General features: G+C 41.8%; 37 protein-coding genes and 1 long non-coding RNA gene across 63 annotated transcripts; 20 read left to right on the top strand and 18 right to left on the bottom strand.

Annotated features, from left to right (window-relative positions):
- Nucleotides 1–18,933: 18,933 nt before the first annotated feature.
- Nucleotides 18,934–22,489, top strand: LOC108596176 (solute carrier organic anion transporter family member 74D). Of its 2 annotated transcripts, XM_017981684.2 has the most exons (7): nt 18,941–19,599; nt 19,650–19,879; nt 19,937–20,269; nt 20,548–21,410; nt 21,464–21,586; nt 21,641–21,960; nt 22,015–22,489. In XM_017981684.2, exons 1-7 carry the CDS (start codon nt 19,316–19,318, stop codon nt 22,187–22,189), a joined length of 2,328 nt encoding a protein of 775 aa, XP_017837173.1. In that variant the 5' UTR covers nt 18,941–19,315; the 3' UTR covers nt 22,190–22,489. The 2 variants fall into 2 exon arrangements, with proteins under 2 accessions (XP_033148929.1, XP_017837173.1); XM_033293038.1 differs by having other exon boundaries at nt 18,934–19,599; nt 21,464–21,960.
- On the top strand, nt 22,195–25,510 carry LOC108594757 (solute carrier organic anion transporter family member 74D). Its single transcript, XM_017979896.1, has 7 exons — nt 22,195–22,256; nt 22,572–22,697; nt 23,409–23,638; nt 23,689–23,991; nt 24,045–24,838; nt 24,890–25,215; nt 25,270–25,510. The coding sequence occupies exons 1-7, from the start codon at nt 22,195–22,197 to the stop codon at nt 25,424–25,426; spliced, it is 1,998 nt and encodes a 665-aa protein (XP_017835385.1). The 3' UTR covers nt 25,427–25,510.
- LOC108596181 (maker69) lies at nt 25,138–31,970 on the bottom strand. Of its 3 annotated transcripts, XM_017981691.1 has the most exons (5): nt 31,762–31,970; nt 31,452–31,705; nt 31,289–31,402; nt 30,634–31,238; nt 25,138–25,224 (listed from the first exon to the last, which is right to left on the bottom strand). In XM_017981691.1, exons 1-4 carry the CDS (start codon nt 31,919–31,921, stop codon nt 30,651–30,653), a joined length of 1,116 nt encoding a protein of 371 aa, XP_017837180.1. In that variant the 5' UTR covers nt 31,922–31,970; the 3' UTR covers nt 25,138–25,224; nt 30,634–30,650. The 3 variants fall into 3 exon arrangements, with proteins under 3 accessions (XP_017837180.1, XP_017837178.1, XP_017837181.1); XM_017981689.1 differs by lacking the exon at nt 25,138–25,224 and having other exon boundaries at nt 30,516–31,238; XM_017981692.1 differs by lacking the exons at nt 25,138–25,224; nt 31,289–31,402 and having other exon boundaries at nt 30,516–31,238.
- Nucleotides 25,604–27,883, top strand: LOC108596179 (solute carrier organic anion transporter family member 74D). Its single transcript, XM_017981687.1, has 5 exons — nt 25,604–25,752; nt 25,804–26,342; nt 26,393–27,213; nt 27,266–27,576; nt 27,635–27,883. Exons 1-5 carry the CDS (start codon nt 25,622–25,624, stop codon nt 27,804–27,806), a joined length of 1,974 nt encoding a protein of 657 aa, XP_017837176.1. The 5' UTR covers nt 25,604–25,621; the 3' UTR covers nt 27,807–27,883.
- LOC108596177 (solute carrier organic anion transporter family member 74D-like) lies at nt 27,997–30,370 on the top strand. Of its 2 annotated transcripts, none has more exons than XM_017981685.1 (5): nt 27,997–28,382; nt 28,436–28,756; nt 28,812–29,647; nt 29,706–30,016; nt 30,073–30,370. In XM_017981685.1, the coding sequence occupies exons 1-5, from the start codon at nt 28,004–28,006 to the stop codon at nt 30,263–30,265; spliced, it is 2,040 nt and encodes a 679-aa protein (XP_017837174.1). In that variant the 5' UTR covers nt 27,997–28,003; the 3' UTR covers nt 30,266–30,370. The 2 variants fall into 2 exon arrangements, with proteins under 2 accessions (XP_017837174.1, XP_017837175.1); XM_017981686.1 differs by having other exon boundaries at nt 29,709–30,016.
- A 146-nt stretch (nt 31,971–32,116) lies between the features above and the next one.
- On the top strand, nt 32,117–33,162 carry LOC108596182. Its single transcript, XM_017981693.1, has 2 exons — nt 32,117–32,703; nt 32,761–33,162. The coding sequence occupies exons 1-2, from the start codon at nt 32,227–32,229 to the stop codon at nt 33,124–33,126; spliced, it is 843 nt and encodes a 280-aa protein (XP_017837182.1). The 5' UTR covers nt 32,117–32,226; the 3' UTR covers nt 33,127–33,162.
- Nucleotides 33,163–33,202: 40 nt separating this feature from the next.
- Nucleotides 33,203–37,464, bottom strand: LOC108596180 (potential E3 ubiquitin-protein ligase ariadne-2). The gene is made up of 3 exons (XM_017981688.1): nt 36,760–37,464; nt 34,087–35,426; nt 33,203–34,027 (listed from the first exon to the last, which is right to left on the bottom strand). The coding sequence occupies exons 1-3, from the start codon at nt 36,836–36,838 to the stop codon at nt 33,875–33,877; spliced, it is 1,572 nt and encodes a 523-aa protein (XP_017837177.1). The 5' UTR covers nt 36,839–37,464; the 3' UTR covers nt 33,203–33,874.
- Nucleotides 37,465–37,668: 204 nt separating this feature from the next.
- Nucleotides 37,669–42,146, top strand: LOC108596175 (DNA repair protein RAD50). Its single transcript, XM_017981683.1, has 9 exons — nt 37,669–37,783; nt 37,849–38,422; nt 38,477–38,690; nt 38,744–39,922; nt 39,974–40,397; nt 40,461–40,630; nt 40,684–40,944; nt 40,996–41,098; nt 41,155–42,146. The coding sequence occupies exons 1-9, from the start codon at nt 37,715–37,717 to the stop codon at nt 42,097–42,099; spliced, it is 3,939 nt and encodes a 1,312-aa protein (XP_017837172.1). The 5' UTR covers nt 37,669–37,714; the 3' UTR covers nt 42,100–42,146.
- Nucleotides 42,147–45,306: 3,160 nt separating this feature from the next.
- On the top strand, nt 45,307–49,777 carry LOC108597702 (protein fem-1 homolog B). Of its 3 annotated transcripts, none has more exons than XR_001915085.1 (7): nt 45,307–45,685; nt 47,287–47,569; nt 47,632–48,374; nt 48,426–48,841; nt 48,897–49,123; nt 49,182–49,463; nt 49,547–49,777. XR_001915085.1 is itself a non-coding variant. In XM_017984388.1 (7 exons), the coding sequence occupies exons 1-7, from the start codon at nt 46,610–46,612 to the stop codon at nt 49,337–49,339; spliced, it is 1,947 nt and encodes a 648-aa protein (XP_017839877.1). In that variant the 5' UTR covers nt 46,595–46,609; the 3' UTR covers nt 49,340–49,777. The 3 variants fall into 3 exon arrangements, 2 of the variants coding, with proteins under 2 accessions (XP_017839876.1, XP_017839877.1); XM_017984388.1 differs by lacking the exon at nt 45,307–45,685 and adding exons at nt 46,595–46,629; nt 46,702–46,801 and having other exon boundaries at nt 49,182–49,777; XM_017984387.1 differs by having other exon boundaries at nt 49,182–49,777.
- Nucleotides 49,778–49,828: 51 nt separating this feature from the next.
- Nucleotides 49,829–50,823, bottom strand: LOC108595877. The gene is made up of 2 exons (XM_017981167.1): nt 50,038–50,823; nt 49,829–49,979 (listed from the first exon to the last, which is right to left on the bottom strand). The coding sequence occupies exons 1-2, from the start codon at nt 50,384–50,386 to the stop codon at nt 49,900–49,902; spliced, it is 429 nt and encodes a 142-aa protein (XP_017836656.1). The 5' UTR covers nt 50,387–50,823; the 3' UTR covers nt 49,829–49,899.
- A 512-nt stretch (nt 50,824–51,335) lies between these two features.
- On the bottom strand, nt 51,336–67,794 carry LOC108597104. The gene is made up of 6 exons (XM_017983476.1): nt 67,014–67,794; nt 53,900–54,290; nt 52,650–53,840; nt 52,445–52,591; nt 52,300–52,385; nt 51,336–52,242 (listed from the first exon to the last, which is right to left on the bottom strand). The coding sequence occupies exons 1-6, from the start codon at nt 67,028–67,030 to the stop codon at nt 51,666–51,668; spliced, it is 2,409 nt and encodes an 802-aa protein (XP_017838965.1). The 5' UTR covers nt 67,031–67,794; the 3' UTR covers nt 51,336–51,665.
- On the top strand, nt 55,165–56,132 carry LOC108597106 (lysozyme). The gene is made up of 4 exons (XM_017983478.1): nt 55,165–55,552; nt 55,611–55,699; nt 55,753–55,816; nt 55,872–56,132. Exons 1-4 carry the CDS (start codon nt 55,402–55,404, stop codon nt 56,003–56,005), a joined length of 438 nt encoding a protein of 145 aa, XP_017838967.1. The 5' UTR covers nt 55,165–55,401; the 3' UTR covers nt 56,006–56,132.
- On the top strand, nt 56,547–58,440 carry LOC108597105 (lysozyme). Its single transcript, XM_017983477.1, has 4 exons — nt 56,547–56,722; nt 57,714–57,882; nt 57,935–58,087; nt 58,143–58,440. Exons 2-4 carry the CDS (start codon nt 57,732–57,734, stop codon nt 58,319–58,321), a joined length of 483 nt encoding a protein of 160 aa, XP_017838966.1. The 5' UTR covers nt 56,547–56,722; nt 57,714–57,731; the 3' UTR covers nt 58,322–58,440.
- A 728-nt stretch (nt 67,795–68,522) lies between the features above and the next one.
- On the bottom strand, nt 68,523–70,271 carry LOC108595454 (DNA methyltransferase 1-associated protein 1). The gene is made up of 4 exons (XM_017980693.1): nt 70,113–70,271; nt 69,656–70,045; nt 69,010–69,599; nt 68,523–68,950 (listed from the first exon to the last, which is right to left on the bottom strand). The coding sequence occupies exons 1-4, from the start codon at nt 70,211–70,213 to the stop codon at nt 68,730–68,732; spliced, it is 1,302 nt and encodes a 433-aa protein (XP_017836182.1). The 5' UTR covers nt 70,214–70,271; the 3' UTR covers nt 68,523–68,729.
- A 161-nt stretch (nt 70,272–70,432) lies between these two features.
- On the top strand, nt 70,433–70,869 carry LOC108597761 (DNA-directed RNA polymerase III subunit RPC10). Its single transcript, XM_017984472.1, has 2 exons — nt 70,433–70,608; nt 70,663–70,869. The coding sequence occupies exons 1-2, from the start codon at nt 70,468–70,470 to the stop codon at nt 70,846–70,848; spliced, it is 327 nt and encodes a 108-aa protein (XP_017839961.1). The 5' UTR covers nt 70,433–70,467; the 3' UTR covers nt 70,849–70,869.
- A 12-nt stretch (nt 70,870–70,881) lies between these two features.
- On the top strand, nt 70,882–71,611 carry LOC108595019 (yrdC domain-containing protein, mitochondrial). The gene has a single exon (XM_017980153.1). It carries the CDS (start codon nt 70,901–70,903, stop codon nt 71,588–71,590), a length of 690 nt encoding a protein of 229 aa, XP_017835642.1. The 5' UTR covers nt 70,882–70,900; the 3' UTR covers nt 71,591–71,611.
- Nucleotides 71,593–72,445, bottom strand: LOC108595020 (mitochondrial inner membrane protease subunit 2). The gene is made up of 2 exons (XM_017980154.2): nt 72,237–72,445; nt 71,593–72,182 (listed from the first exon to the last, which is right to left on the bottom strand). Exons 1-2 carry the CDS (start codon nt 72,328–72,330, stop codon nt 71,764–71,766), a joined length of 513 nt encoding a protein of 170 aa, XP_017835643.1. The 5' UTR covers nt 72,331–72,445; the 3' UTR covers nt 71,593–71,763.
- Nucleotides 72,446–72,599: 154 nt separating this feature from the next.
- Nucleotides 72,600–73,232, bottom strand: LOC108595021 (transcription factor MafG). Its single transcript, XM_017980155.1, has 2 exons — nt 73,127–73,232; nt 72,600–73,050 (listed from the first exon to the last, which is right to left on the bottom strand). The coding sequence occupies exons 1-2, from the start codon at nt 73,157–73,159 to the stop codon at nt 72,685–72,687; spliced, it is 399 nt and encodes a 132-aa protein (XP_017835644.1). The 5' UTR covers nt 73,160–73,232; the 3' UTR covers nt 72,600–72,684.
- A 103-nt stretch (nt 73,233–73,335) lies between these two features.
- On the top strand, nt 73,336–79,863 carry LOC108597242 (protein rigor mortis). Its single transcript, XM_017983692.1, has 9 exons — nt 73,336–74,908; nt 74,964–75,276; nt 75,331–75,493; nt 75,553–75,706; nt 77,702–78,558; nt 78,614–78,779; nt 78,829–78,979; nt 79,039–79,296; nt 79,365–79,863. Exons 1-9 carry the CDS (start codon nt 73,435–73,437, stop codon nt 79,537–79,539), a joined length of 3,711 nt encoding a protein of 1,236 aa, XP_017839181.1. The 5' UTR covers nt 73,336–73,434; the 3' UTR covers nt 79,540–79,863.
- Nucleotides 75,627–77,615, bottom strand: LOC108597243 (cilia- and flagella-associated protein 206). 2 transcript variants are annotated; one of them, XM_017983693.1, is made up of 3 exons: nt 76,912–77,615; nt 76,515–76,864; nt 75,627–76,460 (listed from the first exon to the last, which is right to left on the bottom strand). In XM_017983693.1, exons 1-3 carry the CDS (start codon nt 77,552–77,554, stop codon nt 75,717–75,719), a joined length of 1,737 nt encoding a protein of 578 aa, XP_017839182.1. In that variant the 5' UTR covers nt 77,555–77,615; the 3' UTR covers nt 75,627–75,716. The 2 variants fall into 2 exon arrangements, with proteins under 2 accessions (XP_017839182.1, XP_017839183.1); XM_017983694.1 differs by having other exon boundaries at nt 76,922–76,997.
- A 495-nt stretch (nt 79,864–80,358) lies between the features above and the next one.
- Nucleotides 80,359–85,696, top strand: LOC108597117. Of its 2 annotated transcripts, none has more exons than XM_017983494.1 (5): nt 80,359–80,507; nt 81,145–81,200; nt 83,129–83,651; nt 84,054–84,293; nt 84,352–85,696. In XM_017983494.1, the coding sequence occupies exons 3-5, from the start codon at nt 83,442–83,444 to the stop codon at nt 85,429–85,431; spliced, it is 1,530 nt and encodes a 509-aa protein (XP_017838983.1). In that variant the 5' UTR covers nt 80,359–80,507; nt 81,145–81,200; nt 83,129–83,441; the 3' UTR covers nt 85,432–85,696. The 2 variants fall into 2 exon arrangements, with proteins under 2 accessions (XP_017838983.1, XP_017838984.1); XM_017983495.1 differs by having other exon boundaries at nt 83,457–83,651.
- Nucleotides 85,697–85,742: 46 nt separating this feature from the next.
- LOC108597116 (WASH complex subunit 2) lies at nt 85,743–90,049 on the bottom strand. The gene is made up of 4 exons (XM_017983493.1): nt 89,896–90,049; nt 89,635–89,829; nt 89,443–89,582; nt 85,743–89,388 (listed from the first exon to the last, which is right to left on the bottom strand). Exons 1-4 carry the CDS (start codon nt 89,995–89,997, stop codon nt 85,758–85,760), a joined length of 4,068 nt encoding a protein of 1,355 aa, XP_017838982.1. The 5' UTR covers nt 89,998–90,049; the 3' UTR covers nt 85,743–85,757.
- A 361-nt stretch (nt 90,050–90,410) lies between these two features.
- On the top strand, nt 90,411–92,297 carry LOC108597498 (PIN2/TERF1-interacting telomerase inhibitor 1). 2 transcript variants are annotated; one of them, XM_017984082.1, is made up of 3 exons: nt 90,411–90,519; nt 90,578–91,872; nt 92,015–92,121. In XM_017984082.1, exons 1-3 carry the CDS (start codon nt 90,447–90,449, stop codon nt 92,030–92,032), a joined length of 1,386 nt encoding a protein of 461 aa, XP_017839571.1. In that variant the 5' UTR covers nt 90,411–90,446; the 3' UTR covers nt 92,033–92,121. The 2 variants fall into 2 exon arrangements, with proteins under 2 accessions (XP_017839571.1, XP_017839570.1); XM_017984081.1 differs by having other exon boundaries at nt 90,578–92,297.
- A 341-nt stretch (nt 92,298–92,638) lies between these two features.
- Nucleotides 92,639–94,637, bottom strand: LOC108597499 (DDB1- and CUL4-associated factor 11). Its single transcript, XM_017984083.2, has 7 exons — nt 94,379–94,637; nt 94,059–94,326; nt 93,850–93,996; nt 93,256–93,795; nt 93,044–93,199; nt 92,886–92,992; nt 92,639–92,823 (listed from the first exon to the last, which is right to left on the bottom strand). Exons 1-7 carry the CDS (start codon nt 94,556–94,558, stop codon nt 92,656–92,658), a joined length of 1,566 nt encoding a protein of 521 aa, XP_017839572.1. The 5' UTR covers nt 94,559–94,637; the 3' UTR covers nt 92,639–92,655.
- Nucleotides 94,638–95,514: 877 nt separating this feature from the next.
- Nucleotides 95,515–108,557, top strand: LOC108596918 (hillarin). Its single transcript, XM_017983129.1, has 9 exons — nt 95,515–95,583; nt 100,481–100,933; nt 102,754–102,895; nt 102,961–103,154; nt 106,160–107,154; nt 107,210–107,696; nt 107,756–107,869; nt 107,924–108,087; nt 108,148–108,557. Exons 2-9 carry the CDS (start codon nt 100,745–100,747, stop codon nt 108,317–108,319), a joined length of 2,457 nt encoding a protein of 818 aa, XP_017838618.1. The 5' UTR covers nt 95,515–95,583; nt 100,481–100,744; the 3' UTR covers nt 108,320–108,557.
- A 6,258-nt stretch (nt 108,558–114,815) lies between these two features.
- Nucleotides 114,816–133,493, bottom strand: LOC108596721 (heterogeneous nuclear ribonucleoprotein K). Of its 3 annotated transcripts, none has more exons than XM_033293033.1 (8): nt 133,367–133,493; nt 122,760–122,865; nt 122,638–122,694; nt 121,037–121,080; nt 120,354–120,426; nt 120,198–120,293; nt 115,101–116,033; nt 114,816–115,039 (listed from the first exon to the last, which is right to left on the bottom strand). In XM_033293033.1, the coding sequence occupies exons 2-8, from the start codon at nt 122,856–122,858 to the stop codon at nt 114,848–114,850; spliced, it is 1,494 nt and encodes a 497-aa protein (XP_033148924.1). In that variant the 5' UTR covers nt 122,859–122,865; nt 133,367–133,493; the 3' UTR covers nt 114,816–114,847. The 3 variants fall into 3 exon arrangements, with proteins under 3 accessions (XP_033148924.1, XP_033148925.1, XP_033148926.1); XM_033293034.1 differs by lacking the exon at nt 133,367–133,493 and adding an exon at nt 132,251–132,259; XM_033293035.1 differs by lacking the exons at nt 121,037–121,080; nt 122,760–122,865; nt 133,367–133,493 and having other exon boundaries at nt 122,638–122,656.
- A 446-nt stretch (nt 133,494–133,939) lies between these two features.
- On the top strand, nt 133,940–136,918 carry LOC108597552 (autophagy-related protein 9A). Its single transcript, XM_017984160.1, has 2 exons — nt 133,940–135,696; nt 135,753–136,918. The coding sequence occupies exons 1-2, from the start codon at nt 134,049–134,051 to the stop codon at nt 136,655–136,657; spliced, it is 2,553 nt and encodes an 850-aa protein (XP_017839649.1). The 5' UTR covers nt 133,940–134,048; the 3' UTR covers nt 136,658–136,918.
- Nucleotides 136,919–150,037: 13,119 nt separating this feature from the next.
- Nucleotides 150,038–157,698, top strand: LOC108597054 (NADPH oxidase 5). 4 transcript variants are annotated; one of them, XM_017983373.1, is made up of 14 exons: nt 150,038–150,837; nt 152,142–152,236; nt 152,800–152,914; nt 152,974–153,071; nt 153,129–153,249; nt 153,303–153,664; nt 153,768–153,994; nt 154,056–155,313; nt 155,370–155,700; nt 155,796–155,981; nt 156,571–156,887; nt 156,940–157,036; nt 157,096–157,276; nt 157,581–157,698. In XM_017983373.1, exons 1-14 carry the CDS (start codon nt 150,268–150,270, stop codon nt 157,601–157,603), a joined length of 3,981 nt encoding a protein of 1,326 aa, XP_017838862.1. In that variant the 5' UTR covers nt 150,038–150,267; the 3' UTR covers nt 157,604–157,698. The 4 variants fall into 4 exon arrangements, with proteins under 4 accessions (XP_017838862.1, XP_017838864.1, XP_017838863.1 ...); XM_017983375.1 differs by lacking the exon at nt 155,796–155,981 and having other exon boundaries at nt 157,581–157,697; XM_017983374.1 differs by lacking the exon at nt 157,581–157,698 and having other exon boundaries at nt 157,096–157,524.
- Nucleotides 157,621–161,673, bottom strand: LOC108597056 (inhibitor of Bruton tyrosine kinase). The gene is made up of 7 exons (XM_017983377.1): nt 161,156–161,673; nt 160,524–161,097; nt 160,341–160,468; nt 160,142–160,285; nt 159,485–160,083; nt 158,618–159,423; nt 157,621–158,565 (listed from the first exon to the last, which is right to left on the bottom strand). The coding sequence occupies exons 1-7, from the start codon at nt 161,584–161,586 to the stop codon at nt 157,717–157,719; spliced, it is 3,531 nt and encodes a 1,176-aa protein (XP_017838866.1). The 5' UTR covers nt 161,587–161,673; the 3' UTR covers nt 157,621–157,716.
- A 472-nt stretch (nt 161,674–162,145) lies between these two features.
- LOC108596809 (sodium/potassium-transporting ATPase subunit beta-1-interacting protein) lies at nt 162,146–169,390 on the top strand. 4 transcript variants are annotated; one of them, XM_017982924.1, is made up of 8 exons: nt 162,146–162,200; nt 162,971–163,579; nt 163,711–163,848; nt 163,925–164,005; nt 164,063–164,254; nt 164,357–164,417; nt 165,030–165,084; nt 168,007–168,108. In XM_017982924.1, the coding sequence occupies exons 2-8, from the start codon at nt 163,520–163,522 to the stop codon at nt 168,017–168,019; spliced, it is 600 nt and encodes a 199-aa protein (XP_017838413.1). In that variant the 5' UTR covers nt 162,146–162,200; nt 162,971–163,519; the 3' UTR covers nt 168,020–168,108. The 4 variants fall into 4 exon arrangements, with proteins under 4 accessions (XP_017838413.1, XP_017838411.1, XP_017838410.1 ...); XM_017982922.1 differs by lacking the exon at nt 165,030–165,084 and having other exon boundaries at nt 168,007–169,390; XM_017982921.1 differs by lacking the exon at nt 168,007–168,108 and having other exon boundaries at nt 165,030–167,175.
- LOC108596810 (angiotensin-converting enzyme) lies at nt 169,387–171,662 on the bottom strand. The gene is made up of 7 exons (XM_017982925.1): nt 170,906–171,662; nt 170,726–170,850; nt 170,512–170,678; nt 169,896–170,462; nt 169,703–169,843; nt 169,477–169,649; nt 169,387–169,421 (listed from the first exon to the last, which is right to left on the bottom strand). Exons 1-7 carry the CDS (start codon nt 171,600–171,602, stop codon nt 169,405–169,407), a joined length of 1,887 nt encoding a protein of 628 aa, XP_017838414.1. The 5' UTR covers nt 171,603–171,662; the 3' UTR covers nt 169,387–169,404.
- Nucleotides 171,663–173,066: 1,404 nt separating this feature from the next.
- Nucleotides 173,067–204,009, top strand: LOC108596329 (sodium channel protein 60E). Of its 9 annotated transcripts, none has more exons than XM_017981959.1 (28): nt 173,067–173,098; nt 173,838–174,160; nt 176,890–177,554; nt 185,569–185,777; nt 189,069–189,277; nt 189,341–189,751; nt 189,811–190,165; nt 190,220–190,946; nt 191,005–191,219; nt 191,275–191,445; nt 191,502–191,695; nt 191,755–191,857; nt 191,914–192,042; nt 193,433–193,657; nt 193,714–195,884; nt 195,942–196,269; nt 196,328–196,428; nt 196,860–197,034; nt 197,134–197,430; nt 197,739–197,893; nt 198,819–198,952; nt 199,023–199,692; nt 199,775–200,134; nt 200,215–200,323; nt 200,387–200,568; nt 201,811–201,929; nt 202,379–202,597; nt 202,671–204,009. In XM_017981959.1, the coding sequence occupies exons 3-28, from the start codon at nt 177,518–177,520 to the stop codon at nt 203,204–203,206; spliced, it is 8,541 nt and encodes a 2,846-aa protein (XP_017837448.1). In that variant the 5' UTR covers nt 173,067–173,098; nt 173,838–174,160; nt 176,890–177,517; the 3' UTR covers nt 203,207–204,009. The 9 variants fall into 9 exon arrangements, with proteins under 9 accessions (XP_017837448.1, XP_017837445.1, XP_017837451.1 ...); XM_017981956.1 differs by having other exon boundaries at nt 173,071–173,581; XM_017981960.1 differs by having other exon boundaries at nt 173,073–173,091.
- On the top strand, nt 182,385–183,542 carry LOC117134704 (glycine-rich cell wall structural protein 1.8). The gene is made up of 2 exons (XM_033293212.1): nt 182,385–182,439; nt 182,502–183,542. The coding sequence occupies exons 1-2, from the start codon at nt 182,422–182,424 to the stop codon at nt 183,540–183,542; spliced, it is 1,059 nt and encodes a 352-aa protein (XP_033149103.1). The 5' UTR covers nt 182,385–182,421.
- Nucleotides 184,258–185,481, bottom strand: LOC108596330 (mitochondrial thiamine pyrophosphate carrier). The gene has a single exon (XM_017981965.2). The coding sequence runs from the start codon at nt 185,427–185,429 to the stop codon at nt 184,437–184,439; it is 993 nt and encodes a 330-aa protein (XP_017837454.1). The 5' UTR covers nt 185,430–185,481; the 3' UTR covers nt 184,258–184,436.
- On the bottom strand, nt 187,610–188,199 carry LOC108596331. Its single transcript, XR_001915042.1, has 3 exons — nt 188,091–188,199; nt 187,886–187,975; nt 187,610–187,790 (listed from the first exon to the last, which is right to left on the bottom strand). It is a non-coding gene; the product is annotated as an uncharacterized LOC108596331 (long non-coding RNA).
- A 2,998-nt stretch (nt 204,010–207,007) lies between the features above and the next one.
- Nucleotides 207,008–213,931, bottom strand: LOC108597613 (transient receptor potential cation channel protein painless). The gene is made up of 4 exons (XM_017984251.1): nt 213,841–213,931; nt 210,060–210,285; nt 208,019–210,004; nt 207,008–207,960 (listed from the first exon to the last, which is right to left on the bottom strand). Exons 2-4 carry the CDS (start codon nt 210,276–210,278, stop codon nt 207,412–207,414), a joined length of 2,754 nt encoding a protein of 917 aa, XP_017839740.1. The 5' UTR covers nt 210,279–210,285; nt 213,841–213,931; the 3' UTR covers nt 207,008–207,411.
- Nucleotides 213,932–214,236: 305 nt separating this feature from the next.
- On the bottom strand, nt 214,237–215,132 carry LOC108595719. Its single transcript, XM_017981001.1, has 2 exons — nt 214,464–215,132; nt 214,237–214,410 (listed from the first exon to the last, which is right to left on the bottom strand). The coding sequence occupies exons 1-2, from the start codon at nt 215,112–215,114 to the stop codon at nt 214,303–214,305; spliced, it is 759 nt and encodes a 252-aa protein (XP_017836490.1). The 5' UTR covers nt 215,115–215,132; the 3' UTR covers nt 214,237–214,302.
- Nucleotides 215,133–215,834: 702 nt separating this feature from the next.
- LOC108594758 lies at nt 215,835–222,605 on the bottom strand. Its single transcript, XM_017979897.1, has 9 exons — nt 222,509–222,605; nt 222,094–222,183; nt 221,820–222,023; nt 220,341–220,451; nt 220,036–220,272; nt 219,896–219,976; nt 219,340–219,824; nt 219,030–219,284; nt 215,835–218,963 (listed from the first exon to the last, which is right to left on the bottom strand). The coding sequence occupies exons 1-9, from the start codon at nt 222,603–222,605 to the stop codon at nt 215,835–215,837; spliced, it is 4,689 nt and encodes a 1,562-aa protein (XP_017835386.1).
- Between the last annotated feature and the right edge of the window lie 10,241 nt (nt 222,606–232,846).

Genomic DNA, 232,846 nt, shown 5'->3' on the forward strand with positions numbered 1-232,846 from the left:
TGTGAAATGCCCCAAATAGTAGTAGACTACTACTTTTTCACAATTGCAGAGAGAACAATGCTCGATTGTGTTTGTGTGGTGTGTGTGTGACCAAAACAAAACACGCACACACTGAAAACTGGCGAGAGTTAGCGAGAGACTGACAGAGAGAGAGAGAGAGCGAGCGCGCAATTTTGCGAGAGCGAGAGCTGACAGCAGCAACTGGGGTAAAGGTAAAACCTGTTCCGGCGCAGAAAATTGCACTTGTCTCGGGCCTCGGGACAGGCTCGTCGACAAACATGCTCAACACCCCCAATGGCCCCCCGTCCAATGAGTGCTGGCTCGGCTGCGCGTTTCTTTTACTTTTTTGTGCGCGCTGTAGCGAAATTCAATGGATTTGCCGTAAATTCGGGTGGAATTATAACACACACACATACACACATGCATGCATGTATATAGAGTGAGCTGCTGAGCGCAGAGTGGGCGTGGGCGTGAGCCACGAGTGTAAAGCGTATAGCGACGGCTAAGCAGCCAGCCGTAACGACTGCGCGTGCAAGCGAGATAGAAATATATATTTTATATACGCGCGCCAGTGCCTGTGCCTGGGATGAAAGAGTAAATCGGCAGCGCTTATTATTATTATGTCGTTATGGGGGAGCCGAGGCGAAAGCAGCAGCGGCGGCAGCGGCAGCAGCAGCAGCTGAAAACAGTAGCAACACCCACTGCGTATTTAGCACCTCGACGAATGGAATTGAATGGCGACTGACTGTGTGTGTGTGTGTGTGTGGGTGAGTGTCCGCGCTCGTGTTTATGGCACGAAGTGACCACTTGGCAGAGCCGGAGACCTCAATGCAGATAAGAGCGCAGATAATGCGCGCGCATTACATGTGATTAGGTGTTCGGCTGGCAGGATTTAGCCAACCGCTGCAAAGGAAACCGACGCCCAGTTATATATAGTATATAAGCATACGCGTCAGGACTACATATGCCAAGTAAATGGGTCGGTTCTGCTCAACTGGGTGGAGTTAAAAACCAAAAGCAAAGCAAACGCAAACATTTGCTGCATTTTAATTACGCCAAGCTGCTGATAAGTACAAACTGCTTAATTTATATTATATAAATTCAAATGCATATATTATATATTCTATGTATACAGCTTTATGTACCTAACGGCACTTTTTGGCGCTGTCAACCAATTGGCATAGATTAGCACGCTTTATTTTATTTTATTTTTTGCTACACAGTTTAGCCGCTGCCTCATTCACGCGCTCTCACTCACACACACACACACGCACACACACAGTCATGTGTATGTGGGGAGCTCTCACGCGCTCTCTCACTCTATTGCTCTTGCATGTTTTGCCAGAGCGAGATAACCCCATAAAAATTCTTTTTTGAGCAAAGCGAAAGATGAGCAAAGTGTAAACGTAAATGTAAACGAAAAACGCCAACAACAACAACAACAACAACAGCAGCAAGCGCGACTAGAAACAGCACAAAATACACGAAATAAACATAAAACGCGCCGGCAAAACCAGTTCGGGATAGACTCCGCCCACGGCGTGCGCTGATTGGCTAAGCTTTGCCTTTGCACAAGACTTCATCTTTCTTTTTATTTCGTTTCTTTTTTTTTTCTTTTTGTTTGTTTTCAAGTGTGTGTGTGTTTTTTTTCTGCCCCCCACTGTTGCTGTTGTTGCTTAGTTGACTGCGGTTTTATCGCCTCCAACGACAACGCCAGCGTCTCCCCACTTAGTTAACAGCCTCCACTGCTGGCAACACACACAGCCACCCCCCTAGCCCTCCTTATGCCCAACAACTGTGTGTAGCCGTTGCTCTTGGGGAATTTCGTTGCTGCAAATCTTTGCTAAGTTTGTGAAATGTATGCTCCATTTATATGCTACATAGTGTATATGACAGCAGTATTTACTGTAGTTAGTTATATAGCAAAAGGAGTAATTGTGCACAAGCTCGTGTGAGATTAGAAGCATTTTTCAACAATTTACTTAAATTGCAGAATGACACGAATTTATTAATTCAAAATTAATTTAGAAAGCAAAGGAAATGAAATAAATGTTAAGGAACATAGAAAAACATAAGCAGTAATGATAAGCAATGAATAAGAGTAAATTTAAGCAAAATTTAAATGCAAATAAATGTATTTTTGACTAACTGAACAATGATATTGCTAAAAAGATTTATAAGTTAGAATTTTAGCAAAAAATTAGAAGCAAATAAATAAAATATAGCAATAAAGGCCCAAATATAAAAGTTGTGCAGCTACAAAATTCGAAACTTGCCAAAAACGACAAGCGAGTAAAATAATTTGATTGAATAATAAAAAAATAGATATATTAAAATATAATAATATAAAAAAAACTCTAAGCACACATAACAAATTTAATTCATCAGAGCAATAATAATGCTCAAATAAAAATTGTATGCAAATTCGAGTTTAATGTTAAACAAATATAAAAGTGAACAAACTTTTATAAAAACGACAAGAAAGTAAAATAATTTGATTGAATAATAATAAAAAAAAATATATACTAAAATACAATAAAATGAAATAAAAACGTTAAGCACATATAACTAATTTAGGTAATCAGAGCAATAATAATGTTCAAATAAAAATTGTATACAAATTCGAGTAATTTGCTATTGAACGATTAATATTAATCAAATATAATAAAAAACCAACTTTTATAAAAACTCTGGCATACAAAATACATTAAAATGCAATAATAATTATAATAAAAATTTAATTAATCAGAGCAATAATAATGCGGAAATAAAAATTTTATACAAGTTCGGCTAATGTTAATCAAATATAATATTATTTTTATGTAGTATTCGAAATAAACAAACCATGGCTTACAGCTAATCTAAACATACTTTTGTTATTAAAATATTAATGTTAAACAGATATATGACATAAACTTTGCTACAATACAATCTAAGCAAACTTTAATGTGTCAATTTTTAAACTTTTTTTAAACATCTAAAGATGCTTTTGTTACAAAAATTTAGCAACTAGCTAAAAGACTTTATAGCCATGTCTAAGCTGTATGCTTAGTTTATTAATTAAGAAATGTATATTTCCAATGTACTTTGTTAATAAACAAGTATAGCATACAACATTGTTTACTTTAGCATCAAATTGTGGCAACACAACTTTGCTACAAAATAAAAATAAAGGTATTTTTCATAAAGGGCCAAACACACGCGAAGCAAAAATCAATAATTTTATTAAAGTTCTTTTGGCGCTGCTTATTTTTATTTTTTGCTGCGCGCGCGACAAACAGCAGCCAAGTCGGTGTCAGGGCGGGATGCTGTGGGTTGGGGTGGGTTGAGAAGAAACGCGACATAGATAGCGAGTTGACAAAGTGCGGAATGCGTAACGTAACGTGTGGAAATTTTCAACTTTAAGCACATGACAGACAAACTGGACGCCTGCCAGCCCAGAGAGCTGTCCACTTGGGTGGGCCTAGTCAGAGAGGCTGTGTGTGGGCCACTTATTATTATTATTACTCAATGTGGCGCGCATCAGTCGCATAAGCGCTCGTTGCCGTCAACCTCATCAGCGTCAATGATGAGGCTCGAACGGACGCGTCTGCTCTAAGGGCGCAGCGGTCAGGACAACTCATCAGCATTGTCGTTTGCGCCATAATAATGACAAAAGGACATTCATTAAGTTTTTGATTTCTGATTTTGATGCTTGATTAAAACGCAGAGCTGGGTAAATGTGAAAGGCTGAGTAGGATACGCCAACGGCAACAGCAAGTGGCAGTTCCTGCCGCTTTTGTGCGTCGCTCTATCGTGCTGAGCACTTCCGGCGAGCGCATCAACTTGACGTTTCCGTTGCAGTTGCAGCCAACCCCAAAGCTCACCCAAGTGCTGGCTTAACAGCCCAAAGTGGGACACGCTATATAAAAGACTTTTTGGCCAACACGCCAGCATATTGATTAAGGCCATGTACACACACACACACATATATATATATATGTATGTATATGCCTTGCTATGTATGTGTGATTATCCTTTGTATGTGTGTACATAAGCGCCAGAGCTGAAGAGCTGCCATTCGCTTGGCTCAAGTATTGACATTGCCAATGTTGAGCTCGCAAATTTTTGGTGGCATGCGGCGGGTGTGTGGCAGCAACTGAGCTGGCGGTGCCATTGGAGCACTCGGAGTCGAGTTCGTTGCAAGCAGCAGCTGCCGACGTATGCGCCTGCGCTAATTTAGGGTTTTACTACAATTTTGCTGCTTTTTTTTATATATAAAATAAAGTGCTATATAAACTAATCGTATGTATAGCTTAGTTAAATAAAATTGCGCTTGGAATTTTGTTTTTAAAACATAACTATAGTTAACCTTGAAAGTTAAACGCACTTCAATTAGTTGACACATTAGCTGTGTTGTATTTTTTTGTGTGTGTGTGGGCTGTTGCATGCCCCACCCCATGATTAAATGGAATAACCACATTTACCACTTGAAGTAATTGGAAAGCGTTAGAGAACAAGCTACAAGTACACACACACACACACACACGCACATACATAGTTCGAGCTATGACTGGAACACAGCGATCGGCAAAAAGTTCCACTTGAAAGCCTTAATTGATTTAACTGATACTGATGCCAACACAAAGCGAAAAGCGAAACACTCAACAAATCAATAGATAAATTCTCTATGCTTGGCTTGTTTATATCGCCTCGGTATCTGCATCGGATGTGGCACTGATTGTAACCAGCCCCAGTTGGAGTTGGAGGCATTACCCACCCCCAGCCTCAACAACACCACGCGTCAAGTCAAACGGCATCTTCAAAAGTAACACGCCAATTCGAACAAGATACCGAAGCTATCGATTTGTAAATTTTGTTCAATTGATAAAAGATAAAAGCAGCAGTTTGACTTTCAGTCAGTCTAGCGTTTTGACAATGAAAACAGCCGTACTCTCATCTATATGAGCCGTAGCCATAGAGCCGTACTCTGTCTGTCTATCGCTTTTGGAGTTGCCGCCTAACAATGTTGACAGGCGTTGTTTGCTTATCGCGATCGACACACAACGCTCAACTGCAATTGGCATCGAACTGCGGCTTTGATTGTCCATTCAGTGTTTGCCAACGAATCGTCGTTTTGTTTGACAAATCCCTAATTAAAAACTGATATAGAGAAAGGTACTTTATCTGCAATTGCCCTTACGGACTTAATGTTGACCTCAAATGCGCATTTGGCAAACGTTTGCCGCACTTGACTTTGTTTGCTCATAACATTGAGAGAGTGAAACGCTGTTGACTTTGCTTGGCAATCCCCTCAACTCTCGCTCAAGTGCTGCGCTCACGTGTGCTCAAAAATCTTTTAAACTCTCAACAATTAAAGCAAATAATGCAGCTACGCATTTTTAATCAATTTAGTTGAGTAATTAATGCACAACTTTGAGCATAACCCAACTAACTAAGCAGCTTCTACTTCATTTGAATCTAAAATCAACTAACCCACTTAAGCTTTTAAAATCAAGAATTAAAGTAAATAATATACAATTATTAATCAACTTAGTTAAGTAATTAATAATGTGAGCATAAACTAACTATAATAATAAACTTGTATTTCATAGGAGGCTATTCTCCAGTTGAGCTTTTAAACTCTCAATAATTAAAGCAAATAATATAGAATTTTTAATCAATTTAGTTAAGTAATTAATGCTTAACTTTGAGCATAACCTAACTAAGCAACTATGTGCTCCACTTTTAAACTCTCAAGTATTAAAGAAAATACAATTTTTAATCAATTTAGCTAAGTAATTAATGCTAATGCAATCAGAGCTTTAGAACTTTATGAGCAACTTGAACTTCATTTGAGTCTATGCAGCAACCCTCAAGAATTAAAGCAAATAATATACAATTAATTCTTAAACAATTTAGTTAAGTAATTAATGCTTTAGAACGTTGAGCATAAACTAACTATAATAAGCAATTTGTATTTCATAGCAGTCTATGCTCCACTTAAGCTTTTAAACTCTCAAGAATTAAAGCAAATAATTTAGAACTTTTAATCAATTTAGCTAAGTAATTAATGCTTAACTTTGAGCATAAGCTAACTAAGCAACCAAACTGCTTCACTTTTAAACTCTCAAAAATGAAAGTAAATAATATACAATTCTTAAACAATTTATTTAAGTAATTATGCTTTAGCACTTTGAGCATAAGCAAACTAACTAAGCAACTTGTATTTCATTTGAGTCTAAACTCTCAACAATTAAAGCAAATAATATCAAATTTTTAAACAATTTAGTTAAGTAATTAATGCTAATGCAGTCAGAGCTTTAGAACTTCATCAGCAACTTGTATTTCATTTGAGTCCATGTGCTGCACTTAAGCTGCCACAAGTTTGCAGCAGCAGCAGCAGCCACTACTAGTTTCATTTTGGCCACATAATTAAATTAATTGCATGCAAAAAAGGCGGCAACCCACCTGGGCTGGATTGATGCGTTGGCCAGGCAACAACAAAATTTTTGTGGCACAGCCGCAATGCAAATATTGGCCAGACAGCCAGAGCCACAGCCAGTGCCCAACACGGGATGACCCGCGCGCTCATTTTGGCCACGGACTAAAACAAACAGTCGCAGCATATCAAACAAAATATGTTCGTAATAACCAAAAGTTTGTGGTCTACACTTAATGCTCGCCTGCGGACATTGAAAATACATTTTGAAAATCAAAACAAATTGTGATAAAAATCTATATAAACAATTCCATTGAATTTGAAGCTTGCAACAAAATGTTGGACCTTTATCTGCTCACTCGCTCTATTACAAATTGTTAACGCATACGACCTCATAGCTAAGTAGCAGACAGATAGTAAAGTGGCTGATATATATATATAGACATTTGACCAAGTTAAGGCGCTGCTGCGATTTTGATTAATATTGACTTAGGTACGATTCTATTTGCTCAGCTATTGTGTTCAGCTGTTGCTTGCGCGCTTTTGATTAATTTGAGGTGATAAAGCTTAATTGGATTTTGCTTAGATAATGGCCAACCCCAAACCACAACTGGCGACTAGATTTTCTATCACACACACACTCAATTGTTTGCCCACTCAAGTGCCGCTGATGATTTCTCAGTGCAAACAGCACCCAATAACTTAGTCCAAGAATATTTACGAGCTATTTTTTTTATTGCTCAAAATCGCAGCTAATCAACAAATAGAGCAACAATAAAGACAAAGCAAACAATATATTATTTATTTAAGCAAGCGACTTAAGCATTTGATAAGCTGCAGCAAACGCAGCAATTTAAGTGTCTTAATAGTTTATAAAAATTAATAACAGCAAAAGCAACTTAGCTAAAAATTTTGTTAATCATAAAACAAATCAAAATTTCTGTATTAATTTGGATTTATCTGAGGATTTAATTGAAACAAATCCCAAGACATCAAAATTTGTGTATTAGATTTTATTTGTTTTAGCATTTGATTTAATGTTTTAGCCCGACTTACTAATAATTTAGCTATATAACCAAATTCTACTTTATAACTAAACAGCAAATAGATGATAAAATATTTGTCGGAAATTCAATTTAAATTTCCAAAAACATATAAGACTGAATATATAACAATATTTATATAAACAAATGTTGAATGAAATATTCTTATGCTCTATGTTTGAAAAAAGAGGCAGCTTAGTTTTCATATTCAGTTTTTCTGCTACCCTAGTTAAGTTAGTTAATAGCTAAGGTTAATTACATGCATCACATGTTATGAATTTATTTTATATCAAATTCATTTGAGCCACTAAGCAACTACACTAACTTATTTAAATGTAGCTAAAATATCAACAAAGATCTCTAACAACATTTGTTAATAGTTAAAGTGAATATATTTATCAGTTGCTATAAATTTATTAAATTTATTTTATATTAACAACATTTTATGCACTAAAGACATTCATTTTGAGCCACTAAATTAGCCAAATTATTGCTGACTTTGAAAATTACAATAGAAATTCCCAAATTTTTCAATTTTGCTGTCTTATTGGCAACAAATCCTAGTGCAAAATAAAGTACATTGACAAACAATTATGTTATCAAGCCTAACTTACAAATTAAATGAACTATTTTTATTCTATTCATAATCAAAAAGAAGCAGAAAATATAAGATGGAATATTTGGCGTAGATTCAATTTAAATATGCAATGAAATACAAAAAATGTTGTATGAAATGTTTTAATGCCACAGCGAGCTTAATTTTCTATTTCTCTAACAAAGTTAATTAATAAAGTTAATTAAAGTTAATACATTCAATACATGTTATGAGCTTATTGCATTTAATTTATATGAACAACACTTTCTGCACTAAACAAATTCCTTTTGAGCCACTAAATAATTGCACTAACTGATTTAAATGTAACTTTAGTTTAGTAATTCTAACTTTCAAAATTATAGAAGAATTTCCCACTTAAATAACTTAACTCATTCATATTCTAAAGTTGTAGCGTTGCTTCTTGGCAAACAATTATGTTATCAAGCTTAACTTTCAAATTAAATCAACTATTTTTTTTTTTTTTTTTTGCTATTCATAATCTCAAGTTGTTATACTAAGGTGCTGAACCTATTCGCAAGCAATTAAGCGTAGCGTAGCACACAAAAAATATAAAAATTAGCTACCATATCAGCTCAGCAAAAGGCAATGCCGCAATCTTAAGTCATTCACTTTATCTAAGATGCCCACTTAAACGAAATAAATGCGTACTTATGCGCTGCTAAATGTAATTCATAGCGACTACTTATACTCATATTTGCCACACAACCCAACCCACCCACAACGTGGCCAACGTGAGCACACGCTCAATCCTGCTGAAAAGGCAATAAAGTTTATCATGCAATTAAGAACGAATTACGCTGCTAATAGAATAATTAATGCAATTTCCCACAACATTAGGCAGAGAGTGGCTGGCAGCGGGGCCCGAAGCTGAAATCAAGATGTGAACGTGGACGAGCATTTTGAGTCTTTATGAGTGGCGCGCCTCAGTGACAACTCAACTGACGACGACATGGACTACCCAATAATAAGCCATGCCAAATGGGCTTATGTGTATATATGTGTGTGTGTGTGAGGGTTGTGTGTGTGTGTGTTTGTGTGCTGAATCCTTGCCAGCCTGCTGCTATTTTTATTTCTGCATCAAAACCGCAAACTACGCTGAGTCTGCCTGCCAAAGTGATGCGCTCTCTCTCACTCACTCACCCGCACGCTCTCTCGCTCTGTGGCAAAGTGTTTTGTGGTGCTGGTGCCGCACTAATGAAAATGTCAAGTAAATTCCTGCTTTTGGACGGAAACTGCTGCTGCGATATCGACTTAACTATCTGCTGTTGCCTTTTAAGTGCTGAAGAGCTGAAAATGCATTTCGTGCCGGCTTCAAGTTAGTTTCCGTTTCATGTCCGCCAGCCGTCTCAAACGATAGTTTGGGTGGGCTGTTGTCATTGTGCGCAGCAGCCAGCCAGACAGTCACAGCCCGCCCACATCTAAAATGCAGATAGCAACTTGCTCTACTCACTGACATACGTTATATTAAGTATACGCAGCGCTTTGCAGCTTCAATAGCAATTATTTGGCACCTAATTTAGTTTGCAAGCGTCTGCTTACTGTTTTTTATAGTAAGCTATATATATATATGTATTTTTTTCAGGCTAGCAGCTTTGCTTCGAATTTATCTATGTGGAAATTGCTTGTCAACCGGAAAGTAGTTGTCAAGATTGTTAAGTCCTTATTTCATTTGGCAGCCAGGCTAATAGCTGCTACCTTTAGGTGTTTGCCACACACACACACGCACACACGTGTCTATATTTTATATTTATATATGTGCATATTTGTGTTTATGAGCAAGCAAATGTTGTGCTGTAACTTAAGCAAACCCAAACCCAAACCAAATCAGCAGCGAAAGCAAAAGGAAAAGCAAAATGTTTGCACTTACCTTCAAGATACGCTTCGGCTTCTTGGAAAGCTTGTTGCTGCTGTTGTTGCTGTTGTTGTTGTTGCTGTTGTTGCTGTTGGTGGCGTCGTGGTGTTTGGCACATGTTCTATGGGTAATGTGCAAATTTAGTTTTACATTTTATATTTGTTTGCTGAATCTTTTGCTGTTGCTGTTGAATGTAAGGCACAGTGGGGCGACAACTAACTAAAATTAAATACAATTTAAGCTATTAATAGTAGTAGTAGTTAGTATTTTGTATGAAATAATTAATTAAATTATAAATACGCATTTTGTTAATTTAAAAATATGTTTTACTTAGCATTTAAGCTATTTATATTTATAGCTGGCTCAAGTCAACAATTTTATATATTTTTTAATATGATTTCATATATAGTTTGCATTTTTTGTCTATATCTTTGCCCACTGTAAGCAGCTTTCAGACGTCTTGCTCATTTTTAATGCAAATACTCGATGACTGCCACTTTTGTAGAGAAAACTACTACAACCCAACCAGCCAGATTTATTTTGTGGTTTTAATATATATATACCACCATTATATATGCATAGAACATGGAACATAGAGCGTAAGAAAGATTCGAAGCAAGCGCTGCTAATTAAAAGGCGCCGCCTCAAAGTATGCAATACAAAAGCAGGCTAAGGTTAAAAACTAAAAGCCATAATCACAAAAGAGTGCGAACGGCTGTGGGGCTGGGCTGGGGGTGTTAAGTAAAAGGAAACTGCTTAAAGGACTTCTTAGCGTGCCATCAATGTCATGCTTTTGATTTACGCTCCACCCACACTCATTTACGCTATTCCTATATAATTACGCATAAATCCTTTTTACACGCCAAGCATATTTTCTGCTACTTTGTGCTGCTTGTGCTGCTTTGTGCCCGTCGTGCATTTTATGAAAATTTGATTAATCTTATCAAGATACTGGCGAGCTGACAACACACGCACCCAACCAATGCATACAAGCAAACCAGTGTTGCTTGACTGTAGTGCCGCATGCTTGAGTGAAAGGGTTGGCGCCAGCTCAGTGTTGCTGCCTTGTCAGGCAGCGACGTCAAAGTTTTTCTAAACAATAGACAAGGCAAGCGCGTGAGCTAGACGAAAGGCAAATGCTCTACATTATTGAAATTGCTGAAGTATTGAAGTAACAAAGGCTTAGTTTTTTATATAAACAATCAAGGTTTGGATTAGTTTATTATGCAATTCAAATTAAAGCAGCTTCAACTTTACTTAAACCCTTTTGAAATTGCAGCAATAGTTCAGAAACTTCTAAAAAAAATTTATCTTTGCCCAAAAGCTGCTATCGAAAATTTATAAATTGAACTGCAAAAATCATTTATCAAATTAAACTGAATTGCATTTCAGAGAAATACGAAATTTTAAGGGCGTATACTTAATAATATTTTGAAATCAAAAGAAATAAAGTACATACCACAATTTGAGCTTTAGTAAGCTTTAATGCAAATAGCTCAAGAGTTTGAAATACAATTGCTGCTAAAAGTTGGTTGCAACTATTTATTTAGCAATAATTTATTATTTACTTTGAGCAGCTTATGGACTGCACTTTCGCTTTAGTGTATTAAAAATGAATTAACAACAATTTTTGCGTTCTTTATGGCTGCTTGCTTTGCTTGTGTCTTGTCGCTTGTGTCTTATAAGCAGCCAGGCTGAAAGGCTGTTGCTGCTGCTACTACTGCTGCTGCTGTTGACTGTTGCTGTTGCCTTTGTTCTAATTGAGTTATAAACAGTTTGAAGTGCTCGCTTGCCATTGTAGTCAAGCCAAATGTCTTAGGGCTTAAACTGGGCGTGGTGGCCGCAGCACTTAAAGCATGACAATCAATAAACTTATGCTAAACATATTCATAGTGCAATTTGAAAATCGCCAGCCAATTTGCCAGCAGCTCGATAACAAATGCTGCAGCCCCCAAAGCAACTAAAGCGGCAGCCTTTTAACATAAGCTGCTTGTATCAATAAAAATTCGATTATAGTCTACTTTGCTCTTTTTTTTTATATAAATATTATAGCAATGATTTATTATTGTGCTGCTGGACTTTATCGTCTAACTGGCAGACATATGAGTAGTAGACGTAATAACGCATACGCCTAGTTAAGCTGCTTGCCTTTTGACCAGCGCAGCTTATGCAGCCCATGGCTGCTTTTTATGGCCATTTTTTTCCATAAATATTTTAAGCATGTACTACAAACAATTTTTGCTCAAGTAGCTTATCAGACTGACAAAACTCTGCGAACAGGCAGCAGCCCCAACTCTCTGAACTCTGAACTCTCAATGCTAAGCATATCAAATATCAACTGACAAACAAGTCAGCAAATTGGCAAACAATTGCATGTCCCAAAGATGTGGCTACACTACATTGTAACTATCTATATATATATATATATATATATGCATTTATAAGACTTTTGGGGCGCTTTGTGCTAGAGACTTGCTGTAAGTTTTTATGAGCACAATGACAGCGGCTCGCTCTGGTGTCCGACTCCTTTAGCAAAAGTCTTAATTGCTTATGTAATTGTTGGCATTAAGTGATTTCTTGTTTATTTCACGACTGCTTGCACTCAAATTGAAATTAGTTAAGCGCTTAAAACCAAGCAAAACGCTTCAATGCACAACGAAACTAACAAGTCGCTCTAATGTTTAAAAAAAACGTATCGAATGCTAATTAAAAACATAAGCTGCTGCTTTTAAATACACAGCAAATTGGTAAATAGTCAAAAGCAGCAGCAGTAGCAAAAAAAGTTTCAAACATCAAAGCAAACTTATGGCAAATTAAAAGACAGATTAAAAAAGAAAGAAATACAAAAATATATATTATTTGTCAAAAGAAAAAGTTCATAATTAAACAAACACAAAACGGCATATTCAATAAAATTGTGCACGCTACCAAAGAAAATTGTGCAAGCGCCTTAAAATTTTTCCCATTTTGGGGCAACGATAATCGCTGCTTTCAGAATTTTCTTTTCCTTTTATGCGCGCTTGGGGGAGCTGTGGCAAGCTACTTTATTTTTTGTGCTTACATTTTTTGGGCTGACATTAAAAGTTCGAATTAATAGACAGGCAGCGTTTTCTAATCCAATAAGCTGGGCACAGGGCACAGGAGCTCGTCTTAGAGTAGCAACCCCTTTGTGCAGCAAGAATCGAAATGAAACGCATCGCTGGACGCGCCGCAACGTTGCCGCGCATAAAATCACAGGCAAGCAAAAAAAAAACAATAATTATCCTTGTTGACTCGCCACGCTAAAATAATAAAATACCCACGACAATGCCAAAGCCTTGAGCGCACTTAATTAGAAAACGTTTAATGCCTGCTCCACGTTCAACTCTGCCAAGCGGAAGTTCAACAGCAAAGAGCCCACGAAGTTTCTATATATAAACTGCTGCTTGTAATTTTCCAAATAATTTAGTTTGAGTGCTCAATAGTTGAGTTATATTTTATATACAAGTCGTTAGCATTACAATGCTAAGTACCAAAGATGTTTACAACTTGAATCTTTTAAGATTCAAATCATTTTTGAATGTAATTCATCTTGAATTAAAATATTGAATTAAAATTAAGCGCAGTATCATTCTTAAAGAATTATTTTGTAACTGAATTAATTACTTTTAAGTTTTCTTAGTAGTAACACAGTTAATTTTAAAGTAGTTTCAGCCCCAAGCCTATTTAAATTGCCTTGATTGAAACTTTTGTCTCTCGCTTTTATTTGAAATGCACCCTCAGTTCAGTTGATATCAAAAATCACAACAGAACAAGCGTGTCAAACCGCAAAAAATGCGTCGCATGAATATATTAAATTATCAAATCTTGATTTCTGCTTTGCTCTGTGTGTGGCTGGGCGGGGGGTGCAAAAATGCCGGAAACATCAGAATCCCAGGCAGACGACGACGACGGCGGTGGTTGCATATTCCAGTTGGATGTGGGTAACATTAAGAGGCAACAATGCGGCGAAGCGCAAGTAAAATTAAAAGGGTCACTTTACAGGGACTTAAATGCTTTTTAAACAGCAAAAACAACAACAAGAAATGAGATGAAAACTGCGGAAAATAAATTCATATTTCTTCTTTTTTTTTTTTGTACAATGTTTATTCATGATAAAACAAAAAGCAGAGGACGCAGCATTGTTCGGGGAGTGAAAATTGGTGTTGCTGTTGTTTACAAACATAATCGCTGAGAAATTAAGTTTTTGAAATTGCTTTTTTTTCCAACTTTAAATTGCTGCTTAGTGTTGATATAAAATATGAGCATGCAGATCAGCGTAAAAGCAAGAAAAACTGTTCGATATATCATTACAAGAGCTTGTGCGGGTAGTGGGAGTTGGAGTGGGAGGTAGAAGGGAAAGGTCAACCCTGTGCAGGATTAAGCTGCAAGCTTAGAATGTTTAAGTGGGCATGGACAAGAATAAGTACGCTCGACAAACAATCAAATAAAAAATGCAAAAAATGTGGGAAAAGTGAAAGACGAACCAACTATAAAATACACTTGGTTGAGAGTTAGGAAAATGAAGCTAGACTTAGGCAAAGAGCTCAAAGTTTACATGCTTAGACTCGTAGTTTGTAGCATAAAAGACTCTATTCAAAGATGTAGACGCTACTATTTTATAATGTTATTCAACTACAAAATACACTTGAATAAAATTTACGAATATAACTTTCGATAAGGGCATTGGATTTCAAGAGTTGAAAGATTACATTCTTAGACTTGTAGAATGAATGCGGCAAAGACTGTATTCAAAGACGAAATTGCTAAGATTTTATAATATTGTCCAACTAGGAAATACGCTTAGGATAAGAGAATTGGATTTCATGATACATACTTAGATTCGTAGAATGAAAGCGGCAAAGACTCTATTCAAATATGAAGATGCTAAGATTTTATTATATTGTCCAACTAGAAAATACGCTTGCATGAGAGTTTTGAAAAATAAGCTAGACTTAGGCAAAGATAATTTGATTTTAAGAGCTCAAAGTTTACATACTTATAATCGTAGAATGAATGCGGCAATGAAATTACATAGCAAAAATTTAAAGCTGTTACGATTTTTGTAACATTTTTGGATTGAAATTATTTGTTGAGTTTATTGCTTAAAGAAATTTAAAAATGGTTGACTTTAAGTTAATGACTTGTGCTTCGTTTACACTAGATGACAAGTAAGGCAATGTTGTCATCAACTTTAACAACTAACAGATTGTCTATTGTCATTATGATCGACTTAATTGTTAACTAGACTAAGCGACATTAATGGGAATCAAATGCACTAATTTTTGATAATATTAGCAAATGTCTCTTAATGTTTACTTTGCCTTTACACAACTCTAGCATTTCATTTAAACAAAGTGTATGCTAACCAACAAAAAAGCCTTAACCTTATGTCAAGAAAAGCAAAGCAAGGATTTCGTATGTAATTGAGAATGGGTCGGGAGTGGGCACGAGAAATGATCCGAGCGATGGGTTCACGCTCTATGGCTACGGACGAGCAGCAGTCACGTCTCTAATTGAGCAAAGGCCTTGCGTAAAAAAGTAAGAATTAAAATCATGAGAAAAAAAAAACAGAATAAATATGTATAAATAAACAGGAAAAATACCACCGCAATGAACAAAGAACTCAAGCGGGTTTTTTTCCAACTCTTAAGCTTATTTTTTCCGAGCAGCTTTGGGCAAGCGCCACTTGTAAGATGCATAAAAATGCTTAAAAAAAAAGAAACAGAAAATGTTGAAATAAAAATAAAGCAGCTGGCATTAAAAATGATTGCCGAACGTGGCGCGGCTAAACAAAACAAATGGTAAAGCGCTGCACGGACAATTGGAAGAAGGCCTAGGCTTAATCCTTTCAGCGTTGCGGACGCCGTTACCGCAGCTCATTATGCGCGCCCAATGCCAATTTTAATGGCCCAAATCCGTAGACAGGACCATTGTTGTTGACTTTCCAAAAAAATACGAAACTTATGCTTGATGATTAATTATGTGCGGCTAGTCCTAACCCCAACCCCAGGGGCACACTTGGCCTTAATCGCTGCATTGTCTGTTTTGACAACTGAACTTCAGACTGACGCACCTTTGGGCCAAACTACGCTGGGTGGCTAAAATTTATTGTAATGTGCGTAATGAACGCACGTGAGCTGCATGGCAAAGCGGGTCGGCTACTTAATTTTTTGTGCTTTGCTCTTAATTACAACTTAAATTGACAGCAAAATTGGCTGCTGACTAAATTGTGGGTTTTCCATGCGCTGGGCATACTAAGCGCCACCGCGCAGACAAATGAAGACTTAAGACCTATTTAAAAAGCAGGCGGCGTAAATTAAAAGCATAACATGAGCTAAGTAGCGCATAAGAATCTTTTATAGCGGCAGTTAACCCCAATTTGACAGCGGAAGTCACAAATAAATACATGTGTGGTTATCAAGGGTTAAGTATAGGCATAAACGTATGTTAAATGTTAGGGGAAGACAACAATATCAATATTATATGCGTGTCTAAAAGCGAACGGGGTGACGAGCGAGCGAGCGTGCGAGCGAGCAGCGGAAACGGAAATCACAAACAAAGTGCTGACATGTGCTGCGGTTGGCGCGCGCTCACACACACACACAAGCACACACACACACACACATGTGTGCTTTGGGTGTCAAGTTCCTTTTCACGCGCAAATTGAGTGCTTAAGCGGTTTAGTTCACACACACAGAGAGACATCAAGGACATACAGCCAAAGGGTTTAGAGCGCAGTCTGGCGTCAATAAGCTGCTCGCATACGTCTTAAGGCGCTGCCACGCCCACTCATTTAGCAGTTAAAAGAAATAGCATAGCGCGCATAATTCAGCGCAGCGCGTCTTAACTTGATTTGCAAAATATTATTTATTGTCAACGCTTGCAGTTTAACATTTTATGTGTGTGGCAGCGATAAGGCAATAGGGGCGGGGCAGGCGCTGGTATCATTTGCATACGGCAACAAAAGCAGCATAAAATTGCTAACAAATGGCAAACCACCCGTTGGGCGTGTGGTGGGTGGGCTGGGCTGCGTCGCGTGCCGCAATTTGCAAGCTACACATACGTCCAACTGTATTTTGTAGCATACTTACAAGCGCCGCGTAAAATATACAACACACAACAATACAAACAAACAAATACACACGCACACACACACACAGACAGTTGGCAAGACAGTGCCGCATAAGATAAAGCCAGCTTCCTGCAGTCTCATTTGTTGTTATTTATGCTGAGCCTTGCTCAATGTCCTAGCATTCAAATCTCCTCCCGCAAGGCAAAAGCGCGCACAAAACATTTGGGGCGCGCCGCTTTGCATGCTGCAATTACTGTCAGTATATGTGTGTGTGTGCGCAGCTGTAACACACACACACACATACACACGCTATAATAATAATAAACATGCTGCGCGCTTTTTATTGCCGCACAATTGATACATGAAATTATGTTTTTGATTTTTATTGCGCTAGCAAAACATATGATGACTACACACACACACACACACACATGCACACATGAGCTAGCCAATTATATATGAGCATGTGTATTGCCTTTTGCGCGTCTTGGGATTATGTTCATAAGCAACTGAGCGCTCATGTAGCCTTAGCTCAATTTAAAATATATGTTTATATATGGGCGCATATGTCTATTGTAAAATCATTAGCTGCGCTTAAAAAAGGCGCAGCTGAGTAGCTGGGAGAAAGCTTAAACTTATAAAGATGTGATATGCTTACAAGTTTGCTCAAAAGTTCACTTAGTTTAGTTTAGCAGCTTACTAAACATAAATCTGACAAGTCAATTAAGCTAAAAGCTTCGTGTGCTTATCGTTTACGATCTGATCTCACAATTTAAGCTCAAGAGCTCGAGCTCATAAGTTGAGCGCTTGTCATGCGACACCAGACAACGTTGCTGATTTTCGGTTTTTGGTTACGGCGCTTGGGGGTTGATGCGAACTAACCGCAGACTCATTGAGGGTAGTAGCTAAAGATACTAAGTAGCTGTGGGTGGTGGCTACTAAACTACTCAAGGTTGCACACAAAATTTATTTACAATATTTCCTGATATTGCTGCAAAATCAATTACAACGACAAGCGGTTACTCTTTGTATTTAGTTAGTGAATTAACTTGCACAAAAGCTTCACCTTGATGTTGCTTTTGTTATTGTGTGTGTGTGTGTGTGTGGGTGTAGAGGCGAAATCTAATTAAGCATTGTGTGCGCGCTGGACTTGGAATTGATGTCAGTGACACAGTCGCACATTCGTCTCAAAGTCTTTTGAGTGAGAGAGCAACGCTGATCAACGCTGAATTGTAGAATTAGCTTTGAAGAAGATTCGGCTGCCCACTTGTGTGTCTCAGCATTAGTTCATAACTAAGCGTAGTGCTAAACGCGTTACAACGTGCCGTAAAGTGTATTAAAAATTAAAAACAAACATTTGTGAACTTAAAAATTATAAGGCAAATGCAAATATTTTCATTGCTCACCTAAATTTGTCATAACTCAAAAACAACATCAAGATAGCTGCGATAAGCTGCGCATAGATTTAAATATGCTAAGTGCGACACACATACACACACACACACAGACAAGCATTTAATAAAGCTGCACACAGCTTTAACTATATAACTGTATGATTAGCTATATATACACAAGTGGTTATGTATTAAGATTAAATAATAGCGCATAAGCTGCTGCTCGAATTTTCTCTTGTGCGCTTTGTTTACTTTGCAATTTGTAATAATATTAGCTGTTTGCATAAATGACGCTGCAGCTAATCAGTAAACACTTGAGCCTATATATCTATCTAAAATAGTTATCAGCTGCATCAGCTTTAGGCTGCTCTGTGTGTGTGTGTGTGTGGGTGTGTGTGCGTTTTTAAATTTATTGTTTGCAAACAAAACTGTAAAACTGCAAATTAAATGCTACAAGCAGCAGCAGCAGCATCAGCAGCAGCGGCAATGGCATGAGATAAAGCTTGGCAATTGGCTGCTGTAAAAATACTGCATACGTCGCTCTGGCTGCGAGATTAGCAGCAGCGAATCTTGATAGATAGACAAGCGTCAACAACTCGTTAAACTTTCGGATAGACAACCTAGCACAGCAAACACAAGTCAAAGCGTTGAATGAGCTGCGAGCTAAGAGATTATTGCTGTGGCTGCTACACAGTTAAGATCGCAAATTATTTGGGCACAACATGCCACTCGTGCTGCAAATGGTGACGCGTGCGGTTGTACAGCTACAGCTAATTGCTTGTGAAAAAAGCGCTGCAAATTAAAATAAATACTAACTGTGTGTGTGTGAGTGTGTGTGCGCCGGAAGCGGCCAATGTGCTAAGCCTACAACAAGCAAACAACAAGCATAACCTAAAATGTTGCAAAGTGAGCAGCAGCAGCTTAAAGTTGAAGCAGCTGTAGTGGAAGCTGCGCCGCTGCCCAATGGCGAGCTACCAGAGGAAGCTACCAAATTGCTGGACAATGGCCAAGCGGCTGCACCAACGCGCAGCAGCAACAAAAGCAAATTCAAGTGGTCGAAACAAAAATCGGAGCAGGAACGTCTAATGACTGCAGAGATTAACAAGCTGCTGGACGACAGTCCGCTGGAGAAGAATGTTACTTGCGGTTTTTGGTTGCTGCGCGGCGCTTTCTTTCAGCGGTGCGTATTATAAAATATAAACTATTAAGCAGTTAATAATTTGTTTGCAGCTTTGCCAATCAAACTGCATACGTGGTGCTTTATGGCCTGGTCGGCTGCATATTCTCCATGACCTATGCCTACTTCAATGGCACCATTACCACCATAGAGAAGCGCTTTAAAATACCATCCAAAAATACGGGCATTATATCGGTGGGCAATGATATAAGTCAAACTTTGGTTTCAGCTGTGCTGGCGTATTATGCAGGCAAAGGACATAGACCACGCTGGATTGGCTTTGGTAACTAGGAGCGCACAATCTAAATTAGTAAATTTAATAAGCGTTTTCTATACAAAGGACTGCTAACCATTGTGATGTTTTGTTTGATGACTACGTCGCCGCATTTTCTGTACGGTCCTGGCGAGGATGCTTTGTCGCTAACTGCTGAATTTGGCGCTATACCTGTGGAGAATGCCAGCTTGGAAGCCATAGAGGAGCAGCGCGCTAAGATTTTGTGTCGCCTGCATGGCGGCGGTGCGGAGTGCGAGGAGGGTGAAGGCAACTTTGCACCACAAGTTTTGCTATTTGTAGCGCAGTTCATTTCAGGCATAGGCGGCTCACTCTACTATACGCTGGGCGTGTCCTATATGGATGATAATACAAAGAAATCCAAGACGCCAGCGCTGCTGAGTAAGTAAAGCTTATCAATAGTGCACTAGACCTAGACACAGTGCCTAGCTTAAGAACAAATACTATAAACCAACTAAGCTGCATATATAGATAGGCATAGATATAATCTTTAGAGCGCTGACTTGCTTTAACGCATGAGTCAGCGCTTTGAGCGCTGATAAGCGATTTGCTGACAGCGTGTGATTACAATTAATACAATGAACTTGTTTTAATCAATTTAATGTGCTTATTTTTCTTAAGCAAAAAACCCCAACTGATTAAGCATAAATTGCTTGCAGGTCTGTCCTACTTTCTGCGCATGTTGGGTCCTGCCATTGGCTATGCGCTGGCGTCGTTTTGTTTGCGTTTGTATATAGCGCCGCAGCTGCATCCTGTTATCAACAACAAGGATCCACGCTGGCTGGGCGCTTGGTGGTTGGGCTGGCTAGTGATGGGCGGCCTGTTGGCATTCTCTGGCGTTTTTCTGAGCATGTTTCCCAAGGAGCTGCCGCGTGCTGCTGCGCGACGTCAAGTGGAGGAGAAGCGCAGACGTGAGCGTTTAGCGCTGCAACAAAAGGAGAGCAATGAAAAGGATAAGCTAAGTGTAGAACTGGAAGCACAAACGCCAGCTGAGCCGCAGGCTTCGTTTAAGGACATGCTGCGCACTTTTAAGCGTCTGACTACCAACAAAACTTACATGTGCAATACGCTATCGAATATATTCTATTTGATTGGTTACACACCCTTTTGGATATTCACACCCAAGTATATAGAAGTGCAGTATAGACAGTCGGCAGCTACCAGCAGCATGGTAACAGGCACTGTAGCCCTGGCATTCTCTGCCATAGGCGTGCTGTTGTCCGGATTTATTATATCGCGCTATAAACCGCGTGCGCGTTATATGGCTGCCTGGAATGTTATTATAGCTGTGCTGGTGGTCGCTGGTGTGGTCACTTATGCCTTCATTGGCTGCCCGGACAATGAGCAGTCGGTCATTGTTAATATACACGACAAGGCGCTGCATGAGGTGGCCACTTGCAACTCGGCCTGCGCCTGCGACTATGTGCGCTACTCGCCAGTGTGTGGTGAAAACAAAATGACCTACATTAGCGCCTGCCACGCGGGCTGCAAAGGCGAGCACGTCAATGCAGCAGGCAAAAGGGTAAGCTAACCGTCGCTTAAGCTTATGTAACTATATTAAAGTTATGCTTACAGATATTCTATGACTGCTCCTGCATACCTGCTGGCCATAATGAAAGCTATGCCTTGGACTCCTTCAAGCGTCTTACAGCGCGTGACTTGGCTGACAGCGCAGTGCCCAGCACGCCCTATTTGGAGGTTAGTCTACTTAGTCTTAGCTTTAACTTGTTGTTAATGCTTTTTGCTTTGCAGCTACTCAGCAGCGGTCAGGCCATGCCTGGCGCTTGTCCTGTCAACTGCTGGACACAGTTTGTTGCCTTTCTGTCCGTCATGTGCTTTCTCAAGTTTGTTGGCGCCGCAGGCAGAGCTTCGAACTTTTTAGTTTCAGTGCGCTGCGTGCCTGAGCAGGATAAAACTGCAGCCATGGGCTTTGGCATGATGCTGTGCTCCATGTTTGCCTTTATACCGGGTCCCATTTTCTTTGGCTGGATCTTTGATCGCATGTGCTTGGTCTGGGGCAAAACCTGCACCAACAAAGGCAACTGCTGGCTCTACGATCCCAAATCCATGCGGTTAGTTAGCATATTATATATTTAAACTAAACTCACTTTTACTTTGCTGTTTAGTTATACACTCAACTTTACTGCTGCTGTTTTTATATCTCTTGGCGCGCTGTTCGACTTTGGTGTCTGGTATTATGTCAAAGATCTAAAAATATTCGATGAGGAAATCAAAGAGGTCGAAATGCAAATTGTGCAGCATGAGGAAGAAGCTAACCCCGAAAAGACAACAGAAATCTAATTATAATGCTTAGCTTTAATATTAAATATTACAAGGTGCCTATCATTTACTTTATACGCCTGCATGTGTATATATAACAAAAGTTTTTATTTAACAAGTGTGATGTCGTTGCAATAAAATATATAACTATATATTATTCGTTGTCTGACGCGTGTGATAAAAAGCCAAACGTCAAGGCTCTCAGTTCACTATTAGCAAGCACATATACTAAGCGTCCTTAGTTAGTTTCTATATAAGTACAGCCATATATTTAACATAAGCATATGTGTATTTGTACAATTTGCAATAAAGTTTCAAGCACACACAGTTTATCTCAGTTTGGATTAAGACAAAACTGCACTAGCGGTTAGACCTAGAGATTTGCGCTCTAGTTTCATTGCAGCAGTTGCAGTTGCAAAATTTCCAAGGAGCCACATGAGCAAACTAAGTTTTTAAATGAAAAGCAAGCTGCAGTCGAGGAAGCTCATGAATGTGGCTTTTGGTTTCTCAGAGGGCCACAACTACAAAGGTAAAGTATAGAAGGTGCTACAGAATTTAAAATCTACCTCAAGAGCAACCCAAAATTAGCTTCGAGGTGGCTTAAGCAGAAACAGTTAAATCTTTTAAAGGCAAGAGTTGCATTTTAAGCCCTTTTTTATAAATGGTTGCAACTTTTGTTGGTTTATCTAAGCTGAGCCTCGATTTGGACAAAGAGATCTCGCACTCCCTATATTTCCTAACTATTTCGTATGATAAAATCCCTTTTGTGAGTTTGCTGCGGCACCCCTGTCATCTCATCTCGGAGGTCCACGCTTACAAAGTTTAGAAGATACCACAGAATTGAAAATCAACCTCAACAGCAAACCAAAATCAGCATCGAGGTGCAGAAGCAGAAACAGATTAATCTTTCAGAGGTTAGACTTTAATACATTTTTTTATAAATAATTGCAACAAGATATTTAGAGCATCTCTATAAGTTCCACCCCTACTTCGATTTGATCTAAAAGATTTCAGACCAAAACCTACAGTCTTATCAATAAAACGAACGCACCCCTGTATATATTCTCTTATTTTGACTCATTCGATTACTGCTGCTGCTTTCGATTTACAGCTCTTACTTCGATTTGGTTTAAGAGACATTTTTTTTAATAATTTCTTTACCTAAATATTTCGAACGATAAAATCTCTCTCAGCACCCTTGTCATCTCTTATTTTGACTTATCTGCTTGTCTATTTACAGATTTGCCACTGAGAATGTCTATGTGGTGGTCTATGGTATTGCTGGCTGTCTTATCACTATGGCCTATTCCTACTTTACTGGCACCATAACCACGCTGGAGAAACGCTATAAAATACCCTCACAAGTATCAGCAGTCATAACTATTGGGAATGATATAAGCACAACGTTTACTTCCGCCTTTTTGGGTTATTATGCAGGCAGAGGACATCGACCGCGCTGGATTAGCTTGGGTACAACTAAAGCATGAGCTTGACCCTGATTAACTTTAACTTTACTCTAGGTCTAGTTATTATAGCTTGCTTTTGTTTGCTAATGACAGTGCCACATTTGCTATATGGATCAGGCGCTACAGCTTTGCAGCTAACAAGTGAATTTGCAACAAACTTAAATGTCAGTGAGTCGGCAGATCGTAGCCTTTGTAATAAGCTAGAGGAGGACTGCTTTGAAACTACTTCCTGGACGCCCATTGCTTTACTATTTGCAGCGCAGTTTATCTCAGGCGTAGGCTGCTCGCTGTTCTATACACTGGGCGTGTCTTATATGGATGATAATACAAACAAAGCAAAGACGCCCGCGCTGCTGAGTGAGGCAAGTCCTTGGCATAAAATTAATGTACTCACTGTATTCTATTTGCAGGTTGGTCCGCCTTTTTGCGCATGCTGGGCCCTGCGCTGGGTTTCTCCTTTGCATCGCTTTGTTTGCGGCTTTACATTAGTCCGGAGCTCAGTCCGCTTATACAGCGCGATGATCCACGCTGGCTGGGCGCCTGGTGGTTGGGTTGGATTATCTTAACAGTTATACTGTTGCTCTCTGCACTTAGCATGTGCATGTTTCCCAAAGCGCTGCCCGGCACTATTGTTCGCAGTCAGCCCTTAACTGAGCTTTCCTTGAAGCACATGCTCCAATGCATTCGACGCTTGCTGCGCAACAAGGTCTATGTCTTTAACAATCTGGCTTCCATCTTTTATTTATTTGGCTATATGCCTTATTGGTACTTTACGCCCAAGTATATTGAAACGCAGTATAAGCAATCAGCTTCCAAGGCTGCCATGGCCACAGGCACATTCGGCTTGGGTTTCTCTGCAGCTGGTGTGCTGCTCTTTGGCATGTTCATCTCCAAGTATAAGCCCAGCGCACGTGCATTTGCTGCCTGGAATGCGCTCGTTGATCTGCTTACAGTAGCTGGACTCATTGGCTATGTATTCATTGGCTGTGATGGCAGCGATTCAGCCACAGCCATGTCGCCCTATAACGCCTGCAGCTCCACTTGCCATTGCGAATATGTGCACTTTGCTCCTATATGTGCTGCCGATAATGTTACTTATATTTCAGCTTGTCACGCTGGCTGCAGCAGCAAGCAGCAGAATGAGCTTGGCATAATGGAATACAGCGACTGCAAGTGCATCAGCAATTCAACAGTTGTGAGCCAGGTGAGCTTAGCTCTTAAATTTCATTACATATTTTTACACTATTTCTTGCAGCCACTAATTGCTACGGCAGGTGCTTGTCCAGTGGATTGCTCGCAGCAGTTTCTCATTTTCCTCGCTGTCATGTGTTTGCTTAAGTTCGTTGGTGCCTCAGCTAGAACTTCGAATCTCTTGCTGGCCTTGCGTTGTGTTTCAGCTGAAGACAAGAGCATTGCTTTAGGTTTTGCCAGCATGATTTTGGCTATACTCACCTTTATACCAAGTCCCATATTCTTTGGCTGGCTGTTTGATTTTAACTGCGTGGTATGGGGCAAGATCTGTGGCAGTCGCGGACTGCTTGGCCAGGGTAATTGTTGGCTTTATGATACCAAATCCTTGCGGTAAGTGCTCTGCAATTTATTAAAGCAAATTTAATAACTTTTTATATCAATTAGTTATACTATGAATATTGTAGCAGCTGCTTGCATATTTTTGGGCAGCTTTTGGAACATAGCTGTTTGGTATTATGCCAAGAATCTTAAGATATTCGACGAGCAAGAGCACAATGCTAAAGAACTTGAGCTGGAAGAGCCAATTAAACTAGAGACATAAAGTTTACTCTTTAACTAATTTAATTTAGCGCTTATAAAGTGCAGGCTGTATATTTATCATAAGCATATATGCAATAAAGTTTATCTTATCTGCGCATTAAGTTGGCTTAACCCAAGGTCTTGTAAAGACTTTAGCTAAACTGCATTGTCAGCTTGCAAGTCGATTTAGTCTTAGCTAGCCAGACGTTGTATTAAAATGTCAAAGGAGCCAAGTGAGGATACCAAGTTTTTGAATGAAAAGTGTGAAAAGCAAAAGCAGCCTGAGCTAGAAGAAGATGCAGATCATCTGTGTGGCTTTTGGTTGTTCAAAGGTCCACGACTACAAAGGTAGCGTATATATATATATATATACATATACATGCTTGAACTGCTTTATAGATTTGCCAGTGAAAAAATCTACGTTGTGCTCTATGGCATAACGGGCTGTCTTATTGCTATGGCTTTTGCCTATTTTAATGGCACGCTCACAACGCTGGAGAAACGCTTTAGAATACCCTCGAAAACATCTGCAATTATATCAACTGGCAATGATATCAGCACTACATTAAGTGCCGGCTTCTTGGGCTATTATGCAGGGCGAGGACATCGTCCACGCTGGATTGCATTCGGTCAAGGCATTGTAGCATTGTTTTGTTTAATGATGATACTGCCACATGTGCTCTATGGCCCGGGCAAGGATGGTTTGAAGCTAACACGCGAATATGTGGAAATGGAAAATGTCACTGAAGCGGAAAATCGCAAGCTGTGTAATAAGCATGAGGACGAGTGCCTGGGAAATGTAGTTGTATCCTGGGCGCCCATCATATGTTTATTTATAGCGCAGTTTATAGGTGGCATAGGCTGCTCGCTGTTCTTTACGCTGGGTCTGACCTATATGGATGATAATACGACGCGTTCAAAAACACCAGCATTGCTAAGTAGGTCGAAAATATAATTTTCTCACTTGAGTAATTAACTTTAATTAAAGGTTGGTCCGCTTTTCTGCGCATGCTGGGACCTGCTGCGGGTTTCTATCTGTCCTCGCTTTGCTTGGACTTTTATATACGTCCGGACTTGCATCCGCTAATACAAAAGGAAGATCCACGCTGGTTGGGCGCCTGGTGGTTGGGCTGGATTGTGCTCTTCTTTATACTGCTCATCTCTGCAGTTGTCATCTATATGTTTCCCAAGGAGCTGCCCAGCGCGCGCGAGCGTCGACTTAAGTCAACGGAAACTAACAAAGTTCAGTCCTTAGCGGAGCTTTCATTTCAGGACATGCTCATATGCATCAAACGCTTGCTGCGCAACAAGGTTTATGTCTACAACAACATCGCTTCCTTGCTCTACTTTTTCGGCTATATGCCGTATTGGATGTTTATGCCCAAGTATATTGAAACACAGTATAAGCAATCAGCTTCCAAGGCTACCATGGCTACTGGCACATTCGGCTTGGGTTTCTCCGCAGCTGGCGTGCTGCTCTCGGGTTTTGTCATCTCCAGATATAAGCCCAGCGCTCGTGCAATGGCCGCCTGGAATGGCATTGTTGATCTGCTCACAGTAGCAGGACTCATTGGCTATGTATTCATTGGCTGTGACGGCAGCGATTCAGCCACAGCCATGTCGCCCTATAACGCCTGCAGCTCCGCTTGTCATTGCGAATATGTGCCCTTTGCTCCCATATGCGGTGCCGACAATGTCACTTATATATCACCTTGTCACGCTGGCTGCAGCAGCAAGCAGCAGAATGAGCTTGGCATAATGGAATACAGTGACTGCAAGTGCATCAGCAATTCAACAGTTGTGAGCCAGGTGAGCTTAGCTCATAAATTTCATTACATATTTTCACACTATTTGCTTGCAGCCGCTAATTGCCAAGGAGGGTCCTTGTCCAGTGGACTGCTCGCAGCCGTTTTACACTTTCATCGCTGTCATGTGTTTCCTCAAATTCGTTGGCTCCTCGGGCAGAACCTCCAATGTGCTGCTGGCTTTGCGTTGTGTTGCAGACGAAGACAAGAGTTTTGCTCTGGGATTTGGCAACATGGTGCTCTCCTTGCTTTGCTTTATACCAAGTCCCAATTTCTTTGGCTGGTTGATTGATAGTTTTTGTTTGGTATGGGGCAAGGACTGTAGCAGCAAAGGCAACTGTTGGCTTTATGACACCAAATCCTGGCGGTGAGTGTTCAGTTCTATCGCTTACAATAACATTTAATTATATATTTTATCTAATTAGCTATTCTATGAATCTCATATCTGCTTCGTGCATATTTTGTGCTAGTTTTTGGAACTTTGGAGTTTGGTATCATGCCAAGCATCTGAAGATATTTGATGAGGAAGCAGAGCAAAAGCCTAGGGAGCTAGAAGTGCTTGCCACAGCAGCGCAAAAAAAGGAAGCAAGTCAATAAGATAATATGCTGTTATTATATTAAGTTTTCAAAACATTAGCGTTGTTCAAGCTTATTTAGAATAAAGATAAAATGTCTCGCAACTTTATAGACGTTGAGTTAATTGCTTTACAAGCGGCCACAAAGCTCAAGATAAATCTTGCTAACATCTTATAACATTTTGTTATAGCAAAGTTAGTCGTAGCTGCAAGTTCAGCATGAGTGCTGACAAAAAGATTGCGCCGGAGCAGTCTCCGTTTCTGGAAGACAAGCAGCAATTAAATTTAGAATATCAGCAAAAGTGCACAAAGGAAAACAAAGATGTGTCCTGTGGCTTTTGGATATTCAAAGGCGCTTTTATGCAAACGCTGGCAACCGAAAAAATGTTTGTAATTATTCATGGACTAGGCGGTTTGGTTGTATCCATGGGACTTGCCTACTTTAATGGCACGATATCGACATTGGAGAAGCGCTATAAAATATCCTCGGAACTATCAGGCATTATAATAGGTGGTAATGATATAGGCTCGGTGCTAACATCTGCCATTGCGGGCTATTGTCTAAGCAAGGCGCATAGACCACGCTGGATGGCTTTTGGTATGTTGATTGCATAAAAGAATGTTTTTATTATTAACAAATTTAATTAACAGGCTACTTTACTTATGCCATATTCTGTTTGTTAACCTGTTCGCTACACTTTATTTATGGCGCTGGCGCGGATGCTTTGCAGTTAACACAAGAATTTGGTGGCTTTAAGAACGAAAGTGACTTTTTAAAAAGTTCACAAGGCGATCAAAAGCTTTGTTTGAGTCATGCAGCCAATTGCAAAAAGGAGGAAGGACTTTGGGTGCCGCCTTTGATTTTATATGTAGCGCAGCTTATAGCGGGCATAGGCTTGTCTATGTTTTGGGTAGTGGGTGTTGCTTATATGGATGATAATACGTCCAAATCAAAGTCGCCCATACTGCTGAGTAAGCTACTTTAATTAAAAGTTTATTATATAATTTAATTTTTATTCCTCCTCAGGTGTCTCGGGATTTTTGCGCACTTTGGGTCCAGCTTTGGGTTACTGTTTAGCTTCTGTTTGCCTGCGCTACTTTATTGAGCCTTATTTGCATCCCATAATAACACCCAAGGACTCACGCTGGCTGGGCGCCTGGTGGCTGGGTTGGCTTATCCTCGCTGTGCTTGCGCTGCTCTTTGCCCTGCTCATGTACATGTTTCCCAAGGAGCTGCCCAGCACGCGTGAGCGCCGCTTAAAGGAGATCGCAAGTGGCAAGCACGAGCACATAGAGCAGAAGGAGCTCTCCTTTGGCGATATGTGCGCCTCCATCAAGCGCTTGATGAGCAACAAGATTTACATGTACAACACCAGCGCTTCGCTGTTTTACTTCTTTGGCTATTTGGCCTACTGGATCTATACGGCCAAGTATATTGAAATTCAATATAGACAGTCGGCAGCGGTAGCTTCTATGGCCACAGGCAGCATTGCCTTGGCTTTCTCCGCCTTGGGTGTTATACTGTCCGGCATTATTGTGTCCAAGCTTAAGCCCAAAGCGCGCTCCTTAGCTGCATGGAATGGCATGGTGGACTTTGTTACCTTGGCTGGCGTCGTTATTTACATTTTCATTGGCTGCAGCGATAGCGACAAGCTAACATCACTTTCCAGCTCAACTAGCAGCTGCAGTGCCTCCTGCCATTGTGAGTATGTGCACTATGCGCCCATCTGCGCTCCTGGCAATGTCACCTATATATCCGCCTGCCATGCCGGCTGCACTGGCAAAAGCAAGGATCCAACTGGACTCAACATGTACACCGGTTGTGACTGCATGCCGCTGCCCAATTTTACAAACAGCAGCAATGTAAGTTATTCTATTACTTGCTTGCTTTACAGCTAATCGCATCGTTTAATCCTTACAGCAGCAATATGCATATGATGGCGCCTGTCCTGTAGACTGTCAAAATCAGTTTTATATGTTTCTTGCCGTCATGTGCATGCTAAAGCTAATCGGCTCCAGCGGCAGAACCTCCAATATGCTCATATCACTGCGCTGCGTTTCGCCTGCGGATAAAACCTTTTCACTTGGACTCAATGCTGTGCTGAATTGTCTTTTAGCCTTTTTGCCCAGTCCCATTGTGTTTGGCAAGCTTATGGACAAGTATTGCATTGTCTGGGGCAAGACCTGCAGCACCAAGGGCAACTGTTGGCTCTACGATACGGCAGCCCTTAGGTAAGTAATTAAAAATGAAACATTTGTATAGTCAATAACATTTACTATTTTTACAGATACACATTTAATTTCGCTGTGGCTTGTTTTCTGTTTGTTGCCTGCTGCTTGAACATGGGCGTTTGGTACAATGCCAAGAATCTTAAAATATTTGATGAGAAGCCGCCGAAAAACAATGAGAATGAGGATGATTTGAATTTAGCAGCAATTGGTGATATAGTTAAAACGCCCTTACAATTAGAAGATCCTTAAGCTTATATATGCAGTATTTCGAGTTTAAGTATAAGTTATCTTAATGGTGTTTATCAGCTCAAAATAAAAGCAGTCATTGTGAAACGATTGAATTTTATAAAGATAAAAATTTGTATGCTAAACTGCTTTTTAGCTTTATAATGCGCGCGAGTGCAAGACATCTTATCATTAGTCTAGATAAGCTACTCGAGCCTAACTAAATTATTCCATCCATTGACAAGGAACTGCCTGCTGCTGTTTATCTTGCTGTATCAACATTTGCCGTCATGCTGATTGTCTTTTTAATCGAGAGCGTTGAGGTGTTACCTCATTTGCATTTCAAGATCATATCTTAGAACTATCAAAGAAGTAAAGTGAACTTGACTTACTTCTTTGTAACTTATTGTTAGACATATATCTCCTCCGCCTCATAACCATCGGCAAGACACCACAATGCATCGAACATTATCAATTGCAGCAAACCGCCGCCTGCTGTACAATCCTCTAACGATATGGGCGGCACTTCATTCTGCACTTGAGCGCAATAACAATTTAATCTATCGTTATTTAGCAGCCCTAAGCATATAGGCCTGTCATGATGTTCCTCCGTTTTCCACATATCCACCAAAACAGTTGGTATCGAAGATATATAAAGTCTAAACAGCGCCTGAGCATCGACATTTTGTGCAAAGTTCTGACTGAGCCTTTGCAGCTGATCCATGTAGGTGCTTTGATGAAACAGCTCATACTCCATGCGCGCCAGACATTGCGCAGACTTGGCACAGAACATACTTTGGAACACCTTGCTCAGGTGACATGTGTCATTAACAATTTGCGGCAGCTCTGATCCGCTAACCATGAACAATTCTTTAAACGCAGCCATGTTCAGTTTGTTCTTGGCAGCAACTATGGCAACAAAGTTTTGCATGCTGTTGCCCTCAATTTCAAGCATTATATTAACCATGACACGACAAACATCCTCCTTAGTAATTAACTGTAAGACAGAAAGTTAGCATATATATTAAGTTTCAGGCAGTTACATACGGGCTGCTGCAATTCCTCCGCAGTCATATTTCTTTTGCGTGCTCTGGCCATGCTGCGTGCATAGCAAAGACGCTGTTCATCCTCATTAGTGCGTGACACAAATATAACAAAGATCTAAAAAACGGACTATTAGTTTATGCCACAAGCGAGTTGATAAGCTTACCTTATGTATATACGGTTCCTTTCGCACCCAATGCTCGCCCACATTTAGGGAATATGTATTTGAACGATCGATGCGATGCAGCACATCTGGATTATAATACTCGAGGCCATCGTTATTGAAAGCCCTGTGCACGCGTCGCAGCCGCCAGCGCACCTTTCCTGAGAACACATCATATTCGTTATCGTTCATGCTTTTTATTTCAGCAAAGTCGTCTGGCTGCACGGATACGCCAAATTTAGAGATTGGAGCTCTGCCTAAAAGCGGTAAAGTGTAAATATCATTCGATTGAGCACTTGCCGGCAATATATACCTGGCCTTATGAATCCCTGTGCCTGTGCGTCGGCTTCTTCGTTGCGCGCTTCCATCAGGCGATTTTGCAGCTCAATCTTTGTGCCTTCAGTGCTCAGGTTACGCCCGCATAACTCTCGCACCAAATCACGCAAATTAAAGTCGGAAAGCGGCAGCTCCATTGTTAAATTGTAAATATTAAACAGCAATTTGTTGATACAAATACAAAAGAATTAGGGTGACCGCTCGAATTTGCACATATCATCCACAATGAAAATGAAAAAGAGCGCGAACATATGCTTGCTCACTGTAGAAGGCTGCCTGCTATGTCACGACGTTTTTGAATTTGCCGCCCTGTGTGCTTTGAAACTTACTTGAACTATGTAATTTTCACATAGCACACACATTTCCTGGAAAATCACAGCTAAATTTTCATTTTTCAAATGCAATAGACCTAATCCAATTGGCTTACTCTCAGTTGCTCAATATGACGAGTGCAGGAAATAGTTGCCGCACATGGAACCAAAAAATCTCTGCTGGCCTATCCAGAAAATGTGACAACTGCTTTGAACCGTTGAAAGGACCATGCGCCGAACCCATAACAAAGGTGGTACCAGAAAACCCCACCGAAATTGATCCTGACGATCCCGAATGCCTGCCTTTACCGCTATTGGAGCCGCCAGCGGAAGGTGTGCCGCCGCCTCCGGGAACTTTGCCGCCACCGGAAAGTTTGCCCGAAGAGCCAAGGAAATCTTCCATTGTCAAAGCAATTTTGGAACCAGAATTTGAGGGTCCAGTACGGCGCTTTGTAGACACAGCACCATTCTGTGCCACGTGCTCAACTGATCCTAAGCCTGATACTGAGCCAACCTGCACTCTAGCCGATGCACAAAACCGCGAAATTAAAAATAATTTTTGTTCAGCAAAATGCAGGCCCCTAAGCACAATGTTACACTTGGAGGAGGTAACTGTCGACTAGCTTAAAATACAATTTAATTATAATTTCTATACTTATACTTAGTGGACTAAGCGACCAAGACCCAAGCCTACGTATAAAAATAGTGTTATACTGGATGAGAACACAATAGGAGGTCGCGCATTTCCCGTAAAATTTCGTATACGCCGACAGACGAATCATTGCAACAAATGCGGACGGGACCTGCTGCTGCGTGAAAATGTTACGGACAACACCAATGTGATACTCATCTCCAACTGTTGCGACATTGAAGTCTATCCATATCATAAAATCGAAAACTGGCATCGTGTGCCAGTGACCACAATAACCGCACAGCAAAATTTCAAGCGTAGAGTACTCAATGAGACTTGCCAATTGGAGCACAAGGCTAAAAAGGCTTCTATGATAAGTAATAATCTTATGATAAGATAGTTGATAAAAAATAAATCAAATAGTTGCAATAGTACAGCTAGAAAAAAAAACCGTTTGCTTTGTTTTTGTACATTGTTTGAATTTAATTTAATGTTGCATTTAATTTAATTTCAATTCAGTCGCATAAGCATACTTAGCATATAAGTCCTACAAAACTAAAATTATATATTAGCTTAATATGAAAAACAGCGCTGCCAATTCACAATACGAAGACGTAGGGAAACTTGAATATATTCTAATGATTTTCAAATTTATATGGCTATATTGTTAATTATTGTTGCTTCAGCTAAGTTACAATTTGTATATATGCAGAGACATAGTATTAAAACATGATTGATTTGTATGAACTTGTTAACATTATTAATTGTTACATTTGCTGGCTATAGTTTTGTTAGTTGGAATATTGCTTTGTGATTTGGGCGACTGGCTGGTCTGGCTGTATGTGTTCTGTTCCCTATGCTAAACGCTATTGTTTCCTCCTTTTGCGCATGGCGTTGTATTGCAATTGCATCGATTTTTGAGTGATATCGAAAATTCACAACTATAGGTTAATTATACATACTTGTAGTAGTAGTAGTAGAAACTAGTTATTATAGCTACATATGCACTTGAATGTTAATATTAAAATTAGCTATTGTTTAAACTACTTATCCATATTTTGGATTATTATGTAAGCGTCTCTTATACTGTCTGTGGAGTCGACAAAAAGTAAAATGTTGTCAATTAGGGGGAGGGGGGCTGTGGAAGCCTATGCCTTGTTGTCCACGGGAAAGAAGTCTTTGAGTAGAGTGGTGCGACGTTTCTCAGCAATATCCATTTGATTCTCGAGATCACCCAGGTCTGTTGTCTCCGCACGCTCAATTTTCCACGACAAGTTCTCAATCTCAGCCTCTAATTGTGCCTGCCAAACAAAAATTGTTAATATATGATATATATAGAGTACGCTATGATTTCACTCACCTGCTGATATTCGAATAGATTCTTGCGCGAGCCCGCCTCCATATAGTAGGCATAGGGATAGGTATATTGCAGCGTATAACGGCACTTGGCGAGCAGTCCTGCTGCATTGAACAGATACTGCCAGTCGATCCAGGTGCCGCTGCCATTCATCACCTTCGAATTGATGCGCTGCCGCAGGCGATCTATGGTCTGCTGCTCCAGCTTGAGCGACTTGGAGTGATTCTCCCAGCGCTCATAGTAATGCAGATACTTTTTGAGAGCCTCGCGCGCCTGCACATGCACCGATTCGTTGGCTATATTGGGATTGTCCTTGTAGCGTGAACACTCGTAATACTCGGAGCCGTGCGTCTTCCAGTCGCCCAGGCACATCCAGCAAAAGTCGTGCTTGCAATTGAAGCACTGCATGTGATTGCAGCCGCCGTTCTTCTCGATGCAAATGTGACACTTGGGGCAGTCTTTGGTGTGTGCGCTTATGTAGTTCGCCGTTTCGCTGTCATCGGCGCACTTGGTTAGCCACTTCTTAATTATTTGGCAGTCTGTGGGCGCATGATAGTCCATGCCGCATTTGAAGCAAAAGCCTGTGTGGCAAGCTTTGCAAATGGCACGCTTGGCAGAGATCTCCGCTGATTGCACTATGATTTGGCAATTGGGTCCGGGGCAAAAGCGCAGCTCCGGATGCGATTTGACGTAATCCTTAAAAGCAAACTGCTGATACTTGTCGCGCATGACGGGGCGTGTGACAAGCGTCAGCACCAGATCCTCCGGCACGCGCACATTGCAATTCTGTGCCATGCAGCCAATCTGTATGGAAATGCCCTGAAAGATTTGCGTCTCAAAGTAAATTGTCCAGCAGTCCTTGCAGAACGAGTGGCCACAAGCCAAGCTATAGAATCTGTCACTCGGCTGCGTACTCGCGCAGACCGGACACAGTCTACGATGCTGCGACTGTTGGGATGATGAATTTGTACTAGAGCTGGATGACGCTGTTTTGTAGCCACTGCTGCCCAATCGCACCAGTTGTGCCGCTGCTGCGGCGCTTGTCGTTGCACCTTCCGTTGTTGTTGCTGTTCCCGTCGTTGTCGTTGTGGGCGGTTTGATGCGCGCTGTTACCAGCAAGGCGTTCGCATCTTGTCTATATTTCTCCATCACAGCATTGCTATCCCATTGGTGTTCGAGCAGCAGCACCTTGGCCAACGATGGTGTTATTTGTAAAAATGTGTTTAATTTCTCTACCAGCTCGTTTAGCAGTTTCTCTATGTCCTCCACTGTTAGGCAGTCGTATTCAAAGTATTCAGGATCAGCGAGCTTGGGATTGAGTCGCTCCACATCACAATCTTCACCTGCAAAGAATAAACCAATTAGTAAAATATACTAATATAGGTAACTGCTTTAGTAAGCACTTTCCCCACTGGGTCTGCGGCACCAGGTGCAATAATTTAACGATTTAACCTAACTGTCTACCTGCTTTTCATTGAAACAGCACGAAAAGCAAAGCCAGGCCACACATTTGATACAAAAGCCAAGAGAAATGAACATAAATATAACTGTGGGCTGCATGCTGACGAATTGATTGAATTGATTGCCATATTTACGACTGTTGAAGGCCAAAATATATTACAACGCCGGCTCTGTGTGAGCTCAAAACAAAGCAAAGAGATCGCAGACGAACGTCAGGTCAAAAGGCAGTCTGAACAGCGTTTAACGGTTGAAAATGCACGTAAAACGCAGAGCGACAAACTCAGGCAGACACTTGAGCACGCAGCACGCATTGAGTAAGTGAGTAGAGAGAGAGAGAGAGAGGTGAGGGTGTGGGGTTCAGGTAAAAACATATGAGCGACGCGTACAAAGCAATAACACAAAGAGAGAAAGAGCGAGCGAGGGAGAGAGAGACAGTCAAGCCTGGTTTGAACAAGCGCGCGTCCATTTCAAGTTCAATTTCATAATTAAAGCTTCATGGTCAAAAAGCAAAACGTAACATAACGTACCAAGCGCAGACGACGTAGACGACGCAGAGACGACGACAACGCCAAAGTGAACAATTTACAATTTACAGTGAAACGTCATTAAATCAAACGAGTAAATTAAAACAAAAGGTCTAAACACTTAAGCGTCATAGCGAAGCTTCACTGCATGCATTAAATTTTGTACTGTAGTAAAGACGACGCCCGTATGGCATTGGAGCGTTGGCGATGGCCAGGGCGAGGGCAATATATAAATGTGAAACTTGCACGCTGGCTGGCGGTTGTTTTTTTCTGTTGTGGACAAAAGGGGGGTGGAAATAAGCAAAGAGTGTGGCAAGGAGACGAAGTTTAGGGGGCACGCAAATATTGTATAAACTTAAAAGGCGAATGTCAAGAGCTCGAGCCTATGTACGAGCGTAACAGAAGGTTAAATGCAAAATATATTTATACACATGTAAACATAAAACTGTGTAAGTGCCTTTGTTTGTTTGTGTGTGTTTGTGACACAAAAGGTGAATAACCAAAGCGCATGCAATCATTACACAGATACAAAACAGTCTTTTTTTTTAGTACACCAATAAGAAACTAATTCCTGCTTGCGTTTGTGTGTGGAATCGATATGCAATGTGTAATCAATAGCCGTACTTGTTAATGTAACCGCACACACACTTACACACGCACTCACACACCCACCCCCTCAAATGTCACTTACCTGTATTATAGTAATCATAATCGTCGTCAAACTCTCCATCGTTGTCCGAATCCAATTCCATTTCAATGTCCGAGTCCATGGTGTACTATGTGTTCAAGTGTAAGTGTGTGTAACTGCGTTCTTGGTTGACTGCCGCTCCCGTTGCCGTTGTCTTGCCTGTTTCGACGGACTGAAGGGCGAGTGTAAAGCAAAATACGTAAAATTACTTCTTTACAAGGCTACTGCACACGCAACGGGGGTTGGTGGGGCTTCTTTTGTTGCTGCTTTGTGTAGTGGAAGATTTAGTTATTGTTGTTGCAATTCTCTGCTCGCACTCTCCATTTTACATTTACATTTACATCTACACATTTAGATTTAGACCCTCTGCTGGAAGAGCTTTAGCTTAGCGGGGTGGCGCGGATCCGGAACACACACGAACACACTCACACACAGGCTGCGTATTATTTTCGTTTCACATATGTATGTATTCATATATGTATACACACATACACAGCCACAGCCTATTGATGCTGCACTCAATGCTGTGCGTTTGATTTGTACAAAAATAGACACATGCACCTAGTTTGTTTCTCGCCACCGATTCGCTTTTGTTTAAGTGCAATTACAACGCAATGAAAATAAAAACATCCCGCAGTAAACCTTTTTTCTTTGTCTTCTGATTTTTCATTCGCACCAGTGCTGACAACATGGATTTTTTGACGTCAAATCTGGCTTTTTTCAAATTCCAATTGCGGGAAAAATACGAAAATAGGCTATTCAGTAGAGCTGAGCAAAGATTGATTTCCATACTTATCGATTTGTGCGTTATCGATTGTCATAACAGTCAATATTTACGATTTCATTCGATTTTTGAAGAATCGATTATTCCAGTCTTATTGGTAAACAGCTGTGACTCGCCGGCAGACGATTGGCGGCAAAAGAAGTGTAATTTGTTTTAAACTATTTCATCACAAAAATGTCGACCATAGAGAAACTGTCTATACAAGGAGTACGTAGCTTTGGGCCCAACTCCGAAGATGTGCAAGTAAGCAACAGTCCCAAAGCAATTAACTGTATGCGATGTTAACAAAGTGCGCATTATTTTTTTAGAGCATAACATTTGCCTCGCCTATTACGCTGATTTTAGGACAGAACGGCTGCGGCAAGACAACCATAATTGAATGCCTCAAATTTGCACTAACAGGGGAATATCCGCCAGGCAGTGATCGTGGAAAGAGCTTTGTGCACGACCCCAAGATATTTGGACGCAATGAATCTTTGGCGCAAATAAAAATGCAAGTACGCGATAAGATTGGCGCGCGTCTTTCGATTTGTCGCAGCATGAAGGTCTCCATCAGGCGTGACAAGACCAACTTTGAGACCATTGATACGACTATAAATTTCCTGGATAGCAGCGACGGCAAAGTTAAGGGTCGCAATCATGAATCCTTAAGCTTGCGCGGTGCAAATGCAGATTTGGCAGTCACTGACTTCATGGGCGTGTCAAAGGCTATTATAAACAATGTGCTCTTTTGCCATCAAGAAGACTCCAGTTGGCCGCTGGATGAGCCAAAGAAACTCAAAGGCAGATTCGATGCTATTTTTGGTATAACAGAGTACAATAAGGCGCTGGATAAAATTATTAAAATGCGCAAAGAAGCTATGGAGGAGTTGAAAGTGATGGGTAGGTAATGAAGCTCTTTTCATAGTCATTTTGTTATTTATAACTTGCTCACAGAGGCCAACATGAAGCTGCTGTCCCATTTAAAGGAAGAAATGGAGGCAAAAACGCTCAGTCTGCAAAAAGAGGAACAGAAATGCCAAAAGCTCAAAGAGCAATGTGAGCAATGCGATGAGGAGGTTAAACCTGTAGATGCGCGATTGCTAGAAATACGTAAAATTGAATACGAAATTGGCAAATATCAGTCACAAAAGGTGGAAATGGATACCAAGTAAAGTAAAAATAACTAAATTTAAAATACTTTGATTAATGCATTTTTTGCAGGCATAAGAATTGCTTGGAGCAGATAGCCAAGCTAAAGAATCACATTAAAGAGCTTTTTCCAGGAACCATGTCTGAACTGGAATTGGAGATACGCAGCTTTGATCAGCGCATGAGTGAAATGCGTTTTCAACGCGATGATATGAATGAGCAACTAATAAAACTTAAGCAATCAAATACGGATTGCCAAAAGACTTTAACTGCGCAGGATAAAAAACGTAGCATGGCGCTACAGCAGCTTGAAAACGAAAAGGAGTGCAAGTCACAGCTGAGCAAACGCATCAATAATCTCTGTGAGCAATTGCAAATTGATGTGGTTGGCAATCCAGTGGATAATGCTGAAAATTTAAAAAGCTTGCTGCACGACATTGAAGACATGCTAATGAGCAAACAATGCGAAATAACAGAACTGAGTGCGCAAAACGATCAAGCAGAGCAGTCACGCCAGACCAAAATTGATGAGCTGCGCACTGAGGTGACCAAGTCAGAGCAGAGCGTAGTTTCACAGGAGAAGCAAAAGCAGGATAGCGAGCGAGAAAGTGATACACTGGAGATAAAAATTAAACAAATTGAAACGTCGCTGCATCAGCTCAAAGTGCTGGAGAAACAAATTGCAGACACAGATGAAAAGTTTGAACGTGCCACACGAGCGTTTAACAAAGAAGCTATCCGTGAGGCTTTAATGACTAAAAAGAACGACATAGCTAAGAAGCAAAAGCGTTTTAAAGAACTCGATGAGCAGCTAACAAAATTAAATTCCATAACACAGCTAATGGCAGAGATTAATCTGAAAGAAAAGGAGCTGGAAAAGAAAACGCAGGAGATAAAACGCGTGCGCAGCAAGCATAGCGATAACTTTGGCAAATTTATTAAGGAACCCATTACCAACAATTATCGCCGTACAGTGCAAAATACGTATGATAAGCTGCGTCGTGAGATTCAAGAATTAAATGAGAGCGCAAATGCGCTAAAACTCAAAGAGCAATCGCACAATATAAAGCGCAGTAATCTGGTTGCGGACATATCGCGCATGGAGAAAGAGCAGCGTGAGTTCCAGGAGCAAGTCTACGAAAAGTGTCACTCTACGCCGTATGATGAGCTGCTATTGCGCAGCAAAACGGCCATATCGAAGCATCAACTGGAGCATGGCGCGCTCATTTCTGCAGAGGCCATGTACAAAAAGTAAGTCTAAGCTAGCTGTCTCAAATAAATATTAATTTAATTTTATTACAGATATATACAAAAAATAAACGAGGATCCCAATTGTCCACTATGCCATCATAACATGTCTGGGGATGAGGCCTGTGATTTAACCACAGAGCTCACTGATGAAATACAAAAGCTGCCAGACAATATAAGCAGAGCAGAGAAAGCTTTGAAAGCAGAGCAACTAAAATACGATAATCTGTTGCAAATTAAGCCCACCATAGATAAGGTAAAGGAGCTTGAGGAGTCACTGCCCCAAAAGCGTGAGGAGCTGCAGAAAATAGAAAAACTGCGTAGCGAGACTGCCGTTGAGCATGAGACAATAATAGCGCTGCTTGGTGAGCCCACAAGCAACATGGAGCTGGCTTACGGCATGTTGAATGATATGACGTTGCTGGATGAAGCACTAAAGGAGTCCGGTCGTGTTACAAAGGAATTGGAAAACTTAAAGGTGACTGCACTACTCAAACCTAACACACACTTTGTACTAATTATATACATTAATTTATTTAAGCTTAAATTGCCAGCTGACTATGACAGCAACGTTTCTGCAGAAGCTCTGCAAGCAGAGAAAACTGCAGTCTCCAAGGAGGTGGAAGCGGAATCAGAATTATTGGAAAGCAATCAGAAAGCCTATGATGAGCAAACGGAGGCTTTAAATCGCTTGCGTGAATTTAGAAATGGGTAAACATTGTAATTCTCATACTCAAATTTATATTAAATGCTTATTTTAACAGTTTGAAGGATAAGCGCATACAGCTGCAGGATGGCGTGCAGAGCTTGCCACAGTTAAAGGAACGTCTCGATGAACTAACAAAGCTGCTAATAACTGTTACCAGAGAAATTGCCGAATTGAAAGCCAAGATACAGCCGCTTAAGCATAATCTAAGCGCTGCTATTGCTGAAAAGGCGCGCTTGAAGGAAATCGAACGTCAAAAGTTAGCCGAGTTGAACAAGAAGTTTAATGAATACAAAAGCACTGATCAGGATATACAAAGGTGCGATTAGTTTTTGAAAAATAAATATTATTAACTATTTATTGTTTATAGATTGAAGAAGCAGGCTCAAGACTTTGCCAAATTGAAGCTTGCTGCTGAAATAAGTTCGCTGGATGCAACAATAAAAGCTACAAAAGAGCAGCTAAGCAAATTGGTAAGTTATGCTGTAATATATATGCTACTTGTATTAAATTTGTTATATTTTAACAGGATTCGGAAATAACTTCAAGCAGCGACAAGCTAGAAAAGCTCAAGACAGACTGCCATAATCAGCAGACACGTGAACGCGATCTAAAGGATAATCGCGAGCTAAAACAGATGGAGCAAAAGGAAGCTGAATTAAATGAGAATTGTCAAGCGCTGGGCAAGCAGCTGGGCAATCTGGACTTTCGCAGTGTAACCAAGGAGAAAAACGAGTTGATTACAAAGAAGGATGCAGCTTCCATGCGACGTGGCGAGCTGCTGGGCCAGCTGGGCGAGATCAACAATCAGCTGACAAAGCTCAAGCGTGAAATTGAAGATCCCAAGTACAAGAAATCGCTGCACAACTATAGACGCGCTCATTTCGAAGTCTATGTACAGCGTTGTGGCATTGATGATCTTGGCCAGCATCGCGTTGCCTTGGAATGGGCGCTAATACAATTTCACGCTGAGAAAATGAACAACATTAACAGTTTAATACGCGAATATTGGCGCATGATATACAGAGGCAACGACATTGATTATGTACAAATCAAAACGGATGAAATAGCGCAGGAGTCGTCAGCCGATCGTCGCAAGAGCTACAATTATCGTGTGGTGCAGTCCAAGAATAATTCAGAGATTGAAATGCGTGGACGCTGCAGCGCTGGTCAACGCGTGCTGGCCTCACTGATTATACGCATGGCGCTGGCCGAAACATTTAGCGCCAACTGTGGTGTGCTAGCACTGGATGAACCTACGACCAATTTAGATCGCGATAATATTATCTCGCTATGTGATGCGCTCAATCGCGTTGTGGAGAATCGCCAGTCAATGGCAAACTTTATGTTGATCATAATTACCCATGACGAGTACTTTATATCGTCCTTGGGCAGAATAACCAACTATCATCGTGTGCTGCGCAATTCCGAATGCAAGTCTTGTATACAAAAGGTGCGCGTTGATGACAAATAGTTATAGCAATTAACATTCCGCTGCCATACGAATTGCTTTGCAGTATTTTGTAGCATTAATTTGAAAATAAACAATTTTTATAATAATTTGCTACATACTTGGCTTTCCTTGGAAAGTCAATATCAATAACTTTTTTTAAATGCTGCAAGTTCTTTTAGCTTAACCACAACATGACGGGTGCAGGCAACAGTTGTCGCTTATGGTATGCCAGAGCTTTGAGCTCGGGCGAGGCAAATCCATCCTGCGAAAAATGCTTTGTTCCAACTGGTGACATATGTTTGGATTGTCGCAAGCCACCACCACCTCCAAGTGTACGATCGTCAAGAGTATCGGCCGAGAGCAAACGAAAGTCAGAGCCAGAAGGTGGCGTCCCACTGTGCTCCAAATTGAAACCAATCGAGATGCCACCGACAGAGCCTCCAGTCTATGTACGACGACAGATACCTGCAGATTTGTGTGCGCCATCGAAACTAGAACCCAAGCCGCAAAAATGCTGCAATTTAAGTGAGTTACAGAATGACAGCACTGGGAAGAACGTGTGCGCATGTAGAAATATAAAATCGCTGATGAGCTCCAAGGAGTGGACAAAAGGACCGCGTGCCAAGCCGCCACATAAGAACTCCTATGTTTTGGATGAAAACACGCTAGTTGGCAGAGTCTTTCCCATTACAATTAGGCTACGTCGATCGAAACGAAATTGTAGCAACTGCGGCAGAGATTTGTATGTTAGTGAGTACGTAACAGATGCATCCAATTTAATCCTGCTCTCCGATTGTTGCAATGTGGAAGTCTATGATCGCTGTAAGCTTGAGAACTGGTGCTATGTGCCTGTTTCCACCATTAGTGGCAAGCAAAGCATTAGCAAGCGTGTATTGGATTATTGCTCCCTTAAGGATCCCATCCCAGAGCCACAACAAGAAGTAGTCGTTGTAAAACGCATAAGCAAGCCAAAGAAACGTAAAGGCAAAGGCAAGAAGGATAAAGACAAGAAGGATAAAGGAAAGAAAGGGAAAGACAAGAAAGCTAAGAAAAGCAAAAAATAAGCTTTGAACTTACGGCAGCATCAAAATACTACATGGACATATGTTGTGGTTTATATTTGAATTATTTCAAAATGTGCTTAGCGAATATTGCAATATTTATTAAATACATTTTGAAATAACTTGAATAATTTGTAACTACAAGTAAAAATAAAATTGTAACTAAATTATTTGGTTTAAGCTAAACTTAGTAACTTGTTATATAAATTTATTTTCACTTGCCAACTTGGCCTTCGTTTGAAAGTCAATTTCAAAATTTTTATTGTTTTTAATATTTTAAGTGTGGTTCACATAGCAAATGACGGGAGCAGGCAATAGCTGCCGCACCTGGCAAGCTAAATTCGAAGGCCTTACACCTCGATTTTGTTCAACCTGCTATGAACCTATTGAAATATGTGTGGACTGCCATAAAACACGGCCCGAACCTCCACCTGACCCAGATCGGAAATCCTCCAGAAATAAATCGTTGCTTAAAGAAAGGTCAACCGCAAGTGGACCGATTTCAGTACTGAAAGTTCGCAACACTGATGCTCACTTGGAGCCAGTGGAGGAAGAGAAACCAAAGGAGCTGCCGTTGTGCTCGGAACTCAAGCATAGCGAACCGCTGCGGTTACCCTTGGAGCCAGTGGTCTATGTGCGACGTCAAATAGATGCAGATCTGTGTGCAAAATGCTTCAATAAAACGGAAACGGAAAATGGAGAGTCAAAGCAGATAAATCCTTGCTCTGCTGAGTGCAGACCTCTCAGCACAATGCTAAATCTAAAGTACACAAAAGGTCCACGTAGCAAGCCGAGCTATACGAACTCTATTTTGCTCGATGATGAGACATTTGTTGGTCGTGTGTTTCCCATAACATTTCGATTGCGTCGTGAGAATAACCACTGTCCCAGTTGTGGCAATGACCTGTGCACCAGCGAATACGTAACGGACAACTCGAATCTCATGCTGCTTTCCAACTGCTGTGATGTAGAAGTCTATAGCCACCGCAAGCTGGACAATTGGTGTAAAGTGCCTGTCACAACTATAAAGGGCGATCGCAAGTTTGTGAAGAAAGTGCTAGACACCTGCCACACAGCAACGCCACACATAAACAAAAAAGAAGAAGAAAAGAAAGCTAATTTTGTCATGCCTGATGCGAATCCGCCACCCAAAAAAAAGAAAAAGACAGGCAAAAAAGGTAAAAAGGATAAAGGCAGAAAAAGCAAAATGGGAAAAAAATAATTTTTGAATGCTACCAGCAAAGAAAAATAATTCAACTACATTGTAAATCATATTTGATTTACTTCAAAAAGTATTTTCAATTTACTGCCAAGAAATTATTAGATCAGATCAATAGTTCATTCCAGTGTATTTTTAATACTTTTTGAAGTAAGTCAAGTGTCAATTTTTACATGTATCAATAAATGATTTATAACTAAAATAGATTCAGTTACGCATTTACTTTCTGATCTTAAATGTTTGGCTTAAAAAGAAAAATAAGGCTCAGAAGTATTTATTGCATTACTCTACAATTTATCAAACTATTGCACAAATCAACAAACTACTTCCAATTAAAATTCAACCTTCAGTCAAAACAAAGCCCACCCCATCATACTCATTGAGCGCAGCAGCTCTCAGAACGAAAGACTCAGAGCACAAGCAGCTTACTGAGATGTATGGGTTACTCCCTTATCGAGGCTACTTGTAGTTCAGTAGTGCACGGACCGTTGGCGATTAAACAGCAGTGAGCGAAATGCTCGAGTGTGATCAGCAATGATTGTTAATACACATATGATGCTTTTTAAAAATATTTGCTTTTTGGCTTGCAATATGATTAAAGGATTACTTTGTATCGAATTACATACCATTTCCAGCAAGTCCACAATGAAGGACGATGTGGCTTTGTTATAAATATAAGCTGCGCCCATGGTGGTAAGTAATGCTGTCTGTATAAATAACCATTTGGATATAATCCACGTGAAACGACGATCATATAAGTATGCGTTATTAATGTTTTTCTGTATAAAGCGCCAATTTAGTAGGACGTTAAAAACACCGGATGATACGCGCTACTGTGAGTTATCGATCAACACTATAGATGACACTTGCAAGTTGCATGCGCCCACACATTGTACCGTGTAGCAAAACACTTGTATACTATAAATACTAAAAATACTAATTCGTTTACATTGAAAGTGAAACAAGTGCGGGTCGTGTTAAATTAAACGGAAAATTCGTAAATATAGAGAGCGTGGAAAATTTATAAGAAATTGTGCATGCTAGGCATTGGCGCTTGTGTTGAAGAAACATGGCAATTGATCCGGACGAAGCGCACGCTTCAAATTATGATGATGGCCTAGACTTTGGATATTTTAATATGGCTCATGGCATGCTGGTGGAGATCGAAGAAGAGCTGCGCCACAAATTTCCCAATGAACGTGCCAGCATCAAGATGACGCTATTGAACACCATCTACTTGGCAGCAAAATCTTCACAGATCTTGAGATTCGTCGAGGCACTAAACACGATCAGCTCGACGCAGTTGCAAACAGAATTGGTCAATACAGTAAGTAGACAGTTAGTTTATATGCGATTATAGTTTGATTTTGCGTAATGGCAGCAATTTACTACTGCGTCATTAATGAAAATTTCCACCTATATGTGGCAAACGACGATATGTATGTATGTGTTTGATTTTTATATGTACATAAGTTAAATTTGCTGCTCACACGGGCATTGTTTATCGACTCATCATCCGTTGTTACTCAGAGCACACGAACAGAATCTTTGCTATAAACACATGTGCACACAAGCAAACAATTATATGCAAATGTATGTGTATAGATCGTGTTTATAATATGAATGCTTCTGCCAAAAAGTTGCCGCGCAGTAATTGTTAATTTGCTTTTAATGTTGTCAAATTTACGTTTTGAATGCGGCAATATGCGTTGTCATATTGTATTAAGAGATGATCTTATAATTGGCAGCAACTGGGGCAAATTATTCATATGCCCCACTCTATGCGCTCGCTCTTTATCATTCTGGACTGGCTAACATGAACTTGGACAGCAGCCAAGGCAATATAATAGTTCCTGTATCGTACGTTGTGCTCACACAGCTGATTTCCGCTTAAATGCAAATGGAATTTACAAGTTTCGGAATGTGTTGAAACAGCTGTTTGGCGGCTTTTGTAAACAAACCCCCAACTCCTGACACACGCGCGCTCTCTGCTGTGCGCGCTCTCTCTTGCTCTCTCTGTTTGAGTGCGCATCAGCTGGCGCTTGCTACCCTGTTGTCGAATATCCTTTTTGTTATAAACAACCCCTGTTATATGCAAACATGGGGGTTGTAGTTTATGGGCGCAGCACAAAAATGCAGCGAAATATGCTCGCATTAGGCACACGAAGTATTATCGAATTTTATACGACAGGACCTTTTCAGGCAGCAGCAGGCAGCTGTCCTTTAGTTTAGAAACTATTGCCAGAGCGCCATGCACGCAGAGTTATATCGGTAATAACTTTTTAGCCCAGTCAAGTTAAAGTCAAACTTTATTTAATTGTTACTTTCATAAATATTTTGCAGTACTCGCAAGCGCTGGTACGAATCGGCTTGGCCAGGCGCTAGCTTTTGGCGTGGCGCTAACGATTCGTTGCCTTTGACCAGCTATATAACCTATCCGGCGGTGAGTCTCTCTGCTGTCTGCACAGTTTCTTGACCCAGTTGCTAATTTTAGTGCTGCAGCGAATTTAAAGCCAATACGCAGTTTTCCCATATGTAGGAGGTCAGGCCCCAGAAATGTCTATTGCCTTGGACTTTGGCCAATGCGCTGGCTGCTGGATCTGACAAAGAAACAGTGAATCCTCTATAAAAACAAATGTATTCTTACATTTTACTGCTGTATATATGTATGATATACAGTATACATATATGTATGTTGTTTTAAAAGGCGTGTGCTATTTGTAATATTTACATGCGCCGTGCCAAAAATCCAAGGCATACAGACAAAGAGCGACACATAGTGCTGATATAGCGACATGTGTGTATAATTCTCACGTGTTTTTGCTCTATTTTGCTTGTTTTATGAAACGCACTATTTTCAAGCAGCCTTGACTGTGAACATTTAAGCAGCTGTAAATATTTATAATCTAACAATTTGCATTTCTATAGAACTTTGATCAGCCCGATGCACAATCGCTGACGCCGCTTACGATGGCCGCCATGTCTGGCAATGTGACATTCGTCAAGACGCTGCTATCGCACTACGATGTGGATCTGGAGCGCGAGTGTAATGTCATCTTTGATGGCCTTGTGGTGTACGGCGCGACAGCCTTATGGGTAGCCGCTGGCATGGGGCATCTGCAGATTGTCAAGCTGCTGGTGCAGGCAGGCGCGTCGATCAATCACAATACCAAGGCGCAGTCATCGCCGCTGCGTGCGGCATGCTATGAAGGTTAGTAACCAAATGCATACAATAATGCATAATATATTAATAGTTTAATCAATTGTCAATAGGTCGCCTGGACATTGTGCAGTTTTTAATTGAGCATGGCGCTGATGTAAATGCTACAAATTGTTTCAAGAATGATTCGCTGATGATATCCGCATACAAGGGACATTATTTGGTGGTCAATGAGCTGCTGCAGAATGGCTCGCGGCCCAATGATCAGGCGCTGTGTGGCGCCACCGCTTTGCACTATGCAGCAGAGAGTGGACACTTGGATGTGGTCACAGCGCTGCTGGATCATGGCGCTATGCTGCTCAAGAATGAGTCTGGCATAACACCAGCTTTGCAAGCTGCCGAGCGTTTGCATGAGGATGTGGTGGAGGCGTTTATACAACGTCCTGGTTTAATGAGCCTGGAGGAGCAGATACAAGCGCTGGAGCTGCTGGGCGCCACCTATGCTAATGATAAAATCAAATACGATGTAAATCGCGCCTACGGTTTCCTCATGAAGGCCATGCAGCTGCGCTACAGTAATGAACGCCAGATCACGCGCAAAAAGGTGCAACCACCCGTGCCCGCCTACGACAATTGGTTTGAGACCGAAAACTTGCCAGAACTGAATGCTATTAGGTTAAATCATCACTCCATACACATGGAATCGCTGGCCATACGCGAGCGTATCTTAGGCAGGAATAATCCAGATTTGCCACAGGCTATAATCTATCGTGGCGCTGTGATGGCTGATCAGGGACGCTTTGAGCAGTGCCAAGTGCTCTGGAGCTATGCCATTGATCTGCGCATGCAAAATAATGTAAGCATGCTAGAGACTAACTAAAGCACAGTTAATCAATTTATATTTTAGGTCTCTGTTGATCGTGATTTACTGCGTTTTGCGCAGCTTTTTGCGCAAATCTTGCGCGTTGAGAATCATCGACTGATGCTGGACGATGTGCTGCCTATTTTGCTGAAATGCCAACAGGAAATTCAAAATAACAAGCACAAAATATTAAATGGCAAGCCAAATAGCTGCGCTAGTTTGCTGCAGGATCAAAACAATCAGAACTGCATTACAGCTTTATATTTAATAAAAATTGTAACGCTGTTGGCACGACGCAAAAAGGATCAGGAAGTCAATGAGCATCACATACAGCAGTTGTTTATGGTGGTGCGCAAGTTTATACAGCAGGACACACGTTTGCAGGATGGGCAAACACTGCTGCATCTGGCTGTGAATGGTGTAACGCCTGTGGATGAGTTTTACACCAGCGAAATGTGCAGGTAAGCTAAACATTTAAGCTAAAGAAGCTCAAAAGGTAAACTTGCTTGCTTACAGATTTCCCTGCTATGCCACTGCCTTGGTGCTGGTGCACTGTGGCGCCTCTGTGGTGGCCGTAGATGCGGCACGCAACACACCGCTGCATATACTGGTGACCAAAATAAACAGCACGCAGGATCGTCAAGCTGAAATGGCGCGCATAATGCAACTTTTTGTAGAAGCCGGCGCGCATTTGGATGCAGTCAATGCAGCAGGACAAACAGCTGCAACAGCTTGCAAGCAAAGTATTTAATTTAAGCTGTTCTTATATAAATGAAGCTAACTTGTATTTTTTTTAAACAGCTACATTGGCTAATCTGCTGCATGGACATCAGAATGCACACACCAGTCTAAAGTGCTTGGCGGCGCGTTCTATAGCAACGAATCGTTTGCAGTTTAGAGGTTTAATACCCACACAGCTAGAGGGTTTCATACAGATGCACAGTGTGCACAAGGTCTAGATAGATAATCAAATATGTGTAGCCAAAAAAAAAGAAATAAGAATTGTAAATGCAAGTCATGTGTATAATTGTATGCATACCATATGTGTAACAAATTTAGTGACTTAATTTAGCCAAATGCCAGGTATTTATAACGATATACATACAAACTACATACGCAAGAAGCTTATTAATTAATTTGTTTTTATTTTTATATATTTGATTAAGTACGCAACACTTTCATCAACTTACACACACACATGCACACATTGACACACACTTGGACTGATTGTTTGCTTGTATAATCATATGTATGTAAAAATTCATTTTGTACATTTGCTTTTCTATTGTGTATAATTAATGTTAAACGTATGGCGCTCAACGTTTGCAATCAATTGAATTGATTTTTGCGTTGCTAGTGGCGCCTCAATAAATAAATATATATACTATATACAGAACATAAAATAAAGTACGCAAGCAATTAATTAAAGTGTTCAATATTTATAGACTTTACAGTAATAATGCGTATAATCTGAAAAATCACAGCTGACAAACAACTTATTAAATATGCTATAACTAAACTATATATTTTCGCTTATTTTACGCACTTGCGGATACACCTGCGGCTGACGCATTACCTCCTCATATGAAGGCGGCGGCGCTGCAATTTAAAGTTTATAATTGTAAATTGTAAAAGCGAAGTCTGTGCGCCAACTTACCATTGATAATGTAGTCCTCGTCATGGCTATAGGCAGGATTGATAACCGCATCTGTTGGATATGTGCGCTCAATGGTGCGCTCCTCCAGCGTCGAGCGATGCGAATAGCGCTGCAAATTGTTTGACTGGCGATGAAAATTATCCAGATAATGATCCTCCTGCTCAATGTCCTCGCTCTGCAGCTGTATAACATGCACTGAGGGACGACGCTCGCTGCTCTCGGCTATGGCATCGGTGTAGTGTTCACTGAGGCGAAAAGGCGCCGCCAGCGACTTTTTGCACTTGAGAAACAACACGATCAGTATCCAGCCCAGTATAAGCACCAGGTAGACAAAGCCTAGCATGCTCATCGAAAGGCTGTGTAGCCGCTTCCTGGGCGGAGCGCTAGAGCTGCCAGCGCCACAGCGATTGCATATGATTGACACCAAAAACCGCAATTGGAGTCACACGAGCGAGACTTACACTTAAAATCGATAAAGAATGACGTGTTGTTGTTGCTGCTGTTGCTGTTGCTGCTGTCGACTGGCCAGCGACGTTGCGGCTCAGCTCATTGTTGTCGTTCAACTGAGGACGCGCTGGCATTTTAGTTTTTTTTTTTTTTTGGCGAGGGCGTACGATGTTGCCGTCGTCATATCAGCGGCTTGACCACAACAAACAGCACGACAGCAACAGCGACAACAGTTGACTGTATTACATTAGCCAGAGTAGCAGGAGGTCTGTACAATTGGCTAAATGCAAGCTGTTTGCACCAACTTTGATTCCTCAATGCGCATTACAATTGTCAGCTCATCAGCCCACACCCACTCTCTAGTGTCGCTTGCAATCCTTTGAGAACTTCTGCCCTAAACTCATTTTCATGCATAATTAAGAAATTTGACTAAAAGTGTAACCGTCACACGCATCATGTTAATAGCCCACTTAACATTATGCGCAGGCCAACTATAAAAATAGTTCAGCTAATGACGCAGCTGACCTTAAATAATTGTTCATGTCCATGTTGAACTTTTAGGCCCAGGCTTATGCAAGAGTACGAAACTACTTATTGTTTTTCTTTTCAACATTTTATTTGCTTACTTTTACAAAAAGTTTTCTGTTTTGTGTGCTTGGTATGTGGTTAATAAATTATTTAAGCCCTTACGTCTAGGGTCATGACTTACGATTCCTTAATGCTAATAAGAACTAACAAGGCTAAGCTAGTAGAAAAAAAACACTAAGAGTTGGTTTAAATATGCAAAACGCAGCTTAAGCATTAGGAAATTATTTTAGTTGACTTTAGCAATATTTTTGAATGAGCAGCAAATTAAGTAATTAATATTTAAATAAATTTTAGTTTGACATTATTGAAACTACTCAGAGGCATTTAAATATTTAGAATTGCGTGCATTTTTCTGAGTGTAACTTAATGTTGAGGTCAAGAGCTAATGCCTAGAGGTCAAGTGTATGTAAATCAAAGTCAAGTTGCAAGGACATTGTGTGTTGTAAGTTATGGCACAATTTGGTTAGTGTGAGGCCAAGTATTTGGATTAGTGCGGTTATCCTAGCTACAATTGTACTTATGAACAATAAAAAAGTTTGGGTACAAAGTTTATTGTACTATCACAAAATTGCTTCAATTGATTGCATGCTGGATTACAGGCTGGTTGTTGCCTGCAGCTTCAAGTAGCGCGTGCCGTGCTCCGCATCCGCCAAGCGTGCTATATGCTCCGAGGCAGCATAGCAGGTGGTGGCTGTGGGTGTGCCCGGTCTGCTGCTGTTATTGTTGTTGTTGTGCATGCTGCTGCTGTTGCTGCTTAGGCCGGACTCCAGCGCTGCGCTGCTGACACTCTGGCGTATGCGTGTGGCGCCCCAGATAAGCACCACCACCGAGGTGACCAAGATGCCCAGGCCTAGACCAGGCAGAAAGCTTTTGTTAAGCGAATCAATGACATCATAGCTATGCAGCAATGTGGGCGTGGACTGATGCACATGCTGCTGCTGTTGGCTGCCCACAATGCTGTTGTACTGACGCTTATTAATGGCATAATCCTCGCCAGAGCCAGGCTCCGGCTCAAGCTCATGCGGCGCATAATAAGGACGCCGCTGATACTGACGTCCGTATGGCTTGACGCCGGGACTGCTCAGCTGCAGCTGTGTAATGTTGGAGCAGCCTATGTTTACCTCCGCATTGGGATTTAGCTCCTGCACCATGACCAGGCAAAAGCGATAGCTGCAAAAGTAACTAAATAAGTAAATGCTAACTATAAGTTAATGCAATGTTAAGCACCTTTCGCCTATGACCAGCGAGGAGCTGTCGGGCACTATGACGCTCACAGTGTTCTGACCATTGACGAGCTTGCTCTCGCAGTGTATCTAGAGAAGATTAAGAGCGTGAGTTTTAAAATAAACTTAGCAGTTTGTGGTAAGCTTACGGGTGAATTGTCTATGAGTATCTCATTAATGTTCTCCTCCTTGTAGACAAAAATAGCATCACACATGTAATCCTTCTTGCTCAGATTCAGCAGCCAGGTAAGTATAAGCCCATAGTCCGCAGAGTAGTGCAGCTCGTGTAGAATAATCTGTGTACAAATTATATATATTATATAGCCAATTATTTTGTTGTAGCCTGCCACTTACCTCATCTGACAAATCCTTAAAATGCGCTGTTGTTTCATTAGGCTTTGCCAGCGTTTCAAGATGCTCCATTATATTGGCATTATCCTTCTCCACATTGTCCATATCACAGCTGAGCGTCTCCACGGGCACTTGCAGCAAAGGCGCGCCCTCTAGGCGTGGTGGTGTGACACAGGAAGCGCTCAAGCTGGAGGACAGCTTACTCAGCTGCAGCCACTCGGCAAAGGGGCGTATGCTGCAGTCGCAGGAAAGCGGATTATCCTGCATTTGCAGACTCTGCAGCTCATGGGCGCGATCCATGGCATTGCGCGCCACAATCGAAATGTCATTGCCCGCCAGACGCAGCTCACGCAACGACGGCAGCGGTATAATCAAATCTGAGGTGAGTGCGCGCAGAAAATTATGCGTCAAGTCCAAGACTGTAAGGCGCGTTAGATGCTGCAGCGAAGCGCTGGAAATGGCTACAATGCCATTGTAGCTCAAGTCCAAGCTGTCCAAGGCGCCCAGACCATAGAACGCATGATCCTGCAGCACATCAATCTGATTATGACGCAGCGACAAACTCACCAGACGTGAGAAGTTGGCCAGCGCTTTGTTCTGTATGCTCTTGATCATGTTGCGATTGAGATCCAGCGTTTCCAGCTGGCGCAGTCCAGGCAGCGTTTGTGCGCTTAATGGACCATTTAGATTGTTGGCTGTTAGGTCCAGCTGCCTAAGCGCCAAACACTGGCTAAGCGACTTGAGGCTTTGCGGATAATCGCCCAAGCGATTGCCGCCCAGCTTGAGCACCTCCAGCTTGCGTAGATTGCCAAAGGTGCGCTGTGAAATGCTGGAGATTTGATTGTTGCCCAGCTCCAGGTAAACCAAATTGGCCAGACCTACAAAGTCTGCAGTGCCGAGTGCTTTGATTTTGTTGTTGGCCAAATCTAAGCGCTCCAGCGCAGTTAGCGTGGACAAAGCATTCCAGGGCACGCTGAGCAAAGCATTGCCAGGCAGGCCCAGCGCTTGTAGCGGACCCTTGATGCCCAGAAAGGCAGACTTGTGCACGCGCTTGATTTCGCCCGAGGAGATGACCAGACCATGCAGCGAGATGCCATCAAAGATCTTGGCATCACTTAGGAAACTCACATTGCGCAACGAGCAGTCCAGCAGTGAGATGGAGTAAGGTGAAGTGCGCAGACGCTCCGCTACCAACTGTGAGTTTATTGAATTCAAGTTATTGGCTGCAGTTTAAGTTTAGTTCGCCTACTTACCAGCAAGCCATGCAGATCGATGTTGCAACGCAGCGTGTGCGGCAAATCGCAGCCGCATTCGAGTTCCGTGTTGCGCGTATTCGAGATGTTGGGACACTTCCACTCCAGCAGCCCATCGCTGTCCACGGGCAGCGGCAGCGATGACACTTCCTCCGCCTTGCGCTTCTTGGGCACGCTCTTGTTGAAATATTTGACCGTGGGCAGCTTCGATTTGACTTTGGGCGTTACAGCATTGTAGGCGGGCACAGCGGCAGCTGAGATAACATAAGCAGTGGGCGTGGTTGCAGTGCTGGCTATGCTTGTTGTAGTTGTTGTTGTTGTTGTTGTGGTATCTGCTAGCAAATCCTTTAGTTCATTGGCCGCCACCAGCGTGAGCGACAGCAACAGACAACTGCAATAGAAAATAAATATATAAATTAATAAAAATAGAAAATAAAATTATATACGCTTTTTGTTAATGAAAGGGAACTTATTTTCTACAAAAATAATATATATTTTACTAAATATAAATATGCGTAAATTATAAAAACTGTTTTTAGCTACTAAATTAAATTTTACGTAATATATTTAACTGTCTTATGTATAACTTTACAAGCATAGATGCTTATTTTTTAAACTTATTTAAAATAAAAATATTTTTAGAACATTTAGAATATATTTAAAAGATTTTTTTATTCATATGCATAAACAAATTAATGAGACTAATGTTTTCCATGTTGTTGTGTCTTTTTGCTATTTTAAAAATAAAACTGATAAAAATATTTTCAAATATACTATTTACTCATGGAAAATTTGCTTAGCTCATGGAAACTTTTTTTCTACACGTTGATTTTTTTTAGAAAGACTATTTGTGAAATTGCATTTGCATATTTGTAACTTTTGTGCCCAAGTGCTAATTGAATTGAAATTGTGCGTTTATTTTTTAGGTCAAGCAGCGTTGACACTTTGAGACACACACATACACACAGACAAACAAACGTATATAGATAAAGCTAGACAGATTGCATAGACTGCAATTTGCCAATTAAGCGCTTAACGCAATCAAAGACGTGCGATTTATTAGATGCAGCGACAAAGTGTGAGATACATTTGTGCTAGAATAGGCTGAACACAAAAAATAAAAAGAATATGCACCCTTATTGTTTATGTTTACATAGACTACGTGATAAGCAGTATTTCCCAATTTCCAGGCAGCAGCAGCAGCAGTTGAAAAGCGAAAGCTTTTTGAAGCCAATCAATGTTCATGTGACTGGGACAGCATCTTATTGTGGGGCAGCATCAAGCTAATTGACGCTATGTCTATGTGTGTGGGTGTGCGTATGTGTGTGTTTGTGTGTGTGTGACAAATTGCGTGCGAAGCTTTAAAAACCCCGATTTCGGGCGCTACGCGTGTTTAGTTGTAGTTTTGCTGTCGCCACGGAAGCGCTTTAATCAACGCATTAAAGTGGTCCTGGGCTCATCTCGCTGCAATCCTAGTTAAGCTACTAGTCACAAAACAAGGAATGGCTGCCAAGCTGACAAAATCGAATGCTATATGCTTGTTGCTGTTGCTGCTGCTGACGCTGACGCAGGTGCAGGCCAAGCTGCTGACGCGTTGCCAGCTGGCCAAGGAGCTGCTGCGCCATGACTTTCCGCGCAGCTATCTGTCCAATTGTAAGCAATAACTAAAACTAACTGTTTTGGCTACTACAATTGCCTTTCCATTGCGCAGGGGTTTGTCTGGTGGAAGCGGAGAGTGGACGCAGCACATCCAAGTCTATGCAGCTGCCCAATCAAAGCGTTAGCTACGGACTTTTTCAGGTAAGTCACAGCAACAGTTTAACAGCTTTTAATAACATTAAATACATTAACAGATTAACAGCAAAAATTGGTGTCGCAAGGGCCGTCGCGGTGGCATATGCAACATCAAATGTGAAGGTATAAAATATATAACTAGCCATGCAACGATAGCTTAAAGTTTGTTTATTGACAGAATTTCTAAACGATGAAATATCAGACGATTCGCGCTGTGCTATGCAGATCTTTAATCGTCATGGCTTTCAGGCTTGGCCCGGCTGGATAGCCAAATGTCGTGGGCGCACGCTGCCCGATGTGTCGCGTTGTTAAGACGCCAACAACAGCCGCTTGAGTTGCAGCTCTGCTAGTTTCTAGTTCTTACATACATATGCCCATACATATATGCATAGCTGTTTATTTATACATAAGTCACGCTCATTGGTTCATTGCATCTGATTTTTCGCAATTATATAAAGCCTAGCTATAGGTATACATATATTAAAACAAGATTAAGCATTTTCCAGGAATTTCGTTATCAGCTGCATGTTTGCAAACAAAAGGTCAACAACATATATATCATATATTTATTTGCCAATCCACTAAGGCAAGTTGGGGTTAAGCTACAGCCAAAAAATTTAAGCACAAACAAGCTGCTTATCACTAAAAAATCAACAACAACAACAGCAAGCTGCGACTACAACTACAAAAAAATATTCTTTGTTTTGAGCGCCAAGCAAACAGACAGACAAGACTCTCGTCTCTCTCTTTGTCACTCTCTGAGCAGCAAATAAATCGCCGTGTTGTGAGCACTGCGCGTTTCAGTTTTGAAATACATTGAAAACACATTTTTAATATATTTTAGTGTCTGAAGTCAAGCCCAGAGCGGCGCACATGTGCGCGCCACACATATAACAATAAATAAAAAAAAAGTCAATTATAAAGCACAACACGGCATAAGCTAACAACAAAAGAAGATACTGATCGTTGTATACAAACTAGTTATTATTGTTGTTCTCGCTTTTATTTTGTGTGCGCTAATTAACAAAGGTAAACATGACAGTACAAGTAAAAGTAATGTTCAGCGCATATTACGCATACGACATGTAACACGTATGCAAATACACAACTAACTATGTTGGCAATTAGTAGCGTTATTTCTTTAACTCGCTTTCGCTTAAATTCTTTTAAAATAAGTGCTAATCAATCTACCAACACTTGTTATTGAGTTGTCAAACTTTTCACAAGTCACCAACAGAATTTTGCCAATTGTACTTTAAGCTATAAAACAAACAATTATACACAGTGCCGGGCAGTTTAGCATAACAAATGGAACACTGACAAAAATAAGTATTGAAATCAGCAATACAATTTAATGCAGCAGTTAATACACTTCAGTAATTTATCTTTATATTTGACTTTAATATTCAAATAATAAAAACGTATTTGAATTTTATGCCAAGTGTATTTTATAGTCGACTGCTGTGTTATAGTAATACTTAAATATTTAAATTTGCTTCGTTGACTTTTGTAACTTCCGGTTGTAAAAACCTTTCGATAAGATTAGTCCATAGTCTCGACTAACAACTAATTTGGAGATAAAAGTAAAGTAATATGCAGCAGTAAAAATATTTAAACAATTAAAAATATTAACATATTTATATATTATAATTCTGACTTTATGTGAGTTGAGCTAACTTTCACTTTTGTTTATTTCAAAGCAGTCAATAAAATGTGAGCAGCTAAATTCTTTGCGTAGAGTATTTTATAATCGACTGTTGCCTGTTTTATTATAGTTAAATCCTTTCGATAAGATTAGACTATAGTCTTAACAAATAAACAGCCTTGTTTAGCTTATATGCATACAATTGAACTTGCAGTCAACTCGTGCGCATCACAAATTTAAAATACTAAGTATACGCGTTTACATTTAATTAGTTGCCGTCTAGTTATCAAGCCGTAATTCTACGAATTAATGAGCTTAATCTTAATTAAAATTCATGCATATAGCAAGTACTAATGCGGCTAATTTGTGCATTAGCTTTATACTAAATTTAGAATGGCTACAACTGTTTGCTTGAGTTTATTGTTGCTGCTCAGCTGTTTTATGCTTCAGCAACAGCAAGTGGAGTCCAAGCGCTACTTACGCTGCGAGCTAACCAAGCTAATGGTGCAACAGTATAGATTCGAAAAGAGTCTTATGTCCAATTGTAAGTAATTTAGTCTTTATATACGCTTAAGACTAATGCTAGTACTCAAAAGGGATTTGCTTGGTGGAGCATGAGAGCGAACTGGATACAAACAAGGTCAAGAACAATGAGAACCATAGCAAAAACTATGGATTATTTCAAATTAGCAACAAGGACTACTGCGCAGAGGGACGCAAGGGCGGTCTATGCAATATGAAATGTGAAGGCAAGTATGCTGCAGTAATTTTATATTATATCTATTTAATTAAAAGCATTTTTAGATCTGTCCAATGATGAAATATCTGATGATATGGCTTGTGCCAAGTTAATACAGCAGCGCGATGGCTTTAAGTACTGGAAGGGCTGGAATCGTTATTGTCGCAACACTCAAAATTTGCCCAACTTGGATGTATCCTGTAAACTAACTCAGATACCGCCATTGCGCCCAATATGGGGTTGATCTAAGGCTGACATAACTTGTTGACTAACTAAATTTAACAATTGTGTATAAACATTCAGGTTCTAGCTTTTAACAATTTGTATATTTTGTCGAATAAAAAGAAAGTGTTTAATGCTTCACTTTTAAGTTGTTTTGGCTTTAAAATATTTTTAAAAAATCAGTTTTTAATGAGCAAGCTTAACTTAAAATTATAATATATTTCTTAAGCTGTTATGCTTTAAAATATTTTTAAAAAGTATTCAATAAGCATTTTAAGAGTCAGTTAAATTTTTATTTCTTTTTCGATTTTTTTCTTGAAGTCATTGTATTTATTTTCTTTACATTTTATGCTCTACAATAAATTCAAATTAAAGCCTCTGCTTATCAGTATATTATACAAACAGCTTTGCCACGCCCACGACAGAGACACAAGCCAGAGAGCTGCGTAGGCGTCTGTCCTCAGCTAAACGCCTCGGCATTTTGAGTTTAATCGAAGCACGCGCCACTGCGCTTCCTAGACGCCTCACACTGTCTGTGCCCTGTGCTGTCAACTGTGCCTGCTGCAAGGGCGTTGCAACAAGCCTACGTTTACTTAGAAGATCTAATGAAATGCAGATACAAAAAAAAAAAGGTAACAGTTGCAAGCAAACTAGGCGTAAGGTTCTTTGCAGTTATATGAGCTATGCCTTCACTTTTAGTCTGTGCTTTGCTGTAATTGATAGTTCAGCTGTTGTGTGTGTGTTGTGGTAAGGCTATAACTAGAGCTATGCTAAAGCGGCTGTAATATCATTTGCATTTCCGTTTTAACAAAAGCCGCATTTCCGTTTTAGGTTTGCCAGCCCAGCCAAACACAATGAAAGAGCAGCAACAGTTTGAGACTCAAAAATCAGAGCGTAACTACAAATTACAATGCTATGGCAATGGCTATAATATATATATTCAGGCATTTGTATGTAGGCAGGTATATATAAACAATTGTTGTTATTGTTATGGCTGCCTGGTTCCATTAGAATGCGTTTTGCATATGTACGTGGTCAAAATAAATCAACGTACTATGGAGTGTTGCTGCTGCCACATTTAGGCATAAGGGCGTGTGCAACAAGTGTGCAACGGCGCTTGCAACATCCTCTGCACACAAATATTTGAATTGCAGCTCAACCTGCTGCTGCTGTTTGCTGCTTGCTACGCCTTTTGTCACGCTAACTGGCCACCGCATAGACTAACTCCAGCTATAACAATAATGTTCGAAACGTTTCAGTGCGTTTAATTTCCGTTGGTGTTTTGGTCAAGCTTTGGTCGCTCGCTCGCCCGCTTGCTCCACTCGACTCATCGCTCATCGTTGTCATTGTCGCTGCTTAGCTAATTATGCATAAAATGCAACCAAACATGAATCACAGCAGCAACAACAATAGCTAGAGTTCAAAGCCAGGCCCACTAATCCTGCTGGCTGACTCAGTCTATTTACTATCTAGCCTAGAAGTCTTCATCTGCTATTGCGCCAATGCGCATATCACATCCGTCTAGACGCCATCGACAGCCAACTTGTTAGCCTTATTTCCTTCTCCCTACCTTGAGCGCTGTCGCTGCTTTGGAGTTTGCGCTCTTAGTTCTGTTTTTAGCACTCGCTTGCTAATCAAGCCGCCAACTCAAGCAGTCAGCCATGCTAGCTTTGCCTATAAAAGCGTTTCTAAACTAAAAAAAAAATAAAGAGTTCAAAAAGCCACAACGTTGCTGTTGCTGTTGCCGTTGCCAGCGCCGCATTAACATTCTTTTCATCTGAGCACAGTCACAGCGTCACCCACACACTTGGCTAGTTAATATGCTGAACCTGAAATTCAATACACTCAGAGAAAAACAACAGTGCTGCAGTGAACTACTCTTTAAAATTATGTTGTAGCATTACAAATATTATTGAAATGCATTGCAACAATAAATAAATTTAAAGCTTTAAATATTGCTTATCTAAATTTTATGCCAATGTATAATGAGTTTGCTATGTTGAAATAGGCACTAAATTTTAGCACAGATTTATTGATTAGCGCTAACAAAAAGATTAACGCTTGTATATGCAAGATCTTAAAGATTATTTAATTTATTGTCGCTATGCTAAGCCAACTGGAAAACATTTGCATACATTTTAAAAATAGAGTGAGCGCTAATATCTTATTTATATATTTTACAGAAGCAATATATATAAATTTGTATATTGTGGAGTAAACTAAATATTTTATTATAATTATTTGTTAATAAAAATACTAAATATATTAAAATATAAAATGACAGCTTTGAATGTTCAGCGATTTAAGTGCAACAAAATTAACCAAACCTAATGCAAATAATTTTGTGCCAAGCTATGATTAAATTTAAATAGTTCAAGACATTTAGCTTTGCTCAACTGGCTGCAATACCAGCAAACAACTTCAACTCAGAGCTGCTGCAAGACAGAGAGAGCAGGATGATATATAGAGAGAGAGAACGCATCATATTATTTTGTGTAGGCGCAGCTCGTAGCGCCGCGCACAGCGAGAAATCCCAAGCAGTCGGTGCTGTGGCTCAAAGCCAAAGCAAGTCTGGCCAAAAAATAAAATAAAAACGTATACACAAACACAAAACTGGCTGAAATTAAGGCACGTCAACGGAAATAAACCTTTTTTATTTTATTTGGATTTTATTTTACTCTTTATCTCTTTCTTTTTTATACATTTTTCTTTGCTGTATGTGCGCGCGCACAAGCAAATGACTCAAAATGTGTTGTTGTTAACGGCATTGCAGCGTTTTCTTTGGAATGAAACTGTTGGCTGCAGACACGCTCTCGATGTGGCTCGACTCGGCAAGCGGCGATGCCGATGTGCAGATTGAGATACATATGATAATGATGCCGCAACTTTGAATGGCAGCTGGGTGTGCAGCAAGCAACGCCACACACAATGCACAGCAGCTGACTCGATTTTTGGCTGCTACTCTGCCTGTCATTAGCCAAAGCAAAAAACTGATTTAGTTGAGCTGCGCGCCTGCAATAATCATCAGCATCAATAAACTGCAAACAGCAACAACAGAGGCGTTGACCACATGCTGAGCTTGCGCCCACTGTGCTCCAAACAGAGGCGTTAATCTGCCTGCAATCTCTTGGCCAAACGGCATTCAACTTAACCCGCTGCTTTGCTTGTGTGTGTGTGCACATAATTTAATGCCAAATTGCCATACAAACATAGACAGATGCTTTACGTTTGTTTAATTTATTTTTCAGCAAATTTTTGTGCCTAACTTGGCCAAAAGCATGCAATAAGCCACTGAACAATTAAAAACGCGTTTTTTTTTTTTTTTTGTTTAGCTTGCCTTGTTTGGTGTGGCAATAAGCCAAAGTTAAAATACATAAAGACAAATTGTTGTGGGCGCTGCAACGAATGTTGCATGCGCTGCCACAAAACTTTTCAAATTATTACAACTATTTTGGAAAAAATCTTAAGACAATTGCCAAATTGCTTAAAACCTTTTCATGCGTCATTCAAAGCACATTACAGCAGTTATTTTTCCTCACAACATGTCACTTGCAACTTGCAACACATGCACAGTTAATTTGTTGCAGCTGCTGCTGCGGCAACTAGCTTAGCTATATTGTATATAAAGCTTACAACAAAAATTTCCCACAAAACTGTTGCTGCAGCCGTTAAATTAGGCAACTTGTTGCTAATAATGACAGCAACATGTTGCTGCAAATCAAAAAGGCCAAAGGCTAAATTAACCATTTGGCCGTGCTTGCAATTTTTTCTTTTTTAATTTGTTACTGCTGACCATTGCCATATTGGGCACTTGCTCTGGGGCAAATTCAATATCAACCTGCTTGCATTGTTAACGCTTGAGCAAACATTAACGAAATAAACAACAGCAATAATAACTATGCACGAAAGCGCAACGAAAATCTGGCAACATAACAAACAGCAGCGCGCATACGAATAGAATATGAAAATAAAATAAAAATAAATGCTAAAACAGTGTGCATTATGGAAATAATAAATATATTAAAGAAAAGCTTTGGCAATAAACTCAAACTTTAGTTGATATTTTGTTCTATGTTTTACTAAATTGCTTAATAGAGAATTTAGAATTATAGTATTATGAAGCTTATGACTTGTCAACTTAAGACAAATCATAGAAATTGTAAGCTTATAATATAAAAGCTCTGGCAATTAGTTAAACTAATTGGTAAGCCATTAACAAATTTCAGTTGTTCATCTTCAAGCAAATTTGTTTATTGATTTATACATTTTTTTGTTGTATACCTTTTACTAAATATGATTAGTTAGTATGATTGAATTTAGAATTATATAAATCGAATTTAGCTTAGTAATAGCTTCTTATTCAACTTTTTCTTAGCTATTATCTCTCTCTATTATCTTTAAGTGTACGCTGCTGTAGCTGCGTGGTTATATTCATATGCACATGCATGTATAGTAATTTCGCATGTGTGTGTCTTAAGCAGCGCGCAAGTGTGGCAAATGAAATTTATGTCTAGCGCGTGAAAATAGTAAAAGTTGCGGCCAAACGACGGCATAAAGCAAAGCAAAGCAAAAGCCAGCCAAAGGTCAAAATGTCACGCAACTTAAATAGACAGAGGCATACTGCAATATGTGTACGTGTGTGTGTATGTGTGTATTTAGGCTGCAAGTAGCTAAAACTTGCAACCACAAAACCCAAAAGGCAACGTGCAGCAAACAAAAGACGCCGCAGCAACGTTGCTGGCAGCTGTTGCATGGAACTTGTTGTGACTGAGTGAGAAGCGTGAGGCGGCGGCGTCGCATTTGGGCATGCAAAAAGGGCAGAGGGGCATGCGAGCTAGACAGGAAACAGTGCAAGGGATTTAATTGTGATCCTGGCAGGCTCTCACAATGACATGGCAATAAAAATGCGCCTTTTGTATGCATTGTGTGGCTGGCTGCTTAAGACGGAAACGGATGTTGTCCTTTGCATACAAAACAAACGAAGCAAACAAATAAACATTAACTGATATCAAATAACACGGCGTACAGTAGCTGCATAGACAAGTTAGAGCTTGTTGTGGCCTTGCCAGCGCTTAGGCAAGTGTCAAAATAGCAATTATGCCAAAAGGCTACAGCGAATATGTGTCAGAAGTTAAGCCTATTAAGCGTTGCTAAAAAACGAATGACTCAGGCAACGAACTTGCCCCGTCTAGCAGCGCGTTTGTAATTAGTAAATGTTAACGCAACTAAAATGCGCAGCGGACAGTTTAAATAAGCCAAGCGAGCAGCCAAGCAAACAGGGCACATAAATTAAACGCCAAATTACTTTCAGTTGTTGCTGCCACATGCCGCAGGCTGTGCGCATTCATATGCAAATGGCCAAAACTGCAGCAAGCAGGCAACGCACAAGGCAACAGCATCAGCAGCAACAGCAACAAAATTAAATACAAAACCAATTTAATTTAAATGAAATTCAGTTTTTGTAGTCTACGCTGGCTTAAGCCTGAGCCACTGTTGTTATTGCTTGCTGCTTTTAGGCTTAACAGCAAAGCGTACAACAATGTTCATGCCACATAAAGTAGAGTATTTTGTAAAGAATCGAAACTCGGCTTAAGTTCATACAAAATGGTTTGTTTACCTTAAGGGATTAAACAAATCAAAAAAGAATAGCATGCTGTTGTATTTATTAACTCGCATTTTGTGTCTGTGTGCCAAACGAAAACAATAACTTGACCAACAATTGATGTCACTTATGTGGCATTTTTAATTGTTCAAGTGTGTTTTGTGCTTATAAATTTATTTTCGTATAAAGCCGCCTACTTAACCAAGTGTCTATGTGCATGTGTGTGTGTGCGTTCAATTAAAAAGTAATTTGCCTAACAACAAACAACTTGAAAAAAAAAAAAAAATCAAACAGACTTTAGCAACACAGCAGCAACCTCAAAGACGACACCCACACATTTCCGTTTGTCAGCCCACTCTCGAAATAATGTTTACCAATTCGAGTTGTTGTTGCTGTTGCTGGCTGGCTGGCTGGCTATTGTGGAAAAACAAGTTTCTAGACTAATTTGCAGTCCGCTTGACAATATTGCCCGTAATTTTAAAAACTAGAAATTAACAAAGCTACAAATACAAGCTTGAGCGCAAATGCAAATGCCGCGCTGCTCAATATTTTGTGAATGAGCGCGCTGCAGTTAAGATTGAAGATTTTGTAATGCAGTCAAAAATTCCAAGCAGGTTTTGGTTTTATTCATAAATTTTCGACATGCTAATAAAGCCATGTACAAGTTGTTTGAATAATATAAACAAATTTAATGGCATGTAAATTTTAAATTAAAATAAAGCAGTACTTTAAGTTGAAGAGCAGAATTTCTAGTTTATATGCAAGCTTAGCAAAGTTTATTACAAACAACTTGAAAAAATCCATAATACCCAGCTTTAAGCGCAGAGTGTGCACCAACCCAAGTTCACAGCCCACGCATCAGCAGCAAGAGCAGCAACAACATCGACATCAATGGCGACTGCGGCGCCGCCAACGCACGTGCATAATGCTAAATCGGCTGTTAATTGCGACATTTCGAAAGTCAATAGACAAAAGCCACATGCCACATGCTACAAGGCGGCAACAGCCGCTGTGCCATAAAAAGTCTTTTTCTCCAAACTGTCAAAATTCATATAAAACTTTAAACGCTACGAGAAAAACAAAAATAAACAGCGGAAGAAAGCCACTTGAGTTTGGGTTTCGAATTCAATTTGCCTATAAATGTCACGTCTGCCTGCGCATGGGCGTGTGGGCGTGTGTCCAGTGTATTAACTATGTTAAAGTTGCGTTGCGGAAATAGATTTGTAGTATACCAAATTAAAGTTATTATAGCTATGATTGTAGCTTGACAATGCTGCAAACATGTCAAGCGAAACACACACACATACATTGGTAAAATTATACTATATGTTAGGCCCACACGTAAGCGACTTCGGGGATTTTGTGGAAAAGCTAGCCCACACACAAAATGCCAGGCCGCGCTTAACTTGTATGTCAAGAAATTGTAGACGCTGTTATTTGGTTGCTGCGTTGGAGTATGCTAAGTGAATGGCTCTAGCTGTGTGTGCCTTTGCCTTTAACTTAGCCCATGCACTGCAAGAAATCATTTTGGCTGTTCATTAAGCCAAAGAAATGCGCAGCCCACACACACACATATGCTACAGAATGTAGCATGTAAACTGCATGTAATTGCCACTAAACAAAGCAATTGATTTGCTTTTGATTCAAAGGCTTACTATATATATATAAGCTATATAACTGTTGGCGACATACTTATCAGCATCGATGTGACTCGCTTAAAAGCGCGCAAGTGGGCAGCATTTCAGTTTATTTTTTTCTGCTGCTGCTGCTTGCCATTGCCAAATTTGGCAACTTGTTGTGGAGCAACAACAGCAGCACATAGTAGTTGTGTTAGTAATAAGTAGCACAACGCTTTTTTATATACGTGAAGACTTTCCTGCTGCAAATGACGGCTTATAAATGACGCCCACAGCTGGGCAAACAAAAGACTTAGGCAGCAAACTTGCCGCCAGCACAGCAACAAAAGAACCAACCAGCAGCAAAGCTCAGCTAAGCAAACCAAGCGGCTAATGAGCACATGTAAAGCAGTAACAAAATAAAAAAAATTATATAAACATTAATTATGTACATTTTTTTCTACTCTTGCTGCTGCTGCTGCCGCTTCTCTTGCCGTTGTAGGCGTTCAAAATGAAATGAAAATAAAATGTTGTTGTTTAAACGCCGCAGCAGCAACATGCTGTGAAAATTATGAGCGATGTTTAGAAAATTAAAGAAACACAAAAGGAAAATATTAAAAAACCAAATAAAATAAAAGAAAGCCAGACAACGACAAAGCGCTAATTGCGCGTAAACTGAGCAGCTGTCTATATGTGTATATGTTTGCATATGTGTGTGTGCGTTGCGTAGGTTGAACAAACTTCTTGAAGCTGTCAGCAGCTACAATCAGCTTGTCTCTCGCTTTTCATTTACACAAATGTACATAAGCAATTTTTTTTAAATTTATAATTTTTTGTTTTTGGTATTTTTCAAATGACAGCAGGGAGTCGCCATAATTGCCGCGCAACGGAAGTGCGCCTGTCTAACGAACTTTTGCCAGCATTAAATGAGACTAAACATGACGCAATGCCAAAAAGCGGCCAAAGCTACAAACTTAAATTTAATTTATGTGTATTATAATAATTAAAGAGCCAAAGCAAAAGTTACTGCCAGCGTTAAACTATATATTTATATGAGAAATCAAAGCATAGTGCAAACTAATATTAATTAATTTAACTATAAAGGCAAGCGCGATTAACACTCATTAGTTTTGATAATTTAGGCGCTGGCGGCTAAATACATTAAGCATCATTAAAATATAATTTGCAATTAACAACCATAAGCTGACTAAATATATAAATTGATATTAGAAGTGTATTAACCTACATATATAGCTATGAAGGAGAAATTTGTTGTAGGCGTTTGATTTGATTTAAAAGCTGTTTGTTTGGCATTTAATGCTCCACTTAAGATATGTTAAAAGTTTTAACTTAATACCAATCTATATGTAGCTATGCGTTTGTGCCAGTTTAAGCAACAACAAGAAGTGTGCATAAAATTGCCATAAATAAACTTGTAGATAAGTAAATGTTTTGTCATAAAATTAGCTCGTTGGCGTTAAAAAAGTAAAACTCACCTTAGTCTGAGCCACATGCTGTTGAAGACACACACACACACACACGTACAGGAAAAATTTACAATTTTTATTTGTTTTAGTTTTGTTTTAAGAGCGTGCGAAACCGTAGCAGACGCTGCACAGTTGAATTTATTAGTCAGCCAGTGATGTTTATTGATCGTTGGAGAGTATGTGTCGCGACTGAGACAATAAAGCGCATTAACTTTCGAGCTCTACCTGACAGTTAGACTCTAGACTGTTGTGTTGGCTGCTTGCTCCAGTAGCGTAGGTAAGTGCTTATTTAAAATGCGATAACGATCTTTACGCTGCAGAGAGCGCCTGGCAACAATAACAATGCGCTGTCAGTTGACACTGCTCGACTTGGACATGGCACACAAACACTCACACACACACACACACTAGCACTGAGAGAATTTCATTCATAAAAACGTTGTGGCAAGTACTCTAGGTATAATCAAATAGCCGTATCAGCAGCCAGAAACGAATACACAAAACAAAGAGCCGGAAACGGATGCAACGTTGCTTATTGTTGTTGTTGCTGCTCTTGCTGCGTTGGCTTTGTATGCGCTGCAGGATACTTGTAGGGATGAAGACGTTGTTGATTGTTGTCGCATTCTCAGGTACGCGTTACAAGCTAAAGTTGTAGCTTAGCTCAGTATTGTTTAATTTGCATTTGCATGCTCAAATGCGTTTCACGTTTAAAGCCGCGCCACACACCAAACGAATGACTGCAGCCACAAACTTTACACTGCAAATACTATTTACACAATTGTTGCAGTCGGCAAGCACATGCTACTAAACGCGAGCGAGCTTGGCCAAGAGAGAGAGATACTGAGCGCGACTGCCAACAACAACTGAACGTGTCAACGACTAAAACTCAACTGAGCCGCTTAAACTCATTATGAAGCGCATAAACCTACAGCAGCTCTCAGGTAAAAGGTAAATCGAGCCGAGCTCGAGCTCTCACAGCCGAAGCAAGTCTCAATGAAACGAAACGCAGCGCAGCGTTAATTTTCATTCACAAAATACTGGGCTTTGGCTTCGGCTGTCACGACGGCTTGCTCACAGTATGAGTGGTCAGTTGGACGCCTCTGCTATTGCAGCTGCTGCTTCTGCTGCTGTTGCTTTTGTGTGGGCAGCAGCAAGCGGCGACGACAACAGCATTGAATTGTACATATCAACGCAGATCTGTTTGCAGACAATTCCAGCAAACAAACAGACACAACTAGTCAGAGATTGCATGCCAGCCATATTTAGCCAAAGTACACACACACACACACACACACACACACTCAGACGTTCTGTGTGTAACCCAAATTCTATTTGTAAAACTAAGGCCAAGATCGTCTGCAAAATAAATAAATCACAGCAAAGCCAGCGTTAGAGCCAGCGAGAAAAAGTTCTCACACTCGCTTTAGCTTTGGCTTTAGCATTGCATGCTGACCGATCGGTGGCTGTTTGATTTTCACATGTGATGTGTGCCGCTGCAAAACAATTTTCCTCTAGTTGTTGTTTCCTTATGCCGTTTATTCTTTTTTCTTCTTAACAGGCGTGCTAACCACTAACTAGACTGGCAGTAGCACATGCACAAATATGGACAATGGGTAAACGGGTTATGTGTTGAAGTGTTAGAGCTTGTGATTAGACGCCGTGCGTTTAGTGTTTGCTGTTAGTAATTTTATATAGAAACGTGTGTATCTTGGGGGTTGTCTTAATTTACGCTAGGCTAGTGTCCAGCGTTTCGCTCTTGATGGGCACCAATGAGGGCGGTATGTTAAGTGTTTTGCCTGGACAGGCGGCTTCATACTGATGCTTGAGGCTTTCCATCTCATAGACACAAGTGGATAGCGCGGTGCGCAATTCGCAAAGCAGCACCATGTCCGAACGCAGCTCATTAAAGGCTGTACATATATCCTCAGTAGGCGGCGGCGCGGGATCTGTTGAGTAGTACATAGCAGTTGCAATTATAGCTTCAATTTATGGGCAGCCAACTTACCAACTTTGAACTCCTGTATGGCCTGCTCTAGCGCTTTCACCTTGCGCTGTCCTATATTCGCGGGCAATTTCATTTTTTGCGAGCGCAATGATACACCAGAGCCACGCAGATCGGCAAACTTGATGCCGCTGCTGCCAATTTCGATGGCATTTACCACAGAGTCCACCTTGGAGGGTCGCGGCGTGTGATGCACCTTTTTCTTATGCAGTTTCTTTTCGTATTTGCGTGTGCTTGGCGTATTAGCAGACTGTTCGTTTTGCTGATCCGCCTGGGAGATGAGTTTCTGTAGATCTTGTGTTTTACGCTCGCGTTCCTTTTTGCGTGCTTCGATTTTCTTCATTTCATTAATGAGCATTTGTTCCTCCTCAACTTGCTGTGTGGTGCGCTTAAATAGTTTCTCCAATTGCTCCTTGCGGCGTCGTTCATGCTCTGCGTCATATGCATATGTTTTCTTTTCGTTTGTCTGGTTTTTGGCCTTTGCCAGTAATGCAATGACATCGTAATAACGCTCCTTTAGCTCTTCTACAGTTTTCTTGCCATGTTGCTCGCGATTCCAGCGATCCGCCATTACAATAAATCTCAAGTCATAGCTGTAAAATATGCAAAGTTAGCTTGTTTACATTAAAATGGTTTGCCCACCACTTACCGCCTAGCTAGGTCAAATAGATGATCTGTCTGCACTTTACTCCAGTTCTGTATGTTGTTACGCAGGTGTGCATTGTACTCGCTCATGGTATAATTTGGAATCTCCAACTGCTTGTTGAATTTGGCAAACGGATAATCTGTGGAGTCATCAGTTGTGCGCTTCCAATGATGAAAGACTGCACCATCATTGCGCGCCGGATTAGAAAAAGGTGCCCACTCCCATTTGCGCACTTTCTTCATGCCAAGACGCGCTTTGTTTTGTTTGTAGCCGGCACCAATGCCCAGTGCAGTATCTGTGGGCAGCAATGGAGGTGCATCTTTCTTGTCAGTATATAGCAATGCAAAAACCTCGCGATGCATGCCCTCTGGTCGACGGGATGCATGTTTAGTTCTGTAAACATAAAAGCAAACATTATTGTAATAAGACTTCTTAGGCAAAAGCAAGCATTTTTACTAACCGCTCAAAATTGCGCTTCTTTGTTGCCAGAAACGAATCTCTGGTTATCTCGGGCGTATTGGCACGCTCAATGTCCAAAATATCACGCACATCTGCCGACATTTTACTCAAAAATTCACAAATTTAATAAGTAATCTTCAAGAAATAGGTTTTGTTTTGCTTTTTCACTTTTCGCGAATATTATCCAACACTAAACTGTGGTAGTTACTCGATAGCTCTGCTGCGATAGATTCTTAGAGATAACCGATAGATCTGCTCGAATTCAATTTAATAAATAAATATTAAATTCGTATAATAAATGATTCGCGTAATAATTGCTTAATAACTTGTTAAATGAAATTTTAAGTGGCTTTGTCATGTTGTACTTTTGTCCATCCTGCGGTAATATACTGATTATTGAGGAGGACACTGCCGGCTACAGATTCACGTGCAACACGTGCCCTTATATATCTAAAATAAAACGCAAGATATCAACAAAAACGTTTCCCAGACTCAAGGTACTACTGTCAGTCGAGAATGATGCAATATTTAAAATTGTTACGTTTTTGCAGGAAGTGGATCACGTTTTGGGCGGTGTCGCTGCTTGGGAGAACGTTGATTCAACCGACGCAGAGTGCCCCAAGTGCAGTCATAAGCGCGCATACTTTATGCAAATTCAGACACGCTCAGCGGATGAGCCGATGACCACATTCTATAAGTGCTGCAATCATCAGTGCGGTCATAACTGGCGAGATTAGAGTAATGCGCTACCTACAAACATTATTAACAAGACGTTTTCGAAGCACACGCATGAAGTCCAACACCACAATGCAGTCTCAGCAGGAATGTGCAGCAATATGTCCGGTGCAAGCACCATATGCACTGCAGCTAGCAGAGGAGTGCTTGCGCCTGGGCAAGGTCATAGCTTTACCCACTGATACAGTTTACGGTCTGGCCTGTGATGCTAACAACGAAGCAGCTATACAACGTCTCTACGAGATTAAGGGTCGTGATGAACACAAACCCGTTGCCATCTGCGTAAATACTATAAATGCGCTACGCCGTTATGGTCAAGCATCCCACTTGAGTGACGAGCTGCTAACTCGCTTGCTTCCGGGGCCACTGACTATAGTTATTGAGCGCTCGACGCATCTAAGCAATCGCTTTTTGAATCCTACTACCAGCAAGATTGGTATACGCATACCAGACTTTCAGTTTATGCGAGATCTTTGCGCCCTGTGGCACGAACAGCCGCTGGCCTTAACCAGTGCTAATCGTTCCAGTGAGCCAAGTAGTCTACAAGTGAGTGAGTTTCAGGCGCTTTGGCCACAGCTGGGCGCAGTCTTTGATGCCGGACGCATTGGGCAGACGGAAGAGAGACGCCTAGCGTCCACTGTGATTGATTTAGCCACGCCAGGACGCTACGAAATTGTACGTGCTGGTGTAGCACTTAAGCAGACGCTATCGGTACTGCAGGAATTTGGTTATGCAGCTAAATAAAATTTGTAGCTGCGCAATGTATCTATGTTTTATTTTGTTTAACTGGCATTTTACAATTTTGAACATTGTTGGATTTCATGACCATTAGACCATTGAACACAAAATGATAATAAAAATATATATGCTAGTATGTATGTACAAATGAAGAGACTAAAAGGGCTCGAGTCTATTTTTTACGAGTTGTAGTAACTTGTCTTTGCTACCTGTATGGGCCTACGCCTTCGGGGCAGATCATTTTTCAAAACCCGCCAACGTTCCGGTGGCCAGACTATTGCCACCGCTCGCGCTGACATTAACCCCAGCGCCACGGGGCCAAATGTATTGCTATCGAGCGAGTGTCCAGTGTGGTCTCCTTCCACCCAACAGTGACCATCTGGTATGCGCACTATCTCATGTTTGTAGCCTAGTGTGGATACCACGTCACCTTGCATGCCTACCACTCGCTTGATGATTCTTTGCGCAGGATCCTTGGGCGAGATTAACGAAATGATGTCGCCTCTTTCCACGTTGCAGTCGTGTATGCCCCAACGCAGCAGAAAGACAAAGTCGCGTTCCTCCGCCACAGGATTCAACGCAGGCTGCATCGAAGTGCCTACAATACAGCAGAGGTTAGTAGTCCCAATAGTTTGAATAGCATTATATTTACCGTCAACCCTTGCCACATAGCCGACACAGTCGAGAAACGTGATGCCCAAAGGCAAGCCATACAGCAAAGATTTACCGAAGCGACGAAATGCCATGTGCGTGTCAATCCAGGCAACGCTTGCTTTGTCCTAACGGTGCCTTAGTGGCTTTAGAGCTATGTTCTTGTGCACGCAACTTTTTAGCATATGGACATTTAAAAAATATATAATACAATCAATTGGTTTTTTGAAAACGACTACATAACAACAAAAACAGTCGTATGGATAAACAGCTGCTTATTTGACATTCACATGCATGCGCTACAGTTTGTTTATTTTGTTGTTTGTCGTATACATTTTTTATTATAGGAAATGTTTTTATAAATCAAATTTCAGCTATTGTACTATGATTACAGGTGTAAAGGTTTGATTTTGAACTGAATCTGAAATGTTATTGTATTTATTTTAGTCTTAGCAACCCTCCAGCTCGCTAGGTATAGGAATCTCATTTTGTATAGCGAATTGCAGCAGCGCCTTGTATTTGTTTTTCCAATTACCCACATCCAGGCGTATTTGCTCATTATCCTCATGCATTTGCTCCAACTCATTCCACTCACAGGACTTCTTAGTTTCTAGCTCGTCTTTTTGCTCAATGCGCTTGATGCGACAACTTGCAGCATAGCCACGGTTTTTAAGCGTGCGTCGCCGTTGCTTCATGCGTACAATCTCCTCGCGGTTGAGACCTCGCATCTTAAGTGTTCTATTCAGATCCCGCACCGAAATCGTCACCAGCTCATCATCCGTAATGTCGGGTATGGGGCATGGCGAAAGTGGTGCCTGCAAAACAAACAGCGCAAAAATAAATTTCTCGCATACAAACATTGTTTATCTAAACTATGTTATGTGCACTTACCAGAGAAGACTTTCTCTCGCGCTTTACATCCATTTTACATTAATATTGCAGGTTTTTATAGTAAAAATAAATAAAGAAAAATTCACTTGTTTTGTTTGGAAAAGTTGTAAATGCACTGGATGACACTTGCCAATATTTATCATTATCGATGGATAATTTAAGGGCAACTATGGTACAAAGGAGGCTTATCGATAGTTGGATAAGCTTTCAACAACTCTAGACCGCTTTTCTAGAGGATAAATGCCGATGCATAGTTTCCGGCAGGAAGATCTCCATTTTCTTTTGCTGCTTTATACAGAGTGGTCAGAATGAACGCATCTATAATTCACCAAAGTGTGCCTACACCGGTCTGCAAACAGACGCCAGTTTCAGTGGCTACGCCCGATGGCGGCTTGCTGTATACCGGCTTTAAGTGCATCAATTATGTAGCCGCGCCACCGACAGATGGCAAGCATGACATTGCAGGCTGTGGCGTCAAGACGATGTCAACGCGCATCACCGTTAATGCCTTGGATGTTAGCCCACTGTGGGGAAAAATCAAAAATAAAAGTGACGGGTCCTTGGAGAAACACGGCAAGCACTTTGCCACTGTTGCAGAGGACCTGAGTGTGCAAGTGTGGGACTGCGAAGTGGGTGAAGTCATCATTGGCCACAAGGCGCATCAGCATCAACACGAGGCGCGTGATGTGCGTGTTCAGCCACTAATAAATGTGATGTTGAGTTACATGGCCAATGGCAACATACTCTCCATAGACGCCAGTGATTTGGTCATATACTGCATCGCCTCTAACAGCTACTGCCGACGTCCCACATTCGTCTCACCGCGCAATCATCAGTTAACTGCCTTGCGCTGCTCGCCCTATGATGAGAATCTTTTTGCGCTAGGCACAGCTGCGGGCACTGTGCTGATTTGTGATCTGCTCAAGATGAGTATTGTATACAAACTGTCCTCGCATGGTCCGAGTGCAAGCATATGCAGTCTAGCCTGGCGAGAGATGTCCACAATACACGGAGCTATTGAAGAGAAGAAGCCTGAGCATGATGCCGACAAGAAGATTGAGCAGTGGCGCAACTCAGCAAACGCTGCAAGCAAAGCACCGCTATTGAAGTCGAAGGCCACTGAGGCGGACGAGCCTTTTGATATTTACAACTTTGATCATCTGGAGTCAGAGTTTGGTGCACCAGCCAAAGTTCGTTCGCAACGCCACAGCAAGTCCTCAGACGATGTCGGTGATTTTGTAGGTCTGGAGAAGCCCACAAGTAATGTCAATCTCGACTTCATGGAAGCATGCGAGAATATGAAAGCTGACTTGAGGGCACAGCGCACACAAACTCAAGCGCCGCCACAGATGGAAGTAACGCTGCAGGATTGCCAGCAGAGTGATGTGCAGTGTCCGCGCAGTGATAGCGAGAGCCACAACTCACAGAAGCAGGAGCATAGCGAATCCACCGAAGGCAGTTTGGAGCTGTTGCAATACAGCAGCTCTAGCGATGATGCGGTTATAGTAGATGGCGAAGCACCCAAGCCCAAGCGTGAGGTGCTGCATCATATTTACCATCAGGCGGAGGTGCACGATGCGCCAGAGTCGCCGCAACTAAAAGCGGCAGCACAGCCAGCGCCTGTGGCCGCCAGCACAGATTCGTTGGACAAGTTTTCGACAATCTCAAGCAAAAAACCAGACATGCTGCTAGTTTCCATCAATGCCAATGATGTGGTGCAAGTGTGGAATGCAAACACTGGTGGACACTGCGCCAAGAACTACAACAAAAGCAATGCAACAGGTTAGTGCTTGAAATATTTAACTCAAATGCAAATTAAAAACATTTTGTATTGCAGGCAAAGACAAGCAGGTACACTGGCTCAGCGATCAGAGCATTGTATGCTTGAGTCGCCAACAGCTGGTGTTCTATATGCTGGAGTATGACTGCAAAACGCATCGCTACAAGATACAAAAGGATCAGAAACTCAAGTGCGTGGCACAGGACATACTGACCATGTCAGCCAACACTGCCAATCAACATATTTGGCTGAACTTGGCCAGTCGTCGTGTATGCAGCATGAATCCACGCACAGGACAATTCATAACGCTGTATGGCTGCCTGCCGCTGGGCGTGCGCGCCATAGCCGAGTGTCCAGATGATATGAACAAGTGAGTTGTTAGCTTGGGCGCATTTAACTTGTTATTAACTTTGCTATGTTACAGAATTGCATTGGGCTGCTCGGACAAGCGTTTGGCTTTGTTCGACATATCAAAGCTAAGCACACATTGCATACAAATCGATAGCCTTAGTGTAAACAGCGCTGTCTATGCGCTCTGCTGGAGTCCGGACTGTTTGGAGCTGGCCTATGGCACACACGATGGCATTGTAAGCTGTGACTACAATTTATTTTATCAATTAAAAACACGCAAATTAACATTTTGCAGGTGGGCATCTTGAATGTGGAGCGCATGAAGGTCAAGACTACATTTCGTGTATTGCACAAGCGTGAGGTGTACTCGCTCGTGTGGCAGGATAACTACATATACTTTATAGCAGATCGCGAGCTGGGCATCTACGATGTCACACAACCCAACAAAGGCAAGTGCGCTCATTTATGCTGACGCGAATTGTAGGCTTGGTTCTGCGCATTGCGCTTGCCATAGCTAAGCTTGGTTTGCGTATCATGTGTTTGACGCTTGCGTATCTCAGCTAGATGTATAGTCTCGCGATGATAGTCCCAGGCATTCCAGGTGACATTAATCCAGTTGGCAGGCCGCAGATCGTTGGTTATAACCATTTCGGTTTGCGCATTAAAGTCGCGCGTCTTTGGCGGCGGCACTGGCAGTGGCTGCATTTCACGCGCTATCAGCACATCGTCCAGCTTGAGCACCAGCGCCAGATTGGCGCTATTGAATATAGCCTGCCTGAAAGACTTAATGAAGCGCTCAAACCAAAGCTCAGCTATGCGCGCATAGGTTTCATCTCGAAAACCAAACTTTATGTCCAAATTCATGCAAAGCTTGCGCAGCACATGCGCTGGCAGCAGCAGTCCATTGGTCAGCGTCAATGTCAGACAACAAAACTCCTTGATATCCGCTTGAGCCATGCTGCAAAAGTTGCCATCTGTATTATATTGATTAAGCACTGCCATGCGATCCAGAAAACTGCGCTGCTCCGGCTTCTTTATGTGCTCGCCCAGCAGCCTAATCTCGTCAATAGTTTTGCGCGCGCACGCATCCATTTCGTGGCTTACCAGCTGCTCCAGTTGCTCACGCAGCTTGTTCAGCTCGACAATGTGATTGAAGTAGTGCGTCAAATTGCACCAAACCTTGGACAAATAGACAAAGTGCGGCTGCAACGCAAGCAAACATTAAATTGTGAATGCAAAGCTGATGTGGCGACTTACAAAGATTAGCTCCGAGTCTATAGCTGTGCGCAGTAGCAGCGTATCGTTTATTTTGGCTACAACGCAGTCATAGCGTCCCTGCTCCACGCCTATCAAATACGCCGTATGCTCATAGCTGCGCTTCAAGGCCAACAAACAACGCTGCTGCATGACAAAAGTTAACGTAAACTGGTTAACACGATGCAGCTGCTCCAGCGGCACTTTGTAGAATAAAAGCTCCTCCTTGGTGTTGAAGGTTAACTGCTCGCTTATGATGGACTGACACTCCGCCTGCACACGCGTCAGACGCTTCAGCACAGCATTAAATGCAGCTGTGGTGTTCTCTTGAGCCATAAGCAAATCGGCAACAACTAGAGCGATTGATTAGAGCAGCTGCCAAACTGACTATTTAACTTACCATAACGCACATTTTCGCGATCACCATCGGGTCCATCATTGTTGTATATGACAATGCCCGCCACAGTGGCCGCCAGACGCAGCAAATACTCCTCGCGATGATATTTCTTCTTCAGCACATAGTTCTGCAAGTCGCTGCGTCCAATGACGCTATTCAAAGCCTGCGCTATAAGCTTGAGCAGCACATGGTTCTTGGGAGAACCCAAATTATAGGTAGCTGCTATAAAGACCTGCATCTTGGCAAACAGCTGATCCAGCTGCTGCTTGCTGCAGCTCTCCGGATAGCGCAGAATGTCATCAATAAGCAGCTTGAGCTGCTCCCTATAGCGCTGCTCATACTGCTCACGCACATAGGCTAGATCTATAGCATGACCCGTTTTCATAAGCCAGGACATGCGCATGTTGGCCATGGTAGTGTCTGTATGCTGCATATAGCCTTGGACTATACAGTGCACAAAGGCGTCCACCTGGCAGGCACTGGGATTGCCCAGATCTGTTTTGAGCAAACCTTGGCGCATATCACGCGCCAGCAGATGCACAACAAAGCGCACAAACTGCTCATCCACCTCCACATCGCGTGCGATTAGCTGCTGCATAATGCGCTGGCCAATCTTCTCAAGCGTCTTGTGATGCGGATGCGACATTTTAATTTAACGTACAGAAATTATTTGAGACTTGTGTGTGTGTATGCAGCGTTAAGTAAACAAAAGAGTTTGTTGATTTATATGACAAGTTGCTACTGGCAACGTTTGCTTGGCACTATATTAATTCAAATTACTTTATATTTGCAGCTGCTACAGTGCTGCGCAATCTAACGCGTCCCAGTTATATTTGTGTGCGCGGCAGTTTTCTTTTTGTAGGCACCGAGGATGGTTTTCTGCAATTATATGAGCGCCAGCCTGGCGCGGAGCAGTCCATGACAGCCTTGCGTCAAATCACGCTGCTTGCGCGTTATGTTACAGACATTGCATTTAATCCGCTGCAGCGTCAACAGTTTGCTGTAGCTGGACACGATAAGCTGCTGCATGTGCTGGAGTTTAAGCCGCAGGAGCGCAACTGGAACAAGCTGCATACATTTACTTGCAGCGATGCCAAAGCTTCGATTACCTCGCTCAAGTGGAGCAATCTGCAGTCGCATTTGCTGCTCAGCTTTCACATCGAAGGCAAGGTGTGTCTATGGAACACACAACAACCACAGCAGCCACCGCTAACCATAACCTATCACTGCCCCATGTGGTGCGGACTATTCTTGCCCTACGATGAGAACATAATACTCTGCAGTGGCAAGTCGCTGTCGCTGGAGTTTGTTAACATTAGGCAAGCGCTAGCCAACAATGACAAAACTATATGCTGCAAAATCGATGCGCTGCTCAAAGTCAAATGGGCCAACAAAACGCTGGTGTCTGGCGCTACAGCTGGAGTCAGTGCAGCGCAAAAGAAGCGACAGCGTCGCAATGAGCGCAAAGCTCATGCGCCCAGCAATGAGCAGCCAGCGCTCAAATTGCAACAGCAAAATACAAATGAAGAGCCAACTGTGGAGAGTTTGCTGGCTACGCTAAGTCTGGGCGGCAAGAGCAACGTTAATCAGCTGCAAATGGAGTGCCAGAAGTGCAAAGAGTCGCAAGCATTGCAGGACAACTTTTTGGCCGTAAGTACAACTTGCTTGCCACATACAAACAAATTGCTTATTTATTAAATTACAGCATAGCCGCACTTGTTTGTGTTTGACACAAAGGGAGCTCAACAAGCAAGCATTGGACAAGCTGGCCATTGTGCTTACCGAGGATGCAGCGCAAATAGACAAATCTGTGCTTATGTCCAAGCTATTTAGCACCAAAGTCATGGCCAAGGAGCTGATTGCTGCGGAGCGTAAGTTTACACCACTTTTAGTTGACTAAGCTACAACTTTTGTTTGCAGTTACCAATCTGAAGCAATCCAACAACAAGGATATAGCGCCACTTTGTCTAAGCGTTGCTACATTCAAAGTACGCGAGGAGATTGAGCAGCATATTGAAAATAAAACGCTCAACGAATGGCATCTATCCGTAGCGCCCGCTGTGTCCTATGTGTAAGTCTGCAAACCAAAGTCCTACGCCAGTCAATTTTATAAATTTCTTACTGCTTTAGTTTTTGGCAAAAGGTCTGCAAGGCTTATGCCGCACAGCTGGAGCAGCAGGGCTTTATTTTACATGCAGCCACCTATCTAATGGCAATTGACTTGCAAGCCGATGCTATTAATTTGCTGCTAAAGCATGAATATTTCCGTGAGGCTTTGGCATATGCGCGCATTCATCTGCCAGCCACAGATGCCATGATCAAGACCATTATCAACAAGTGGCTGGAGCAGCTGGAGAAAACTGGCAACTTTGCCGCAGCAGCTTTAATGTAAGTGTGCCCGCTATGGCTCTAATTTAAATTTATGAGTTGACATTTTCTGTTTTATTTTTGCTTAGCTGTGTGCTGGATAATGAAATGCTGCGTGGCTATTCATATTTGCGCAAGTTCCGCAACTGCACGCCAGAGATTGCGGATTTGATGGAACAGATCAAGCGCATCGGACAGCTGGGTGCGCTCTTTGATGATAACTGTGTGCCAAAGGGCGAGCAGCCGCTGGAGGAGGCAGCTTAAAAAGTTTAATAACTGGCCAAAGCTTAGTTAGCTTAAACTTAGGCTTAGATACTCAACGAATGAGCTTCTGGAAGTTTATATTATTGTTTGATCTGCTGTGAAATTTTGTAGATTTATCATTGCTGCCATGCAGTTAGTTTTTAAGTTTTTTTCAAAGAATGTTATTTTCCAAAACAAAACTTATTAATTAGTTAACCTTTTGTAAACCGTTTGACTTTCCAATTGAATTTTCTAACCCAAGCATATTGTCCCAGGCACAAACACATACATATGTAAACGTAGTTAGTAAAGCTGCATAGAAAGCAAAATAATAAAGAAGAAGATGCAAATATAAAAGAAATGAAAATGTATTTATTTTGTTGTTGTTTCTTTTTTTAATTAGAACAGACTTGAAGTCTTACAAAATTACAGACAACGCGGCCCATTTGTTGGCTGGCAAACAAATGGGTTACCGTTAGACTGCCCAAAGCGACAGACGCTGAACAACTCGCGCTTATTGTTTTGGTTTGTCCGCAGCCGGAGAGCAGCAAATTATGCAAATGCAGCGCCGGCAACAGCCGCATAAAAATTAAGAGATCATTAATTGTTTAAGCGAAGGTTCGTGGCAAGGCGACTGAACTTAGAGGCAACAAGAAATTATTTAAAGCAGTGTGATATTTACTTTTGTCTTATTCAATAAGCCAACGGAAGATGAGAGAGAGAGAGAGAGACATAACGACGAGACAACGACGCTGACGTCAACGCCGGCTGCGCAGCTGAGAGGCGCCAAGCCAGGCCAGGCTAGAGAGCTGCAAGCTCAGTTTAGTTGTTGAGCAGCCGTTAAGCTCAGCTGACGCGCGTTTCGTGTACGCGTTCGTTGCCTAAGTCTTTTGATTTTCACTTTTAACTGTTTTCAAAGAGTACGCGCGCGCGCATGCTGGCGAGCTGCTTAAAGCGTTACCGTTAGCCGTGTACGTTACGGTTTTGCAGTAAGTGTCTGTGTGCGTGTGTGTGTGTTAGTTATCATTATTAAAGTCTGTGGTTGTTGTTATTGTTGCTCGGCATTGTTTGTTCTCACGTTGGCAGCGCTTTATTGTGCGTTGACCGTTAAACAATTAAACTACAATTAAATTTTAGCATGATAATTGAGCTTGCATTTTCGCTTTTGCTTAAGTATCGCCGCCAAACAGAACTTAGACAGAAGCTTAGCTTTAATTATGCTGCCGAGTAAAAGTGTTAGAATAAGTGCTCAAGTTTGTTTTTGCTGCTGCTGCCAAGCGACTGGCACCAATATGTCAAAATATTAAAACGTCTGTGCCAAGTTGACATTGGCTTCCACTGCTCTGCACACATTTGCATGCAACGTAGCTGACAACGGCGCAATAGCAACAGCAACAGCAATGACAGCAACTGCGACAGCGACTTCTCCCTCAGCATGACTCAACGCTAAACAATTTTTTGTTGTGTCGCTTAATTTTTTCTGCGTAGTACTGGGCGTGTAGCTCTGAGTGTGTGTGTGTGTGTGCTCATGTGAAATCATTTCTTTGCCACAACAATAATTTTCTACAAAATATACTTATGTGTTTCTTCTTCTGTTGCTGCTGCCGTCGCTTACATTTTTTTTAGCTGTTGTAACTTTGCATTTGGATTAATGCTAACATGCCGCTGCAATAAAGTGAAAGGTAACAAAATCTATAAAAAATATAAAAATTTATAACTTAGGCTTATTTGATTGCATTGCTTAATGGCTTTGGGGCGTTTGCTCTTGCCACATGTAACTTTTTAACAATTTGCATAACTCACATGCTTTATTTATTTAGCCGAAACTGCATTGTTGTTTATTCAAGCACATGCATATATCATGCCATTTGTTATTGTTATTATTATGTATTTATTACGATTATGCCCGCTCATTGTTAATGCTATTGAACTCGCCACAAATACACACGCAACATCGCAGCGCTGCAACTATAAATATGTATAACAATCTCCCTGTCAGTCGTAGTCATACATAATAATAAAATTAATATAATGTTTTGCAGTCATTCACACTGACACAAAACAGCAACAAACTATTTAAGCTTAAGCATAGCAAGCAGCTAATAATACAATGCGAAATATTGTTTCGAAATCTTGGGCGTATTTTTTCACAGCAAATTATATGGAATCCAACACAATAATTTGGTAACACCAAAGCCCCAGAAACGACTTGAGGTAAATTGTTGCATGCATACATATGTTTTTAAGCTGCTGAAAGCCGCCCAAAAGGGGGCGTGGCAGTCAAGGGCGTGAGCTTCGGCATGAAAGGTTATAATAACTGGGCCAGCGCTCAGGGAAATTTTTGGAAAAATTAAATATTTAAAATAGTTTAGTAATCATAAATTGCAGGCATAAAAAGTTTGTTAATATTTAAATCTTAAAATGAAAGGCATGACAATATTATCAAGCTATACAATATGGCAGTAATTTAAACAATAGAATATACATTTAAATTTTTAATTTATTTATTTACGCATATCTAGCGCTAGCTTAGAATTACAGTTTATAGCTGCGCGCTCTCACACGCTAGACGAATGCCAAAGCTTATGGAAATTAGTCAATGTACGTTGGTTTTTCGACTCGGACTGCATGCTGGCAATATAAAGCGTTATCTCAGCCAGATCTCTGTTGGTTTTATGCCACTTAGCACATTTGAAAGCAATACGCAAAAAACGAGATAATAATTTGTGGCTGTGCTATAGGCTGCTAATAATAGTCAGCAGCGGTCAGCAGCACACAAATGTGTGCGCTAAACTTGTTTCAACAAGTGTCCAAAAAACCGGACAAGAGTTTGAGAGCAGCAGCAGCAGCGCTCCAAATGTTTGCATAGCTAAGCTAATAAGCCATTCAGCGAGCGAGGGGGTGAGCAAGAAAGAGAATGTAAGCTTGCAATTCTATTTCCGTTGTTGTGTGGCCAAAAGAAAGCGTGGCACTTGCAACGTTAGCGGAATCTCAATGCGGCAGCCAAAGGGAGCGCTGACCTGGCCAATTTAAGGCGCGCATATCCGGCCAATGACAGCACGCTTATGGCCATGGCAAACGCACCTCAAGAGAGACGCCCCCACGCAGCAACAATCAAAGATGATTATGTGTGGCTGGCGCACCTGTTGATGGCATTGACAACGTCGCGTCTCCAGTTCTGATGACGACGTAAATAGCGTTGAACACTTTTTTCAAGTAGGCAGATTACCGCATGATGAACTGACTAAGCTGTCAGCTCTGTCTATGACTGTGTGTGTGTTTTTATAATTGATTAGTTTGCTGACATAAGCAGTGAATTATTTGCGCACGAGTCGCCGTTCAAATAGTTTGCACTGAGAACAAAAGACTGCGGCAGCGAACTTGCGCGCACAGAAGACAAACCAAATATTTGTGCTGTGAAATAGAAAAGTGAAAAGCGAAATGTGCGCTGCTTAGTTTTGTCTGTTTTGAATTGAGGGTAACAGCAGCGCCGTTAACTGGCCGCTAAACAAGTTCGTTGCCCAAGTCTTTTGTTTTACGTTCAAATTTAATGATTTGTATTTTGTATTATTTGTCGAGCTGCTTATCTTCATTACCATTTCCATTTCAGTTTCAGCATCACTTCAAATTAAATTCAAAACCATGACAGCTAACAATTGGGACGCTTAAAGCTTTCGCATCCACTACGCTCTAACTGAACTGAAAACTCATTGAATCATTAAGCCTTGAAGTAGAACTAGAACTTGCTTGTCAGCGCTGCGCACCACTGACACCAAGCCGCCAACATCAAGGCCGGCGGGAAAGCTTACTCACCAAAATTCATAACAAAAGCAAAATCAAAACCGAACCAAACCAAACCAAGCTTCTTTTCTTCTTTTATTTTCGTCGACCACGTAAATCAACAACAACAAATATATACGATAATGAATTATCAAAAGGCCAGTGAAACGCATTCGCCGTCCTCGTTCAAAAAACAGCAACGCTTGCCCCACAGCAGCAAGAGCGGCGGCAAAGGCGGCGGCGGCAAGAGCAACGGTAATAGCATACAAAACTTTTGGAACGAACGCATCATGGAGCGTTTCATAAAGGCGAATCTATTCATTATCTGCTGTGTGGCGGCGGGTCTATTGCTGGTAAGTAAACCACCACCACAGCAGCAGCAGCAGCAGCACATCTTTCTTCCAATATAAATATAGCTATAGATTTTATATACCGTTATCAGCAGTGGCTGGCTACGCTTATTAAGTGAAAATGAAATGAAAACGTTTTGCAGCCAAAACGGAATTTGCTCAACATTCAGTTGTTGTTGTTTGTTTTACGCTTTGCGTGACAACTTGTCCAACAGTCGGACAGTCAGACTGACAGCGCTACAAAAACAAGAACAACAAGTGCCTCATTAATTGATTGATGAATGTGTTTGGCTGCTGGTTTTTACTGTAGCAACTGCCATTGCCAACTTCACTTTGAAATTTACATTTGATTTATGTTTTCGCTTTTCTTTGCTGTTGCGCTTACCACTTGATTTTCTCTTGAAGATTGTGTATCTGGGCGCCTTCTCGTGTGAGGTCTCTTGGCTATTGGAGGCACATGGCGAGCTGCCCTTTGCTGCCTACACGCTATGCACGCTCTACTTTGTGATGTTTGTGGCTACGACAATCTTGATACATGGCCTGGTTAGCGGATTGTGCTGGCCGCTTTTTGCTTGGTCCATGGTTATTGGTCTGCTGTCCATACCGGAGCTGGTGTTTGTTATGTTGATGACCACACAGCATTGGGTAAGTAGTTCAAGTACTTGCTGCTGCTATTTATTAATCAGTTCCATATGCTTTACAGGGTCTGCAGTCCGTGCATGGACTCACCGAGCTCACCTCTTATCTAATACGACTGATCATCAATTGCCTGGCGTTGATTTGCGTCATACCCACAGGCATACGCTGGCGTCGTGAGCTGCAGGTGCTCAATCAGCTACAGGGTCTGGCTACGCGGTTATCGCTGCAAACGCCTGCGCCCAGCGTGCCCATGACCAAAGCGGACTCACGTCGCTCCAGTCAGCGTCTGAGTGGCTTTGAAAATGCAGGCTATCAACTTTGCGATGAAACCAAGCTGCCACTGGGTGCTGGCATGAACAATGCAGGCTCCGCTTATGGCTCGCAGAATGAATTTAATGCCAGCATGTTTGCTCCGGCGTTGATACAGCAGTTCCAGCAGCCGGCGCAGCGCGCCAGCGCAGGCAACGCTTCACATCGCGCGCAGTCCTTGATGGATCTGCGCTGCACGCTGCCTGGCATGTATAATCCACGTCATGTGCTCGAAACGGAGGACAAGAATGGCAAGTACTTCAACATAACCATTGACGATCTGAAGCACAATCTGCAGGACTCGCATAGACCGTCGCCGCCTTCGATTATAGGCTCGAGCAGCAACGATCCTATATACTGCTCCATAGAGCCCAAGCTGCCAACGCCGCCTGCGCAGCTGCGTCATGCCTCACGCGGCGGCCACAAGCAGCTGCCGCCTGCCAAACTCTCGCGCAACTGCATCTCACTGGAGAATCTGGATGGCATTAACAAGGTGCAAAACGATCTGGCAGCCTATGGCAACAATCTGCTGCAGAACTATACAGCTCAGCAGCAATACTATCTGGCCATGCTGCTGCAGAATCCGCTGCAGCATCCGCAGGCAGCAGCAGCGCTCTACCGTCGCCCCAGCGCCTGCAGCACCAACGGCGGCTATGCGGTGCAGCCACAGCCGCTGCCACGTCGCTCCGCGCACGGCGGCTCGCAGCAGCAGATGCAGTACTACGGCGGCTTTGGCTATGCCAACTATATCAATCCCTATATTACGGCCAACAGCAAATTATCGCTGGGCAACGAATCCGACGACTATCGCAAGTATCGCGATGTGGCGCTTTAGTCTTTAGTTTAAGTTTAAGTTGCAAGTCACTTTAGTTTTAGCACGCGCGTCTAACCTATTGACATTACTCGGTATAACGACCAAAGAGCCAACAAACTAACTCAGTTGCAGTTCACAAAACTAAAAACTAAACGTGCAAGTTCAAGTTGAGGAAGCCGTTAAAATAAGTTTTAGTTGCTAAACTAGTTGTTAAGTTTTACGAGCGACAAACGAAATTCATTTATGTTTTTTTGTAGTTTGTATAATTAGGTTATAACATTAACAAATCAATAACTGTATATAAACTTGCTATTGCAATAAAAAGTTAGACTTTCTGTTTAAACGGCTTACGGACCCAGAAGATCAGCCAGCGGATTGTCGGTGCTGCCTTTCAGTGTGGACGATTTGTTGGCCTCACTTTTGGGCGCAGTTTGTGTGGCGGGCGTGGGCTTGGGTAGTTGACTGCTGGCCGTGCTACGTTTAGCGCCAGCACCAAATAAATCATCATCGTCTTCATCATCGCTAAAAAGACTTTTGCTCGGCTTGGACTTGATGCTTAAAGTTTTGGGTGGCGCCTTGGGAGGCGCTTCCTCTTCGCTGTCGCTGCCAAAAAGCGAGGGCTTCACAATTGCTGCTTTGCTTGCCTTGGCAACAGGCACAGCGCTGGCAAACAAGTCGTCATCATCGTCGCTATCATCAAACAGTTTGCTTACAGGCTTTGGCGCTTGAGTGGCTGCTACGGCAGCTTTAGTTGTTGCTTGCTGTTGCAGCTTGCTTGGGTCCTTGGGCTGGCTAGAGCCAACTGCTGTGGCTGCCTTAAAGAATGCATCATCATCATCCACAGGATTGTTATCCAAAAAGGAGGTGTAGGACTTGGGCGCAGCTGTAGACTGTGGGGGCCTTTGATAAGTTGGCGCAGCTGCTGCAGGCTTAGTTGTAAAAAATAAATCAGCATCATCCTGCTCCTCATCGCTGTCCAAAAAGAGCGCAGACAATTTTGCAGGCTTTGTGGTTTTAAGAACTTGTTCTGGCGGCTTAGCTGCTGCCTCTTGCTTGAGTTGTGGCGCTGACTGCACTTTCGTTGGTCCAAACAGCGCATCCGTATCATCGTTATCGCTATCCAAAAATGTAGCAGTTGGCTTTACTGTTTGCTTGGCTGCCACTGTAGCTGGCTTCACCTCATCGCCGTCCTCATCACTCTCCAAAAATGCAGCTGCCAACTTGCTGGCAGTGGCAAGCGACTGCTTTGGTGTCACAGACTGTTGCACAGTCTTGACAAGCTCATCCATTTTAGCTTTGGGCAGCTCAACTGCTTTGCTTTGCTGATGCTCAGCCTCCTCCAAACTCTTGGCATAGTTCTCCTGTCTAGCACGCCGCGTTGAAGGTCGCCGCTTGGGCGGACCACGCACGCGAGTTTTATTAATGCTGCTCAACACCTGCTCCGATTTATTATCAGCAGGCTTAACTGTAGCTTCAGTTGCAGCTGCAGCTGCAGTTGCTGCTGTTTTATCTACTGACTTTGGCTGCGCTTTAGGCTTAGCGGCGCCAGCAGGCAGCAGCGCTTTAACATTAATTTGTATATTAGGCATTTGCAGCTTTTTAACGGGCGATGCCGGTTTTTGCTCCACTGCTGGCGGCTCTGCAAACTGCGCTGCTTTATTTGCTGTTGTGGTTTCACTAAAATCATCATAGAATATTGTATGTATGCGTGTTGTTGTTGCGCTAGTTTCTTCACTTGGTGGCGATGGCGATGGCGTTAAATTGGCAGCAGGCGGCGCTTCCACATCGTCGGGCGGCAGATCGTTTATCAACTGCATGCCACCATAGGAGTTATTAAGCTGTTCAGCTGGCGTTTTGGCTGCATTGGGCACTTCGGGCAGCGCGGGCTCAAAGAAATCCTGTTCGCTGTCAAAGATTTTGGAGGCACTCAGGCTGCTTAAGCTGCTGGTGCCCAGCGATTGAAAGAACTCGCTGTCATCGGGCGGCTCATCGGAGAAGAGACTTGAATAATTTTGCATAATTTGCTGTGCGGCTGCCAAATCCGCTGGCTTGGGTGACTCCACCGCAGTTTGCCCGCTCTCCAGCTCAGCCACCAAGTTGAGCAGCGCATCTCCTTGCTGCTCAGCTGCTGTCGGCTCAACATCATCCTCTAATTTGCTAAACAAATCATCCATAATGCTGTCAGCAGGCAGCGGTTCTGGCGCTGCTTCCACTTCCACATCAACTTCGTCTTCATCAGACTTGTCGTTTTTGTTCGCTGGCTCTTCATCTCTTATAATCTCAGTGTTAGCTTCTGCTTGAGTTGTTTCAATATTTGGTTTATTAATTTCATGTGTTGCTGTGAGCTCCTCCTCATCACTAAAGTCATCATTAAATAAATTAGCTGGCGCTTTGGCTTCCACTACTTTAGGCTTAGGCTCTTCAACTTGGCTGAGCTTAGGCTCAACAATCTTATTAACCAAAACAGGCTTCTCTTTCTGCTGCTGCTGCTCAACTTGGCTGAGCTTAGGCTCCTCCTCCTTTTGCTGCTGCTTAACTTGACTGACCTCAGGCTGTACAATCTTATTATCCAAAACAGGCTTTTCCTTCTGCTCAACTTGGCTGACCTTAGGCTCTGGTATATTTTTAACAGCTGGCTGCACTTTCTCCTGCGCCTCATATATGTTCTTGCTTGACTTGGGTGTGCCAAACAAATCATCATCGCCCATATCATCATCAAAAAGATTTGGCTTCATTGCCACAGCTGCTGCTGCCTTCGGCTTAGGTGTGGCTGCGACTTTAGCAGCCAATATATCTTCAACATTTTGTCGCTCTTCCTCATCATCAAACAATGTTGCTGTCTTGGCTACAAGCTTCTGCTCTGGTTTGCTGGGCATTGTTGTCTTTTTGGCAAAAATGTCATCAATATCCAAGTCATCATCATCATCATCAAATAATCTAGTTTTAGGTGTTTGCTGTGCTGGCGCCTTAGGCTTGGCTGCAAAGGAACTGAGAAAGTCATCCACATCATCATCGAAGTTATCATCAAAGAGTGTTGTAGGCAGTGTAGTGGCTTTAGCTACGGCCTGCTGTGCAGGCTTAGGCGTTAGAGGTGGACTGTCGTCGAAGAGATTAATTGTCTTTGGAGGCGTCTCCACAGCTTTTGTGACAACTGTTGACTTTTGTGGCGCTTTTGTTACAGCAGTAGGAGCAGGCTTAGGTGGTTCTTGTTTCGGCTGAGCTATCTCGGTGGGCGTGGAGCTTTGACCCGTCTTGGACTGCACCTTGTCCACTATTTCGGACATGAAATTGTGAAATTCATCATCGTTGAAGAGATTCACAGACTTGCGCTTGATTTGACTAGCGTTTGCAGCAGGTTTCACCACAGCAGCAGCTTCTGTGGCAGCGGGCAATGTAGTAACCAAATCCGGCTCATCAAATAGCTTTGGTGGTGTTTGCCTGCCGGCTAGATTGGGTCTGCTGGCGCTGCTGCTGCTGGAGCTAAGCGAGGCGGCTGGTCTGGACAAGCCAGCGGCTGCAGCAACGTTTCTGTGTGAAATGGCTGGCGATGAGTTCAGCGAGGATGAGCTTGAAGGTGGATCATCGCTAGGCGGTGAGGCGCGCATGGCTGCAAACAAATCTCGCTCATGTGGATTTCTAGTGCTTGTTATAATAGGACGTGGCTGCGTTTTGGGCATTGGCGCAGCAGGAATTGATGAAGCAGCTGCAGCTGTTTTCCTAGGCATTTGTTTAGGCAGTGAGGCTGACGAGGAGGAATCCGATTGCTGTTGCTCTACTAAACGCGGCTGTGGCAGCAATTGTGGCGCCGCTGTTGCAGCTTCATCAGAAGAGCTGGAGGAGAATTGTTCCTGCTGATCGTCTTCGCTGTTCTCATCGCTGTCATACAGCCCAGCATATTTATGCTCCTCCCACTCCTTGGAACCTATTATATAGGGCAGTGGTATAGCATCATAAGGATTCTTAGCGCGATAGACAGTTCTGCAAACAAAACATTATTGGAAATTTATTTTTAATGAACATATAACGACATACGTGGTATCTACAGCGCCATCCTCTTCATCCGAGTCAGGCACCTCCAGCGTTACCGTTTCAAAATTCTTGCGAAACATTTCCAAGTTATTTTGCATGAATTCTTTGGCCAGCTCCTGCGAGCTTTTCACCACAGGCGCAGGCTAAAATGGTTTAGAGTTATAAAAAGCCATATTAAGCTTGCGCATGCATTACCTTCTCTACTTGATCCTCTGGCATTAAAAAATCATCATCTTCCACAGCCTCCACTCTGTACTCTACAAACTGCTGACCAAATTGTAGAGCTCTGAGACTATTTGTCACATTATCCAATGCGATATCTGTGCGCCTCACATTTCTCTCAAATTCCAGCATTTTTTGATTGGTCTGTTCGCCTCGCTCGCTGAGATTCTGATAAAAACATAATCAACAAACAATGAGTGAGCAATTATTCAACTTTTCATGTTTCACACCCACTTGGGAAATGCGTTTCATGAGCTCCAGTAGCGCACAGTCACCAGCAAAGTTCCAGTCCGGCGCTTGGGCAACAATTGACGCCACATCTGCGCTTATATCCATGTTTACTATAATATAATCCCTTGCTTTTGCATTAAATGCAATAAGTAAATAAACAAGAAAATTTGCCGCTGCTAGTAATTAGGCAACACTGCACGACACAAAGCTGATTGTTATGTAGCTCACACACGTCACAATCGGGTGTAACAATAATAATTCTTTAGTGTTTTTAGAACAACAATAAGCTAACAATTGAAATAGGAATTATTAACTAAAACGTAAAATGAATCTATATTAGTATATTCTGCGATTCTAAATGCAGCAAATACTTGTCTAACAAATATTTACAAGTTTCCCACACACGTCACATTCTAAGCAAAAACAGGGTTGTCTTGGCGCTCAGCTGTTTTGCATCGTCTTTCATTTTCTGCGTTTCTACACGTGTTGAGTTTATTTCGCAGCGTTTTAAATTATTTTAATATTTAATTAAACATAATAAATAATTGCAAGCAATGGCTATGCTAGCAGAGCCGCGTCGCCGCAAGCGTTACAACTTAAATCCTCGTGGAAAAGCGCTGTATGAAGGTAAATAAAATCAAAACAAATTTTGGACGCTTATACGTTTTATATATATTTTGTACAGATGATACACGTTTCGGTACTAAAATGCTTGAGAAAATGGGTTGGTCTAAAGGCAAAGGATTAGGCGCCAATGAGGATGGCTCTAAGGATTTTGTGCGCGTGCGTTTTAAGAATGATGCTGAAGGATTGGGCTACGAAACGCGTGATGATCAATGGACAGTGCATGAGGAGGGCTTTAATGGATTGTTAAAGTCGTTAAATGGTGGCGAAGTGGAGAAAGACAATGGTAATGCTTCCGCATCCGAAGAGGAATCACGTCCCATGGGCTTTGGATTTAAGGCAGCACCTAAAGCAGAAGATACTCCCAAAACGCTGAAGGAAAAGATCAGTGGAGTATCTTTGGAAGAAAGTTCCAAGAGTAGTAAAGCGCGTGTGCACTACAAAAAGTTTACGCGTGGCAAGGACTTGTCGCGCTACAGTGAAAAGGATTTGGCCAATATATTTGGTAAGAAAGCTACAGAAGCTACCGAAGCGCCAGTGCAAGTGGTACAAGAGCCAGAGGAAGAGAAGGAAGTGAACCCAAACTTTGCTGGCGTGCAAACTCTGCAAACAGGACTCTCTGTGCAGGATTATTTTAAGCAAAAAATGGAGGCTATGAAAAACAGGCTTAAAAATGGTACTGTTGGGACAAAGCCGTTGTTAAATGAGGATAATCCTGCAGTAGAAACAATGGCGGCAGATGAGAACAAGGAGCCAGTAAAAAAGAAGAAGAAAAGGAAAGATAAAGAGCTGGAGATAGCTGAGCAAAATGGTGAAGCTGTAGAGACGCAAACGCAGTCAACTGATGATAATAATGTGGACGAACCAGTCAAAAAGAAGAAGAACAAGAAGAGTAAGCAGCAGGAAGATGTTATGTTGGAAACGGAGCCAATAGAAGAAACTACTGCCAAGAAGGAGAAGAAAAAGAAGTCTAAGCGTGCAACCGAAGAAGAGAGCACAAAGCTGGAGGAAGCGGCACTGGAGCAAGTGGAGGATGAAAATCCACCAAAGCGCAAGAAACACAAAAAGAACAAAGCAGCTGAAGCTGAGGAGCCACTGCCTACGCCAGAACTGCCAGAGGCAACACAAGATGTTGAAGTTAAGAAAAAGAAGAAATCTAAAAGCAAAGCTGCTGAAGAACCAATGCAGCTAGAGACTGAGCAAGTTCCTGCAGAAACAGAAGATATGCAAGTTAAAAAAAAGAAAAAGTCGAAAAATAAGTCAACTGTTGAGGAGCCACAACCAGAGCATCACACCGAATCACTGCCAGCAGATTCACCAAAAAAATCGAAGAAAAAGTCAAAAAAAGAAACCGAAGTAAGTGAAAATGTTTCCTGCTCCGGCGATAATAGCGATGCATCGACAGATGAAGAGGCTGCAGCACAGTTCTTATCACTGGAGCAGCTAATTGAAAAGCGTAACTTATGTGATTTGTATACAATCTCTTCATTTTGCGCAGAAAAATTCCACAATGTAAATATGAATGCCTTTGAGCAGTCCACCTTGCCCAAGATACTCGGCTATGGCATTGATGAGAACGTAAAACTTGACATTGTGGAGACAAAAAACGATGCAACGCGTATAATGGACTTGTGGAGTAATAAAGTTAGCAAATATCGCATACAGCCGCAGTGCCTGAAGAAAATGAAACACAGCAAATTTGTTACTCCAACCGCACTTAGATCCCTAAAGCGACGAAGAGTATTCTCATGTGTTTAGCCAATGTTTCCAACGCAAAGTTTTATAATAGTTTTGTACTAAGCCTACATTTTAATACATAACAATTAACAATAATAAAAAATACCAATTCATTTAATGAGCAAACCAAACACGAGACTTGTGGTTAATTCTATGATTGTGATGTGTCGGGGGGATAGATGCATATTTAACGTCGAGCTGTCATCAGTCTGGTTCAAAAGAGCCAACATGGAGAATTTGTTTGTTTGCATTTTTATCTTTTTGGTGTTTAAAGCTTTAACTTAATATATCTTAATTTTGTTTCATCATAGCCTAGACCTGAATATAATATTTCCTTAAGCTAATAAAATAGATCATTGCAATATCAATGGGTATACCACAGGCATCAGGTATTGCTTAAATCTAGTACGGTCTACTAGTGCGATTCGCACCGCCGCAAGCCCGATTGGCAATGCGACGAGAGCGACGCAGTGGTCTGTTATCTCGCCCTACAGAACTGCGGCGACGTCTGCACGTCGGCTGTATGGCGGTGTTGCGCTTGTAGCTGTTCAAATGCACATGAGTGTCCCACTGCAAGAGATAGGTATAAGTACAATTAGCAACACAACAAAGCTTGCCGACTATAGGCTTACCGAACTAGATATAATTTCTGAGCGCACTGGATGCCAGTCCAGATCGCGTACGACAGTTTTATGTCCCTCAATAGCCTCACGTATGTGTCCCGTCAGCACGTCATAGACTGCAAAACAAAGAGTTATACTAATGCAAGGCAATGACTAATTATACCTACTTATAATACGTCCAGTGCCGCAGCCCGTGTAAATAAAACGCTGCCCTGTCTGCTCCAGCGGCGAGAATTTGGCGCGTAACAATGTTTTGGTAACGCGATGTCCGCGGTAAGTCATAATACTGCTGTCGCCTTCCAATGCTCTGTGTGGATTGTAAACTATAAAGCAACAGCTGGTTAGACACATAAAAATATAGACTATAAATTGAGATTACATTGTCGGGGCACACGATCCCAGCGATAGTCCCAGCGGTTCATGGTGCTTTGATGCTGGCGTATAGCGTTGCGATTACGCGTATTGCTTGGTTGGCGCAAATCCCAGATTTTAATGCTTTGGTCCTTGGAATTGGTCAGCACATGACAGCCATCATTGCGTGAATCAATATATGTAATGCCATCGTAGTGACCAACGAATTGTATGACCGACTTGGCCACTGTGCGTCCGCGAAAGGCAGTGCGAAGATCATAAACCTTAAGCAGGCCATCATCACAGCCAGCGATTATTAAATTTGGGTCGTTATCCGAAACATAACTAACTGCATTCACATCTATATTAGGCGTGCGATGTGTGCGTAACATTTGCGTGGCTCGTGTCCGTACATCGCCCACAATGACAGTGGCATTGCTGCTGCCGCCAATAATCTTATCACCTGTAGGCGAATAGCGCAAGGAGAACACCGCCACACGGTTGTTGGACGTCTCATGCACAATCCACTGACAATCGCCATCGTGGCTGTCCAATGGCATGACAAAGACTGTAAGAAACATTAGTTGTATTAAATATGTTTTTTGATCAGCAGCTGACTTACATGAGCGCGACCATGTGGAGTATGCAAAATGCTGGCCATCAGGACTAAAGTCTGCATCCGTGATGCACCACTGTACATCACGTGCATGTATTCGATTTAGCAGATGATATGTGCCCTTCGACCCATCGTAGATGCGCACGAAGCCATCTGCAAGAAAACTGCGCATTAACAAAACAGAAAGTGAAGTGGTGGGGGGTTTAGAGTTTCACCTTGGCACGCTGTTATAAGCTTGTCGCCACTTTTGTTGAACTTGGTCACAAAAACCTTGGCATCTAACGACAAGATACGCGTAGACTTTTGATTTGGTATATACATATTGGCAAAGTAACGCTGTTGACTGCATGAGAAGGAGTCAGTGCTAGGTGCGGCCAGACCATTTTCTCGCTTCTGCAGCGCCTGCATTAAATTCCAGCGACGTTCTGTTGGCTTCCAATCCAAGGTGCAACGTGACATTATCTGCTTATACATCTCTGTATTCTGCAAGGAGTCAATTATAAATGCAGTTTAAGTGCTTGTATTTCGTGCTTACTTGAAATCTATTCAGGTTGGGTTTCCCACGAATCACAGGCAAATTGTTTCGATGATAATCTTGTGGATGCACCTGCAAATCCATTTCATTCACAGTGAAATCGATGACATTGTAGCCATATACATCGGGTACTTCAAGAATATCATCATCACCGCTTAAATAAGCTATAGAATTTCCCATGCTATTGCTGCATTTGTTTAATAGAACTAAACGTAACGTAAACAAATAACATTTTTTTTCTCTGTAACAGCACCATAACATTGAACATTTTATGCTCAGTTTACTCAGCTTAACAGCGAGCAGACGAACAAAAACAACTGTTATGCCCCTGTTAAGCTAAGTGAAGTAATACGCACTTGTTACCGAGTCACGGGGTTGGAATAAATACCTTTAAGATATTATTTACATCTCGCTTGCACATATTGCATGTTTGCTTATGCACTGCTTGCACCTATAAAAATACACAATAAATCAAAAAATTTAAAATAGTTATAAGTAAAAAATATTTGCATCATTCCCATTCCCAGGAAAATATATAAATTTGCAGCACTATTTAATAGTGTTTTACTCTTTTCATTTATTTATTAGCTTTTCAAATTTAATGCAATAACGTACTTTTACAATAGTAAGTATTTTATCGCTAATAAGTGGAGGCTTGTCGATTACATTACACATTATTTCTCGCCGCGTACGGCTGCGTATTTGTACATTTTATAAAAATAATTAAATAAACACGTTTCTGGTACACTAATAAAAATCTAATATAGTGCAACATGGCTTTCCCCAAAATCAAGGAATGTCATTGGTATCTATGCAAAATGGAGCACCCAAAATATCAATTAATGCAAAAGCATAAAATGCACAGGCTTTGGCTACTTTGGGTAAGTTGCTTGCTAACTATGCAAGCAGGTCAATTATAAATCAAATACAAATTTATTAAATCAGTATTTATTTTTTCAATAAGGATAAAATTAGATTAATTAAGAAGCTACTTTTTTGGCGATAAGCATTTTCAACGGCTAGGCCGATTAAAAAAACAGCTAGATCTAGCCACAAATAGGCTAAAGTGGCAACATTTACCTGTAACACAAGTAACAGTTTACCGCGACCGACGATCTCGTATTTTTTAAACGGAACTTTGTTGTCGACGAGACCAGACGCGCGACGGTGAAAAACATATCAACAAGAGTTATTTAGCACAAAAAGTAATATTTATTTTTAAAAATAAGTTAGTGCTTACCTATATTATGAAACTGCGCGTGTTGTTAATGCCAATTGGAAAGGTTTACGACTGTATCCAATAAGAAAACATGTAAATAGCCAATTTGCGCGCTTGAAACTCCGTCTGTGAATTGTTGTTCGGTTTATTTTTCACCTGTGTGTGTGTACATATATATAAAAACGTATGTGTGTGTGTGTTTGGTAATGAATTTTGTTACATTCCGTTAAAGGTGCGCATTGGTATTGGTTCTTAGTTATTGCTTACACACAACGAAACTAAAAATATGAGAAAAATGCCAAAAATGTAATAAAACCAGAAGAATTTGCTTTGTGTAAAAAGCCAAACTTTATGTGTGTGTGTGTGTGTGATCACTGAACTGTATGTGCGTATGTATGTTTGTGTCTTTAGTGGCGAGTTTTGTAGCTATACCAGCTTATGCTTATGCTGTCTACATGTGTGTGCTTTAGTGTGTGTGAAATTTATCATAAATACTTTTGCACAACGCGCGCCCCTCGAACAAACGCACGAGAAGAAAGTTGTTTAACTACGTAGAAAACAAAATAAACCGAAAAAAAAGAAAAAAGCGCAAGCGCAACGGGCAAGAATAACAAAAGTACAATTGAAAACGCAGAGGAAAATAAAACAGTTAAAGTGTGTCAAATTGTTGGGAGGCTGGGAGAACATACTAGCAAAAAGGGCCCAAAAAGTGCATGCAACTAGTACTAAAAACAACTTTCCAGTTGCTGCTGCTGCTGCTGCAGTCTCTGAGTATATCGCGTGTGTATAATCAAGGCGAAATAATTATAATCATGAAAACAAAACAAAAAAAAACAACGACTAGAAATAATTTACAAAAAACTGGAGCGCAGCAATGCAGACACGAAAAAAGTGAAAGATTGCAAGCTATGCACAGACAGCAAGAGAGCGAGCGAGAGAAAAAGAGAGAGCAAGTGAGCTAGCGAGCGCCTAACTGATGAATAGCAAAAGGGAGAGAAGTGTCATTTGTTGGGCACCTGCTCTCATAGTTGCTGCACACACACATATTTTCTATGCATGTGTGTGTTTGTGTGTGTGCAGCCTTTGTTTGTTTCGTTGCTAATAAAAAAAAAAAAAGTTCAACTCATATTCATATGCTTGTAATTTACTTTTAGGGGCCAATTTTGACAGTTCTCTCGCCAGCTTTGAATGCCAAGCTTTGTTTGTGGCTTAGAGTTCGTTAACAATTAGCAGCTTGTGTGAATTTGGCACACTTGCAATTAACACAAGTGAAAAGTACTTAGAAGTATTATTTTTAAGTTTTTGGCATTTGTTTTAGCTATTAACGTTAGTTGCTGCGGCGCCCACTTTCCATATTCATATTTGCGCATTTCATTTTCACAAACACAACAACAACAAAAAGAGATTTCAATCATTTGAGAGTCATTTCAAACCCTAATGCTATTCATATTGTTTCGTAAGCCTTGCAAAGCTCGTTCAGTGTGTGTTTTTTTCGTTTATTTACATATAAATTTTTATCTTGTGTGTGCAGCGTTTGAAAGTGACGCAATCATTTGCATTTTGTTTAAATAACTATGATTGTTTCATTATTAATAGCTGCAAACCAGTTATACGCAGAGATATAAGCATGTTGTGCTTTTTATTGTTAATTTCCCTACCCCCTCTCGCTCTTTCACGCACGCTGTGTGATTAGCAGTGTCAATTATGCGAACACAGTCTCATTAAGCTGCATGTATACACTTTGTTGTTGTTAATATTATTATTGTTGTTGTTGTTATTGTTGTAGCTGCATTGGCATCTTTTACTGTTAGTGCTGATTGTCATTGTCAACGCTTTGTTTGAAATTTTGAAATACTGTATGGTATGTGTGTGGCGCCAAACAAAAGACTTAGGCAACAAACTTGCCACCAAATTGATAAAAACTTAATGCTCTTTATGCAAATGTCTTGCTTTTTATATTATTAATCTATTTAAATGTTTCGACTTTCGTTTTTCTTTATGTGCATAAACAATAAACAGCCACAGCTTTGACTAGAAATCGTCTGCGACTTGTACAAATTAAATTCATTTTGCGCCCATTGTCTAGCATGTTTCTAGGTCGGCAAAAATAAAAACAGAAACGTAAACATTGAATATACATTAGCAAAGAATATATACATTTGTTTGAATAATGAACAGTAATTAACAAGTTTGCTCTAGCAAAGCAAACGCTGACTAAAAGCATACACTAGACAACAAAATTAGACAATTAAAAATTAAAAAATGCTTATAAATATATGTCGCTTATGTTGCAATGCAACAACAAAGTTTTGAACTATTAGTCTTATAAAATTGCTTAGCGTATTTCAAGTCATTTTGGCTTTAATTTCCGCTTACACTCATTTCATTAATATTCTAATGAGCTACACAAACTTGTTTGCATTACAAAACGTGTGAAGTGCTTTTTTTTACAAACGATCCAAGCACGTATATTTAGTATTTGTTTAGCTGTAGCAAGTAGCAGCATCTGAGAAAACATGATGAATGAATGAATGGCCAAGTGCCCTTGTAATTTGTTGCCAGGCATTTATAAACAAACGAGAGCGCCATAAACAAATGCATTCAAATGGAAAATACACGTACGTGTGCTTTGCTTGTGTGTGTGTGTGTTTGATACATGAGACATGTTTTATGCTTGGCATGTGCGAAATTCTACGCCAGCGTAGCATATAAAATTCCCTATATATATAATGGTAGTATGTCTGGTTTGGCTAGAGCGCATCTTAGTCACAGTTGGTTGATCTTGGCGTGAGCGTGATGTAAGCGCCTCATGAGGCGTTTTGTCAATGCACGCCCCCCAAGACAATTGTTAATAATTTAACAACATGTCCAAGTCTTTGTCATGCATGTCATTACAATTATCATTACACGCTAATTATGTCAAAAGCAGCGTCTAATTGAAACTATTCAATCACTCCAATTGCGATTGTGATCGCATCATACACATAATCTTTGCTTTTACCACGTTGTTGTAATGTGGGCGCAGAGTCGAGTCGAGTCTTGTAGTATAAATCTATGTATAAATGGCTTGGGCTCCATCGATTGTGTGTGGGTGACGCTTAGGCGGCGTCAGAAAATAATTTACTTAGCTGGGTTTATGGACAGTCCATTGACAGTGAACTGTGCTGATTGGAATGCGTTCCCAAAAATCGAAAAAAACACTCTAAATGGCAATATTTGTTTAGTGCAAGATTTTCGCTTAACGTAGCTCAAGAACTTTTATTAGCTTATTAGCAAACGTTTTAGTTTTTTATGAGCATAAATGTATACAAATAGTTTAGACATGGTGGGCGCTTTGTTTTTATATAAGAAATCAATAAAGCTGTCGTTAAGCTTAAAACATAATTTATTTCTGATTCATATCTTTATATCGATTACATAATTTAAATTTGAGCTCTTGTCTTCATTTTAATTTATTAAAAAACATTTTTAACAAGCTTTCTACAATAAAATCACTATACAATACACATAAATAAATTATTGAAATTAAAAAAACTTAGTTTTCCAAATTTAATAAACCAATTTAAATGCAATTTCCTTCCGACTTGTTGTTGTTGTAATTCGAATTTATCAGCGATTGAATTTCTTGCGCACTTTACATGAAAGCAACTTATAATTTTTATAATTTTCTTTACGACCACCACAAGTCTGGCTGATTGACTTTATATCGCGCTGCTGCAGTAAAATGCGAACACTTTAGTTAATGCAGTAATTTGAGGCAAAAGTAAATGGAGAGGCAAGCAGCAATGATAAGCCATAATGCAAATCATAGCGTTGTTGTTGTTGGAAACTTGGCTAAAACCTCAAAGCGGAACTTTGTGCATAATTTACAGCCAATCAAAATAATTTGGTGTTACAAAACGTTCGTTGCAGCAATGTTGCAGCATTGGTTTGCATTTAACATGCAAGTGTTGCATGCAGCGTCGTCGGCCAGCAACCTTCAAATGCCGATGCGGCAATCAAAAAGACAGCAATGGTAACAGCCCCCACACGCTCTCCCCCCCAGTCTGTAGTGTAACGTTCATTAAACTTAAAAAGAAAGCAAAGCTGCAAAGCCTGTAGCTGCATTTGTTTTAATTTTGGCCACAACTGCAATTGCAATTGTTGCAACAACAACAACAACAATCAATTAATATTACATGCACTTGCTGCTTTTTTATGCGCCTTTTAATTGTGGAAAAGCGACAACAACAACAATCGCAACAATTAATCAAATGGAAAACTATATAAAATACACACACACACACATAGACACACAATGGCGACGGCCTTCTTTGCCAGCTGGTGTCAGCCACGCTGCCAATTGCCTTTAGCGCTCGCTCGCTTGCTTTGGCATTTGTTGCAGTTGCACGACGGCAACAAGTTCAATTGTTGCACGTTTGTGGCAAGTTGTTGCGGCGGCGAGGTCAATGGCAATGACAAGCAACGAACGAACGAACCAGCACCAACTTTTGTCATCTTTGCAAACCCTTCAATCAAAACGCTGACGCCACACGCTGTCCATTTACGACTCTCTGCGGTCTCTGTCCACTTGATTAAAATTCATTAATTATGTTTTTACAGCCGCACAGCTTCCCAATGAAAAAAAAAAAAAATGAAAGTTTTCAACCGCCTGCACAAATAAAAATCTAAACATGAATGAAGCAACTTTGACTGTGGCTTTGACTTTGACTTTAGCTTTAGCTTTGGGCTGCGGCCCGTTTTGGTTGTGGCTACAGCTATGCCCAATTTTAGTTGTAGCTGCTAAAAGTTAATTCGTATGCCCCCACGCTGCTTTATACTAAATATAACAAATAATTTAAATTTTATATATTGATTTAGTTTTTCTCTGTTACTCGTTGCAGCTTCTGGCCGCGCTGTGGAACATGGCGCACACTTTGGCTGGTCAATAAATTTATACGCAAGTGTCGGACGACAAATCAAAGCACGAGAGCAGAACTCGATAAACGTGCTGCAGCCGTAAAAACAGCAACAGTCAACAAATTCGTACACAGAATATAAATTGCAAGTGAAATTTTTGTCAGAAAAGTAAAAATAACCGGAAATCAGTAAAAGTAACAACAACGGCAACGGCAACCAGTCTATAGCTACCAGCTGCCAACAGCACAATGTATCGGCCAAATTTCTACGAGTCCACTTGCCTGCGCTGCGGCGACACCGTCTATCAGGTGGACCGTGTGGGGCCACTCAAGGATTTCACATTCTTTCATTCCGGTTGCTTCAAGTGCGTTCACTGCGGCACCAAGTTGACGCTCAAAACATATTTCAACAATCAACACAAGCAGGACGACAAAGAGGTGAGCCACCAAACGAAAGACTTAGGCGACAAACGTGCCACTTGGCACATAATAATAATAATATTTGCACAGCTGCCGCCGCCACGAAGCACGAAACGCGACGTTGCCTTTTGCATGCGAATATGCGCATAAACATATATCTATGCATAATAATAAATAACTTTGTTACTGCACTTAGCCAATGTGTGTCACTGCTGCGGTCTGTCACACTTTACACACACACACACACATGTGCATATCTAACGCTTTAGATATACGACTTTAGCCATAAAGGCGGCCAGGCCACCTGCTGCGTGTAGGCTGCAGCTTCAATCACTCGATTGAAGTTTCGTTGTTTGCTGTTTGCCTAATGCGCATAGCTTATGAAACTTTATGCATACTCTAAATAGAATTTAACATGTTTTGTCACAGCTCACAGCTCAGCTCAGTTCCGTAACTAACAATAAATTGTAAATTTTACTCACGTCTTGGGTGTCAGCGCTGCTAACATTACAAGTCAGTTTACGATATTCAAAGCTAATTGATTTATATTGTCAATACAATTAGAAATTCATCTAAATCAATTTATAATAATAATAATATCACAGCATATGCATTACAAGCAAATACAAATTAAATTTGGCATTTATAAATTCAATTTTAATTTTAATTTCTTCTTTTCAATGCTTATTTACTTTAATAGACCGTAGTTGTGCATTATTAACATAACTTGGTTAATGCTTATCCGATTCTTTAACATTATGCAGTTTAATTCTTGTATTCAGAATTAAAACAAAGTTGCATCATTACATTTTGAGTTTTAAAACTTTAAAATTTTTGGCATTTTTTGAAATTTAAGCAAAAACTAGCTCTGTAACATTCGATTTATTGCCATAACTTTGTCATAACAATTTTGTTTATTAATCAAACACAACGGCAAATGTTTATTTACAATCCCATGAGTTTATTAAGCCAAAAATTACTCTAGTACGATTTTTTTTAGCTGAGTTATAGCTTCTCAAAATTAGAAAAAGATATGAAATGAAGACGGCATCATTTTTGGCAAAATGTAAGGCGAAACATCACGTTTTTGCCAAAATATCGAAAATCTTACAACTCAGTTCAAATCATTTGGCTGAGATATAGCTTCTCAAAGTTAGAAAGTGTTAAAAAATGAAGACGGCAACATTTTTGGCAAAAATTTAAAGGGGTTACATCACGATATTTGCCAAAATATCGAAAATATTAAAACTACCAAATTTGAATGCAGTTTTGTTTATATGTAGCTCATGAGTCTAACAAGGCATAAAACATTAAAATCGGATGTCATTTGGCTGAGTTAGAGCTTATCAGAAATTGTTATTTAACAAAAATTTGTTTTGTTTTTTATGCTAAAGCTCAACAAAGTCTAAAATTCAAATAACATAGACTTTATTCTTTTTGCTTTTAATATAAGCTATGAAAACTTATACAAATTAAATATAATTTCATGCAATTAGTACGCATATCTTTAATTTCGTATTTCAAAATATTTTGCTGCAACTCTTGGCTTAACCGAAAGTTATTTAACGCTTGCGCACGCTTGCAAAACAATCGGTCTAATAAAGGTTTTTTTATCTCAGCAATTGCTATAAAAATCTCTGAGCACTGGGCACTGTGCTCTGGGCTAATTGCAAGCGCACCTTATTACAAACGCAGTTTCATCATGATAATCGCTTTTAAATGCCTTTTTACTTGCTACAATTTCTTTACTTGTTTTTGTATTTTTTTTCTATCTCTCTCTCGATTGTAACTGTGGTCAAGCTGTGTTGTAATCTAAGCGTGTTTTGTTTGCTTTGCAGGTCTATTGCAGTTCACATGTACCAAAGAGCGGACCCGGGCATCTCGATCAGACGTCTGTGGGCATACGGCAGGCCTTGAATGCGCCGCGCACCAACAAATTTGTGAACGAGCAAATACGCGGCATACGCACTGAAGTCGATGGTAAGTAAAACGGATGCAGCTAATCGTGGATGAACAAATAATAACAAATAACAATTGATTGGCAGGTGGCCTGGGCTCGCGCCAATCAACGCCCAATGGCTATGGAGGACGTGAGGTGAGCTCGCCATCCCAAAACGACTCCGATTACAAATATGGACGCTTCGATGCGAGTGCTTTGCATATTGCGCATGCGCTCAAGCAAACAGAGATACAAAAGGCCTACAACAAAGCACGCGAGAAGCCAATTGATTTCTATCTGGTAAGAGCAAACAATATATATATATAATTAACTGCTATATGTAGTTAGTTAGTTGCATGTAGTACTTCTAACTGGCTGCCAAGTGGCCGCAAATTAAGAAATTATTTAGTGCAGAACATCTAATGAAATTTAACTGACCGTTTGCTGCTGCTGCTGCTGCGAGCTCTTGGTAATCATTGTTTCAGTCATTTATAGCGGACACACACACACACAGACATGGCTTATAAACAAACGGTTGTGCAATGCTTCGTCAGTCTCTGCGTCTCCGACTACAACTTCAACTTACATTGCTATCTTAAGCTTGTTATGTCCGCTTCAAGTTGAGCAGCGAGTGGCGTTGTAGCCGCATTTTAATGAATGCAATGTTAGACTAAAACTTATGCTTATGTAGGCTAGTGTGCTATTTACACTACACACACACACACACACACACAAAAATTGCCACACAAATAAATGTGCTAAATACGTTAATAAGTTTGGAGGCTATAAAGATTTTATTTTCAAAGACATCAAGCTGCAGCTTAAAGTCTTTCAAATTTATGGCCATGTGCTGCATTTATTAGTGCAGCTGATCTGCTTTGGCTTTAGCTTTGCTGCATGACTTGCAAATCTGGCAAATCTGCATGATGGTGAAAGCATTATAATCGCATTTTTACGTAAAGAAAAGCGATTTCAATAAAAAAACAACTAAAATCGCACAAGTTTTTTGCGCTAGTCTCACTCTCTGTGTGTGTGTGTGTGTGTGTGTTAGTGTGATTTGCTAGTTTGAGTTTGGACATACACATGTACCACGCTGTTTCTTTCACTTTCGAGAATGCCACACGCGACTGATCAGCAACAACAACAACATCAAATACAAAACTGCAGCAGCAGCAGCAGGCACATACTATTATTGCAACGCTCAATTTAACAAATTTCGAACAGGTGTTTGATGGCTTTGTTGTTGCCACACCGCAAAAACCACAAAAAAAAAAAAAACAAAAAAAACGCATGCGCTGTCGTCTAATAGAAAATATGTAAAAAATTGCATGCATGCAGTCATTAAAAATTTTGCATGTTTAACACGCACACACACACACACAGACAGACAAACGGCTGACTGACACACCCACACACACTTAAGTGCATACAGAGGCTGGCACAATATTTTGGTACGACAGTGTATGCCGGCAGCATAGTTTCCCATATATGTCTAACTATAACTGTGTGTGCAGCTGTCACCTGCTGTTTTTCCGGCTGCTGCCAAGCATTGACGTCAGCGTCGCGTCAGCTTCGTTGCTGCTGCGCTGCTTGCTAAATCTAAATTATGCGCATCACTGAGTGAAAGTAACGCACTTTGGCTGCCAACTTCATCATCATACAAATCGTTATCGTTATCGTTAATTGTCAACGTGGCACAGCTGACAGCAGCTGAGAGCGAGAGAGCGCAAGCGCGCGCGCTCTTTAGCGCTCTCGCTCTCAGCCCTTATGTAATGCACGCACTCGCACACACACTCGCTTTGTTGTTATTGCTGTAATTGAGCTTAGCAAACACTTCCTCATGCTTTTTTTTAGCTTTTGCGCATTTTTGTCAATTTATAGCTGCTCTACTGCTTTTTTTTTTTATTTATTGGTTTGCACACAGCTTATGCAATAATTAATTTGAACGCATTTGGGCTTTCGTTTTCATTTTTGTTATTTTTTTGGCTTGACTGCTGCTGCTAGTATTAAAGTTTTTTTTTTTGTCACTGTGGGCGTCATAACTGTTTGTTGCTCTCAATATATTTTTTTTTTTGCGACGCTCACGCAACTCGCAGCTGGCTTTGTCCATTGTCAACGGGGCTATGAACCATTTAGTTGTTTTTTTGTTGTTGGCTACTGCTGCTTATTACACTTTTTTTTTATTATTATTGTTTTTATAGTTATTGTTTTGAACTTGACATTGAATTTCGGTTTTAATTGCATATTGTTATTATTTATGTTTATAAGCATTGCTCTCGCTCTCTCTGTTAACGCTAAACGCTACGAAATTCGCATGCGGAAGCGTTAATTAAGCTCAGACCATAGCCAATTTGATTTAATAGCGCACTATTTGCCACAAACAATTCAGTTGTGTAGCAAATGCAACATGCAACAAGCTGCTCCATTATTATGACAACTAACTAATTGAAATTTTGTTTTTATGGCAACATAAATAAATAACTTAAAATGACATGTGCACTGACATAACTTAATTAGTTTGTTGCAATTTGTTTAAGATTTATTTGCTTGCTTTAGTTTGTAAAACTTGACAATTTATTTATATTTTTAAAGCTTATAATCTTATGTTAAAATCAATTTAACTTTCACACTATGAAGTTACTTTTTAAAATAATTTATTAGTAATTTTATTTGACTTTAAAAGCGCATAAATCTTTATATATAACAATAGCATAGTTTGCAAAATTTAAAACAATTTTAATGCTAATTTGCGTTTTTGTTTTGTCTGGCAGCTTATTTATATTTTTAAATACGCAAAGTAATTTTTAGCAATATGTGCTTTATTTTTTAAATGTGTTGCACGTGTGTTTTATGCATAAATCTTAGAGTAGCTTACAATAGCTTGCAAAATTTCAAACAATTTTAATGTTATCTTCATATTTATATATGCTAAGCTTTAATGCAATTTGTTTAAAAGCTTTGGTGAAATTTCTATAGATTTGCCATAAATTTCGCATAGTCGTAAATTGTTAGTTGGGTTTGCAGTTATCGAGGGGCGCACGCAATGCGTGACCACAATGCTGGTTGGTTGGCTAGTTGGGGTGGGTGTGGGTTGGGTTGGTGGACTGCAGCATGTGGCAGCGGCTAATGTCAGATATTTTGCGCAGCGCTGCAGCTGAAGCGTGGCATTATAATTAGCCAAGTTAACAAGCCAAGCATTGCGAAAAAGCCGCAACGAAAATGCAACTGCAACGGCTCGGCAGCTAAAAAATTATTTATTAAGCCTCAAGCGCTTTCTCTGCTAATAATAATAATTTACTTTGCAGGCTCGCGAGGAGCAGGCGCATCTGGAGATGAAGCATCGCAAGGAGGAGGACGATTTGTATCGCAAGTTTGCGCGCAAGCGCGAGGAGGAAGATCGCAAGATACAAAACGAATTCCAGGACGAATGGGAGCGTGAGCTGCAGCGACTGACGCACAAGTTTGAGAAGGAGCTGGCCACATCGCGTCGCAGTCGCGACGAGGCCAACATGCTGACGCTGCGCCATGAGCAACAGAAGGAGGATCTGGAGAAGAACATGACGCTGCGGCGCAGCAAGAAGAAGGAAAGCATTACACGCAAAATGCTGGAGCATGAGCGCTATGAAACGGCCGCGCTGGTGGATCGTCAGTCTAGCGAAATGTTGGAGCTCATTAGCGCCAGACGCTCGGAGTATATGCAAAGCGAGAGCATCTTTCTGGACGATGAGTTCAGCGAGGGCGCTGTGCCCATTGAGTATCCATTGAATGCGCCTGTGCCGGCGCCGCCAGCAGTTAGCAAATTTCAAATCTATACCGATCCCATTGAGTTTGAGGATGTGGATCGCATTGCCATTTCAGTGGCGCAGGAGGATCAGAAAACGTTTACAGATCTGGTGCGTCAGCTGGTGGGACGCTGCACCACCGACATAGAGAAGGCGCGCACCATTTTCCGCTGGATTACGGTGAAGAATTTGAATGCCATGCACTTTGATGACGATTTGCGCGGTGATACGCCCATGGGACTGCTGCGTGGCATTAAATACGGCACGGAGAGCTACCATGTGCTGTTCAAGCGTCTCTGCAGCTACGCGGGTCTGCACTGTGTGGTCATCAAGGGCTACTCCAAGAGCGCGGGATATCAGCCGGGCGTAAAGTTTCAGGACTCGCGCTTTCGCAACAGCTGGAATGCAGTCTATGTGGCGGGCGCTTGGCGCTTTGTGCAATGCAACTGGGGCGCACGTCATTTGGTTAATGCCAAGGAGGCGCCCAAACAAGGACGCGGCAAGAACGACAGTCTGCGGTAAGCTCAACACCAAAACAAAAAGACAATTAATTTATATAATTTATATATACAGCTATGAATACGATGATCATTACTTTCTTACGGATCCGCGTGAGTTCATCTATGAGTTCTATCCGCTGCAGGAGGAGTGGCAGCTGCTAAAGCGTCCCATTACACTGCGCGAATTTGAGAATTTGCCTTTTGTGCGTTCGCTCTTCTTTCGCTATGGACTGCACTTTGCTGATGAGGGCTATGGCGCGGTGGTGTTTACCGATGACACTGGCGCCGCCACTGTGCGCATTGCCATGCCCACGGATATGCAAAGCTGCCTGATATTCCACTATAACCTCAAGTTCTACGACAGCGACGAGGAGCTGTCCTACGATGGTGTTTCACTCAAACGCTTTGTCATGCAATCGGTAATTGGCAATATTGTGGCGTTTAGAGTGCATGCGCCCTGCTCTGGCGCCTTCCTGTTGGACATATTCGCCAATGCGGTGACGCCACAGGAATACCTAACAGGCGAGCCCATGAAGTTCAAGTCGGTGTGCAAATTCAAGGTAACCAAAGCAGCCGAAATCTGCTTAAAAACAATTGCTAAAGCTTAACGTGCTTTTAGATCTGCTGCGAGGAGCTGCAAACGGTGATGGTGCCGCTGCCGGATTGCGCCAGCGGCGAATGGGGACCCACAAAGGCTACACGTTTGTTTGGACTTATACCCATAACACATCAGGTAAGGCTTGAGCTTTTTAATCTCAAACTTTGTCTAACTTGTTACGCTTTGCAGGATCCCTTGATTTTTGCTGGCCGCAGCTTGGACTTGCAATTTCGCATGTCGCGACCGCTGACAGATTTTATGGCCACGCTGCATAAGAATGGCATTGAGGAGAAGAAGCTGGCCAAGTATGTCACACATAGCACATTGGATGATATTGTTACATTCATTATTAAGTAAGTGTTTACATGTGTGTAGTTTGTACGTTTATTAACAATTTTTTCTGCTGCTTGCAGTTTCCCCGAGGAGGGTCAGTATGGCCTCGATATATACACGCGAGAGTTGGGCGCGCCGCAGCATCATCAGCATCATCATAACAACAATAACAATTCAACTTCATCGTCTGGCGAGAAGCATTTGCTGACGCACTGCTGTAAATATTTAATCAACTCGTCTAAGCGAAATTGATGTTGCAGCTGCAAGCAATTTGTGTGTGTTGTTCGAGTTTTTGTTGCTGGCTTGCAACAAAAGTCAAAACAATTTGCAATATTAATATAAGTCTAGTTTGTAAGCAGTTACTAAACTATGCATCAAGTTCTTAGTGCAGGGTGCTAAACAAACAAAAAACATAAACATATGTTAATCAAGCTCAATTGGCAGCAATAATGGAATGTAAATACTCTAGATTCTAATCATTAGCTCTTAAATGCTTAGTAATACCTGAATGATCAAATTCTGCAAATCTGTTGTACTTATTACTTATTATTAATGCCTAATAATTTATTATGAATGAAACACACATTTGTTTTTTAATACACACACAAGCATATATATGCATGTTATATTGGTTCAGACTTGTTAAACAGTTGTACATCAAATATATATAGCTACTATATCAATCGGCTGGCTCGCTTTTGATTATTGTAGGCACATTATTGTTCTCATCGTCGGACAGCAAATCAATGCACTCTATAGCTTCCACTTTAATTGGCCGTGGCTCAACTTTGCTGTAAACTTTAGCTGACTGATCAGCATGCTTGGCCACTTCGGTGAGTGATTTTAGTCCAGTTACGGGCACTTTAATGACGCCATTTGTTATGAAACAATTATTTTTGGCAATGCTGCGTGCGCTAAACTCATCGATGTTCCAATGTAAATACACGCCGCCGCAGCTCAAGTCAAGTCTGCTCTGCAGCCTCCAGTTGTGCGTCTTGTAACCATTTTGAGTGGCAAGCATTTGTTTTATTTGCATATTTGAAATATCTATAGCCGATGGCAGCGTCATACGTATGTCGTAGGTTAAGCTTGCACTGTCAGCTCGGCTTGTAGCTAGCTCCGGTCCCTCATAGTTATTCAGATTGGCTCCATGCATTAGCAGCCAATTCATTGTTGGTCTATTGGCGCAGTCCACGCTCAAGTAGCCATCACGTATATCTATATTACTAATACGCAGCTTGTCCAACTTTGATGCATTAATTGCCATAACAATTGCATTCGTTAGTATCAATTGCTGTTCATCTGTTAGCTTGCGTTGTGCATGTTCCAAGGGCTTTAGGTAAACCGTCAGTTTCTGCTGCTGTGGCGTTGTTGTTGTTGTTGCCACTTTGCGTTTCAGTTGGCCAAGTGCTGCTTTGATTTTTAATTTTAGTAAAGCTCTGCCTTTAGCTACTGAAGCTTTGGTTTTAGCTACTGCTGCTCTGCACTTTTCTTCCGCTCTAAACTTTCGTAAAGCCTGCTTTTCCCTTTCGGTCAGATGTACAAACTCTTCGCTATCTGCATTGATTACTTGCTCCTGCTTTGGCTGCAGCACGGCTTGGGATATTGTGGTTGGCTGAATTTGTGGCTTAGGCTTAGCTTTGGCTGCATTGATTACTTGCTCCTGCTTTGGCTGCAGCACGGCTTGAGCTATGGCTGAATTTGTGGCTTAGGCTTAGCTTTGGCTGCATTGATTACTTGCTCCTGCTTTGGCTGCAGCACGGCTTGGGATATTGTGGTTGGCTGAATTTGTGGCTTAGGCTTAGCTTTGGCTGCATTGATTACTTGCTCCTGCTTTGGCTGCAGCACGGCTTGGGATATTGTGGTTGGCTGAATTTGTGGCTTAGGCTTAGCTTTGGCTGCATTGATTACTTGCTCCTGCTTTGGCTGCAGCACGGCTTGAGCTATTTTATTTGGAAGTGGCTTAGGCTTTGGTTTGAGCTGTTGCTGGAATGTTTGGGCGCGCAGCGCCGCTTTTAAGTGTTGTCCAAGCTGCGCTTGATTGTTGAAAGAAATCGCTGCTTGCTGCGGCTGCGCTGCTTCGTCCAGGCTTAAATCGAACCGTTCTTGAGTGGGTTGTGGGCTGGATGCTTCAGTTACACGCGCACGTTTAGGATTGGGGCACGGCTCAGTTGGCATAGCTACTGCTGCTGTTCTTTTGCGACTTGGAGACGTTAGCTCATTGCATTGGGGCAAGTCAATGCAGTCAGCACTTGAGCTCGTCGTTGTTTGCTTTTGTTCGTTTGTATTCATTATTTATTGATTGTGATTCCCACGAGTTGCGGAGATATATGAAGGTCCAGCTGGGCAGAGATCCGCCATGCCCAGCTAAGGCAACATCGTAGCAGGCAGTTGCCAAATGCCTGTACCCACCGTTAGCGACTGAACTATTTGTTAATCCGGGCCTCCAGCCTGGCCGACACTCAACACGGTTCGATTAACGCCTTTGTCCAGCCCGGAGTGAGATGTGTGTGTGTGTGGAGCTATGCTTAGGCAGGCGGCTCCACAAGCGCCTGGTCGGCAAATGTGTTGACAACCACATTGCCCGCTGGCTGTCCGGGACTGCTTATTGGCGTGCCCAGCGGGCGCAGCTTATTCGCAGCTAACCTGCCACACACAAACTGCGGCAGGCCGTTCGCTATCCGCAACCTGCGACCCGTCCGGTGGCCCCAGCTAGGCCACACCGGAACTTTTAGTTAGTAGCAATTTCTACACAAAAAAAAAAAAGAATTCAAAGACTCTTAACGCAAACGCATTTATTTTTAATTGTGTTAGACAATGGAAAACGTTATAGAATGTGGAAGAGTTAGTTAGTTAATCATCGTTATCGGAGGCAATGTCAATGGAGACGAATGAATGGCCTGGACTGCTGGTATTCTTTGGAACTTTGGGGCTAGCTCGGGTGGCTAGAGTTTTCCTAAGTCCACGCACAGGCAGGCGGCTATAGCGATAAAAAATGGAATGATCATGGGCAGCTATATCCAGCGCACTGGCCTGGTCAATGCCTAGGACGAGCAGCGCACCGCTGCCCTGATCCTTGCGCGACACCACATTCCACAAATCTGTGTTGTACTGATTCTGTGACTTGAGCAGCCCCAGCAGATATTCATCCGACTTGGTAGCCCCGCGCGGCAGAAAGAGCGTAATGCAATATTTCTGCAGTATCGGCGGAGTGATGCTACCCTTGCGTGCCTCCACTGGGCGTCCATAGTAGGAGGGCAGGTTGGAGCCAATGCGCAGCATCCACTCGAAGGTGCTGCGATTGGCGCAATCGATGGCCAAATAGCCGGGCTTGAACACAATGTCGGAGAAGCGCAACGGCGCCTCGCACATTGTGCCGGACATGGCCACCTCTTGCATGATGCCCTCCTCTAGATCCAGTTTCTCCTGATGGGTAAGCTTGAATTGTGGAAAGCCCTTGGGCTTTAAGCAAACCCTCAGTTCTTCGCCAGCTGTGGCGGCAGCTGCGCGTGAGCTGCTGCTGCTGCCACGTGGCTGCTCCGCATCCTCGAAATAGCCTGCCAATAAAGGTGGCGATGGCGCAGGCGGCGGCAGCACCTCATATGGTTTCGAGTTGGCACGCGATCGCGAGCGTTTGGTTCGTTCTATTGCTGGCGGCGGCGGCGGAGATTTGGATCTGTTCATTAGTAATTTTGCTTTGGCCGCCGGCTGCACTGGCTCTCTGGCCATGCGTATGGCTTCGTCAGGGGGGAAGCCCTGCTTCAGATAGCGCAAATACCATTTGGTGCGTGAGCCGCACAAGTTCTTGCGATTCGGATCATCGCGTCCGCCTGGTTCGCCCAATGCGGGCAAGTCCGCCAAGCGTTTGCGTTTTGCCAACGACATGGACTCTTGCTCGCCCGTTGGACGCTTGCGCTCCCTTACGGTAACGGCTTCTGCTTCCGCTGGAAAATGCGCGCGTGCTCCACGTGGTGGCGGCGATGCAGCCGCACGACGTCGAGGGCTAAAACGCTGCCGTTCACGCTCACGCTCCCGCTCCCGAGCTGCTGCTTGAGGCATTCTATTCAAGCTGCGCTCCGGGCTGCAATTGAACTGATCTGGCTGCTCATCATAGAACTGATCTGTACGTCCTCTAGCCGGACTGCGCTCGAACTGATCTGCATGGTAGCGTTGTGGACTTGGCTGGCGCTGCTGCTCAAAGTCTTGTTCATGGCGCTCGTAGAATTCTGGGCCTGCTAGAGGGCTGCGATTGAACTGATCTCGCTGAAATTGCTGCTCCATTTCCAGCTGACTGCGTGATAGGCGATGGGACTGCTGATCGTAGCCAGCGTGGAGGCTACAATTGTGGACGCCGCTGCCCTGGCTGCCGCGATTCCATTAGGGCCTGAGCAACGCCTCCCTGCCCCGTCCGATTGCACAAGTTGTCTTTCCGTGGTGATAAACCCAAGATGCCAGCAACAGCCGCTCTAACGCCTAATTGCTCTGCTTCGGCTCGGCTGCGCGGAATAAGACTTTTACAGCGACAGTCTTCATCGAGCGCGAGCAGAATTGTAAAAGCTAGTCACGCAGCGAGCGAGGTACGATTTCGGCTATCACGAATAACACTGCACTATGCTAGGCCAGTTGATTGCACGCTAGCGAACCAGATGCGCTGGCTTGCTGTCCAAATGGAGCAGCGGCGCAGATATCATCTGATGGTATCCATGCCCATGCCCTCCATGGGTGTCTCGAGACTGACCCGACGAGTATGTTGCTTCGCAGTCCATCGCCATATACACGCATCAGCTGAATGGAGCAGGCACGAGCGCTCTGTCTATTAAAGTACCGAGATTCTAGTATTGTCACAGTTTCTTGGTTTTTGAGTCATTTGAGCTACTTACAAGTTTCGTATTGTTCATGCAGCGTCTCTGAATCCGGACATACGTCAGTCTGCAGCGGAGAGAATACTGGACCACGTCAGCTCGAAGAGCGGCAAGATCCGAACGGCACGCCAAGCGCTAAGCGCGATAGGCGAGAGAACACCAGGCCAAGGCAGTCTGCCAAGCATATGCGCGCTTAGACCGCGACCGTAGCCAGATGACCAGTGCGTCTAGAGCCGTTTCCGGCTTAGAGGACGTATAACCACGGAGTCCAGCTCGTCATGGAGAGCAGCCTGGAGCCATCAGATCAATTCCGAATTGCCAGCGCCGGAGCGCTACGCCGCGCAGGCTTTGTGCCAGTGAAGCCGGAAGTTAGGCGTTATAAGGCTAAGAGAGTGGTGACTCTCACCTTAGCAGCTCAAGCAGCAGGCCGGGGCTACGCCGAGGAGAGAAGCCGGCCTGGTCAGCGAGCGCGTTGACTACAGAACGCAGCGATTATAAGCCCTCCCGACAACTGGTCGGCGGGCGTGGCGTTCCGGCATGACCGCGCTGAGAGCTCAATAATCCCGCACGATACGACTGGCCGCACACCACCCACGCCGCGCACGCGCATTCCTTCGCTACACCGCGCAAACCTGCGACGCGCGTCGGTGCCCAGCTAGGCGCTGGCAAGCTGACAACACCACAAAAAAAGGACAGAAGGATACAAACAGGAAACAGCACAGCACACACATACACACCACATGGGACTAACAGAGGAAGCGCGAAAAACGTTGCCCACACCTGGTGCGATAGCGATATTAGCATTCCTATGTTGTCATGGCAATCTCACTCATGCACTACTCTAAAAGTCAGCAAAATATAAAACTTGACATCAACTGCGACGTCGAGCAGCTAATGCCTCGGAGTCTATCTGAGGATTGCCGGTAATGGGAAGAGGGGAGCGCGGTACAAGGCGGTATGATATATAAGCTGAAATTAGATCATCTTTGAAAAGTTAGGCCGCTATACGATAAACTTAGATAGAGTGACTGAAGTATTACTTGCTCATACCCACCCATATAAGTGGGACTCTGCCGACTGTCTTAATAGAGCAGGCTTCCACCAGCTCTGCTTACTCTCTTACTCTGTAGCATGTCCTTCATACTCGCTATTTATATAATTAGGAAACTAAATGAGAGCCAGTGCAAGCCGACTCATTAAACACGGCTGAAAAAACATGCTTAGCAAACATTACAGTGGTTTCTCTTTCAGTTAGTTACAGTTGTATGTTGTCTCCACTGTTGTAGATGGTGCGTCGCGCTGCCGCTGCCGATCGGCAAATGACGAAAACCAAACGCTCGCTTGAAGTCTGGACCTCGACAAGCGCCAGCCTTAAAAACGTCTGATCCTAACTTCGTAGACCATATGCTGCGAGCGCCAATCGCTGCACACATGCAGAAGAAAATAAAGAGCGCCAGTACATTGTACAGAACATATAAGCGCCACATCTGCGAATATTGTTTTACAGTGTAGTGTTGGTTGCTATAACGTGGCATGTTGGGCATAAGCAGGAATTGAGTTGTGATCCACGAGTGCACAGATAATGTCTGTAGTTAGTATGCTAGATGTAGTCAGCACGGCGCTGCGACACAGCAAGGAAGAGACGAAAAGCTTCACAGCGCAGCGCCAGATCATGCCAGAAGCAAAGGGATCTTATTGCTTATTAACAAAGACTAAACAACAAAATCACTAGTCTTCCATACGGCAAGCATTTGAAACCAGCTGAGATAGGATTAGTTACATTTGATGAGCAGCACACAGAGTTAGTTACTTAAATTAATTAATTAATTGTTTGTATGTTTCGTTTGTTGTTGGTTGTTGGTTGTTTGGGTGTCGTTTGTTCATTAATTCGAGCATATGAAAGGAGTTGTGCATACTTTTAGTCTTTTTGCGACACCAACCTCTGTTGCAGCAGATACTGGGCCATTTGTATTTGCTTCGGCGTGCCCGATATGGTTATAATGCGATCATTCGAACCAGGCAGCGGCTCATCTATGGTGATATACGCGCTCGACTCGTTGCGTATGCGGCGTATGCGTCCGCCGCCCTTGCCAATAATAGCGCCAGCCAACTGCAAAGCAAAGAAGCAAAATTAATTAAAATATTCCACTCATTAATTGCAGTTCACTCACATCCTTTGGTATGGTCACCTGTGTGCTGTTGTTGGGATCATGACCCTGCGGTATGTTGCTGGGCGTCGAGCTGTTGTTTGTGCCCGCATTGCCGCCCACGGGCGTGAAGCCACCATTTGCACCTAGTCCACCCACGCCGCCATTGTTCACCGCACCCAGCCCATTGACCAGGCTATTGTTGCCCGCATTGAAGCCAGCGCCTAGACCATTGCCTAAACTATTGTTGCCCGCACCAAAGGCGCCGCCATTGTTGTTGCCCTGGCTCTGACCAAAGTTGCCTAAGCTGGGCAAGCTGCTGGTGCCGTTGCCGCCGCCGCCAAGCTGATTATTGCCACCGAAATCGTTGGGTCCGCCGCCGAAGCCATTGTTGCCACCAAAGCCGCCACCACCGAAGGGACCGCCGCCAAAGTTGTTGCCACCAAAGCCGCCGCTATTGTTGCCAACGCCAAAGTTGTCACCATCGCCGCCGCCGCCATTAGCCCAAGGATTTATAAACGGATTATCGCGTGGTCCGCCACCCATGCCGCCTAGGCCAGCACCACCGCCGCCTGCGTTGTTATTGCCGCCGCCGTTGTGACCACCGCGTCCACCAAAGCGCTCATTGCTGCCGCCGCCGCGATTACCAGCACCACCTCCTCCGCCGCCACCATTGCGATTATTATTGCCGCCGCCGCCACCACCACCACCACGCTGGCTGGGACGTGTGCTGCCTGTGCCAGTGCCATAGCCGCCATACTCATCCGCATAGACGCGATCAAAGTTCATGGGATCATAGTTGTGTATGGGCCCCTTGATGGGCGTATCACGCGTTAGCGTTATGACCTCACGCACTGCATCGATGACCTGGCTCTGCTTGCCCACAGTTTGCACCACGCGATCCGTGCTCTGTGGCGCGACATTGGAGAAAACCTTCAGAAAGCGGCAGCCAATGCGCTGCAGAAGAGGAAAAGAGAGAGATGAGCATTAATATGGCAAATTCGTAGAAAGCAGTTGTTAATCCCATCCCATGCTGTGGTCAAGCAGCGGCTTAAAGTCTGCACAGCGTGCGAGGAGAGCTCAGCCTTATCACACAGTTGGCAGCTGCGCTCACAGGCAGGATGCAGGCACTTCTACCTGCCACACACACACACACACACTCACACTAATACACAAGCAATGAATTTTTTGGGCCAGCTGCTCAGCATAAATGTAAGCAAGCGGAAGTTGTCTCTGCCCCTTGTGCTCGTCGTCTGCAGCGGATGTGTAAATGTGAAATTCGATAGCCACTTAGGAATGCATGAGAGTGAGCGCAAGAGTGGGGAGCAAACACACACACACGTAGAGATTTGTTGAGCCTACGTGCATTGGAGCCTGCTTCCGCTTGCAGCAGCAGCGACGAGTTGTGTCCCTTGCCCTTTACTAATTACAACAGCTGCGTGCCCTCCTGTGTATCCTGCGGTCTTAATGATTGCATCATTTTCTAAGCCTAAAATGCCAGGCCCATGAGCACATTGCGTGCTATGCGACGTTACTTTCAAGTGTGTGACTGTATCGTGTGTGTGTGTGGCAATGACCAAAGGCTGCGTCATGCCTGCCTGCGATACCAAAAGACGTCCCTGGGCGACAACTCGTTGCGTTGCGTTGCGTTGCTTTGCGTGTGTTTTCCCCCCAGACAACAATGGCGACACACACATACACATAAAGAGCTGTGAAGTGTGTGCCCCCAGCTTATGAATGGAGCCACAAATGTTGTTGAGTCACACACACAGCACAGCGCAGCGCAGAGCGAGTGACACTAGCAGCAGCAGCAGCAGCAACAACAACAAAGTAAAAGGCGCAGCTTTATTTTAATGTCACAATATAAAACTTCAAAGAGCAGCGCTGGACGCACATTGAATTTATGATTAAATTTGGGCGAAATACGCGCGTGTGTGTGCGTGACACACATACACAGGCCAAAAGCGACAGCTACAGCTACAAAAAGAAAGGAAGTGTAGCATACTTTTGGCTGCTCAAACAATAAAATTGCTGTAAACTGCGCGGCGTACGGTCAGCAGCGCGGCCAGCGCATATGCTTAAGTGTGTGTGTGTGTAACTGTGTGTGTGAATTTAAACATGTCTTAACTTATATATGCGCTAAGGCAGTTGTTAGTTTATAAGCACTTTAAGTACACTTAATAAATTTAGTTTAGTTTTTATTTAGTAGCTAGTACCTGCTTTTGTTTTAATGTTTATAACGCATAGCGTTAGTTAGCACGTAGCTGTTTTATTTGAATAAACGACAGCGTTGAGTTTAAAGCAAGAACCGTGCGCGACCAGCGCCAATGTCGAACTAATTGGGTTCAACGCTTGCCAGTTGCCATGTAAGGAGCAAACGAAGCAGCAAAGAGAGCGCAGAGCGAGCCGAGCCGAGCGACGCTCTCACTCAAATACAAAACAAAGCGAGAGCAGAGCGCAGCGCAGCAAGCGTAGCATACAAGCTGCTCTTATGTTGTTGCCTTTTTGTTTAAGGATACGCAGTCAGGCAAGTCCACACAGAGTTTGCCTTTTTGGAGAGGCGCAGCTGCTGTAACCGGTGTATTATATTCAGCTTCCTTTTCTTTTACTTTATGCTGTCTCTTTAGCTTCTATGTGTGTGTATGTGTGTGTGACGCATGCGCAGGCAGCAGTTGTAGCTATAGCCAAATGTTACGTTTCAATGCTGAACATGCACTTATTAATTTATATATAAATTTATTTGATTAGTAGCAAGGACTAAGCCGCTGCTACGCTGCGCTGCAGACTTGCAACAGTTGCAGGCAGCAATTGCAACAGCTTAAGTTTAGTTAGTTAGTTAGTAGCTGCTTTAATAAAGCATCAAGCAATTGCTGCAACTTTTATGCTGCAGTTTGTAAAATGCCAAGCAGCTGCCTTCGACTTGTCTTCAGCTGTCTTGTCTGTCTGTCTGTCTTGTGTGTCTGCTCTACCTACCAAACCAACAACGCGTGCGTTTGTTAGTAGCACCTGTTAGACATTCATTAAATGCCTGACAACAACAATTGTAAGCCGCAGGCAAAACCATTGGCACGCTGCTCAATATGAGAGTTTGGTATTTAAGGATCTGAGCGCAGCTGCTCTGTTCATTATGAGCAGATGCCAGACTCGGCGTTGATGTCTCCAATATGGATACACTTAGGTAGACAAAGAGTGTAATAGAACACAGCGGCACATAAATTTCTTTTTATGCGCTTCAGTGACTCGCGCTGTCTCGCTCGCTTTGACAAATTTTTGGCGTCTGCCAGACAAATGTGTACGCAAAATTCTAGGAAAAGCAATTTAAATTTACAAAAAATCATTGCTACTTTTTGCATAACCTTGCGGCAAGGACATTAGACGCACAAACCGGTTTAAAAATGTAAGGTAAGCAGGCCAAATGGCATGATGAAAGGATAAGACAGCAGCAGCTCTCTCGCTCTATGAAAACAGCTGCTTGCCTGGCCAGCTCAACACAAAAGGCCTAAGCCAAAGGCGTTCAGCGTTGCCTGCAACTGTTCGGCATTTAAAATAACACATGCTGTGTCTTTTGCCCTTTGTTGCCGCTTTGGCTCCACTGAGTGATCACAAATGGGAGACAGCAGCAGCTGCCAGGATGCTGTGCCTGCCTGCCTGCCTGCGTTGTAGGATATCGAAGACAGACAGACAAAACAGCTACAAAGCAATTTTCACATTGCAGCAACTGGCATGCTAAGAAATTTATAAAAAAAATACGCTACATATAAAAAATAAGTAAGCAGAGCAAACGCTTGACTTGACTTGGCGCTGGCTATGCAGCCACTTAGTTGTTGACCTCCATAGCAAGCACTTCAAAGGCAACAAAAGCGGCAAGCTGCAGCTTAAAGTAAACTCGAGTCGAACTTACGCTAAGCTAAAAACAATTGCTGATATTTATATTTGAATATCAAATATTTCAGCTGCAAAAGGCTTAACTGAGTGCGAAGCAGCAACGATTGAATATATAGCTATATATGTTATTTAAACATAAAATTTGTGCTAATATTTTAGCTTAACTGATTGAATATATAGCACAGATTGAATATATAGTTATGTATGATATTTGAATATAAAATTTGTGCTAATATTTTAGCGCAAAGCAGCACCAATTGAACTGCTGGCACACAAATTACGTTAACAAGGTTTAAGACAAGGCTTAGACCTGTGTGAGCGCTAATTAGATTCCAGTTGGGAGTAGCTAAAGAGCAAACTCACATTTTGCTACACTACAGGGTATAAATATGAATATGCATAAGGCTCACACACACACACACAAACAACAGCAGCGCGCACACGGCATAAAGTGAAATGCTTTTTGCGTGCGCTCAAAAGTATGCAATATTAAAATTCACGCACGCCTTGCAACGAGGAGTGGCAGCCCAGTCAGCCATAAAGCGCTCGAGCGTAGGATAAAAGGGCGACAGACGCGCGCGCGCGGGCGCTCGCTCGCTCACTCGTTGGCTAAGCAACAAGCAAGCAAGACATTCCAATTAAAATGCAGCCACTTGGCAGCAGCAGCAGCAGCAGCAAACTACTCATTGCTAATTAATGAGAGCAGCAAAGACACTTAAGCGAAATAAATAAAAAGAAACTGCAGCAACAGCAACAGCAACAGAAGTTGCCGCTGGCAATTGATTTGCTGCTGCTGCTGCCAAGTGTGACACACACTCGCACTTTGGCTGTTGTCAAACTCTTACGTTTGCTTGATTTCCAGGAATTGCGTTTGCCATGGTGACAATTGCGTTATGGCAACGCTTATGAAATCGCACGTCAACAGCAGCCAAAGCCAAAGCACTGAATGCCGCCTTGGGACGCATATATTAGAAGCATGGGGGCGTATGTGTGATATATCGATGAAATTGTTATGCTCTCTTCTGGCATGCAATTGACAGGCAGCTGCTATTACTGCTGCATCCTTAGAGCTGCCCACATACCAAATCGATTGAACAGGTTGCCACTTAACGTGACTATCCACAGCAGCCAGCCAAGCTAAACTCACTAATATCATATTTTGTAGCAGCAGCAGCTGCTGCTCTAATTAAGGCGCGTTATGCATGGCTGATCTATTCCCACGTTTCGCGTACTTACATCACGTATCTCCTTGATCTTTTGTCCACCCTTGCCAATGACACAGCCGGCCAAACTTTGATGTATTAACAAGCGCACATCGAATTCCTCATCGCGCTGCAATAACAAAAATATAAAGTTAAATGCCAGTTATAAATACAAAGCGCTGGCGCTTACCTCTTCAAAGTATTTCAGCATTTCCGTAATAATCTCCAGCGTGGATTCTATATCAGCGCTGATTTGTATAGTGCTTAATAGAGAAAAAAATATAAAACATACATTAGCTTTAATTGTTATTGTTATGTGAATAGCTAGACTTAAACAATTCCAATGCAAATAGTTTTCAAAAACTATAAAAATTGTTTGCTGCCAAGGTCAAGTCGGGCAATGTATTTACATTGGAATTGGCGTACTAAGTAGAAGAGCAAAGAAACTTTCGCAAGTTATGCAAGGCCAGCGACCTGCTTACGAATTTGCCTATATATATTTTTTTGGGGGCCCACTCACATACATAAATCACACATTGAGTACAAAGGACGCTTTGCTAGCTGGGGGGAGGAGTAAGTTTAGTTTAGGAACTTTAGTTTGGTTATATACGTGAAAGTTAATGGTGGCTTTGGCTGGTTGTTAAGTGCGGCTAGCAGACATTGGTCTAGTATATAGGGTTATGTTATAGGCAGACGCATGAGACAGGACACAGAGCAATAGAGAGAGAGACTAACTAACTTTTGTAGAGAAAGAGACAGACCTTAGCTAATTATGTTTTGATTGCTACACTGTAGTTTTTTTTTTTTGCTGGGGTAAAGCTTAATACAAGAGAAATTAAACAATTGGATATAGATTTTGTATTTGTGGTTTACCGTTCGGGGCCTTGGGAATCGTCCACAGACACAGTAGCTTTATACTGTATGCGCACACATAAAATTGTTGTATTTGTTTGGTTGGTTGGTTGAACGGACGGGCAGGCGGGCGGGCGGGCGTTGGTTGGTTGGTCGGTCAGACGGGCACGGTCGGGCACATGGACGAATTTCGATGGATTGGTTGGCCGTTTACATACACATATATATATATTATTTTACATATTTTTTTTGGTTTTTGTTTTTATTTGTTTGTTGTTTTTTTTGGAGAGAGACACCCACACATAGAGACAAGCGCAACCAGACAACAATGTAAGGGACATTTGGGCCCAATATGCATTTATATATAAACAAGCGCCATATATATATATTTAAAATGCGCAGATTTTATATAGAACGAGCAAACAGTCGTTTAGCGCATCGTTTTTGGCATCGATTTCGGTTACGGTTTTTGTTTATAGATTATTTAAGTGTTGGTTTGATTTTGGTTATCGAGTTTTCGTTTTTGTTACATACGTTAACGAAATTTTAGCAGTCGGTGGTCAATCGGGTTGGATATACGATTTCGATTTTCATTGCATTTCATGGTTTCATCGGGGGGCCAACGGTATTTAGATTCAGAGCAGTGACAGTGGCATTGGCAGGTGACGAAGCGAGACCCAGGACCCGCACCCAAAGGGGACACCGCCAGTGCGTGTTGGTTGTGGATGGGACATACCATAGAGATCAGACAGCAGACCAAGTGGGCGTGGGCGTGGGCGTTCAAATATGATTTATCAATTGATCAATCAATTGAGTTTGGTCGTTGACGTTTGTTCGGTTGGTCAGACGATTTATTTTGCATATATATAGCAATATTATATATTGGTTACACATGGGTCGTATTGTAAGAAGTAGTAGAATAGAGAGAGAGAGAGAGAGAGAAGAGAGAAAATTGTTCATTTAGTTAAAAAGGTTAAAAGCGGTGTTTGTTTATATATATATATAATGTTTGATTGAATTAGACAAACAAAAATACGAATTGACAATTTTTGTTTGGTAAATAAAGCGCCTAAAAATTACTTTTTGTTGTTTAAATTGCTCTATAAAGATAAAGAACGAAGATAAAGAGAGAAGATTGGGTCAAGCGACAGATAGAGACAGAAAAGAGACAGAGAGAGAGAGAGAGAGTAAAGTTAGTGAGCAGCGTGTTGCTTAGGCAGAGAGAGAGAGAGAGAGACAGAGTGAGTGAGAGTTGACTGGATCAACACGCTTGACATACAAGGGGAGGGAGAAAGGAGCCGAGACGGGAGCTGCAACTGCGGGTCCAAATCAACTTGAAGACTTGTTAAGACTTATTTCATTTTTTTTTCAGGCAGTTTTTGTCGCACTTTTTTATATTTATGAAGACAAAGAGAGACAGAGATACGTAGCGTACGGAAGAGAGACAAACAAAAAGAGACAGAGTATTGTTTTCGATTTCTAAGGCTTTAGCTTTTTTTCATTTTTTTGTAAATAATAATAGACGCTTTTTGGCTGTTTTTTTTGTTCATGATTTGTTTTGAGTGTCTTATGAGGAGGGGGTGGGTGGGGGGACTTTTGCTTTTAAGCACGTTTTATAGTACCTGAGTGCGCATCTTCTGTATGTGTTGACCGCCCTTGCCAATAACAGCGCCGGCAATCTGCAAATAAAACAAAAATAAGCGTTAAGCTGGGCACGCTTAAGCGCGTTGCTTTTGCTACTTACACTGCTGGGGATTAGTATGCGCACAGTTTCCTCATTGCGTCGATTGCGTTTCGGATCCTGTGGTCCATCGGCATCATTATTTTCACGTTTCATTTTCATGCTCGTTCTGTGAAATCCAAAATAAACAAAAATACGCGTTTTAGTTACAAGTTTAGTGCAGCAAAATGCGCATACGACGCGTACGCCAGTTCGATATCAACTGAGCGTTGACGACGGCTAAAAAATTCAAGCAGCTAAAGCTACAACTGCAATTCTCTCTCTCAGACTTGACTGTATGTTAATTGTATTTGCTATTTCGTATTGTTTTTATTTTTATTTCTTTTTTTTCTGCGCACATTTATTTTGCTTAAGTACAAACTTGATTTATTATGACACAAACGTTAGTTTACTACTGACTGCGAGTTGTAGCACGGCTCGTTTTAATTTATGCTCTTTTTTTTTAATGACAACTTTTGCTAATGAGTGACATTTACAGGCTCCAAAAATTAGTGTTGAGTAAGGTTAGTTGGAAATATGTAAAAATACTATAACAATTAAAAGCTAAAGTTGCTTGCAGGCTCGAGCTCTTAAAAATGTGCAATTTGCTTTTAGCTTTACAAAGTTCAAATGTTAAAGTTAAAGTTGATAGCAGTTATCAGCCCAATTCAAATAGAGTTTGGTAAATAAAAATGAACGCATTCATAAATATGCAAAATCGAGAATTGAATTTTAGTCGATTTACTAGTGAATTCATTCTTTCAAAATTCTACTGGCTAACTAGCTCTACTGGCTATAGCTCTATAACTTTTCTCTATACATTTCATCTTTACAAAGTTCAAATGCAATGCTTTAAGTTGAAGCTGGTAGGCAGTGATCAGCCCAATTCAAATAGAGAATGTAAAAAAAAAAAACAAATAAATGCATTCATAAATATGAAAAGTCGACAATTAAATTTTGCATTCTTTTACAATTCTATTAGCTACCTCTATAGCTCTATAAATTTCCTCTATACACTTCATGTTTTAGCTTTACAAAGTTCAAATGCAGCGTTTTCAATTGAAGTTGGCAGCAGTTAACAGCTCACTTCAAATAGAGATTGGTTAAAATCAATGCATTCAAAAATCTGTAAATTCAATAATTAAATTTTAGTCAATTCATTCACTAATGAATGCATTTTCTTAGTACTCTGCTTGTCTCTAGCTTGACTTGTCTTTCTTATGAAGTGTATTAATATTTACTTAGTTCAAAGCTTAACACTTTGCATATGCTAGAAATATTTATTTAAGTTTCTATTGTATTTATTTAAGCATGCAATAAAAATACAATAAAAATTCATTTTAAATTATAAGCAACTAGTTTGGCTTATGCTACATGCGGCTTCTGCTTTAATCTTTACAAAAGTTCAAAGCTCAAAGCTTTGCTTATGATCATTTCTTCTTTTATATTGACAAAGTTCACAGCTCAATGATTTGCTTATGTTTTGCTACAGCTTCAGCTGCATATAGTATTTATTTATTGCCATAGAAATGATTTCATTTCAGCGTAAATTGCATTAAAAAATAACCAAGTCGAAACAGTTGGCAACGCGCATTGATTGTGGGTTGTGGACTGACTGAATTTTGCCAAGCGCAATTAAACAACAATTCAATTTGCCATAGCTATATCAGATTCATTGATGTCGTACTGATTTGCCGACTACTGTTGGTTGGTTGACTAACTTGGCTGTGTGTTGGTGTTGTAATAGATTTTTTCTAAAATTCGTGCACACAGCTGCGCGCACGTTTAACAAAAGGCAAACTGTCTTCAATCGCAGCAGCGCTAAAGCTAAGCTAGCAAACTATATATATGCATATATATATTTAGTTACAACGCGCTGCATTTGAAGCGGAAATGCCAGGCAGCCAACGCTCTGCTCTGCTCTGCTCTGCGCTGTGTATTTCATATTTGCGCCATAAATATTATTCTACAATTTATGCATTATGCATGGCACACAGCAAATGTAGCACAATTTAAATATATTTTGCTAAATTTTCTTTTTAAATTCTAAAAAGCCAAGTAAACAAGCCAAGTACGCTCGCTTGTTTATATAAGCTGTTGGCTTAGAGCGTGCATTTTACAATAATAATTGAGCAGCTTTGTTGACGGCCGCCTACTGTGAAGTATTTGCTTGGTATTTCTATTTTTTTTCTCTAGGCTCATACAGAAGTGTACAGCGTGCGCGGCTCAGATGTCAAAACATCAATTGTTCAAGCTGTTAAGTTGTCAAAAAACATGTACGATATACAAAAGGCAAACAGCAGCAGCAGCAACAGCAGCAATGCCAGCTCCGATTTAAATAGGCTCTTGTCCAAAAAGTTGATTCAGCTTCAAGTTTTGCTTGCGGCTCAAACACACAGCAATTACATATATAAATTGTGAGTGTATATGGCTTAAGCCCTGTGTGGGCAACACTTGATGTAGGGCTGGCAAACACCTTGACAACATTTCAAACTGTTCAATATACTTTAAGCTGCATTTGTGAGATTAAAGCGCAAGCAGCAAAATTACCTAGAGTATAGCTTATGAAATTTGAGCATAAATATTTCAGTTTAATTTCAGCTTTATATATCAAAAGAATGTAATAATATTTTCATATAATTTATATTTCTACACATTAAATTTTAATGTATGCCCATTTATTATTTTTAATGTTAGTATATTCAACAATTAATGCATGCATAACATTTTCATATATATTTTTTTAATTTGTTGTATGCCAATTTTTGTTTTAATTTGTCTATTTGCTTAAAAATTTAAGTAGCTTTAATATATTTAATTTAATTTCATATATTTTACCCATTTAATGGCATTGTATATTACTCAAATATTTGTTTAAAACATGCCATTAATGAATGTAATTTATTTATATTTAATTGTATGCCAATTTTTGTTTTAAATTTTAATAATTTGTTTTGCTTATGTATTTGTAAGCAAGCCAATTATTATTTTCAGCTTAAATATATTTAATGCAATATTTTCATATATTTTAGCTATTAAATTGCTTTACATCTTACTAAAATATTTGTTTAATCAATTAATGCAATTTAATTACATTTAAATTTATTTAATTGTATGCCAATTTTTGTCTTGCTTTTATATTTGTTTAAAAATTTAAGTAATGCCAATTACTATTTTCAGCTTAAATATAAAATGTAATAATATTTTTCTTAATGTTTGAAATATTCAATAATTTTGCTTGCTTATTTGTTTAAAAATTACCTTTGTAATATCACTATAATTATTTATATATATATATATATATCACTATATGTTAATAACAGCCAATTTTGATAACATGAGCACAAATTTTATCACTATTCTTATATTTTTTTTTGTGTTATTTCACCAGTTATATAATAATTTGTTATAGGGTTAGGCTTGGTTATAGCAGTATAGCCAGGAAGGAAGAAACTTTTTGTGCTGTTGCAAGTGCGGTGGAAAAACTAATGAAAATATTTTCCAGAAATCGGTCTATTTATAGGCAAGTGCTAGGCATAGACAAAAAGTGCGCTTGACCAATAAGGAGCAGAGATCGCCTAACGGAAGCGGAAATGTCTGACCAATAGAAATTGTACAAATGTTCGGGTGACAATACCGCCGCCCAGAGAACACATATAGGGGAAATATATAGTTATGGATTGCTACGGATGCTAGGCAACGTAGCTCACTAATTGTAACTGACTTTAGTGGCCATAACAGAAGCTAACTGATAGATAAAGTAAAGCCTGGGACAGGCTACTACACACATATGTGTGTACATACTTTGATTAGTGGACTCGAGTGAGTGAGCAAGCAATATCGCATATAGATTGAATATATATATAGTATATATGTATATGGCTATGTACAGGCAAAGTGCATTGCTATAAGTATGATTGATAGATCCGAGCAGCGTTTATATAAGCAATATATAGTCAAATTACATGCACAGTATATAGTAATTGTCTAACTGGAGAGTGGGGGGCGACGTCTAATGAATCCTTTTGTTGTTCAAAGTGGTTTAATAAAATGACGTGGAATTGGAATTGGATGCGGTCGGGTCGGCCGACTGCATTTTGCCTATGAATATTAAATATATCCTGCAACTTCAGCTGATGTTTTCACATTATGCATTTTTAAATGCGCCTGCTGCTGGCCAAGACAGCAGTTGAATTTAAATATTGATACGTTACTTCGGTCCTATTGCTATTTTCGGTTTGCGCTAAACGCTTGTGAAAAGCAACAAATTGCGCCCGACCAACCAGGCAAATATCATTAACTGGGAAGCTGACGTGGTCAACACTCACTCTATAAATAAATAAGTGTAATTAGAGCAATTTGCAGGCCACTCGATATGCTCAAAATTGCTCGACGATTGCTTTTAATGCAAAGACAAATTAAACGCACTTACTAGAGTAGTCTCTAACTATAATGCTAATGACACTTGGCCCTATCAATTAATTAAGCCAACTATAAATCTCAGCTGTACAGGAAATTATTTTAAATTGGTTGGCATTATATAGGGCTTGCTTTATACAAAAATAAGAGCAGCTTTGCATTTAGAATTTTGTCATTAAGTTAAGCACACAATTGTCTTTTGTTTGGCTTTGTTTTAATAAATAAAATACTATAAATAAAATAAGTTTTAGGCAATACTAATACAAAACTAATGAAGTAAACAATTGTAATAGTCAAGAGGGTTACAAATATATTTAATAATTTTTTAAATGCAATGAATACAAGCAGATCTAAAATATCACAAGAGTATGCAGTTTATATATAGAAATTTTTATTTTAATAATTCTTATTTAATTAAACACGCTTATTTTCATGTATCTATTATTTTAATGCTATTTTTGTTTTGCTTACTTTATTAAAAATTAAAATGTTTGCATTTTATTTTGTTTTGATTATGCCAATTAAATAAATAATCGCTGCTGCTGCTGCTGAACTGAACTATAGTAAATTGATGAATTTCTTTCTTTTGCTAGACATATGCATTTTTAATCTAGAGCATGAGCCTGAGAGTTTCAACAGCCGTTGCCGTTGCCGTTGACTCTCTGTGGCAAAGGCAACTAACTAATAATAGGGTAATTGCCTTGACGCAAAGCCACAAATACAGCTAAGAAGTGGGGGCGGCCATTTGAGCCCAGGCTACAAAACTTTATAGTGGTCACTTGTGTGTATGTGTGTGTGTGTGTGTGTTTTAATTGAACAGTGATTGAAGCAAGCCGCAGCTTCTTAATTAAATATTTACAGCTGTTTCAGTTTGCGTTTTAGTTTAAGGCTAAGGCTGATTTAGTGTCCTGCCAGTGACATAAGTGACAGCTAGCAATTATGTGAAAATCATTTGATTGCGGGTACACACACACACACACACACACACGTATCCTGTTCAAATAGCTTTTGACAGCGCACACGCGCCTAACCACAAGACCACGCCTACATTTTCCAACAGGCCACAATAAAGAAATGAACGAAACGAAAAAAATGGAAAAATTATATTAACTTGGACTCGTGTGAAGAGAGCGCAGCTGAGGAGGGGTGAGCAGCAACATATTTTTATGTCCCCATGGACACACACACACACACAGGTGGTTAGCTGACCACAAAAATGCGAGCGCTCCGAGCCGAGAATCGTGCAAAACCGCATCAAGCCCTGAGAGCCTTAAGGCCAAAACGGGAAAACGGTTATATGCTAGGTACACCCCCCACCCCAGCCCCCGCCTGCCGCTACAGCGTCGAAAAGCGCGCTTGCTGTGTTGTTTTATGCAGGACAAAAAGCAACACACACACATACATACACATCATATATATTTCCTGCCGTGTCGCTAGAGTTGTTGTTAACTCCCCCTGCCACATTAATTGGACACTAGTCGTTGTTATTGTTGTTATTATTGTTGTTGCTCTCTCTGGGCATATGCGTTCGTCGGCCACTCTATAATTTAGCGGAAAAACAGCTAATGGACGCCATGTTCACGCAACAACAATGCGATTGGCATATAGTCGAGCTCACGGCTCATGAGAGACCAGAGCCCAGAGTCCAAGAGGAGGTCAGAAGGCGTGCGCTGGCGGAAATGCACACAATTGACAATTCTCAACGTTCAGCGTAGGTAACAAAAAAAAGACAAGTGGGCCACAAGCAACTCTTATATACACTTGGATTTTATTAAGGCTGCAAAAAAAACATAAGAAAGCTTTTGTACGATTTATTACACAATTTTGCAAATTTTTTTGTGGGCGTATATTGGGCTTTGTTGATTTGCGGGTGTGTGGGGGTGGTAAAAGTATTTAAAAAATATAAGTAAATTGCTCCGGAAATAGCTGAGTTTATATACCAAATTTGGTTACAGTAGCACTTATAGTTTCTGAGTTCTAGTTGCTCATACAGACGCACATATATATTTATTTATTTTTTCTACTTTTTTTGGTTTTGTGGAGTGCTGGGGAGGAATAAAATATTTCAAAAATGTATGCAAATTGCTGCGTAAATAGCAGTACTTATATACGAAATTTGCTTATCCTAGCACTTATAGTGCCTGAGTTCCTGCTGCTCATACAGACGGACGAACATAACCTGCCACTCTTTATTCTTCTTGTTATATACATTTGCACCACCTTTATTATTTTTTATACACAACTTTATGCTACCCTTTTTTATTTTGTATAAAAATATCAAAGTGTATCAAAAAATAAAATAGATAGCTGCCGATTCTGCCCCGCGCGCTCTACTACACGTCGCTACATTTGTCAGTCCGTCTGTCTGTCTGTCTGACTGTCTGTCGCATACACTTCAAGGCTTTTATGGATATGTCAGCGTGCTCAGCGAACCCACAAAAGCTGCACACAGACATGACCACAATGCGACTAAGTCGCGGCCATCGCGTGTTCCCACCCAGGCCCAACTACCCCCAAGCGCTAATAACTAATGTGCTTATGGCGTGTGTCCTGTTGTCCGTTTGTCCAGGTACAGTAAAAACTAGATGTCCAGCAGTTGCGAGCCAGCCGCTTGGCCAGTGTCTTGTTCGCATTCGATTTGAATTATTAAGCAGCTTCGATTGAAAAGTAGTTGTCTTGGCTCGACCCCCAGCCCATTGGCATATACGCCTGCAATTTAATATATAATAGGGAACAGCATATATAGTTATTTACATGCATGTACAAATGTCTTGGAGCATTACTCAGCTTCACTTTGGCTGGCATCTTGACTAATTAGTCACTACGCTTCTGACCTGGTCTGCATACTAAGCGCGTTAAAAAAAAAAGCGAAAACAAAAGTTTGGCAAAATTTATGGAACTTCTGTCTGTGGTTTGTTTGTTTTTATGTCTACCAAAAAGATAAATTGGCCATAGTAAACAGTTAGAATCTGCATGAGAATTTACTTTTTTCGCAGTAGCAAACTAAATGAAGACATTCCAATGCGAACTGCCAAAACAGGATTTTCAAGCTTAATTAACTAATTTATTAAATTCACTTTTAATTACTTTGTGCTGCTGCTTAGCAAACAGCAATGTTGCATTCTTTTTTTTATTATTATTTGTTGCATAAAAATTGCCTTGACCCCAGCGCCTTTTACAAATTTGTGCAATCAAGTAAAGATGATTGTATAATTCTATGTATGCATGTGTGTGTGTGTGTGTATTTGCAACAATAGTATTCATGGGAAACAACAAGAAAACGCTGCAAGGCAATTTCAAGGTTTTTTTTGGGTCGTCTGTTGTTTGTAAAAAAAAACTTCTAACCCCACAGTTTTGTGTGATTTGAAAACTTGTTTCGACGTTTGTGTATTGCAGATTAACATAAAGCAATATTTATTTTGTTAGCAACTAAACGATAAGCGAGCTCAAGAGCTAATAAAAGAATAGCGCGTAACGTGTTTTGTACTGGAACTAAATAGAGAAAGAGAGAGGGCATCGAAATTTTGCAGTTATACAGTTATTTTCAACATGAAACGACACAAGCGGCTGTTTATCATTTATGCTATGATTAATTTAGCCCGCACATTTGAGTAACATGAATTAAATTAGAAATATGAAAATGAATACGGGCTTATAGAAACTTTCACATTGTGTGTGAATTTGATGCTCTTAGACCCTCGGGAAATCAGACAACTACAACAATTTATTTACAACTGCAGCAGCAAAAAGCTTTTGGCAACAAATTCATTTATGTTAAGCTGATTGCATTTGCAGCGCTGGAAAATATCATAAATATTGCATGCTTATGGTCTGCCACATATTTAATGCATAAACAAAAAACAGACACACACATACACACAAAATTAAAAGAAAACCAAAAACAAAGACAATGCAAGCAAAACAAACGCTTGTCTGTTTTTATTTGTTGCTATATTTTGTATGTTTTGTGCGCTATTTGCATTTTTATACACATATATATGTGATTTAAATAAATAGGCCGTTTTTGACACCCCCATATATGAGTGAAATTTTTTTTTATTAAATACAATTTATGGTCAATGAATTTATAACTTGTTTAAAGCTGCTCATTATAAACGTCGCTGATTTAAACACTATAAAAAAAATTGATATGATAATCCAAAAAGCTTGAAATAAACAAAGAAAAAATCGTATTGTGCGGATTGAAAAATTTAAAGTGTAAAATCGAGTGTTCGAATTCTTTAAATTATTTGTTTTATATATAGCATGAATTTGCAAAATCAGCTATATACAAATCTTGCCTAGATATATCAGCTACAAGCTCTAATAAATATAAATATATATTGCAAAGAATTCTGCTCAATGTCAATGAACGCAGCACAAAAACAAGCAAAACACACACACACATACAAAACTAGAACGCGAGAGCTTTCGCAGTTTCATGTAAGTACACACACATACAAACACTTGAGAGCAATCTCATTGTTTGGCGCACTTGCTCTTGGCTTGTCTCGCTGCCAAAAAAACAAAAAAATACAAAATAAAACACGCACAAACACATGCGCATGCTTGTAAACGCGTAAATTGTTAGAAATTGGCAATTTTTGTGCGAAGGTCTGCCTTAAATGGCAAATAAAAGCGAACGTTAAAATTTAATATTAAATGAACAAAAGCAAAAGTTGAATTATTTAAAAGAGCACACATCATCACTCTGGAAGATGTTTAAGCCACATTCCAATGGATCAGGCCCAACGTGAAGTGCGCGTCAGGCAACCAAAATCAGCTTTCAATAGTGTTGAAGCTCATTCATCATGCTTACTATATAAGTGTTTGTGTGTGTGTGTGTGTATTGGTGAGTGTGTCAATAACAAGTTGCCTGGCCAACAAGCACAGAGCAGCTCATTATACTCATCGTTCGAGCCCCAAAATAAATAAAAATCTCTCACAACGGTTATTAACACATACAACAAATATGTGAATCTTCTTTACACAAACGGCACACACAAAAAGTTGAAATCAATTGTTGTTGCTTATTAAATTTACCATTTAAATGTTGGCTTGCTTTGAAAATTATAATTCTTATTTTTTGTACATACTTGCTGCCTGTCTCATTAAGGCTTTAATTACACTTTAAACGTACACAAAACACAACTGTCATATAATTAAAGACTTCTTATGGCATACAGTGTGACCCTAAAACCTGAAACTAGTGCAATTCCAGAGGTGTATGCAACACTGGAGAGCGTGAGAAAAATGTCTAATTAATGTCAGATGTCAAAAAATTACCTAACCAAATATACCTGTCTCTTTCTATTGCAATACAATTGCTTTGGGTAAGCGCGCAAGCAAAAGGAAATTTCTGTACTGTCAGCCATTGATAGATGCTGAGAGAAGAAGAGCACAAATAACAACAAACAGTTACTATGCATAAAATATAGGTTAGGCTCTGCTGTAGTATTTATTCCCAAATTTGGGCAGCACGTTGAACTTTGCGGTTTAGTGAAGCGTGGGAGTTGTTTTGAGTAGCAAAACATTTTGTTTTGATTTTATCACGTTGCGTTGCTCTCAGTACAAAAACAACAAAGCCCGTTAAAAAAATATTGTACTACAACTAAATTACATGCATTAGCTACACACATATAAACAGTTATACATATATATTTAAGAATGTATGTATGTATAAACTATGTCTATGCCGGCACACGCGCCAGCAAAAAAGCGCGTGTAGCAAAGCAGAAACAAAAACTAAAACAACATACAAAGCAAAGGGGGCAACAACATAACGCCTTTTGCTGGAAACAAGACAAAAAGAAGCCGGGCGGCTAGCGCCAAGTTGGCGAGAACGAACAGATACGAAATTTTTAAGCCAAGAATTTTTTTACATGGCCCTGGTGGTTGTTAAATGTAAAAGGGAAGCCCAAAAAGAAACAAGCAATGTGAAGGCAAAAACAGCTAGACAGTGTGCACAATTGGCAATGTGCCTTGTCAAGGAACTTAAAAACAGACGCTAAAAGTCGGGCGCCCCGGGCACAAATAAATGTGATAAAGAGACTTAATTTCGCCAATATTTAGCCTAGATTAACTGATTATAGTCAAAAACCGAACATTTAAGCGCCTTTCCTTTGTCACATTGTATATATGTATGCACGTAAACGTATATTTTGTGCCGTTTTCTTTTTCTCTATTCGTTGCGTCGTTTTTCCACAACTTACCCTGGATCCAATGCTTTTTTTAGACGCGCTCTTTGTTGTTGCCGCGCAAACACTATTTATAATTATAATATGCTATTCGTTTGACACAAACACTAATAATGAAAATAATAAAGTTTTGGAAAAAATTCTTTATTCAATTACACAAACACGAGCAAATTAAAAACCGAGAGTAATTTCTATGACTGTACACAACATTGCATGTTAAATTTGCAACTTACATTTTAGTTCATGTTAAACTAATTCATACGAACGTGAACTGGCTCGGTAAGCATATCGTACAACTATCGATAATAACACGCAACTACATAAAATCATTAGATGTATAGAAAATCCAATAAATGTTAAATAAACAATCACAAAAGAGTGAGTTTGACTATTTTCTATTGTTTAGTAAAACAGTTATATCAAAATGAACTACTGATTAAGGCAATGAATTTGGAGCTCGGAACCGCCAGTGTTGGTCGACAATAATATCGAGTGTGACCGTTTTAGTGCCTTAGTAGTGCCATTTTGAGCAGGCATGTTATCTTGCTGCTGTTAAGCGCACTGTTAAATCATTTTAACAGTAGCCAGTAGCAAATCTAAACAACAAAGAAGAACAATTTTCCATTTTAATTTATACTAGATATAGCCAAAGTGATATAAAAATAAGTAGTCGCTTGACCTTGGGGGCTGATGCGTCATGGCAAGCCCAAATATCAACTACCGTTCCCTGGCCGAGGATGATACAAATATCTTTTGCGAACCTGAACAGGTAACAGCAGCAGCTGCAGCAACAATAACAAAAACAGACGACGCAAAATCGTACACAGCTGCTGCGCATTTAGAGAACGACCATGAACATGAGCCCGAAAGTGAAGATACGCCACACAATAGTGGAATCATGATACATATAGTGCCCGAGACGGGCAAGGAATCGCATCACTGGAATCATATTGAGGATCTAGACTGTTTCTTTTCCCGCATGTACAACTACCAGCAAAAGCATGGATTTCGTGTCATAGTGATGGATGAGGTGTTTCAGGTGTTGGAGTTTGGTTTCGTAGTCTGGCTGCTAACATTCACTACGCACTGCATCAAGTTCGATGTGCTCTTTGGCGACGCACGGCCCGATCCCAACAGCAATCGCACCAAGACCTACATTAGCGATATAGTCATACCCACAGGCGCATGCGTTGCCAAGTTCAATACCTTAACGTATTTAATTATATTCATGGCGGCCATTTACTTGGGCATACGACTGCTCAAGATGATCTATCATATAACGCAATATGCAGACATTAAGCGTTTCTACAACAAGGCCTTGGGCATCGAAGACAATGATCTGGAGGACATTACCTGGCATGAGATACAGCAGCGTACACGCAAGGTGCAGTCGGAGCAGCATATGTGCATAGACAAAGAGATGCTCACCGAGCTGGACATTTACCATCGCATACTCAGATTCAAGAATTATCTGGTGGCGTTGATGAACAAGAATTTGCTGCCCGTGCGCTTTCATCTGCCGCTGGTGGGCGAGGTGGTGTCGCTGAGTCGCGGCATGCTCTGGAACATTGACTTTATACTCTTTCGTGGTCCAGGCTCACCCTTCCAGAACAACTGGCAGCTGCGTGATGAGTTTGCTGTGCGCAGCAATCAAACGGAGCTGGCGCAGCGCCTATCTAAGCTCATACTGTTTGTAGCTTTGGCCAATCTGCTGCTCTCTCCGGTCATATTTCTCTGGCAGCTTATATACTTCAGCTTCTCGTATGTGAATATATTGCGCAAAGAGCCCAGCGCCTTGGGTCTGCGCACCTGGTCCAACTATGGTCGTCTCTATCTGCGTCATTTCAATGAGCTGGAGCACGAACTGGACGCACGTCTTAACCGCGCATATGAGTATGCGGATCGCTATCTAAACTCCTTCTCCTCACCGCTGGCGGCTGTCATCGCACGCAATGTGCTCTTTCTAAGCGGCGGCGTGCTGCTGCTCATTCTGGGCCTGGGCATCTTTGATGAGCATGTCTTTCAGGTGGAGCATGTGCTAACCATTATAGCAGTACTCACTGTGGTGGGCGTAGTTTGCCGCACAATGATACCGGATGAGAATCTTATCTGGTGCCCGGAGCAGCTAATGACTGCCATTCTCGCGCATGTGCATTATTTACCCACGGAATGGAAGCAACAGGCGCATACGGTGCATGTGCGCAAAGAGTTTAGTCACTTCTTTCAGTTTCGTGCTGGTTATTTGCTCAGCGAGATATTCAGTCCGTTTGTAACGCCATTTGTGCTCATCTTTGTCTTCAGGCCCAAGGCCATGGAGATTGTAAAGTTCTTCCGCAGCTTTACAGGTAAGTGTCTATATGTTCCTGCTCCCAAATTCTTTAACAAATTCGTGCTCTTGCAGTTTCTGTGCGGGGCGTGGGCAATGTTTGCTCCTTTGCGCAAATGGACGTGCGCAAACATGGCAATCCGGACTGGCAGGTGAACAACAGCGGCCAGATGGACGCACCTGGCATGGCCGCAGAGCCAGCAACAGCACAGCAGCGTAGCTTGGCTGGCGGCAAGACAGAAATGTCGCTGGTGCGCTTTACGCTCAACAATCCCGAGTGGCAAATGCCCAAGGAGGCTTCAGAGTTCATCAAAGGCATACGCGAACATGCCATCGATGAGCTGGTCAAGGCAAAGACGGCACCGCAGGCAACACCAGCGGCGGCGCGTGGAAATCCGCTGACACACAGCCTGATCTCATTTGGCACCATTGGCGAGGAGTATTGCTCCATTGCCAATTCAGTGCTGGCCGCCGACTTAAGTCCCGAGCAGCTGCAGCTATCGCAGTCGCTCTCAGCTAGCCGCGGTATGCCAGGCGTGGGCCAAGGATTCGTAGCTGGCAGTGATTTTCGTCAAATGCTGCAGCAAAATCTGGGCGAGCCCATGAGCAGTGCCAGCATACGGCAGCAAATGTCTACCAGTGTGACGCCGCTGGACAGCATGCGACGTCTGCGCTTAAGCAAAGCGGAGGGACGCATTGAAGGTCCCAAGGATACCCTGCTTTATAGCTTGTATGGCGTGGAGCCGCGTCTGGCCAAGAACCCCATTGGCGTGACCGTGGCCGACATGTGCCTGAGCGCGCTCTATCTGCACGAGCTGAGCCAGCAGAAGCGCCTGGCGCGCCAGTCGCGCATCGACGAAGCGGACGAGCTGCCGGGACCCAGCAATAGGCCGCCACGCCCACAGGCGCCCACGCGCCAAACCGTGATTACCTCAAAGGCTGCCGAGAGCACGCCGCTGCTGGGTAGCATACGCTCATAGCAGCGGCCCGTTTGGATCTAATATTCATAGAGCTTAAGGAGAACAACAGCGAGACGAAGTAGGAGCAAAGGATACGAAAACGAAAGCAGAACTGCTTTGTAGCGAGAAGAAGAAGTAACAACCCCTGCTATTAGAGATTAAGTTGTAAAGTGTGAGAACAGACGATGTCTAGTGCTTAGCTAAACTAATATATTAAATTAAAAAAACAAACAAAAAAAAAATAAACACTAATACTAAACTAAAAGCAATAAATAAACTGCGTCAACGAGAATCAAATTCAAATGTGTTTATAAATCGATTGAGTCATAGCGCTTAATGCGCTTTTGTTTATGCTTATTGCATATATAAATGATAACGGAATACCTTAAAAGAAAATGCGTAAATTAGTAAACAGTGGGGCAAAGCTTGCGAAATTTGGTGAAATACTTAAGCAATATAAATAGATTTAAAAGTGTTATGAGTAGTGAAGCTAATTATTTTTATAACTGTTGTCAAGCTGTTTATTATAGTGAAAAAATTATAATTTAGGATTTTTAATTGCTAAACATTTTTGTAAAAATTCAGCATAAAGCAATTAGATTAAAGTTTAAAACTAAAAGCTTATTAATCAGACAAATATTTTATAATTTGCTTGTCTTACCCATTTTATTTTTATAAGTTCTTCTTTCTTTTTAAACTTGTAATGTTGTTAAATTATTTAAGTTGTCACATTGCCATTACAAACAGATAGAATTGTTTACACAAAGTGTACACTAATTTAGGCTATAGAAATATTTTGAACATTATTTTTTTTTTAATTTTTATTCAAGCCTTGTTGTTAATGTATTCAATTCTATTTTGAGGGAGTTGTCACTTTGTCGTTGCTTTGCCTGAAGCCGCAGCTCTATTTCTCAGCCATTGTTGGCATACACAAGCATAAGCGGGCACAAGCAGTCAGTGATAGATCCGAGCACAGTTGGAGGCAGGGTAAGAGCTTCCAGCTGTGCTGCAGCGCCTCATGTGTCGCTGGCCACACACGAGCGCCATTTGGCGATTGGTGTTGATGGCATATGCAGAGAAGCAGCCCCCGTTGTGGCTATTCGTACGCTATTTGCCGTTTGTGTGTCTGTGTGTGTGTGTGTGTGTGTGTTGCATTGGCATTGCCTCTAGTCATACCAAAGCAGCCGCCAGGTGCGTGCCAGTGCATCTCCAGCTTTGGTTACAAACTTTGCGCAGCTGCAATGCTGCTGCTGCAGTTTATGAATTATGAGCGTGTTGCGTGAGATTGAACCAGTCGCAGTCGCAGTCCATGGAGTTGTGCTTGCTGCTGCTGCTTGCTTGTTGTAGTTTGTTGGTAACTGGAGCCAGAACACGTTCGTCTCATTTTTACGCTGCACGCCAATTTTGGGCGCATTAACTAGTGGCCATTTGTTAGAGGCAGCCCGTTTTGGCTAGCCATAGCCACTATCTGGCGAAGCGCATCTCCTTGCCTTTGGCCAATGGCAGCGCAGCGCTCGGGCTTGTACTACTAATTGTTGAGCTCATGTTGCCAGTCATGTTAGGGGCCAGGTGCCAGAAGTGAAGGGGCTATATGGTTGGCAAAAAACTGATATTTCACGTGCCTTGTCAAACAATCGATTTTTAATTTATGATTTCCTGCGGCAATTGGACACTGACAACAACGCACTGCCGACTGCCTGTCTAAGCCAACAAATCTAGAGTCAGGCCAGCCAACAAGTAATGACACTGTTAGCCAGCCAATTTTGTTTTTGGCACACACACTCAGCAGGGCATGAAACTTAAGCCAAAGAATTGGAAAGGAGCCTGCGCTTGCATATGTATATATTATAAGAGAGATAGATATAGAGAGAGAGAGGGCTGGCTGGCTGCGCATTGACAGTTGCTGGACCACCAGGCAAGCCAACTAACCAGTTCAAGATCAGGCGTCACTTTAGCATTGAGTGCCGCTGACAGTTTTGCCAGCGAGAGATAACCCAAGGCATTTCAGAAAACAGATCAACAAACAGTCAGCCAGCCAGCCAGCCAGCAGCGCAATTAGAAGCCAAACCAAGTTGTAGCTTGGGAAGCGAACGTGTCTGTATGTCGCCTGGCAGCGGCGACTAATGATGATAGTCCATATAGACAGTCTGAGTGTGAAGCATCAGTGTCCTGTTTGATTGACAACTGATCAGCAGACACATGCCGACTGCAAAAAAGAAGAACTGCCAAGCTGTTGATAAGCTAAGGTAGCGGCTACACTCAAGAAAAATAAAAATATCACACGCTTTGCTTTGGAACTGCTTAATCTATATTTCTCTCAGTGCAACTGCTGCCTGCCTCTGTGTAGATTTTGTTTATTTCTTTTTCATAATTAAAAAACTCGTTTCTCTTTTACAAATAGGCCTCTCATATGCATTCAAGTTGGCTTTAGTCAAATTGCTGTTTGCCATCTCCCAACCCCTGCCCAATCCTGTTGCATTTGCATTGCAAATTAGCCAAACCACTTCCCTTGGCATTCCTTCATGTAATCGACGCGTCGTTGTCGATTCAATAAAACATTTAAACATTAAACTGCTTTTATGCAAATGTTAGCCAGCGTGCGCTTAATTTTCTAACTGGCCTGCGGCTAGCGATTGGCGGCGGCAGTGGCAGCAGCAGCGGCAGCAGCAATCCAATCCGGCATCCGGCAAGTGCAACATTTGCTTAAATTATCTCCACATCGCATGCATGTAACACCTACCCATGCCGCCTGCTATTCGCAGTCGTCTTCTCAGCGATAAGATCGCTTAACTGCGCGCTCTCTACTTTATTTTCGTTTATTTTATTTACTTTTTACTTAGTTTTTTATAGCGTCTGCATTGCTAATCAATAGCTTATCGCTATTAATCTCGGGCTTCGATTTACCTTTGGCAGCAACTTTGCTACTCGTTTTGTTAGCCTGTTGCAAGTTAGCCAGTTAGCCTGCTGCTGCCACTGGCCGGGCTAAAAACTGTCAGTGAGATGCCTCCAATAGCATTGGCCAATTCATTAAACATCCAATTGCTGTCGCCTGGCTGTTTGTTAAATGTTTGTTACTCCAAATCACTTACCAACACGGTCATTACGTTAATTGGGCATTGCGTATACGCAGCGTAGGTCAAGCTAATTAATTAAGGGTCAAACAACTTAATCGTGCTAATTAACGCAAACTTAAGAAAAGACTTAACAAATCAATATTTAATTTAATTGAGTTTGTTTGCATAAGCATAACAAAAAGTTTTAGACTCTTGAACGTCCATAAGACGTTAGACAATTAGCTTTTGTTGTTGCCATTATATGGATTAAATCTTCGATTAGATAAGAAAGTAGTTATTGGCATTTACTTAGTCAAACCTCTAATACAAATACATCTACTAATGCAAAATGTTTTAATAGAGGTATACAATCAGGTAGACATGGGTAAATTTTCATAGACTGCCAAATGAATTTTGACTTTGAGGTTTTCTAAAACTTTATTATTCTCAGAAAAAAATGATGTATGCCATTTGATTTTAATGATTTGATTTTATTTTTATTTTAAATATATATATATTTATATATTTGATTTTAATATTGCTAGAAATTATTATTTTAGATTTCTAAAATACTGAAATGCTCCAAATATTATCAAAAATTAACTTGGACCTTAACGTTTTATAACTTTTAAGACTCAGCTCATGTAAATCAATTGCTTTTTGTATAAACTATGCTAAAACTAAATAGATAGCTTGGATGGAGTAATTTTTTTTAGCTGTTGGTAAATGTGTTTAATTAAAAAAATTGTTACTAACTTGTAATGATATATGAACTATTTATCTAACTTTGCTTTTGGCTATAAATTCACGGCATTGAGAGAGCAGCAACACCAAAGTAATATTTATAGTTCTGGCAGCAAATGTTGCGAAAAATAGTGAACCGATATATTTCGCTATACAATGGGTACGTGGAGTGTAATTGATAGGCCTAAGCAGTTAGAGGCCATAAGTAGATGCATGTTTATAGGCTGCTTATAATCTGATTCAGCGCTGGTCATCAATTTGCGCAGCTTATGCGCGCCCTGTAGGTCAAGTGGCTGTTGCGAGGCTGCGGCTTCGGCTGCGGCTGTTGCTGGCAAACGGTAAAATTTGCTAGACATATTTATGAGTGTGCCGCGCCTAGACACAGAGGCAGATAAAAAAAATAGAAGGCAGAGAGCGTGTGAGTGAGGCTTATAGATAGACTTAACATGAGCCTGCCGGGCGGCAATCGCATCGTCGTCGTCGTCGTCGTGGCGCGTGGGCTGCTGCGCTGTCGCCTGAAGTGGATTTTCTGTTCAACAAGTAGTTTATGATGTTTTTGTCAATTCATGGCAAAATTAATGACGCTGCAGCCGAGGCGCACGCACAGCCCGCCAGCCAGCCAGCCAGCCAGCCAGCCCAAGAGAAGCTGACGATGCCAGAGCTGAAAGTTTTGCGGCGAGGCGTTAAAAATTGTTGCCTCAATGAAAAAAAAGAGGGAAAAAGACAAGTGTAAAGGAGCTAAAGTCGGGCAGGCAGGCAGAGTCTGCATTTAAAAAATGCCATTAGTCACATTTGTGGGGCACAGCCGCTTGGCTTGGCTTGGCTTGTTGCCATGACTTGTAATTTTTTTTCTTTTTTTCTTCTTAGCTGTAGCAACTCGTTTAACAGGGGCAGAGTGGGCCTGGCAGGGGTGAAGTGCTTTAGCTGTAGCAAACATACAAATATTTCTATTGCCGTTAATGGCGTTAATAATTTTTACCACAGCTGCTCGGCTACAGCTACGGCTACAGCTCCAGCTCCAGCTTAAGCGCTGGCTTTGGATTAGCAGCGCCTGTCATGTTGAAGATGACGTTACATAGTCTGCAAACAGACAGGCGGCAAAAAGGCCTAACGCTGGGCGTGCACTTAATGCAAAATTAATTGAAAAAAGTAAAGTAAATATACAAACTCGCATGCAAAAAGCCAAGTGGGCAGTCAAGAGATGCAACTGCAACTGCAATTGCAATTCTAGATTGAATTTCACGCTGCTGGTAGCAACAACGCTTGTCAGTTGTGGGTAATGCGATACCAACAACAAGTGCTCAACTTGCCAAGCAGAGGCGGCCGGCCAAGGCGGCCATAAGCACATGTTGAACAAGTGAAACGACACAGAATCCGCAGCTGACGACATGCCTAGAGGATTACCACGAGTACATACAGCTGCTGCAGTTAGCTGAACAGCAAAAGAAACACACACATAAAATAAATACATAAATAGACAAATAAAATAAACATAATTGTTGCTAGCTCAATTTATGATATAAACATAACTAACATGTGTATCTTGATTGAAGAACTATTTTTGTTATAGCGTATAATATTAACGTTAAGTTAATAAGTTAAGTAATTCATTCAAAAATATATTTGTATTTAATTGTATGTGTATTTCATTTGATTAATAAATTGAAGGGGTTCTAGTATTATAAATATTAAAATAAGAAAAAAAAAAATAGTTGCTATCTTGTCTGTACAATTTAAACTTTCTTAGCAAACAAAGCATTGCCGTTGGCTAATAATTTAAGAGTTTATCTTATTTATTGCTTTAATGTCAGTGTATTCTATTTAAACTTGATTAAATGGCTTGGCAAGAGAATGAAAAACAACAAAATATGCAAATATAATACTTTGAAGTTATTTATAAAAATAATTGTTATAATTGCTTTGAGCTCAATGGGCAGTATAATAGTAATAAATAATAATATAGCATCGCAAACAAGATTTACTTTATTTGTTGAGTAAAATAATATAATAAATATATATTTATTTTAGCTAAGCATATTTATAAAATGTCAGTAGCTTCACTTATTTAGTAAACAAACTGCTCTACAATTTTTCAGCGCTGTGTAGTTGCAACAACAACAAATGTTGCATTTATTTTTATGCGTTGATTTACTATGAAATATATTTTGCTGGACGCCATTTTAATGCTTGGCAAAACTGCGTCTAATAAAACACGCCCACTGTGCCCAATTGTGCCACCTGTGCGTGTGTGCACTTGCCTCAATGTCTGTGTGTGTCTGTGTGTTGACACATTTGCTGCACTTGTGTTGGTAATGCGCAATTAAGCGTTAGAAAAAATAAAAACACGCATACGCAAAGTTGGACGTGCGAGCGAGTGCGCAAATCAATTGGCAACTAGTGCAAGTGTAATTGTGTGCGTCTGTCCGTCTCTCTGTGTGTGTGTGTGCGTTTTAGTGAATGGCTACGCGCTGCTTGTTGCTATTGCTTTAGATTTTGTGGCAATCACCAAATGCTAGACTCGTTTTTTTTTTATTTGTTGTTGTTGACAAACGCTGACAAATTCGGCAAATGGCAAACTACAAACTGTACCAACAGCAAAAAAAAAAGAGCAAATGCAAAAAAGCTGCGTAAATTTGCAAAATCCAAATTGCAATGCGGGCGGGTGAAGTGACGGACTGGCTGCTGTTGCTGCTGCTTTTGCCACAATTTATTTGCGCATAAAAAATGCAGCGTGTAAACTCCAATTAGACGCTAATTTTAGCATACACATGCATTTAAATAAAATGCAAATGTGCGTGCAGCAACAAACAAACGCCTAAAGCGTCTGTGTGTGTGTGTGTGTGTGAGTGTGTGCGGCACATTCACTTGGGCTTAAGGCTAAGGCTAGCAAAGTGAATGGCTGTGCGCCTATTAAAAGCAATCAATAAATGACTGCACTGCACTGCCACGCCCCATGCTGCACGCCTACACACACACACAAACACACGTAACCCTTGCTGAAGCAACTGTGCGGCAACCCGCAGGGTTTGCGTGACAAGGCACAAAGATCATGCAGCAATTATAATGCAATATACAATATATATATATATATATATATTTATATATATAGCTATGTATATATAGTTGTATAGCTTGTGGTAATCCCAGCAGGCTGCTCGCCCACGAGGCCACAAATAATTGGCAATTATGCGACGAATCAAAGCAGGCCAAATTTGGCCAAAGAGAAAATCAAAATAAAGTTTAGCTTTTTATTGCCAAACGCTGTTGCTCCAACTGCTGCTGCTGCTGCTGGCTGTTGTTGTAATGAAGTCATTATAAAATATTGCGTTCACACACACACACACACATACTGTGCGTGTGGACCCATGCCACAGCCTGCTGCAAGCACTAACTTGGCTCGGCACGGCATTGGCCATAAATTCTCATTCGTTCGCCAGCGTTTCGTGCCCGCAACCTGTCACGACAGCTGGGCCGTCTAATCTAATCCAATTGCCTTTTTTTCTCGGTGCGTTTGTGCCCCGCTTTGTGGCAACTTTGTGTGTCTTTTTTTATTAATGCAGTCAAACTCATTAGGCTAACGCTGGGCGCAACCATAAATCCACCCATGCCCAGTCCCAGTGCCAGTCCCAGACTCACGTGACTGATCGAGGTGTCAGCGTGGCTCAAGTTAACGGTAGCTCCGGCTCAGTTGTAACTGCCAGGCAAACTGGAGCGAAGCTTTATGACTCCACTTGACTGCAACTGACACTCACTTTGTTACAGCTGTCGGTCGGTGTGGCCGAGTCCCCATGCATGTCCATGCATTTCAATGATTTCCATGGTGGCCACCAACGTGTTCAGCTGCAGCTACAGCTGCTCCCAAGGGCTTCATTTGGCCAAATTATCGACGTTGTGCGCCCAATTTTTAAACAAACTGCTTGACAGTCAATCAATTGTGGTAAGTGCCAAGCGGCAAGTGGGCAATTCGTTTAATTGCGCGCATAAATAATTTATAAATTTATGACTTTTATATATTATTGAGTTGCCACCCGCGCTTGACTTAAAAGCCTTTGCCGCTCACTGTCTGGCTGCCACAAAATGTTGCACGCGCGTCGCTGGCATGCGGCAGTGCCCGCTGCTAAACGCCAGACATCGAATGTACCGCAAGTGCTCAACAAACTCGATGCCATTATGGCTGTAAGTATTCGAACTAATTTTCAGCTTCATCCTTATGCTGCTCATCCACTCCCACTCCCACACACACACACACACGCTTAGCTGCAAATGCAGTTCATTGAGCTGAGCGACAATGCGGCCAACAATCGCCGCCTGCAGCTGCTCTGGATCGTCGTGCAGGCGGGCACTATAATTGTGGTGAACGCCTATCATTTGGTCATGTATATGATACGTGTGCTACTGCATCATGAGACAGCCTTGCTGGATGTGCCCACTGCCGTGCTCTACTATGGCTATCAAATTGTCTCCGAGACATTGAATATGGTGCTGACCATTATTGCGTTTTCGCTGGTAAAGCAATCGGTAAGTCGAAGAAATAAATAGAAAATTATATGCTCAATAGTTTTAGTCATATTTCAAATTGGAGTTTAGTAGTTTAATAAATTATTAAGCAGAAATACTAATTTCAAAATCACTAACTTGGATATGCTATCTTTTAATCAAGTGTAATATTTATTTAAAGCACATTTGTTTGTCCCTTTCCAACTATTTTTGAAACTATTTGAAAATATTTTATAATTGACTTGAGGCAAATGTTTTAGGCTGGCCTAAACATAATCGCATATTAATAAAATCTACGCTGAGGGCTATCATAACCACTCACCCAACTGCTAACGATCGTTTTGATATTATACAATATCTCAGCTTATAATAAATTAATTGTCATTAAGTCACTTGATATTCAACTTTTTTTTTATTATGACTTTCACAATACAAACATTTAATAATTGAATTGCTTTGCGTAAATTATTAACATAACTAGTACTTTTAAGCGTCATACTATTTTTATTCACAGTAACAATTAGCTTAAGTTCTAAGTTGGCGTAATTTCATTCAAAAAGTTGCTGCATTAATTTCGCTTCAATTTAACACTTTTTTATATAATATAAATACAATAAAATATTTTTAAATTTATATACATTATATAGCAACATTTTTAACAGTTTCAGGATCTGCTGCGTTTGCTCAACAAATTTAATATTTATGCCACAGACGAAACGTTGCGCAGTCGCGTAAGCAAACAAACAAAATTCTTAAAAACTGTCACACACTTTAACTTTTAATTCATTTGCTTTCTGTTGTAGCTTTCACAGCTGAGCCTTAATCTATACACAAATGCGCAGAGTTATACCGTTTATGGTTTATATGCATTGGATGGCACTTTGTTGGCAGCGGTGCGTATGCTTAATATTTTGCATAATACACTTTAGCTATTGTGTACATTTTGCAGATGCTAGCAAATGCGATAACGTTTATTGTAATACTCATACAGTACAGCCTGGGCGATGTCTGCACCACCACCACAGGCCAAATGTAGCCACTCGGCATCAGTAAAATGTTCACGTAGCTCATAAGGCAGCAGCTTTTTGTGGCAGCAACAGCGACAGCAGCAACTGAAGCTGGTTTGCAGCCAATGGGCGGCACTTGCACACACACAAGCACACACGCACACACACACACACACACATATGTATGTATGTGTGTTGGGGGGCAGTGTATTGATTGCTAGTTGATGCACTTTTTGCGCGTCTTAAAAATTGTTATTGCACATTTAAAGGCGTCATTATTAGCGCTACAAGCACAAGGCACTAATAATTGTTTGCATTGCAAATAGAAAATGCGAACGCTAATTGGAGCAGCTGCTAAAGGCTGCTCAAGCTCTCAGACTGTAGTTGTTGTTGTTGATCGAGTTGCTAGGCACTTGGCTTGACTTGAGTTTTGTTATCACATAAATTGTGCGCTGGAAATCTTGATCTGCAAATCATTTTCGACAACCTTACGCAAAAAGTCGTGTGCATATAACTTTGGGCTAGCTTTATCTCAAGCTTAGATCTGTGGCATGCAACAGCGCTAGCTAGCTCGTTGGCTTGTTGCGCCTACAAAGCGCTTGAATTATTTACGCAACTAACTAAGCTGACATTTAATTTAAGTGCCAACACCAGACGCATAGCATACGCTACAGAACTGTCTACAAATCAAAATTTATACGCGCTGCACAGAGACGCGCGCGTCTGGCTAATGAAATTTATGCATTTATGCCAGCGCAGTTAATGCCAAAGGATGTTGCATGCCACATGTATGTTGCTGCTGCCGCTGCTGCTGCTGTTGTTGCTGCCGCCGACGCTATGATCCATGTTAATGTCCATCAAATGTGCCAAGAGCGCTTTGAGCCTGAGCTTGCTTAGGCTTGTGCCTGTCAATTCGATTGTTGGACATGTCCACAATGTTGGTCGCTGGTTGGCTGCTTGGTTGGTTGCTGCCAAGCATTGAGATCAATTTGCAATTAGCCGCACTCGCAACGGATATGGCCATCGATTGTAAGCCATAGTTTGCCCTCAGTGGCTCAAATGCAATCGCGACACTTGCCAGCTGCGCGTTTCCCGTGAGAAATTTCAATTATTTTAATTAGCATTGCGATCGCGGTGCTGCTTTATTAGGCGACAACAAACGACAACTATAAATGCAACAATAACAGCAGCAGCAGCAGCAGCAGCAACAGCAGGAGTATAACAACAACAACTGCTGGCTGCCTGGCTGGTGATGTTAGCGCGTCTGCGTCTGCGCTGCGTCTGACGCAGCTTAAGCGCCTTTTGGCCAATTTCCGCTTCAACCGCACGCAACTTGTTGCTCGCTTGGAATGCAACTGCAACAGTTGATAGCAGTGTCAGAACAGGATTCTGTTTGCAGCGCCGCAGCCTAATGACATGTTTTGGATAATGATGACGGCAGCGATTGCCAGAGCGAGAGCGAGAGACAACAACACAGAGACTTGTTAATGTCGGCAAGTTAATTTAAATTGATGACACTACGCTCAGTGCTGGCCATTTGGAAAATTGCGTACAAAGTTGCCAACGGTTAGGCCACAGCAAATCAATCTGCATGCCAAGCCGAACTGACTTGACTATCTGTATAGCCAGAGCAGAGACAAGCGACCACCCCGGCGCATACTTTATATGCTGTATATACATTTGGTAAGCGGCCGCAGCTGGCATTACAGGCATTATAATTGGCCTATGTTGACGGTGTCAATTGCAGCGCCAGCGCCAGCATTCGAGCTCAATTAAAGTCTGCCTACGCCGCCTGCTGCTGCTGTTGCTGCCTCAAACTTGGAATCTCCCCTGGGAGTCTGTGCAAAATGTAACTTGCTGTTGCGCTCCCCGCTGCGCTGCAGAATGCCAATTTTAGCAATTAACAACAATGGCCATAAACGCTTGACAGTCAACTGCACAACAGACAGAGAGAGAGAGAGAGAGCGAGAAGTAGTGAGATTACGTATTACAGGCAGCCAACTACTTAAAAGATTACAAGCTACAGATAAAAACAGTTTAAACTTTAAACACTTTGACAGCAACTGCAACTGTTTAATCTCAATCGAAATTCAAATGCAGCGCCATTTTGGGCAGCAGCAACAACAACAACTGAACTGAAGCCGAAAAATAAAAGTAAGTGGTAGCAACAATTGGACACGCAGTCGACCATTGACCGCAGCTAAGGCCAATGGCGTACATTAATCAATAGATCATATTCATATATTGGGCATTGTTATTTATGCAATTATTAATAAAAATATGTAAGCCGTTTGCTGAGCAGAAAGCAAAATGATGAACTAAAAGAATGCGCTGTATTTAATAAAAATTGTTAACAGTGGCAAACAATTTGTAATTGGTTTTAAAGAATTAATTTGGAACATTTCAAATTTAAAAATATTTTAAATATTGCATGCATTATATTATATATATAGTGCTTAATTGAGTTAGCGTTTAATAGAAAAATTGCATTTTTAAAAATAACTTTCAATAGTTTGCGTATACTTAATATTTAAGTTAAGTTCTATATACTCTACAATCTATGATTTATGCACTTAGTTTACTTAGCTCATTTGGTGGCCTAGCTGACTAATTGAGTGTTCATTAGCATTGTTAGTGTGTCGAACTTGGCAATAAAAATTGATAGATTGAGATATTTTTACGAGCTAATAAAATATTAACTGCCCGCTATTTTTAATTACAATTTAAATTCATGTGTGTGTAGAGTGTGTTCATTTTGCATTTTCCAGCGTTTGCTATTTGCCCATAGGAACATTTTGATTAATATCCAAGCTTCTTTATCAAAAGCGTAACAATGGTTTTAATTAAAAGCTACGACAAAAACGGCACGTATTGTAGAACAATAGATGAACACATTACAGAGCTCCTCAGAGTTGAGCAAAGACATGTTTGCATTTTACATAACATAACGGCATAGATAAAGTCGCGACATGTGTAACATGAGTACGTAAATATCTACTGCACAAAGACATACCAAAGGCATATATCATGCCTAAGCTGATTATTGGTAGCAAGTGCGGGGTATAGCCCCAAAATGCTCCAAAAAATATGCCGCGCTATTGTTTTGCCCTACGCCAGCTTTTTGTTGTTTTCAAGGCGCTGCAGTTGAGAGTGCCAGCCAAGTTCAATGACATGATAAAAGTAAATATAACGTACAAGAGATTGAAAGTGTCTAAGCGCTGATTGCAGCGTTTTTGAAGCTTGACCTTGCTAGTGATTGAATTTGAGTTAAAGTTTTGGGCCGCAACGCGGCGCGAACCATTTAAACTCAAGCTCAAGTGTTGGCTGTCAGCGGCTTAGCTTAAGCCACTCTTGATAAGCATTTCCTGCATAAGCTGAGTAAGTCATAAGCTAGAACTATGAACGTATATATAACTATTATTATATAGCGTGCAAAATGTGTTACAAATGCAGCTGAGTGCTCAGAATTCGGTAAGAGACACGTTCGTCATCATCATAAACAAGTTTGATTATTACACAACACGAGCGTTGAAATTAAAAATTGAAGACGCTCCCATAAAACAGCAAAAGAAAATCACACAACAACAACAAAAGGTAAATGTGAATTATTTGCACGTTATCAAATAAATACACAAGCAATGCCATCAATCGCACTGACTAAATTAGAATATCTATCAGTCAGTCAGTCAGTTAGTCAGTTCAGGTAGCAGACAAAATACTAAGAACAGCCGCCGGCGCAACAACAGCAGCAGCAGCAGCAACAGCAGGAGTGGAGCTATCAACAGATCTTTGCTAAAGTATTTTGGTTTATGACACAGAGATGCCATGTCCAGTTGCTCAAGAGAGAGAGAGAGAGACATAAAATAAAACGAAATCATCGCAGAAATTAAAGCGATTTTAGCACGTCGAAAATAATTGAAAACACACTGAAACGCGTTCCAAGCCAGATTCACAGCAGCAACAACAGCTTGCTAGCAGCGACTGCAGCAGCGACGCCAACTGCGACAGCGACTGCGGCAGCGTAAACGAAGCCGAGCTGCTGTTTTTGGGGGCTGGGGGTTCGTGTTGTGGGGCTTTCGCTTTCAGTTGCTGTTCGTTGCTGCGTCCGATTGGTGTTGCCGTTGCCTTTTTTGTGTCGTACGCGTTTCGTTCTAGTCGCGATCGTGTTGCTTTTTTTCTCGTTAAGCCAACGGTAAAACGACAGCCACAATTGTTATCGATAAGTTGCCAAATTCAAAGCCAAGTCTGTCTGTCTGCCAATTAAAGTGTAAAGTGCAAAAGAAATGTCGCATTGCTGTTGTTGTTGTGCTTGTTGTTGAATTATAAAAAAATGGATAACGATATACAGACGACAGACAATCATCGCGGCTCAGTGTCGTCGAGCAAATCACTAGAGTTGCCTGTTACCCCCTCGCGCTCACCCAAAAAGGTGTCCTTCTCGGATGAGCTGCCCAGCAGCAGCAACACAAGTGCGCCCGTGCTGGAGACAGAGCCCAGCGGCATTAGTCATGTGCTACAGTCCGCTGTGCAGTATTTGGAGCGCATGCATGGCTCACGCGAGTTTCCTGTGGAGGAGACGCCGACGCTGGCTGTGGAGCCCGCAGCTGTGCTGGATTTGGATGCCGTATCCGTGCGAATGGAGTCGCCCACATTGCTGGCAGCTAGCTCGCCTAGCATACTGATTGCGGATGGTGACAACGGCAAGCAGGAAGTAGCGCATGAGCCGCAATCGAATTTGTACATGGAGCGATACAAGCTTAATTTAGATAAAAACTGCAGCTCCATGGAGCTAGAAGCGCGACGCGAGAAGCAGCGCTGGCTCTTGATATCGGAGTGCAGCGCTCGCTTTGGCGAGGGAAAACATACACGTGAGGCATTTCGCAAACTATTTCTGGATGAGGTAAGTTGCCTACGCTTACGGCAACAATGTAGCTGCATTAATTGCCAGCAACAAACAAAAAACTGTTATACAAATGCGCAAGTGTTAGTGTGTGTGTGACTGTGTGTGTGTGTGTGCAGCGCATCTTTAAGCAGTGGACATGGGTTTCGACAGGCAACTACAACTTCAGTGTCTGTCTGTCTGTCTGTTGACCTTGTGCTACATATGCTCTGGTCCTTTACCCGCAAAACGAAAGATTCGAAAACAAAACTTGTTTTAATTTTGTTGTTATTTATGCTCTTGTTGTTGTTGCTATTTTTATTGTATATGGCTCTTTTGTATCGATTTATATTTTATGCCCTTTGGCAGCGGCAGCTACTTTAACTAACTGAAGCAATAAGTAACGTTATCAAAAGTATTTTGTATGTGTTAAATCTTATATAATGATATGCACAATTATGCAATAATAAACATTTCCTTTAAATTAGTTAGCAGCACATTTATCACGTATACGTAATTACATAAATCAGCAACAATTAGTAAGCTCATTTGTTTAAACGCTTGGCTATCTTCAGTTCAGCGTTAACAACAAATAACTGGTATGAAATATGCAGTTATACTAAATATGCAATTTTATTTTAGCACAAATTTGCAATTTCATATTTTCTACACAGAAGTTGTGCAGCAAGTAAAACAAATAATTTAAATACAATTGCTTAAATTGAATTCAAGTTAATTGAGAGTATTAAGTGAAGAGTGTTGCTTAGCCAAAGTTTTGACTTGTTTCACAAAATAAATATTTTGTTGTTGTTTTGAGTGTGCGTCTTCAAGAAAGCGGTTCAACCAGTCCCAGCCAACGGAGACAGCGGCACCGGCAACGGCCCAGGCCCAGTGCTGAATGCTCATCCATTAAATATGCACATTTTTCATCTCGCTGGGCAGCCGCAGCTGCACCCCGCGCCAGCACGAAAGGCGTAGTGTGACCAATGTGAGCTTGGGCTTTGCATATCTGAGTAGTTAGCGCTGTGCAGACCAAAACACAAAAATATCGTGAGATTGAATGTCATTAAAATATTAATAAGCGTTTAATAAATGCTAAATAGCGTTCAGCGCTGCGGCTAGCTCTAAAGTTGATGCTAGCCAGCATTCAAACAGTTACCTAAACATACACACATACAGCTATTAACACACACACACACATAGAAAAATGCGCACATAAATCTTGGCTGCGATTGTAAACAAAAGGTGTTTGTTTAAACAGCGTACATAAATAAATTAATTAGCACATAATATAAATTGAAAATGTTCTTTACAATTATTTACAGGAATTTCAGCAGAAGCTCTTTCAACTATTCGATCTCGAGCGTAATGGCTACTTGCTCCAAGACCGCTGGATCGAGCATCTCAAGGGGCGACTCACGTGAGTAACCAAAACGAAAGAGTGAGATTGGTTTTATTTTTTGTGTTGTTACTGGTGCCAAAACAATTAGCCCGATGCTAGCAAAAAAGCTGTAACAGCCAAGATTTCAATACCGTCCAAGACTTGGGCGCACGCATACACAAACACACGCATAGTCAAAAGAGACCAGAGACCAGAGACTCTGTGCGTTCGTGCTTTGGAGGCATTCCAGCACTTGGCTACCAACTAGTCGGCTAGCTAGCGAGCTATGCGATGCCATCGCCAATGGCGATGCTATCTGGTGTTGTATGTTAACATATACAACAGCTAACATAGTCCACATGCCGTTGCAACGGTCGTAGGCCTGTCAACTGGCCTGGACTGTCGTAATGAAGTCATTCAAAATACAAATATAGCTGTGGAGGAGGGAGGCTGCTGCTGCCTCCAAAGGCGTAGGCAGCCAGTAATAGCAAAGGGGTTACTACTTTTCCCTCTTCACTACGCTTCTGTCTGTTGCTCTGCCAGCTCGTTAGTCAGTAATGGCATTGCTAATGTTAATTCTTGCAAACTCTTTTACTTTGCAGCGACGATCGCCAAATGGATTTTGCCGAGCAAATTGAATCGGTGGCTTATGTTATTTGCGGCGAGAAGAGCCAAGTTAGCTTTAAGAACTTTCGCGATATCTGGCATACGCGTGGTGTAAGTACAACAACTAAGTTTAGTTAATAAATGCTTAATTATATTGTTTTTTTTTATAGATATTAGATAAGCTGTATCGTCTGATAGACAACGATGGCACCAATCTCATTTCAACCAATCAGGTGATGGAGTTTATTTCACATCTGACTAACTCTAGGTAAGCAATTGCACACGCGCTTAATTTAAAGCTTAATTAATTTTATTTCTTGAACAGACCACGCACTGGCTTTGACAAGAGCTCGCTGGCGCGCTTGGAGCAGCTCTTTCGCAATACTGTGGGCAATGAGCAGGAAATACGACGCGAGGAGTTTCAAAAGATTGTCACCTCCAAGAATGTAAGCAGCTACAAGTTGGCCATGTTACCTTACTAATCGCTTTATTTGCTTAGCCCTTCTTTACCGAGCGCGTCTTTCAAATCTTTGACAAGGACAACTCTGGCTCCATATCGCTGCAGGAGTTCATAGATGCCATACATCAGTTCTCAGGACAATCGGCTGATGATAAAATACGTTTTCTTTTCAAAGTCTATGATATAGATGGCGATGGTCTCATACAGCACAAGGAGCTGCATGATGTGATAAGGCATTGTATTAAGGAGAATGGCATGGAGTTCTCTGAGGATCAGATTGAGGATCTCACCAGTGCCATGTTCGAGGATGCGGATCCACACAATAGTGGCGAGATTACCTATGAGGCGCTCAAAAATCAACTGCATAAGCATGGCGGTCTACTCGAAAATCTCAGCATAACGTAAGCAACATAAATATTTTCCAAAATATTTTTTTTAATTTTAAATGCAATTTACATGAAGCTCTTTATAATAAAATTTATATTTATATATTTATATTTGCAGCATTGATCGCTGGCTGGTGCCCATAGCTGAGGAGCGGCCGGCAAGCAATAAAAAAGAAGGACTGTGGAATAAAATACCTCATCAGCTAACGCTGGCGTATATGAAGAACAATCAGGTGTTTGTCACCTATCTCTTCTTCTATATAGCCGTCAATCTGTGCCTGTTTATATCGCGTGCCATACAATACAGAGCGAGCAATGGATTTGTTATCATAGCCAGAGCTTGTGGTGGGTTTATCACTAAAGAAAAAATATAACTGAGCTTATAACTTTACCTATTTGTTGACAGGCCAATGTTTGAACTTTAACTGCGCTTGGGTCTTGGTGCTGATGCTGCGACACTCGCTCACTTATCTACGCTCTCGAGGCTTATCCTCCTTTCTGCCGCTGGATCATCACGTTTATCTGCACAAGCTTACAGGCATAACTATATCAGTGTTCAGTCTGGTGCACACCATAATGCATTTGTTCAACTTCTCCATCATTGTTATAAATGATCCGCTGATCAATGCAGGACATTATACCATAGGCGAATGGCTGCTAACCGATCGTCCGGGCTTGTTTGGACTCATACCAGGCTGTGCTAATCCAACAGGTGTCGCCTTGTTGGTCATTTTGATGGTCATGTTCATTTGCTCGCAGCCCTTTGTGCGGCGCAAGGGCAGCTTTGAGGTGTTCTATTGGACGCACTTGTTGTATGTGCCGTTCTGGATTCTGTGCCTGTTTCATGGTCCCAACTTTTGGAAGTGGTTCATGCTGCCGGGTCTGGTTTATATTGTGGAGCGCGTGCTGCGCTATGTTTGGATGCGCGGTGAGCATGGCAAGACTTATATAAGCTCGGGTCTGCTGCTGCCCTCCAAGGTAATACATTTGGTCATCAAGCGTCCGTTCAACTTTAACTTCCGGCCGGGCGACTATGTGTTTGTGAATATTCCCGCCATTGCCAACTATGAGTGGCATCCGTTTACCATAAGCTCTGCGCCCGAGCAGGAGGACTACATGTGGTTACACATACGCACCGTGGGCGAGTGGACAAATCGCCTGTATCGCTACTTTGAGCGTGAGCAGCAGAAACTGCACAAGGGCGAGACCAATCAGCATATGCATGCCATACCCACGCCCAGCTTTATGCTGCTCAACGAATCACGCAATCCTGCGCTGCTAGCGCAATCCAATCCCAGCTCAACGACACTGACGCCACAAACTGATTTTCTGGCACGCAACATGGTCAATGTGAATCTTAACGAGCAGTCACCGCCGGCGCGTCCACCCAGGCATCAGCGTAAGCTGGTAGCAGCGCCCACTGAGCCGCCGGCGGGCACGGCGGGCGTGAATCGCATACGCAGCATTAAGAAGACGCTGCAGCGCACGTTTTCGCGCAAGGATGCGGCTGAGCCCAAGAGCAAGACTGTGGGCATTGCCAATGGCGCTTTTACGCACGAGCGCGAGGAGCGCGAGGAGCTGAGCCTCAAGCAGCGGCCGCTAGAGAAAAGCATTTCACTGCCCGACATCAGCATGAAGAGCAAGAAGCGCAGTCGCCTCAAGACGTTAGTATGCCGCGCTTTAATTGAAATCAATATATCAATACATATTTGCTTATTAGGCTGCGCAATCTGGGACGCTCGGAGTCGGCGCGCACCTTTGATGACAAGCGCATGCGACGCGCACGCCACAACAGCGTGGGATTGGCTTATCTCAGTCCGCAGAACAAGTCGCTGGCGCAAAGTTTTCGCTACATGCGCAACAAGCCCACGATAATAGCCTTCAAGACGCCCAGCATGGAGCAAAGCGAGCCGCTGGCGCTCGGCGAGGCTAATGGCGTGACTGAAGCCAACGCTGCTGAGCAGGGCCGTCTGTCCGAGAGTGGCGGCGGCGCCGATAAGCTGCAGCTCACGCGTCTCAGTCTGGCCGGCACTGAGGATAGGCCGCTGGAGGTAAGTATGCCAGGCTCTCTCTTGGTGCGCTGCCCAGCTACTAACCAGCTAGTCTCTAAGCCTAATCGAAACTCTTAATCCCTCCAACTTCAAAGGATAACACATACACGGTTGCGGGCAACAGAAAGTCGCGCTTGCTTCGCCCCACATTCCTGCGCTCATTGTCCACATCCCTAACAAATCGCACAGCTGGCAATGGCGTCAGCGCGGGCGCTGCCAGCGGCGGCAGCTCTACAACTAATAATGGTGGCAAGGTTACACTTGATGCCGGCGTCATGGAGGTTTGGCTTACAACAACAATACACAAACAGTTAGAAAAGAGCGTTTATAGCAAGTTGCATTTAAATATCGAATTAGTGGCACATGCTATTAACAGAGATGTAGAAGAAATAGTTTAGGAATTTTTAAATGCATTCGTTTTTTATCAATTTTAATTAGTTGTTAATACCTTGCATATAATTCCATTTGAAATAATTTGTGAATGCATTCAGACTTCAGTTCATTGAGCTTAAATCAAATTCTATAAATCAGGGCTTGCAATATGGAAATATGAGTTTAAAATAATGAAAGCCTAGTTACCACATTTTTGTGTCTATATTCTAAAACAGATCAAATTTGTATTATAAATATGTTTAGTAAATCAATTTTAACTCTTATCCTTATTAAAAACATTTGTCAACATTAATGAAATGAGATGAGACTAGCACTTTGAACACTTTGCTGCAAATAATTTACATCGCTAATTTCAACTTAATATTAATTTTAAATTTGAATTGATTCTTTTACATCTCAAGCTCTTAGACACTTATTAAACAGCTCATTAGGCACACAAAAGTCCTACAAAAATCACAATTTCTTCTAATTATATAGATCTTTATTGATGGACCTTATGGCGCGCCCTCGAGTCACATTTTTGGTGCACAGCACGCAGTTCTGATAGGCACCGGCATAGGTGTAACGCCATTTGCCTCCATACTGCAGTCCATAATGCATCGCTATTGGAAGGCGCGTCATAGCTGTCCGCGCTGTCAGTTCGAGTGGGCCAGCGAGATACCCAAGTCTGTGATGAATCTGCGCAAGGTGGACTTCTTTTGGATAAATCGTGATCAGCGCTCGTTTGAGTGGTTTGTTAATCTGCTGTCGCAGCTTGAAATCGAGCAGGCGGAGCTGGGTGGTGCCATGGAAAGGTAAGCTGCAGTTTCACTTAATTAAGCTATAACTTATATTCTAATCTGATAGATTTCTGGACATGCACATGTATATAACCAGCGCTTTGCAGCGCACGGATATGAAAGCTGTAGGACTGCAGCTAGCGTTGGATTTGCTGCATGAAAAGGTCAGTGCCCGAGTTGGCCCAAAGCTTAAGCTGCTTATTTATTTATCCATGCATTGCAGGGCAAACGTGATCTTATAACGGGCTTGAAGACGCGCACCAATGCTGGACGTCCCAACTGGGATAAGGTTTTCAAGCAGCTGCAGGCACAGCAAAAGGGCAAGGTCACCGTCTTCTATTGTGGGCCACCGCAGCTGGCCAAGACGCTGCGCGTCAAGTGCGATCAATATGGTTTCTCGTTCCGTAAGGAGTGCTTCTAAGCCAACAAACAATGCCATCCATAATCTTGTGTGTGTCCCCCCGCTAGTGTTAAGTCTTCGCTGTCTATTTGTCATTACTAAAGGGTTTACTGGTTTTTGGGCTTAGTTATTCATTTGCTATTTATTTGTCATGTGTGTGTTTTTATTTGTTGCCTCATATGTTATGCGCATGTCTCAAAGCTTGTAAATATCTTCTTAAAAATAAAATTATATTTTGTTACTCTAAGTAGCTTGAGCTTTGTGCCGTCCATTAGCACGCCGTAAATTTAAATTGAAACAACTTGCAGGTGGCTCCGAGTTCTACATCTGAGGCGCCGGAACGACGGCGCCATGTCTTTATTCCCAAGCACAAGCACAATTAAATAAATCGATTAGCAACAAAATATACAATACACAATAGCAACACAATATAAATGTAAAACTTCAATGCTTAAGCCAGGTGCTAAAGTTAATATCGCTGGGTCTGCTCTTGCGCTCGATGGTAATCGTTTCATCGTCTATATTATCTACATTATAAAACTCACGCAGCTCTGATATGGCAGTCTCCTCAATTTGTGTATGCACCAGTGACTTGTTGCGCATGCGCTCGTAGCTTTCGCGTTGACGTCGCTCATCGGCCTGTATTTTGGAGAAGCTGTCGCGGCCACGCATCATATTGGCAAACGAGCTGGGATCGCTGCTGCTGCCTGTGGCTGCAGGCTCAAAGCTCAAAGGCTCTGCGCTCTCTGGACTGGCAACAGTGCCCCAAGCATTGGGCACAGCTATAGGAGTGTTTGGCAGCTCCAGCGGTGCACGCCAGCTTTGCGACTCTGAGCTTAAGCGCTTGCGTTGCTTTTGTGATAGCTTCTGTGACTGTGGCAGCAACGAACTTAAATCCAGATTATAGCTTTTGCTTAAAGGTGAGCTGTCCTCAGTCGGCGTATTGGGCAGTGACGGTGTTTGTTCCTTTTGTGGCGTGCGCTCCACGAACGCACGCGGCGACATAACAGACAATGTGGGCGTTGCAGGCTCTTCCTGTTTGATAATGTTATTAACTTTAAGCGCAGTTTCTGCCTGCTTGCGTTTTTGATCCTTTTTGTCCACCACTCGTAGCCAACTTTTGGCATCAGCTGACGTTGCATGGGCAGCAGCTGTAGCAGTCTCATTGTTTGTGCTCTCACTAACGCTCAATGTGCGCATCATGCTGCTTATAGCTTGCTGCTCATAATGGCGCGCATCCTGCTTGTGCAGCTCCTTTTGCTTGTGCTTCACAGCTTGCTTGCTTAAGGCGTCCTGAAAGCAAATATATTAAAATTTATTTATATAAACTATATGACAAACTTACTGCATCTGCACGATAATCCAAATCCACTGCACAGCCATCTACGAAGCTTAGCAGCAGTTCATCTTCAATAGCCTCCGAAAAAGGTGTTATCTGTCTATAGTCGAATACAGTTTTAAACATTTTTCTATAATGCTCATTGACTAGCTTCAAAGTGACCGCCTCGCATTGCTCAATGCTGCGATAGCAAAGCACACGCGCAAGATTCTGACATATAAAATCCAAACAGCCCTGCAGCAGAAGTTTACAATTGTACATGACAGCAAAGTCCAACATCTCGCCGCATTTGCGTATGCTTATCTTATCCAATATTAAAGATTCGCACACATGCTGCAGCGATGTAATAAAATATTGATCACAAAGCGTTATCATATTGTACAGAAACGTTTCCGAGTAGTTTTGCTTGCAAAAAGCTTCCGTATCAAGGCTGTATAGATAATCCAGTACTGGTTCCATGTACTCCAGCGGCACGCTGGCAAAGTTGACGGTAGCGCGCTCCGCCCAGCTGTGCATAAACATCATTTCAAAGTACTCCAAGCGTGCTACCAAAATGCATTTGTGTGCGTCCAGCGTTTTGTTGTCCTCACACACAATGCAGACATCATAGAGCTCAGGGTAAGCTGAGCGTTGCAGGCGTTGCAAGCGTTGTCTGCTGGGCAGTGGAAATTGTTGCTCGTTAATGTAGCTTTGCACATATTTTGCCAGCTCTTCCAGTCCAAACTTTTCCAAATGTGTAAGCAGCATTTGGCACACTTCAATGCGCTGCTGCGGATGCTGTGGGCCAAGGCTTTGCTGCATGCAATCAATATCTGTTAAAACAATATATATATTACTACAAAAGTTTAGCTTTAATATGCTGCATTCGCTTACCATCTTCCCTGGGCCAATAATTATTATAAATATGCTTCAACACCAGCTCAAACATTTTGCACGTCAAATTGTCAAAATTTAAATAAATATTCTTATCCTCATAGCCACGAATAAGCTCACGTAGGCCTGCTGCGCGACTGAATACAATAAATTTATGCGCAGCAAAGCATTCACCATCCACATGAAAGACAATATCATGCACTGCATCCGTATCGCTTGTGTCGTGGTAAAGTTTCTTAAAGCTGTGCTCCCTGCGCGCCAGCATGGGCTTGCGAAAATATTTTAAATGCGATTCCTGCAGCACAGCAAACGAGGCAAAGCTTTCATCACAGAAAATGTCCACAGCGCGATCTATATTTGGCACACGCTGCAAATCAATGCGCACATGATGCTCACGTGATATTTCCGTGCGATTCTGATATAATGATATAATTTGCCAAATATCCATATTTCGTTTGGATTTCTCTTGACCGCTAGCGGGTAAAATAAGTTGATTACATTTGCCGCGATAAACGCAGCCATCCTGTGTGAGTAATAAGATCTGATTGCACTTGTAAATGATTTTCTTAATCTCTGGCATGATAAGCGCAAAGTGGCATCTGTAATAAAAATGTTTATGTTATATACATTAGCAAAATTAACAAAGCTGCCACTTGCCTATAAAACTGCTGCGTGTTTTCATACCATAAGAAAACCACATTTGTTTCTGTTAGCATCATCAGCTTCAGTGCAGCTGCAGAGCCTTTGGTGGAGTTCTTTATATTGCCGCCTATGACGGCAATGCTCTTGAGATCCTCGTAGCTGCAAAACATAAATAAATTAATAATCTTTTAATAACTACGTAGCTTTAACTCACCAGGGTGTCTTGATGACGCGAGTCTTGTATGCATAGAACAAGAAGATGAGCATATCTTCTGTGTAAACCACTGTGGCAGCATTGTTAGACTCTACAAAGCGTATGGTGCACTTGTCTGGCAGCTTCATCTGCAATTTGTGTGTAAAGTCAAGCTGAAATGTTAGTTAATTACACATTACATGCCATTATGGGCGCTGGAATTGTTGTGGTATTGGCACTTATGCCAAATTGTCCTTGATTTGCGCCCCAGACATAAACACACTTGCTGCTATATGCAATGGAGTGCTGATCGCAGGCCAAAACACGCAGCAAATTCTGGGCGGACTTATCGCGCAGTGCCACCACCTCTTTGAATGTTGTCAACTGCTCACCGGCATCACGCACGCCCAGCTGATGATCCGCGTTGACACCGCAAGCAAATACCAGCGAACGATTGGTGAGTAACAGTGAGTGCTGTCGGGAGACGCTTATGCAGATGATGCGCTCATCGCTGTGCTTCAGCGGCACCTTGACGCGCTGCGGTGCAGGCAGACTGTTCTCCACGCCTATGCCCAGCCGTCCACCCTTGCCATGGCCCACTGCATATAGATGTCCTTTTTTGTCACAAAATAGACTGTGGAAAGCGCCCAGCGCCACATGTTCAATCCAAATGTTTGATTTGCGAAAAAAGTCCACCGCCTGCGGTGCTTGTGTTAGCTGCTCATTGCCTATGCCTAAGTTATAGTTCTTATTTGATCCCCAAACCAGTATTTCGTTTCTGCAAAACAATCGTTTAGCATATGTACATAAATTAATTTGAAGTATTTCCAACTTACTGCGAATCTGTATTCATATCAATATCACACTTGCGGCAAATGGCCTGCAATGGACATCTGGTGTCCTCGTCTAGCAGTTCCAAGCTGGCGCCGTAGCGCAACAACAACACTGCACAATCAATGCATCCGTAGTATAACGCCCGGTGCAGCGGACTGCTGCCGGACTCAAAGTCACGTTCATTAATGTAGGCGCCTTGATTTAGCAGCCACTCTAATATTCTATAGCGACCCACTGAAGCACTCATATGCACTGCGGAGCGTCCTAGATAGTCCCGTATATTCGAAAAATTGGCACAGGTCTTGGCCACAAACGCCGCCAGATTGCCATCGTCAATGGAGCGCTTTGTGAGCGCTGCTGTTAGGATGTTACCATGCTGGCGCTGACGACACTTGGCAGTGCAGTCGTATTCCTGGTTCTTGAGAGCTGACATCTGTTAGTATACTTAATCAATACGCCGGATAATTGCAAATTCCACGTTGTTTGTTGTTGTGTGTTTACTATTGCACTCGATGCCACGGCGTCTGAGGTATCGATACTTGCGCAAGCACTTATCAATGGTGATGAAATTAAATAGAATTTCATAATAAAGCTTTCATATTAACGCTTTTAAAAATGTTTGGTTGTTTGCGATTTATTTGTTTACTAAAAGTTAGAAATTTTTATTACTCCAGCTCTGTGTTGCACTTCGCACACACAATTTGATTTTTCTTGCGCGCAATATTTGACTTTTCATAGTAGATGATACGTGCCAATACCAACTGTCATTGCGTTAATTTTCATTGTAGATGATATGTGCTAATTTGATCGAGCTTAAATTATTGTAGATTATACTCGCTAATTTGTATATGCATTTCGCTCGCATTTATAAATTTAGGTTACGCGCATCATTTGAATTTTCAATGTAGTATCATCCACCAGTCTAATCGGTCACCCTAATTTGTCGAAAGGTAAAGGTGAAAGCCATCAAGTCAAAGCTGGCCACACTTAGTCTTTTTTTTGTTATTGGTTGAAGTGTCGCGATTTCGCGCTGCGCGCACTTGCTACGTAAGAAAGGGTGTTAATTTATTGATAAAATAAAGGCAGCCGCTGAACGGGCATATTATGTAAATGGACAAGCAGATAATAAACTCTAAACATATGTTTGTGGCTTCAACGAAGCATAAGTGAATCAACGTGTGTGAATGTGTATGTGAGTGTGTTTGCGGTGACACAAAAATAGGGAAGACAAATTGTTTTTGAAATTGAGTCATAAACCAGAAGTAGAACGCGTCATGAATTTAATAACGAAATATATACAAACACTTAATGTGTTGTCACAGTCATTAATTTGATTAGGAGCCCCTCTCTCAATTGAATTAGTATGCAAAACAATATTTCATAAATAAATCCACACGTATACTCATGCATCAGCTTCAATATGTTTGCATCAGTGTGTGAGTGTGCTTTGTACTTAAAACTGTTCAAAAATGGGCCTTAATTGAAACCGTAGAGAGAACAGATAGCGCTGGCATCTTTATTAATTAATTAATTACTTGACCTGGGCAAGGCAATGTGCGCGCTTGAAAATGGTTTAAACAATAACGCATACATAGATGGATTCGTGCATGTGTCTGTATATTTTGTTTGTTGCTCACAAGCACGTAATACTTTTGTATATGTACATAGATTTGTAACTAAATACGTTTGTAGTGTGCATGAGAAATTAATTTATGTATGTGTGTGTGACTGTGAGTGGGAAGACTAAAGTTTCTCTCGGTAGCCGAGTGAATAGCCGCCGCTCATTTCGCTTTAATTTCTTTTTTATTTACTTTTAGTTCACACAGATCAGGTTTTCCTACGATAGCCACAACGACGAAGTCAAGTGTATAGTCCGTAGTCCTCCTTGTTGGCAGCTGCATTGCATTTCTTCGTCTCCCTTTTAACATATTATTCTAAGGTGCGAAAGAGAACAAGTGGCTGAGCAGGTTGCTACTGCATGCAGGCTGTTGAAGCGTAAAGAATACAACAACAACAGCTACAACAACATAGCTCATGCCCGGAAATGCCAATAGAAAGGCAAGCATAAAACGTAAAGCGATAACAGGCGAGCACAAGCATAGCATAGCGTAAATAAATAAATAACAAGAAGCAATTAAAACGCAATGCGCTCAAGCTAAATAAAGTGTAAACTATAAACAAAGAACAACAGACGCTTGCAGCAAAGCAGCAAACGCAAGTAAAAGAGAAGAGAGTGGAGAAGTGTGGAGTGTGAAAGCTGAAATCAATGCAGAGCATTGCATTAGATCACACATACACGCACACGCACACACACAAGCACACACTAAACTTTGGCACATATTTTTGAATGGAATAATTATGCTGTGATGGGCTCGTGCTCTTGTACACGGCGACACTTTCTGCTGTCAACATGCTTCCTGCAAATGGTAAGTGGGGCCCACAAACTCTGACCCTAATTTATTATTTATTATCTACGCTCTGTTTTGTACATTATTACAATGCATGCAAACAATGCACGTTATCTGTTATTCAATTTCCCCCCCATTCTCTATTATAGATAACGATTATCGAACGCCAGGTATTCGATTTTCTCGGATACATGTGGGCACCCATATTGGTCAATTTTTTTCAAATTCTGTTTATAATATTCGGATTCTATGGCGCATATCATTTTAGAATCAAATACATCATAACCGTAAGTACCTCTGCCAGCGATAAAGCGATAAGGCGATAAGCATAAACCAAAAAATGTTTGTTTGCTCCACCAACAGTATCTGGTATGGAACTTCATATGGATTGGCTGGAATGCGTTTTTAATATGCTTCTATCTAAATGTTGGCGGCCTGGATAGAGTAAGTAATTGAGGTTGCTGCCCTACAAAATTAATTGATTTTATTTTTTGCTTACAGGACAGCGATTTGCTCAACATGGGCACAGGCAGTTTCTCGTGGTTCGAGGCGAATGGCTATGGCTGCAAGCCCACCTATAATATAACAACAGATGATCCGTTCCGTCCCTTGCGCCCGGAGCGCGTGGAAGACTGCCTGCTGGACTATCCACTAGTGGAAGTGGCACACTCGGGCGTGCAGTGCGCACTGGCGGTGAGAGCATTAATCAGTTTTAAGTGCTCTAGCTCTGGCACACAATGCTGTTGTTATTATTATATAAATTGTGTGTGTGCTCTTTTATTTTTTATTATGCAGTTGCTGGGCATACTTGGTGCGATTCTAATCAGCTGTATATTTCTCGATGAGGACGATAGATGTAAGTTTGACTGTAAACATTTCTATTGACACACATATGCATTTGTCAAACTCAATTCAAAACTAATGGGTCATTCGGTCATTTTATTGCTAACAATTGTATTGTCTGTATAATCACTTAAGGTTATTAGCACTTTCCCCTATACATATACCCACATATATTGCCATAAAACTAAAAACTACATTTATATTTTATAAAAAATACATACCCATTCATGCCTTAGCATTAAGTTATAAATTGTGAAGCGAAAAAAAGGAATGTGTAAATGTTGTGCTGTGTATTATTTATTTATAAACAATTGTTATCAAATTATGTATACACATAAACCCCAAAGGGCATGTTTCCCATGTCTACGATTAACCAATCAATGTCAAGCGTGTATTGTCAATAGCAACAACAGCAACTGTTATGCCATGCAAAAAAACAAACAAAAACTCATACATTATAATAATCATAAACCAATTGCTTGTTCTACATGTTATCTCATATACTATATACTATATTTTATACATATTATGTTTTTGTTAAGCTCTCATAATAGCAACATTTAAGATTGCTTTTTGCCACAACTATAACTATGTTAAAGCATCTTAAACAATTTCTGGTTTACAGTCGATTTCATGAACGGCGATGCGAAGAGTCCGCAGCACACCGTTGTCCATCCAATGTACGTGAGCTATACAAGTATTCCAACAACATCTGCAAGCGCCACAATGCAATCAAATAAGCAGCTGCAGCAGCTACAGCTACAACAGCAACAGCAAAACTCACTGCAATATCATCATCAACATCAACTGCAACTGCAACAACAGCAACTACACCGACACCGACACAACAGTAGCAACAGCAGCAGCAGCAAGACCAACAACAACAACAGCAATTGCAACAGCAAAAATAATACACTCGATAATAATAATTTACAAACGTCACAACTGCAGCCAGACACAGCAAATAACTATAACGCATACCCACAAACTCAAACTCAACCACCACAACAAGCATCATTTACACCCTCACATTTAACCCACACAAGTGGCAACAACAGTCTCAATCGGCACAAGTCCTCGCAGAGTCGCAGCAGCAGCGAACGACGCAAGCGTCACTATCAGTCCAAGCCCAGTCCCATGTCCATGTCCGTGTCCACGTCCATGTCGCCGCAAAGCGCACAGACCACGCCCTCGCTCTCTTATGCCTCGCTGCAGAACTCCAATCCGCAGCTGGCAGCCAGCGCTAGCAATAGCAACAGCAACTACAGCATTTTCCAAGCAGCCACTGCGGGCGACTCCAGCAGCACTAGCGGCCACTTTGCGCGCATACACCACAAGCCCAAGCCGCCCAAGTCGCTGCCGGATGTCAAGTATACGCAGCTGGCGCTTGAGCGCCTCTCGCGCAACTTGGAAGAGGACGAGGACGCCTTTTCGCTGCAGCATCTGTCGCCCAGCGACAATGGCGTCACCTATGTGCCCTTCCAAAGTCCCACGCCCAATAGTTTGTTTGTGGGCGGCGAGAGCAACAACAATGCCACACAGCCGCACATTGTCTTCAACGCTTATCAAGCGCCCAAGCACGCCAGTCCCAACAACAATGTCAGCAATCACTATCTAAGCTACTCACCCAAGCCGCTGCGCAGGCCAGTGCCACGCCCCACGCAAATACCACTGCCCACAGTGCCCATACACAGCTGCCAGGCGGATACGCTGCTGTTGTCGCCACCGCCGCCGCCGGCAGCGCGTCCGCATATATTCCAACCACGTCTGGGCCAAGCGCCCTATCCTGATCTCTCGCCTGAAATTGCCGAAAAGTACGCCATGCCCACGCAGCATGTGCACGGCTCGCCCATGGTGCGACGCAGCCAGCGCCGCCAGCCACGCCCACAGCCCAACTTTTGCGATCAAATTCGCGATGCTCCTCCGGGCTACATAGTGCGCACACACAGCGACGATTGCCTGGAGGAGCAGCAGCTCCAAAACTCGGCGCCGCATGTGAATCGCCGCAGCAATCGCAAAGCGCGTCCACGTTCCTTCTGCAATTCCATTGTTGGTGCTCAGGCCTAAACCTCTGACCAAAACTTCTCAAGACTTTATTTTCGACATGACATGAACACACGAGATCCTTAAGCTTAAACTTTGTTGCAAGCGCCGCCCTTACTGTCTCCCAGCCTCAAGTATGTTAAGCATATATCCTTTTTTATATACAACTACTACTACATAAGCACAAGTGTTTGCCATTTATATGTCTGTGTCTCTGTCTGTTTGTGTCTCTCTATAAATCTCTGATGCAGGTGCTGGGGGCGCGACTTGCCGCTTGTGTGTGTCCCATGTGTTGTCCATACTAACGCCTCTGTATATTAAAATTTAGTATGTGTTGTCGTATTTGTTGTGTCTAACCGAGATTAAATGCTACAAATTATAATACATTAATACATAAGCTGCAAAACTACAGTAGCGTCTAAAGCAAAGTGACAGGCCAGCAGTTTGTTCCATTCCAAGTGTTTCTACTTTAGCAAAAGGCTATGAAATTTCCAAACTTAAAGTTATCAAAACAAAACGCACAAACTATTAAATATACAAACTAAAACAAAGTGGAATTGGAACAGCTAGCAGCAAGAAAAGTTTAAATATATAAACCTAGTGTTAAGTCGAAGCTTTAATTCGGATGCCTTGAAAGCCATTTAACTGAATTTTTTGTGACATACATACATTCATATTTACACACACATACACATGCATACACATACACAAAAGACTTTCCATTGATGGCTTATTTAAATGTTATAAATTGTGATAGAAATTAAAATGTTACAAATATATAGAAAAAGAGAAAGAAAGAAATTATAATGAAATGTTAAAAGTGTAGCGCAACGCTAAGCGAAGAGTTCGATTGCCTTCATAATTTTATTTTGAACTGTGATAACTACATAAAAAAAACAAGAAACGATAAAAACGCGAATGTCACAAAATTTATAAATTGTAGAACAATTCAAAGTAGATGAAAAAACAAACGAAAATTGCCAATGCAAACAAAATGCCTTTGAAAAAACGTAGCTAGAGCTAATAGTTAAAATGAAAGTTAATAATCAAAACAAAAGTTGCATATACTATATACTATATATCAATTGTTAAGTCTAGTTTAAGTCAAAACGAAAGCGAAGTTTAGCACAGGCGTAACATTTAACATATAACTAGCTGTATATGTCTAAATTATGTATTTACAAGTGCAAAAAACTAATTGCGTGCCAATAAGCGTTTCCAAAAGAAAAACAAAAACTACAAATTATATAAAAAATAAATGTTCATTTACACAACTCTACATAACTTTAACTCTTGATGCCTTAGCCTGTTATGTTTAATTCCAATTGGATAACGGTAACTATTAGCTGCCTAACCAACGTAGCTCGCTCTCTCTCTCTCTCTCTCCCTATTGCTTTCTCTCTGTGCTAACCATTAATTTCTCTCGTAGCTAATCCCGTATTTTGTATAAACACACGTCTAAATTTCTAACCCCAGGTAACTGCTGCTACTTTATGCTTTGCTTTTGCTTGCGGTCTGAGAACTTATGGCTAACTCTACTTCTTTTCTATATACTGCAGTGAAGCACATTAACAAGCAGTCCAAGCATCGCCAGTCGTTGTACTCCATGGAGTTCAGCGCCAGCAGCGACACCATAAGGCAACGCAACAACGATGTCATGCTGAGCTATGGCGATGCACTCGAGCAGGACGGCGGCGAACTGAGTCCCAAGCCCATGACGCCGCGTCGCGTTAAGCGGCGTTCGGTTATGGCACGCGGCACACACGGGCGCCAGTCCAGCGGCGCAGGCAGCAGCAGTCGACGTTCGCATCATGGCAGCAGCAACACTTTGCGTTCCAAGCATGGCGGCGGCGACAGCAGCAGCGGCAGCTATGTGCGCAGCAGCACGCGCAGCTCGCGGCGCAAATACCAACAGAATCCGGTGACCAAGCTGCTGGATCAGCAGCAGCAACTGCAGCTACAACAACAGCAGCAGCAACAGCTGCAGCTGCAGCAACAATATCAGCAGCCACAGCTGGGCTCGTTTCATCGCCAGGAGAAGCGCAGCTTGACTGCCAGCAATTTGCAAAGCTTAAACGACGATATACTGAACAACAGCAACAATGTTGCTGGTCAGCTGGGCAGTCTGGGCAAGAGCAACAGCCATTACTATCAAAGCTATCGCAAGAACATACCGCTGGATCCCATTTACTACAACACCAATGGCCAGGGCATGATTATGGAGCAGCAGCAAGCTTCGCCGCCGCTGCCACCGCCGCCGCCTGCTGTACTCGGTGGTGGTCACTACAATCCCAGTTATCAGCACTCCACTACGCAGCTCAACGATGTGGGCCACAGCCATGACGAGCTCTACAACAATCGTCCGCCCTCAGTGCGTTCCAGCTATTCCAATTTCCATGGCTCGCGTCCACTTTCCAGCGCCTACAATACCACCGAAAATGTATTTGCTGGTCTAACTGGTGCCAGTCCGCCGCAAGCGCCTTGCACGCCACCGCTGTATCAGCAACATCCGTTGCAGCAGCAACAGCAGCCACAACAACAACAACAATATTTGCCACCGCCCGTGCCAGAGCCGGCGCCTGCTTATGTCAGCTCCCAGCCGCAGGCGGCGCACATGTCATTCTCAAAGCGCACTGCCTCACGCGAGAGCATACGCTCCATGGCCTTCCTTAGCAACGGACCGCCTGCCTACAATTTAAACTATCATACGCCGCCAGACTCGGAGACAACTATGTGAAGAACAACAACCCAGAAGTGCCTTTCATTCATTCATTTATTTATCATCGCTGATGATCTCGCATCTACTACTCGAATAAACTATCAACACTCTAAATATTACGTCTACGTAGCCTTTAGCTTGTAAGCTTCTATCGTTTTACCAAAGTGCCTTTGTATATAAAACTATAACAAAATAAAAAGCGAATTCTTTTGTGTGTAAATTTATTTATTATATAAATTTATTCCTTGCGGCACACTGTAAATTTAAATTTATTTATTAAGCAAACTAAGCGCATAGCGGAGCTACTTACTGTCCTCAGCATCCCAGCCATGCTCAATCTCCAGCTGCTGATTGCGTTCCTTTAGCCAAGTGAAGAGTGGCGCAAAGTATTCCAAAATGCCGCGTCCACTTAACTTGCGCTCACCCGTAGCCATTTCCATAACATCACGCCAGTGCTTGGTGGCGCCCAATTGCATCATTTCGCTAAAAAAAACAGTTGAGGCAGTTGAATGAGTTAAGTGCGTGGCTTCGCTTACCGCATTAGCTTGCCCGCCTCCTTGCTGTCATAGAAGTCGCAGTTGTGCAAAGGATAAATGTCATCGCCAGGCTTATACTGACCGCTTGCCAGGCAAAACGAGCGATAGAACTGAAAGCCCAGTATTTCCGATATAAATTTTCTAGGTAAGCAAAACATTAGCGAAGAGTTACTTTAAATTTAAAGTGTGTTACTTTGTGTTCGATTGATCTGGATTCAAGCCGCGATAGAATCTGTAGTCCATATCAAAGTCCTTCATCGTACGCCAAATGGGCGGCTGCACGCCCGCGTATTTATCCTGCAGTCGCCAGTAGGCGCAGTTCAAGTCCTGCGTGCGTATGCGTCCGTCCATGACATCGACTAGGAATCTATCATTGATGAAATATTGCGGCACTGCTAGCAGCGTATGCACGCCCATGCGGAACAGACGATTGAGCGACTGATTCTCGGTCAGACTATCGTTGAGCAGTATGTGCAGACGATGCAAATGACGCGGCGTGCCCGATGCCAGCACCGCCGTCTCGCCCAGCGCACTGGCAAAGCCCGGACAGGGCTCAATGTCCAAGCCGAATGGCAGCTCACGCTTGTAGACATTATACTGCAGCTCGGCCATGGAGCCGTGTATTTGCATAAGCTTCTTATAGTCGGGCTTGGGGCAGTAGCGCAGCGCTACCTCCGGTGGGAAGTAGTACACCTGCGACTTGCAGTCCGCACCAGCTTCATCCTCGCCCATGCGACGTGCAAAGCGCTCAAAGAAGTTGCTGTAAGTTAAGCTGTAATAAATGTAAAGCCAGGCAGAGCAGCACTTACTCCGACATATGATTCAGCCCAAGCGACTCAAAGAACTCAGCGGCCTTCTTATTGATTTTAACGGGCGTAACCAGCACCTCCTCCAGGCGATGATGCACCGACGGCAGCTGATCATTCGGATGTGGCGTTGGAAAGATTTGATGCGGATACCAAGCTTGCGATATCATCTGTAAGCAAAGGCTAAGCTAGAGCTACAAGTGCAGCAATTACGCACCTGATCCATAACTGGCGCTGGTATGGCGCCATCGTCCTTGATCTCCGCCTTGGGATACATATGCATAGCAGCGTGTCTAAGGAACGCATGCATCTCTCTATAGAGCGGCATTATCTCCCAAATAACTAAGCGTAGCATATAATATAATATTAGTTTGTGTTTTGTTTTGATTTAGCTTACCCGCTTCCATTTCCGCTTGAAAGTTCTCCGTCTCGTAGTACAAATACCAAGTGCGCGATGGCGTCACATGGCCATTGTAGGTGGCAGCAACGCGCAGCAGTCGCACATACTCAATAAACGTATTCCGTGCTGTGTCCTTGTCGTTGATAGCATTGCGCCAAGTGTACCAATTGAAACGCAGCTCCTCCCAGCGCTTGCTGCGCATATTCTGATTGTAAATATGCGGATACATGGCCAGCGGCTTGCGTGAGGTGCACTCCTCATGCGTGCAGACCAGCTGGCCACTGACAAAGGTTTGCATGCTGCGCAGCTGCTCCTTGGCCAGCTCGTAGTCGCTGAAGCGCAAGCCACGCAGCTGCAGCTTCGACAGTCTCTGCACGCGTCGCTGCAGCTTTGCATCGCGCAGCTGCTCGACGGGCACAACGCTCAGGTTGGCAGCCAGCTCATAGAACAGCTTGTAGGTTTCCAAATCCACATCCTGCTTGGTGGGCGCAGGTCCCAGTGGCGATTTGCCTTTCGAAGTCAATTGCAAAAACATGCGCTTATGCATATCCCAAATGCTGTGCATACGCTGCGAGGCAACATTAAGTATACGCAGCGTAGACTGCTCATAGCTCGCAGTATGATTGGATTTGGGCAGTGCAAAGCACACAGTTGCCACCAAAAGCGGCACACACAGCAGCAGCAGCCAGCGCATCGTTTGGCCCTGCGTCAACTTAATTTCCGTTAAGCTGCCCACGCACAAGCAAAGATTATTTTGTGACTTATCGCTTCAAGCACAAATTGTTGCATAAACTTTATGCGTATAAACTTATGATTTCATGCGCGGCTGCTAGCATTGAACGCTGCGTACTGAGCACTGAACGCTGAGCCTCAAGCTATATATTTTATTAAGTCTCTACTCAGCTTTATATTTGGGTAGTTTAAAAAATTATTAAAGTTGTAAAAGCGCTGCAGAAAAAACTTAAACTTTACTATAATTGTATTGCCCTATTTTTAGCTTTGCTGTCAAAACTAAATGCTGCTTATTTAAATATTAATTCTAATTAGTTTTAAAGCAAGTTATAAATGACAAAACTAATCATATTATTTTGTTTGAATTTAAAACACAAATATGCGTTAAAAACTTTATGTTTGTTGGTTTTTGCATAACTAAGCTTAACTCAAAGTATATATTTTTATATTGTTTATATTTTATTAATAATTTCTAAAGCCACCCACTCAAGCAGCGCCTCTTGTTGCTGAGCCCTTATCAGCAAACGCGCTGCTCTACAATCAACTAAAATAAAGAGCTAAACAAAGGTTTAAATTGCGACTTAACTAAACTTTGTGGCTACGAAAATAAATTTATTAATTAGCTGAGCAAGACTTGCCGCAAGGTGAAGCATAAATTACGCATACGCAAAGACATCAATTGATATTACGTATACGCAGCGCAATGTGCAGCAGCAACAAAAAGAGCAGAAGCAGCAGCGCAATGTTGCACTTTGATAGCAAATAAGACAAGCGCTGCAGCAAACAAAAAAAAACAAATCTTTTGTTAGCCAGTGGCCCATATTTTGGGCTTAATAATTTTGACAGCGGCCCGCGGTGCAGCAGCAGCAGCAGCAAGAACGACGGCAGCAGCAGCAGCAGTTGTAATGTTGAGAGTTGGCATAAATAGCGGGAAATTGGCCAAACATACAGCGCATTTGTTTATGCCGGCAGGAGAAGAAAACTGTGCCAGATTGACGACTGTGTGTGTGTGTGTGTGGGCCATGGCAAATAAGCGAGAGTGTGTGTTGGCCTGCGGTCGTTGCTTTTGACATTTTGGCCAAAACACACACACACAGCAATATTGAAGCAACTGACGCTGCGACACGCACATGGCTTAGCGTATATAAAACGAGAGAGAGCGAGAGTGAGAGCGAGAGAGAGCGCGCGTATCCTGGCATGTGCGCAATAGTGGGAAATTCAATTTGTGGCTTTCGTGTCGCGCTATGCAGATTACGTCAAAGTAAAAAGCCCGTTTTACTCGAACGCCAGTTGCCAACGAACCTTAGAACCGAACAGTTGCCAATTGCAATGCACGCGTTCGTAGTACCATAGACAAATAAAAAAAATAAAAAAAAAAAAAACAAAAGCAAAAAAAAACACAAGAACAAATTAAATAATAAAAGCAAACAAATAAAAACGAAATCACAAATGTACAAAGTAAAAAGCAAAACATAAAAGTAAATACAGCTACACTGCAAAAATCGTAGAGCGTGTTCAAGCAGCGCCGCATGCAGACGAATACAAACACGCAAGCACACACACACACACACACACAGACACACGCACACACATACATATAGACAGACACACACAGCGCTAGAGATTGGCCAAGTGCAAGCGAAAAAAAGTTTGCGCTGCTGCGCCCAAAAATAGAGTAAAATGTGCATACAGTTGTTGTTGTTGTTGTTGTAGCTGCTGCTGCTGCTGCTGCTACTGTTGCTGTAAGGCAGGATAAAACTGAAACTAACCTACATTTTCGCGCTCTTTCGCACACTCACACACACACTAACACACTGAGACACACACACACAGCAGCAAAGTGTGACGCGCTAGCTCTCGCTCTCTCGCGCTTCCCGTCGCATAGCGAAGCAGCTAAAAAGAAATCAACAGTAAATTGTAATAACACTTCTCAGCGCTAAGGTGTGTGTTGCTGTTTCTTTGTGTGTGTGTGTGCGTTAGTATGTGTGTCAAACAATGTGCGTGCTAACGTAGTTTTTGTTGTTGTTGCCTGCCTGCTTGCCTTGGCTGCTTGCTCGCACTTCCTTGGCCAACATTGTTGCACAGACATTGCGACGATTGCGCGACTAAAATAAAAATGTAATTAATGTAAAATACACACACACACACATACACACGCATGTCTGGCTAACAACAATAATAATAATCATTGTAATAGCAAACGCAATAACAAAACAAAAGTGTGCCCAGCCGCAAAAAGAGTGAAGTAGCCGCAAAGGCAAAGCCCAAAGCAAAGCTTAAAGTGCAAAAGAAAATGTGAACGCGTCAACTTTGCATGCACAAGCGTATGCGTGTAAAAATAGTAACTAGTGCATGCTAAAGTCTATATATAGTATATATATGTGTATGTGCTCAGTGTTGTGTTGTGTTGTTGTTGTTTAACGATTACATAAATCAAATAAAGGCAGCGGCAGCATCTGCTGCTTACGCTACGCGTAGCTGCAATAAAAAGCAATTAGCTTGCATATATTTCATTTTAAGGTAAATCATAGCACAGTTCAATTTTCACTACGCCCACTATACACGCTTATACTTTGTGTGCTGTTTTGTTTTGTTTTTTGTGTTTTGTGTTGTTTGCATGCCACAACAACCAAAACTTGACTAAGCTGTAGCTGTAGCTTTGCTTGCTGCTGCTGTGTGGTGTGGTTAGGAGGGGAGTTGGGGGAGCTAGCTAGCTAGCATTGCGGTTGCGGCAGTTGCGGCAAACGTTTTGCCCATAAATTAGTGGCCTGATGTGTTGTGCACTTAACTAGCGCACGGCTCGTTCGTGTGCGCGCAATAGCAATACAAAAAAAAAGTGTAGCATAGCTTAAGGCGCAGGCCAGCAGCTTCCAAATGTATTTGTGTGTGTGTGGGCGTGTATAACTTTAAAGCCAGCCAACGGTCACGCCCAAAAGCAAAAAAAAAAAACAACAAAAAGTTGTACATATAATAAGCTTCCCCCTCAAACTCAACTCCCTGCTGACTAGTCGTATACTTAATTTCATAAAAATTTGTTAATGCGTCCGTGCTGTGCGCATTGTTGTAATAAAAACAAAGAAAAAAAATAATAATATTTTTAGGATTTGTGTGTTTTAGTGCAGGTGTGCGTTGTGCTCTGGACATGCTGCCGCTTATCGAAACGCACACAGCAAATGTAAAAGAGAGAGCGAACTGTATGTGTGTGTGTGTGTGTGTGTTTCTTTATGACTGCATTGTTGTGCCCCCAAACCTGGCAGCAGTCTTTTCAATCACGGCCTGTGACTTCCGCACACACACACACACACAGATGCTGGCAAAACTTGATATTGAATATTTTATGGCACTTCATCTAACGTTTTGCTTTATTTTTCCATTTTGCCAGCGTCAGCGGTGTCAAGAAGTTTTTGCAGGAAGCAGCAGCAGCAGCAGCAGCAGCAGCAGCAGCAGCAGCAGCAGCGGCAGCAGCTAGCAGTTTGTTTCTCACCTGGCAGCTATCAGCGCGCCAGCAACAAACAATAAACATTACAAAAGACGCGCTGAAGTAGGCAAAAGCAGAAGCGCGTGTTCGCCTTGCTGCTTGCTGTTTGTCTTTCAGCTCGTGCGCCCATTTATCAATTCTTGTAACTTACTTTACACACAACACGCTTGCAGTTCGCACACGTATGCGTATGCGTGTGTCTGTGTGTGTGCACGTGTATGCGTCAGCATCGTGTTAATTAACTTTATCTTTTGGAAATGCTTTAAGTCTTAAAGCGTGTTCATTTTCCGGCTACAGCCAACACTTGTGTCGTGTTTATCTTTATGCACGTTACGCACATACTATACGTTACGTAAACACTAACGTTACCGTTAACGTCACACACACATGTATTCACATTGTAGGTGTCTTAAGCTGCGTATTAGCGTCTCGCAATTTCCGTTTAATGACTGACTCAATTGAGTGGGTGGTCATGGGCGTAAACACACACACACACACACATGTACACACACATGCAATTGTATGTGCTTAAGCGCGTCGAAAGTTCATAAGTCGCAGCTTATTTGCGCTTAATCTTGCCTTAAATCAAAAGCTGCTTGAGCTAACTTAAGCTGCATTTGGGGTTAAAAATACTTCGATAAATTTTCTGCCCAATAAAGCTGAAATGTCAAAGCTTGAAATTTATTATGGGCATTTGAAATAAGTACACAGGCAAAGCAGCTGCAAGTTTAGCTGTAAACTATGCATATAAAAAGAAAATATATTTGTTTTGTACAAAACAATTTGCGGCTTATTTTGGTGTTGCCGCTTCAGATGTGTCCAATTGTAATTGGATTGCCAACAAAATTGTATTTAGCATTTATTTTTTTTTAATTTAAACTTGGCATTTACAAAGTCTATGCAGTTGCTTTCTATTTATTAATTTAGCAGTCTAAAGTGCCACAGAATGTCAAATCACCTTCGAGCTTGAATTAGCAGATATATATTTCCCTTTTAGAGACAATAGGCACAGCCTTAGTTGTTGTAACTAAATATTTTGAACAATTAAATCTCTTTATATGCATCGCCTGCTATGATTTGGTTTAAAAGATATTAGTCTGAATTCTTTAATAACTCCTGTGGCAGCCTTTATTATATCTTAAGGCTTTCTAATTAGCACACTTAACTTAATATATGAAAAGAATACTTTCGCTATCTATTTGATTTCATTTATTAACTATGGCAGCAGCTTTTAATTTGTTAATGAACTTACGCCACAATCAAATAACTATTTGGATTTTTATTTTCTAAATCAAGCCAAGTGCATTTAAATGAATGTGTTTAAAACACAAAGCTGTGCACTTAATGCAAATAAACTCATTTTATTACGAATAACTAGCAGAGCACACAAAACTCTAATTAAAATATGCTTGCCATAAAACTAAATGTGTATTAAAACCACTAAAATGACACACACACACACACACATAGACATAGAAATAGTAAGAGCGAGAGAGCACCGTAAATTAACTGTGGCTCTATTTCATTCAAAATTCAACATGCTTTGTACATTTTAGCAAGCTTTTAATTTTAGTTGTGCCGAAAAGTTTAGCCTACCCCAAGGCGGTTTTTACTTTTCAACGCACACAAACAAAAACCCATAGAAGAAGCAGCGCAAAGCGAACGAGCGAGCGAGTGAAAACTTTATGCATTTGTATTTAAGCAAAGCGCTCAAAACTAAAACTAATAAGATGGCCCACCCACTGATATGCTCGTTTCATTCTTTTTACAGCCACAGAGCCGCAGCCCCATCAACAACAAGAAGAACTCAAGCACAAAATGTAAGGCGAGGCACAATCAAGGCAACAAAGCAAAGCAAAGCAACAAGAAGCGCCGAGTCGCAGACAAAAGAAACATTTTGTGCTGAGCGAACCCAGAACAGAGCAGAGCCAATGCCGCTGCCATTATTGAAACGAGACGTAGTATATACTCATCATCAACTTGGCGGAGATTTGCATAAAGCTATAGCCTGAGCGAGCGAGCGAGCGAGCGAGTGAGCGAAAGGCAGCGACATGCATAAGCCGCACGTGATAAGCACAACCAATGCACAACCACTAAGCAATGTTAACAATGGCGACAATATTAACTATAAACACGACGATCTCAAACTGAAACTGAAACTCAATTCGCACTTGATGTGTGCATAGATGCGCTAAACTGTGCGTGTGTAAAGGAGCACACACACACAGACACAGAGACACACAGCAATACACCGACAATTTAAAAGCAAATCAAAGCGAGTCAGCAATAGCAAACTTAAGGCGTAAGCGTAAGCGAGTGAGCGACATGCAGCGGCGATAAAAGCGCAAGGCAGCAGCAAAGGCAACGGTAAAGGAGATAAACGACGACAATCAGTCAAAATGAGTGATGATCAACAAGCGGCGGCGGATGAAAAAGGTAAGTGATGCTGTAGTTAGTATGTAGGTATATAGGCCAACATAAAGGTATGTGTATTTGTATATAAAAGTATTGCCTAACATAAATATCGAGTATGATTTTAGCTCTGTTTGTGTGTGTGTGTGTGTGTTGGGGGCCAAATCTGCGTGCTGGGCATGCATATAAAATTAGCAAAGAGCAAGAGTCCGCCGTCAACTTCTGACACGGACACCTTTTGGCCTCCGCCAAGAAGCGAAACAAGCAAGTTGCACGCAAGCAAATGTTTCTCTCATTCACTGTCTGTATTAGTGTGTCTGTGTCTGTGTGTGTGTGTGTGTATTGGCAGTTGGGGGCGTTATGGGTGGGTGTGGCATTGCGTATATACATTTTGCGCTTTTTGCTTGCCGACTTTGGTCTTTGGGCTCATCAGCATAATTAAATAGCATTTGCTGCTCTCGCTCTTGCCTATACAGAAGCTTTGAGTGCTTGTCTGTCTCTCAGTCTGTCTGTCTCTGTGTGTGTGTGTGTGTGTGTGTGTGCAGCAGCTCAATAAAATTTGACTCGAGCTGGAATCAAATATGCTACACATACAGTTACATTTGCTTAGGTTTTTGTTTAAGGCCAAGCTGGAAGCTGCTCGAAGGCAATTTAAATAAATGATTAACTAAAAACGCAAACGCTTTGGGAGTCGCTCACTATCTCAGCTAATGACTGGCCATAAGTTACGCAACAGTTACACACACTCACACACACACACGCACACACATTCATAGCGCAATTGTTCAATTGTTGGCTTTTGGGTTGAAACAATGCACAAAGGCCGCGGCACAGGCTCTGGAGGGCTCCGGGGTCGTGGAAACTGCGACAGCGGATTACAAATATGCCAAACGGAAACGGAAACTAATTAAATATGTAGAGCAAACCATTTTGTTTTCCCTTACTTTTTTCTCGCTTTTCTTATACATACGTATACATAATTTTTTTATTTGACTTTGCTTTTGTGTGTGACTGGCGTTTACCTTGGACTGCAGGCTACTTTTATTATTTTTACCCTTCGGTTTGCCTCTGTGTGTGTGTGTGTGTCGCGTAGAGCGCCAATTCAATTTGCCTTGCGCCAGGAAGCAGCAACCAGCGGGCGGGCGGCTTCGCTCTGCGCTGCATCAAAAGAAAGTGCAGCTTCACTTTGGCAATTATGCCACAGAGCCCAGAGCAACGCAGCAGCAGCAACAATCGCTCAACAATTTTGCCAGTCACCATTGAACTTGCGCAAAGGTCTGTGTTGCAGCTGCAACTGCAACAAATTCGCTTGCAACTGGTTATTTTTTGGCTTTTCCAACTTTTATTGTGTAAAAGGCATAAGTAACTGCATAACTGTATCTGTGTGTATCTGTGTCTGTGTGCAATTTCCCCATTTTTATGGCAGCGCTGTTGCAGCGCTTTGAGAATCATTTTGCTTCCGCATGAAGATGCCACATGCTGCTGCCTGCTGCCTGCTCGACTGGCTGCCAAAGTTGTTACAATCGTGTTTGTTTTCTGTTTACATTTGCGCTTTGTCTCTGGGAGCTTTGAGACTCTCTCAGTCTGGAAGTCATATTATGCAATACTGGGAAGATGTGCGTTGGCTGCTGCTGCCGCTGCTGCTGCAGCATTTAATGTTAATGTGCGACCAACAACCGGTTGCCCATCTTCATCATCTTTTTGGGAACGCCACTCACCCACTCTCACGCTCACGCTCCCGCTCTCCCTCTCTCGCTCTCACTTGCTGACCGCATTAACCTGCCTGTCCATGTTGTTGTTGTTGTTGGCTGCTGCTGCCCATTGCCCGTTAATCTTCATCAACGAAAAGTTACACACGAACTTGATTTTCACTGCTACTTAATGACTTGTAAAGCCATCAGATTTACTTCCACCATATACATTGTATATGAATATAAAGAGATGTGTTTATGAAATGCATTTTATCTCCATCTCCAAGCATCATTACTTTTATCTCTGCTGGGCCATGATTAATATTATGAGCGCTTTGTCACCAGCAACTGAAACAAAAGGCATATTGTTATCCAAAAAACAAACGTTCGAAATTATCTATGCATAATAAAAATTAAGCAAAATGATTAGTAGGTGTATGAAATGCTGTTGCTAATGATCACAGTAGTCTCAAGATAAAGTTAAATGAATAAAATGTTTTCAAGTAAAATAGTTTGTTGGCATAAGCAGAGTTTGGTGCAAGTCTTTGGTATACCCTTTCCATAGCTAGTGTTTATACATACCAGAAATTAAATATTATACAATAGTTAAAAATATATGCCATAGAGTTGAGTTATTGTCCTATGACAAACACTTCAAAATAAAGATGTTGCTTAAGCAGCAACTTTTTCATATTCAAAATGAATATTTTACTTATGTTTGTGTCTTTGCCATTTCGTTGTCTTTAGCGACTGACTACTGTAACAAACTGTATTCAAAACTACTTTGTAATATTTGATTTTCACTTTATGAAGAAATGTTATTTAGCATTGTTTATAAACTCGCTTGCTGCAATTTGATGAAAAATTTCCAAGACGCTTTGGCTTTTGTTAAACGTTAACAATATTGTATTTGCTAAATATGTATTATGCATATTTACAGCATTAATTAATTCAAAATCAAAAGATAGTGTGACGTCATAATTGTAAGATTTGTGTATTAAAACTGTGCGGCGTGTGTTGGGCAAAGATTTTCACTCTTGTTTTTATTGGTAACAGCTGAACGAGTTGTTGTTGCTGCTGCTGCTGCTGCTGTTGAAGTAGCCTTTATGTAAGCAATATGTTGTTATTGTTGTTAGTATGTGAATTTGAGGGGAGTGGAATTGCTGTTTTGTTTATGTTATTTTGGCTTTGCTTGTATCCAAATGTATAACTATTAATTGATTTGGCAAGCGGCGAGCCGCGATCAGATCGCTTGACTTGCACAACAGAAAGCAGACGGCTCCGGCCAGTTAGATAGATGCATAACAAGCGCTTCGGCTTCAGCTTCAGCTTCACATGGCCAGCAACTAATTTGAATTGTTTTGTTGTGGATGTTGCGGTTGTTGCATGTGGGCACCAATCAGTAAAAGTGGTTAATGAAAATTGCCGCCCCTACTTGCGGCTCAGTGAGTGCTAATGAAAGCTCTCGCTGTGGTGCTCTGCTCTGCTCTGTGGCTAATCAAGAGCGAAGCTCTAACAATGGACAGCAGCAGCTGCAGATACTGTTACAGTTACGACAGCTGTGGCAAGCAGCAGCAGCAGCAGAGAAATGCGGGCAGTGGCCATGACCTCCTCCACTCTCTGATGTAAGAATGCGAATGCGAGAAAATGAGCGGCAAATCAACAAAAAATATTTATACATATATAAGAGCTGGGGCAACAACAATTTCGCCAACGTTGCAACAGCAACAGCAGCAGCAGCAGCAGAGGCGGCATGACAAGTTTATTTTTGATGATGATGCTGCTTGCCACAGCCAAAAACAGTTGCAGCGGTTGTGGCAAGTGGCAAGTGGCTGTGCTGCAAGTCTTAACCCCATTGCTAAGCAATTTAACAAATGATATGCAAGCAACAAAATGTCAAGCAATATGAAATTGTTATTTGTCAGCTCAGATTGCAAAAATGCAATTTGCTGTTGAAAATTTAAATAAATTCATTTACAGCATGTACTTCCTGTCAATTTAATTTATTTATTGAACTTGCGTAAAAACGAAAGTTAATTGCATTTAATTTAATAGTTATTGCTATGTTTTTAAAGTGTAAATTGTAAAATCTGCTGCCTCATTTGCCTCATTGAGTTTTGCACTTGGCATATAAATTTAGCAAATTGAGCGCGTTGACAACATAATTACTTGGAAATATTTCATGCATTGACGTTTAACGGGTTAACCGAAATGCCCCAAAACGCAAAAGCAAAAGCAAAAGGGTTTGGCCAATAAAAGCAAAAGCGAAGCCAAAACATACCGAAGGCATCCAAGCCAGGCGGTGGTTATGCAAGTTGTTGCCATGTTGACGATGTTGTTGTTGTTGTTGTTGTTGTTGCTGTTGTCGCTGTTTATGTTGTATAAGGCTCAGGGGCAGCAGCAGCAGCAGCAGCATAAACAACGACAACAACAATAAACACATTGATGGCAAAAGGAATTGCCAATAGGAAGTTCATATCAATGGCAATATTACCATAAGCAAATACAATCAAAATAACGGTTAACGACTTAAGCAGCAACAATAACAACAGCAGCAGCAGCAGCAACAACAAGGGCGACTAAGCCCTGGGCCAACTGGTCGATCAACTTGCATATTAATTTGATTTTCGTTTTAACAAAAATATTAAAAAAATATAAATTTAAACTTGGCTGGCTGAAGATTTTCACTAAATGTGCATGAAAGTGGAGCAAAACCAAAACAAAATAACAATGTGACTGGAGAGAGAGCGAGCATCTCGCTCAGCATCGCTCAGCGGGGCTGTTAACAAGTTTTGCGAAAAAAATAATAAAGGGCGCTCCAGGTGTGAGAGGTCAACACTCTCTCGATCAAACGAAACGAAATGAAATGGAAAACGAAACCATGTGGCCTTCAATGGGTCTGGCGTCTAGGCCATGATCTTCGTTTCTCGCTCTCGCTCTCTAGCTGTCGCTGCCGCTGCTGCTGCTGCTGCTGCTGGCAACCTGTAGATAATCTCACTGGCACTTGCCTTGGCGCAGTCGCAGCCGCACTTACATAACCCAGCGCCAAGCCAAGCCAAGCCAAGTCATCTTGGCTGCGCGCGTATAAAAACACGTTGCCTTGCTAACTGGCGAATCATTTACGGTTTGTCGTTGTCGCCCAGCAGACGACCCAACCAATTGGCAATCCTTTGGCAGCGCACTCAACCCACATAAGCAACATGGCAGCGTACTTTATTGTGAGTCTCCGAGCACCAAGCTCCCAACTAAGACTTGGCTAATTCCACTCTCTCCTCTTTAGCTGAGCATGCTACTGCTCGCCAGCTCGACGACGTGGGGCAAACCCACCTTTGGCAAGGAGCACGTACATATTCGCATTCATCTGCCAGAAGGCGGCGGTGGTGGACATGATCATGGACATAGCGGTGGCGGCGGTGACTTTTCTGCCTACGAGATTCACGATCATGGACATGGAGGACATGGCGGCGGCGGCGGCGGAATTGGTTACAGTGCAGGTGGCGGCGGAGGCGGTCATGTAAGCACCTTTGCTGTCATTACTGAAAATCACGGCGCCGGCGGAGCTGCGCATGGACACGGCTACAGCGCCGGCGGCGGTGGCGGACATTACTCTAGTGCCCACGACGATTCCAAGATTGCAGCCATTGCAGCTGCAGCTGGCTCCAGCTCTGGACACGGACACGGCTACAGCAGCGGCGGCGGACATGGATACAGCAGTGGTGGACATGGAGGCGGCAGCGGTGTTGCTCATATTGCTGCAATTGCTGCCAGCTCAGACTCCTCCTCACATGGCGGTTACAGCAGCGGTGGCTACAGCAGCGGAGGCGGCGGCCACGGTGGTGGACACGATGATGCTCATATTGCTGCCATTGCTGCTGCATCTGCTGCTTCTTCTTCCTCCTCACACAGCTCACATGGACATGGCGATGGCGGCTATAGCAGCAGCTACAGTGCGCCCGCCAGCAGCTATGGAGTTCCTGCTGTTACATATGGTGCTCCTGCGCCCAGCTATGGTGCTCCAGCTTCCACTTATGGCGCTCCTGCTGCCACCTATGGTGCTCCTGCCAGCAGCTACGGTGCTCCCGCTAGCGGCGGCTGGACTGGCTCCGGTTCCGGCTCCAGCTACAGCTCGAGCTCAAGCGGCGGTTACAGCAGCTATAACAGCGGCGATGTGAGTGGTTATAGCGGCTACAGCGGCGGCGATGCTGGTGGCTCACATGATACCATTGCTGTTGCGGCAGCTGCTGCTGGTGGCTCATCCCACTCGAGCGGCGGCGGCGGCGGTGGCTACAATTACGGCCAGTCCTCCGGCGGCTGGTCTTAAGTTTTAAGCATCTTTGGCCATTGGTCGTCTAGTCTATGTTCATGTTCATGGCTTCGTTTACATCATCATCCGCATCTTCATACGTACGCATCTGCATCTGCATTCGCATTCGCTTCCCGTATTTATATAATTTGCCCATTTCAAATTTAGAGAGGGGAATAACTCTTCTCCCCCCTCTTGCTAACGTTATGTTGATGTACAAAATAAAATATGTAGTGTTATAATTTAAAATCATTATGTCGTGTTGTCTAGCCCACGTAGCTACGTGTGGACAGTTATGAGATTATGTCAGACTGGGGTGAAAGTGCGATGGGCTCCAAAGAAAAAAAATAAATACAAAGTTAGCCCACAGTGGCAATTGAGCGCCATCAAGAGTTCATTGGTGAACATTTATTTGGAACGTAACTTCAACAGCTTTAAAATACAATAAGCTGTATTTAATTGTAATTGAGGGAGTATTAATTGCTGAAATTAATTAAATGATCAATTGTTATGGCAACGATTTTTTTTAGGAGTGCAATTTTCAATGGCTTCTATTTTTGCTTAGCTATAGAATTTAAATGCAAGTGCATACTTCATTAAAAAGCCTATTCTCTACTCTCTTTTATAAATGAAAGAATGTCGTGCCAAAGTTTTTATTCCTATTTTTATATTTCAGCTACCAATTATCCGAAATAAATAAATCGTTAGCGTATTTTTTTCAATGACAGTCATTTTTATTGTAAAAAGCTGAGTTGATTTTTTTTCTAAAATAGCTTTTTATGCTAGCACTTAATCCAAACATATTCCAAATCTAAAAACTGCGCATTCATACAAATTAGTTAACATCTGCTGTACATTAAGCATTCAATTGACAATAATGAAATGCTTAAATAATTTGATAGTTCTTTAGTTTTACAACCGTCTGCCCTCCTCTTGCTCGCGTCTCTTCACTGGCGTCACAACGGTACGAGAATAAAAATCGTATATTGTAAAATAAAAGGCAGTGACCACACCAGACTTGTATAATGTCGGCAGCATGCCCTTGTAGAAACCCTTGATGCCTTCCTTTCTAATCAGACTGCGCACACAGAGCGAAAATGTATTGCACTTGGGATTCTTGCCAAATGTCTGCCTGTCATGGTGTATGGGCGCCAGCTGCAGGCGCTTCTTTATCAAGTCGGCTGGATAGATAAGCATTTTGGAGATCATGCCCGCAAGCGCACCGTTCATAAACAGAAAGGCACCGTTTATAATACCCTCTGGATTGGGCTTTTCCGTCCAATACTCTTGCGCTTTTACCACCAGGCGATTAAAAAACTTGTAGACTAAAAAATTGGTGCCCACCAGCGGAAAGATTTGCATCAGCGTTAGCCACAATCCGCCAGTAACGCCTCGAATGCCTTCCCTACGATAAACTCTTGCGACGCCGCTGAGCGGACGCAGCCTGCCCGACCTCGAATGCGGATCAGCGGCAACAACGCGCGTACGTATGACGTCAAAAGGCTGCGATGCAATTGTGCCCATGCAACCCGCCAGGCCACCACAAATAAATATAACACGGTTGCGATGGTTCTCATAGTAATCGTAATTGGTGGCAGCCGCATGAAATTGCTCATAGGACCAGAACTGCACAATCGCGTAGGTCACACTCATCACCTGACCGGCCGTGTGTCCTTTCCAAAAGCCACGTAAGCCCTCTTCGCGAAAGATTGTGGTGACCGCATGCCAGAAGCCCACATATTTGGACCAGCGTTCGCCCTTGCGTAATGGTTCGACCTGCAGTTGAAAACGTATCTTGAGCACATCGAAAGGTTGGGCAAAAAACCGCGTGATGCAACCAGCAAGTCCGCCTCCAATTGCCTGCAATGTCTGCACATGTGTAGAGTTCCTCTTCTTCGTTGTCATCTGGGTTATATGAAGCTTAATGAATAGTGCACATTTTATAATTTATAATAAATTTGAATTTCAAATATATATACATATACATATATATATATATTATAGCTATGACAGTTTATTAAGTATACGCTTTCTTTGCTTTCAGTTGCCAAACATCAAGTTGTTGCCTACACGCAAAAGTCGCAGGTCAAGCACGAGAATCGTCACATTCAATTGGTGCGCGAGTATGGCTTTCATCCGCGCACCAAGGCCTCCGTGGAGGATGGCGATGTGTTGCCTAGAAAGTTCGAGCCCTTTCCGGAGAATATGTACGGCAAGCCGCTCGAGGAGATTGACACCTTCATATACGAGGAGGTAAGCGCATTCATTCATTCATTCATATCCATATAAGCGTGAAAATGGCAAGCAAAACACATACACACACATACATAACATACATATATGTATATACATAAGTGAAAAGGAAAACTGAACACAAAATGAAATAAAATATGTAAATAAAAATGTTGCATTTGGCTCATTGCCATTTCCATCACTTTGAGCCTCATTCCACATTCCCTTTAATTAATAAGTCACACAGGGTGTTCTGCTCGCTGCCGCCGCCTCACCTCACCATTCCATACATAGGTAGCACAACAACCGCCCAACCCACCCACCCTGTCAGGCAGCCCACACTTACTGTTTGTGTCGCAAGTGGCACAGACGGAAATGGAACGCGCTGTTGCTGACGTCGGTTGTCGTTGTTGCTCTTGTTGTTGCTTTTTGTTGCAAAATGCAAACGACTTAATGAAAATGAATGCGCTTTTGATGCCAAACTGAGGTTAATGGAAATGCAAACGACTAGAACAGCCCTCGTGGGCCACTTGTAAGCCATATCCAAAAGCGACAAGGATATCAGCATAACCGTATAGCGTAGCGCGCGCTAGTTTAATTTGAAAAGTGAGAGCAAATTTAGCAACGCCAATACAAACACATCTACTAAGCTTTGTATATATGTATGTGTGTGGTGTGTGTGTGTGTAGTGATGGCAAGGAAATGGGTCAGGTAGTAAGTTTGCCTTTAAAAAAGGCAGCGCAATGTGACAATATATACGTGACGGCGCTGGGCTTAAATAAACTGTTACTACCCACCCAACTAGTGTATGGCCAGCGTTTTATACAGCAGCCAGGCACTGGACAAATTACAGACGAACATGCAAGTTTACTCAAGACTTGGCGGCGTTCCATTATACACACAGTCACGGGTGGTGGCCAAATATTTTCAACTAACGCTCATAGTTTGTGGCTGGGGGCTGTTGGTAGCGGGTCAACCTAAACATGCATTCAAAGTGGACACACACATACAAACCTGTGTGTACATAAGAGTGCCGCAATGTTGCCATACATTCGCACACTTGCATGGCAATGCCTACACACTCACACATACATTGTTTGTATTGCGTGTATGTGTGTGTTGAGTGACAAATGTAGGCAAACTAAACAAGCCGAGGGAACGGAAAATCAAAGTGCTTAATAGCCTTTAAATACGTCCACTCTCCCCAAGACTACAAGCTTTTCGTGATAAGATTCGCCGCAGCAAATCCTAGCTACAAGCGTTCTCACAAGTTTTCAGTTTGTGCACTTAAAATGTACACATACTTATCCTTAAGCTCTACTGCGGCCAACCATAGCACATGCAAATTTACAAAGCAAACACACACACATACACAGCCAGACATGTACTGTGAAGAGCTGGAGAATTGGGCAAACAGCCACCCAATTGTAATTTTTGCTTGCTACATTAAAATTTTTGCTTAGTCGTCCGAATGTAGTTTATGTGTGACAAACGACCTTGTGGGCGGGGCAAGACTAGCCTTTAGCAAACTATTAGCCGGCAGGAAATCACAGCAATAATGCTTGATTAAGGCAACATTGCCATCCGTTGCGCTGCGCCAACAACAGGCCAACGGAGATCGATAATTATAATTTTCTGCCATCCAAGCTCTGATTTTGTATTGAGTAATTAATGCAGCTGCTTTCCCTCCAGGGGACAACATTCAGTTAATCCATAGACATCCAGCATTTCAGTCTCATCAAATACACATTCACTCACGTGTGCACCATACTACTATACAAGTATGGAGAATAGGGTTATGTTGAATAAGCACGCTTGATTTTTTTTTCGCTCAATAATTTAACACAGTTTAGTTTCGTTTCTTTTGGAACTTTTATGGTTAACCAGTAATTTATTGAAAGCAATCTCAAACTTGAATGCTTAAAGTGAATTTTTAAATGCACAATTTTTTTTCTTGTGTGAAAAGTCGTTTTCTAAATTACTTCGGGCTATTTGTTGCCCAGTCGGCTTCCTCATATTGTTTGTCAAAAGTTCCTGCAAATAAACAATAAAAAAGCAGAATTAGTTTGGCAAATCAATACCTAAGCGAGCCGCATGTATCTAGCGCTCCGCTGGGCAATGACACTTACCATTCAATGGGCGATTGGAGTCGTCTACTTGGAACGTGCACGCATCTTCCTGCGCTTACGCTTCAACCTACGCATACGCTTCTTACGCCACTGCAAAATGCACAAAAACACAATTAAATTACAATCAAGTTAATTACAGCACTTTAAACACAATATTTTTTCTTATATGCACTTTCTATCTTTTATATGTAGATTTTTTTTATACCTTAGCTCTCATTTTCCTTGTTGTCTCGAAGACGGTCTGAGAACGAAAGAACGAATTGAAAACGGAAGTTAACGAATACAGTTCGCGTGGCCCGTTTGACAGCTCGTTTCAGTGTTGTAAGGGCGAGCAATACTATCGTTGCTTGCAAAATATTTGACTTATCGATGTTTGGTGGGTGACCATCGGTGGAGATAATAAATATTTTAATTGCGACACACTAAAAAATATAGTGAAAATACAAAAATATTATACAAAAGGGATATAAAAATTATGTCTTTTAAAGTGTGATACTCAAGACCATAAAAAACCACCTTCTCCTAATGTTGGCAACAACTACTATTTATATATGACATATTTCATCAATATGAATTCTTTGAACTTATATTAAATTTTACACTATATCTAAAAAATTATAAAAAAGACAGATATTGACAAAGTAGAAGGCAATTCTTAGTTTATATTATTAATTATATTATATTATATAAACATCGTAAGCATAGACACACACAGTGTTGACAAATGCATTTAGCTATGGTCACACCGGTGAAACCCGTTTCAAATGACACATATCATCCAAAATGAAATATAAAATAGCGCGCAACAGAAAGTTCACGCTAACAGCAAATAATGCAACACATTACCGTCTTGTACAATAATAAATCCATTAAAAGGATTGAAATTTAATAAATATCGCACGTAACCAAACATTTTAAAAGCTTTTGTAAGAAAGCTTTATTATGAAGTTCAAACTGAATTCCTTCTGCGTTAAGTGCATCTTTAGTATCGATACTTTGTATTCCGTGGAATCATGTGCAATAATATTGTGGATAACAGTTGCTGGTTGTTGAAACACAGAGCTAATTTCGATAAATTGATTGTTCTGGCGGTTAGCGGTACAATATTGAAAATTTGACGCCAAAATTATTCCAAAATGTTTGCTGATTGAAACTAACAAGAGCTTCCTTTTGTTCATTTCAGACATTTTGTGTTGTGTCCAAGCGATTCCGCAAGAACTATATACACCGCTTTACAGGGACAAAGAGTTTATTCCTTTTCCATCCATGGAGTCCCTGGCGACGCGTGTGTGTCTACATTGCAACGAATCAATTCTTCGACTATTGTGTTATGGCAACCATTCTATTCAACTGCATATTCCTAGCCATGACCGAGACTGTGGAGGAAGCTGAGTAAGTCGAGCAAGCAAGCAATTATTAAAATTTAATAACAAATATACGTACGTTTTAAATTAGGTACATCTTCCTAGCCATTTACTCAATTGAGATGGTAATCAAAATAATTGCCAAAGGCTTTTTGCTCAACAAGTACACGTATTTGCGAAATCCATGGAATTGGCTGGACTTTGTGGTCATAACCAGCGGTTATGCGACCATTGGCATGGAGGTGGGCAATCTGGCGGGATTGCGGACGTTTCGCGTGCTGCGCGCACTTAAAACCGTTTCTATAATGCCTGGTTTAAAGACTATTATCAATGCATTGCTGCATTCCTTTCGCCAATTGGCTGAGGTCATGACGCTGACAATATTCTGCCTTATGGTGTTTGCGCTCTTTGCGCTACAGGTGTATATGGGTGAGCTGCGCAACAAATGCGTGCGCACTGTGCCCGCTGATTGGAATAACGTCTCGCATCTGGACTGGCAAATGTATTATACTCTTTAGATAAATACATAGAACTTAATAAGCAGCTTTTAATTTCTTGCAGTTGGGTTAACGACACGGACAATTGGCTATACGATGAGGATGAACTGCCCATGCTGTGCGGCAATTTGACTGGCGCACGTCACTGCCCTCTCGGCTTCATGTGCATATGTGTTGGCGAGAATCCCAATCATGGCTACACAAACTTTGACAACTTTATGTGGTCCATGCTAACAACTTTCCAGCTCATTACGCTGGACTACTGGGAAAATGTTTACAATATGGTGCTAGCCACTTGCGGTCCCATGAGCGTATCCTTCTTTACAGTGGTTGTATTCTTTGGCTCATTCTATTTGATTAATCTAATGCTGGCCGTAGTTGCCTTGAGCTATGAGGAAGAAGCCGAAATAACAAACGAGGTGCGTAGCAAAAATTATTGTTAAAGTGTACAATCTTAAGACTGTTCATTGCAGGAACGCAAAAAAGATTTGCTGGATCATCGCGATGATTCTACATTTAGCTTTGATCCCTCAGTGCTCAACGTCAAGAAACTAAATAAAAACAGCAAGAAAAAACTTGATTCACGCAAAGGTGTGTTATTGGCCTCCTATAGCAAGAAAAAGACGCGTCGAAAAAAGGTCAAAGGTGCTAAGGATAATATCAGCACCAATGGCAGCAATGGCGTTGAGCAGGAGCGTAATAGATCGAACTCGGCGACGCCTAGTCCAGGCCCTAGTCCACGTCACAGCGCTGTGGAGCGTCCTTCGGCATTAACGCTGCAGGCTCAGCAACAATACCAGGAAATGGAGCTACAGCAGCAGCTGGTGAAGGCGGAGCCAGCAAGCACACCGCCGCAGCAACAAAAGTCACGCATAAGCTTTAAGGAGAGCAATGTAAAGAATCCCAATATGCTGTATCCTTCAGACTACAAGGGCCAGCTGATGACAAGCAGTCGTCAGACCAGCTCAAATTCCAGTGGCGGTGGTGTGAATCGCGAGTCTTCACAGGACGACTCGGGAGTTGTGGATGATCATGAGGAGCAGGATACGGTCAATGAAATGGGTCATGTATCTACAGTGGAGCTAGCGCTATCGCCACGAGAGGTGCGGATCATCAAATGCAATGGCAATATAGCGCGCATAAAGAATCATAATGTTTATGCGCTGCATCAAGAGTTCTCCTCCGAGGTGGTGGTCATAGGTGCGTATAATAGTCAATATATAGACTGAACCCATTAACTGTATAGTTGTTTCTACAGATGATCTACCAGATCGCAATTGCGATCGCTGCATACACTGCTGCGCCGACTATGAAAGCTGGCTGCAATTCCAAAATTGTCTTTATAAAGTGGTGCGTGATCCGCTCTTCGAACTGGCCATAACGCTCTGCATTGTGCTCAACACAGCATTTCTGGCCATGGAGCATCATGGCATGAGTGAAAGCTTTCGCAATGCGCTGGATGTGGGCAATAAGGTAAGCTATTATATAAATTGTTTGGTATTTTATAAATATTGTTTATAATTTACAGGTGTTTACATCAATCTTTACATTCGAATGCATTGTTAAACTGATGGCGCTATCAAAGGACTTTTTTCTCTGCGGTTGGAACATATTTGATTTGATTATTGTTACGGCTAGTTTACTAGATATTATATTCGAGCTTGTGGATGGTCTCAGTGTGCTGCGTGGTCTGCGCTTGGTAAGCTTTGATATTATTGGAAAATATGTCTCTTATTAAAGTTATTGCCTTTGCAGTTGCGTGTTTTGAAGCTGGCACAATCTTGGACGACGATGAAGGTGCTGTTGAGCATTATTATATCAACAATTGGTGCACTCGGCAACCTCACGTTGATCCTTGTCATAGTCATTTATATATTTGCTGTCATTGGCATGCAATTATTTTCCAAAGACTATACGCCTGAGAAATTTGACCCAGACCCAGTGCCAAGGTAAGCTCACACATATTTTATGGCTTTAATCAGTAATTAATTTATAAAACTTGTTGCAGATGGAATTTCAATGATTTCTTTCATTCATTCATGATGATATTTCGCATTTTATGTGGCGAATGGATTGAGCCTCTATGGGATTGTATGCGAGCCGAGGAGGAGGTTAGCTGCAGCTTATAAATCATTTAAATTGAGTGCTAATTCTTATGCCATTACAGCAAGGTGCCTCCACATGCTTTGCCATATTTCTGCCCACTTTGGTCATGGGAAATTTTATGGTGCTCAACTTGTTCTTGGCCTTGTTGCTCAACAGCTTCAATTCCGAGGAACTCAAGTCCAAAAAAGAGGCAAGTTTTATGTGTTTTTTATTCAGATTACATTTTAATTTAACGTTATGCGAATGTATATCTATAAATGTTTATGTGTATGTGTGTCTTTTACTTAAACAAAAAGGAAATTGTCTAAAATGCAAGCAAAAATCCCTCAGGACAAGCAGCACTTGTCCTTAAAAACCTACAAACTAAAAAACAACTATTAGTTATATATTTATGAAAAGTTATTGCATTGCACTCTCAATGTGTGTTTCGGTGTGAATGTGTGTCTACCTTTAGCTATATATAAATACATCTATACTTACAACTATCGACACCTCACCTGCATAATTTAAAACAAAGTCAATTGAATTTAACACCTAAAGATGTAAAGCACTTTTTTCAAAAAGTGTAACATACACACAACAAAATCCAAATTAACACAAGACTTAATTCAAAATAAGCTAAACTCTCATATGCTACACATTTGGGTAGCCAACTAATAGACTTCACTAATTAAATTTGAATAATTGCAAAAATTGTCTGCTCGAAAACTTAAAAACCCTAAGCCTAAATTAAAATTATTGAATGCCAAGTGGCAAAAGTTATTCAGTTGGTTACCCTAGTTTACTTTCATCTACACTTATAACAACTATTCTATTTTAAATGTGCTTAATGTGTGTTTTTTATATTTTTAAATTAAACAACTAAACTCTAAACTAATAATTAAAAGCGCCAAGCACAAAAAGAAAACAAACTTGGTATTTTGAGCTGGTTCTGACATTTCGGCTTAGTCGATTTGAATATTTTGCCTAAGTATATTCAACTAATTTATTGCCTATGTCTTAATGCATTTTAAACTCCTGTCTAAGTCTCTGTGTCTAAGTCTCAATATATAACTTTTGAAATCGCACTAAAAACTACAATTAACTAAACTTTCTGTTTGCACTATGCGTTTAAACCTTAAACTAACACAAAAAATACACAAAACTAATCACATATACTACCTACCAAGAAAAATAAAACTAAATATTTAAATACACGAAAAACGTTAAACAGATTTTCAAGAAAAAGGTAATTTTTACAAACTAAAACCCTATTAAAAAAAAAACCATTTGTTTGCTAAATTTTTAATTTAAATTGAAGTAAAACCAAATTTATATAAAAATTTGCTATTGCCTGTATATAAACTAAAAGCTTGCTGTTAATTGTTTATAATCTTAAATTAGCTACAATGTTTTGTGTTTAGCTTATTGCTGTTAGATTGTGCTTGTAACTGTAACTGTTATGCATTGGATATATATATAATCGTGAAGCCCAAAAATTTATATTATGAACAATTTTAAGTAGTGTTATTATTTTATTTTATATTTGCCCATTGCTATGCCAGACATTTGCTAATTTGTTCATTTCTTTTGTGCTGTAGGAGGTGGGCGAGGAGTCCAAGCTGGCGCGCAGCATAGAACGCGTGCGTGACTTGATAAGAAAAAAGCGGCAGGAGCGCAAGGATCGCAAGGAGCGAAAATTTGCAGAAAAGTTTCAGCAAATTGTGCTCGAGGCGCAGCAGGCGCATGCGACAACGGTGGCGGCCAGAGAGCTGGAGAAGCCTGGACTGCTGGCGGAAACTAAATTCCATAGATTGAGCTATCAGGTGAGTTGCATACTCCAAGCTTAGTTAACAAATCTAACGCTTTGTTTGATTTACAGGAGTCTATGAACCGGCCAGTTTCAGGCTCGGACTTTGGCTTTCAAATTCCGCTCAGCGATGGCCTGCACACCATAGTCGATGGTCTGGAATATGAGGAGAGCGAGCAGGCGGCAAGCCAGCAGGAACAGCAGCTGTCGCCTCAGCCAGCTAGAGATTGCTTGCCGCCCACCTACGAATGCGCCATGCTGTCCGCCGCCTCGAGCAATTGCAATGGAAATGGTAATGGTAGCGATCATAATCTAACGCCCTTTGGCCAAGCGGAGCGCAATCGGCTGCAGCATCAAATCTCCTCGGGCGTGGGCACGCAGCAGAATGATTCGCGCGACGAGGCGACGTATACAGAGTCCATAGAGCTGCGTCTGCTGGGCCAGTACAATTCCACAGACACGGATCCGTATGCCTATGCGGCGGATCAGCGCAGCGGCTCCTTGGCGCGTGGCGATTCACTGCAGGACACTGACGAGGCTTATCTCAAGTATCAGAAATCGCTGTTGACGCGTTCACCCAGCTACCGCAAGTCGCTGGATCGGCTGTCGCAGTCCAGTGGGCAGTCGCAACGCTCGCTGCTGCCTTCGCGCAGTCTTAAGTCGGAGGAGGAGAGCGCCATGCGCCGGCATTCAAGCGGGCATTCATTGAACTCCATATCATTGGAGCAAGATGAGCTGCTGTCACAGGCAAATCTACGCGAGGAGCTGCTCAATTGCGATCAAAAGGAACTGTTTCAGTTTTTGCAGGACGACGAGCAAGTGCAGCCAAGCAAGTCCAAGCTCAGCTATATATCCAATGCCATAATGCACAGTCAGGCGCATGGTCAGCAGGAGCGTGAGCCGCTTATGGAGCACTCTGAATTCGATAATATTATTCAGAGCTTTGAAAAGGAGCTGGAGGAGATAAAGCGCTCAACCAGCTCGCTGGAGCGCAAGATTTGCACATTGTCTGAGCCCTCGCCCGCTGCCGATGAAGCCACCAAGGCTATAATGGAGCACATTGCTGTTATTACAGGCGCCTCGGAGCGCACAGCAGCCGATGAGGTGGTGCATCCGCTAAATCCCTATGACAGCTATGATTTGTCCAGCGTGCCGCGACGCTCGCACTCGGTCAGCGCCGCTGCACAGCGTCAGTCTGTCAAGCTCAAGCGTCGCAGCCTGGAGAAGCAGCGCAAGATCGATGAGGACTTTAGCATCTCCAATGAGATACGTAAAATCTGTGATCAAATACACGCACCCTTTGCTGCCATGGAGGCGCTAGCAGTAGCAGCCACTGGCAACGCAGCCAGTGGTGGACACTCGCCGTTCATGCGGCGCAAGACGGATCCGTTCAGTGTGCAGTTCGATCGCTTCAAGCGTCTGTCGCTCATCGAGCGCGTGGACGAGCTGCCCGAGGATGATAAGCCCATTTCCACGCTGCGCATTGAGTCGGAGAAGATGCCGCGCAAGTTTCTCAACAGCGAGAAGCTGCGCATGGACAGTCTATCGCTGAAGAGCACCAATTCGTATGAGAATCTGCTGATACAGAAGCAGCAGCTCTGCCGCGATGCAGTGCGTCCGCTGTCAAGTGTGCCGGCCACGCCGCCCACGTCACTCAAATCGAGCATTGAGCCGCCGACACTGGCGCAAATTTCATCGCTAAAGGCAACACCGCCGCTGGCTGCTCTAACGGAGCACCAACAGCACTATCATGCCACAAACCACGAATCACTTGCAATTGCAACCACAGCAGCCGCCGCCGCCGCCATGCACCCAACGGCTGTGAGCGCTGTGGGCGCCTCGAAGCGTCGCAGCGCCGAGCATCCACAATCAAGACTAGACAAAGCCGCTTCCTTTCAGTCAGCGCGCACCGAGTCGCACAGCTCGGGTGCGGCAGACAACAGTTCGTCGCACGCCGCCGGCAAATTACACCTGTCCAATGGCCAACATCAAGCACGTGCTGGTGAGAAGACTGAGCTGCCAGCTGAAATGCAGGCGGCGTCAAGCGCCAGCAAACCGTCGGCGTTTACACGACTGACTGAAAAACCATGGCATTGTTTGGTTTCCTACGTAGACGATCTCACTGTCGGTGGGAGACGTAACTCGCAGGGCGCTTACAATGATCCCATGACTTTTCCCAGCTATGGACAGGCTAAGCCGCCCAAGGTGCCCGACGATTGCTTCCCGCAAAAGTGTTACGAACAGTAAGTAGCGTAGGCAGACACTTCAAAACGTTTCTCTCACATGTGTAATCTTTGCAGCTTTTACTTTCGTTGTCCTTGGTTCATGTCCTGCATGGACACGCCAAGTGCCAAGCATTGGACGCGCGTTAGGACGGCAGTCTTGACGGTTGTCGATACTCCAGCCTTTGAGTGGTTTGTGCTAGTGTTGATCTTTGCGTCGAGTATTACGCTCTGCTTCGAGGACATTTACTTGGACAGCAACAAGACGCTGAAGCGCGTGCTCTACTGGACTAACTTCAGCTTCTGCCTGATCTTCGTTGTGGAAATGGTGCTCAAGTGGCTGGCGCTAGGATTTTCCAAATACTTTACCAGCTTCTGGACTATACTTGACTTTATTATAGTGTTTGTAAGTTAACTAGCCACAGCTAATTGTAAACACAACTTAAATGTTAATTGCTTGACAGGTATCTGTGTTCTCGCTGCTCATTGAGGAGAATGAGAATCTCAAGGTATTGCGCTCATTGCGCACACTACGCGCCCTGCGTCCGCTCAGAGCCATCTCCAGGTAAGCTCAACTATAAGCTATAACTACAACTCAACTCAACTCAACAATCCAACTCAACTCGACTCAGTAAGCTCTATTGTTAACAGCAGCGAATGAAGTAAGCGCTCTCTCTCTCTATGTAGGTTTCTTCAACTTTCTTATTTCTTAACATTTAAAACTCAAATTGAGCAAATCTTACTCTTTGCCAGAGCTGTTTACTTACAATCTCGTCTTCTTTATGAATTTCGAATAGAAATTTGTAGTGTACATTGCATTGTCATGTCCTCAACTTTAGCTATAATAATAATATATATTTGTATATATATATATAACTCGTTGTGCTTATTGTAGTGAAAAAAACAACATTTATTTGTAGCTAAGTAGTTCCCTGCAATTCCCGATATGTGTCCCGTAACGTTTAGAAATTTCATGCAAATACATTTCTATTCCAGGTGGCAAGGAATGCGGATTGTAGTAAATGCTCTCATGTATGCAATACCATCAATTTTCAATGTACTTTTGGTTTGTTTAGTTTTTTGGTTAATTTTCTCAATAATGGGTGTGCAATTCTTTGGTGGTAAATTTTTCAAATGCGTCAATGAATTGGGCGAATTGCTGCCAACTACTGTAAGTATGCGCTAAATACAAGTAGTAAACATTTATTATATATATACATATATTTATAATTTAAAACAATTAATTAAACTTGCATTTTGAACTGCGCAGGAGGTGAATGACAAGTGGGACTGCATAGCTCAGAACTATACGTGGATCAACTCGAAGATTACGTTTGATCATGTCGGCATGGGCTATCTGGCGCTGCTGCAGGTGGCCACCTTTGAGGGCTGGATGGAGGTCATGGCAGATGCAGTCGATGCACGCGGTGTGGATCTGCAGCCGCAACGGGAGGCCAATTTATATGCGTATATTTATTTTGTTATATTTATTGTGTGCGGCTCGTTCTTTACACTCAATCTGTTCATTGGAGTTATTATTGATAATTTCAATATGCTCAAGAAGAAGGTAAGCCAGTTGGGCCTTGGGCCAGTATGACCATAGAGATTAGATGTGTTAACGTTCCAAAAACTGTACATAATGTAAACACCCCCCAAAAAACTCAATTGTACCCCCATTTCCAACAAAACTCCCAACTTGTTGTTGTGTATGTTATATACTATAATATAACCATATGTATATAGCGTATGTTGTCCACTTTTGTACAGTTATTGTATTGTCTCCTCTCTCTCTCTCTCTCTGTCTATGTGTGTGTATTTTTGTTATTACTGTATATATATAAATAAATGTTCATTCTATTCTCATCACTTTTATAGTATGAAGGAGGAGTGTTGGAAATGTTTCTCACCGAATCTCAAAAACACTATTACACCGCTATGAAAAAATTGGGACGAAAGAAACCACAGAAAGTTATTAAGCGACCTATAAATCATTTTTTAGCTATGTTTTATGATTTATCCAATTCGAGAAGGTAAACAAGCAAAATGTTCTCTACAAATCCGCAAATTTAATTACAAATTTATATATCTATAATTATCTATAGTTTAAATTTAAATTATGTTTAGTACTAAAACTAGGTACACAATCAAAAAATCAACTAAAAACTCTAATTCTCTATTGACAAATTCTACGAGCTATGATAAAAATCTATAAACCTATGTATATTATTTACGATTTGGTGATAAAATTCATTTAAACACTTTACATTCTTCGCATTTAATGCATTCAAAGGCTGTGTTTGCTGCTTCTTTATCACGCGCCCAAACATGAACAAAGAAGTTGCACAAACACCATGAAATATGAATAATTAGGATATGCAACTAAACTTATAAACTATAATTGTTATTAGCTGTTCTTAGTGCACATTTTGTTTTCGATAATTTATATGTATGTAAACTAAATCCTAGATAAGAAACTCTGTGCACTTTTAAATGAAATGTGGCGCATGTGCATAAAATTATAAATAAATAGTAACTAAATAGTTGGGTATACAGCTTAGCTCTAATCGATATATAAGTCTGGTTTTGGGGTTTATTAGGAATCGCAAAACAAAACTTAGCGCACCAAAAAACTTATTAGACAACAAAAGTTTGCGATTCCCAAATATTTGTAAATACAACTCTTTTTAAATGTATGATAAGCATGTATATAAAAACATTTAGTTTTAGTTTTAGTTGTACTTATTTTTTTTTTATTATGCAACTCAAAAAGGTTTTTGTAAATAATTATTTTTCTGTACTAATTGTTGAAATTTTTGAGCAGCATCTAGACTTCGGCACGGTTCGAAGTCTAATCTATGTATTATGTTTTGATCAATTGGCATTAATGTTATGTAAATGTGATTTTATTTCATATACTCGTACTTAAACTCAAATCGCTCTACGCGCTCTATGCAGATTTGAAATTGCGATATTTGTACTGATTTTTCTGAATATGCTAACCATGGGCATTGAGCACTACGATCAACCGCATGCCGTGTTCTTTATACTGGAAGTAAGCAATGCCTTCTTTACCACTGTCTTTGGTCTGGGTAAGCCAACTAGGATAATACGCTAACTTAACTATATAGCTATGCTAATCATACGCAAATGTATTTTCAGAGGCCATAGTTAAGATTGTGGGACTGCGTTATCATTACTTCACAGTACCCTGGAATGTATTTGACTTTCTGCTGGTGCTGGCCTCCATCTTTGGCATACTCATGGAGGACATTATGATAGACCTGCCCATAAGTCCCACGCTGCTGCGTGTGGTGCGTGTGTTTCGCATTGGACGCATTCTGCGGCTCATTAAGGCCGCCAAGGGCATACGCAAGCTGCTGTTCGCATTGGTTGTATCGCTGCCGGCGCTGTTCAATATTGGCGCGCTCTTGGGACTGATTACCTTTATCTATGCCATACTGGGCATGTCGCTGTTCGGGCATGTGAAGCTGCAGGGCGCCTTGGATGACATGGTGAACTTCCAAACGTTTGGGCGCAGCATGCAGCTGCTGTTTCGCCTGATGACGTCGGCGGGCTGGAATGATGTGCTGGAATCGCTAATGATACAGCCGCCGGACTGCGATCCGTTCTTCAATAGACAAACGAATGGCGACTGTGGGCATCCCTTGCTGGCCATTACATACTTTACGAGCTTCATTATTATCAGCTATATGATTGTGATTAATATGTACATTGCTATTATACTGGAGAATTTCAATCAGGCACATCAGGAGGAGGAAATAGGCATCGTTGAAGACGATCTGGAAATGTTTTACATACGTTGGTCCAAGTAGGTGCTAGCGTCAGAGCTAAGCAGCGTTTACTCAGAAATGTGTGGATTAACTTTTGCCGTTTGCTTGATTTAATTTCAGATATGATCCACATGCCACCCAATTTATACACTTCTCGCAACTGTCCGATTTTATTGCCTCACTCGATCCACCATTGGGCATCTCGAAGCCCAATAATGTCGCTTTAGTGTCATTTAATCTGCCTATATCAAAGGGTAATAAAATACACTGTCTCGACATTTTGCACGCGCTAGTTAAGCACGTGCTAGGTCATGTCGAGGAGACCGATAACTTCAAGCAGTTGCAGGAACAAATGGATGTCAAGTTCAAGAAACAGTTTCCAACGCGTAAAGAATTGGAAATTGTTTCGTCGACGCGGATCTGGAAGCGCCAGGAAAAGGCTGCTAAGACCATTCAAACCGCTTGGAAGGAGTATTTGCGGTACTAGCGAAAGCAGCACAAAGCAAACAAATAAATTGAAACTTTCAACTAATGTTTATTTGCTCTATTGACTTTTGCAGGCACAAGCGTGAAAAAGAACGCTCCAATTCAGGCGACAGTGCTACACAAACCTCCAGTCCCGGCGGCTGGCAATCGAAGCTCTCGGCGCTCAATTTCTTTCATCTGCAGGTGAGTGTGGACTGCAAGCTGAGCTATAAGCTTGATTAATGTTTATTTAATTTTGCATATTAGGTCAGCCGCCGTGGCACTGCCTGCTCCAGTCGCGCCTCCTCGCGCAAGTCTTCACGTGCCTCTGATGCCTCTGATTTGAGCGAATTGGCCGGTCCTTGGCTCAATTTGCCGCTCATGTTAGTCTCTGGCGCCGATGATGTCGTCAAGGATATAAAACAACAAAGCGATGAAATGGGCAAACGGTAGTTAATTCATAGCCTTACACGCACCCATCTTAAACACACACACACATGTATACACACACACACTCAGAAACATAAACATATTGTGATTCGAAATGCAATTTTTAGACGAAAGGCTTTCACACTCATGAACAGCAAAAACAGCAACATTGATTCAAAAGAAAACTTAACGTATTTTGTTTTCCACAATTTTATATGAAACTTGAGCCCTATTTTTAGCAAATCCTCTTGTATCTCCCTAAACTATGAGTCCTTGCTCGCAGATATGGTCACAGCCGTTTTAAGAAGTGGCTCCCAGCCTAGCGGCTTGAATTACTTAGGTAAAGCCAATGCTCATACCAGTTAGCTTTAGCTAGCAACAAAAAAACAACAACAGTAACAACAACAGATACAAATTGAATATATACTTATATAGTATACTATATATATTTGCAATCTTACAACTTCGTTTTTTAGTTCTCTTCAAACAACTCGCCGCCCACCAAAGCTCTCTCACTCATATATGTACTATTTATAATATACATACTATATATATATTTATATTTCAACTTAACTATGTACCCAGTAAAACCGTAAACAATCGACTTTCAATTAGCTCTCAGCATCCCTCAACTAAATCGCTACTCATTACAGTTTAAGTAAACGCCAAAGCAAAACCAATTATGTAAATCAACAAACAAACAAACAAGCAAACAAATCAACAGTTCTCTTATCAAATAGTCATTGCTGCAATTGTTCTTAACTTAATTCTTATACAAGCTATTTGCAGTAAATCGAAATTGTAACAATTATAATTTGTAAGTAGTAAAAACTATCGAACAAACAATTAGACGAATTCTAAGCCGATTAGTAACTGAATGCCTAGTTTTAGTTGATTATATTCTAAGTTGCTTAGTCGCTGCTTAAACTACAAAAAATACATAAACCTCTTTATAGTTTGCATTATTTCAAACAAACATTTAAATTGGCCGCAAGTGATGTTCAAAGTAAACTACTTTAAATATCGCTGCTTAACGAATCAAATACTATATACGCTTTTTTAATAACTGCTTTTTATACTACAGTGCTCTGAGTTTGTGTTTCGTCTAAAAAATTGCAGAGTTTATAAACCGAACAGGCAAAAAAATAATTAAACTATCTTATATCTAACAATTTCCTATGCTGTATGAATGTACATCAAAAATGATATAATTTATTTGTATTTGTTACTATTATTATTTTCTATTATCTATATATCATTAGCGGTAGCATATTTGTGGAAGCGCCTAGAGCAAATCGTCGCCGAAGCTTTTATAATTTCTTTTTGCGTCATCAGGATGCTGTCGATGACAGCTTAACCTCACCTTCAGTACATAGAAAAAGTAATTATTGACAAGTGCCTTAATCACAGCCACTACAAAACTTTAAACACCAATCTATATTGTAAATAATCTCTTGTATATATATGTATATTCATAGTAACACCAACTTACATATATAGATTGCACTTATAATATCGATTCATGTCATTATCATGAGGCTTACACTTTTGTCTCTTTCGAATTCTACCAATTTACGCACATTTGACAATCAATCTTTCACTCAATCAATCAGTTAATTTCATCGTTGTACAGACACTTAACAATTGTTGTTCGTTTCATAACTACTAATTACACAACTACCTAACTGCCCATTAACTTTAACTATTAACTGTATCTGTATCTGTATCTTAAACTGTACCCCGCTCCCCCTTTTTGTCTCACACAACCCTTTGTATCTTTGTGCTATTCACGATCCTTGGACACTAATGCGTGCATTTCACCCACAACAGCTGCAATAAACACCAACAACACCACCTCTACTTCCTCATCCGCCTCCGCCTGCGCTAGCGCCACCACCACCACCAACGTCGATAGTGACAACAAACTACAACAGGTGGTGCCGACTCCAACGCGCAAGCGCGCCTCTAGTTTTATACGCAAGAAACCGCCCCTAGAAAGAGGTTTGTCAGCACAAAGCGCTTTAAGAGTTAACAAGAACGCTTTTGTCTGTATGTGTTAAATCGTAATTCACCTTCGACTGCCGAACACACGCACTAAATCACATCTTTTTGCACCTTTTAGCTGACGCATCTGCACCGGAGGTGATAGTGACGAAGCCGTCGCCGGATCAGCAATCGATGCCGCACTCGCATGCGCATGCGCTGGGCTTGCGTCCGGACAATGCCACGTTGGTGCATGTGCTGGTGCATCGCGAGAGCGAGGAGTACAAGGAGGAGGATGAGACAAGCCTTTCATCGCCGGGACAGAGCTCCATGAACGGCCAGGCGTCGTCGGACAAGCCAAAGCCGCCACAAATACGCATAAGCACGGGCTCCGCGGAGAGCGCCATGGACAGCTGCCTGATACCCACAGTGCACATAATGGTTGACAGTCCAAAGGAGCCGCCGCGTGGCGACTTTAGCGCTGACAACGAGTTTGGCTATGCAGCAACACAGCCTGTAGCCATCGATGTGGACGCGCCCATTGATGTGAATGTGCAGGGTGATACTTCCCAAGTGTTTTACGAATACAATCCCGAGCCGGAGCTGGATGTAGTTGCGCTGGAGCAGGGCACAGATAATGCCAATGGCTCAGCTGCTAACAACATGCACAGATGACCTTCAGTACTTGAGCTTGAGGCAGCTCAACAGCCAGAGCTAGAGCCAGAGCCAGTGCTGGAATATGCAATCAGCAGCAGCAGCAGCGACACTAGCAGCTGCCATAGCAGCAGCGGCAGCAGCAGCACCTCTACAGCTAGCCAGTCAACCGGAGCCGGCAGCGGGCAGCGTCCAAGTTGACAATCTTCAAACTGAGAGCAATTATTTTTATGTGCATTTGAGAGAATACTCTTAGCTGCTTAGATTTAGGGCATATGGGGCAATCAATTCGGGGCCCCAGTTTGTTATTACGATTACGATATACGCAATATATATATATATACTAGTCGCTTTATACGATACTATCCAATGTTTATAACATGCAATGCGCTGTTGGCCTGGCAGCCGACTCTAGGCTAGTATAGTTTAATATATATACATCTATATATACATTACATAGTTTAGCTTAGTACTAGCTTACGGAATCAATATACATATAAACTCTGTGTTAACAAAGCGTGCATTAAAAAACCGTACAGTGCGTACACGTTGTAATACTCAAATCAAAGTCAAAACCAAAATCATACGATTTAATAATGATGATACGATATAACAAATCGGTTGGTTTTCTGTTCAAGCAATCAGTCAGTCAGTCAGTGAAGTAATCATATCGACGGCCGATTTTGAAGATAATTTAAAGGTTGTTTTACTTATACAATACCAATACCAATACCAAATACATAGAAAATTTACATATATTTGTAATTAACAATCGAGGCGTTAAGTTAGGCTCATACTCATACTAATAGAATTTAATTTACTTGAATGCAATATATATATATATATATACAAACATATAGTATATAGTATATACGGTTATACATATTTTGTACATATGCCAAATGGAAGTATTTTAAAAGTAAAGCTAATGCTGTATACTTAATCATAGCCTACAATACTATTTGCATTGTTCATTAATTAGTTAGCAACAATTTAATGAATTATTTTTGTTTCGAACGAGTTTACGATTACCAGTTACATTCTAGATTAAACTACATACTATATTATATTATACCATATTGTTCCAGTACAAAAGACAAAGTATTAATTAGTAGTTCTCAATATTTGCCTGATGTAAATGCTCTCTCAACACTCCTCTGTCTCATTTTACACTCAAGTCAAGTGAAAAAGAAATGTAAACCAATAGGAATACGCAACTAAAGCCAAAACAATGTCAAGTGATTTACCTAATTACTACTCGTAACTCGTAACATTCCAAAAAACAAAAACTAAAATGCAATCCAACTCAATGCAAGTGCCATGAGCACATTAATCGTTTAATAGCTAAGACCCACTCGGGTATTTGTTTGATATATAGCCACAGCAATCAGTCTAACAGTCGAATTAGTCACTGTGAACGTTATATAGACGCATATGTATTACGATTATAATTCTTATTGTTAACATATTATGTAATATTCTATGTACCAACTTTATGGCCAGTTACATGTTGAAACGCAGTCCTACCTAAGTAACAGTGAGATTCTATTTTAACTATAACGCTTTACGAATACTTACCATACATACAATGTTTTTTATTATTGTATTATTATAATTATGTTTAGTCTAACTAAAGCAAATCAAAACTTGCATCAGTGCTCTTCTATTTAAGCTTCCACAAACATTAAACTTTAAGTAGAACTATTCTATAATTGTTTATACTACCTAAACGGCCTTGGCCACGTTTCAAAGAAATGTTGCTACTTATTTTCGATGACATATTTTGTGACTATTTTTTATGTTTAGTTTATTAACGAATTATCGTTTGATACATCGAAGATAAACAAGTATATTAATCACGCCATCAGCAATCTGTGCAACGCACACACTTTTACACTTTTACTCTAACTTTCTAACAAGAACAACAACAACAAGAACAAGAACAAGAACAACAAAAACAACAGACAATCAGACAGCGATTGATAGTAAATTGAAATTATGGTACCAACTAAATCGTTTTCTTCAACTAATAACAAAAAACCAAGCAAAACCTAATAAAACGTACACACAAAAACTTAATTGTGATTTTAACTGCAATTTTTACACACAAAAAATGTAAACAAAGAGCATAAATTTTAATTAGAATTGTTAACAAATTGCTAAATGAAAGATATATACTTGTACGATAAATATTGAATACAACAGACAGAAACCAAAAAAAAAACAAAAAAAAAAAACACTCGTCAATTATTTTAGTGATATTTATAATTGGTACATAGGCATTAACAATTTGCAAGAATTATATATTATAATTAAAATATACATAGAATTTACAATAGAAACTCATGCTCGATTTGTACATAAGCGAAACAGAACAATTTATTGCAATAGAAAAACTCAAACAAACAAACAAACAGCCAGGCAGGATCAGAATTTTTTAAACGTAGAGAAGCTTAAACGTAGGTTTTTCCTTTTTGAATTTTGATATCAATTGCTTTTTGTTGTTCAGCGTTATTCACACAGCAAAGAGAGCCCAGAGAGCAGCCGTACACACAAGCAACATTTAATTTAGTCATAGAGTAAAACGACAATAAATCGATTGAGGCGTATTTTTTTTATTATAAACGCTATCTGTGGCAGGGGCCAGAGCTTGAAACCAAACCACATAACAACGCCATACAATAGAACTTACGTTGCAGTTTGAAATCCAACCCAACTCAGCCCAACCAGAAGATTTTTGTGCAGTCCAAATCCACAACTAGGAACCAATTAAATTACCACAGCAACAAGAGTAAATTAAACAGTCCTATGCATTTAAAATAAAAACAATTTATATAGCTCATAGCGCGTAGCACCGCAGTGCAGTAGACCGTAACGGGTCCGAAACAACAGTTACAGGCAACACATAATAACCTTACTAACTTTAATAGATATGTATATAATTCAAATAGTTAGCAGTACCATATACAGCTGGTTTGATTAGACATGCCTTAAAAATAAAAATAAAATGAATACACGATTTTATTTGTTGTACAATTAACGTGTTGAGGTTCAAAATAAAGTTAACGTTTCATACATACACAAAAAAGAAAAACAAAAACAAACCAAATTATATTTAAAAAAAAGCGCGTATATAATAAAATAGCAAATAGGCAAAGCGTTTATAGCAAATTGTTTAACATGCTCTGAGAACAATGTCAATTATTTATCATTTGCCGTTACTACAAGACAAGTCAAGTCGAAGTTTTTTGATATATTAGCGTACGCGTTTTAGGTCGGTCCTAAACATAATCAAATATTTAAAAATTATATATTACTACCAAAGCTAGGCTCAAGTCAAAGGCTGCAAATCAAATCAATGGCTTATAAATGATAAATGACAAAAACTCTTTTTGGTGTAATCAAAATTTCATTTACATTAGCATTAAATTATTGCTTAATTTGCATAAATTTATGGTTTCAGCTGTTAGTTGAATATAATTGAACACGTTGGCCATTAAATTGATTTGATTTGAGCCGCCGCCGCCACGCTCAAAGGCAGGCGCATGTTATTTGTTGGCCAAAACAATTGGCGAAAACTTCTCATTTATAAATCATATACCTATGTATGTAGTCGCATATTAAACCGAATCATATCAAATCAAGCTACAAAAACAAAAACAAATGAAAAGCAAAGCGATTAACAAGGAAAAGTGAGGGGGGAAACTCTAAAGAAATTTGCAAATTTGAATATTTACTCTCGGGTACAAATAATAATACATACAGTAAATATATTCGTTTATACAATATTTACTGTCTAAATATAATATATAACAATTATACTTATACTACTTACTTATACGTATACTTATCAAAAGTCAAAAATTTATTAACAGCAGTCGACAAACCAATTTTAAAAACTCAACATTGTACCACTGTGCAAGAAACGATTCAAAGTACCAAAGAAACAGAAAAACGAAAATTAAGAGGTAGCAAGCAAATCGCGCAGCGCAAATAAATAAACCAATTGATTTTTGTTTTTAGTTACGAATTGTATATAAGTATAGCATATACATATATTCTGAACAGAACTTACCTATTATAATAGTGAATAATTCCATTCGGTTTTTAGATCTTTTAGGTTTTTGTTAAATTTAATAACATTTATATATTCGTATGTTAATAAAAACAATTTCTGACTACAAAGTATATTCAGCAGTACATTCCATAAATGCAATGGGTAGGTTTTAATTTTGCTTCTGGTACAGCTGCAGCAGCGCATCCAGCTTCTCCTCAATCTGCTGCAGACGTCGCTCCGTGAACTGTTCCCGCTTGCGTCGCGCTTCAGCGCAGCATTTCTGATCGATGAGCGCCAGCGCCAGCTTGACCGTGCGGCTGTCAATGGTGGAGCACTTGCCGGCGAAGTAGGAACAGCAGCAAGACATAAACTTAAGTGGCGGATCGAGCAGCTTCTTTTGCTGCTCCGCTGCAGCATTTGTAGCCAGTGGCTTAAAGCTGGCCTTCGACTTGCCCGCGTCATTGCCGAGCTCTTTAAGCTCGTAGACGTCTGTGAAAGGTATGAGCACCTTGTTGCCATCATTGGGCAGTATAGAGATCTGACGCACAGGCAAACAGTTGGGATAAATGTTGAGCAGACGCTGGCATATAGTGCGAAAGGGCTCGCTGTTCACGATGAGACCAATGCGTCCAGCGCGTCCAGTCAGCACCTGCTCATAGCGCAGCAAAGTGTATGTGCGGCAAATGGCGCCATTGAGCTCCGCCTGCGCCTTAATAGCCTGTCAAGCAATAAATAATGTAAGCTTGGAGTGCAAACGCTATAAACTGGCGACTTACCTGCGTATCGGAGACAGCCAAGCCGTTCAACAGATTGAACAGCACAATGGTCATGAAGAATACAAAAAGCAAAAAGATGAAGTAAGTAAAGTAGCTGTCGAACTTAATGTCACCAGCATCGAACTCGCCCGTCAACATGACAATTGTTTTAATCAGCGCCTCAATGGGCACCGAGAACGTATTGAAGCGTCCATCCTCAGATTTTTGCTCTTTGCCTGGGTTACTGCCAGGCACCTGCTCCTGTGGCTTGCCGAACAGTATATAGAAGCAAAGCGTAAATGTAACCACAAATATGGAGTAGAGGCCAAAGCACTTGATGAAACTGCTGCACACAGAGCGCAGCATCAACATGTGCGTCGATATGGACTGCACCGGCAGCGAGCCAACCAGCAGACAAAACTCCACAGAAACCAGCAGAATAGTGAACACCGCCAGCACGCGTTGCGTCTCCTTGTCGTAGCTGCTCTCAATTACTGTCAAAATGGAGAGCACAATAAGCGCCAGCTCCATGATGTTGGTAACAGAGCGAAAGTAACGCCAGCTGGACATGATTAGCTGCAGAGCCTCGCGTAGTATCAAATAGATAATGCCAATTAGCGAGCAGAGTCCAAAGAGTGCAGTCAGCGCTTTGTATTCGCTCTCATGGAACTTCAGCAGCGTATGCGTAATAATTGAAACAGTGAAGAACGTATAGAACAAAAAGTTCAGATAGAATATAACCGAGAGGCGATGCCATTTGAGAAACAAAAAGCTGGAGATTAGCGGATGCTGTAGCAAATGTCGCAGCTCCTTTGACTCCGCTATATAAGCAATGGGCGTCATTTCGTCCAGCAGCTGCTGCTTTGGGCTCGCCTTGCGTGGCGACTGCTGCTCCGCATGCTCACGGCGCATCAGATTCATATAGTTGATGATAATCTCAAAGTCCTGCACGCCCGGCTTTTGCGCATTCGTTGTGATGCAGGCATCGAAATGCTGCTCCAGCAGCTCCGGCGTCATATGCTGTATGGGCAGCTCCTTAAAGCTGCTGACGCCGCCTATGTAAGCGCCATGGCGCAGCAGCGTCTGCACTGCCTGCTCGTTGCGATACTTGACCGCATAGTAGAGCGGCACTTGGCCGCTGGCATCCTGCGCATTAATGTCCACATGCTCGCTGGCCAGCAGCAGCTCAAAGCAGCGCTGATGATCACAGTAATGATCCAGTGGCGGCTCCTCCAGTCGACTAATAACAGCGTGCAGCAGCGAGCAGCGCGCTGCAAGCTTCAGCTCTGGATGTTGCAGCAGCTGCTGCAGCGCATGCCAGTTGCCCCAAATGACAGCCAGCTCAACGGGAGTAGCTGCACCGCTGGCGCAGCTGTTGATGTTGAGTCCGGTGTTGAGCAGCGCATCGAAGGCACGATGCTTGCCCAGCTTGATGCTCTCATGCAGCAGCGGCTGGTACTGCTCCTGCATAACATTGCGCAGATTGTCCTTGTTGCTGTTGTTCAGCTGATGCTCCGCCAGCAGCTGCTCAAACTGTGACTCGTCGCCGTCGCGCAAGTAACGCAGCAAACGCTCCGCATCGATTTCGCCACTTGATTCTCGTTGCGCTGGCAGCTGCAGCTCCGGATACTGTGCCTGCAACAATTGTCGCACCTGCCCATTGCGATAGCTGTCTATGTCCAGCTGCGGCTGCGCTAGAAATAGCTGCACTAGCTCCAGCTTGGCATCGCTGATTTTATTGTTCTTAAGCACATGATGCAGTGGCGTCATCTCGCGCTGATCCACAGCATTGGGCGAGGCGCCATACGCTAGCAGCAGCCGCATGCATTCGCGCACTTGGCCGGCATTGTCCGCTGTCAGATTGTTGGCCAGTGAGTTGAGCGCTGTCAGCTGGCCATACTTGCGATCCACTTGCACATTTGGCTGGCTCAGCAGCGCAGCCAGATTGCTCGCATCTCTAGAGTCAGCAGCATAGCTTATAGCTGCCTTGTTGTGCTTGTGATTAATCTGTCAAGGCGTAACATGAGTTTATATATATTTTAAAATATATAAAATTACTTACATGATTGACATTGCAGCCGCGGCTAAGACATGCTCTAATGAACTCGCCGCATCCTGGCGTGGCTAGCGCCTTCTCATAGATGCACAGCTGCTGCTCATCCGGCAGTGTGGGTTGCGCGCCTGCATCCAGCGCTGTTTGAAATTCTCGTAAGTCTCGTTTGGCCAAAGCTGCACCCAATTGCGCCTGTGGATCCAAAAAGCCGCAACCGCCCAAGTCCATGTTCTCACTGCAAACAGTAAGCAATAAACAAACCATTGATTAGTTTTATATCTATGTGTGCATAACTGTGTTTGCTATAACAATGATTCACTGAAGTCTTCCTATGGGAACACAAACAAATGCTGATACGACGCGTAACTTGAGTATGTGGTACATGCCGTTGATATTACGCATACGTTAAACAAGATAAGTAAACAGCAGTCGACTATAGTTGTTGCTTTTGTGATAATTGCAACTTATTTAATACAATTATGTTCATCTTATATATAAAATAAAATTCTATTGTTAGCAACAAAACTTAAATCTTTGTCTTTTAACTTTAGAACAGTCAACCAATCATAATCAGTTTGCATAGCTTTGCTTTGTAATTTCTGTTGAAGCTCCCGCATTGTTTAATTTGTAAGTCGCACTTGCGAGTTTAAGTTCTTTTCGCAGCTTGAAATCATGCCCATATATATAATTATATATATACATGGACGTAGCTAGGACTTACTGACTGCCCCCATTACCATATCGCTTAGTTTTATTTAATTCAAATTGAGCATTAACATTCAAAATGAAATGAAAGATATGCAACATAGCAATGAAAAAAGATTTGAAGTTATAAGCAAAATTGAAGCTTTCTTGCTGCTGTCTTTTCAGACTGCTAACCCTCTAGCCGACATTCTAGCTACGCCTATGTTCATTTTGGTAAAAATAACAAAGCCAAGTTTAGTTTAGTTTATGTAGAGTGGTGGGTCGAGTGCTTGACAAACGCTTTACGCTACGTTGATTTTCACAAGCTGCCCACATAACAAAGTTTTGGGCCAAGTGACGCTGGTCAGCAGCTAAAGAGCTGGAAGCTGCTCTACGGGTTTACAATGCCAGCCAATGCCAAAACATAACAATGAAGTAAGTCATCATGGCGTACATGTTTCTAATCTACGCTGCGGTAATTAAAGAAAGCGTCTTTAAGTGGTTTTTGTGGTACCATGTAGCTGTGCTTAAATTATTAAATTATAACAGACATAACTGGGGCTTCAATTGTGGTCTGCGGTGTGTGTGTGTGTGTGTGTGGGTGTGGCCACTTGACCTTGTTGAACTTTTGCTGGAGCAGCCACTGCGCAGCTGACTGGCTGGTAGTCTGCTTTCAGATTTAACAATCATAAGAATAATCATAAAATAATCGACATATCAATAACAATTAGCAATCAATTTGCTGCGCTATACGCTTTAAGTTTTTAGCAACGGCTTACAGACAGACTGTGTTTAACATTTTTTGTAGGCGGCTTCTTTTGTTGAAGACTTGAAACACAACAAAATGTGCGCCTGTCTATTTGGCTGACTTGAAATGTGTGAGAAATCGTCTAATCACACATGGGGCATCTATCGACTTGGGCTAATTTGAATAATGTACACAGCTGCTGTGTGTGCGAACCCAAGAAACTTAATAAATGCCAAAATAACAAAACAACAAAACATGTGCTAAGGCTGAGAAGCTAAAGGCCAAGCTGCTGTCGTAGCCTGTGGCTTAGATCAATTGGTAATCAGCGAACATTTAATAAGTAGCTGCCAGCATTTGATAGCTTTTACAAATTGTTTAATGTAAATGCCGATACAGCAAGCCCTCCTCCTCCTCACACCTTAAGCACAAGACGCACAATCACCTTTATTAATTGGCCAAAGTTTTGTATTTGCTGTGCGTAAATATTTGAGTTGACTCAAGCTTAAGTATTTACCAAAGCTTAGTTGCTAACAAACAAACGCATTGTCAAGATTCTTAGGCATGGCGTAATTTAAAATCTACTGAACTGCAGTATCCGCTGTATAGCAAACCCGTTGATCAGGTTTCAGCTTTGCCTGTTGCAAGTTGCAAGTCGAGATACTGGCTAATTGCCACACTTCAAGGAAGTTTTGCGCAATCTTAAACTGAGCTCATGGCATGTTTATTGCTTGCAGCGCATTAAACTTTATGTTTGTCAGCACTTTTTTTTTTTAGTTTTTTTGGACAGTTGTGTTTCAGCATGTTACGTGACCTGCTTAAAGGCGTGACAGAAATTTTGTTGTACAGCATCGTGATCGTCGGCTAGGCGTAGTGGGAGCTAGAGCCAAACGATCTGCTTTATAGGTTTGTTTATATAAAGTTTATTGCACGCTGCGCTTTTGTTTACTTAACACTTTTTGCACTTTCAGCAGTATTTTGTTTGCTTAGCATATTAAAATTAACAGCGAAGGCATTTTTATGAGCTAATAAACAAGCTGCGCATTAAAGGGTCGCACTACTGTTGCCGGCTTGGATATCTTTTGTCAACATTGAAACGTCATAATTAAGACAGATGTGCCCATGGAGGCTCTTCAAAGCTACGCTGGCGTGACATGACTTCATGTCAGAGCATCCGCCGAAAAAAAGTTTCATTTAAACAGCAGCAAAAAACACGAGGAAACACAATATAGATGCTCAAACACACAAACACGCACACATGCATACATATAAACTAAAGAGTATATACTTTTTTTTTGTATAAACATTGCTATATACAGTGCACTTAATAAACAATTGGCTGGCCTACATGTGTACGCAATGATTAGAATAACAAAAGCGTGCACAGCGGGGAGGGGGAGGCGGCTGAGTTACGACACTGGCGTGCTCTTTCAATAATTTGAAATAATTAAATTAGACAGACACTTTGTTAATTAAATGCTACATTAGATCACTGACAATATATCTATATATATAGATATATATTTTTGCAAAGGGTGTTGGAATTTAATAAACAAACCAATCAAAGGCACGCTGACGTATGAGCAATTAGCATGCATTGTATGTATGCCAAAGACCCTGTTTGACTACGCCACTGCCAACTATGGGGCGGAGTCAAGCAGAAGCAAAGCTAAATAGCTTAATAAAATAAAGTTTAAGCGTCCCTTAATTGAGCGCAGTCGCGGCGGAAATGTGTGCTGCCTTTTATTAATGCAAATGTTGCACTAGTTTGTTCAAAATCTCTTTGTAGTTTTCTTTAATTTTTGTATATTTAAGTTAGCAGTGGGCGCTAGTTGCCTTTTAAGGTCACAACAAGTGTCTGCTCGCTGCTGCTGCCCACTTGAAAAACTGTTATTCTTGTATGATGTCACTGTTCTTTAATTTTAAATTTAAAGAAATGCAATTAATCATTTAAATTTGTTAATTAATTGAGCTGAAACGTCATCAGCACAAATCATATTTATTTTTATTATGGCATGCAATTTTTATTATTGCTCCAGGCATCGTATTCTGCAGTTTTTTAACCTTGATGTGTTTATTACTTTAAAACGTGTTTCTTGTTGCTGTTTTCCTGTACTAGTTGTTGTTGTTGTTTTGATTGCTTGTGTAGGTTGTAAGCGCTGATCTTTAGTCATTTAAACATTTCTGCATTACACGCCGCATGATTCACTTTTACTCTTACTAATATAACAAGCTGCGCTTTAGGCTAAGACTCATCAATGTTGGTCAAGATGAATCTGCGTTGGCAGCACTTAATTTACATAATTTATATTATGACTCATTAATGTAAATTTCAAAAATAACACTTCATTTGGTACATACAATTTTCCAAAAATTTATTGATTCGAACAAGCGCGTTAAGCAAAATGGCGAATTATTCGCGCATTCACTTGATACCGACGACGACTGCAATCGGTTGATATCCAAAGTAAACTGATCGCCGCCACTCGAGCTGCCTGCTTATATATCTCTTCCAATTCCTCAAAATAGGCTAACAAAAACATGTTGGTAACTGTTGTTTTTTGTTGCATACACACAGGCGCCGCAATAATTCAATGCATAATGAGTAAAGAATGGCAAAGTAGCTGCGGATTTTTAGGCTTAAATTCAATTGAAGCAACAATTGTTGTTACTTGATTTTCCCACTATAAATGGAATTAAGTAGTTAATTAAGTAGTTGAAAACAAACTTGTTTACAAATCGTATATAAAAGCTTTATACAAATATAAACTGACTACTAATAGCTGCCAATTGCAAAATGCAAAAATATGTTATTTAATAAACTTAGTTAGGTCCCCAGGATATGACATCAAATGCGACACCCTTCATACCCTGGGCATCAATTTCATGGCTGGACAATGTGCTAATAATGCTGGCCATGTTGTGCGATTTCTGCAATAAACAAATGATTAATAACAGCAACGTGTTGCATTAACAATACTTACCATGGCAGCTTCCACCATCGGCTTGAACTGCTGGCTGCGTAGGGCCTCATAGAACTTGGGAAACACAACTCCAGACTTACGCTTCTCATTGATGAGAGCCACAAAGCGATCGCGTGGTAAATGTGTGAGCAGCTCCTGAGCGAAGCTAACAAAGCTGTGCAGCTGGAAAGGACGCACTGTAGTCTGGCCACGCTGATGCAAGTGCAGCAAAACAATGACCACATCCTGCTCGCTGCTATGTGCATTAGCCTGATAGCTATAAGTCTGCTGCTTGTCCAATGTTTGTTCTATATTATGCAATTGCAAACTGGGAGTTGCTAGGGCACTGTCGTTGAGATGCAAATAGTTTATAATCTCTATAGCTTCAGGCACTTGCTCTATGCGTTTCAGCAGTTGCTGAAAACCACCGCCACTCAGAAAATTAATTGCCTTGATAAAGCCGCGATCAAACATGTGCTTGGCAAACACTTCATCAATCGCCACTTTGGGTATAAGGTCTAGAAAATCCTTCAAGTCTTTTTGCAGCTCTGGCGAATACTTGACAGCACTCGAGGCAGTTTGCTTGCGATGCAATTTGATCCACTGTGTTTTACTGTACGTGCCATGGCAAAGCAGTAAACAAAACAAAAACACTAATACAGACTTGCGCATTTCTTCTACACAGCAAGGCGACTATAAACAGACTGATTGGAAATGAGATTAGCCACTGAGCGCAGTTGTGCTCAGTTTAGCCAGCGGCGTAGTTACAAAGTGTTATGGGGAGAGCAATTGAGCAACGCCTGTTAACAACGCCGCTGCTTACCGCCTTATCAGCTGAGCGTCGCTGCTTGTTTAATTTGCTTTGTGCTGCGTTTTTCGTGTTGTATTTGTTATTTACAGCATATTTGCACAGGCAGTTGCTTAGACATAAATAAATAAATAAATATTTAAGTTGAAGAACTGTACAATGATTTATTTACGAAATAGTATGTTGCTTAAGCTAGTTCAAGCTATCAATATACATGTATTTATTGCTAAGCTGAGACTAAACATAATGATTGCACATTTCCGGCCCAAAGACTGCTAATATTTATCACAATTCGCAACGCTTTAGCTAAGAGTTGCGATGCAAGCTAAAACTAAAAGCCCTAAGACAACAACTAAAACTAAAGCAAAGGCAAACGCCAAAGAGCGCACGCACTTTAAGAGAGCGCGCGCATTTTAAGAGCGCTGCCTCTTTGTTGACTTAAAACTAACTTAAGCTGATTGGAGATTGCACCTTGTGGTTTGGCAAGTATTGTAAAAAGTATTGCACTTGTTATTGCAGCTTAAAGTCTTTGCTTTAGGAGTAACTAATAACTAAAAACTATTGCACATTGCCCTAATTAAAAACTAACTTTTGCGTATCATTTTGTAGAGCACCGAGTGCGTTTCAATGCTCTCAGCGCCCGATTCCCACATGTCTTCGGCATTGGTTTCCTCATCCGAGGAGCCACAGCAAGTGCTATGTCCACGTCGCTGCTCATCCTCGGAGGAGTAAGAGGACATGGTGGTGCTGCTGCCACGCACATTGGTCTGCGAGCGCGTCAACGTTTTGTCCGACTCGGCATCGCTGGGCTCCTCACCGGGATTAGCTGCTGGCCTGCTGCCTGGCGCTACCATATGCTCCAGATCCTCAAAGCCAGCGGCATCCAGTTCCAAGCGACTGGCATGTCCGCTCTCCTCCTCATTGTCCTCTATGGTGTCCACACGTATAACCTGCCCACGTCCGGACATCATCTTGAAATTGTAGCGATCGTAAACGCTGCGCTTGTACAGCTCCGTGGAGTCAGTGCTCATGTAGCCGCTGTCCAGCTGTCCAAAGCGCTGCTCATAGTAGTTCTGGCTTGCAGGTGCTCCAGTGTTAGTCGCTGCCTCATCTATAATGCCATCATCCAAATAACCAGCTGGCGTCTTGCTGCCATAAGTGGGCGCTGGACTTTGGCTGGGACTGAATTTGTTTGCCGCCATTGTGACAAACTTGCGCCATGCATTCTTCAAATCCTTGGCCTTCTTGGCGCGATCCTTCAAACCTATGGCTATTTGCATGCCAGCCGTAAGCTGGGCAGGCTCAATTTCACAGCGGTAAACAGTTTGCACATTGCTGGCATTGGCTGCATTGCTGCTGCCGCTGCTGCTGGCGGCGCGTTGCGGATAGGCAATGCCCACGGGCACGCCTGCATTGCGATAAAGCTCCTTGGCGCGCTCCGACAGCTGCCCGCTGCTGCGATTGGAGCGTGAGCTAATGGACAAAGCATCAAACTGCACAATGTCCAGCTCTTTGATAGACTTGGCATTGTTGTTGTTGTTATTGTTGTTGTTGCGCTCATTGTCGTCGCTTAGCTGCTTGGCCGGCTGCTCTTCTTGTGGCTGCTGCTGCGATTTGCGTCGATTGAGGTACTTGGTTAGGCTGTAGTCATTGCGCAGATTGTTGATCTTTTTGCCATAGACATCATCGATGTTTAGCTCAGCGTGCAGTTCCTTGCTCTTGGACTTGTGGCTGCTCTTGCTGGGCTCTGTGTTGGCGGATATAACGCTGGACATGGTGTCAAACTCAGAGTTGGAGTTGGCAACAGTTTCAGACACACCAGTAAGCTCGGTTATCTCGCTATGCAGGCTATAACTGTCCTCATCCTGCGGCGCTGCAGCTGGCGGCGTGCAGACTGCTGCTACTGCTGGTGGCGGCGGCGGCGGCAGCGGCCGCTTGGGTTGTGGCGGACAGTAATGTGGCTTGCTCTTGGGCGGTGGTGTAGGCGGATTGTCGCGTTGCTCGCTAGCTTTGGGTGTATTAATGGTTATAGTAGTCTTGTTGCTTTCGGCTATGGAGAATGTGGGTGAAGACTGCATGCCGCGCTGCCGCCGCGAGTGCTTGGCTTCCAGCGTAAGCAGACGACCTTCCTCTGCGCTGTTGGGCTTGACGCTGCTCTGTTGCTGCTCCGACTGGCAGTTATCCTGCACAGCTAGTGGTGACTCGTAGATCTCGCGCAGATTGCGAAAGGAGCTGCTGGCGCGCAGAATAAACGAAGCTGTGCGTGGTTTGCTGGCGCCCAGGTTCTCTGGCTGGCGTCCCAGCTCTGGCAGCGAGTTCATTTGATTGTAATCCGCATCCAGCTGCTGGCTGCTCAGCAGTTGTTTGTCCCATTGATTAATGTCGCAGAAGCTCTGCTTCTTGGGCTTGCGATCCAGCGTATCTGGCTCAAACTGATCGCTGTCCGTGCGCTCCAGATCGGAGGGCGGCTCATGCTCCACTTCAATGGTCATGCTGCCGCGAAAGGGCGTGTCGTACTTAATGCGTGCCGCTGTCTGTTTATGCCGCTGCGCCTGCTGCAGATGCTGCTGCGGCGCCTTGCCGGAAAAACGCTTCTTCTGGTCGCCCTCCTTGCGCATGCCATGCAAGCGATCATAGACTGTATGGCTGATTTCCATTTCCTCCTCCAGCGGCAGCGCAGTGCTCAGACTGGGACTTAGCTGCGAGCTAACATCCGACGAGGGCGAGCTGGAGGAGTGTGAGCTCTTGCGCTTGCTGGGCTCCAGGCGCTCCAGACTGTCTGTCTCATAGTCCACGATCAAATATTGCGGCGACTTGCGGCGATAAATGGGCGAATCCGGCTGGAATTGCTTCAGGGATTTGCGACTCAGTGAGCTGTAGTCTGGCGTGGGCACGCTGGGTATGCTGCTCTGTGTGCTGCTGTAAATCTCCTTGATCTTCTTCTCAATGGTGCTGTCGTAGTCGGGCGTGGGTATATGCGCTGCATACTCGCGCTTCAGCGAATCGTAGAGCATATCCGAGGGGCGCATGTTGCGCAGCATGTTGTAGTGCTGGCGATCGTAGGAGGTGAGCGAGTTGGGCGTGGAGTTGGCGGCAGCAAACTGCTCCAGCACTTCACTGCGTTTGCGCAGCGATTTGGAGCGACTGGAGGCGCTGCGCATGGAGCCGGCGGGTGAATCCGCTAGCATAAACTTGGGATTGTTGTAGATCTCGCCGCCCGTTTCCGCAAAGCCATAGACATTGGCCTTGGCGGAGACTGTGGCCTTGTAGCTGGCATAGCTTTCATAAGCAGGCGGTGTCTGTGGCTTCAGCAGCTGTGGACTGCGCTTGGGCTCATCTGGTGACTGCTTTTGATTAGGCGGCGGCGGTGGTCGCTCCTTGGGCGCAGAGATTTTGTTGCCAGCTGCAGGCTTCTTGTTGGGCGCGGCCTTCGGTGTAGTCTCCGTATTGGGCACGCTTTGTAGCCACTGCTCGATGCTGTTGCGCTTGTCGCCCAGACACTTGGTCTGCATATTCTGCTGCAGCGGCACATTATAGCGCGGCGAGCTGCCAGCGGAGGCGGTGGCCGTGGGTGAGCCACTTGCTTCAACGGGCGCCTCCTCTGGTATTATATTGAGCGATGGCTGATAGCGCTTGGTGGCCATTTTGTACTTGGCTATGGCAATCACCTCGCGTATCTTTTGCAGAAACTCAATGGCAGCTTGTGGCGGCTCCTGGCAAAACAAAGCAAGCAAATTGCTAGAAATATATATCAAAGGATATAGGTTAAGCGCACTTACCGCTAGCAGATGTGGCTCAAAGTAGGCAGGATTGAAGTAAAGCTTCTTGCGCACATTGCCATTGACCATGGCGCGCAGATTCTCCAGCTTTTCCTCGCTCATTAGATCCTCAATAACGGCAACATTCTCTGTAGGCAGGCATTCGTTCTCGGATAGAAAATCCTCAGACTCGCTGCTGGCTGCGCTGTTCTTTTCCGGCTTGGGCGACTTGTTGGTCAAGTTCAGCTGTGGATGCACCAGAACCGAAACGGATGTCTGCGATATAATCAAATCAAATGCTACAGCAAGTTGCTAGCTTACACACACTTACCTTAAGCTGCTCCTCCAGCTCGCACTCCGAATTGGAGTTGGATATATCGCTGGCAAAGCCAGAGTTGAGTTCACGCTCGCTGAGCTGCGGAAAATGCTGCAGCAGCGGATTGTTCTTAACAATGCCCATATCATCCTTGAGACTTGCCAAGCTAGCGCGCGCATTGGCTTCATTGGCGCTGCCCAGACCCATGCTGTTGGCGGAGTAAACGCTGCCCACGCGACTAAAGGGCGCACCATATGTAACCTGATCGTTCTTCGGATAGTTGATTTCATTGGCCAGATTGTCCAGCGAGTGACGCGAGCTGTGGCGACCGCGACTCTTGCGCTTCTTCATGTACAAATAGAGAAACACAGAGGCCACATAGATGAGGCCCAGCAGCAAGCTGCAGATGCCAATGACCACATACTCGCGCATGCTCATGCCATCCGAGGTGGAGGCCAGCGTTGTGGAGTTGGCTGGCTGAAAGAACACCTCCGGCACGTCTGTAAGTAGATTATGAACTAGCAGAGCTTAGTAGAGCAGCAAGGACTAGCATGGGGTATGCTTCACTTACTATGCGAGTACTTGACGGGACTGCCATTGACGCGAAAGGCTACGCAGGGTGAGTGCACGTTCTTGGGCGTCATTAAATGATCTGCATGGGATTCATTGATTTAAAATTTAAACAAAAAAGTAGCGCAACTTTTAACTTACCCTTCTGACTGGCATTGAGTGGCACAGTCATGTCCCGACACACCAAGTGCACTACAATGAGACGTCCTTGCATTTTCTGGCGCAGCTCCGTCTCGCCCAGCCACTGCAGAAAGCTGCGTCCCTCATCGCGAAACATACGAAACGGATAATCCGTATCAATCGGATTACGCAAATCCGACCAGCCATTGGAGCTCAAATACTGCGCACCTGTCACAGCACACACAGGTGTGTGTATATCTAAAATTCCACAAGTTTCATAAGCATTATTAGCCAAGACTTGGCGGCCAGCTTTTGTTTTGACTTACTGGGAAAACTGATTTCTCTGCTGGGGTAAATGATTTGGCCGCGTAGTGGCAAAAACACAAACGGTATTTTCTCCGACGATGAGCCGCTGACAAATGGCGATAGAGAGCATTCTGTAAAAAAAACAAAAACAGCGTACATAAGCTAAAAATCAACGCTACTACTGCTCTCGATTGAGAAAGTCGCGCGGTCAGCAGCAGCAGCAAAAAATAAACAAACGACAACAGCAGCAGCTGTTATGTTGTCGCTGCTGCAATGTTGATAACATCGATAGCAACACACAACAAAGACGCTTATCAATACGACAAGTCTTTTTGTTTGATTTTCGTTTTCCGCAACGCTCTTACTTTCAGTCTGATTGTTAGTCCCTCCAGCTGCTTGTTGTTATTGTATTTGGGCTAGCGAAAGTTGACGCCTTGCCTTTCATAAAGAAAAAGCATTGCCTCAACATTTGATTTGTTCAATAATAGCAAATTTTTGCCATATTACAGCGACACAAGTTAGAGTTCAGCCAAAGGTGTATTTAACTGTAATACCAGCAAAAGAAAGCTAAAGAAAATATACGCTACGCTTTATAATTTATAGCAGTGTTTGTTTAGCTGCAGCAACATTTGCCCTACAGCCATGTTGCCAGCAACATGTTGCTAGCGTGCTAACAAGTTGCTAGCTGCTGTTTGATTAGCCAAACATTTATTTAAATTGAATTTCTATGCGAAATTTAATGTTATTACGCTTGTTTACGAACGCACGTCTTTAATTTTTATTTTATTTTTAAGCGTAGCTGCGTTAACATGCCTAACAAATTCGTCTGTGCACACTGTGCTATTAATTTCCTCTTGGTCTGCGCTTAATACTTTAATGTATAAATAACAATTGTTATTCATTTTTGTGTTGCTAGCTTTTATTTATATATATTATACTTTTAAGTTGGACAGCGCATCAGCTTGACTCAACTTGCCTAACAAGTTTGACTTTGTTTACTTTGCTGCTAATTGTTATTACTTTCTTAAGCATTTTGGTTGCTCTGTTTGCTAGCTTATATTTTAGATTTATATTTTATTTTGCAGCAAAAGTTGAGCTGACTTGTTCAACAAATTTGTCTTTGCTTGCTTTGCTGCTTATTGTTATTACTTTTTTTTTATAATTTTGTCGCTGTGTTTGCGTCACGTTTCATTTTCATTCCTGTACAATTTTGTTATTATTATTACAGCATTTCTTTGGCGCTATGCACAAAAAGAAATAGTTGAGCAACCATTGTGATTTTGGCCGAAACCAATGCGCAGCAGCAGCAGCAGCAGCAGCAATAACAATGGACGGGCCACACTCACATGTGGGAAAAGTTCCCAGAGTTTGGACTGAGCTACCATGAAATGGAGCACACAGCGTTTTTAAAGCGAATTTGTGGCTGACTAATTATTTCGACTCGCAAATGCTTCCGCGACAATTTCTTTGCGGTCGACGTCGCATCAATTTGCACTTACCATGTACATCATCCACACAGATGCCCAAGTCCTCGCGATAGGCGCGCAAATATGGCAAGCAGCGGCAACTGCAGCTCTGCTCCTGCTCCAAGCTTGGCTGTCGCTGTTGCTGCTGCTGCAGTTGCATGCGGCGCGTCAGCAACTCCAAGCGAGAGCCGCCCATAGAGGCGGCGGCAGCGGCTGCTTGACCCAGTCCGTCAGCAGCTAGACAAAGCAAACACAAACAGATTATAAACATGAAGTGTGAGCAAACAAATTTGCATATTAATCGAGCAGTTACCGTTGGCATCGCTGGGCAAACGCGCCACAGCTGCGGTGCCGCTGGAAAGTCCAATGCAGGTGTCCGCGTTGCAAGCACCCAGACCTGATGATGAGTAGAGCACAAGTGAAAGGGGAGAGTGGGGGTTAGTAAACTGAGATTGACTTAAGCCGTCACAACAGCAGACGCCAAGGCTAAGAACTGGCTTTATCAGCTGCAATCGCTTAACTTGGGACTGTCTGTGTGTGTGCCTGTGTGTGTGTGTGTGTCAGCTAATAAGCTGGCCATACTGAAAATTAATGCTGCTGTCAACGCAGCGGTCGCTGGCCAACGCTGTCATGCCACACAGCTGCATTAGGCATGGGATTGAGGTTTCGTTTTTGACTTGGGTTTTGGTTTGGGAGCTTAAGCTTAAGCTTTGACTACTCACCACTTGTGTAGAAGATATCGCCATCGTGATGCCTTGTCAGATTGATTAGCTGTCCGTTAGACTGCTGCAGATCCTCTAACAGTAAATTCGCTGGCATTAAGTCCGCAAGTTGATTTCTCTTATTGTCATTGCTGTTGCTCGTACGTCGCTGCTTATTGCTCTTGTTGTTGTTATGCTCGTTGTTGTTGTTGTTGTATGTAACTGCTCTGCTTGCGGCCAAGGAGGTGGCGCCAATGACCTGTGACAGCGCGGGTGCTGCTGCTGTGGGCGTGGCAGTGCAGCAATGTAGCAGCAGCAGTGACAGCAGCAGCCAGAGCAGCTGATAGAGGAAATTGCCAATGTTGCTGGTGTGCCGCATCTTGACAAGAGCAACATTGCTAATGCATCTGCGTCTGCTGCTGCAAAATAAAACAAAACAAAAACAATAAAATACAAATAACAAGCGCAGTAGTAAATAAATACAAGCACACAATTTGCCGCTGGCAAAACGGAGAAAACGCGCTGGCTGCTAATTAAAACAAATTCAAAACGCAACAACGCGAAACACAAACAACTAACTAACTAACTGAACAACAAAAAAGTTGGAAACTACTATAAAGATTTCCCCACTGACTGTTGCCTGTCCACATATTAAGCTTTGGAGGTGACATTCTTTAAGCGGCCGTAATGAGGCACAAATTGTTGGCGTCCATTTTTGTAAATGGAGCAGCAACTTGCTACAAGCAGCGGCTGCAATTGTCGTTTGGTCAGCAGCAGCAGCGCCCAACTAACGGACAACATTTAAACAAATGTTGCAATTAAAACTCGTTCTCGCCAGCAAATCTACTAACTACTATATACTTATAAACACACACTGGAAGTGCTAGGCGTAAGTAGAATCTAGTAAAAAAAAAAAGAATTATGCAGCAAGTGCGTCTTTTAGCTCTTGGGAACAAGCTGCGTGCGCCGGGGTTAGTACCGTTACAAATGCGCTGCAGTTATGTTTGCTTAATCTACATAGACATAGACACAGGCAGTGGCAGCAGCAGAGACATCTGTGAGTGTTTATACCGCTAATCAGTTGCACTTTAGCTGCTTGACAGCGTTTCGTAAATAATTTACATAAATATTTCACACACACAACGAAAATTATTGGGGACTTCTAACTGTTAGCTATACTTAGCCTTTATGATAATAGTTGCTGTTGCTATTCAAAAGCAGAACACCGAACACCAAAAAAAAAAAAAAAACACAGCAACAACAATAAGAACAATGGGCCAAAACAATCAGTATGTGCGAGAATGAGAAGAAAGCGATAAAAGCAACAGTTTGCGGCCTAATTTGAAAGTAAAATTTTCTAAACAAAATGCTCAAGTTCGTTGCCAGAGTCTTTTGATTGGTGGTGGTGTTAGTATTACTGTTGTTGTTGTTGTTGCTGCTGCTGATGATTGAGTAGTCAACACAAATACACATAAGCCTGGCTTAGCTAGTACAGTTAGCTGGGCATTAAGCAAAACAATATAATATTTATTGTTGATTTGAATGGCCCAATCTCATGCATTTGGAAACAATTTAATGACAGTAATGACCTGGATTTCGTAAATCTTTCATTTTGAGCTGCAACAGCAAAACTCTGTCTTTGCCACATATATAATATATAGGTACAACATACATATGTGTAACGCTAGAGTGATGTGATTTTGATGATGATGCTGATGCTTAGCTTGGGAACTAATGCTGCTGCTGCTGCTGCCGCTGCTGCTGCTGAGTGCGCAGCTCTTGACTTTTTGCATTCGTCTAAACTCAATTAACAGGTAATTGAACTTTGTTACGGACACATGCATACACACATATTAGTGTGTGTGTGTGTGTGTGTGTGTTGCATGCAACTCGTGTGCGCATTCATTAATTATTAGACAACAGCTAAAGCTATAGCTATAGTTCACATTGTTCTAAGTCTGCGCATAAATTTATGCTTATGCAGCTGCTATAAAAATTAACACAGAACGCAAAGGCACGCAGCAAACAGCAACAGTTGCTGCTGCTGCTGCTGCTGTTGTTGTTGCTGCTAATGTTGCTATTGTTTAGTCTGGCGCGGACTCGGAAGTATAGCGCGCAGTGCAACGTTACACTCGGCGTACTTTTAACACTTAGAACACACACGCTATGCCCAGCAGCCGCAGCCGCAACTTCAGCTTCAGCTACAGCTTCAGCTGCGGGATTGTTGCCCTCGCGGCCAGGCCTAGCGCACATGATAATAACAAATTTGAAATTTATTCAACATTGTGTGGCCAGAGAAGCGCATCATTTGCTCAACGCCTTAATGTGCTTTAATGTGTACTTAGGCTGCTTATGATTTTTAGCCATAAACTGCCAAGACTAGGGCTGGGCCGAGCCGTGGCCAACGGTTTGTTCGCCAAGCGTTGTTAACGACAGTGCACTGAACGCTGCCCAGTTAGATTAACTACTGCTGGCCAGTGGCCATTGCCCAGCATATTTTTTGGCCAAATTACTTTCACCAAACACACTCGAAAAAACAAAACTAAAATAGATCTTGATATATTTTGTAGCATAGTATGCCTGCCCAGTGACCTAAACTCAATGGTCTGATAAGCTTAATTTACTTCAAATGCACAGCCCCCCAAAAATAAAAACCTTTTGCTTTTGGGCGCTTTTTTTTTTTTTGGCTTACTTTACACTTTTTTTTGTGTTACTTTGCTTTGGTTGGAAGGGAAATGCAAATTTGCCAAATGTTTTTATACTCACAGCTTGTTAAAGTTTTTTATCTTTAGTCGTTTTTTTTCTTTTTGCAGCGAGTATAAATTAACAGCTTAGGCTTAACGATCGTTGGTATGTTGCACTTGTTAGTTTAATTTGCTTAGCAGCAACACAGACACACACAAACACATGCACAGTATTTATTTTGTATTTTGTATATATTAATGAGCTTTGTTTTTATAGCTTAATAACTTTTTTATTAATTGCACACACACGACACATGAATTATTTGCAATTGCAACCAAATGTTGCATGCTTAGGCTTAAAGTCTTGGCGCAGCTGCAGCTGCCGCTGGCACGTCTATCAAGGTCGCCGTCGTTGTAGCGACTGCGGCCAGCCGAGGAAGTCGGCGAAAACTTTTGGGACCGCCGCCGCGCACGCTGAGGTGCAAACGAGTTTTCTTTTTCTTTCTTCGACGGCGTTCGGCTCTAGCTCTAGCTCTGCCTTCAGCTCTGCACGCTCTTATAACTCGAAAGTATAAGTTGTTGTTTTGACAAATTGTATAAGAAAAATGTTGTGATGTTGTGCGAATGTGCGCGCACTTAAGCGCACTAATTAACGCTTTGCCTTTTGTCCAGCAGATCAAGCATACGCAGCGTATGCGTGCGGCATGCAGCATGAGCGGCTAGAAGTAACGGCACAACTTGTACTTGCTGCAGTTTGCATTGCAATTGCATTGCACGTGCCATTTGGCTGAGGAACAAAGCGCTCGCCGCCAAGCCAAAGCCAAAGACATGCTCTAAATTTGATAAGCTAGCCACGGCATCATTTGTCATTCGTCTTGGCATCATTTATAACAATTTACTCATTTTAGTCACACTCGAGTGCACGACTCGACTGTTGTGAAAATTTGTAATTAACTAGAACAAGTGAAAACGCATTTTCCCAAAAAACCAAACGCTGCTGCGTTTTGCTAAGTTATGCGGCCATATGTTGTACAAATTATACGGTCAATCAGCTTTTGACATAAGCGAGTTATAGTTATGGCATATAAGGCAGCCTGGCTAGCTGAAAAACAATTACAGTCAAACTGGTTTCAATTAAAAACAGTTAAGTATGAAATAAATATTGCCAACTCCTTTTAGTCGACGCTCCAGTCGGACTCCAACTCAAACTTGGCGCTGTGGCTAATAATTATGTTTTTCGTTGGCGACAACACACAACACAACACAAACACAAGTATGGCTATGAGTATTAGCCGAGTCTGCAGTTTACAGTTTAACGTTTAGCTTATTGTTATTATTACTAGTTTTTATATTTGTCATTTAGAAAGTTTGAGTCAGCTTACCGTTGCAGCCGTGCGTCAGTCGCGCCATATACAGTTCTAGTTTGGTTTTTCTTTCGATTTTGTTTGACCCAATGCAACAGCAACACCCAAACAGCAACAGCAGTCGCAGCAACATTTGCATTACAATATGCGCTCGTATTTGTAACGCAACGATATTGATCTAAATCGTAGCTACAGCCGCCATGGCCTCATGGCTGCCTCCCGGTTGCCTTTTAACTGCGTCTTATCGCTGCTGCTGCTGCTGCATTTTGTTGCATTACATTTTGTGCACGCGGCCTGGACACACGTTACAGTATTACCTACACACAATTACCCCCGCGTATCGGCTGCCAACTGCCAATGATCCATAAATCTTTAACTGTAAAAATCGTAGAGCATATAATACTTATGCAAACTTCAGACACACTCAACCCCTCACTGCTGCCCAATCGGCAGTTTGTGTTGCTGTTGCAGTTGCAGTTGCTGTCGGTGTCTGTCGTATTGCCGTCTGATGTTGTTTTTGCCGTTGCCTTCTTGTTCCTCTTGTTGCTGTTGTTGTTGCAAACCAGTTCATGTCTGTGATGGGTTGGGATGCTTAGCTTTAGAGCTCCTTGCTGCGGCTTGTTATTGGAATCACTTGTTGCTCTTGTTGCCAATTGCTGCTGCTGCGCCTGCTCTGCTCTGCTCTGCTTTGCTTGCTTGTGCCTAAACAAACTTGCAACTGCAATTGTATTCATAAATAACGCTTGAAAAATGTTTGCATTGGCCGGCTATATCTCTGTCTGTCCGTCCATCTGTCTGCTTTTATATGTTTTTTTTTTTTTTTTGTGTGTGCGCTTTTTGCGGTCGCGTACTCAAAACTTATTATCAATTGCCTCGCTGCAGCAGCGCAGCAATGAACATGAAAATGTGCTTATATGAGTTGTTAGCTGGAACTGCCAGGAATCTATCGGCATGGGGTCTCGCCTTCTCCATAACGGGTCAGTCATCTATACAGATAGACTTTACTATGAGGGAGTTGCGACAGATTAATATATTGCACATTAAGCAGGTGCAGTCAAGAGTAAAACAAAATAAAGTATCTTACTTAAGCGTATCTGCTGCAAAGTTATTAAAAGTAATATAACGAGCTACGAATTCAATTTGCACTATTTTAGCCAGAACGTTATTCGCCCAGCTGTTAATGGACTTAAGCTCTTCGAACACCTGGCCTTGAAAGATTAGCAATAAAATTTTGCTTACACTTTTGGCAAGCATAAAAATATTGAAAGACGCGCTTCATATTAGAAATTCCAATATACATAAGTTTGATTGTATGTGTGTGTATATAACTTTAAAAGTTGACCTATTTTGACTGAACTGATAAAGCAAAAATTTGAATTTTTATAATAACTTGTTAATCTATCTATCTACTAGAATATATTCCAAACGAGCTTAACTTAAGTAGCAGTCTTAAGCTTGCATTCCAACTGATTTTTATTAATTTAAATGCTATCAATTTACTGCTGCATATAATCTGTATGTAACATAAATTCAATTAAAATTCTATAGAATTATTAATTTCCCAAAAAGGTTTCGTTACAGCACAGTTTGTAAATCATTATGGTTACGCTTTTGTATATTTGAATATTCCATAGAAAGATTCGCAGCATTTGCATAGTGCTCATAGTTAAAATTAAAATGTTTTGTCTTAGTTGTTGTAAAATGTAAATAAGCTAATAAATCGAAGTACCGCTGTTCTACAGCGTGTAAGAATCAGCAGAAATTAACTCGCAGCTTTATTAGCTTGAGCTGGCAGCAATAAAAAATCTACCCACATGCAAGTTTAATGCCCAGGATTGGGATTCGGTTGCAGCGAGCGTAATTTGGATGATTTTGTCACTTACATATTGGTCGGGTCGTAAAGAAGAAGCTTACGTTGGCAGTGGGTTTTATGCGCAGTTGATTATCTGATCAGCAGTATTAATGGCTCGCTAGACAGACAGACAAATGTGGCATGTGGTAGCTGTGGCACCCTGCGGCCGCAGCCTGCGAACGGCAATGCGAGGATATAAAAAGTGCTCATAAAACTCACACATAGAGAGCCTTGGCTTGACCATAACGGTTGAGCCAGCAGTGGGGTCGACTTTGGCTGGTCAACAATTCCATTAGTTAATCATTGATCATTGGCCAGCAGTGTCAAAGTCTGCCGGCAGGCACAGCTGCAGGCCAAGTTGCTGCACTCCCCAGCAGCAGCCACAACCAACTTGCAGCAATGTCGCGTGATTGACAGCAAACAAGCCAAATGCATTTCAATTAAACGCTAACCGCTACAAATATTTCCATTTCTGTGTGTCTCGCATAGAGTTCTTGCTACCGCAAGATGTTGTTGTTGTTGTTGTTGTTGTTGTTGTTGTTGTTGTTGCTGCGCTACGAAATGAGAGCCCGCCTTTGGATAACAATTCGCAGCCAGAGCGGTCAACTCATCAGTATGCTGTATAAATTAGAGCATCAAACGGCGCTTTAGCCAACTCGGAACTGGTCTATACTGTTATTGGCCGTCCAAATAGATGCATGGCCGGTAGATCCACCTATGTATGTGTGTCTCAGTCTATGTTGCTGTATGTGTGTGTGTGTGTGTGCACAGCTCAGTGAAGAGTTCAATGCGACGGCAGCACAGCGGGTTGCCACAAAAAGCTACGGCAACTTGTTGCATGCAGCGCTTGCTGTTATTGTTGCTGTGACTGCTGCAGCCGCAAGACAATCAACGTAACGATGTGCTCTACACTTGTGCATATATCGCCGCTAAATTGATATCAATTTGCTTTAATGCTGTTGCCATTATAACTCCATTATATTGTTAAGGCTCGGTCAATGTTAAACAAAAACACTTTATTAGGCCCGCCAGTGTTGGAGTCAACAGCACCTGGGCTTAAGCACATTGGTCAAGCAAATCAAAAGACAAACATCGACAAGCTTTATAGCCCAAACCGGGCTATCTAAACGCCGTTAGATAACGCCTGCAACCAGATCCGAACACGCGACCAAGATTTGAATAATTCCACAGCCTGTTGTTATTGCTGTTGCTGTTGTTAGGATTTATGAGCGCATCAAGTTTGTCGCACAACGCCTGGCAGGCTTACTAACTGACAATATTAAGACATAACTTTTATGCCTGCATGCATAAACAGTTTTGTTATTTATTATATATAGAAAAAAACTTGCTAAAAGTGCCAAAGTTGCTGCTGCAGCGGAAGTAGACGACAAGTTATGAACAGCAGCAGCAGCAGCAGCAGGTTGATTGAACTCTCGTCAATGGCTTTGGCAATGTGTGTGTAGCTTCTACGCTTCAGAAATTGTGTATAAATAAAATAATCATAAAATAAAAACATAAACAAATTTAACATGAATTTGTTGTACTTGATACACTTAGTTTTCATTGTGGGGTAATGATGCTGATGATCTAATGGACAAAGAGTCACGCGAAAAAATTTCAATGAGTTCATTGCACGCTTCAAATACCAAACAGACATATCAAAAATAAATACTAAAAATACTAAATTGTCTGCTGACTAACGTTGGCTTAGCATGCGCTGCTATTCTGTTCAATATTTATTTCATAAGTCTTATCAACGCTACTCAATCTAAAGCTCTAAAGATGTCTGGCTGTTGTTAAAAGCATCTACTATATTGATCTATAAATAACTAACTAACAATACCTTAGAACTTTTGAATGCCGCTTAAATATACTGGAACGATCTATGTGTATAAGAAATTGGGTGCGACTTGGCCTATATTGTTATTCAAGCGAAAGTTTAAGCAGCAACATTCTCTAGTTTTGCAAAATTAAAGCAGCTTAGTCAGCTTGCATTAATGATAGTTCATGCTAAGTTCTCTAGATTGCTGTTGAAATGATAAGAAGCTGCAACTATTGCAGTTCATTAGTCATTAAACTTAGATGCAAGCAGTCGATAAGTGAATTGATGATTTTAAGCTGATCCAATCTATGTTTGCTTGGAATTAATTATAGCGGAAATGCAAAGCAATTTCGGCAAATCAATTAGATCAGATCTGCAGCTTATTAATGGTTTTGCTTGCATAGAATTTTTAAAGATATTTTTATTCAATTGAAAGCCATTTAAGCTGCTCACGAGCTTCTGCTTGGCATATATTAAATTCATGGGCGTAGCCAGCTTGTTAGTGTGACTGTTTTATAATGTGCTTTATACAATATAAAATCAATATATATGATAATAAATTAAAGTCTTGAGCTTTTGAATTATTTATTATTATTTTAACTACAAATTGCATAAGCTATGGCTGCCAGCATTACTTTAAAGCTCCTTTAGCAGCAACAGCAAAATTGTTTTATCATTAATCAGCAATTGATAACCAACCACATGGCTTGATGCCAACAACCGTTTAACAATTGCTAAACATAGGTCTCATTCTCATGCGCTAAACGTGTGCTGTAAATTACCATAATTTAAATTGGAATACCGCATGGATAATCAATGGCGGCATCGAGACTTGGATATATAAAAGCGTTAAGCACAGTTATCCTCAACGCCAGCCAAACTGCAGTTATAGTTATAGCCATGGCCGATGGGGATTATCAATCATATGTGCGGCGCTGCAACACGCGGCGCATTTAAATCGCACGATCATGTTGCTTGTGCTATATACTGCTAGAACTTTACAGCTTACAGCATCGAGCGCATGTGTGTGTGTGTGCTTGGCTAAATAGCTGTTGGCCACATCTCTAACTGCAGGCTGTGCAATCTTTTGGCCAAGCGAATGACAACCATATGCTGTGTGGCTTATGGGGGCATTATAAAGCACAAATCGACACTAAACTTTAACATGCCGATTAGCCTCATTCTAGCTGAAATTTATTTAACGCATACGCATTGTTGCAAGCAACATTGTTGCGCTTGTGGTCAGCTGCTAATTGGCAACAAAGATGTTACCAAAGTTTAAGCGCAGTTTGGCTGTTAACTTCAACTTGCGGCCAACTAAAAATTTGAGTTTATGCGCTCAATTTACAGTTCATAATGTTGCAGCTACTGTGGCTAGTTCTTGTGGCAGCAACTCATTTGCATAAATAGACTCGCCCTAGGCTCATTATAAAGCGTGCCGCACCTATACACAGTTACTCGCCATAGCAACAAGTGCATAATATTCAAACAAAATATGCAGCAATTGTTTGGCTGTAGGGGAATCTAAATTGGAGCTTTGCGTTGAACTTAGTCAGACGTGAACTTATTCAGACTGCAGATTGCCATGATCTGCAAATACAATTGAGAGCGGGAGCGGCTAAAATGCATTGCCCTTCACACAGCTGGGAAAGTAGTTGGAGGTTTTTTTTTATTTTTGGCGTGCTGTGTCCATGAATTTGAGTTGAAGTGAATGCTACGCCCACAGGTGTCATTATGCTTAGCGTTCAATGTTCCATGCACATTGGGGCAGAACGGGGGCCGTATCGAGGCAGAACCGTCGACTAACACACGCAGATCTATCTTCAACCCCATGGCTTAACACACCCATAAGCCACACACACACACACACAACCACACACAGAGAGACACACGCACATGCCATTGTCAACTTTAGTCTGCTTGGAGTTTCGTGTTTTACGCGCCCCGCCGCACTGATTAACATTTGAATTGAAATTCACATATTTAGAACTTTATGTTGAACAACTTTTTTTATTTTTTAGTTTTTATTGTAATTGTATTGTTATTATTATTTGTGTTGTTGTTGTCGTTGTTGTTGTCTCCACATCTAATTAATTCCTCTGACTGACCATTGTTGCCAGTTGAAGTTGCTGCTATTGGTTTGGCTTTGCTGCCCCCGCTAATGGTAATGGTAATGGGCTAATGTACTGTCCAATTGCAGCCACAGCCCAGCGACAGGCGCGTTGGTCTCGTTGGCTGCTGGCGCCCACAGCTCGTTCAGTTTGTCGCCAAATATTCTAACGATCGGTCGCAACGCGCTGACAACAAATATTCGAATATTAAACATAATTAAATATAGTTAAATTCTATAAATTGTGTACTAAGTGTGCTGTGCAATTTGTAAGCAATTACTGTGAATTAATTACAAATAAATATCCTGCAGTACATTATTGCTAAACGGTAATCATTCAAGTGCAAGACTAAATATCCTTAAAACTCTAAAATGACATCAATCAACGAAAAGATCCTTGAAGCTCTTATTATATTAAAATAATTTAAATTGAAAAGGAAACTCTAAATTAAATGATTTAAAATAACATAATATAACTCAAGTTTAAAAGGATATTTTAATATTATAGTGCTACAAATATAAAAAAT

Source organism: Drosophila busckii, chromosome 2R (assembly GCF_011750605.1).
Source record: "Drosophila busckii strain San Diego stock center, stock number 13000-0081.31 chromosome 2R, ASM1175060v1, whole genome shotgun sequence".
Taxonomy (NCBI): domain Eukaryota; kingdom Metazoa; phylum Arthropoda; class Insecta; order Diptera; family Drosophilidae; genus Drosophila; species Drosophila busckii.

Bases quoted from the DNA above. Each gene is read 5' to 3' on its own strand.
- LOC108597242 (XM_017983692.1), top strand. From the start codon at position 73,435: ATGAACGCATCTATAATTCACCAAAGTGTGCCTACACCGGTCTGCAAA. The intron at 74,909-74,963 runs GTTAGTGCTTGA...TTTGTATTGCAG, and splicing joins CAACAAAAGCAATGCAACAG to GCAAAGACAAGCAGGTACAC. The intron at 75,707-77,701 runs GCAAGTGCGCTC...TTATATTTGCAG, and splicing joins TGTCACACAACCCAACAAAG to CTGCTACAGTGCTGCGCAAT.
- LOC108597117 (XM_017983494.1), top strand. From the start codon at position 83,442: ATGAATTATCAAAAGGCCAGTGAAACGCATTCGCCGTCCTCGTTCAAA. The intron at 83,652-84,053 runs GTAAGTAAACCA...TTTCTCTTGAAG, and splicing joins TGGCGGCGGGTCTATTGCTG to ATTGTGTATCTGGGCGCCTT. The intron at 84,294-84,351 runs GTAAGTAGTTCA...TATGCTTTACAG, and splicing joins TGATGACCACACAGCATTGG to GGTCTGCAGTCCGTGCATGG.
- LOC108597116 (XM_017983493.1), bottom strand. From the start codon at position 89,997: ATGGATATAAGCGCAGATGTGGCGTCAATTGTTGCCCAAGCGCCGGAC. The intron at 89,830-89,895 runs GTGGGTGTGAAA...TGTTTTTATCAG, and splicing joins TCATGAAACGCATTTCCCAA to AATCTCAGCGAGCGAGGCGA. The intron at 89,389-89,442 runs GTATGTCGTTAT...TTTTGTTTGCAG, and splicing joins GATGGCGCTGTAGATACCAC to AACTGTCTATCGCGCTAAGA.
- LOC108595021 (XM_017980155.1), bottom strand. From the start codon at position 73,159: ATGGATGTAAAGCGCGAGAGAAAGTCTTCTCTG. The intron at 73,051-73,126 runs GTAAGTGCACAT...TTTGTTTTGCAG, and splicing joins GCGAGAGAAAGTCTTCTCTG to GCACCACTTTCGCCATGCCC.
- LOC108597104 (XM_017983476.1), bottom strand. The intron at 53,841-53,899 runs GTAAGTAGGCGA...ATAAACTCACAG, and splicing joins TCGATCTGCATGGCTTGCTG to TTGGTAGCGGAGCGTCTGCG. The intron at 52,386-52,444 runs GTAAGCTTACCA...AATCTTCTCTAG, and splicing joins TACTCATAGACAATTCACCC to ATACACTGCGAGAGCAAGCT.
- LOC108595454 (XM_017980693.1), bottom strand. From the start codon at position 70,213: ATGTCGGCAGATGTGCGTGATATTTTGGACATTGAGCGTGCCAATACG. The intron at 70,046-70,112 runs GTTAGTAAAAAT...TTATGTTTACAG, and splicing joins AAGAAGCGCAATTTTGAGCG to AACTAAACATGCATCCCGTC. The intron at 68,951-69,009 runs GTAAGTTGGCTG...ACTACTCAACAG, and splicing joins CATACAGGAGTTCAAAGTTG to ATCCCGCGCCGCCGCCTACT.
- LOC108595019 (XM_017980153.1), top strand. From the start codon at position 70,901: ATGAAGTCCAACACCACAATGCAGTCTCAGCAGGAATGTGCAGCAATA.
- LOC108597613 (XM_017984251.1), bottom strand. From the start codon at position 210,278: ATGGACTTGGGCGGTTGCGGCTTTTTGGATCCACAGGCGCAATTGGGT. The intron at 210,005-210,059 runs GTAAGTAATTTT...ACGCCTTGACAG, and splicing joins GCGGCTGCAATGTCAATCAT to ATTAATCACAAGCACAACAA. The intron at 207,961-208,018 runs GTAAGTCGCCAG...ATTGCTTGACAG, and splicing joins TGGCTGTCTCCGATACGCAG to GCTATTAAGGCGCAGGCGGA.
- LOC108597552 (XM_017984160.1), top strand. From the start codon at position 134,049: ATGGCAAGCCCAAATATCAACTACCGTTCCCTGGCCGAGGATGATACA. The intron at 135,697-135,752 runs GTAAGTGTCTAT...GTGCTCTTGCAG, and splicing joins GTTCTTCCGCAGCTTTACAG to TTTCTGTGCGGGGCGTGGGC.
- LOC108597105 (XM_017983477.1), top strand. From the start codon at position 57,732: ATGGCTACAACTGTTTGCTTGAGTTTATTGTTGCTGCTCAGCTGTTTT. The intron at 57,883-57,934 runs GTAAGTAATTTA...AGTACTCAAAAG, and splicing joins AAAGAGTCTTATGTCCAATT to GGATTTGCTTGGTGGAGCAT. The intron at 58,088-58,142 runs GCAAGTATGCTG...AAGCATTTTTAG, and splicing joins ATGCAATATGAAATGTGAAG to ATCTGTCCAATGATGAAATA.
- LOC108596810 (XM_017982925.1), bottom strand. From the start codon at position 171,602: ATGCGCTGGCTGCTGCTGCTGTGTGTGCCGCTTTTGGTGGCAACTGTG. The intron at 170,679-170,725 runs GTGCGTAATTGC...CTTTGCTTACAG, and splicing joins CAGCGCCAGTTATGGATCAG to ATGATATCGCAAGCTTGGTA. The intron at 170,463-170,511 runs GTAAGTGCTGCT...CTTAACTTACAG, and splicing joins GGGCTGAATCATATGTCGGA to CAACTTCTTTGAGCGCTTTG.
- LOC108595719 (XM_017981001.1), bottom strand. From the start codon at position 215,114: ATGCGCAAGTCTGTATTAGTGTTTTTGTTTTGTTTACTGCTTTGCCAT. The intron at 214,411-214,463 runs GTAAGTATTGTT...TGTTTATTGCAG, and splicing joins CGATGGTGGAAGCTGCCATG to AAATCGCACAACATGGCCAG.
- LOC108597498 (XM_017984081.1), top strand. From the start codon at position 90,447: ATGGCTATGCTAGCAGAGCCGCGTCGCCGCAAGCGTTACAACTTAAAT. The intron at 90,520-90,577 runs GTAAATAAAATC...TATTTTGTACAG, and splicing joins TGGAAAAGCGCTGTATGAAG to ATGATACACGTTTCGGTACT.
- LOC108597106 (XM_017983478.1), top strand. From the start codon at position 55,402: ATGGCTGCCAAGCTGACAAAATCGAATGCTATATGCTTGTTGCTGTTG. The intron at 55,553-55,610 runs GTAAGCAATAAC...TCCATTGCGCAG, and splicing joins GCGCAGCTATCTGTCCAATT to GGGTTTGTCTGGTGGAAGCG. The intron at 55,700-55,752 runs GTAAGTCACAGC...ATACATTAACAG, and splicing joins TTAGCTACGGACTTTTTCAG to ATTAACAGCAAAAATTGGTG.
- LOC108596176 (XM_033293038.1), top strand. From the start codon at position 19,316: ATGTTGCAAAGTGAGCAGCAGCAGCTTAAAGTTGAAGCAGCTGTAGTG. The intron at 21,411-21,463 runs GTAAGCTAACCG...TTATGCTTACAG, and splicing joins TCAATGCAGCAGGCAAAAGG to ATATTCTATGACTGCTCCTG. The intron at 21,961-22,014 runs GTTAGTTAGCAT...TTTGCTGTTTAG, and splicing joins TACGATCCCAAATCCATGCG to TTATACACTCAACTTTACTG.
- LOC108596179 (XM_017981687.1), top strand. From the start codon at position 25,622: ATGTCAAAGGAGCCAAGTGAGGATACCAAGTTTTTGAATGAAAAGTGT. The intron at 27,214-27,265 runs GTGAGCTTAGCT...ATTTGCTTGCAG, and splicing joins ATTCAACAGTTGTGAGCCAG to CCGCTAATTGCCAAGGAGGG. The intron at 27,577-27,634 runs GTGAGTGTTCAG...TTATCTAATTAG, and splicing joins TATGACACCAAATCCTGGCG to CTATTCTATGAATCTCATAT.
- LOC108597054 (XM_017983373.1), top strand. From the start codon at position 150,268: ATGGATAACGATATACAGACGACAGACAATCATCGCGGCTCAGTGTCG. The intron at 153,072-153,128 runs GTAAGCAATTGC...TTTCTTGAACAG, and splicing joins TCACATCTGACTAACTCTAG to ACCACGCACTGGCTTTGACA. The intron at 157,277-157,580 runs GTAAGGAGTGCT...AACAACTTGCAG, and splicing joins TCAATATGGTTTCTCGTTCC to GTGGCTCCGAGTTCTACATC.
- LOC108596330 (XM_017981965.2), bottom strand. From the start codon at position 185,429: ATGACAACGAAGAAGAGGAACTCTACACATGTGCAGACATTGCAGGCA.
- LOC108597702 (XM_017984387.1), top strand. From the start codon at position 45,428: ATGGCAATTGATCCGGACGAAGCGCACGCTTCAAATTATGATGATGGC. The intron at 48,375-48,425 runs GTAAGCATGCTA...TTTATATTTTAG, and splicing joins ATCTGCGCATGCAAAATAAT to GTCTCTGTTGATCGTGATTT. The intron at 49,124-49,181 runs GTATTTAATTTA...TTTTTTAAACAG, and splicing joins TGCAACAGCTTGCAAGCAAA to CTACATTGGCTAATCTGCTG.
- LOC108597499 (XM_017984083.2), bottom strand. From the start codon at position 94,558: ATGGGAAATTCTATAGCTTATTTAAGCGGTGATGATGATATTCTTGAA. The intron at 94,327-94,378 runs GTAAGCACGAAA...GACTCCTTGCAG, and splicing joins CCAACCTGAATAGATTTCAA to AATACAGAGATGTATAAGCA. The intron at 93,200-93,255 runs GTAATCTCAATT...GTTGCTTTATAG, and splicing joins GGATCGTGTGCCCCGACAAT to TTTACAATCCACACAGAGCA.
- LOC108596918 (XM_017983129.1), top strand. From the start codon at position 100,745: ATGTATCGGCCAAATTTCTACGAGTCCACTTGCCTGCGCTGCGGCGAC. The intron at 107,155-107,209 runs GTAAGCTCAACA...TTATATATACAG, and splicing joins GGCAAGAACGACAGTCTGCG to CTATGAATACGATGATCATT. The intron at 107,870-107,923 runs GTAAGGCTTGAG...TACGCTTTGCAG, and splicing joins TTATACCCATAACACATCAG to GATCCCTTGATTTTTGCTGG.
- LOC108596809 (XM_017982921.1), top strand. From the start codon at position 163,520: ATGGGCTCGTGCTCTTGTACACGGCGACACTTTCTGCTGTCAACATGC. The intron at 164,255-164,356 runs GTGAGAGCATTA...TTTATTATGCAG, and splicing joins GCGTGCAGTGCGCACTGGCG to TTGCTGGGCATACTTGGTGC. The intron at 164,418-165,029 runs GTAAGTTTGACT...TCTGGTTTACAG, and splicing joins TCTCGATGAGGACGATAGAT to TCGATTTCATGAACGGCGAT.
- LOC108594758 (XM_017979897.1), bottom strand. From the start codon at position 222,605: ATGCCAGCGAATTTACTGTTAGAGGATCTGCAGCAGTCTAACGGACAG. The intron at 222,024-222,093 runs GCTCGATTAATA...TGCTTTGTCTAG, and splicing joins CAGCGATGCCAACGGTAACT to CTGCTGACGGACTGGGTCAA. The intron at 219,825-219,895 runs GTAAGTGAAGCA...ATCTACTTACAG, and splicing joins TCCCGTCAAGTACTCGCATA to ACGTGCCGGAGGTGTTCTTT.
- LOC108595877 (XM_017981167.1), bottom strand. From the start codon at position 50,386: ATGAGCATGCTAGGCTTTGTCTACCTGGTGCTTATACTGGGCTGGATA. The intron at 49,980-50,037 runs GTAAGTTGGCGC...TTTAAATTGCAG, and splicing joins CGAGGACTACATTATCAATG to CGCCGCCGCCTTCATATGAG.
- LOC108594757 (XM_017979896.1), top strand. From the start codon at position 22,195: ATGCTTAGCTTTAATATTAAATATTACAAGGTGCCTATCATTTACTTT. The intron at 22,257-22,571 runs GTATATATAACA...GTTTCATTGCAG, and splicing joins TACTTTATACGCCTGCATGT to CAGTTGCAGTTGCAAAATTT. The intron at 23,639-23,688 runs GTACAACTAAAG...ACTTTACTCTAG, and splicing joins ACCGCGCTGGATTAGCTTGG to GTCTAGTTATTATAGCTTGC.
- LOC108596721 (XM_033293033.1), bottom strand. From the start codon at position 122,858: ATGAAAATGAAACGTGAAAATAATGATGCCGATGGACCACAGGATCCG. The intron at 120,294-120,353 runs GTAAGCGCCAGC...TTGTTATTGCAG, and splicing joins TGCTGAAATACTTTGAAGAG to CGCGATGAGGAATTCGATGT. The intron at 116,034-120,197 runs GTAAGTACGCGA...CCTCTTCTGCAG, and splicing joins AGATCAAGGAGATACGTGAT to CGCATTGGCTGCCGCTTTCT.
- LOC108596175 (XM_017981683.1), top strand. From the start codon at position 37,715: ATGTCGACCATAGAGAAACTGTCTATACAAGGAGTACGTAGCTTTGGG. The intron at 40,631-40,683 runs GTAAACATTGTA...TTATTTTAACAG, and splicing joins TTGCGTGAATTTAGAAATGG to TTTGAAGGATAAGCGCATAC. The intron at 41,099-41,154 runs GTAAGTTATGCT...ATATTTTAACAG, and splicing joins AAGAGCAGCTAAGCAAATTG to GATTCGGAAATAACTTCAAG.
- LOC108597761 (XM_017984472.1), top strand. From the start codon at position 70,468: ATGTTGTACTTTTGTCCATCCTGCGGTAATATACTGATTATTGAGGAG. The intron at 70,609-70,662 runs GTACTACTGTCA...ACGTTTTTGCAG, and splicing joins AAACGTTTCCCAGACTCAAG to GAAGTGGATCACGTTTTGGG.
- LOC108596182 (XM_017981693.1), top strand. From the start codon at position 32,227: ATGACGAGTGCAGGAAATAGTTGCCGCACATGGAACCAAAAAATCTCT. The intron at 32,704-32,760 runs GTAACTGTCGAC...ACTTATACTTAG, and splicing joins CAATGTTACACTTGGAGGAG to TGGACTAAGCGACCAAGACC.
- LOC108596181 (XM_017981691.1), bottom strand. From the start codon at position 31,921: ATGGAGCTGCCGCTTTCCGACTTTAATTTGCGTGATTTGGTGCGAGAG. The intron at 31,706-31,761 runs GTATATATTGCC...TACCGCTTTTAG, and splicing joins ACAGGGATTCATAAGGCCAG to GCAGAGCTCCAATCTCTAAA. The intron at 31,403-31,451 runs GTAAGCTTATCA...TCCGTTTTTTAG, and splicing joins AGGAACCGTATATACATAAG to ATCTTTGTTATATTTGTGTC.
- LOC108597056 (XM_017983377.1), bottom strand. From the start codon at position 161,586: ATGTCAGCTCTCAAGAACCAGGAATACGACTGCACTGCCAAGTGTCGT. The intron at 160,286-160,340 runs GTGAGTTAAAGC...TATGTTTTGCAG, and splicing joins CGCGTCATCAAGACACCCTG to CTACGAGGATCTCAAGAGCA. The intron at 158,566-158,617 runs GTAAGTTTGTCA...ATTTGCTTTCAG, and splicing joins TGGATTATCGTGCAGATGCA to GACGCCTTAAGCAAGCAAGC.
- LOC108596180 (XM_017981688.1), bottom strand. From the start codon at position 36,838: ATGGACTCGGACATTGAAATGGAATTGGATTCGGACAACGATGGAGAG. The intron at 35,427-36,759 runs GTAAGTGACATT...TATTCTTTGCAG, and splicing joins TTATGATTACTATAATACAG to GTGAAGATTGTGATGTGGAG. The intron at 34,028-34,086 runs GTGAGTGAAATC...TTTGTTTGGCAG, and splicing joins ATCTATTCGAATATCAGCAG to GCACAATTAGAGGCTGAGAT.
- LOC108596329 (XM_017981959.1), top strand. From the start codon at position 177,518: ATGAGTGATGATCAACAAGCGGCGGCGGATGAAAAAG. The intron at 190,947-191,004 runs GTGCGTATAATA...TTGTTTCTACAG, and splicing joins CTCCGAGGTGGTGGTCATAG to ATGATCTACCAGATCGCAAT. The intron at 195,885-195,941 runs GTAAGTAGCGTA...TAATCTTTGCAG, and splicing joins CCGCAAAAGTGTTACGAACA to CTTTTACTTTCGTTGTCCTT.
- LOC108596177 (XM_017981685.1), top strand. From the start codon at position 28,004: ATGAGTGCTGACAAAAAGATTGCGCCGGAGCAGTCTCCGTTTCTGGAA. The intron at 28,757-28,811 runs GTAAGCTACTTT...ATTCCTCCTCAG, and splicing joins AAAGTCGCCCATACTGCTGA to GTGTCTCGGGATTTTTGCGC. The intron at 29,648-29,705 runs GTAAGTTATTCT...TAATCCTTACAG, and splicing joins ATTTTACAAACAGCAGCAAT to CAGCAATATGCATATGATGG.
- LOC108597243 (XM_017983693.1), bottom strand. From the start codon at position 77,554: ATGTCGCATCCGCATCACAAGACGCTTGAGAAGATTGGCCAGCGCATT. The intron at 76,865-76,911 runs GTAAGTTAAATA...CAATCGCTCTAG, and splicing joins TCGCGAAAATGTGCGTTATG to TTGTTGCCGATTTGCTTATG. The intron at 76,461-76,514 runs GTAAGTCGCCAC...CTTGCGTTGCAG, and splicing joins TAGACTCGGAGCTAATCTTT to CCGCACTTTGTCTATTTGTC.
- LOC108595020 (XM_017980154.2), bottom strand. From the start codon at position 72,330: ATGGCATTTCGTCGCTTCGGTAAATCTTTGCTGTATGGCTTGCCTTTG. The intron at 72,183-72,236 runs GTAAATATAATG...GCTGTATTGTAG, and splicing joins CTATGTGGCAAGGGTTGACG to GCACTTCGATGCAGCCTGCG.